The sequence below is a fragment of the Aphelocoma coerulescens genome (assembly GCF_041296385.1).
Source record: "Aphelocoma coerulescens isolate FSJ_1873_10779 chromosome Z unlocalized genomic scaffold, UR_Acoe_1.0 ChrZ_unloc_scaf_1, whole genome shotgun sequence".
In the NCBI taxonomy this organism is placed as follows: Eukaryota; Metazoa; Chordata; class Aves; order Passeriformes; family Corvidae; genus Aphelocoma; species Aphelocoma coerulescens.
Genome location: NW_027184086.1, coordinates 220298 through 508655, shown reverse-complemented (window position 1 = coordinate 508655; position 288358 = coordinate 220298). Strand labels below are relative to the sequence as shown.

The window sequence follows — 288358 nt, the reverse complement described above, 5'->3', positions numbered from 1 at the left end:
TCCTATTGCCACATGGACAGTAATATGTCTTGCAGTGGATTGTGAGTTGTTCCAAATAAAAAGTGACATTTTATACCACAATAACTTTTTGGAATAAAGCAGGATGAAAATGAACTGCATTAAGCACTCTCTTCTGTACTGTTGTTATGTACTTCTAAATACAAAATACCTGAACCACAGACTACATGTCAGACCATAGTTCAGTTTGTCCATGCACATAACAAAGAAAAGCAAATATTTAATTGAGAAAAAGATTATGTCTTCAGAAGATGTGATCTATTGTAGTAGCCACAGAAAAGGGGAAAATATTCAGCAGTTTACAGGTAGGGTATTAAAAATACTACTCCATGATTTTTATGATAAAGAGAGAAACAGCTTTTTTTCTCAAATTATAATAAAACTGTACATACCTTTCTAGACTAAAATATCCTTAAACCCCTTAATAAGAAAAACAACCTCATGAAAACATGCAGGCATATTCTAGGAAGGAAACTGTCTTCTGTCCCTTGTAGTAGGCAGTAGAAAACTATGCAAGAGAAAATCTCCTACTCAGTCTATCGTTTCTAAAACAGGCTTTCAGTACAGATCACAAATTCAGGCACGTCAGCCCCACCAACAGCAGATGAAGTGTCTGTGCCACCTTCCCATCCTTGCTGAGGAGGCAGGCAAGGCATATTGAGGGAGACATGAAAGAATAGGGGCAGTGTTCTACCTGGAATGACCTTGCCATGGACATGCAGTCTCCTCAGGTTTTGGGAGTGGTTCTTCACCACAAACCATCTGTAAGCAGCTGTTCTGTGCCTAGAGCAGTGGTTGTGCTTCCATCTCCTGTTGTAACTTGTGTGAACTTCCCTGAAGAACTCATTAAGGCACCTGGCTGAGGTGGTAAAATGAAAGAAATTTCCATCATTTAATAGAAGACATAATTGTAAAACTGGTATTAAGGACTTGGAGGGATTATAGAAAATCCTCCAGGTGACTGAAAAAAAGAAAAACCTCCATTAGGAAGGGCTGGAAAGATTGCTATTTCAGCTAGTTTTCCTGTATAACTCATAAATATTGCCTGTCAAATCCCAAACTGTATACCCAGACAAACTCCTGCTGAGCAAATGGAATTTTGCCCGGGGAAGGATTTCTGCAGTTAACTCTCTGAGCCTGGCACTGAAGGACTCATTGTCATGATAATGCTACCTATTATCACAGAATCTGACAGGGTGTTACACATTTTTATACACTGTCCATGTGTGTTTGTTTAGTTTGGGAATTGGTTTGTCACCAAATATACACAAATCACTGGTCAAATTTGTGTTTGCCCCACACACACCTATAATTCATGCATTGTTATTTTCCATCATTTTTGTGCCAGGTAAGGATACAAATACAAGTCCCTTTTTTTGTAACTGTCAAGCTTTCTTCAATGTGTGGTTCTCCTAAAGACATAACACTACTGACAATAACTTTGCTGTCCTTAACTGGCTTTTATGAAACCCTTAGATGCGTCGCTTAAGAGTTGCTGTATCAGAAAGATAAAAAATATTGCTACCTAAAACTATTTCCTTTTAAGTAATAAACTTGCAGACATATGTAGTCCACGGGCTAAGTAATTTTTAAAAATCAACAACAAAAGGCAAGACTCTGATGTTTTTACTTGCCCTTTGACAGAAAGATTTTCTGTGGGTCTACCCCTGCAATGAAGTACCATAAGATGGTACCATAAGAGCATTATGATGCAACTTTAAATGAGTGGTCTTTATCAATACTATGTGCACAAGTATCTGCTGTAGTCTTGGAGCACTGCAGGACCTTGAAATTGTCCTGACCTCGATTTCGCTGGTACTGGGTAACTTCCCATTATTATTCCTCATAAATGAATTACACAGATTGTGTTTACCCTCTGTTGGAGGCACAGCACTGTGTGTTATTGTTATGTCTAATGTCACCATTTGCTCAGGGCAGAACCAGACAAAAATAAATTCACTGAGATTAACCTAACACACTTGAACTTCACAGGCCCACATGGATGCCAGAAGTAGTAAATTACAAAAGAAAGTAAACCTGTGTTTTGTACGCAAAAAGTTCCACTTAAGTGCTCTGAGAGAACTCAGTTCCCATTTCACCCATGAAAGAGGTGTCTTGGTCAGATGTCAATTCAGTTAAACACATAAGAGTCCAATTCTTCTGTAAGACATGAATGAGCAGATACTACTTGGATGATCTAATATCATTTCGGTGGGCCTGATATAAAATCCTGAACAGACTGAAGTCTGACACCTGAAACCAAACATCTGAATCATGAGCATGAGGTCTACTCCCCTTTTCTGTGTATTTTGAAGGCACTGGGCTGTTTTCTGCACTGATCTAGTGCACTGACGACAGCAGTAGAGCAGCTATGTCAGTTAGAACATTGTCACACTATTCTCTTTCAGTGGCATTTAAAAGGAAGTGTGAATATTTAAAAATAGAAGGCCTTAAATTATGCTTAGCAGCACAAATGAGTGACTTGATTTCCAAATGAATTGGACACTTGGAAGTTCTCATTCAGCTGTTGTTATTAAGCACCCTAGAAAATAAAGCCACTAATTTGTACAAACTAACTACACATATGATACACAGAGCACTGTGTGCATGCAAATAGTCATCCTCCTATGTTCTTTCTGTCTTCACCCAGCAAAACTGATGTGCCAGAGAAGATGCAAGAGAAATCTTGAACTCAATAAATGCCAGATGGATGAGCTCCATTTAACACAGATGACAGTCTGGATCCCTGGATGCCACACACTTTATTCATAGAATCATAGAATCAGCTGAGTTCAAAGGGACTCATCAGGATCATCAAGTTCTGGCCCTGCACAGAACACCCCAAGATTCACACCATGTGCCTGAGAATATTGTCCAAATGCTTCTTGAACTCTGTCAGGCTGGTGCTGTGACCACTGCCCTGGGGAGCCTGTTCCAGTGCCCGACCACCCTCTGTGAGAAAAACCTTTTCCTGATATCCAGCCTAAACCTCTCCTTGCAGAACTTTAGGCCATTCCCTTGGGTCCTGTCAGTGGTCACCACAAAGAAGAGACTAGTATCTGCCCCTCCTCTTCCCATCACAAGGAATTTGCAGACCCCAGTGAGGTCTCCCCTTGGTCTCCTCTTCTGCAGACTGAATGGACCAAGTGCCCTTGGCCACTCCTCATACAGCTTCCCCTCGAGGCCCTTCACCATCCTTTGGACACTCTCTGACAGCTTAATGCCTTTTTTATATTGTGGTGCCCCAAACCTCCCCCAGGACTCGAGGTGAGGCCTCCCCAGTACAGAGCAGATGGACAGAAAAGAACTAAATGTATTCTAGTGTGAGCAAATTCCGACAGATCTGGCATATATTACCTGTTCTCCCTCTTTGCAGTGTGCATGACAATGAGTCTGCAAAATGCCTGTAGAAGCTGATTTTAGAACAGGATCTTCTTACATACACAAGAGGTGACTAGAGTGGGGTTCATGGGTCTTTAGTCATCATTGATGCATGCCTCTGCCTGTGAGCAAGGTATGCCCACACCCATGCTAGTCAGTGAAGTCCTGGTCTCTAGAAAGACTGTAGAAAGCAATCAATCTGACCAAAGATAGGTGTGTGCTTTAAGATTAGATTATTCAATTTCTCATCTCCACTGCCTAGGGCAGACCCTACACACAAGGCATGCATTGCTTTCAAGGTTTTCCTTGAAACCTTACACCCACCCTTATTTAGCGGTCAGAAATCTTTGTGAAAAGTCAGCCATCTTCTTGAAATCTTGTTTTGTCTCAGTGTTTCGTCTCCTGTTTCCATTTGTGAGACTCTGATATTCTTGTAGACCAATCACTTTGTCTGATCTTCCACATTTCTCAGTGTTGCAAACCCATTCTATTCTCCCTTGTTACGATATTTCTCAGTTGTCTTGCTTGCAAATGCAAGCCTAAGAATCATCATACAAATCACAGTGTTACCCCTTTAGTCTGCAGCTGTCTCATTCTAGCCAACGCAAAAGTTCAGCAAGGTTCTCCCAGGGAACATCACCTCCAGTCCAAGCTGTCTCTGGGCCCTCATGTTCAAGCCCTGATAGATGTCAAGGATATTCTTTTCAGGATTACATAGCATAACTGGACCCTGATCCATGGCATGTGTACCTATCAGCACTTTTCACTGCATATAGAAGCATACAGTGAGAGCTCAGCCCTGATCCCCACTTTTAAACTAAAAGATAGGCCTACAAAAATAACAGAAAGCTGAATCTTCTTATCATGTCTTTGCCAGGAATGAACTTCATAGGGAGAAATGTTACTTTTCTAAATGATTGTTGGCTACTCTAAAGAATAATCAGGCAGCCTGCAGAAGGAGGCAGAGCTTGTAAAAGACTGCTGCACATACCAGTGTGTTTTTTCTGAAACATTTTTTCATTCAACATTTTTTTGGATATAAATGGCAGAATTCACCCTCATTTTAATGTGGTATGCATGTGGTTTTCTTGTTTCAACAAGCACTTGGAAGATACCATTTTTTACATTATTTTTGGGGCTTTAAAAAAAATTAATACATACCCCACCATATCTGAATACATGCTTCTCACTCCTATCTCTGATTGAGTCCAGCATATTTTGAGACATGCTTTAACAACAAAACCAGGTTGTTTTACACCTACAGCTGAGGGGGAAAAAGGTGTTAAAATAATTATTTTGGAGTGTCCTATGGCCATAACTCTAAATTCTTCATTGTCTCTAATAGTCTCCTTCTAAAGCCTGTACTCATCAATAATGCTGTAGTGAAATGGCTATGAGCCAAAACTGGGAAACAGCACATATTTCTCCAAGTCTTTTCCATTTCCTGGGTTCCATCACAGTGATGTATGTATGCCCAGAACAGTGGTGGATGGGGAAGGGAAATGATTGGGTGTGTTGGTCTGCTAAAAATATTCCAGTTAATACAGTAGGCAGTAAGAGCAGCTGTATCAGGATATTACACCGAAGGACATACTGACAAATCCATGAGCTCTTTCTCCTCTGGTGTCAGTACTTTTAGAGTGTACTTTCCATAAGTCCTGATGAAATGGTAAAATTTCTGTATATTAATTTATAAAATGCCATTCCGAACAATATCACCCCTCATTTGAAATTTTACTGGAACCCTGTTAGCTTGCTGATTAGTGTGAGTTCTCACAAACAGTCCTAAAAAATGCACAAAATAAAAACATTTGACATGGCAGCTTCACTGTGAAACCCACAGGTTCTGCAAGGCTTCCCTCAACTACCCTTAGGACTTGGCATCCTTGTTACATGGCGCTTTTCAGCTGTTTCATTGTCCTTGATAAAAAATGGAAAGCAAAGAATCACTGAACAAGGAAGGTAGTTGAAAAAGGTTTTATTCTATTATCTCTCTGCTAGCAAAAATTCACATTTTCCATATACCTCCATTACACATTTGCTATATACACTGCCCTAATCATTGCTTCAGTAGTTTACTTCATCTCTGTATTACAAGTAAAATAAATTATTTCTGTAGAAATGTTGTAAACACATTTATTTTCACTCATGACTATTTTCACTTTCATTTATTTTCACTTCAGAAATGTTAAATGACAAGACTGAACAGTCAGGATGTCAATTTTAAGTATTAGAGAATCTTAATATGTATAATTCAATTTGTAGGTGCTGTGACAGGGTTTTCCTACAGAAATATTCATAAATTTAAAAGGAGGAGCAAAATTAATTCCTGATTTAGCTACTTCTGAGGACAGCAACTCAAAACAGTGAAATTCAATGGACACAGAAGTGGAGGACTCTCAGTGATGGGCAGTGATCAACCAGTGCTGTGGATCAGCACTTGTGTGTCCTTGCTCCAGTCTTGATGACTGGGAAAGGACAAATGCTGTCAATAGTGCCTTGCAGTGCAATCAGGCCATCTGCTTGCACACCTCAGGTGCAGGAGGACTGCTGCAAGGCATCTCATTTGCTGGGCAGTGAGGTAACATATGGAGCCCTCACATCAACACCTGTCCAATGTAAACTTGCAGCCACACCTCCCGTGCCACCCGGCGCCTTTCCTACCCTTTTTTAGGCAGGTGCAAGTGCAGGCGTGGGTTTGAAATGTGTTAAAACAGGTGCTTTTCAGAGTTCAGACCTCTCTGCATCACAGAGTACCTGCCAGGCCAAGCGGCACCTTGTAGCACACAGCAGGGCATTCTCTCACATTCCCTACTCAGGGGTATTAGGAAAATACTAGAGGTGTGGTGGGATCAGCTGCATGCTAGGCTGGGATTATTCACTAGTGTCTGCTCTTGATCACTTAGGGATATCATAAGGAAAGAAAATGGAGAGCAGAAATGGGTGCTGACAGGGCTTTCTCAGACTCTTCAGATCTCCTGCTTCTGTCACTGACCCCTTCATAGCAGGAAGAAACACCAGAGTATTGTAAGAATACAAGGAGAGACAGGTGGCACAGAGATTAACCTGCAGGAAAGTCTGTAAGTGAGTAGACTGTAAAATAACTGAAAGTAAATATTGGCTTAATGACTATATAAACATATGTCTCTCCCTTCTTTTCAGAGCCCTGAGGGAGACACAGGTGAGTATGAAACCAGTCTCCATGGCAGTGCGGCTGCAACGCTGCCCTGGTGTCATTCAAACCCCCTCACTGTTAATCAATAGCAGAGATGGAAACATTAACAGCAGAGAGACAGAGAAACAGAACTCAACCCATATGCAGCACCTGCTTCCAAGAACCATCTAGTGCCTGGATCTTAAAAATCAGAATAGGGCTGTCTAAATCCATTAAGGCACTTAGCATATAGATGTGTAGCAGACCTGTCATTTTGGGTTAGGGAGAAAAGAGAACAAGACACCCTGCACACTGAGAAAATACATGAATTACAGACAGTTTAAGTCAGACTGTGCAGTTCATGGCCTGTCAGCTTCTCCATTTAACATCCATTTTCAAGATTCAACAGATAAATTTGCCCTGAGCTAAGTCTTGCCACAGAAAGTTTTAGAGAAGGGCAGCCAATAAATATTCCATTATTTTTTTCTTTACAAGCATTTGAAAACAATTGTGAAGCCATTTTAAACTTCAGTAGTGCAAGGGGATATCTACTTTACAGTAACTGGGTAGGGATTAACAAAGCTAGGATGTGGACAACAACACGAATACCTACAGCAATGAGGCACTAGGAAATGCAAGTAAACATTTGGATTGGAGACTGCAGTTTAACAACCAAAATTGATTTCTATATAGTGGAAAGGGTAACAGTGAAAACAATAAAAAAAAAGTGAACATAGATTAAAAATGTCACCCATGAACAGAGAAGCTGGTTTGTTGGGGGGGGTGAGGGCATTATCTGCTTTTCACTCTTAAAATAATTTCCCTTTCAGTGTATCTCTTCAGAAAGTGTTGTACCTTGTTCAGGAATTAATTTAGTCATTTGTTATGCTGCTAAGCTCGCTCTGCTAAACTGTTGGTCCTGTGGGTATTTGGGAAGTAATGAAAATTCAAGTTCAAGAAGTTTAGCTGTGCAACTCTGAAACAATTTGTGGTATTTTCTTCAGATTGGGGTGCTAAGAATGGAGAAGGTCACTTCATGAATTGGATCAAAAATGGGTAGTACCCCTTTTGCACGTGATAGTGAAAATGTGCTACTTAACTCATGAAATTACTGTGGGACATTTACTGTACTCTACTGTCACTCTCACATAGGTGATCAAAGATTGGCAATACATGGTCACCAGTCAGCAGCCAATGTAATACAAACTACCAGGCTCAGAAAGCAGATGGAAATTAAATTGCTGTGGAAACAAGTTTTCCTTGAAGAACTACTGGTGCATATCTAAGATTTTGAGTGCTATGCCTGCAGGACTCCTGATTCCTCTGGGCTGAAACTACGAATACTTGATCCTTAAATGCGTTCTCTTGTGGATCCAGACTTTCCACCCAAGGCTCTCACCTGGTTTCACCACAGACACATTTTAAAGGATTGTTTAGGTTGATGGAGATTGTACTTAGGCATAAACACCCAGGGTCTGGCATGGCTCTTTCCCAGAGGCTGCAGGTCAATGCTGCTCCTGGTGCTGTTTCCAAGAGCAAAATAAACCCCCAAAAAATCAGACAAAGAAGTATCATCTGTCAAAGAATAGTGACAGATAAATAATGCTTCTATTTGTATTGAAAGTTATTGGAAACAGAGGTGAAAATCTTGCTGATGCTGCTCAAGTTGAAAAGAAAAGCCATTCAAGTTTTAACATTAGGACACAAAAAGATCATAGTTTAGGGAATGTATGGTTTAAAGCCAAGAGAACATTCTTTGTATGTAAAGATTGGTAGGAAAAACTGGAAAAGTTTAATGGGAAGTTGATGATGAGCTAGAATGTAACCTGTACCACTGTCAGTAGAAAATCACTACCAACTGTTCTCTATGGTGCACTTTCAGTTTCCTTTTTAGGGTTTGTCAGGGTTCCTCTGCCTTCAGAGTTGTAACTCACTTTTCAAAAGATACCTATTCTCTCCAGCATATTTTTTTCCAGTCTTCCTCTATGTTTCTTCAACAAAGTCCCTGGCCAGCCTAGGTTTGAATTCTTTCATTCTCTCATTTACTAAGTCTCTCTCTCCCCCTACAATTTCCCTTTCCTGCTCTCTTTTCCTTCAAGTTATCACAATAGCACTAGTCCACAAAGAGTCCATAGTTCCTCTTTCTTATCTCTGTTTCCTCTCCATTGGAACAGAGTCTCTTGTTCAGACAAATTGACTTTCTTAGTGTTCCGTCATATTTACTGGAATTTTGGCTCTTACATGGAAATATGACTGGGCCATCCATAATGAACCCTGACAGTAGCTGCCCTCTGGGTCTTTAAATAACATGTCAAGCATTTTGCCCTCTCAGATTATTTGCTTTGCATTGATTTGAAGGCACTGATGATCCACAAAAGAGGACCAGCAGGGTGAGGGTGACTGCAGTTCTTCAGTACAATCATTTGTACAGTAGATTAAGTGCTGTACGTTATCTGCTGCGTGATTAACAGGATCAAAGGTGCTGGCAGATAGCTCTGGAGGTTGAACTTCTATTTTGACAAAAGCTTTTTAGAGACCTGCTGTCAAATTCTTGCACAAATATTAAGTGGGCAGTACATGTATCTCCTTGTTTTTGTGCTTGGTGAGCTGTGTGAAGGCTGAGAGCTCTTTCCTGCAGAGAAAAATTATGGAGTCATAGAATGGTTTGAGTTGAAGGGACCTTAAAGATCATCTTTAAGGGCAGGGACACCTTCCACTGTAACAGGTTTCTCAGAGTTCTATCCAACCTGGGCTTGAGCATCTCCAGAGAAGGGGAGTTCATGGTCTCTCTGGAAAACCTGTTCCAGTGCCTGAACATCCTTATAATAAAGAAGTACTTCCTCATAACTAATGTAAACCTCCAGCCTTTATGTAGACTCACTTCATGTACTAGAAGGGACTCTAAGTTCTTGCCAGAGCCTTCTCCAGGCTAAACAGCCCCAACTCTCTCAGCCTGCCTTCACAGGAGACATTGTTATGTCATAAGAAACAAATTACCATTCTCCACCACAGTATAACAGTACCGAGAAGTGTCAACAACTGGAACAATAGTGAGATGGTCCCTAAACTACTCCACAAGTCTCTGTTGACTACATTGCTTTATGTTGCCAAAAGAAAAGCTGTTTCACAGCACTGCCTTCCTATCCACATCTGACAGCTCTCAAGTATCACTTCTCTGTGTCCCCATTGTCTGTGTGTGACATAAGAGTGGTAAATGGCAGTGTAACCCAAACCATCCCCCTTTTTTTCTTTTTTTCGTGTTGTATGCCATCCAGGAGCCATACTCGGAGGGAAGTGAATGGGAAAAAGTGCATTAAGTCAGAGGGCAGCTGTAGTATCAACTATCTCTTTTCCTCATAGCATTCTTGCCTGGCTTGAGCTTCCCAGCAGCAGCTCTTGAAATGCAGCAGCAATCCAAGTTTATTATAGCAGATGATACTAATGCAGTCTTTTTTTACATAGGATAAGAATAATTTTTATTTCTGCCTGAGGTCGGCCGTATTTCTAAACTCTTCAGAAGGTTTGCACTAAAATATTTACATAGGTAACAATTACACAACAAAAGCTAATTTTACTATGACATATAATAGATTGTGATTTTACATATACAGAATCAGATTCTTTACATGTATAAAATTACAAATGCACTCTTTTAACTGCTGTAGCTGGGTAAAATTACTGCACACAATTTCTTTTTTTTTTTCCCAGCTGTTTAGCTCTCAAAACTCCATGTCCAACAGTCTGTATGGGGGAGATCAGTACAAATTCAACAATACCATATTGTGGAGGGCTGTGAGCCCTTGGCACAAGAGCCCTCGGCACAAGAGCCCTCTGCACTCCCTTGGAGGAGAGAGGCCTGAGGCCAAAAAGACTCTCCCCAGAGATAAGCAATCTTCCTCGGGTCACGGTGACAGAGTGAACCACCCACAGCATGCCTTGTTTCTAGATGGTGATAGCCTGTGCCCAGTTGGCTCACTGGTTTCTACCCCACCCCCTGCCTTTCCCATAAAAGCCCCTGTTTCTGCCCCAACCAGGGAGCCCTTGTCCCTGGCCTTCCCTTCACAGGGGCTGCTGGACAATAAAAGCTGTCTCTGTGGAATTGCCTCACCAGGCTCCCGTCTCTCTGTCCCCGAGTTCGCCTTGGGTGATTTCACAAAGAGCTGAATCACAAGAGCTGGAATCACCTGTGGCTGAGAAATCAATTGCTACACTTGCTGGAATCCCCTGCTGCCCAGGGAGGCCGGCCACTGCCCCTGGAAGAGTTTTTCTTGGCAGGACCCTCTCTCTAGGAAGGTCGCGGCACACCGGTGCTGACCAGCATCGGACCCCCTGCGATACCATATATGCAGTAGAATAAAAAAAAAATTGAGGACTTGAGTGCACTGAAAAAAAATACATTATTTGTGACACGTTTACCCAGACTGAAGGATTTCACTGCCATAAGTTACAACAAAACATTCCCAGCACAGGAAGGACATGGAGCTGTTGGAGTGAGTCTAGAGGAGGCCACCAAGGTGATCACAGGGAGGAAGAGCCTCTCCTATGAGAAAAGGCTGAGAGAATTGGGATTGTTCAGCCTGGAGAAGAGAAGGCTTTGGGGTGACCTCACTGTGGCCTTCCAGTACATGAAGGGAGCCCACAAGAAAGATGGAGAGGGATTATTTATGAGAGCCTGGAGTGACAGCACAAGGGGGAATGGCTTCAAACTGAAAGAGCAGGTTCAGACCAGATATTAGGAGGAATGTCTTTACTGTGGGGGTGCTGAGGCACTGGCACAGGTTGCCCAGAGAAGCTGTGGCTGCCCCATCTTTAGAAGTGGTCAAGGTCAGATGAGGCTTGGAGCAACCTGAGATAGTGGAAGATGTCCCTGGCAACGGCAGGAAGGGTTGGAGCCAGATGATCTCTCAGGTCCCTTCAGCCCAGGCCATTCTGTGATTCTGTGATTCACTGGACACTTTTTGACATGGTAGACTCTACGAGGAACACATCATTTAAATTAGAGCAACATCAGAATCATAGTTCTTAGCCAGAATCATCACCTCAATACTGCACTGACCACATGTACACACCAAGCAGCCACCTGAAGCTCGACTCAAAGAGGCCAGAACTGGAGACCAAGGGTCAGGGAGCTATTCAGAAAACTGAACTTGTTTTTCTTCTCATTAATGGGCCAATAGGGAGCATGTGTGTGTCAGGCCAGCTACTGTGCACATCAACAGCAACAGTGGCAAGACATGCCTCCCTCCATCTTTAAGCCAAAAACTCTGCATCATTTCCTCTTGGACTAAAGCCTTGCTACCATGCTCTGCTTGGTTGCTACAGCCCAATGCATCTGGAGCTGCACAGATGCAGAATAAAAAGGTACAAAACCAGACACACTCATGAGAATCCTGACTGAGGTATAATTTTGTCTACAAGACTGGGGTGAGACATTCTGGTACATTGAAAATGTCGTTTCAAATAAAGTCAACAGTCCAGCCATCTTTTCTTGAGCTGATCATAATGGAATCATGCAGAAGTAAGGGGGAGGTCTTTTATGTCAGCAAACAAGTCGTTAACAGGATGGGTGAACATATTTAATATTACTCCCATGTTTACCTCCATTGTCTAGATACACTAATGAGAAAAGTTCAGACAGATGAAAGGCAGAAATCTATTTTTCTCGTGCAAGGGAGTTTGCATTGCTTACACAGCCTCTAAAGCTTAAGGTGTCTTTTTGCCCATAAGCAATAAATTCAGTTAAGAAATAGCATTTTGGACACAACTGTCTTTGACTCATGTAGTGGATCTGAGTCCAGCTGAATTTTTCTTCAGACTGGGGAAATCTGAATTTTGTCAGCTTCATGAATCACTACCAGCTTTCCTCACTTGACTCCAGAGTCACCCTATTTCCATTCTTTGGACATGAACCCCTTCAGAAACAATGTGAAATAATGGGTTGAGGGTCCTTGTGAAGCAGTGCCTGGCTGTGAAGAAGGGTTAGTCATCTAGAACCTGACAAAGGTCTTAAGAGAGCTGATGTCCAGTTATTCAGAGGAGAACACTGAGTACAGCCTGTTCCAAGCCAAACAGTGTCTTCCTGGCAAACTGATCCCACTTCCTGTCATTTTTATGTAGTAGCTACAATACCTTGCAAAAAATTATGGCTTGAAGCAGAACAAACCAGGTATAAATGAACAAATTACCATGGCAAATGGAGTAGTAGGTACAGATGATGATGTAAAGTGGATGTATTTGTATGTACATAAGAGGTTCAACTTAGTAGCTTTTAAATATATGTTTGCATTCTAACAGGGTTTTGCCTAATGTTCTTATGCTAATATCAGGCCAGGCAGAACCATGCTGTATGAATGTTGTTCATCAGTGTCAGTCAAACCAGTCATAATCAGAGTGTAGCATTTTCTTTAAAATATATTTTGCTGTTATTGACCGCATGCCTAATCAAATATAATGAAAGAGTAGTTCCCAAGCACTGCCACAGCAGATTTAGGTGAGGTTTAACAAAGGATAGCCATTAAAACGAAGCAATTGGGTTTAATTGTCTCTAGTCATTCAGCATGGAAAGCCTTATCAAAACATCTGACAGTGACTATTTTAATTTATTTCCTAGGTTTAAATATGATGCACAGTACAACCAAAGTTGATTTTGTCAACTTTACGACACCGTCCCTCTTTAATGGGGGGGGTGGGCAGAGAAGAGAGTGAGAGAAAAAATATATATAAATAATCAGTCATGCAATCTGTATTTAATCTAGCTAAATAGGTTCACAAATCATACTACTGGCAGACAGAGTATAAAATCTTCAGAATGTTGAGTCTAAATGTAAGTTCCCAAATGCCTAGACACTTTAAAAAACAGGATGTAGGCTCCCAGTTCATTGCACTGAGTATCTTACACCTAATTTGTGTGTACTTTCCCTCCCACTCAACCCCTGGCCACAGGGTAAACAACTGGAGAGAAATCTACAAAAGGATGAAACATCTAATCCCAAGCCTCTAATCACCACTTTCTAATTTAAAGCAAAAGAGTGTGCATCTTTCAAAGCTCTGCCTCACTATTACTTATGCAGAAAGATACCTAAATATTAAGATACCTGCACTGAGGTGTGTCTTTGGTGGGGCTTAAGCAAGAAGCAGTTTCATCAGTGCAGCTCAGGGACAAGATCTAACAAGGTTTTTCCTTCCTCTGACCCCACCCTACCCATTTTCTACCCCCATTCCTGTATCTGCAGCACTCTCACACAATATCCCATTTTCAAACACCTAATCCTGAAACTAACTTCAGGTCAGAAGCTCCAGCACTGCTCTCTGACAGCCAGAGTCTGGGCTTGTGCACCAAGGCCAACTGTACTGCTGTTGGAAGAACCTTTCTGAAGAAAATCAATCTCCTTTAAACAGAGAAGAGCCATGACTCCTATACCTTCAGATCCTGCACTTCTCATTCTTGTTTTTCAGTGGGCTAACCTGAATCCAGGGCTTTGTTTTATCTACTCACCTGCTCCTAGTGGCCAATGAGAAGGGGGAACATCAGCCACAAAAAACAGAAGACCCTGTGATTGTGGCAAAACCTGGTGGGACCTCTCTGTTGCTATGGTGAATTTCTCAATTTTTAAAGGTGAGTGTATGGTAGTGGCTATGAACAAGTCAAGCACAGTGAGTGTGAGACGACCACCTTGGCTATGTACAATAAGCACCTTCACTTGCATGCATTGAGCAATGGTTACTGTACAAGTTAACTAGCTGGTGGCTGCCCTGATGCTGAGAATTCCTTCAGACTGGCTAGTTCTCATTCTGGAAAAAAAAAAGAGCCCTTATTTGGCACTTTCTTGATTCTCCAAGGAATGTCCAGACAACAACATTAAAGCACGGTGTCAACCAGGGACAATTTTTGGGACAATTGCTACTCCATTGTTCACCTTGCTAAACAAGCCTTCCCAGAATACCCATTTATTAACTGTCTGAATCATATTTTACGTTCAGAGGTGTCTAACATTGTGAATGAAACATGATGGAGGCAACACCTGGACAAAGTCTAAACTTACCCTGCTGCTGACAGGTCAGAAAGCAGAGAGCTCTGTACGTCATTGATTTGGATTCATGCTACTGAGGGTGAAAACAGTCCTATCAATCTAAATACAAAATTAATATTTAGAGACATTCTTAGGATAGGTAAGGAGAGGTTACCAGCTCTTGGCAGGTTGTACAGATGTATGCATGGTAGGTTTTCCCAGAGAGCGATTTCTAAAAGAGACACCCTAGCAAAATTACTGTAGAATTAAAGCTTCTCTACCTTTATTTGTGTTCTCCAACTTTTACATAACTTCAGAGTTTTACATTTCATGGAGAGAAGGTATGTCTCCCACAGACAGACTTTAGTGTCCTACTGAAAGCAAGGTCTTAGGAAAATCTTTGTTCAAAATCTCTGGGGCCTGTGGCTTCTTTAGCTTTTTCTGTGCAGACTGAGAAAATAGGAGCTAAGGATTTACATAAAATGGACACTAAATAAAAGGTTTACAAAATACAGTACATAACACCTATATATCTGGAAGGAATATTGATATTACCTCCTTTTTTGATTCTTTTCCCCTCCAATTTGCTCAAAAAGCTCCTCAAAAGCAGGGCTAGTCAAAGCATCCATTAAATGATGGGAGCAGGGGGCCATGTCAAGGGAATAATATCTTGCATGAAGATTTTAATTTAGTCATAATTTCTTGAAGTTCTTTATTCCATTGAAACTATGGAGAATGAAAAATTTTGCTCAGGTTTTCTGTGTTGAAAACTGGCTTTGTTCCTTTGGCTTTTTGTACTTAAACTATAAACCAGAAATCTTTCAGCAGAAAATATCTTCCCAACAGTAAAATCCTTTTGTGGAAAGTCAGTTTCCAAGAAAGAATGTTGATTTTTTGACTGGCCATTCTTAGCATTGATCTTTCCCTACCAGTGTGGAACATAATGTCAGTGAATTATCACACATAAGAAAATGATTTTCTTTTCTCACTGTAGTAATCACTAGGCCAGCTTGTCTCAAACAATATGAGTGACACCATTTAATTTAGACCTGAATTGATTTAGTTCCTACTCAGGCTGATGAATAAACTGCTGACATTGAAACACTGAAACTGAGCTAAAACAAAAGAACTTAACATGTACTGAAAAAATTCAAGTCTGGAAATGTTGGACATTCAAGCTTGAGCAGGTTGAATGAACTTAGTTATGATCATCCACTTAAAATATGATTTAAAAGCTCATAAAGAAGAGGAATTAATACTGCTCATTTAGTTCCCATCAGCAAAACTGTCATTTTACCACTTCATGGCTCTGTCAGGTTATGCCACAGCACTCTCACTTCAGGTCTTTCCAGTTAAATTAATATTTTATTGCTTATTAGCAGTGTCATTGTCCCACCAACAGCACACACCTAAGCACCAGTCAGACCGTGCACTTAATTAACACCTTAGACACAACAGGACTATTTGCCAATAGAAGAAAAGAATCACATTTAAACCCTTGAATGACTACAGCCTGGTTTAATGGATGTGAAAATAAATGCACAGTCTGAAAATAAAAGCCTGCTTATCACTTGTATTCCCCACAGAAGCAGTTGTGTAAGGTCAGAGTGAAACCTTGGCTCTGCCTTCCCGACACACTGAGCAGTCCAGCTGAACGGGCACAGTTGGTGTTTTTCTGCTGAGTTGTTGCAAAAATTTGATCCTGCCGGATAGCAGCATGAAGGAATCTGACTCATATTCATAATGCTCCTGAGGTGCTCTGGGATGATGGCAGTAATACGACTCTGTTTGCTTCAAACACTCAAGAGAGGTAGAAGAAAAACACCACAATATCATATGTGTGGTCTTATTCTTAAGGATTCTACAGCCATGGATAGACTGGAAACAAACAAAAAACGGAAAAAATGTGGCCATGCATTATTTAGGTAAGAGGCAGTAAAGACTTAACACTCACCAGTGATTGCCTGTGATGGGAGATGGGCTCAGAGCCGGACATGCATGCATCTGCCTTCCCTTCCAGTGAAAGATGCCTGGTTAGAAGTTAGCTGCTAATCTCTTCAGCAGGGTATTTACAGTCCTACTGTAGGCCTGGAAGAGTAGCTGTGGAAGAAGCTGTTTGCAATGAGGAGGTTAATGGATACATTTTATGATGAGCTGAAGTTTCTATTCTGCACTAAACTTCTAAGTTTTTTTTAGTATCCTAACACTTTTTTTTTTAATACTGGAGAAGGAAAACAGAAATCACCTCTACTGACAGGCAGTGTGAACCCTTGTTTCCAGCAAAATCCACACAGGAAGACAGGAGAAGTTAGCCAAGAGAGGAGCCACAAAACTTCAATTATCCATTTGAAGTGTTTCAAATATCAGGGGTGATACCAGCAGAGAGGCTACAGACCTACTGCAGACAAAAATACTGGCCACAAAGTAGTCACTGAGTGACCCTGTGTTTTAACACAGAGGGCTGGAAATGTCACTTCAGCAGGCATTCCACATTCTACTTATCCACAGCCCCAGCCCTCAGGCACGGTATGGGTGAAGCTGATTTCCCCTTTGCAAGGACACATATCTTCACCTCAGCCACAGACTGGATGGGATGATGATCATTCCCTCTCAGTGTTATCAAACAATCTTGGCCTCTGTGTGTTACTTGGACAAAAACATCCCACCTGGAGATAAGTCTAACATGAGTAAATGTATCCAAGCACGAAAAAAGGTAAAGTAGCTGCCATGTGATAATCAGTTAAATTTGTTGTTATTCTAAGCTGGCTCAGAGTGGCAGACAGAATATGAAAAAAGCATATTTGACTTCTCTTTCTCCTGTAGCAATCTGCAGCTTAATTATAACACTCTTGTTATCACCCTTTAATAAGGCTTAAATTCAAAAGAAAAGGATAATGAAGGAGATGAATGCAGAAGATACATCGAAAGTTCAGAGTGGAGGAAGCTTTGGAAAAGAAAATGGATGTGACTCTGATGGCAGAAGTAGACTGTGCTTGATGCAAGAAAACATAGTTATTAAAACTTAACTCCCAGCATTTATACTGAGACAGAAAAAGCATAAGAGCTTACATAAAAACTCTGTCAAGCAATGCTGCTTGACAAGAAATAGTTTGAAGTTTAAAGCATATTCCTGAGATAAGCAAAGCAGCAGGAGCTACTGGATAGAAAGGGGCTTCCTGACTGCCTGCTCCCATATCAGGAGACACCCAAGACTTGCTTTTTGGCTGGACACACTGCAGCAGTTTGATTTGCTGACCTACTTGGGTGGAACAATTTGCCAAGACTCTGTCCAACAAGCCATCATCTGTATCGTGTGATGTAGCCAAAGAAACCTTCAATTTTGCCAGAAGCACGACTGATCAGTAGCAGGGGACTTAACACAAGCTGTCTGGGGTAGTGCTCTGATTCATCTTCAACACTGGCTAGGACAGGGGGACTCTATTCTTCTCCACTGTCTGTCTGAAAGAAGGCAAGGACCGAGTCTCATTAGTCCTGGCCACCATCCTAGGAGGCAAAGTGCTGCAGAACTATAAAAATCATACAAATGCAGAAAAACCGGACTAGGAGGCACCTCAAGAAGCTGTCTAATTCACATCCTACCACTAGCATGGCACTTCTTTCTGCCACCATAAATGTGGCTGTGAGGAAGTATTCACAGAAGAGAAAAATGTGAACCAAAGTGCATACATAGCCACCCACAGCAATTGAAGGAATGGGAAACTGAAACTCATTTACTACATATTCATTTTTGCCTTAGACTGTAGCTTTCTTTTCTAAGTCCAGTCTAAAAATAAAGTCAGAATGTTGGCTGATATTACAAAGAACTTGATGAAAGTACTACAGAGCTCTTGAAGAAAGAGTGATAAAATTATCGTTTTTTCCCCCACTGAGATTTTCACTCTATTTTTAACTCTGTTTGTTTCCCCCCTCTGAAATGTTATAATTACTGGAGAAGCTGAGCAAACTTTTGAAGGAGAAGCTGAAAATTTCCTGGTGTTACCAAAAAATTCAGATTGTACTTCTAGCTTCTTGGCAGTTTCATTTATCTCTGGGTATAGAAACAACACAGCTTCAGGGCAAAGATCCCTCAGAAAATTAATACCTATTTTTGGTATTGTTTCTTTCTTTTTTTTCCAGCCTTCTCAAAAGTACATGTTCCAAATACACTGTTGCAAACTCTCAACAGTGTTCTTCTTCAATATTGCAGTATTTTCATAAACAACTTCAGTCTGAAAAAAAGAAAGAATTGTTAGGAAGCAACAACAGACTGTAGCAGAAGCCAGAAACAAATCTGTTGTCTTGAGGAGTCTTCAGTGACTGAAGGAGGCTCTGTTCATTTGCATCGTTATTCTGGTGTTAGGGTCAAAGCTATGACTGCATTTTTGTGTTTGAAGAAGTTTCTTAGTGGCTGCATATAGAGCAATGTGCCAGAGTAGCTGGAGGGTTTTTCTAACATATTTGTTTTATTTATGAAATAGACACCTGCTGTTTACTTTAGGTTTCCCTGGAAGCCTTTGTAAGATTGAAGAAGGCAGTGGTTCACATCATATATCTTCTAGATAATTTTCCTTGGCTGTGCAGAACTGGGCTACTTGAAATAAAAACTTTTCCATTTGTGAAGAATTTGCTGCTAAATCTCTCTCAGTTTTTTCTCTAAAAATAGATTTTCCAGAGCTGAGTCACAGGTCATGCTCTGATGTAAACAGGGGGCAGAAAACATAGGCCAGCACACAGCACTGCAACAGAAGAAAATGTTGCAGCAACACAGCTTCAGAAAGATGCTCACAGTACAGTTCCTGTGAGTCACAAAACTTTCAGAATTACTCCTTTATGTGCCATCCAGCCACAGAGAGCAGTCACAGTTCTGGCACATGTAGTCTGTCCTTGCAGGAGGTGTAGGCTGATACCTCTATCATCTCAGAGCTATTTCACAAGGCTCATGGGTGTTCCAGCAGCCTGAGCAGCTGGATGTTTTTTAGAAACAAGTGGAAAAGTATTAACCTTTTCATCAATGATCTCAAGATTCCTTAAGCAATGAAAACTTTGTGGGAAGGTGGGTTTTTTTCAACTTAAGACAAAAGAAACATAGATGGCTTACTTCATAGCTGCTGCCCAACCCAACTCGCTTTGGAATCCAAACTGTGTTGCGTTAGTCATTGGTTACATCAGTCAACTTTTTATTATAAAGGGCTTATATAAGCTATGAGCTGGTATAACCCCATCAGCTTTCTCTGAGGGTATGACTGTGGAGCAGAGAGGATTTGGGCTCCCACACATGACCTGACCATCCACTGCCCACTCAGACACAACGGCTGGACATAGGACAAGGCAGCCACATGCTGTGGTTCCCAGGTACACAGCACAGCCACATCCTCATTTCAGAAGGACATACATTATTGTAGTCAATATAACTAGTTCCCTGGAGGCAGAGGGAGGAGGAGATCATGCTCCCTCAGATCTGAATCTATGAACAATAGCTGAAAAACTTACATATTAAAAACTCCTCCTGCTCCTTAAGTGCTAAGATGAGCAAAGAAGGGAAGTAACTCCTTCAGTCACACTTTGTTACTGCTTTCCAAAGGTGGGCAGTCCAAATAAGTACATGCCCTTTGCTTTGGAATGTCAACTGCAAGTGCTAGCAGTGTTTTACTCAACAGTGGTGAGCATTAATAGTCACTAATTAGTAACCATTACTGGTTGAGATGGAAAATGGCTCAAGAGAATGGCCCTTTCTGGCTGCTGTGGACCACCAGGAGCATCAATGGTTATACCTGTATTCTCCTTATCACAAGAAATGCAGGAACCACGGGGGAAACAAGTCCAAAGTCCTTGATTACAGTGCCAGACTCACAAATGTGGAGGTACCAAGGTGTCAAGGTGGGGCACACATTTTCCATTTACCTCTTTAGAGAGGCAGAGCTCTTATTTACTTCACCTAAGACATTTCTCCCTTTAATACCTGCCCTCTCCTACATTTTAGAAAACTTCATTTGCCCTCTAATAACACCTGGTATTTTACCAATAAAAAAGGACTACCTGGCAGAAGTGTAATAGCATAGGTAGGAGTGGTAGGCTGGCAGCTGAACTTGCACTTGCAGGCTGAAGGACAGTGCTCTTCTTCTATAAGATCAATGTCTTTGCCTACTAAATGCTAGTGTGACCAAAAGCAGGGTGGCCCAACTGTGTGACTTCTGCAGGGGATGATGGAGAAATCTGGAAGGAAGCTCAAGAAATGTTTGCATTACAGAGCTGATAAGGGAAAAATAAATAAGGGTTTCCTTTCCCACTGTGCCTGCATATTGTCCTATAAAGGCTATTCCAGAAAGTTTGCTACTTTCTGACCCTTTTTTCATTCTAAATAAGGCCTGTACTGACACACAGGCTGACTGAAGTACTGCAGCTATTATAAAAAATCAGGGGAATTTTGTAAAACAATGTTCTTGTACAGCTGCCTCTGCACAAATAATCCTTGCAAACATAAAAAGAGCAAATGCATGTCAAATTTTGCCATGGGCCAAGGGACAAATTGAAAAAGCACCTATGGCTGTGCAGTTGTGCACAACAGCAGGAAGGTTTGACAATCCTGTGTTCTTTCAGAAGACCTCTTGTCCCAGCTCTACATCACATGAATTATTACAATTATCATGAGACACTTGACAGTCCATCAAGGTACTTCATGACATTAGGCCCTTTTTTAGTCAACTCTGTCACCAAGGAAACAGAAGTGCTGTCTAAGTGACATATGCCATGTTCAGGTGTTAGCCATCCCACATGTGATCTTGTCAGGAGTGGATGAACTAAAATGATTAAACTTTTGGATGAGTGATTAACTGATTAATCTACACTCTAAACAGTTGTTTTCCAAATTACACTCTACATCTTTGAGGGGACAGAGAAAATATGGCTTGAATTATAAGGTACACTTTTCTTCTCACCATGAATTTTTTTTGAGGAATTTATATCAAAGCTATGTTAGTATGGTGTCCAGTGAAACTTGGAAGCCAGCAATTGCAGATATATTATCAGAATATAGGAAAAGGATTCACAGAGTGATTTTTATAAGGTTGTCTTGAAGTTATAAGAAGAAAAAACATCATACCAAGCTTCTTCTGATTTGCGGTTATGAGTGCTTAGTCATGTATGTATGTATAGCTTTAGCACCATGTGGCTATGAGTGCATAAAATGGCATTTGCACTGATATCACCAGTTAAGAAAATCAAGTCCACAATTAAGACAGGAATAGATTTTAATTACAAATGAAGGTTATGTAAGTGTAAGAGCAGATGGAATAATTAGAGCCTTTATAGTGAAATCCTGAATGCTTGCTCATGAAGCCATAAGAAGTTACAGCAACATCTGGTTCAATAAGAGAATAGAATACTCTTTTCATTTTTTAAGTACCTGCTAATGTGAAAAGAAAATGTCTCTGAACTGTAACACATGCAAAGTGCACATGCTGAACTTTGAAAGTCATAGTAGCATGTTGTTTATTGAAGCATGTTGAATGTTTTAAAGTAAGGCACAACAAGCAGTGCATAAAGAAGTAAATCAACTAATTTAATCTTTTCCACTGTGACTCATGTTATCCACGCTGTACAGTGGAAAACAAAGTGGCATCTTGCTGAAAACCAGCAGACAGCACAAACATAGAGACCACCTCTTTACAAACACTTCACTGAAGGATGTCCTTTAAAAGCTAGGGTTTTTTGCAGTGTTTGATATCATTGTAGTGAGATAAACTGTAATTCCTTTTTAGCCTCTGCTTACGACTACACCAATTTGCCCAAATTTTGTTTTAAATAAAAAAGGGCACATCACTTCAGATCACAGTTACTGCGATGTTTTGATTACAAGGCAAAATCCTAGTGTTTCACAGTCAAAACAAATAAATTTATGTCTCTTTTGCTGTTAGAGGAAGAAATGCCCTGAAACAGAAAAATAGTAGCACTTATGGTGTCATTACATTGACATCAATTGGCAATGCCCCAGGATGACTGTGCCCCAGAAGTACTCAATAAATATCTCATGGAAGGAATAAGGAAATACAAACTGAAATAAAATTGCTCTTTATACATCTTCCAGTGGTAAAAGTAATTTGACATGTGATTGCACTTCCTGTGTGAATAAAATTTGCACAGGAAGTCTAGGAAGATAAGAGGTCTTTGGAGCCTACTTTAGTTAAAATAACCCAAAGGAAAAGTGTTTTCCATTATTCCCTCTAGTTGGCAGTTTCTAAGTGGTTCCCAAAACACAGATAGCAATGCTTCATTTTGAAACAATAAATGCTCTATCTCAGTTTTGACTTGTCATCTGAAGACTTGGATTCCCTGAGAAAACAAAATCTTCTTCCACAGAATGATTTTTTTCAGGCGGTAAAGGTATTAGCTGACAATTCCTAAACCCCATGTATACACTTCATTCATGCACCTTCTACATCTACTTCCTTAAAGAATGCCTTATGAAAAAATGTTGCATTGACCTCAGCAACTTGCTCCATAAGAAAAATATGATGCAAGACTAATATTTAAAATCACAAGAGATAGCAAGAAGAAACTCCTTCTGTCTGGAATACTACCATTCCAAATAAAGGGCTTTTTAATAATGATTTTATCTTCTCTTGTTTCCTTTTTCATTCTCACTTTTTTTCTAATTCCAAAGTAACTTGAGAGCTATTACTTAATAACTAAATAAACTTCTTGCTGCTTTTTTTTCTGTAGCTCAGAGACTCCGAGATTTTCTGCAGGTGGAAGCGATGACACTTCAAGACAGAGTTAGTACTTCATTCTACCTCAGCTTAGTTAAGAGAGAGCAGATAGATCCTCCTAACTCTCTTGTGCTCTTGTACACAAATTCTGAGTTGCATTAAAACAAAGCCATCATAAGACCCCTCAGCAGGGAAGATAAAACTGAATTTTGCCAACTCACTCTGGAGGAGAGCAGGGCTGTGTCCAGGACACAGAGTGGGAGAACTGTCTGGCTGCTTTGTCTTACAGAGGAGGGGCTGGGGGTTATCACAGAGGTTTCAGAATCACTGCTGCACTTCAGATAATGTAGCAAGGGTCTGAGGTTTCAGCTTTCCCACACAAATTACTCCTTCTTCTGCGTGTGCCTGTAGCAGGCTCTGAAACAGCAATTCCCATGTAACCACAGCATATCCATAGGCATGGCATCCTGTGGATTGATCTGGTAGATATAAACCCAGAACTAGCTCTAAGTCACAAGCAAAATGCATTTCAGACAAAATGGTCCCAGTGCCACTGTAAAAAGATGATAAGGAAGTTGTGAATGGTAGAGGTTTAGGATACAGTCTTCAGACAGAAGAATTTTGTTTATTTTGCTGTTCTGAGATATGGGGTATCATTTTCTTCTGAGCAGCATGTTATCTGGATTTGGGGATCCATTTGAAAACATCAAAATTAAAAAAAAAAAAAAAATCCACTTTTCCTTCACACTGGAACCTCATTGTCTAAAAACTTTTCATGAGTTGCATGTTCAAGTATAATAGAAAGAAAGAGTGAACTGAGGTATGATTAAATTAGTCTGATGCTTGGAAAGTTTGTTTCAGTGAAGAAAAGCAGCCCCAGCTTTGAATATAGGATTCCTTGTTCCCTTTATGGGCAACAATTATTACATTTTATACGGACGTAGGTTGACTTCATGCACATGCACATAAAAAATCCAACAGCAACAACAAAAAAAGGAAAACAACAAAAAGAAATTTTAGAAGTTTTTGCAGAAGAGACTAGGAAGTTCTAAAAAATTTTTATCTAACCAAGTTTAACTGAAGTAGTTGCATTTTGTGGCATACCTGATCTGAATGGGTTTCATTCATTTTAATGACTAACAACATATTTATTATTTTGCACTACCTAGTAACAGATTGATATCTCTAAAGTACTAAAAATGTAAATGACCATAAGAGTTTCCATCTCAGTCTCTGTCCTATTTTTCCTGGGGTGATTAAGGACTAGCTTCACTATTTAACTCCATGCTTAGCATATTGCCTGTGCTTTTCTGTGTCCTGGTTAGGAACCTGAAAGTTATTTTTAGGAAAATGTAAATAAATACTTTTACATTGATTTGTATGAGAAAACCAATTTTTGCTTCAGAAATGGGTAATCTAGTACCTATTCAGCTGCTATAGAAGTTCTGCCTCTTTCTCTTTTAAGCCTACCCCTGTTTTATTGATTAAGCATATTACAGTTTTAAAACATCACTATCAGGGTCTATTTATGATTACTAATCCCATGAAACAGCTGGAAACACTACTATACACAACTGTTACTTTCAAAAGGAAGTGAATAGAACATAACCAACAGAAGACAAAATAACCAGTCAGTGTAAAATTATCATAGTGATTTTTGCTGCAAAGAAAATTGGCTGATTTCATCCATTTCATACTTGATGTATCTTTATCAAAGTCTATAACACTTTTGTACTGGAAATTATGGCAAATTGCCTTGTCTCTTCCACCAGTTTTTCATTTGTTGCATTATGTTTATTGGAATATGCTTGCAATTTGCTGTGGTCTGGGATCACAGCCATGGTCAGCGAGAAGCCATAGCCAGTGCCCTAGAGATGACAAATACATCCTGTGATAACAAGTCTGCCACTGAGTGAATAGAAGGTGGGTCTTGTTTTCATCCTGCATCCATTTTGTTAAGTAACCAGAGGGTACATATGACTGATAATGTGAGAAACTATTGGTACCACAAGTTCAAAAGCTCCTTTTGACACCAGTGCCTTTGTCTGGACTGAGTTGAAAGGTCAGAGTGTTTTACCCTTGCTAGAGCTACATATTTCTTTATAACTCTCTCAGTAATACAGAAGATCTCCTGGCACATCTCTAGTGACCATGTGCTCTGGGACAGAGAAGACTGAGTGGCCAAGGACTCAGCTTTCACAGCTGAAAGGAAGTAGCACAGTTTTGCACAGCTGTTTGTGGTTTCTCCCACCTTGAGTGCAAAGACCTAAGCTATTCTAGCACTTCCACTGTGTCCTGCAGTTTCTTGGAACTAGAAAAGGACTGATGAACAGGTCTGCCATTGTAAGGGAGACCCAACAGACAAACAATGAACACAGTTTCTTTTTTTTTTTTTTTAATAGGTGTCATACATGAAATCCCTATTTGTGCTTGGTCTTTGCATATTAAGTGCTTTAATTAATTTGAGCTTAATATTTTTAAATTGAATGTTAAAATCAATCCATCAGTCCAGGTACACTAATCAAGTTTTTATGGTCTTCCTGTGTTTACTGTATACTTTTACAAGTGTTTTAAGATGTGTTGGATGTATTTTTATGTTTTACTTGTATCTTGGTTTCAAGGCAGATTTTAAAAAAAAAAACCCCAGTTGCAACAAACAGCCCAGCCCCCCATAAGCACATGACCCTTATCTCAACTGATATCACCCCTCTGACCAGGAGGAGCCATTGGTGGACAGAGGTGGTCTGTCAAGGGGAAAACACCAACCGCCTTGAACCAGGGGGGTGGACTGTGGGCGGACTGTGGGCGGACTGTGGGCGGAGCAAAAGCTATAAAAGGAAGAAAAAGACACGTGGTCACTCATTCTCCCTTCCTCTCCAGCTTGCTAAGGCAGTGCTGGAGAAGCCTACCCCTTTCTAGGGGCTTTTTAGAAATAGATTTCTTTTTGACCAGCCTAAACTGCAAGTTTATTTTTTTCTCTACCTGAGGTTCAGAGCTGTCTTAAGCCTAAAGTTCCTGAATCCCTGCGCTCCTGGGGCATATCTCTCGAGCCATCTGGATCCCAAATTTTTATATTTTGTTAGGTTTTTTTTGCAATTTTTCAATTTTTTTTTGTTTTAATAAATTGTTTTAATTTCTACAAAGAGTTGTCTCATTCCTCACAACTCTTTTGGGGTCTCGTCCGGGATCCTATTTTTGCCCTAAAATCCAGGTATTTTGGTTAATTTTACTATTTTTGAATTTTTGCGATTTTTTTGGTTTTTCCCCTTGGATTTTCTGGGCTCCAACAAGGATTACTGCAGCAGAGAAAGGACACCTCCGGTGGAGAAAGACTTGTGGTAAGGCTTGAACCCTTCTTAAAGGGAACTTAGTTAGGGACTTACCCTTTTTAAGGGCTATTAGTTTTTGGGGAACCTCCGAGTGGAATTCCTTTTGTGAGAGAGTGTGTGGGGGGGTTGGCCGCCCCCAGTGTGTGTGTGAGTGTGCTTGAAAGGGTTCATTTTTAAGGGCACCACGAGGGATCACCCTTTAGAGACACAGAGGGGAAGATCGAGTGTGGTGATCAGCCTTTCTGGGGGGAGGTTTCCACGTTTTAGGGGTGTGCGCAGCCCCAAATTCATTTTTATTAGTGTCTCAGTCTCCTCGGGTCTAGAACTGAGGAGAAACCTCATTTTAAACCCCTCTCTTTTTCTTTTCGCCGCGTGGTCGGCGGCCATTTTGAAATTTCGGGATGCCGCGTGGTCGGCGGCCATTTTGAAATTTCGCGCCGCCGCGTGGTCGGCCGCCATTTTGAAATTTCGGGCCGCCACATGGTCGGCCGCCATTTTGTGTCCTTTTAATTTGAACTGCACCCCTTTTGCTGTCCTAAGTGCATGTGTGAACTTGTTTTAGCTGCACTCTTGTGGTCAGTGCTATCTAGCACCTTTATACTTCCTGTTAGTTTGGAGTGTTTGGGTTATTGGATTGTAGTTGTAATTTGCTTTATCTGCTTTAATCATAAGACACTACTTTGATATTTTAAATTACTGTTTGTGTTATTCATTATAATCTTTTTCCTTTAATTCGGTTATAAATATTTTAAATTTATCTCTCCTTTGCTAATAAAGACAACTCTTGTTTCTTAAATTTTAAGTATATATGTATAAAACTATCTAAATTTCAGTTATACTTTAACCAATTTAAATATTCACTAATTATTCTTTTTATAATTAAAATTAATTTTTCTTGCAACATATTTGTTTCTCACCAGCCTGCCATATCTAATTTTTTCCCACAGATTCGCCATCATTCATTCCCTTATATATCTACTAACCCTGCTTGCTCTTCTCTACATTAGTTGTATTGCATTTTATGCTTATAACTTTATTATCATTTTTTTTATTATTGTGATAGTGTATTGAATTTAGGTTATTCTGTAATATTATTTCCTTATGCAATATTTTAATTGTTTTATATAATACAATACTTTGGTTTATTTAATTAGAAAAAAAAAAAAAAAAAAAAAATTTTTTTTCTTCTGCACTAGCTACTTGTTTGCTTCCCAGTAACAAAATGGGACAAGCGAATAGCAAAAAGAAAGACCTAATGAAGAAATACAAAATCTTCCCAGACAGTCCGTTAGGACAAATGCTCCTAAAGTGGGAAGAAAATCTTTTAACTAAAGAAAAAGACCAGTGTCAAATGATTAGGTACTGTGTTTTTAAGTGGCCAAAACATAAAATTAACAAAGATGGACTCAGATGGCCCAAGTATGGGTCTTCTGAAAAATGGCTTTGTGAGGCTTTGCATTCTTATGTACATTACAAAGCTCCAAAACATTCTGATGAATTAGACTATGCTAAAATTTGGTTAAATTATTGGCAAAAACAAAATGAAGACCAAAGCAAAAAATTAGAATTGGAAGAGGAAACTAAATCTAATTCAATTGGACTTAATAAAAATTCAAACCAAATTTTTTCCATTGCAGAAGAACACAAACAGAAAGAAAAACAAAAACCTAAATTAAATAAACCAAAGTGGGACCCCCTAGACTACCTTCCTCCAGTAACTCCTCCAGAAAGGAGGGTCCAAATTGAACAAGAAAGGGTCCTTCCTTCATCAAGCCACCCAATCGAAAGGGACTCAGAAAATGAGAATGAAAGTGAAAAAGAAAATTCTGTTCCTTCCTGCTCTCACAAAAAGACAACCGGACAAAGGATTTCTTCTAGCCAGGATGGCCCAGCATCTTGCACTAGAAAGAAATCATTTAAAACACCTGACTGTCCCACCTGCCTTAGCACTCCCCATGAGTCTAAAATTTTACCTCTTAGGGAGGTACCCATGGGAAATGCTCAAGGAGGAATTGGTTATGTAGTTGTACCTCTAGCTTCATCTGAGGTACGGGAATTTAAAAAGGAAATGAAAAGCCTGATGGCTGACCCCATTGGTCTAGCTGACCAATTTGATCAATTCCTCGGCCCTAATATTTATAATTGGGGAGAGATACAATCCATCCTTCACTCCTTATTCACCATTGAGGAAAGAAAATTGATTAGAGCTGCAGGAGTGACAGTCTGGGACAGAGAAAATAATTCTAATCAAGGCCCAATTGGAGAACAAAAATTACCACTGACAGACCCTGAATGGAACCCAAATTCAGAAGAGGGCAGGAGGAACATGAAAGACTACAGAAATTTAATTATAAAAGGGATTAGAGAAGCTGTTCCTCGAGTTAATAATATGAAAAAAGCATTTTGTGGGGAACAGGAAAAGGATGAGTCCCCAACAGCTTGGATGGCTCAGTTAAGGAATAACATTCAACTTTATTCTGTCATTGACTTAGACAGTGAGGGAGGCAAAACTATGCTAAAGGTACATTTTGTGCTTCACTCCTGGCCTGACATCAGAAAAAAATTGGAAAAATTGGAAAAATGGCCAGAGAGGGAACTAGATGAATTACTGGAGGAAGCCCAAAAAGTCTTTGTTAGGAGGGATGAAGAGAGGATGAAGGCTAAAAGCCGAATAATGAATAACAGTACTAATGCTCCAATCCACAACCCTCCTACACAAAGAACTTCCCAAAGGGGCATCCCACAACAGCAAACCCAAATCTGCTCTCAGCAACAGCCACAGGTTTGTGTTTGCAATAAACAATCTACCCCAATTGTTCAAAGACCTGAGAGGTTAATTTGCACATACTGTAATAAACCAGGCCACGGGCAGTGGTACTGTTTTAAAAAGCAGAGAGATCAAGGAGTCCTTCAAATGGAGGGACAAATTTTGAACAACTGAAGGGGTCAGGGGCTTTATTCTCTGGGGCAAAAACATCTTAGAGAGCCCTTGATAAAATTAGAAGCTGGACCCCAGAGACAACAAGTGGAGTTTTTAGTGGACACAGGTGCTGAAAGAACCTGTGTCACTGAAACACCTCCAGGATGTTTTATTTCTCAAGATACATTAGATATATATGGTGCTAATGGTGAAAGCTTTGCTGTTCCTGTAATTAAAAATGTAACCCTTTCCATACAAGGACGTACCCATACAGGGGATGTGCTATACCTACCTCAAGCTGGGATCAATCTTTTAGGACGTGACTTCCAAATACCTCTGAGGGTTGGGGTGGTACCGCAGGGTGGAAAAATGACCACTAAATTGTTTGTTTTATCTTTAGTAGATGAGCAACACATTGACCCGGTAGTGTGGGCCAAACCTGGCAACCGGGGAAAAATGGACATCACACCTCTAACAATTGAGTTGCTCCCAAATAGCCAGCCAGTACGTGTACCACAATATCCCCTCTCCAAGGACAAAAGAAAGGGCCTGAAGCCTGTTATCATGGACTTATTACAAGATGGAATTCTTGAGACCTGCAAATCCAGTTACAACACTCCAATTTTGGCTGTCCAGAAACCAGATAAGTCATTCCGGCTTGTACAAGATCTGCGTGAGGTCAATAAGAGAGTCCAAACCAGGTACCCACTGGTGCAGGACCCCTATACACTCCTGAGTCGGGTACCCCCAGCACATGCCTGGTTCTCTGTTATTGACCTTAAAGATGCTTTCTGGTCATGTCCTCTAGATTCTCATTGCAGAGACATCTTTGCATTTACCTGGGAGGATCCAGACACTGGACGGAGGCAGCAGCTGCGCTGGACTCGCCTGCCTCAAGGGTACACCGAGGCACCCACACTCTTTGGCCAAGCGCTAGAAGATTTGCTAAGTTCCTTTTCTCCACCCGAAGGGATTCAGGTAACTCAGTACGTAGACGACCTGCTCCTCTCTGGGGAACAGGAGTCTACGGTAAGAACTGCTACAATTCAGTTACTGAATTTTCTAGGGAGGAACGGGCTGAGGGTGTCAAAACCTAAATTACAATTTGTGCTACAGGAGGTGAAGTATTTGGGACATCTAATTGGCCATGGCACAAAAAAACTCAGTGCTGAAAGAGTAGAAGGAATCCTAAATCTACCACCTCCAACTTCAAAACGAGAAATCCGGCAATTATTAGGCCTATTTGGATACTGCAGACTGTGGATTGATCAGTATTCACAATCTGCCAAATTTTTATATGAAAAACTAATAGAAGAAGAACCTTTTAATTGGACTAATTCAGACACACAAAAATTACAAAATCTGAAAGAGAAATTAACAAAAGCACCTGTTTTAAGCCTTCCTTCACTAGAAAAACCCTTCGATCTATTTGTTAATGTGGAGAAGGGAGTTGCCTATGGCGTCTTGACCCAGGAGTGGGGTGGAGTCAGGAAGCCAGTTGCTTTTCTTTCCAAATTACTGGATCCAGTGTCCAGAGGATGGCCCGTCTGCATCCAGTCCATCGCCGCAGCAGCTGTTCTGGTCTCGGAGAGTCAAAAACTCATTTTTGGTGGAGACTTGACAGTGCATACACCACACTCAATCAAAACCATTTTAGCTCACAGGGCTGCAGAGTGGTTAACTGACCCAAGAATAGTCAAATATGAAGCCATTCTCATGCACTCAGACCACCTGAGGTTAGTTGTGTGTACACACCAAAATCCAGCTCAATTTCTTTATGGGACCCCATCAGAAAAAGAAATTGAACACAATTGCATTGAAATAATTGACATCCAAACAAAAGTCAGAGAGGACCTGGTGGACTGTCCTCTCAATGAAGGGGAAATCCTCTTCATTGACGGGTCATCTCGAGTGGTGGATGGAAAACAATGCTCTGGCTATTCAGTGGTCGATGGACACCAAATGTGTGTGCTAGAAAAGGGCAGATTGCCACCGACCTGGTCAGCTCAGGTCTGTGAGCTCTATGCCCTAGAAAAAGCACTCCACCGACTAGCTGGAAGCATTGGGACCATTTACACTGACTCCAGATACGCTTATGGCGTAGTCCACACCTTTGGAAAAATCTGGTCCGAAAGGGGGTTCCTAAACACCAAAGGGAAAGATATCCTACATAAGGAATTGATCCTAAAAATTCTAAAAGCACTGCAACTGCCTCAGGTGATCTCAGTGGTGCATATTCCAGGTCATCAATCAGGAACCACAAAAGAAGCTCGGGGGAACAACCTAGCAGACTTGGCAGCAAAAGAAGCAGCAGTGGAAGAAGAGGTAAAAGTGATGGAAGTAAACCAACTTCCAACTAACACCACCACATCTGACACTATTCCACAAACTAACATTTTACCCACGCCCATTTTTACTGATCAGGAAAAACAGAAATTAGTTTTAATTGGAGCTAATGAGGATTCTCAAGGCCGCTGGTATTTACCAGATAAACGCCAAATTTTAAACAAAAATTTAACCCGAGAAATTCTACAAAATATCCACCAAAGCAATCATTGGGGTTCAAAAGCTCTGGCGGATCACTATCTCAGAACCTTTGGATGCACTGGTGTTTATGAAATAGCCAACCAAATAACCCGGGACTGTGTAATCTGTCAAAAAGTTAACAAAAAGGTAATGAAAAAGAACACGGGCGGAGGAATTGAATTAGCAATCAGGCCTTTCCAAAACATTCAAATTGACTTTACAGAAATGCCTCCTGTCCAGAGGTGGAAATACCTATTGGTAATCGTTGATCACCTTACCCACTGGGTGGAAGCTATTCCAACTGTCAATGCAACAGCCCAGACAGTGAGTAAGGTGATCCTCGAGCAAATTATCCCCCGTTATGGGATAGTCCACCGCATAGATTCAGATCGAGGTACTCATTTTACCTCCCAAATTGTACAACAATTGGCTCAGCAATTAGGAACAAATTGGAGATTACACACCCCGTGGCATCCACAGAGCTCTGGGAGAGTGGAACGGATGAACCAGACAATCAAGAACACCCTCACAAAATTAATGCTGGAAACAAAATGGACCTGGGTAAAATGCCTTCCACTTGCTCTTCTTAGAATTAGGACACAGCCAAGATCTGATTTGGGTTGTTCACCATATGAGATGTTGTATGGATTACCCTACCTTGCTACGCCACAAGAGTTGAATGTGAAAGAGTGTGGAAACACCAATGTACAACAATATGTACAGATAATTGCCAAAAATCTAGAGTTGCTAAGGGAAAGAGGTTTTCTACCACAAACTCCCCCACTTGATTTTAATTTACATCACATCAATCCAGGTGACTGGGTGTTAATAAAATCCTGGAAAGAAAAGTCATTAACCCCATCCTGGGAAGGTCCATTTCAGGTCCAGCTAACCACTGAAACAGCTGTCCGGACATTTGAAAAGGGCTGGACGCATGTCAAGAGGGTGAAGGGTCCGGTGGCACCACCAATTGAAGAGAAGAAACCTCCAGACAAACCATCAAACTAAACACCCTGTTTGAAAGCTCCACTCAGCATCCCTCACTCCAAGTTAATAAAATCCAGTACTCCCAGTTCTTCCCCAGTTATACCTCAGTAATAAGTGCTAGCTACAAGTTGTTAAACTAAGTTGAAAATATTTTGCTGTTAATTCTGTTCTTTGTTATTCCCTTTTACAGATTCTGCCTTCACACAACCATATTGTCACATCAACTGTATAGTAAGGCTCCATTTGAAGCCAGCATTCTCTTCCAATAACAGTCCAATCAGACTCCAAAATTATGGGCACGATAACTCTAATCTTTGACAAGGCCAACCCTAAAATAACCATGAGTTTCCAGAAGCCTGAGGTCACTGAAGAACCATCTGAAGGTGAGATGCCTAAAGAAAGGACGAAAGAAGCAAAGATGACAACCCCCACCAGCAGAGGCAACCCAAATGCTGACAGCTCCTCTCGGGTATGCCTAAAGGGGAAAGTGAGCAACATCCTGCTACTGAGTGTCATCTGTCTCTGGGTCCTCTGGCCTCCCTTTACACAAGCAGCCGACAGCCGCTGTAACAGATGTTACAAGACTGTGTACCAGGCAGAAAGAGGCTCATTTCAAATTCGACACTTTTTCCGAGCACATACTTATGTTAATCCATCTTGTTACAACATAACAAGGTTGAGTATCTGCTCAGAAAAAGGTCACAAGTACTGGATTGGCAAAAACATTGGCACCCAAATACATAAGCAGAAGGGAGAGTGCCCCTCCCAAGATGATTGGCTCTGTTTCAATTTTAGATACATAACCAAGACAGAAGATTTGTTAAAAAGAAAGACCTATGACACTGACCTGATCCAAGAGGTGGTCATAGAAGAAAAGGAAAAACAAAAAGAAAACAATCCTTTGATGTCAAGGAAAAACTTGTTTATTGACCTGGCAGAAAGGATTGGACAGCAGCTAAATTTAACAAATTGCTGGGTGTGCGGAGGAACTTTAGAATCGGAGAGTTGGCCTTGGCGGGGAGTCAGTCTTGGACCCCCCGATTTACTCCGACTGAGTAATCTCTCCCCCACAACCCGACATGACAATGAAACCTGGCTGCTAAGCAATACTGTTATTGGAGAAGAATGCATCTGGAGGAAAGGAAGAAAATTTTTAGAAGAAGTTGGTGAGACAATATGCAAAAGGTACCTGGTAACTGATGGGCAAAAACATTGGTGGATACCTCAAGAACCAGATGTATTCTGGTCTGCAGAAAAGGTTAAAAACAAAAACTGCATTTTAAATCCTGTTAAAAAACTCTGGCAGTGCTGGGATCAAGGAAATCCATATTCTGTCCTGCCACAAATTTCCAAGTACTGGATTACAGCAGCAAGTATACAACCCCACTTCTGGGAAGCACCACAAGACCTCTACTGGATCTGTGGTAACCGAGCTTATTCCAACTTACCACCTCGCTGGAAAGGGAGCTGCACTCTTGGAGCCATTCAACCAAACTTCTTCCTACTTGCTGAAAACGCTGGAGCCCACCTTGGAATCTCCCTTTATGATGAACTTTTCCGTACTAAGAGACATGTAATAGGAGGGACCCAGAGATGGGGAGAAGAAGAGTGGCCACCTGAGAGGATCCTAGAGACTTATGGACCTGCAACATGGGCACAGGATGGGAGCTGGGGGTACCGAACTCCCATCTACATGCTAAACCGGATCATCAGACTGCAAGCACTAATTGAGGTAATCACTAATGAGACCTCTCTTGCTCTTGAACTACTTAACACACAGCAAGGGCAAACTCGAGCAGCCGTGTACCAAAATAGGCTGGCATTGGACTATTTACTAGCTGAAGAAGGTGGAGTATGTGGCAAGTTTAACACCTCAGACTGCTGCATCCATATTGATGATCACGGTGAAGCCATCACCAAGATTACCCAAAACATCAGGAAACTAGCCCATGTTCCAGTGCAGAAATGGCAGCCCTTGATCACTTCTGAATGGTGGGAAAATATTTTCCAAGGACAATGGTGGAAGAAAGCTTTAATTATTGTTGGACTTTCCCTTACAGGACTTATTTTTCTCCCTTGTTTAATCCCTTGTTTCATCCGTCTAATCACCACTGTCGTCCAAGGCATGCCACTGATCCAGGATCTTCAAGGACAACAGCAGCGTCCACCATTCGCTCAAAAGATTATGCATATCAATAATAGTAACAATAAGAAAACTAGAAAGGAGAGAAAAATTGCCCAGCAAGTGTGGGACAGTTTTAAAGAGCTTGAATCTATCCCTGAAGAGTTATCCACCTCCACTTAAATGCAAAGACCAAAGATGTGAGCATAAGAAAAAAAGGGGGGACTTGTCATACATGAAATCCCTATTTGTGCTTGGTCTTTGCATATTAAGTGCTTTAATTAATTTGAGCTTAATATTTTTAAATTGAATGTTAAAATCAATCCATCAGTCCAGGTACACTAATCAAGTTTTTATGGTCTTCCTGTGTTTACTGTATACTTTTACAAGTGTTTTAAGATGTGTTGGATGTATTTTTATGTTTTACTTGTATCTTGGTTTCAAGGCAGATTTTAAAAAAAAAAACCCCAGTTGCAACAAACAGCCCAGCCCCCCATAAGCACATGACCCTTATCTCAACTGATATCACCCCTCTGACCAGGAGGAGCCATTGGTGGACAGAGGTGGTCTGTCAAGGGGAAAACACCAACCGCCTTGAACCAGGGGGGTGGACTGTGGGCGGACTGTGGGCGGACTGTGGGCGGAGCAAAAGCTATAAAAGGAAGAAAAAGACACGTGGTCACTCATTCTCCCTTCCTCTCCAGCTTGCTAAGGCAGTGCTGGAGAAGCCTACCCCTTTCTAGGGGCTTTTTAGAAATAGATTTCTTTTTGACCAGCCTAAACTGCAAGTTTATTTTTTTCTCTACCTGAGGTTCAGAGCTGTCTTAAGCCTAAAGTTCCTGAATCCCTGCGCTCCTGGGGCATATCTCTCGAGCCATCTGGATCCCAAATTTTTATATTTTGTTAGGTTTTTTTTGCAATTTTTCAATTTTTTTTTGTTTTAATAAATTGTTTTAATTTCTACAAAGAGTTGTCTCATTCCTCACAATAGGAATGGCAAAATTATTTAAATGAGCTGTTTCTGTGTCTTTGTCTTGTTTGTACTGTGGATGATGGGAACCCAAAATGTAAGCAGCTCCGCAGTAGTGGAAGACTGATTTTCTTACCCTCTTCTTAGCTTGCTTACAAAACTCAAAATTGGAGCACTTTTACCCAGTGTTGTTTTAACAGGAAAGGTAGATCCTCTTCATAACAATGGATTTCCAGTTTCCACATGAATGCTAGATGGCAACTGCCTTTCCTAATAATCTGTAAAACAAAGTATTTGGGAGTGAAAATAATTCCCCTGTTGCCATCAGGATGTTTGTTCTGTCTAGGCCTGCTTCTTGGAGATTATTATTTTACCTCTGGATTGCAGTTATCCGATTGTATCAGAGGTACACAGTGCTATTTTCCAGCTGAAAATAGTCCATCACAGATTCTCAAATTGATTTAGGTTTATGGAAAAAATTCTTATTTGGAAAAGTTAGAAAGGAAGGTGAACAATGTTACTGAAGTTGTAACCCCCACTCACTTCAAACAATCCATCCCAGTGCTATGCTAAAATAAGACCAGATTTGTTTGCAGATAAGTCTGTTGTATGTTGATCAAAGATTTACAGAACAAACTAAATGGTATTATTTTAATTTGTTGAGATTACTTCTACTGTCTCCAATCTTGATAACACTGAATGTGAACACACTACATAAGTTAAAGTTTAATACCATTTTGACAGCATTGTGCCATCTTTCTCTGGAAAGATTATTGCATTTTTGCTCAAAACACAAGGCTGAAAATATGGGTTTAATTTTCTAAAAATAACTCACTTTACTGATACTAAGAACTTACTCTGGAGCTGCAGCAAGAAAATTTTCTGTTCATCCACTCCATTGATAGTGAATACTTACGGAAAAGAGAAGTGCCAGTTGTAACTGTGGTTTCAAAATTCTTCTGAAGTCCCCAAACTGGATTGAATCTTCCACAATTCACATGTCAGGGATGGCACAGAGATCTATGGGTTTTCATCCAAAAGGAAAAAGCATGGTAGCTTTGAACATTTAATTTCAAAACAACATTTTAATATTCTTTCTTTCAGAACCATGGCAAGTTTTCATAACCACAGATAGGAGAAGAAAGAAAATGAAATAGCAAAACAAAAGTCAAATAGCAATGTGTTAGAGAGAATTAATTGCTCTGGCAAATCAGGTACAAAAGGGAGGTTCTTTTGATCAGGAAGAATGCAAATGAAAACATTGCATTCTGAAGTGAAAACTCAGAAATTAAATATGAATTTTAAAGTGATAAGTTGATGGTCATTAGTACAGTTTTCAGACTACACCTCCTCCCTCAAAGAAATTGGTTGGCAAAATCAAAAGAAGACTGGATACATTTGTAAGACAACTAATCCTTGGAGAAATGAGGCTTGATAAACAGAAATTGAAATAGAAGATTTAATGAAAATGCCATTATAGCAAAATAACTCTTCCGGCTGCTATGAGATAGATACTCATGAAAGCTGTAATGAGTTGGATGAGTAACTTGCTTTTAATCAGCCAGCTTTTGCATGATGACTTTTTAAAATATGCAATTTGGTAATAACACAAGCAAAATTTTTTAAGTAACAGCTGGAGAATATGGCAGGAAACCTGAGGTAACAAAGACTAAAAAAATACTACTTCTTTGCTTATTAGTCAGTGACTAGGTGGTTTGGTTTATCCATATCTTGATTACAAATAAACCAATCTGTTAAATGCCACATTTTTTGAGATCACCAAAAGTTGACTAGCATTGTACCAATAATACAGCACTTTTAACAAAACAGCGTAAGAGTCTGCTAGGATGCACTTCCTCCTGGGTCCAGAGGCACAGTACTCATGACACTGAATGTCTTCCCAACCCATTCTTCCTTTGCTGTTGGAGATATTAGGATCAAATTTAGTGTTCTTATGCAGTCTTTCCAGGCATAGACATGTCCAAACATCAGTGATCAATTTCTCATCAGTGACTGCAGTAAATTAGTCAAGAAGTGTCTGTGTCTGCCTCTGTTAGGACTGAATTTCTGGACTGATTTGGTTAGAAACAGGGCAGGTCTCATGGGTGTTGCCATCTGTGGTAAAGATCTTTGGGCAGTGATCTGTGCAGAAAAGTGTTCTCAAGCACCTCTGGGACCAGGATCTCAGGAGGTTTAGGCACACTGGTTCATTCAAAAATCTAAACCAATGGTATTTATGAGTAGGTATGAGCTGGGCACCGAGTTCCTCTGCCATGGCAATCTGAGACTCCTGTGTACCTGTAAAGAGCCAAAGTCTGATGGGTGGAGAACAACAAGAAAGAGACCAACAAGGAGGGCTTATAGGAGTGCAGTTTTGAATTGACTGCCTACATTTTTCTCTAGCTGCACTACAGTCACCTTAACCTTTGCAAGATTTTCAGACTGAAGAACCAACATTAAAGATTCATTACAAGTTCTGGATGAACAAAGGAACTGAATAGTCACCTTACTGTTCCGCCTGTTCTTCCTACCAAGAACTCAAGTATATCCATCAAGTAGCTTTTGTGGTCCCAAACCTTAGGATCAGTAGCAGCTCTCAAGCTTCCTCAGTCTGACCAGTTCCTTACCTGACCACTCTTGCCTCTTCTGTGAATGTCTTTTAATGACCTTTGGAGCCTTCTACATTCTTTTCTCCAGTCTTGGCTTCTACACTGACCTGCTTATCCCCTCTGACAGGTGATATACAACCAGGTCATCCTCTCTTAAACTGCACTCTGGAAATCCAGATTCGGAGACTTAGTCATGTGCACTGCAGTCAGCCCAAGGCTCTGCTGCCTTTCTATGGGAATGAGAGACCACCACATCCCAAAAAGGCATGATGTAATTCCTGCTTAACCCTTCAATTACACAAGTGCTTTTCCTGCTGGTTTCTCCTTTCTGTTCATGAAGAAAGATGTAGTGATAGAACAAGTTCATTCTGGACAGACCTAATGTTTTAGAGGCAAGAAAATACAATCTACAAAGGCATATACAAATCAGCAGAGATGTTTGCAGGTGTCTATTAATCCCTGACCAGTTCCTTAGCCAAATCATACTTTCCAATGCTGCTGCTAATTACTTTACCAGGGCCTATCCCAGATCATACATTCTGAAGTCTAATGCAGTCATGTTGGCAGTGGCATATTCTTTTGAGAGATTTCTTACATGCAAAGTCCTCCTCTGTAATTAATGTTCTCTTTTTAGTTTACCAGTAGCATCCCAGTGCTCACCAGCCTCCCAAATGAAGACTGACCCGTACTGCATTAGTTAATGAAATAATCAGAGCAGACAGTCTTTGTCCAGAGGTACTTGTTATATACTTCAAACAAGTCACAAGCAGGGGAAACAGGGAGGGAAAACAAGTGGGTAGGATTGTGCAGTTGCAGTGACTCAGCCTATGTAATTAGCATTAGATGGTGGCTTTTATGTCATTACTTTACCTAAGGTGAAGTGCACAGGAGTAACATCAAGGGCAGTTTACTTCAAGACGCTGCAGTCTTTCAAGGGAATCTTTGTGCACTTGGTAATGAGTGTAATGCTGAAAGCTGTGTCCACTTCATTCCTCAGGACACAGCTTTCAGCACCCTTCCCACAGTAAGGACTCAAAACAAGGAGAGCTGGCATTCCCATGCTACAGAGATTGCTGGGCTGCATGAGGAAGAAAGAATTGCCACTCGAAATTCTGGCTACAAGTAGAAGTCTCATTTTTCTTTATACATACAATTGAATTGCTTCAGTACATGAATGGGTACAATGTGTGTTGGTGTGTATGTGACAGAGATAATTAACTGCAATACTTCCTTGAAGGGTAAATAGAGGTGAAGGAAGTTTATGTGCTTGTAATTTCAGCAAGAACTAGTTTATTTAGTTCTCATAAATATCAAACAACTAATTAATCCCATTTTTAAATTTATTAAAATCTTCAACGCTAATGTAATGGTAGCTACATAGGTCTACCACAATAGCAAAAGAAATTCACAAAGATATCTGGCAGTATAACCAATCTTTTGGCAAATGTGGTTTTGAAAGTTCAATATAAAAATACATTATTTCCAAATAAACTATGAAAAGAAACCTATCCCTTTGTCAATAACAATTTTCTTAATATAATTTTACTATGAGTAGATCTTGAACAGAATGCTCTCTAATATTTTAAAGGATTCAAGTTACTCCTTAACACCAGATAACTATGTAGAGCTTCTTTTTGAAATGTACACCTTGTATTTGACACAATCATAAATAGCTTAGTGATAGGTCAAATTAAATCCTGGCCCACTAAATCCTGAAACATATCTGGTTAAATGCACTATTTTCTGCAAAGGGGAGGTCTTCTATTCATTCATTAACAAGAAAACGGATCCAGTTTGTATTCAGAAAACAAAGTAAGTCATACCCAAGAAGATACAATAGCCTGGGTTTGGGAACTGGGTAACCAGCAGCGACTGGTTTATCTTTACTTTCAGTGGTGATGTTAGCAATATTTGTTCTTTGAAATGACTGCATGCAAAGGAATCAAAGAATACAAGTATTGGAAAGAAATCAAACAGAAGAATAATTTCATACATTAGGAATTGGATGATAAACCATTAAAAATTCCAGAGCACCAAGTACATTTCCCTATATGCCATCCGTACTGCAGTAGCATAAACATCCCTAGTTCAGTAATAAAAGATTTCTTTATGACACAGTAGATGAATTTCCAGTGATCTCAGTTCTTAAGCTGTGATCTTAAAAAGCAGCTTTGATACTGACAGCAAGGAGACTTATAAATGCAAATTTGTATTGCTGTATGAGTAGCCTAGTAATGTTCAATGCAGCAAAAGTTACTCCAATATTGTAATTCACAACATTGCCCTTAATAGATGGCAGCCTTTTAGCCTCTTACTGAAGGAAAATCCCTGGAGGTAAAACTAGCTTACCCTCTCAAAGCATAAAGCAATGTTTATTTTTTCCTTCATCTCACCTAGGTCAAGAGAATATTTGTTTGCATAGTTTGATAAAAACTTTATTCTTATCAAAACCCAGAACAACTATTAAATATAATACTGAAATGGCCATTGAAATGAGAAGGGTTAGATGGTATTTCTGTTGAGAGATTCTTCATGCTATGTTCATAGTTACTGAAACAACAGTAGAGATGATTCCTATCATTATATACAAATCAGTCATCCTGGATATTTCACTGCACTTCATAGTACCTAATAAAAGAATACAGCCCTAAATTTGTTAACATATACCATTGGTTGCTGTGGAAAGGAAGGGGAGTGCAAGATGGGGAGATGGGGATCTGGGAGATGGGGATCTAGGAGATGGAGAAAACAGGAAGCTGCCTTTGGGTAGAAAGGTGTTCAGGAGAACATGGGACAGGAGGTGACAGATGGGAATTAAGTTACTTAAGGGTCTGGTCAGGCAAAAAAAAAAAGAGCCTGGAACTAAAAACTAAGTCTGTAAAACTAGGACTGAAAATACAGGTGCTTATCTCCATAGGATACAGAAATACTTGCCTTCCTACCCATTATCATATGCCCAGTTCTGCAGGGAACCATATGACAGGGACTCTTGTACTCCTTCCTATGCTTAGTCTGTACTGTTTTCCTTGACTGCTCTCACCTCCCCAGCTTGGACATATCTTTCTCCCTTTCTTTCCCTTTGGGTCTATTATTATTCTTCCTTTCTTCTCCTGCTTCCCTGGTGTCAGCTTTGTGCCAGCACCAGGCAGGTTGCCCATGTCCTCAGGCAAGGTGGGGTTCTCAGCCCTGAGCTGGCACAGTCACAGTCCCCTCATCCCGCAGCACCACGGCTGGACAGAGGGTCTTCCACACTCAAAAGCCAACAGCCAGGCTCTGACAAGTTCCCACTGCACTCCTGAGAGATGATTTCTTTTTTTGGACTCGTCATTTGTCTAAAATACATTTTTTCAGTGATGTCAAGAGACACATTTTGGTTGTAAGCAGCCACCCTTCCTGCCAAATCTCCCAGCCCTGCTTCAAAACATGGGCGTGCAGAACTTCAACTGAATGACTATATTGCTTATATTAACATGGAAGGGAGTATAGGTATTTTTGCCTCATACAGTCTTCAGATATGGCTGAACTTTCCAAAATAAACGTTTAAGACTGAAGGTTAAATGATACATTAATGAATAGAGGGTTTTATGAGGCAACGTGCCAAGCAAAAATAAAGATAGGCTTCAACAACTTGCCCTGCTTAAAATACCATGATCTGATCAGAGCAAAGATACAGATGAAGAACTCAAATATGAAAAGCAAGTGGAAGTGTTTAGAAGAGATAAGCAAGTGTAACAAAATAAAATTAACAAACTGAAAACCTATAACAGAAAAAAAAAATCTTCCCAGCATTGAAATTTGATTAGATGTAGAATACTGGTCCTGGGGATAGTGTAAGCCCCATGATTCATCACCCAGCCTATAAAAATAGGTTGGACAAAATATTAGAAACATATGTCCTGCTGAATAACCCTGTGCCCTGAGATGGATGAACCAGATGACCAAATATGACTTTTCCATCTGTACCATCCATGAATCTAAGAGAATTTCTGTATCTCTCTGTGGATGAACAAACCAGAAACCTCACTAAAAGACCTAACCCTGTCATCAATGCCCACACCAATTAGCACCTTGCTCCACAGCAGCCCTCTCTCCTCTAAATTCCTCTCCAAATTGTATTCCAAGGGAAAAATCTCACAGAAGAGAAGAAAATAAATGTGAAAGTCCTTGTGTGGCAATCCAGCAAATGTCTGAATTTCTTCCCTGGACAATGGGGATGGAAATGCTAGAAAAGGGAAGGAAGGAGCAAGCATATGATTTGCTAGAAATGTGATCTTAAAATTATGGCTAGTCACCAAGGTCAACACCTCATCCTGCAACACTGCTTCTCCTTCCCATGAGTAGCACTAGTGGCTCAGTGACTTTATCATTCTGCTTACTCACTAGCAAATGTACACCCCCTCTCTCATCAGTGCAGGAATCTTTGTGACCTGCTTCAGTGATGATTTACGAAGCAAAATTAATTAACAGCTTGAACAGTCAGAAAAAGTGCCATCCACAGAATTCCTAGTTGGCATGAGTAACCTTTGCTGTAAGGTCAAACACAAGGTTGCTACAAGAGAAATCCCTGCAGCAGCAGGAGCAGACTGCTCAGCAAGACAAGAAGAAAAAAGGCAAAACGGAGAGTGATAACAATTTCCACATTCAGTCATAAAACTGAAAATTCTTCACTTCCTACAAGGAGAGCCACATGTCTCACTGCAATAGAACTGAAACGAGAGAAGTTTCAAGCCATAAACTGCATGATTTTCAATAAAAGGAGTGCAAAAAATTCTGTTGCTTGGTCAGAATGCAGTTTAACAATTTGTAGAATAATGGAATCATAGAAAAAGCTGAGTTCAAAGGGACCCATCAGGATCATCGGGTCCAACTCCTAGCCCTGTGCAGGACACACCCAAGAATCACACCATGTGCCTGAAAGTGCTGTCCAAAGGATTATTGAGCTCAGACAGGCTGCTGCTGTGGCCACTGCCCTGAGGAGCTTGTTCCAGTGCAGCTATTATTAAGCAACTGTAGAACTGATCAATTGAAAGAAATCGTGCAGCTGAGTTCTAACTCTTAACAGGAAAAAATAGCTACTTTACCTGCCTTCTGAGGGTGGTCATTTTGGATTATGTGCTTTAAAATTCAGAAACAGCATTGTGAGAACTGAAACCTGAAATTATCATTTTGAAGTTGCTTTCAATTCACAGCGACTGTGTGAAAATCTGAGCCTTTGGCTTTCATCAAACCAGATATAAATATATAAATTTGTGGTGAAAACAGTATTTCTGGATCACCAGTTTCTGTCTGGCCTAGTACACAATCTCTTTCATCCAGATTCAGAGAGGACAAAGCAGTGTCCTGTCACTGGGAGCTATGACTGGCTGTCAGATACTGAGTATGGATGTGCCTCCCCAAAAATATGAAATTTTTGTTAGCTAAAGGGCAGAAACTGGAACTTCCTGAAAACTATCAACTGTCCTGTTCATTCTCTTCGAAGTTTTGATGCTTTAATGGTTACAGGTGTTTACATTTGACAACATTCAGACATTACTGATGACAAAACCTGCTGTTTTTCAAGAATTCTTTCTAATTCTAATGGCAATGTCCTGAGCAGAGGAACAGTTCCCTAGCAGTGGAGTCATATTAATCAGTACTACCTAGCTGTGGATCTTTCTGAATCCATCCTTCTCCTTCTGTTCCCCTACAATACAGCATTGAAGCAGATGTTAGTAATTGACTTTTGCATATAATCCTGTACACTTCTTTTTCATTTTGCAGAGGTTGCCAACAAATTGTACAGCTTGATTTTCCACAGTGAACATCAACAAATTTCACATTTAAAGCAGGAATTCAGCCACTTTCGGTATGCAGGAGGAAAGAAGCATAACTTTCATAATTATGACATTCATCCTCCACTTCATAAAAAGGGACTAGTTGTATTGGGTTTGTGTGGCCAGGTTTTGGTAGTGGTGGGTTATGGGGTGGTTCCTGCGAGAAGCCACCAGAGGCTCCTGCTATGGCCAACACAGCCAGTGCCAGCTGGCTCCAGGATGGATCTGTCACTGGCCAAGGCCGAACCCATCAGAAAAGGCGGTGATGCCTCTGTGATAACAGATTTGAGAATGAAAAAAGTTATTGCACAGATGTAATTGTGCTCAGAGAACAGGGTGAGAACAAGTGAGAGGAGCAGCTCTGCAGACACCCAGGTCAATGCTGAAGGAGGGGCAGGAGGTGCTCCAGGTGCCAGAGCTGAGATTCCCTTGCAGCCCGTGGTGCAGCCCACAGTGAAGCCCCTGTGTCCCCACAGCCCATGGAGATCCATGGGGATGCAGAGATCCACCTGCAGCACATGCAGGATCCCAGCTGGAGCAGGAGGATGCCCAAAAAAGGCTGTGATGTCATGGGAAGCCCATGCTGGAACAGGCTCCTGGCAGGACCTGAGGCCTTGTGGAGAGAGAAACCCACACTGGAGCAGATTTCCTGGAAGGACTTGTGACTCTGTGGGGAACCCAAGCTGGGGCAGGCTGTTCCTGAAGCACTGCCTGTGGAAAGGCACCCTTGTTGGAGCAGTTCATGAAGAACCGTAGCTCATGGGAAGGACTTACATTGGAGCAGTCAATGGGGAACTGTCTCCTATGAGAGGGAATCCACACTGGAACAGGGGATGAACTCCTCTCCATGAGCAGCAGCAGGAACAAAGTGTGATGAACTGACCATAACTCCCATTCCCTCTGGGAGAGGAGGTAGAGTCTGGAAGGGAAGGAGGGGTGGGGGGAAGCTGTTTTTAATGGATTTTTTACTTCTTATCCTGCTCTGATTTTTGTTGGTAATAAATTCAACTAATTTCCCCAAGTTTAGTCTGTTTTGCCTCTGATGGTAATCATTGAGTGATCTCTCTGCTGTTATCTCAACTCATAAGCCTTTCATATTTTCTCTCCCCTGTCCAGCTGTGGAGGGGAGTGACAGAGTGGCTTTGATGGGTGCCTGGCATCCAGACTCAGGGTCAACCCATCACACTAATAAAGCAAAGACCATAACAGACATGTTGAGAGATATTGCTCTTTCTCTTTTAAGGCCAGTGAAATGGAAAATGTTGTCAGTGATAAAACACAGAGAGAGGCAGATGGAAATGACCAAAGGCTTGGCATGACATAAATGAGAAGGTGCAGAGGCAGAGGAATGTCTCCCTGCAGAGGCCTACCTGGCACAAACCATTGTGTGCAAGGTTTGGCCTAATGAAGGCAACTAATGATGAGACCTCCAGACTTAAATGCAGCTGTAGAGAATGACAGAGTTTGATAGAGATTTGTCATCTGCTCCATTGTGATGGAGCAGAAAGTGGGTAGGTAGCCCAAGAGGTACCTCACACAGAAGAGTAGCAGAAGAATACCCTGTTTCAGATGGGTTGCTTGTGGAAGAAAATGAAGACACAAGAAAGGGAGAAAGAAAACTACCAGAGCAAAGATATTCCCAAGGAAGGGATTGGCTGCACTAAGGGAAAACAGAAAGAACTATGAAGCAGCTCTTCCCAAAAAAAAAGAGTGGAGAAGAAGAAATAACAAAAATAGAAGGTGGCATAAGGATTATAGACAGAAATGTATGCTAAACTGGGCCAAATCATAGAATGATATGCAGAGAGGAGAAAAAATGCAGGGTAGGAATTCCATATGAACAGCAAAAGAAGTGGGTTTACATGACCCCTTAGAAGAATTTTATGGGCCATTCAAAAAGCCAACTGACAGAATGGGAGAGCAGGCTGTCTGCCAGGGTGAAAAATGTGGGCATGTCTCTGAAGGGATCATCACATGAGTGGAGGAGAGGGAAACAGGATGCACAATACAGCCAGATTCCTGCTGGGATGACTCAAAGATACTTATGTGCAGCTGGAGAGGACAGGGAAAGAGGTGGGGGGACTCAGTTTCTAGTGCTTCTAGTATTAGAAGAGATAAAAGGTGGACAACATGTCAAAAAAGTACAAACAGGTATTCAGAGAAACAAAACCCTAAGAATGAATGCTACTTCATGGAAGAAATTTTATTACTTCCTCCTGTTTTTTCTGTATCCAGACACATAAAACTTGAACATCTTGTTCTAATTTTAAAAAGTGTGTAACTCACCCTCTTGTTCCCTCAGGATTCCATGCACCAGCTAAACACCTGGGCTGAAAACAGCAAATCATCTATGCAAACTAGCTATGGAGACTCCTCAAAACTACTTTACCCCTCTTAGGCAGTTTTCAGAGATGAATCCTGCCGTGAGTGCAAATGAAATAAAGGTTTGTGATTCTACATAAGCTTTTCAGGTCACTGTCTGAAGTTAACTCTCCTAAGCCTCAATATTGAGACAGTCATTCTTCTCAAATATGCCACATTTTGGTGTTGTTCAAAGTAAATGATAAAACTGCTGTATTTAAAATATTTATGTGGAGAAAAAAAAAAAAAAACAAACAACCAAAAACAGAAGAAAGAATCCATGTATGCTTCTGTGTCACATTTTCCAGGTTCTTTCTTCATCTTTAGAAAATGTAAGATCTGTCCTAAATTTCCAGAATAGAGAAAATTAACATCATGGGCCTGATTAACACTTCTGATTAATTTCTAATTGGCAAATGAGAAGTTTCATCTTGTGATGAGTTTAATCACTTACCATTTTAATCACTATTAAATGCCACTACCAGGCACTATACTCAACTTACCTGAGGGGAGTACAAGTTTTTTTGGAAATTCAAAATATTTTTATGTGATACTACACACAAAATAGATCAGATTTGGCAGGGGGATAAAGGGATCATTTTCAATGTTAAGGATAAATTAAGAAAGACAGCTCATTTATAAAAGCAGTATATGGTGTGTTGTTGAAACAGAAGTAATATTCTCCAATAATCTATCAATACCTTTTGAATGTTTGAAAGTTCTCCTGTCTTCAATACACATCAAGAGTAAAACCTATTTATTTTAATGCATACATCTTCCAGCACTCACTTCCCCTGATCCTGTTATCATGGCCCACATTTGTGAAACCTAGGTTTTCATGCAAAAATGAGAAGCTTTTGTCCAAAGGATAAGTCATGTTCCTCTCTTAAAATGAATATGGATAACAAAACTAAAAAGATAAGGAATGATTCTTTTGACTATCATACATATTCATAGGCCCTTAGTATTTACTCCAGTCAGGCACAAGAAGATTATTAACGCTCTTAAGATTATTAACTTTTGTCTAACTAAGCCAACTATTCAATGTAGGTGAAAACTTTTCTTAGAATGACAAGATATGTTTGCATGTTATTAATATTATGTATGCAGAGCAGGAGACACACAGAGAGATTTCCATCCTGAGATGTTTACCTTCAGAGACTGACATCTGTTACCACGATGTTTTAGATCTTACTAATTTGAAACAGAAGAGTGTCTTACAGCAGTGTGTAAAAATCACTTCAGATGTTCCCTCTTTGACTGTTTCAGTCCATCTGTAATTGCTGGTTCCCAGGATCCAAGAAAATATCTTGCCAAAGAACAGAACCACTGGGAAAGAATTCTAATATCCTACTAATTCAAGTATGTACTTTCCTTGGAGACTGTATTTTGAAACCATATTATTTATTGTTTGTAAATGTCAGTCATGCTCTTGTCAGACGTTTTTAGTTTCTTGGGGTAAAAAATTAAGGATTTGCAGAAGAATTCAGAGTGTAAACCAAGTCAAAAATGTTCATTTCAGAATCATAAAACTAATTTAATTGGGAGATTAATTATTTCAGTGGTTTTCCCTTCAATCCTTTGTGGCTTCCATGTACAGTATTACATTATCAAAGAATGAAAATGTCATCTTTTCTGAGATGTATCTTGTGATTTTACAAATTAAAAAAAATTTATAAAATAGAATCTATTTACATGGAAGTTTTCATTTTGACATTCAGACACTACAGCAATTCCTTTCTCATGAAAAATTACTCCTAGAATATTAGAAAATACTACAATGCTGAGATATAGTCTTGTAACCCAAACAAAAGCAGCAGGTACTAGAGATCGCTGAAATCTGACAGGAATACCATTAGGAACTACCACAAGCAAAAGAGCAAAGTGAGTCATGCACATCAAAATTTCTTCTCAGTATCACTATTTACCTCTCATTGCTGGAGGTTTCCATGGGATGGTTACACTGCTAACAAAACTCTTGCCATTAAACAGGATGAAACTGTGTCATCCTTCGATTTGCTCTCTTTGCTTCTTTCTACTAAAATCTAGCAGTAGATTTCCCTTGGTATGACCACTCACTACCTTCCTCCCTTGCCTGTTTTTTCCCTCTTCTTCCATTTTTCTGCCAGACTAAAATAACCTTTAGAATAGCATAAGGCTGTCACAACCTCCCACAGTAAATAGCGAATAAAGGAGATAATAACCCCAGGATATGACAAAGAGCCTTTCCTTTCTATGGCTTTTCTTTTGAAGAGTGAGTACAGAGCTATATAAGAAAACCAGATTCCCAAATTCTTCACATTCTGGTGGTTCAACACAAGACATTCCTTCCAGCCATATATTTTCCATAGGGAAACCACACAACATAATATGTAATAAGAAGCCTTGCAGACAGAGTGCCTTGGCTTCCTGTAGGTTTTGTAAAGAGAATGCTGAACAAAACAGACAGTTCCCAGGCCTGCCCCATTCCTTCCCTCCCTGAGATATGGAGGTCTTACTGAGCTCCACCAGCATGGAGAATGGAGCTGGAAATTGCAAAAGGGCACACAATCATTTCCTACAGTGTAGTATTAGCCTAAAATAATTCTTCAAATTAGACTTCAAATAGGTCACCTCACTACTGGAGCAATGAAACTGTATTTGCCTTATAGAAACATTAAACATGTGACATCAGAGTCACAGCCTGAATTAAGATCAGCCTGCATGAGCTGGGGACAGCACAAACTAAGTTGAATTCTATTGAGCTCTGATTTTGTCATCCATTCAATTGCAAAAGCTGTAGAAAAACCACAGCCACAGTAGGCAATTGTGCTGTTGGAGATGCCTAACTCCTAACCTGCATCCTGGGAACAACTAGACTAAACTAGAGTAGCTGTGTACAGAGAATATTCATCACTGAAATAGAAAGGATTATACGAAATACGAAGACAGGCTCTTCTTTGATGCACAGTGAGGAGAAAAGAGCCAGCACTCCCAGTAGCTTGCAGCAAAAACAATTCTGACTAGATTTCAGGAGGAAATGTTCTCTGTGGGAGAGGTTAGGACCAGCACAGGTGCCCTAAGAAGATACTCCATCCTTGGAGATGTCTTTTCCTCAGCCAGACTAGGCCTTGAGTAACTTGATCCAGCTTGGGTATGAGATTGGACTAGATCATCTCCAGAGAACTTGTCAAAACTGTTTTTTTTTTTTTTTTTATGTAGTTAGCATTTTCTACACAAATATTCTCCAACCTTGTTTAAACTTACTTTTCCACATCATTTTATATTTTAATACCTGTCTTTACCAAAATGTTACCAACCAAGAAGCACAGCAAGTGAAACTGTAGATAAACTTCCTCAGGTCCACACTACCCTCCAGTTCCAGCCTCTCTCCTGATCAAAGCCTGTTCACATGTTTTTTAGCAGATTAAGCAAAACAAAATCTTTTGCCTTGCAGACCAGCTCAACATTGGGGAGCTTGTAGTTCAGGCCAGGAGAACCAGAATCAGAGAGCTGATTTTGCCACCTCCACCCAAAACAGGCTTCACACGTCTACTCAGCAAGTCGACTGGCATGTGCTACCAGCACGTACATCCAGGATGTCACTCACTGAACAAAAAGCGGGAGGTCAAAGTGCCATTTTCACCAGGGCCTACTCTACCAGCACAGCCATGCTGGGCCTGTGCTGAGTCTGCAAATGAGTGAACACAAATACCTTCCTCAGGAGAGATGAAACACTGCTAGCAATCAGAACCAAGGCAATGAAAGTTCTGTGCTCCTGTCTTCCTTAGACAAACCCAGTACTCAGTACATCTATATTGCTGAACAAACTGGCGCAGAGCTCTTCATCTATCCTTGTCTTCCTCCTCACCTTTAAAAGGCCACACTGTGCACTTGGAACAATTCCTAGACTAACAAACTGCTTCCAGAACTTGTCAAGGAAAGCCGATGTTTACCAAAGATTTCTTGGGGAGTCTCCTAAAAGGCTGCATGGGCAACTTCAGCTTGAGACAACAACTTGGACTGGTTCCCTACCTGAAATAGAGCCTTATGTATAATGTACTCGGCAGAAACTTCTCACTCCTACCATTCTTCAGAGGTTTACCAAAGGATTTTATTTCATCTCCCACCCTGGATTTCCATGCTATGGTGCCAACCTCAGCACACAGGCAAATTTCAAGTAAGTGCCATGGCTAGTAATGATGAAACAGACTATTAGAAATAGCCAAGAATTCATTCTAGCAGGCAATTGTATAGCAACCAGTGCAATATCAAGCAAATTATGAGTCATATTATATTAATAAAATATTTTAGGCAGTTTCTCTTCACAATATAATACTATCTGTGGCAGGAGTCTTCCAGAAAATTTGTAACTTACCAGATGAAGAGGCTAAAGAGTTTGAATGAAACATTTCAGCAGGCAATTTGAGCCAAAAGGTCATACTCAGGGATGGGTATTTGCTAGGAAACTAGAAGAAAGAATGTCTCAGATGTTGAGGAATATATTTAGTGCAGGTATCTCACTGTGCAGATTGAGGTCTGGGTGGCAGAGCCCAAGGCAAGCGTCCATGAACTGCCAACCTTTTGCATAACAAATGCACAGGGACCTCTGGCACAGCCAGGTGAGGGACACTGCAGGAGCCAAGGACTCGGCAGGGAGACCCCAGATGTCCCCGTGCAGAGTGTCAGAGTATAAAAGCCATGGGGTCCATTCGTTGGGGGTCCCTCCTCCTCCTCTTTGGCACCAGCTCGAACTCATTCCATTGTTGCCCAATGATTACACTATTATAAGGACTCAGGGATCTGAGACTCTGCTGTGGGAAACCTGAAGTCAAGTCAGTAAGGAAACTGGTCTGACTGTGTGAGGGTGGGGTGTGCAGGGAGCCAAGCAGGGAATCCATCACCTCCCTGGGGCCCTCACTGCAGTCCCAAGCAGGTGGTTCCAGTGTGGCTGACAGAGCAGCCCCCGCATGCTCAGACAGCAAAGTTTCCTTAATACTGTCAAGTCTGACACAAGGAAATGACACACCTCCAAGTGCAGGTATTACAAATAAAACTACAATACTCATCTAGGTTTACACTACAAGGAATTTGTTTGGGAAGACTGTGAAGGTAGGAAGATGAAGCCCTACCCAACATAGCTGTACTGGCAAAAGACCTTACTGGAAAAACAACATTTTTTCTGAATAATAGCTTGTTTCCCCTCGGGGCAGGTGAGTGGGAGGCCACAGTGGCTATGCTATATGAGTAACCTGCAAATCTTTGCCTTTATAGCTCTAGTGCTAACATACAACATCTAGATGTCTACATTTCAGGAAAGCACTCCTTATGTAAACAAACACAGGTTAAAGTTCAATCTTTTCTTGCTAAATTCCTTAGACTTCTATGTTTTAAAAATCACCTTTCAGATAAAATTGTATAGGCTGTGTGCATTTCTGAAGTTGTCATCCAGGCAAAATTCTTTTGGCATGACCAGAACATTACCTTTTGAAGGCAGTACTTTAGAATGAGCATATTCAAATGTGAGTAGGATATGTATTAATTACTGCATGGAAGATACATACACAACATGAATATGCTGCTTGTTCAGATTTTTAAGCTTCAGGGTAGAAGTTAATAAATCAAAACTGTAAGAAAGCAATTGACCATGTTCTCTGATAGTTGGCAAGACTGATTCACATCTCTTGGAAAAGTTTGATAGATGCCATATATCTGCCTCCAAAAATAGTGCCAGTGCTGGCATACCCCACTGCTGGCAATGCTTGTAACTATTGCCTCAGCATTTTCCTTCTCTGGTAAGCATGCTAGCCTACCTGCACAAGCCTGCCATTTGGCCTTAAACAAATTGCTCCCTGGATTCTTGGCCAGGGTACTTTGAGCGTGTTATTTAAAATGCAAAAAACTTTTTTTTCCTACTGACTTATCAAAAATGTTCCACATAAAAGATTAGGCTTAACGGGAACACGATTTATTCTAGTCAAGTCCTTGTCTTGGAATCATGCAGAAGGGTGGATAGCTATTGGTCTTATAGGCCCCTAGAGTGGTGACCAAGTTTATCTAGCAATTGTCTTCAATCTTCTGTCAAACATGAAAGCAGGCAAAAATGTCTTCACAGACTTGAAACAAAACCAGAGGGGGGAGTGTTGAAGGAGGACTCCAATGAGGAAGCAATTACTCAGAACTGCAAGGATTGTGCATTTCAGCCAGGCATGTGTTCTTTTATTTATCTAGGTTTATAAGTGAAGACTACAAGGGGAGCCAAATTTTAAAGAACAAATTGTACATCTTTAGTACTTAAGTTCCATAAGTATATAATTCTGCATGTCCTAAAAACACTGATCCTGGGCCAAGATAAAGTCAGTAAAGAACACTATAACAAAAAAGGAAAAAAACAAAAGGAAGGTAAAAATAGTCCTTTCATACCACAAAATATCTGTAGATCATCTAAAGCACAAAAAAATCATGTGGACTTTTCATATTACATTCTGATTTCTTCCACTGTATTACTAATGGGACAGAAAAAAATGGTGCAGGATTTTAAGTATCCTTCATGAAAAACATGCTAGTCTCAAATGAAAATATTTACACATGTTATTATTTATTTATACATTTTTATCTGCTGCTCCGTGGCAATAGCCCTTACGTTCCACCAGCAGGCACAAACGTTATATGTACCCTGCATATGTAAGGGATGTCCCGAGGCAAGGTTCAAGACCAAATGCAGAATTCATACAGACAGAAAGTACAGCCAGAGGCCACTTTATGAAACACACCACATGCCCAGGTATGTCCAAAACCTTGATATGTCCAAAACCTGGTCACTGGATATCTTAATATGCACCTTAGAGCTGACAGGCTCCCCACAGCCTATGTGTGGGCAGTCAGTGCAGCAGTGGTGTGGATTAGGAAGAGAAGTCAGTCTTGATGCTGTTCACAGTTTTTTCTGGCACCACTCGCAAAGCACGACAGAGATAAAGCCATAGGATCCGAGTTCCCTGTGACTTCAATTCTACCAAGCAAGGAAGACCAAGGTGTGGAAAGTTTCACCTTTTCTTTCACTTTGGCTCTTTTCACCCAAAGCCCACTAGCTCAGGGTCATGAACTACACAGAGAGGGGGTTTTGCAGACCACCATAAAGATGACGGGAAGCTGCTGGGTGGTGCTCACAAGCATGACCACAGGCAGAATACTCCAGACATGCCATATGCCACTGACGTAAGAGATAGTGAATAATGAAGCCTTGCCTTTCTGACCACTCTAAGGGTCTTGCAAACATCCTGTCTTATACAGACTGTACAAGATTTGTGTACAAGAGCTCTCTCTCTTTCTCCCATTTCATTCTATCACGTTTTTCACAAAATGAGATACATGTTGTAGTCTGATCTTCAGCCCTCTGGCCAGGTGTTTGGTGTTACATAGCAATTACAAAATAGCAGATGTCTATGATGTGTGTTTATTCTTGTACATCTTTTCTCATATTTGCTTAATTAAGTTCTGCATTATCATTTTTCCTGTTATTACTTGCTCAAAGACAACTGAAGCCATCTAGCTCGGCTAGTGCCTTTTCTTACTTGAAGACTGGTGTTGATAAGAATTATGCTTTTATTCCCAATACCACACTAAGATCAATGACTCATGAATACCATGTATTCATTTGGTATAAACTTGTGAGTAAATGTCACTGCTTAAACTAACAAAAAAAAAAAGAACAGCAGAAGAGAGTGTGGATGACAAGTCCCTCACTAATTTCTCTGTATTTGTTGTCTTAAAGGTATAAAATGTTTGCCTTCCTTTACATGATTATTAACTTTGTTTATACCCACGCCATTTAATTCATTCTCTGATTCACTGGAAATAGCCTTCTTTCCTTGTGTAACACAGGAGAGATGTTGGTCTTAGCTCACATCTGAAAATGAGTAATGCCATTGCTGTTTCTCTGTGAGCTCCCAATCCCTGTGGGTGAAATTCATCTTCATGGGTGGGGAGGAGGGGAGAGGAGGATCTGCTGCAGACCTGTGCAACATTTTAGTCCACAGAACAGGGAGTTAGCACAAAGCTGATATGTAACCCTTCCCATCAGAGACTGACAAGCCATGAATCTGACAATGAGTGTCAGTCCAGACCCTTGTTCCCCTAAAGATGCAGCAGTCTGCTCTCAGCTTTCATGTTACAGATCCAAGCCTATGACTCAGACCCATGAAAGGATTTAGATCTCTGAAATAAATCATCAGCAGAACTTCAGTCAAAACATTCAAGCTTTGTGACCTCTGTCTAACCACACTGCTGAGTAAATCTTGGAGACACCTCAGGTCTGAGGCAGGCAGTTTAATGGGAGCTTCTTGTCCAGCTCAGCATCTGTGCACAAGTGACTCAGAAAAGCCTCTGCTGAATTCACTACCAGTGAGGTCCATCAAGGCCCACGGGTGCTCCCCATCTCAGTCCCGAGGTGCTGAGTTTAGCAGGCATCAACAAATCACACCCAACACACAACAACAGCTTGTTCAAAACTGTGGCCAGCCAAGAGGAAGCTGATAACAGCGTGTGTATCTAACAGCAGCACATTCAGTAGGTGTCTACTGGCATATTTTAATGTCACTTGCCAAGATTAAGATACACAGCTCCTAAAATAAGTAGTTTACAACACCCTTTTATGATACACTAAATATTTTTGTTGGCTCCAGAAAGGATAAAAAGTGCACTAATACCATGAGGCCTGGCCAGAAGTTTGGTCTTTCAGAATTAAGTTCTGGAAAACAACACAGATCTGGATCTCCAAAAATGAGAACTTAGTTTTCTAATGTGTACACTGGCTATTACAACTATCCACCAACTGGATTCTTACTCCCTGTCTCTCAAATTTCCATCAGTCATTACAGCTTTTTATGGAAAAATGTTGTCTTCCCTCAGGTCCACGAATTACACATATAAATTAGTGAACTAAAATAAAAGAGTTGAGGAATATTCACTGATAATAAATGACAGTAGTAACTCACAAAGAAATATTTCAAAGACACTGTCAAAAAGAGGATCAGAAAATATCAGCCTGTGACATGTTTACCTCACACAGCATTCAATACCATCATACAGGCTGTACATGAAATTATCCACATTTCATGGCAATGATGAACAGTGAGATCAGCATTTCAAATATCACACGAATCACCCCTGTAATTAGTCACTAAGGAATGACTACTACACATAATGGAGTGTACTGAATAACTAATGTTCTGTAGTGCTAATGAAAAGCAAATCTATAGCTTATCTTATTACTAATAAAATAATTAATTCAGACACAGATCTTCCACTCATCCTAAAACCAGGACTTAAAATCAGAAACTAAAGGTCAGTTCTGTTCTCCATCACATCAGCTACTCTGAGGAGCTGTACAATTATAATCAGGAAATGCATAATTATAACTCATGGGATAATTTAATGCAATGAATCAAAATATTTTTTGTATTCAATTAATTTGGATGCTACAGAGAAAAACAGAAAACATGAGGTCATTTACCTGTTATTAGTCCTTTCCAAGAAGTCCAGTAGCTTTATGTACCAGCCTAGGACCCCTACTTTGTCACTCATTTCATATACTGTGAGACCTGTCTCTTTGCAAAACAATTTACTTTCTTGGTTTCAGATATCACAATAAGATTGCTACATTAAAATCACATTTTAATGGCTATATCATCTGGATTGTAAATTTATTTGAAATTAGTGGTACAATTTAGAATTGCTTTCCTCTTTAAGGAAATTGGCCCAGATTGTTTCAATATTTTGCCATTCCATGAGCATCGTGTATATTCCTTGCCTAATTAATGAGTAGAGATTTTCAAATTTGAATACATATTTCGTGTATCAAGTTTAGATGCATTAAGAAGACTTCAATGTCTAAAAAACGTTCTTTAAAATTATCAAGTGTGAGGCACACAAGGTTTGAATCCACAATTCAGATTCACCAGTTACTTTTGGAAATCAAATTATCTTCTTTTTATAACCATGTTCAATAACATCAAATAAATCAAATTATGTTGTTTAAAATCAAATTGTCTCTCACCAGTTTTCCATGTGAGGACATGAGCAGGCTGTGCAGCACTGACGAGAATAAGGGAGACATTGGTGGGATCTTCTCACAGATCCTGCAGGCTCAGGAGTCTCATCCCACCGTGGTAGCAGAGGTGCAGGTGGACTCTGTGCCATTTCCAGCAGTAAGTCAAGAGTCTGTTGAATATGAAGCCTGGAAGCTGGTCACTGCCCACACAAGAGGGAGGGCTCTGCTCCTCCTGAGGACTGGCAGTTAGCAGATAGGTTTGGTACCTCACACAACAGGTATGAGGGTCTGGAACTGGGTGGAGTGGTCATAGATTCATAGAATGGTTTGGGTTTAAAGGGACCTTAAAGATCTTCCAGTTACAGCCTCCCTGCCATTGACCGCAACACCTTCCACAAAGACGAGTTTGCTCAGGGCCCCTTCCAACCTGGACTTGAGCACCTCCGGAGATGGGGCAGCCATAACTTCCCTGGGCAACCTGTGCTAGGGCCTCACCACTCTGAGAGCAGAGCTTCCTCCTAATATCTGATCTAAACCTACTCTCTTTCAGTTTGAAGCCATTCCCCCCTGTCCTGTCATTACATGTCCTCATGAATAGTCCTTCTCCATCCTTCTTGTAGGCTCTCCTCAGGTACTGGAAGGCCGAAGCCTTCTCTTCTCCAGGCTGAACAATCCCAATTCTCTCAGCCTTTTCTCACGGGAGAGTTGCTCTCTGATCACCTTGGTGGCCTCCTCAGGACTCACCTATATTGTTAAGGAAATCTGTGACTCTTTTATTATTCCATGTTCAATTTTGAGTTTAACAACTAAGAAAACAGACAGACTTTCAAAACTTCTTAGCTCCCATAACTGGGGACAGATTTTCAGAATAGACAGGTATATCAAGCACATAGTTCTCGGGTGTCCAGTCAGTAGTGTCACAATGGGAGCTGCTAAACAATGAGCATCAAAAAAGAAAAAAAGGCCCTAAACTGGTAATTGCAATGGGAATTTAATGCATTTACTATTGCATACTTTTCACTTCTTCAAAAGATTAAGCACACAATACTCAGAAGCCAATAGTTTCTCTTGCTTTAGCAAGGCTCACAATCCCATGATTCACTATCCTTCATGTTATAAATCAGGGATTGGGTGGAAATGAATTTGTATTAAATTTCAAGGAGCAGGATGATGTCTGAATCACTTCCCCCTAAATCTTTAGTGTTTAGAAGATGGATAGTGTGGAGAAGAGTGTATTTCTCATCAATCCCATTATATATTTGCTTGATATCAATATTCCATTTATTCCACATTTATTCTACTTTAACAAGACCGCAGATGAAGTTACACTGTAAATTATTAGTTTGATTAAAAATTGTACTTTAAAATGTTATTTTAAAACTGTTTTTCCTCTACAACTTCCCAGTGGTCTCTGGGAACTGCTATATACAGTTCTGGCAAGCACTGACTTCACAGCTGCTATGAGTTAGTTATTTATTTATGCACCATCCTACTTGGCACAATGGGTTTGATTTTGTTAAAGGCACAGTGAATGGACACAAATCAGAATTTTCAAATTAATTCATGGCTATCAACTGTTAATGTTAGAGGCTGGGAGCCATTGCTCAAACATTGGTCACCCTCTAGAAGTGTGAAAGCCATAGAGGTTGCTCAGCCTTCCTCTCTCAAATGTAACTCGGCCCTCAAGAAAGGACAATCTCTGTCATCTCAGGCTCTGGGCCAACACATACCTGACTAGAAAAAACCTCACAGAAATTACCTGAGTGGGAATTTTGGATCATGAAACATTTTCAGGGCCAGTGCCTTAACTGATCTCTCATCTACCATTTCCAAGTAGGCAGCTGAAAAAGCACTAAGGGTGAATCTTACAGCATGAAAACACTTTTACTGGGAAGGTGTTGAAATTCAATTTTCTTTAGATCGCCTAGTAGGTGCCAGATTCTGTGAGGCTTTCTGTCACTGGTGACCTTCACTTGTGTTTGAAGCTGCAATTCCAACACAGTGAGGTCCTGGGTTGTGCTGAGGAGGATGTGGTGTCCTTCAGTGGTCAGTGACAGAGGAGCTGTGTGAAGCCCTGGCATACCATGGCAGTGGAGCATCCCAAAGCTGCCTGACAGGGCACATTGTGACACCAGCCTGTGCTTTGCACTCATCAGCAGCTTAGGACTCAGGGTCAGTATCAGAAAAATTTACCCAGTGGATCCCCTTGCAGCCCATCCTGATGGCAAATCTAGACTGCTTCTGAGGGCTCTTGGGATGAGTGCCTGGAAGGGGAGCAAGACATTTCCTGCTGGAACTGGCTTTTGCTGTGAAAAGCAGTATGAAATATCCATGTATGCATGCTGTAATCAAGCTGGCATGTTGTCCAACACTGATCATCACTATAGTTACAGGGCCTGATCTATTTTGGGCCCAAAATGACAAAGAAATGTAGAATATCATCCGTTTGCAGGCTGGCCAGATACTACAGTCATGCAAGCATTAAAAATGTGTGTGGTAAATCAAGTAACTAAGCAGAGGTAGGCAGACAGAAATGTGGATTTTGAGATGCAAAACATTATGACTATATCTGTTTTGGTCAAATGACACATCCTTCAGCATAGGAGCTGGCATGCTCATGTGTTTTGGTGGTACTGTGTAAGTAACACACTTCAGGAAATAACCACTCACTAACTGGGAAAAATAATCACACAAAAATGATGGCACAAGTACTGTCTTACTCCTTTTCTATAAAAAATTAAAGTCCAGGAGCTAGAATATCTTGGATAAATTGTGGAATAACACCTCTGTTTTGTTTTTGCTTGTTACCAATTCACATTGTACTACAGTGAACTATTTGGAGCTCTTAACAAATGCATTCTGTCTAATCACATTAAATGGGAAGGTTCCTGTAAAAACTGTCTTGCTTGTGAAGTGGAAAACTATGCTTTTAATAATTTAAATATAATCTACAAATACTGCATTTTCTCACGGAATAACTCAGAAGTATATTAGGTTCATGTTATGACATTTCAAACCTATTTTTTGCATTTTTCAGCCACGCTTTTTAATCAAGTCTCCATAAATAATCTGATTAAGATAAATTAATCCCTGATTTGATGCCTTGTGCTGATAAGTAAGTGCAAATACTTTGCAGGCTAGTTTAAATTTGGGGCTATGTCTAAATAACCACTGCCTCAGCCAAATCTTTTGAACCAGTTCCTCACATCGCACTGCTACTAAAAGCTAAACCACTTTGGATACCAGAAAATGTGGTATCCACTTTGGGCTCTTCAGTTTCACCTTGAGAGAAACTTGGCAAAGGAGTAAAAGAGAGCAGAACTGGATACAGATACCTTCTAGAGATTATGAATAGCAGAACAGTGCTCTACTACCAACCTGCCTACCCCACACACCAGGAACTCCTGACACTAGGGACTTGGAAACAGCTGGAGAGATGGTTCTGCATTCTCCTTCCTTGATTTTCCCCATGGCATCAATCAGGCCAGACTCCTGGCCCACACATCACCCATTCCTAACAACAAAATCAGATCAGTTTAGCCCTCATCCTTAAAAGTATTTACACACAGCCACATTCTGTCTTTGTTCATACAAGCATTGATGAGAGGCTTGCCAATAGCCCACTTTTTGCCTGGCAGCTATCAAACTCACAGGGTCAGCCACAGGCACAGCAGCCAGCTGTTCCTCTGCTCTAAATTGTTGATGAACCTGATGCTCAGCACCTCACTAGCTCACACATGAGCTGCATGCCCAGCCTTCCTTCTGGCAGACACTTCACCTCCTGTTTTCAGCAGTTATTCTCTGTGCTATTGATTCTTCCCCAAGTGATTCAGTGCTGGTTTGGCATCACTTCTCCATTGTTCCACCATACTTGCACAACTTCGCCTCTTCCTTCTTCCTCCTAGTGGCTTGCACTATCACTTCCCTTCTTTATTGCATCTTCTTCTTCCTCACCTCATGCCTGTTGTAGTTCCTTGTTCTCTTTCTCACAGCACTATTCCCACCATCCTTCCTGTTCTTCCTCTCTATTCCAAGCAAGCTTTTCTTGCCTCCTCCTGGCCATTTGTCTTACTCAACCTTTGGCATATTTTCCTACCTTATTGCCGTTTCTGCTCTTCCATGGTTTGCTGCTTGATCCTCACTTCTATTTTTGTGCTTCTCTTCCTCCTTCTCCACATCTTCACACATTTCTAGAAGTCATTTACAGTGGCTGCCCCCTGTGGTGTAGACCCCTGCAACTAACACAACCCTATTTCTGTGCTGGCCTTTCCTCTTCTCCTCCACACTGCCTACTAACATGCCTAAGAAAAAGTAGCTGGAGAATCAGGTTTCTCTTTTCCTGTTCAGTTCACTTCAGACTATCCCTTCATGCTCCTATACATCACATATGAGTAATTTTCTCCTCAAATCTCTCTCTTCTAAGTCAAAAACCTTCTGCTGTGCTTCTCAAATAGTTATTAAAACATTTCTACTATGAAGACTCTCCCTGTTCCCTCCAATGTTTTTTTTATTCCAGTTGGATGTGTCTGATGTGAGTAGATTGAATTTACTTATAAAGTCCTGAGGGATGTTCCTGACATGCTCTAGGTTTATTTACTGTCTTGTATACTTAGGTTGCAATACTGCTTGGGACTTCCGTGAACTTCTAAATAACAAAAAAATACAAATAATAAGATTCAGTTCCACTGCAATCTGAAAATATATTGCTGGTTTTTCTAATGCTGATTAGCAATTAAAAGTGAAGTTTAATTGTAGATAGTCCTCTTCTACTCTTTCTGTCATTATAAATTCCTCTTCCAGTAGAGAGCCTGAGAAATGCCAAAACCAGGATGACAGGAAGAATAAAAGAGAGAGCTGGGGAATCCTAAAGGAATAAATTAACAAATTAAAACAAAACAAAAACAAACAAAACCCCAACAAACAAACAAACCAAAAAAAAACCCCCAAACACAGGAAGGAAAGCATGCACTTGGCAGTTGGTGGCCACATCTAAGATCAAAGACTCAGGCTTATTGCATTCACTGAAAATGAATCTTGCATTTTCCTGAAGCTCAAGGCAAATCCCTGGGCCTATTACAGTGACTTAGGCTGAGGTTCTGACATGTCACCTGATTTCTGAAAATTTTTCCTCTCAGTCAAAGTGAAAATATGTGACTCAGTGAGGCTGGTAGAAACCTTTTTTCTAGTCAAAGGACAAAAAAACTCACAAAAGTCACAGTTATGGCAATATTCCTCTATCCATCTCCTGAGGCCTTGAGACAAATTTTAAAAAAACCCAAGGACTGTTTCTGTTAAGTTTTTAATCTATTATAAAACAGTATCTTTTTTTTCCCTCATTATGTGTTAGCTGAATTTGGGGAAAGAGTATCATGTCTCTGGAAACACTTCATTTGGCGTGAAGGGAGCAACACATTTGAAAAAACTGTTCTAGAAAATTAATGCAGTACTTGGAAATTTTGTCAAACAAGGTTTCCTAAAAGCTGTGGGTCGTAGCAAATGACAGTACATCTCCTCCTCATCTACTTTTTTCTGATTTGCAACCCACAGTTGCACTGGGACTAGAGCAGGAGATGCTGTTATGATGTATACTGCCTGTCCTTGAACCTTATTGCACATAGTAAATCTATAGCTGTGTCAGGTGACCTTGCTGGAGGATAATAATTTAAATAGTCAGAATAGCAGGGAACAAAATTTAATCTAGGTTGAAAATTAATGTGGGGGAAGGACAGGAAGATTTCCTTCCATTACTTACCACTGCAGTCAATATAAAATCATTGGTTTCTACCTTGCCATTTGTGGCTTTTCTGATGCCACCTAGATTGTCAGAGGTTATTGCTTCAACAAAGTCTCTAATCTGTACCTGCATTATTCATTTGTTCTTGTTGACTTACAGAATTTTATTTCATATACACTTATAAATGTGTGCCTGCATTACAATTGTAATATCGATTGAAAGGCATTTTAAGAACCACTCAGCATGTACTCCACTAAGTTGGCAGCAGTAATCTCTACACAAAATGCCTCTTGCAGCCTAATTTCGACAATCCCACTCTTAACAACAGCTTTCCTAGTGGGTAGCAAACATCTGTAGATATATTTGAGTACCTATACAACTGTAACCACAGGCTTGAATAAATCTGTCTTTCTTCTTCTTACAAAGGTAGCCAGCCGTGATTACTACTTATCACAAATTGCTACACTAAAATTTTACTCTTTTTTTATGATGTGCTGCTACAATCCTTGCTGCAGTCTGAGTGTGAAAACATGAGTGTGACCGTTTGTGTCTGCCACATAGGTATCAGGACAGCCTACACCCTGCCCCAGGACAGTCACACCTGCAGCTTTCTATAGTGTGCAGAGAACTTTACTAGGCCACAACAAGATAATTAATTTTGCATTTCTCTCTCTCTTCATCGCATCTCAGCTGTTCTTTCGTCTGCATTTTGCATGCAGTATATACAACACCACTTACAAAGAGAAAAGTTATTTACCGTCAGGGAAGGAAATGTTTTCATTTTCTGGGCACACTGAAGTATGTGGTTAGGTGCAATGGGGGGTATGTATGCCTCAGTGCTGCTTGAGATGGAAGCAGGTAGAATTACAGAAAGTACAGGGCAAAAAGGCTGGCGTGACCTTTTGAGAACCATGTGTAATGTTACACTATCAGACAGGAAAATAATGTGCACAGACAAATGGAAGAAGAATTTTAACGTGGCCTGTTCCTGAGACAGTTGCCAAACAGGCTGAGTAAAATCTGCCCACAAAAAAGCATGAGATAATGTAGCCATAGGTTAGCCTGAATGACTGTATCACAATTAAATCATAATTATTTGAGAAACATTACAGCAAAAGCAATATACCAAGAACTGCCTCAGTATAGCACAAGCTTGTTGGTAATACAGATCACATTCCAAATCCACTTCAGTCTGTGGCACACGGCCAAGTGGAAGAGTATCTGCTATGAGCTCATCGTCCTGGGGGAAAGGGGATGGGCTGCAGGAACCCAACTACTGAACAGCCAGCGCTGACCAGATGAGCCTCCTTCTCACTCAACCAATGGCTCCCAGTGGCTTAAGGTCAGCTACCATCTCTACACAGAAATGACTTTACAAAGGGGTGTTAATCAAACTGTTTGCAATCACTTTCTGCTTCTTGCTTTCCTTCACTTGTCTCTTTTTTTTTCTGGAATTAACTCTTCTGAGGCTACTCAGTACTTAAATCACCTATCACCCTACAGTCCTGCAAAGGCCATGATCATGGATTGTTTATTAATCTCAGAATTTCTAGAAATGCTTCTAGAAATTAGGGGCACCTAATTCTTAACTTCCCAAGGTTTTCCTCTTCCCACTCTTCTCAGTGCCTTCTGAATCCAAGAAATATACACCCTTCTACATCTCAGCAGATAAACTGCACTGGAAAAAATTAGATATCTATTTATTTATCCTAGTCAGCTGCAAAGGAGTTTGTGTACAGGTTCAGTTTTCAGCAAGTTGCAACTGAGGAAGCCTTGCCATTTATACAGTTGTCTCCTCTTTTCTTCCACCTTCAACTCATCTGTCACTGATTATGTAGGTAAACATAACTAATTTCTTCCAGTTTACAGTGAAATCCACTTCATTTCAAAGTCTAGGAGTTATTTTATTTGTGATGTGCTGCAGAATATTGCACCATTGCTTACTGTAGTATTAATAATTCTTGTCCCCAGGCAGCATATCCTGAAAGATCTCTCCCACACCACATGGTTACTGAGGAAATTGCAGTTATTTCAATGCACAAATCTTGGCATCTGGGTCCAGGAGCCTAGTAACCAGAGGGTTAGCTCCTGCTGAATCCCCTGGGAGTCTTGAATAAACCTTTTAAGAGCTGAGACTATGCAGTCAGTTCAAACCTGATATCTTGTGCTTAACCTGAAAAATACTTGTACAACATGAAATTTAGACTAATTCTCACACTATACCTGTGAGCTTACATTTCATGGATTTCATTAAAATTTTGGGTTTAGACAAGTTCTTACTTTGGTTGTATGAAACTAATTGTGTTTTCAGCCACTGTCTGAACCTATGTGAATGACACCCTGTTTTATCAACTGGAAAAATTCCTCCTTTGCTCTCTCTGTCATTTTTGCTGTTAGGACCTTATGTGAGGCACCTGCATGTGTCATCCTGCTTCTCCCACTCATGCACAAATCTGTGAGAAGAGGAGCAGCTAATAACACCACGGCCTCACATTTCTTGGCTAGGGTATAAAAGTTGGTTTCATCACTAGATACCAAATAGATTTACCTATAATCCTCAAACAGCTACTGTTGTCTCTGGATCCTTGGGATTACTCATACTCTGTGTCTCACAGGACTTGAGCTAGAGAGGGGCAGCCAGCCCTGGAGCCATTCTAGTTCTTTGCCCAAGGTGGATCAGCATTCCTACTGACCTTAAATTATACCAAGTTTCAACAGCTGCTGTGCAACTTTCCAAGCAGCAGGGAGCTGCTGTAATGCTGCAGTCTTTTCCCATGATGTGCCTTCCATCCAGAAGCAGTCAAGAGACAAGACCCAGGTAAAACTACCTGTTACCAGCCACGCAGAAAACTGAGTACTCAGGGACAGAACTGGTGCCTGAAATTTAGTTTGTACTGGACCACATACAAAAAAATTCTGGCCTATTAAGCTGTATCATTCCCTGTGCTTTGCCACCATTACTCACAAGTGACCTCACTGACCATCTAGAAAGAGTTCTGGGTCAGATGTAGTTCTGCCCTGTTATTATATTTTATGCAACATTACTTTTTCTTGGTTTGTAATGTTGGTTGGGGGTTTTTTTACCAACACGAATCCCATGAGGAGCAGCAAAAAAGAAAGACAATACCAAACTGTGTGTTAGGGCAGATCCCATCAACATCATAATCCATCCCTGAGAAGTGCAACACCCGCCTGCAGTACAGCACAGAAATACTTTTCTTTCATTATAGCTGATTGTGTTTGCTCAATTAAATTAATGCACACAATAGTTCTGTCTAAATCAGAGCTTTCAGCTTTGTTTGCACAGGCAAAAGGAAACCTCAACCCTTTCAACACATCGAAGAACTAACCATTCAAGCAGAATGTCCCAAAAGCAAACATTCTCGAAAGGGAAACCAGAATTTAAAACCTGTTAAAACCTTCAAGTTTCAATGCAATCTGTTTTGTGGTCCCATTGTTTCAGCAGAAATTGCTCCAGTATGTAGTCTAGACAGTAGCCTTGATAGACTTATCTTTTATTCATGGAAGACACGGAGAGAGCAGGAAAGAGATCTGGCTGTTGCAGATTTCATTGTACACCTACTCACTCCTTGCTGCTGTTTTGCTGACATCAGTGTGTTTTGTCCTTTTGCATCTATTATCCATCACCATATGTCCTCTGTTCACAAACATGATCCTCAGGGAATCAAATAGCAAAGCACTCTAAATATCAGATATTCAGATTTGCAAATGATCTGTCCCTTACACCATACACAAACTCACTATGTGTATGGCCCCACCACTACACAGAAACAGGTTTTCACTCAAGCTTTAGACCTCTTTTCCACAGACTGTGGGGACATGGGGCTTTATGTCAGTCTAACTTTTTTTAATTTGAGCATTATGATGTCAGTCCTGCACAGTGCTGATACAGACAGCACCCGGACAGCACAACTCAGAGGCTGAAAGTCTTCCACAGCCCTCTCCTTGTTGCTAGGGTGAGAAGGGGAGCATCTTTTACACCCTACAGGCCACGGGAGGAAACTGAGACCAAGTCATGCCACGAAATCCTTCTGTTATCTCCTTCAGTCCCTCACTGGCCAAGGACTAACTCCTCTGCAGAGGAAAGCTGAGGAGTAGCAAGAACAGGGCTCTGAGCTGAGCAGGGGAAACACACCGTGGTGATGCACCAGCGGCCTGCAGTTGTCCAAGTGTCACATCCCCCTGTCTACTTCAAGCCACACTTGCACACGGCAGGAGGAAATGGAGGAAAAGCACAGAGATGCATTCTTCTGTGACTGTGGGCACACTTTCTACCTTAACAGGGTAGGAAGTTTGGAGCTGTTTCAAGTTTCCCCTGCTTTAACTGGATGCATCATGCACCCAGAATCTTCTCATTGGTCTGGTTCCTAGGCTTAAAAAATCCCAGCTCTGCTGGGTAGCCATGACTTCTAACAGTGAAGTGATATTTTTGAAACAGAAGGCAAGGAGATTCCAAGGGAAAAACAGGATGCCTGATTGTGCACCTCAGGGAGAGACTGAGTAATGCCCGGTGGCAGTAAACCTCCGCTCACTGCTGAGAGAGACAACTGTGGACAAGGGTGGAAGGTAGGGAAACGACTGGAAACACCAAAGACAGAATATAAATAATTTTGTATTCTTCCACTGTATGCCATACTAGAAATTATTTTCCAGTTGCTACATTCGCAGGCATTAGACAATCAGGAAATTCAACCTTCTCTCCCTTTTAACATCTTACACTTTTGGCAGCTCACAGCAGTTCATTTGGCAGGCGCGTGCACCAAATGTGCCTTTCAGTCTTGTAACAGATGGAGTACATTACACACAGGACTGCATGCCTCACGTACAATATCTAACACTTAAACTAGGAAAGGACATCCAACAGATCCCACTGACCACAAAATTACTTCCATCTCGCTGGAGGGAAGAATTTTATAAATGAGTTAGAAGCAAATATTCTCTCTCTCCATGGTAAAAAAATGTGTTATGCCTGACTCCAAAGCCTTTATGTTCATAGGTGCAAAGAATTTATTCTTGTCTTCACATTATACTTTGGATATGTCCCACCTGAAATCTAAACCTAAATAATTAAATATCCTCTGATCTGTTTACATTTGTGGTATAATTCTTTCAGAAAGAATGAGTACCAGATCATTTTGCTAGATGTTCGGTTTTAGTGGCTTCTTTGTTATAAGGTTATAAAACCCAGAATAAAATATTAGCCACACAGAATTGTCAGAGACCATAGGCTTTTGATTAATTTACAGATTAAAATGTTTTACTCAATTCATAGATCAAGTCTAAAGGTACTTTAATTTCAAGTACAACTTACATAAGATTTTCAGAAATTCTCCTAGCAGATTTTTGTTTCCTTAGTGCCCACAGCAGATAGGTTGATGGAGCTAAAGAAGGAACCTTTTAAAACATGGCAGCTACCAGGTGCATGGAAAGAACAGCCAGAGGGCAGAATACAAAAAAAAATAACAGAAGAACAAAATATTAAAATACAACCAGAAGGGTTTATTATTTATATATTCAGAAACCAAAGGAGGGATTCACACAGTTGTGAATCACACAGCAAGTTAGAAACTATCAGTGAATGTTTAATACATATTAAATACATGTGTTAAATTATACAGAATATTATATAACATATATTAAACACTCATGGGTGCTTTCTAAATTGCAGTGTGATTTGAGGTGATACAGTCACTCCCGTCTTCGATTTCAGAATCTGTCGGATGGGGATAAAAATATTTCTTGATATCAGTGGTCTAGCCTGAGGACGTCCTGGTATTTGAACAGCAGCCATTCATGTGTATAGTGTTACAGTTTTTATCACTGAATTATAGATAGTGCTGTCAGTACTTCAGCAACTCAAACACCAACATAAACCATGCACAGAAAATCCTATCCTTCTCACTGCAGAGCTGTACTTAAGAAATAGACTGTGGGCCCATTTTCTCCTCTGTGATCAACTTTCTCTTATCTAGGGCAGGGTCAACTGTAGAGACAAAGAAATTAAGTGTACCGTTGATGCTGCAGTGTTAGCTGCTGCTCAACATGACGTACCAGAAATCATGTGAGACTTCATCCCCTCCCCTTGTAAATGTGTGAAAGAGTTTAATTTCTGCAATTTTTTATATATGTATATATGAGTAGCTGTTTATTGATATACATCCTGACATGAAGTAAGTCTGGTATAAAGCAAAACATAACACTTCATTTGTGGACTATTTGGTCTGTCTGAAACCAACTATCTGCAGGACAAGTGCATATCCAATTAGACAGTAACTATATATATATGAACAGAATTGCAGTACAGAAAGGTTCAACAAAATAATTGACTGTATTTGTTGTCATTTTATGGAAGATAACAACATTAGGTCTTCTAGAAAACCTCCAGAGACCAATACTTTTCTTCAAAAAATTAATTTCCTGCTGTCACAGAAACAGTTTTAAACTGAGCAAAGCAGAGGAACAAAGTTAATGTTGACTGAATTCTTACATTCCAAAAACTTATCCAGACCATGAAGACAAGATAACAGACAGGGGTAAAGAGTAATGCTTAATTCATGGAAAGAGAGTAAGAATTTACAAAGAGGAATACTCCTGTATTCAGGCCAAGCATTATCTCTTTGCTCCAAGTACAGATGGATTTTATTGTGGCAGCGACAAGAGCCAATAAAGCAAGTTCACAAATTTCTGTACAACACAAAACAATGCTTTTTACAACAGCAGTATGTAGATGTATTACTTCAGTATAAATGTATAACAAACAATTTCAGGCATAAAAATTCAATCTTGCTTGAGAATTCAGTTGCACCTATAAAACAAGTTAAAACAGAGAAGGCAAATAAGAGGAATAAAAAGCACACCAGACTGGCTGTGACCAGTCCAAGCCTTCTCCTCTCACAGAGGGACATGTGAATCTTCTTGGTTCTGCTGTGCTATAGAATCTAGACAAAGGAAGTATTGTACTCCACAGACCTAGACTGCTCTCCAGGACAGGGCTCTTGACTGTAGAGAGGCATTGGTAAAGTGCTGAGGACTGGGGCCTCATGGGGCTTTTATAATGTTAATAATGATTGTACAGACAAAGGCACTGATGACAACACACTGCAGAGACAGAGCTGTGCTACCAGCAAAAATGCTGCACTAGATAAATTATCAAGCCTGGGTTGCCTGAGTTCTTTGCTTCCACAGGGGCATTTGCATTCATACATTAAGTTTATCTGACCTTTGTTCACTATTTATGTGCAAGACATCAGTCAGTTTAAGCAATGCCCCACTGTGCTCTGAGGTGAGCTAAGCATACTGATTTCCTTAGATCTAACTCCAGAAATAAAAGGATACATATGTGCAATATATAGAGAGAGAGGTGTAGGGCTTGTTTGCACAGTTCAGGACTTGCTCTGCCTAAAACCATGAGTTGGCAAGCCGTAAGGGGGTCATCTCAAGAACCCATGGGACACTGTAGTGTGCATGTGCTGTGCTAAACACCCTGACTCATGGATATTGTCAATGTTAGATGACAAATGACACAGTTTAAAAAGTGATGACTCTCTGCTGCTACCAAGCAATAGTGGCAAAAAAGCAGCGTGTCCCCCTTCAGCAGCAGCAGCTCACATCCAGAACTTTGATTTGATCTGGTAAGAATTTGGGATGCTAACAGCTGTAGTACAGGACAACTTCTTACAAGATTTCTGATGGAAACTGTTGCATCTAGATCAGCTAAAACCAAAAGGGAGCCTGGGTAAGAGCTCAGATAGACATATTCCTCCTCTTGGACCTATCTTAGAATACTGGAGGGGCTGGTTTGCAGGCAAGTATCTAAATATCCCCTAAATTATCTCAAAGGAATATACACATAATAAAGGATGCCTTTCCAACATCTACGCTCCTGACTTTTGTTTCTAGTACACTCATCACAAACCTACAGTGTGGATTTGCTGTGTGTTTATTACTGGGATATAGACTGAAATGACTCTTGAAACAGCAAGCATCTTAAAAAACCCACCACACCAAAACCAAATCAAAACAACAACAGCAAAATCAAACACAACATCAACAAAACAGCATTGGTTTTAGTCAACTTTTACTCGTAGTCACCAAAGCTGTGTAAAAATAGTAATTAGATAGCTATAGAGCAGACATAGATACAATATAAATATTTTGGTTTATGTATTCTGAGGGTCTCAACCATCACTCAGAAAGAAGATTATTAAGACAATAAAAATATCTCAGCATTTTGGTTTGTATTAATCCTGAAGGCTTCTGTTAAAACTTTGTATGAGGGTGAGACAACTACAAGTTTGAACTAGATCACATCAAATGACACCTGCTTTCTTTACAATCTGTATTTCATTCTTTTTTGCTCTCCCTTCCATTTGATTTAAAGCACATTTTTAATACAGGTCCCATCAGTGCTGCATTCTCAAAGAACATTTCCCATGATATAGAAGATTTCCACATGGGTGAAGGCAATGAAAAAATCATTTATTTCCAGTTTTAGTGAAATTCACAAAAACCTGTGTAGTGGCTGTGCAGGTTTTTAAAAACAAATCATTTGAATTCTCCAAGCCCTAGACAGGTTATGTCTTGTCAGGCTTCCACTTCGTCCTTCCAGATATTTGATAGAATTTGTATGACTTTCTGACAGCTCAACTCAGTGCTGTTGCAAACTATTATTCCGCTGCAACCCTGCTTCATCATCCTCTATCTGCTCAGCCACCTCATCTGGTGTGGGTAGGGATTTTAAGACCAAGTACAGCTGCTTCAACGGGTGATCACTGCAGCTCACAAACTGGAATATGAGTCGAATGTGGATCAAATTTTATATTGCTGCTGTGATGGGCAGTTGCTTCACTGGTCATCACCCAGATGTTTGCCATAAAGGTGGTGATCCCCAGGAGGGGAAACCTGGGAAAAAGAGGATGACAATATGACTTCAACAGTGGGAATCACACTTGCTGCTCCAGCCCCCCTGTAAAAAATTCACCTATTCAATTGAATTCTACTCTCACTTAACAATAATACCTTCTCAAATTTTTATGCTTCTTTACCTTGTAAAAAATACATTAGCTAGTTTCCCGGGTGGTTAAGAGAATCATATTGCTGCAATAGCCAAGGCAGCTCCTTCCCATCTAAGTCTGCTCATGGTCCTAGTACACAGATTTTGAGTTTAGATGTCTCTGTTGTTATCCACATCTTACTCACCTTATTGTACTGCAGTGTGATCTTAATGAGGTTTCCTCTTCCAAACTTGAAAAGGTAGCAGTGGATTTGATTTTCAATCATACCACTTCCTCAGAGTGTGTGGTTACTGACATTCTTTGACCTTAATAAGTTACCTGTTGGATACTAGGCGACTTTTAACAGCATAAGCTCGAATCTGAATAGTGTGAGAGCTGCCGATTTGGGAAAATGACTCTTTCCACATGGGATAGTGTTAATGCATCTGCCAAAGGTGCTGGTCCACCTGGAACTCTGAAAAGTAAAAGAAAGGAACTGATGGCAGGCATTTTCTTCTATGGCCTAAGCTCCAGGACATCTTCATCTTTCAATAAAACCTGCCTGGGATTTTTTAGACGAATGCAGCGGGTATTGTTAGACACTGAATTAAATCTCATTGAACCTGGTTCAGACATCTCCTCTCACCAAAGAGGCAAAGGAATTCTTTTGCTATAGGTAAAAGGGATTTTATATGGTTTTATTTGAAGTTTGAACGGATGCTGGGCACTTAAGTTAGAAAAAGAGTGAGATGCTAATAGATAAAGACAAAAAAATCAGATTTGCTTGGGCATAGAAAGAGGTACAAAACCAGGGATGGTCCTAAACAAAAAGACTATGAGGAGGATATTATTTGTATGAGGAGGATATTATTTGATTACTCCTCTGCTCAAAAAGAATCCAAATTTTCTGTGTTATTGCAAAAAAACAAACCAGAACAAACTAACTCAGCTCACTGCTTGGTCTTTTTTCCTCACTGGAATATCCTTAAAAGCCCCAAATGTTTTCTAGTCACTTGGACCAAAAGGAAGGCAATTATCTGTGCTAGGTCTTTCGGGAAGAAAGAGAATTTGTGTGGGTAGATCTATTCCCTGCTGTTCTACATTTGTTCGTGTTTCTGATGGGTGTATTATGGTTAATTAAGCTTTACATAATTTGTTATTTAAATAATTGCTAAATTATTTAATTCTCAAGTAATTGTAGGGTCTAGATCTGGAAATGGATAGAAAAAGGAGACACTATAGTTGCCCATGGAACAATTTTAGTCAGGTGTTTTACTTTTCTCCCATTCTCTTTCTCTTTTTTTCCTCACCTCTCAGGAGATGGGTGGCATTCTATAACTTAACCCTACTCATACCTTTTCTTGAATCATCTGACTTTTACATCTCTCTCACTATAACCAACACCTAATCATTACTTGGAAACAGCTGGAAGCTTTTTACAAAAGAAACACAGGGAGGAAATGAACAAGACAGTATGTTTTATAGTCCATCCAAAAGACCAAAAGCTTTCTCTCTTCAACACACCTCCATATGAGACTGTGTTGTAAATAAATTCAGGGTCCAAATTCAAAGAAAAAATAAATCAAACATAATTAAAAGAACTTTACAGAAAAAGCTAGGAAGTTATTTTAGCTTTCTGCACTGCCCATTATTGACTCCTACCCGACCTGTTTGAAACTAAACATCTTTGTTTAAAAATAAATACAATTGTCATTATCAAAATGATCCTTTGATTCCTCTCCATCAATCTTATCTCCACACATGGTGGGTTGGCCACCTGTTTAGTGTCAGCAAAAGATCTTTTTCCTTTCTTACAGGAGGGGAGAGCCAAGGATATAATTACTGTAGATGGTGCATGGAACACAATTGTCTTACACATTCCAGCTTTTATTTTTTATGATAAACTTTCTTCTCTGTATCTTACTTTTCTGGGTACTTTCATGGCTTCTTCACTTGAAGGGGGAAATGAAACTAGAATTCCATCACAGGTGTTGATGACCGATAGAGAATGAAGTCTATTTTTAGAGATAGCTAACTAATAAGTTTAATTGTTTATCACTAATGTTCCCAGACTCAGATGTTGTGATAATTGCAATGGATGATCCGAAATGCAATAAACAGATGACAAAACATAAAATGTTACACTGATGCACTTAAAATTTTACTTCAATATATTCTATCTACTTACAGAAAAAAGAAAAAAAATTAGCTTTTCTTCAAAGACATCCATTATTGATGGAATTAAGTTTTATCCAAAGTACTGCTTAAATCACTTGATCTTTACCACTAAAAAATACAAGAAAAAGACTTTAAAAACACAAAATCCATAGAAAGTGAATAGCACTTGGGAATTTTTTTATATGTCTGTCTCCTTATCTTGTTCAAATGTATCCTTTATTTAAATGGAATCACTTAAGTTGTCCCTGCATGTTGTCTGGTCCAACCTCTTACCCAAAGCAGATCTCCAAGGAGCCTCCAAGTTGGATTAGGTTGCTCAGTGTCTGGCCTTCAATGAAAAATCTCCAGGGATCAACATTCAACATCTTCATGGGGCACCTGTGCCAGTACTTAATCACTCCCACAATTAACAGTTTTTTGCCCTATATCTACTTAGAATCTCTTCTGCTGCAAGTTGGGACTGTTACCTTTTGTCCTTCAAGCTCACATCCCTGGGAGCAGTGGGGTTTCATCTTGTAAAGAGCCCTCATTTTGCAGCTGAAGAATTAAGTCTTCTAAAAATTGAGCGAAACAAACCCCCCATCCACAGTCAGAATATGTTATGTGCTCAAAGCACCTACTGCTGACCTCACTTGCTCACTCACCTGAGTGAAAGGCAAGAACTTTCCTGTACTGGGGTCCCAAAACGGGATACAGTACTCCAGGTGTGGCCTCACAAGTGCATAAAGTGAATAATCACTGAAAGATGAATCCTGGCTAATGAAGCCCATCTTTCACACACAATGTCCATCTTACTCACCGTGCTGCTAGTACTTAATATTTGTCTCTATAGGGACACAGGTTCCAAACAGGCCAAAACCTTGGTTTTGTGTACAGCCCAGCTGAAATAAAATCTATGCTATCACTCCTTTAAAAAGATTATTCAACAAATGTTAAATATAATACCTCTACAGAGGTTGTCTGATGAGCAGAATAAATGTAGATGTCCAAATCTAATAACACAAACCCTTAAGCCATGAAACATGGAAGTCTTATTTCAAAAGGGCCTTCTAACCTCAAGCCTCCAACTCCTCACAGCATGCATAAAACAATGGTTAGTTCCAAAATAGCCTCAAGTTAGAAACTAGATCAAGCATTGGACTTCACAGTAGCTTAAAGATGATGTTTTGCTACTGTTACTCTGAAATGCTATTTTTCTCTGAATAAACACTAGTAAATTGGACACTGATTTTTGCTAGCAGTTTGAAAGGTGTAGTACACCATGGAACATTTATTTTGGTCTGCTCAGGTAACTGTACGTATGGCTCACTATGGTAATTTCTTTCTTTTATAAGAAGAACTGGTGTCCTATTGAGTACTCCTATCTACAGAAAACAAAGTATTTATTTCAAGATATTTCATAAAGTTGTTCTCGCACAAATAAATTCTACAAGTAACTAAGAAACAGTGGAGAACTAATTCTTCCTTTCTTCCTTACAAGTGCACCAGATTCTTCTTACTAAACAGAGTTTTTATGTAGCCTATTTAAACATGTTGCTAATCTTCTAAACAAGTAAAGCAAAGCCTCTGAAGAAGGTAATTTTCTTTAACTCACTTTACACTACCTTTTTCTTAAGCATAAACTACTTGTTTTCTAAGCAAGGTCTCTTAAACATCAGGTTCTGAAAAAGGAAAATTATTTATTTTGTTTGCGCTATGAGAGTTTTCAGGATCTGAAATGCTGTCTGGATAAGATCTTTTTCAGACAATGTTTTTTCAAAGTCTGTCTAAGCACAAAGAGTGATTTTGACAAAGCTTACAATAAGGTAGGGATTGAACTAGTAGTTTCACAGATCACTTGCCAGAAGATTAGAGAGAATCAATAAGCAATTACTTGTACGATTCTGAAGTCAAGCCAGATCTTGCTGTGGTAAGAAAGCACAGCCACAAAATGAAGGATAGACAAGATTTTTACATAAGAAGGCAAGTTCTATTCATGTCTATATCAACTGAAACTACACAACTATTTGTCTCAATCTTAGAGCAGGAAAAAAGTCAACATACAGTGGTTCATCTATGTAGATAAAGCCTGTATCACTGAAAGGCATATCAAGGAGAGAAAAGATAGTCCTTGTCATTAACTTTTGCTTATCAATCAGCATCTCCATTTCCATCACTTGAAGTTCAATTCTTAAGCACGATGCTGTTAGCCCTGCAACCACATGTCCAAAAAGTCTGGTCAGTGTCATACTGTTAAAAAATGTTAGAGATATACTTCATTGAGAAAAAATAAACAAACCAAAACAACAACAAAATCACAAGGCTTTTACTAGTATACATTAGTAAATTTGTATATAAAGTTGCAGCTCTGTTGGGAAAATCTTTTTACTCAGCTAAACTCATGAACACTATATTGGCAAAATCTTTCTATTGGACCTGAGTCCTACTTCCAGAATACCTTATACAGGAGCGGGAGCTACTAAAACCAACCCATCTCCCAGGAGTTTGAAACTGCTGAAAAGGCAGTCAGGCTACTGGGCCACCCAGCTACTTGTCAGCCACACTTCTTCAGAGCAGCATTAATTTACACCAGACTTAACACCAGTACACTCAATGTCATCAATGACTTGGTACACTCAATGTCAACGTCAAGGAACAGCCCTAGTGGAAAAACATTTCAAAAATTCATGTAAATTAGCAGGTACAGAGGAAGAAAAACCAGTATGAATCGGGGGGTAAATGAGCACAAGTCAGAACACAGAGGTGACTGCAGAGACCCGTGGAGAAGAAACAGGAATTTTTCCACTCTTAAATGTAACTTGCCCATGTAACTTGCCCATGAGAGCAGTTCAGTTTGAAGAAATTCATTTGGAGAAGCTCTGCAGCCTAGATTAAAACTGTGAATTCACAGACAAATGTAGTTTCCATGAGTGTCAGTCCAGTATATTTAACACTTACTAACTGTTAGGGAAAAAAAGTTAAAAATTTTAAATATAACATTAAGCAAATTACTATGGTCATCATGAAAACACACTACAAAACCAAGCAGCCTGAATTATTCACATTGCATCAATTTACAAAAAATACCTGGCTGTATTTCAGCTTCAGTCTTTATAAAAACAGCCACCTGTACACCTACTTGTTCATAGAACAATTTTTACACCTACCTGAAAAAAAAGTATCAACAAAATATACTGTAAAAATTGGTTACAATTTTTAAATAGACTAGGGAAAAATAAATCCTAACTTAATGACTACTCCTAAATGTACAGTATTCTACATGACAAATTTCTCATGACAGAAATGTGTTTCACTGCATAGATCCTGTTTAAAGCACTAAGGTCATATATTGTCAGATAAATTGCTTCCTAATTAATCAATCAGCCTGGGAAAAGGTTCTCCAAGAAAGCTTACTTAAATATGCCCAACTGACAAATTCAATCCCTTTTGTCTTTTTATATTCAACAACTATTATAATAAATGGGTGCACAGACAGGAATGTCTCCCTGAAGATGGTCTGTTAAGTGAATATCCAAAAATTAGAAGTATTCAGATCAAAAATATTAACTGAAGGAAAAAAAAGGATATTTTGAAAGGGAAACATATCTGATGCATAGGGAAAAGTAATACACCTTATCATGTGACTTTTTTCAACCAAAACTAATAAACCTTTTCAATGTCATATATTAAATACATGCAAAGAAGCACTTAGAAATTACATTAATAGAAATTGCTTAGCAACTTATTTCAAATAACAGAAAAATACAAGAAAACTGTAAGTAATTCACACTTAATTACCAGCAAGAGAACATATTCATTGAATAAAGGATTTGAATAAAATTATTGTCTTGCATCTCACAGTTCAAGTTTCCATGACAACTTTTCTTTACTCATGAATAGCAGGTTTGAAGTAGTACCAAAGTATGATTCAGATGTACTCTGCTCTTTATTTGAGCTTATCAAGCAAGATTCCTAGTAAAGAGAAGAGAAAATACATGCCTATTACATTCATTTTACAAAATACCTGAGTGTGCACTACAACAGACTCCACAATGGTGGTATGACGGTAATTATTTCAATTTAAACTCCTGACTGCTAGCAATAGGGGCACATACTGAAAGCCTATGCTTACAAAACATTACATTACTGTAAGTGAGGCTAGTCAAATTTATTTCAAATATGAACAAGTTTTGCTTGCAACTGAAGTGTCTCCACATTTAGTAGGTTTAATCATGAAAATTGCAGAGGAACTCAAACTCCTGTTAACTTCAAAGTATCACTATCTGAATGACCAGCAGCAGAAAGAGCAAGTTTCTCAGATGAGTGGAGTGTTAAATGGAAAGAAAAAAATCATGGTGACGTACCTCCCAGTGACTGTGATGTCATCACATGGAAACTAGTTTAAATAAAATTATGGTTTGGGGATACCTTTGTATTCAAAAAAACCCCAACTTTTGAGGATGACAAGATCAAAAGAAATGAAGCAAGGAGCATTACCACATAAATAAATGAGCTGGATTTCTTTTTCAGGATAAATTCCTCTTACACAAGCTCCATTTTCTAGGTTCACCAATTTGAAAACCTCCTTAGAATTAATAGGGCAGGTTTAAAAGGCAGCATTTGCAATTATCACAAAAGGAGTATTCAGCTTTTCCCAAAGGACACATATCTTTTTCTACTGCTTCAAGGAGTTCTGGAGACAGGTGCAGAGACACAAGCTTGCTCAGCACAGCTTATTAACTCAGGCTCAGAGTCATGGTAATGAAGCTATATGATCTGCAGGCCAAAGCTGCCCCAGGTTCCAGGCAGCATTAAGTGTAGTCAGAGGAAATGTATTCACCTTTTTTGTGTCTGTGCATAAAAATGGCACTCACAACCAGCATTTCAGCTTCAGGTGTTTATTCTGCTTGTCGCCAATTTTTGAAGCTCAGCATGAGCTTTAGAGCTGCCCACATTTAAGCATCAGATACATCAAATCCCAGGAACAGAGCTTTTCATCTGAGTTTACTGAGTTCACATTTGAAAAGACTGGCCATGGTCACTGGTTTTCAATCTCAGGTTTTATGCATTATTTCTAACTATGAAAACCAGGCCTGGTCTCGACAGCCTATGGCTAAGAATAAAAGGCACATCTACCAAAGTGCTTTTTAGAGGATCTGCAAGGTGAAGAACATTAGCAGCTCTTCCCAGAAAAGTACTCTGTTCACTGCTCTGGAGCATTACTTCATATATCCCACCGATTGTAATAAAACTTCTCATCCCACTAAGTTACTGAAAACACAGCTCATGTGTGAATATTTCTGCCCTGTATTTGTCTGTAACATTTTCCTCTCTGACAAAGGTCTTGTGCATAGCCCTGCTCCTTTGCTTTCTTTACCTGCATAGGCAATCTGTTTTCTGTCACCTTGTGCTAATAATATTTACTCACAAAAGACTGTCACCAGGAACTACTTCAATCTGTTGCAGAGAAATGCTGATTTCAAGTGTTTCAGAGTGTTTGCCTGAGAAATTCATTTGACTATTGCCTATCACTTACTTGTGAAAGAACGCATCTTTAAGTACATTTAACCAGCTTCTGTTGTTATCTTTTTTCCTTCTCCCAGAGATGTTAAGATGTTAGAATCTAAGATAAAAAAGTATGTTTGTCACATCACATTTGTACCACAGAAGGACTTTGCTTGGTAGTCTATACACAGGAGTCCTCAAGTGATGTTTAGAATGGCTGATTCACTCACATGAGTCAAAGTCACAAGAGTTAGATGAAACCCCAGTTCAGAACTGTGTTGATGGATCTCAACAAAAGAAAACAGTATGAAGAAAACACAGAGGGCAGTTGAGTCCTGAACAGCCAATTCTAGTATTTTAAAGGCAAGCCCAATTGTCAGTTGTTCTTCTATCACATACACAGCTGTATCAATGGTCATTCCTGGGGAAAGAAAGAAAAAGGTATTAGGAATACTACTAAATATTACTAAAAAACCACCAGCTGAGGTCTTATGTAATTCCTCATGTCATCTTACTTCTATATACTACACGCACCATATGTATAAAAATAGGAATTGTGAACACTAAAATACGACAATGCTGTATAGCATCTGCAATTCTTTTCTCTTACAGCATTTTTTCTTGTGTATCATGTACTCAAATCACTGTACTAGAGAAATTGTAAAGCCATCAATAAACTATATAAGCTACCTTTTCTAAAAAGTTATGGATTTGATATTTTTAGTCTTTTAAAATATTACAGTTGTCAAATATACTAAACATCGCAGTTTTAAGGCAAATCTTTGCTTAAAGTCCAAGGCTAGAACGAATACTGGATTAAATGACATTAATAATGGTTCATGAACATAGGCTATTTTTGAGAAAAAAGGCTCCTACATGACTAGTTTTTAAAAAAGTGAAGGAAACATTTTCTTGTCATGCTCTCTTTTTCCTGTAATCATTTGTTGTGTTTAGAGGCTTCAAAATCTGGAATAAATCTCATAGGGATAAATTAATACATGAACTGCACATTATCATGATCACAGTCACCAGATGAATTGTAGGGGGTCAAACAGATTACTAATCCTGCATTCACATAAATATGTATGTAGGAGACATAGAATGGAGCATGGGCCAGTCTCTATGTAGGCTTTCCCTGAAAAGCCCCTTAGTACTGCAGCACCATACAAGTATGACAGGTCCAAACAAGAATGATATTCTCTTTTCCACAATGTAATGATCTATTTGTATTTTATGGAATTACACATTTTTATTAAAGAAAATTTCAAGGATGTGCTTACCAATATTACAAATCCAAGGAATTACAAGCATACTTGTAATATTGATTACCTGTATGTGCCACCTTTTACCACAGACCTAAACCTACTTCCTGCAAGTGACCTTTTCTATCAAGACCTTAATGAGATAAATACATGGTGACTATCCTCCTTTAAACAAAGGCTTGATTTTGGTGTCTTATCTACACAGCAAAGCACACAAACCACTAAACTTCAGTGAACAGTCCCACTAGCTCCATTTTGTGAAAATAATTCCATGAACCATAGTGACCTGCAGCAAAAAAGTCAGCAAGCCTTGGCACCATTACTGTTTGGAAATCCAGCCTAAATAAAGGCTGTCTTCAGCATGAAAGTGAAGAGGTCTGGCTCTGCACGTTTTTAATTTTATTTTCTTCCACTCTGAATACAGTAAATCCTACATTAAAACAAAACAAATAAAATCATTTCACAAGCTACTTTAAAAATATATTCAAACCTGTAGGTGTTTGCATAGAGATAAAAACAAAAAGGAGGAAGAATCTCAGTTTTAAGGATTCCACCACTTAAGGGAAAAACTCCATTACTCCTCCACACTATGAACCTGCCCAAATATATATATATATATTAATATTATGCCCTCCATATCATCTTCAGCATCTCTACCATCTGTTAACCTATATGACCAAGAAGGTACTTCTCCAGTAAAATTAATTTCATAGAGTTGTGTCTTTTTCCTCTTCTTAGATCACAGCTCCATTTGTGAAGTTGTGCAAGGATTCACTTAAATCAAAACACACCATGATGGAATGACATTGCATAAAAAGGCACATGCAAGGACACCATTTTGTGACACACAAATATAGTTTGGTTAATGATACAGCATAGCAAGTGTTTCTGAAATTCTCCCAGATCATTTCAGAGCAAGCAAAAATGTGTGTCCAAATTTTCAATAAACTTGAACCAATACACATCAGTCCTTCTCATATACTCATTCTCATCTTATTATGGTATATATGAGCTTCTCTTTAGTATTACAAATCAAGATGATTTTCCATTCTGATGTAGTATGATACTGCCAAGAATGAGTCACCTTAATCACATGGAATTTTAAGTGGCTAGTCCTTGTTTTTTGAGCTGAATAAATTAAGTTTTCTGCAATCCTAACCTGCTGTGGCCCCTATTTAACATAACTGTTTATCTTTCTAGGTTCAGATATTATAATAAACAAATACCTAGTTTCTGAGATGACTTAACATTTGTGCAAATCTGGAGCTTTGAATCTGAGTTCAGTGGAGTTATTCCATAGGCAGAGTGACATAAGTTTAAAAATATTCCTCGACTAGAAACAGTGCTTTCTCTGACTTCTTTTTAACCTAGGCCTAAAATACAGCTATCCCTCTAAAATTCCTTGAGTTATGGCTTCAATGTTAGCTCAGATGCATTGCTCTACAGAAACAAACCAAGCCAAACCAACCAAGCAAACAGACAAAAACAACAACACTCAGAGAGAGAGAGGAAAGATGCTCAAAAACTAATAAAATGATGACCTGGCCCTATATGTTTTCAAGTGCATTTTCCTGGAGATGGTTGGAAAACAACTTTTTTGCCTGCATTATGCAATCACTCTAGCAGTCACGTAGCTTATATTTCTTCTTTAGAAGCTATTTTATTCTTTACTTTAAAATCCATATCTGATTATTTAATTTTTCTTTCAGTTACCAACTTGTCTTGTATCTAAGTGCTTTTCACTCCCAAGCAAACTGGAATCTGCTTTTGCTTTCAATTTTTAAACAGCTATGTAACAGCAATATAAAGGATGTAAAAGTATGTGGACACGTTCTCAGTTTACCTTTAAAATCCAGAATTAATTGTATCTCTCTATTTACAAATCATTTACTTTCTTAGGCCCAGATCTTGTATTTATATGCATTTAACCTTAAGCATATCATTAATGGCACTGTTACCCTGCAGGAATTCAGGTAATCTGTTTTCGCTAGCTCTTCACTACAGATCAGGTTTTCAAAAGACAAGTTCTCAAAGTAGGAAATGAAATTTTAACGATTTTATTCAGGGCTCCATTCTTTTCTGAGTCTACTGAGTGGTCTTCTGAGCACTACTGGAAATGAAGAGTTATATACTGGGATATATGAAAAAAGTCTAGACTTAACAAGTGATTGCAATTTGGACCCTGCATGTTACTTAATTTATCTGTAAAGAATGAAAAAGGAGATTAGATTCAAAAATAGGAAAGGCTTTCCATGAGCAATTTAGAATTTGAAAACGCATCTCCAGCACGAGCATTAGGCTGTGCCAGAGAACATGTTTGGCTAGGCTTCAGCATCAATGCTTATCAGTTTGCAGGGCCCACACACACACACATTCTGATGCCTCCCTTTCAAGGGCAAGTGAATTATCTAATACTCACTTTTGGGGCTGCGTGCAGTGGGCAGTGGCATCTCTACCCTGCTATCTAAGTTTTCCTGGAGGTGACCACAGCATACTTTCCAGGGGTAACTGCAATTGCAGCAGTGTGGAGCTCTGTGCAGTCTGTCCCACAAATAAACCCTTGTGCAGCTGGGTTCCGCAATGCTGCACACTGCTCAAGCCCCATTACTGTTCATGTCTGAATGGCACCATTTAACAACACCTTGCAGGCGTCTGCTTGAGTGAAGGTCATACCTTCCTCTACATGCGCATGGAAGTAGAAAGCCAAGACTGACACCCAACCTCCTATTCCGCTATAACACTATAGAAAGTTCTAGTGTGTTATGATTGAATATTATTAATTGTTCTGTTTTAATGTTCTCTAATGTTCCCCATGTAGATCTGACCAGCCCCATAAACCATCAATCTCGAGGAAAGGTCCTATTTTACTTTTCTCATTGGATCGATTTCTGGTTTGAAAATATTGATTTTCTCCTTATCTGACAGTGTAAGTATTACAAGCTGTTCTGTGGGTAGCAGAACTAAGAAGCAGGGTTCTTAGGGTTGTGTCCTTTGTTCTCAACCTTCAGACAACACCCGCACAAAGGCAAGAAATAGAACATGCAGCTGCTAACATCCAGCTGCCAGCTGGTTAATGTGCTGCCAAAACAACAGCTAACACCTGAGTTGTCTGTGTTATTTCTTTCAGTGACAGCTTTTGCTTATAAAAAGTAAGTAGTTTTCACCAGATCTACAAGAGGAAAGTTTCTTTAAAAATTTTTATTTTAAGCATAAAATCTGTAATACTAACCAGGAATGAACAAAACATACTATAGGCACTGTAATATCCATTCTCTGTGTTAGCTATGCCTGTGTTCCAGCTGCTTGATTGCTCAAGCAGCAGTTACCTATTGTCTGCTTCTGGGTTGTAAACACTTCATGGAATACAGGACTACCAACTAGTGTTTACCACATACTAGAACACACAGATAGAGGTTTCAAGCCATGTTGTCTGTAGAATCTCTTCTTCACATAAACAGAGAAACCTGAAGATTTTTGTTATCTCCAGACATTCTACTTCCTATTCATTAGAGAGAGAAACACAGCACATTTCATTTGATAGTTTGGGGTTTTTTAAGTAATTGAGTAATAATAGACTATCTCCCTTATCGCCATATGCCAAGGAAGTTCCCTATGAAGAACTAGAGTGACAGCTTTCTGAGAATCAGACCATTACACATTTGAAAGGTATACAGATCTATTCTCCTGGCTACTTATGTACCCATCTGTTGCAATGGCAAGGTGCCTGCTTATGGACAGACAAGTCCATTTCAATAACGCAAAAATAACAATTGTTAAGAAAAAAAAGCTTCCAGGTGACGTAAAACTTCCAGCACTTACTTCCACAAGGAATCCCTCCTCAGCTGCAGCAATACCATATGCTCCTCTCAGACCGCTCCTAGTGACACGTGTGCCAAACTCTGGTGGTAGGAAGAAAGGAGATTATGGGTTCACAACTGCCAGGATGACAGACTGAATACTGCAGGAGGAACCTGAGAAGTATGCTAAGGCAACATGTGGTGTTCAAACATGTCACAAAGAAGCACAACTGGCATCTGTGGCTGGTAAAAACATTCATAGCTGAAGTGTGTCAGTTTGTCAGTTGTAACTAAGACACTCCAATTTGTATTCTCTACCTCCATATTAAAGCAAAAAAACTTTTCTTTTTCTTTTTCTTTTTCTTTTTTTTTTTCTTTTTTTTTTTTCTTTTTTTTTTTTTTTTGTTATAGTGATATCTCTTAGGCAGGTCTTTTGGGCATTCTGCATTTGTTATTCTTCTGGAACCTTCATATCAGTATGTTCAAATGAAATTAAGTAATTTCTGACAAGCTTGAATTTAGCATGGGATTTGAAAGTCAAGATAAGTTAATTCCTGTTTGCATATGATTGTGAGAACATTCAGCAGGAATAGGGAAATCCATTGTTTTCAAAGGACACACAAAAGTTGGCATTCAGTAAGCAACTTCATGAAGAATATACAAAAAGAAGACTCAGTGTACTCCTTTTAGATGAGTGAACTCTAAGGTTAACAGGAGGAAAAGCTGGTTAATGCTTGTTTATCCTATCCTCCTGAATCTAGTGAGCAGATCTGTTGAGAAACAAAAGCCTTTCCTGTAGTCACTTCCTGAAACAGATTTTAAGTTTTAAGTTTAAGAAGAGATTTTAAGTTCTAAGTAAATGAAATTTTGGACAAAATAGTACTGGTTGACTAAAGGCAAACTTCCAGAGCAGCTGCACGTATTCTGGATTTTAACTAGTTGAGATGGTTAACACTAGGGAATTATAAATTGAATTTGGAAATCTGCATTTATTCCGGGCATCTAAATGACAAATCTGAACCTGACTAGGTAGCAACAGAGTCTTCCATTTAGAAGTCTGAGTGAAACAGTAAGTAAATATTGGTACGCAAAGCCAGCACCACACAGCAATAAATGGACAACGAGCACAGTGAAATAGTGACATCTATGTTTGAAAACTGTCTCCAAATGGATATCAGAGTGCTCTGAGAGGCTTCCAACTTCATGCCCAAATCGAGTCATATGTACAGGTATATTGCAGTGCAGAACCAGGACTTGGCTGCTCTGGGATCAGATCTGTAGGGGAATATAGGCTTCAAAATCCTGAGTATACTACAGTGATGCCATGTTGCCTTGGCTTTGAAGTCTATCTTTCTCTGGCCTGCAAAGGGTGAGTTCAATACTTCAGAATAAGCATCAGAAAAAAACCCCAGCATTCTGAGCAAGTGCTATCTATAAGGGTCAACAGAAAGCCTACTACCAAAGTCTTACTCTATCTCTTCCATAGTTCAGCATTGCATCTACCCCAACGAGAAGGCAGTCTGCAAGGAGGAAGAGGTATGTGAGGGATCCAGTGCCTCAGCTGGCTCAGCCTGGTCTGCAATCAATGTGTATGCCTGCCATTGCAGCTGGGTATGCCCTCAGTGGACCCTGAACACAAACTTCTCCTATGAAATGGACACCTGTGACCAGCAGTTCTTCTAGACTAAGTGAAAGCCAACAGCTCTCGAAGAGAAGTGAAAACTTGTACCCCATTTTCATGGTGAATAAAGCTACGGGGGTTTTCTTATGCACAGGACAAGAACTGAAAACCTATTCATGTTGCAGTACAAATGAATACCACAGTGTATAATTTATCATTTATAATTCATCACTCATAATTGCTCATAGTGAATGGGACAAATATTGTAGATTAATACTGACATTTTTTATACTGCAGCCTGAAAGGATCTTCTACTCTGCAATTTCCTAATTAAAGAGGATGTGCACAATCACAGAATGAAAGAAAAGCTCTGATTATCTTAGCCTATGTCAAGTCAACACATTTTCCAGTGAAACTACAATGTTGAGGGTTAATGAACAGCATTAGTGTAAAATAACATTAATTCTGTATATTACCACCAGCAGACAGCATTATTTCCCAACTATGAGCACAGTCTCACAACTATTTCATTCTCTGAATCACACCATGCTGTCGTTTCAAAAGAAAAATCTCCTAAAATTTTCATCCTACTTAGAAAGGATATATTAAAATACACTGAACCATGCAAAAGATGAGGTGCATGGCAGAAGAAGGGGATGGAGAAAGAAGGCAGAAAAGTGCATGGACTGAACAAATTTCCAGTTCTGTGGTCAGCTTGCAGCAAGCCAAGGCAATTTTTCCAGCCTGCAGGATCCTTCCAGATGCCCTCTTTCCTAAGCGCTCCATGGAAGCAAGTCACAAGGTACACAAACTGTTACATCATCTTCACCTTGTACCTAGCTGCCTCCCTTCGAAGGATCCCTCAAGATCTGCCACTGATTACTCCATGTTTCTAGGAAGCCTCACGTCTACCATTTAAGCAGAAGAGAACTGTACTATATTCATAACTGCTTTTCTGGTTAGCGGATACGTATGGCCCACTGCCACCATTAGGTGAAACAACACTGCTCACTGACTAGAAAAAGTGGTCATCAGGCAAACATAGATATGTGTCATAATATTCTGGATTTAAAAGGGCACCACTTCTTTCTTTATTAGTACAAATTAGGTAATTCCTAAGTACATTAGGACTAGGAAATTCTAGCAAGGTCACAGAAGAGAAATGTCAGAACACTACAGAAAAGGCCACATGAAAGATGTCAGTTGTTAACTTTTTTAAACACATCTTTAAACACTCCTCTCACCAGAAACTTTGTGTGTTTGTCAGCACATCTCTCTCCTTCCAGTTCCCCTGCTTCCCAGTGACTCAGAGACACGGTGATTTTCAAGATACATCATTTGTACACAGACAGCAGCTCTTACCGTAATGATATGCTAGCACCCTTTTCAGAGTGAGAAATACTGGCAACATAGTCAGCACACAGGGAATTGTTACAACTTCCTAAACCTATACAGAACAAAAAGCCAGAACAGTGATGCATCATCTGCAACACAGCCACGGGCTCCATTCTTACAAAGCCAGAGGAGTTGCAGATGGAACGTATTTACCAAGAAAATGTATTGGTAATTTGAGTACCCAGGTGACATCTCCTGATTATGTGGACAAGAATAAACAAGCCCTTTTCTGTACAGCAAATGTTGCTGGATCTGTTCCACTCCTTTCCATTAGAAATTAAAGAATAGGGAACAAGGAGGGAGTCCACAACCTATCCAAGAGACTCTGCAAAGAGGACACACCATGAAGAAAAGCAAGGATACCGTAATCTTTCTCACTATTGTTCTGCCCATTTCCACAGGAAAAGAACCCTGCTCCAAGAACCTGAAAAAATTATTCAAACAAAACCTAGAAGTCATATTCAAAAGTGCCTAGTGTCAAATTACCTGAACACACCTCCTCCTGGATAATGTGAAAAGTGCCATAGTAAGACTGAACTTCTAGGGGAAAGAAGAAAATTTCTTTTACAAACCACCCTAAAAAACTACCAGCACTACCACTGCTTTTTAGAGAAACAAGCAGTTACCGTTTTTACTCTGTGCCCACCTTGACTGAGCTTCCTAACAACAAATAAACAGTTCAAAGACTTAACAATGATGGTAAAAATGAGGCAGCATATGTTTACATTAACTAATGTTTTGAAAATAAAAGCTATTTCTAGAATATTTGAATGTATCAGGAATTAGAGTTAACTTTTCCAAAACAAGTGTAGTGTATATACCATATACAGTGCAAGATAGTGCCAACGCACAAACAAAAACATCTTGCTTTAAAAAGAATCAGTCCATCTACTCAAAGATTAAAATCCTTTGACTTAACAAATTCTCACAATCAGAATCTGGGGCAGGTTCACCTACCATCCCCACAAAGCAGCTGAGCAGCTCATATCAGACTGCTGAGCAGAACTGTGGACACACTGCCAAGGACTAATGTCTCATTTTCCTGCACATTTTCAAGTTTTTTTCTTCATTCTAGAGTAAATAGATATATGCTGCTGACCACCAAGCAATTCCCATACTGATTTTCTGTGGCTTTTTCAACAACTGCAAGAATTATTTACACAATAATGGAGACACGTTATCCTAAAAGTATATTTAAGGGAGCAGTCTGTTATTTGTCACTGATGCCCAGATTCACACATTAGTAAATGAGTCAACTTTTGGGGATGCTCAGAGTGCACAAAAATCTGCTTTACTAACTGATCTACCTGAGCCTGAGTACTTATTTCTACCAAATACTCAGTCCTAGAAATACCACAAAATAAAGAGGCAATCAGGGGATTCGTATCACCGGGGAAAAAACACTTGCTCAAAACATTTTTATGTCCAGGATAACCTAGCCTATTGTCTTGTTAGTAGTGATAAAAATCACAGAACAGGTAGGAAAAGCCCTTCACTCTGGCAAACCAGCTTCAAATGCAATGAACTAGATGAAGAGACCTGTGATACTGAGTGGCTACAAAAATTTCTGAACAAAAAAAATCCTTACACGTTTAACAAAATTCTTAGTGTGCCAGTATTGTAGTGGGTTTTATAATTAAACATACTTAGCAAGTAAGGCTACCAACAGAAGGTGAGAGGAACTTCCAAACAGCCTGCACAAATCAGCTGAACAGGGAAATACAGTGGCAAACAAATGCAGTAACAAAAAATAAAAAGTAAAGGAGAAAAAGATTTTACTAGGGACTCCCAAGATGTTTCCCATTAATATTATAACTTTTGAAGGAAACTGACATGCCATTGCAGTCCGGCGAGGACCTTTATTCAGTGAACAAGTGTGGTTAGAAAAGGAAGGGAAGGAGCCACTGAGACAAGAGCTTAATAAGATTAGGCCGTTCCTTGGCTCTCCAGAATATCTGAAAAGCTGCTGATTGACATTAACACTCTTTGAAAGATATAGCCAGCTTCATGCTTCTGGAGGCTTGTCTGCCTCTGACAAGCTCACCATCTACAGGTGACTTCACACAGACTTATTGCCGGCTTCATACCCTTTCCCCAGTTCAGCTGGTACTGACAAAAGACAAGGTACGCTGCTGACAGATCGCTGCTACACTCCTACAGTCCCAGCAACTAGCAGAAACTTAGCATTTCTGTCCTGGCCCTATTCCTCGCCATTCTTGGAATTACACTGACCTCTGGTGGGTTGCAGGAAAACAAGACGCCGAGAAATAAAGCGGATAAAAAGCCAAGGAAATCACACCCTGCAACTTCGGTCGGGGTTCAGCGAGGGCACGCAGAAAGCCTGACTTTAAAAGTGCCTTAAGACAGGCCGGCAGGAACAATGCCACACTAATGTCTCACTGCTCACAAATCACTTTAGAGATATTTCAGCTTTTACACACGATGCTCCCTCTAGATACTCTATTGTCTTGTGTTAGGATTTCCTGTAGCACCACGAAAACTTTGTATACACAGCAGCCCCTTAATCTTTATGAAGAAAAGGAAGAAAGAATAGCTGGATCTGCAAGCTTTCTCTGCAACGTATATCTCAAACTGAAGTGCATATGTTTAATCTTTCTTGACTCTTCTCAGGCTATGTTTAACTATTTTTGTTTATTTTATTATCTTCTATTGCACATTTTAGTGTGCCTGAAGGCAAATCACTTGTTTTCAGGAGTCTGACCGTTTCAGTGACCGGTTTTGTGGCATGCTGCCACTGACAAAACTCATGGAGAAGTTAATTGATGTTGGGAACAGAAATGAGGCCACAAGCCAGGAAGGGCAGGAACTGGTTTTCTTGCTAAAGAAAGCACAACAGGGAATTTTAGCCTTACAAGTTAATGTTGGAATTCACTCAGGAAAACTAAGGACACACCCAGACAGACTGGAACAAAACAAGATGTTTACAGCAGATTCAGATTTTGACTGCTTATTAGCATTCACAGCAAATCAATGACTACTGAAAAGGATGATGAGCCAGAACTATGCTCACTGCACTTGCAGAGTGAGACTGAATACTGAACTTTACTCTCCCTTGCACATAATGGTGAATTTATAAAAAACTAACTCAATTTGACATTTTATTTCCTGGAGAGTGGTGGTGCAGGGAGCCCTCTTCTGAGTATGTCAGTTGCCAGCTGTTGAATTATACTTTGAAAATAAGAAGTAAGACTCAATAAAGAGATCATTGCTGATATGCAGTACTTTTTAGAACTAAAGGCAATGACATTTAAAACCTAAATAGGCTTTTAACTTGTCAGAAATATTCTCAGGTCTGACAAAATATAAGAAAAGGCCTTTTGTGCATGCTCAGGAAGTGCTCAGGAATATTTTAACAGAAAGGGAAAATATCAGCTTAGATAGCTGGTAACAGCAGACTCACTTCAGTGCTGAGTTCTGAGCAGCTCAATGGAGCTTGAAAACACAAATGCTGTCCACAAGCACTCAGAGACACAGGTACCTTGCTGCTGGGAGTCTGCAGTGCCACTTGCAAGATGGTTTAATAGATGAAAAATTGCGGAGAAGAATGTATATACTAGTGAGTGTAGACATTATCACTGCTCCCTCCCATGCTTTCTCCATTTGGCAGGATGACAAGTAGTGCACACAGCACTTTTAGCTGCCCAAATGACTTTTCAGTCAATCTTCAAGAACTAAATATTCTTTAGCCCTTTGACAATTTGGCTTAAAAAATATTGCTAACTGACACTGAACTATTGAAATATTGAAATACTAAATCATCGACCGCGTGTTTAGGAAACAAAAGAGAAAGTAGTATCTCACCATTAACTTCAAAGACAAAAAGGCTGAGTATCTTATGTCTTTCACCAGGTAGATGCAGCTTTTCTTTCTTAATCACTGTAGGGTCAAAGTTCTCCTCTTGTGCCCTGTGGCTAAGTTGACAAACTGCACTACGTCAACCGCTGCATGCTACTGGACAGTGGTTTAGCTCAGATTCCCCGTAAGAGGCCACAAAGCTACAAGAGGGCTTTGTATCAGAGCAGCTAATTCACACCTGCTAACCATGCAAAATTTACAGTAAAGGATCTGAACAACAAGGCCAAGTGCTGGGACAGAAGTGTCCTGACCTGGCAAAGCAGGACTCAACACTTTAACCATCTGTTAAACCTCTCACTATATAAATGTGGCATCTGTTTCCACCTCAAGAGGTTGGTCTTATCGAGTAGATAACTAAGAATTCTTAGTTATGCCTTCAATTTAGCATGTCCTGGTTTTGTGCAGGTTTTTTTTATAACAAATAAAATGCTCACAGATTTAGAGATTAGGAATTCAGATTCACTGTGATAATCTAGAAAAGAGGTCACATGAAGTCACTCCAATTTGAATTATGTTGCCACTTTCACAAAAATTCTAACACTGATAGGACTAAAGGAATCAGTTTGAAAAAGAAAATAAATCCAGTGCTGCAGTGTCATCTGTCCTTTGTAAATTGTTCCACTGATTATTTTTACTGTCTTGAAAGTTGTTCAGTAGAGAGAGAAACACAGGATGTGTGACTAATGTCCCTAACCTATGCTTATCACTTGAAATGCTTTGATCACTCTTTTCTTATGGTATACGATTGCTTCAGCAAGTTTACAGATGACACCATATTGAAAGGCTTGAGGGAAGGGATTCTATTCAGAGAGACCTCGACAGGCTTGAGGGGTGGGTTCATAAGACTTGGTGTTGTTCAGCCTGGAGAAGAGAAGGCTACAGGGAGAATTTATAGCAGCCTTTCAATACTTAAAGGCGGCCTATAAGAAACATATAGACAGGTTTTTTACCAGGGCCTGTAGTGACAGAACAATGAATAATGGCTTGAAACTAAAAGAGGAGAGATTTAGATTGGACATAAGGAAGAAATTCTTTACTCTGCGGATGGTGAGACCCCGAGTCAGATTGCACAGAGAAGCTGTGGATGCTCCCATGTCTTGGGGTGACCTTATGATGTGTATCCCATATCGCTGCCTATGCCCAGAAATTAATTCCTGTGCCTTTCTATGCCTCTAAACTGAGCCTGAGAGGGGGAAGGAAAAAACTGAGCAAAACTTTCTCAAAGCATTTTGCAGCTTGTTCAAGGTCACATAAAGATAGGAGGTTGGTTTTTTTTTTCCCCAGCTGCGGCAGGGGAGCGAGGAAGCACCCGGCTTGCTGTGTTCCAGTCAGCTTCTGGCCAGTTGTTTTCAGTTTCTGGTTCTCCGGAGAGAGACGGAGAGTTGGACTTTGCTTTTTCTTCTCTAGAATTCCAGATTTTCTCCCTTTTCTACTGGACTGCTTTCAACCTCAGAGCACATCGGGAGGACTTTCCACCGGGCACAGAGGGCCTGGCCCTGGGCCAAGCCCCAGCTCCGAGGAGACCAAAGGGAGGACTCTAACGCTATCCCAGGTTTTTCCTCCACAGCGAAAGATTTTACCATTTAACCTCATTTTCCTTTCCCATGTGTTTGTTAAATAAATAGTTTTATCTTCTTCACTTTCCTTCGAGGAAAATTTATTTTTTTTTCCGGAACCTGGTGGGGGAGGGGTGGTTGTGCCTTCTCTCAGAGTATATATTTCTAAATTTCGCCAAACTGGTACATCCCATTACTGGAAGTCTCCATCCAGGTTGGATGGAGCAGCTTTGTGCACCTGGTCTAGTGAAAGATGCCTTCGCCCACAGCAGGGAGTTTGGACTAGCAGGTACCTTCCAACCCAGACCATTCTGTGACCCTGTGACTCAGTAACAACTTCTGGGGATACCTGAAGTGAGCAAGTTTTTCACATAGTCAATTAGTGTTCTGTAGATGGAACATTTTCTCACTTAGCTGTTCAAGTTCTCCTGTATCCCCAGGCATAAATAATAAATGTCACAGACATTTAAAGCTTTTTCTTCACTATACTGTTCACTTAATCAAAACCTAGTTACATTTGACTTAAACTTCTGTCCAGGCAGCTGTCACTGAGCTGCAAATCAACACTTGACTGTATTAGCAACAGGGAGTAACAGATTTCCACTGATTTAATAGCTTGACTGTCAGCTACGATCTCATCAGTGTCCCTCCAAGACCACTACTTGTGAATTATAAGTATCACTTTACCCGAAGTGCTGACCTTTATGCATGCATTAAGTTTGGCTTGAGGCAATGCCTAAGACAATCTTCCTCATGTGGAAAACAGAATTTTAAATGAGAAGCCAAAGCTATTGCAGGTAAATCTGCTTAGAATAATGTTGACATTATTTTAGGTTTTGCTATAAACACAGCACTAATATTCCGTCTGTTTTAGACATGCCTAAGCATAATGACGCAAAAACTAATTTCTGTAAAGCAAACTAATGCTGCACAGCTGGAAATATGTAGACTTCACCAGAAACTCTAAGTGGTGACATCTGCTTGCCCCTTAACTTTTTCTTTTATTAATCTTTATTCCTCCTAAATGTCTGGGCTGCAATGAAACATGCCTCTTCATCTGGGCATTAGGCAGCTTTTTCATGACCTCCTGTAATTCAGCTAAGACATCACACTCCAGGCTGTTCTGCACAAGTGACTTGGCAACTCTGCCTTCTGGACACTGTTTAAGTGCTCTCTCTCACATTCCTAGGTAAGGAGGAGACAAAAGAAGTGAGCAGACCACAGCAGCTCCAAGAAGCAGAGCAAGGCGGTAAGAGAGCTGTACAGGTTTCTCTACAGCTGGCACCAGCGTCATCCTGCTCTTCCCTAGACACGGTTTATCCTCCTGGTGTACCTGCCTGCTCTAGTTCCCCCTTCTCGTAGGATTTCAAATGTGTGAAAGCCGTCACTTGCAGGGTCAGGAAATGTGGAAACTGCACTCAAAGTTGAGCTCCTGCCAGCGTTCAAGCCTTAGTTATCGAGGACTATTGCAACTTGAAGTGTGAACTGAGGCTGGTTCCTCTCTCCATGTGCTTCCGGAGGGAGCAAGCAGCAGGACACTGCTGGGATGGATGTGGCCCATTTTGGCACTCTAAACACAGAGACAAAATCAGGTTTAGAAAAGAGACATTGCTTATTCTGCAAGGGAGCAAAGTGAAGGTTTCCACAAATCAAGCACACCAAAGGGTAAAAGGTCACAGCTTTTACACAGCGAAACGTACATGAAGCCCGCTAACACATATTCTCCGCCCACCTAATGCACATTCATTTCTGTGATGTAATCTTGTGCAATTCCTGAAACACAGCCTTTTTCTTTATTAAGCGACTTCTACTGTGTAAGTTATCTCACGGCACTGGTTATGTTTACAACACACGAGGGGCCTTCAGCCTGGCGACAGACAATTCAACCTGAAGACATCGCGATCACGAACGAGCGGTACACGACATGATGGTGTTTACGCGCAGTCACGTCACCATGATGTGCCCCCGTAAAGGCACAGGGAACTCCAGGAACTTCCCCGCACAGCCTCCTCGCGCGAGGGCACAAGGAACACCGGGAGCTTTCCCAAGGGCCCGGGAAACACCGGGAGCTTCCACAAGGAACAGGAAACACTAGCAGCCTCCCCTCCACAGCCCCCACACGCCACGCCGGGCGCGGCACTGCGCGTGCGCAAACAGCGGGTGGTGACACCCCGTCTCCCTCCTTAGGGCGCCTCCATCGCCGCGTTCGGACAGGGGGTAGAGCCGGTGCTGCTCTGCACCCCAGCGCCTTTCCCGGGCGGAGTCGCCCGCTCAGGACTCCTTCTGCTTAGAAGTCCGAGTCTGTAGCCTCAAGTATGCGGCAGACTCAGTTCGTGGCCCTGTGCTGCGGCAGGAGGAGGCGGCGACGCATGGCTTGTCCCCCTCCATTTCGGGAGGGATGGTTCACCCCGGGAGAGGCACGCCGGGAGCAGCGGGGCCGCGGCGGCAGGCGCTGAGCTTGTGAGGAAGGAGTGGTGTAAGGTTGTGGTGGCTGGGGCTGTCTGTCTTCGGAAATGGAGCACTTACCTCAAGTACGTCTTTTAGACTCCTTGTACGGTTCGTGTATTTCTGTTGCTCTTCCAAATGTGTTTTCTCCCTTTTTTTTTTTTTTTCAGATGAAAGCCATAGAAGTCGGTCGGTGGCCGGAGCATACACCAACATGACCAAAAGGTGCCCCAAGAACATGGTATTCTTGGCTTTTCTTATTAAGTGTTTGCTCTGTATAAAATATTATTTAGTTGTGAATTTTGAAATATTTTTCAGCTGATTAATTGTTCTTTTTCATAGGCTGTGAATTCAATTTTGCAGAGGTAAAGAGCTCCCATACTTAAGTTTTGGCCTTTGTGTTGCCCATTCATTCCGGTCCAGAATGAATGGGGTGTCAAAAAAGGCAAACAGGAATTCTTGCTCAAACTGGTTTAGGGAGCTGGTTGTGTACCTTCCTTCTCTCTGTTTCTGCAAGGACAAAAAACCCAAAACAACCTCTAGAAATTGTATGGTTGAGCAGCTATGTAGGAAATTTTATAACTTCAGTCTTTTAAAGTGAAGAATCTGATAGTTACTAGAAGAGGAAAAACTAGTGTTATAATGGCCACTTTTACTATTGTTTAGCTGTCCTGTCTGTCATGATTTTTGCATTACATCTGCAAGTAATTAGTACATAATTTTCAGGTTTCTCACAGTGGCCTCTAGTTTTTGTATGGTAAAAAGATATTTACAGCTTAATACTCAGGTAGAGGAAAGATTAAAATCTTCCTGAAGGGGAAAAAATGTATTTTCTTTTTGTAGATTTGTGGATTTGTTATTCAGTACTGAATAATATGTTGTCTACTCTTTTGCTGGGCTTTCCTTGATGCACTTTTGAAAGTATAAAGTGTACTTTGATATTGTCAGATTCCTGCCGGAATGCTTAATGTGCGGAATGCTTCTTACAGGTTTCTAGCGTGTTTTGCTGGAAGTTCAGGATCTCCCAGAGATAGTCCTGTGTGCTGAAAGCCTCCAAGCATGAGAAGGGCATGTGGGAAGAAGCCACGAAGTGCTGATTGCACAGCTGTGAGTAACAATAATTCCTTGTGCAACTTGGCCCTGTGGCCTGCTCTTAGAGTGAAGCCGGCTTTCTGCTGAGAAGGAAGTTTGGCACAATGACTTCAGAGCAGAAATCGGAACTGAAAGAGTGGGAGTGAGATCAGCCTGGTGAGATCAGACTGTATTCTTATCAACAAGGGCAAAGTGGAAGCTATAAAATAAAAAGTTTGGTGTGAGTGGCTCGTTAAATCAGTATGTGGCTGCCAGTGTGTCCAAGACAAGGACATGCTTTTTCATGTTTGCTTTTAGGAGTGTGATACTGTGGAGCTGTTTAGAATACAAGGACTGAAGATGCTAAAAGACTAGCAAAATATGAAAGGTTAGAATCTCACATGCTAGGTACTGCTTCACTGTAAAGTCTTGGAAAAGCCAACACATGGGAAAGTTGAGAAGTGCGAGTCAGCCCAAAATTCATTAGTATGGACCAGTCATTAATAAAAATTGCATGCATTATCAAATCTTTCTTTGTCACTGAGACTGTGATTTGTGTAACCTACATACCCAGCGGTGTAACAGGGAGTCCAAGTCTTTGCAGCCAGGAACTTTTAGGTCAGTACTGGAAATCTGGTGTAAGAATGATCCAGTACTACATCACTGTAGTTTTTGTTTGGGTTGGGTTTTTTTTCAGGAAAAAATACAACTGATCCTCAGTGAAGTGATGAAACTCCTTCAAGTTGGCCGTGATGCTCTTGCTCTAACATCAGAAAGTTTCATCAATGAAATGTGAAAATCTGCATGAGCAACACAGATGCACTGAATCCTTTACCACTGCTGCTGGTAGGAAATGAGTATGTGAAATCCATCCTCATCTTCAGCACCACAGACACTGGGGACTTCTGCAGGGCTGGAGACTAAGGTGGACACTCTTTGTAAGAACCTATTGAGACACTGGGAAGAGAAATGTATGTGTAATCAATTATTAGTAATGTGTCTAGCAACAGGGCTGCTGCTTGTTTTCCAACATAAAATTATTAAATCTTGTGTATTACTGGCTTACTGTTTTCACAGTGTTTTCTAGTGCACAGTCATATTGTATGCATGAGTTAGTACTGCAAAACTTTCTGTTGATTCCCACCAGCCAGAAAGTGTTACTGCTGCCACCAGCTTGTAGTTACTATCTGAATTCTTGCTTAGGTGGGCAAAGAGCCTCTCTTGCAAAAAAAAAAAAAAAATATCTTGTGTCAGGAGCAGCTTGGGTCTGGGGCAAACCCACTGGGAGTAGGAGTGGGGAAGGTAGGGATGAACCATTGGGGTACAGAGAACATACAAGAATACAATAAAAAACCTCACATCACCACAATCTTGCAACAAAAATCTCTCTTAAAAATTAGATTTGCAAATTTTACCTTTTTACTTTTTTCCCAAGGGATGAGGGGAAGCTCATTTTTGTAATTTTGTATTAGTCTTGGGGATTTAGAGAATGTTACTGAAAAGAGCTGTGTGCTACATGTGTCCAGTTTCACCTTCTGTGTTTATTTTTTTCCTTAGGAAGGAGAGCAATGGCTGTCTAAGCAAACACTCCTCCCTAAGAAACAAAAAACTGTTTAAAAGATGGACTATTAAGTCTCCATGTAGTAAGGCAAAGTGCACTTAACTGCATTGTGGCAGTGTTTGGTAATGTTTATGTAGACACAAAATAAAAGATTTATGTTTCTGTTCTCAGAATTTCTGTCTTTCCAAGCTTTAGTAGCAGTTGCTTCTGTTTAACAGTTTTGACTTCCTCTGTTATTGTTGCAACCCTTTGGATGAAACAAAGCCTAGGAACTGCTGAGTGGTTGGGATGTGATGACTTAAACCATGGTCTTCTGTAGTATTTGAAGATAGGGTTGGCTAAGATTTGGATTGTGGGGAGCAAAAGTAGAAATTTTAGAAGTAGGAATACAGCAAACCTGGATGGAAAAATAGCAGGAAGGATGTTTATCCAACATGGAGACTGGCAAGTTTGGTTTATTATCCCCTTGACCAGCTACATCATGTGGTACTTCAGCTTAATTTGGAGTGAAAAACTGTAGAGATAATTGGAATTACTGCTTATTTTATCAGGAATACTTAAATCAATGTTATCAGAAGAACAAATGCTTAAATTGTGTATGTTGCAATGTCTGATTTTTCAGTACTGAATGTAGGCATGTTACTCATACTAATTCTAAGTGTAAAGTTGTTTTTGGTTTGTCAAGAGAGAAGGAGATTTTGACAAGAGTAATTAATTTTTAGTAATCCAACATGTAATTGTAGAATGTACTTGAAAGTTTAAGGTTTTTATTAGGGATTACATTCCCTGAAGATACCATCTGTTCAGGAGTTTTGCTCATGGGCTTTGTTCTTGAAGTGTAAGACTGACAGGAGTAGCTTTTTAAAATTTAAAAAAATCAAAAGCGACAGCTAGTGCCAGGATTTGGTGATTGGTATCTAAAATGTTAATTACCTTTCAACTAAAACAACATGTAGAACCCCAAGCTTTAATGTGTAATACAGGTGTTATAGAGGGGTAGAACAAGGGAAAAGTGAGGTAGAGGGAGCAATAGGTGGGTGCAAGGGTCACAGCTTACTTACATGATAGTGCTGGTAAATGGGAAGTATGGTGTTAAACCCCAGGACTGCCTTTTATTTTGTGTGACTGGCTAACTGAATTGCACCCTGGAAAAAAACATCAGACTAAATCTGCTCAGCAATAAAAACTGAAGAGAAAGGGTAAGGAATTCATACTCTGGAACAACCTGCTATGTGTACTGAAGCCCTGCTTCACAGGAACAGGGTGGACATCCTGTGCTCATGGGAAGTAGAGAAGTAAATCTTCTGGAGTTTGTTTTTTTTTTTTCTTTTGCTTCTGCTTTATTAAACTCTTTTATTTTGACTCACAAGGATTTTTTCCATCTACTTCCCTCCCCCATCCTGTTAAGAAGGGGAATGATAGAGCAGCTTGGTGGGCACCTGGTGTCCAGCCAAGGCAGGAGAACAAATACAGGAATAAAACCAGACACATTAAGGAGAGAGTGTCTGCCACACTGGCTCTATCTGTGTTTGGTATGACAGCCTACACAGTCTGTTGTTGCTCTCTGGTGATTTTTAGGTGAGAAAGGAAACTGGTATAGATGTGCACTGGAAATACAAAGCTTACACTGACAACTTCCTGGTACAAGATAAAATACTTAATCTGGAGAAGCTGTATCCTCAAGTGGGTTTTAATTGGTACTACACCTGTTTTTACCAGATGGTGGTGTCGAATGAATCTCTGTTTCTGAAGGCTTTGCTCCTTAGTGTAATGTAAATAAGACACACAGGCAACCATGGAATGCCCTAAAAATTCAAGTTTTACTTGACTTTTAAATAACCTGGACACAAGTATTGACACAGCCATCTATCAAACTCAATTTAAAATAAAGCACACAGTTGCTTCATGAATACTTAATGTACATAGAACAAATGTATCACGTGTCTGTGTATGTTTTCAAACACCTTTCTAGGAAGTTTTGAATTAAACAAATCTTCCCAAAAGAAAACATGCTATCTCTTCAGTTCAGTATTCATCTGTATAAAGGGAATGGATTTGGCAACTTAAATGACTTTTCAACCAACATCATCAATATCATGAGCTTGATTAGAATACAAATTGCAGAGTTAGTGATATACTGGTAATAGGTGCAGTATAGAAAACAGCAAGTCAAAGGCTGGTTCCTAATGAAAGAAACCAGCCAACTAAGCAAGGGAACCAGTACAGGATATACAAAAATGCTTTTGTGCTGTGGTTAGCAAGCCCTCTATTGTATAAAATACATGTTTTGCAAAAGGTTGTACAATTATGTTATAATTGTGGCTAATTAGTGAGAATTCTATAACATATCAATGCTTAGCACTTACGGAAGTCTCAGAAGAGGTAAAGGCAAAGGTACAGAGTTAAAATTGTTGGCCTGAGATCAGTTCAGGAGAATTAGGATGAGAATGCCTCAAATACCAGTCCTTTGTCCAAATGAGCTCGGGTCTGTATGGCATTCAACCCCAGGGTAAACTTTTCTTGACATAGTTATGCATCTCATGCCTTTTGCCTGACTCATCAGGATATACAAGTATTTTAGACTGACATCCAGACTCCAGATCTGAAAATGCAACTGCCTCTAGGCAGTGAATGCCCCAGGAGAGCTGGGGAAGGGTAGCAACAGTGGAGAGGGCAAGGTGTAGCTCAGAGCTGTAAGGGGCCGGTCACTTAGACATGTAGGGCTGATTTAGGTCTAGAAAGCATGGGTGTGACACAGTAAGTGCTTTCAGTGATTGATCACTTGTGTGTCTCTCACAAAAATAGATCATAAAAAAGGTGCTTCTCCTCAAATGATTGAGGAAAAGAAGCTTGAAGGGAAAGGATGATCACATATATAAAAGAAATTTGCTTTTCTGTATTATTAGCTGTTAGTGATATCCTTGTCACAAGTTTTGCCTTGTTTTGGCACAAAAAAACATTTGGAAAATGTGTAATAGAGGCATTAGATCTTTAGTATTCTGTGGATACAAAACTGTATTGTAGTGGCCCAGGCTAACATCAAACTTGTTAAAAACCTGCTTCCTACATAGGCTCATTGGAGAGAAGACCACTAACTCAAATCCAGGGCTCTCTCTGTAAATTTCTCATTTAAATGCAAAAAAGTTGGCTTGATTATGAAACAACTCTCCAGTGACTTGAGAATTGAAACCTTTCACTATTAGACTAGACAGAAGCCTATTTTCTGATGTAGTGAAGTAAGTAAAATACCACACATATGGCTGATGGTATCCAGCAATAACACACAAAAGCCCACAGGAAGATGACAGCATACAGGAAAACATGAGGTTGAATATAAACCTTCTTGATCAGTATTTAAATACTGGCAAGATAGGTACACCATGTACAGATAATTCTCAAATAATAACACAAATCCTCCTGCAGTAGTAGATATGTGCTACTTGCCTGTGGCTGAGTAAGGATAGCAGACTAATGGTAACAATTTAGAAAGCAGCAAACTACAAGCAAGTGTGTAATGCTCCAAGGTGGAACACCTCAAAGAAACAAGGAGCAGCTTTCATTGCAGACTAGTTCTTGTGTAGTTTGTCGTATTTCAGTTGTCTTTCAAAAGATTGTGATGTTCTCGGTTAAGCCATTTTGCCATAGTGACTTTTTTCCTAGGGGTTTGTTGGAGGTTTTGTTACGGTTTTGGATTTTTTTTTCCTTTTTTTTTCTTTTTTGTTTTGTTTGGGCTTTTTTTTAACTGTTGTTTGTGACAGTACTACACAAGGTCATAAACAGATCCTAAAGCATCACTTTAAATTGGAGCAATGACAATGAAACCATTTAACAAACTTAGAAAACTGAACAAATACTTTAAGCCAAGCCCAACAATGTCCTAGAATTAAATCTGTAGTAAATTCAAAAAATTCAGAAGAACCTCTATGAAAACGGAATTTTTACTACAGCGGGGTTCTAACTCCTTCCTTTCCTTAGATTTGTTCACTGAGACTGTAGAAACAGAGCTGTCCCAAGTAAATGACCAAAGAAAAGTATTTATTAAGTGACTCTGCCATCCGTGGATGCAGTATTTCCCATCCTACAGACCTCTCTACACTGTGATAGGAATACACAAACTATATGGCTGCCACCCTGGCTAGTAACATCCACCTGACCATCTCAAATAATGAAACAATGAAAAATCAAAAAATGAAGTGGAAAATAAAACACATTGTACAAAGTTTCGCTTACCAGTTTCGTCAGTTAAAATGTGTATTAGTAATCCCATGCCTCATGTCAAATGTAACTTACACAACACATGCTAACTCCAGTTCTCAAGCAGTGTTGCCCTTCTGACAGGGCTGCAATTCCATGGTGTTGCTTGTACTGGAAGACACAGGATCACTGCAACTCTGTGGGTTGTGGGAGTTGAGTGTAGAGAGGACAGATGTAGAAAGGCACGTGAGCTGCTACAGCTGTTTACAATGCTGTTTGACAAATTCAATATTTAGTCCAACAATTACACTTAGCAAAAATTACTTCCACAACACAGACTTTGCTAAGCTCCTGAGCAAGTCAGCAACACCTGAAGGCTCATCCATGTGCTGACTGTGGACAAATGGGAGGCAGAGAAGTGACTTTCAGGTATTTGTAAGTGATAGGACAAGAGAAGAGCCAGGCATCACTTCAGACATATATTAGAAGATAACCCACTCAATGTGCAGCATCGTTAAAACTTAGTATTCCTACCATGACAATAGAAAAAAAAAATTATAGTTATCAAACCCGAAATACTGCCTTTGTCATTTTAATATAGTAGAAATGGCTCAGAGAAAAGTGTCAGATTATTTTACATGAAAAGAGATTAAGGCAGATTTTGCTATCTAGTTAAAAAGGAAAAAAAAAAAAAGCTATTTGCTAGCTGTCTTAAATACTACTCCACAAGTTTCATTTAACCAGCACTGAAGTGCCTTGCTAAGCAGTCTTAATACAGTGGGTTAGTTGATATTGCCCAGTTTCCAGTGTGCTTTACTGTAAGTTGGTAAATGTGTTTCTGTGGTACAGAATGTTCATTTAAATAGTCCCTCTACACAAAAGGACATTCAAAATTTAGAACACTTAAACCTGCCCAAAGCAAAGTAAGTCTGTATCACCTCTGGAACTCACTGCTACAGCATGTTACAGCGTCTATTGTTTTTGAACTAAAATGGGTTGAGTCAGAATTTGTATCAACAACACGAGCATCCTTATTGTGCTAGGCTAAAATAAACCTTGTAAGAGCTATCTGTCCTTATATCTCAGGACATAAGTTGATCCCCATATAAATTGTGAAGATAATTTCCCCATATCACACTGTATTGCACAATTGACCAAAAAATATGACTGTTTTACTTATCTTGAAGCATCTGGTCCTGATCATGTCAGTTAACAGTCACTTCTTGGAACACGGCTATTCAGTTACAGAGCAGACCATGAAGCCTGTTTTGTTGCAGCAATTTGTTGTTGTTGTTGTTGTTCATTTTTTTGGAAATGTAACTGCTGATCTTTCAGTTTTGCAAAGACTTTTGGTTTTGGTTGTCTATCAGGCAGCTTGTCCTCAATCAGTCACACCACTAGAATGGTGCTGGTGATAAAACCATTGCTTGGTCTTCCCGCAAGCAGGCTGGACTTCCAGGCATCCTGAAGGAATGACCACCATGTTAAGTTCCTTCTCTTGCACACACAAACAAATTCTCACTTTCCAAAGACCAAAATCCATTCGCCATCTTCAATTCATCAGTCAAGTCTCCACCTTGAAGCGTGACACCTGTACAGTTTTTACAATCTTAGTGGTGGGTTTTCCATCAAAATTATTGGTGGATAGTGGAGATCGTTCTTCTATTAGGCTGTCTTTAGATCCATTCTGCCTCTGAAAAGAACAAATTAAACATGTTGTTGGAAAGATAGAGCAGAATTTAAATGCTGTATTTTGCTAACTGTTGCTGTGAAAGACTTAGGCTAGGGGTATAGCAATTTATGTATACATACATATACACACACCAGGAATATTAAAGTCTCTACATTCATTTGATCGAACAGACCTTTTTTCCCCCTCTCACCTCCTGCCAGCTGCTGCCCCTTTGTGCTATTGCCTATTCAGGAAATGCCATGATTAATTATTTGATATTTAGCAAAACACTGCAAACAATCACTCACAAGGAATTAATGGCCACTGTTGTGAGGGAGCCTGGGGCTGAGGGAAAAGAGAGGTGTTTGTAGACACTGAACATTTTAACATTAATGGTATGGTAAGTGAAGTATCTGGAATTCTCCCTTCCATGTTTTGGTTCTCCTTTTGGGTGCTTGTACAAAAGACCTCAATTGCTTTTGAATAGACTTTGCTTCTTACATTTTGAGCTCAAAAAAACTATCAAAACTGAGAGATATGGTAGTGTAATATATGATGAAAGACAGTAATTAAGTTAGATTAAGAAAGGACAAGTTCTGTCCTTTTTAGATGTCAATATCCTAAAATAATATTCAGTATTTGTGGGGGAAAAAAAGAAAAAGCAAAAGAAAAGCAGTGTTTCAAGCCCAAGCAACAAAACTCATAATGCAACCTCTAAACGAGGTGAATAAATTATGTGATTACAACAAGCACACCTGCATATTTTAAGAAGTTGTGAAAGTCACTTTTCCTTCTGTGAGGAGCAGAGATGCATCTTAAGGATGCATCAGACTGGGAAAAAGTTCTCCAGCAGCAGAAGCAGGTGTTCACAGGGGCATATGCTACAGAACTACATATATTTTGGAATACAGAGTGTAAGTAAAATACAAAAATTCAACTCACACTGCTGCTGAAAAAATCTCATCTTTCTTTTTCACTGAAAAACAAAAACCATCTTAAATAAACCACTAGAGCCCCACTTCTCCCTCCAAAAAAAAGGAAAATTGCAAAGGATGTACAATCACTAACCTGTTGAGTTAGCTGGATGCTGGGACCTTTCCCATCTGAAGATCGTGTAACAGGCAGTGGAGGGACCAGATCAGTTTTAACACTGGAATTATGATATCACAAAATGGATATTGCTTTAATGAAGTAAACTATAACTGTGCAGAGGAAGAACAATGAAAAACTGACACAGACAGTTCTATAGATATGAAAGGCTTTTATCACCTGACTTCAGACATCTGAAAGCTGTCATGCTGATCCTCTGTGGGCAGCTCCAGGGCATAGCCCATCCCATCCCTGTCTTCTCATGGTCTTCAGAAGCAGCCCAAATGGATGCAACATCATTGAATCACAGAATGGTTCGGTTTGGAAGAGACCTTAAAGATCATCCAGTTCCACCCCTGCCATGGGCAGGGACACCTTCCACTATCCCAGGTTGCTCCAAGCCCTGTCCAATCTGGCCTTGGACACTTCCAGGGATGGGGCAGCCACAGCTTCTCTGGGCAACATCACCACCCTCGTGCAAAGACAAGTCTCACCTGAAATCATGGGTGTGCCACACCTCCTTCAGGGTGCTACCCAGCTAAAACTAGCCTTCCAGGTGGGGACTGGAAGACAGTTTCATATTTTTAAGGCCTTGATGCAACTGAATGGGGCTGCTGCTTTTCCATTCATAAGTACTCTTCAGTCTTCTAGGAAAGACTGATCCACCCATTGATGAAGGGGGCTGTACTAGAGTTCCCATGAAACAAATTACAGAGCTAACACAGATAACATCTTAACTCTATCAAGGATGAAGGTATCTGGACAGCAACCCCTAGGCAACTTTATGACCTACCACTAAAGACTAATACAGGTTTATTTCAGCCTTTTCAGTTTTTCCTGCTTCCAAATGGATCAAGAAAGCCACTACGGCTGGTAACAGACCATAAAAGGCTTTGGAGTTGTTTAATTCATGTTTAGCTCTGAAGACATACTATTTAGGGGGCTGCCTGAACCCTGTGCCACCAACAAGCCACATTTATGCTGCTTCTTACCACCTCTTCTTCACCTCTCTTAACAACTTTTGGGCTGCATTAGACTAGTGCTAATTAGTCCATTAGTCCAGTGCTAATAACCAGGTTCACATACTTCACTTCAGACAGGACAGATCTCTCCCCATCAGAGCACTGGGACCGCCGGTACTGCCGGTAGCTGCGAGGGGAGTGCGAGTGCCGGATGCGGATGGGGTCGCCTTGAGTCCTAAGAGAGACACAGAATTCACAACAGGGAGTTGGGTTGGTAAACCAGATCTTCGGCACAAAACATAAATTCAGCTGCAGACTGAGAGGTCCTTTCCATTCTTTACCGAAGTGTAACAGATGGCTTCTTGCACTGGCTGAATTTAAAGGGCTGGTACTTCTTTTTAAAAGTCTGTATTTGGAATTCAATGCTTTAGGAGAGCAGAGGTCACAAACTGGCATGCCCATATTTGAGAATGAAACTTTAATAAAGAATGCATTAATTTATACGTCCTTAAACTCAGCCTTTTCTGCCTAGTGTGTTGTGTTGTGGAAGTACATTATAATGCAACCCAGGATCCCATTTGTGCCGCATTCAGCTGCTTGCACTGACACATGGAATCCCACGTGGGCTATTATCACAGTGAAATGGATGTTGGTTCTCAAGGAAATAGCTATGCCCTGGCAGCTGCCCATGACAAGCCAGGGAAGGGATTGCAGAGGTCAACGAGTGCCTTGGGTGATCAGAATATTTAAAACAAAAAATATTTAGGAAAAAATGGATTTTCTTGTTTGCATTCACTTCCCTCTGGTTCTGCAGTTTATAATATAAAAAGGATTCATGGCTAGCATAGGGAGACATACAGAACATACAGACAGGTTCATGAGTGTGTGAAAGAGATCAGGAGAGATGAAGATGATTTTTTTTTCGTATTTTTGAAAAGGAAAAATACTAGATTTTAAGATTATTAAGTATCCCCACCTAACACCATCCTAGGTGAGATTACTAAGTATCCACACCAACACCTTTTTTTTTTTCGTATTTTTGAAAAGGAAAAATATTAGAAGATTATTAAGTATCCCCACCTAACACCATCCTAGGTGAGTATTTGGAATAGATATGAGCTTAGAGATTATGTGTAAACCCGTTCCTATTTCAGTAAGACAGAGGTCAAAGTAAGAAAAGTGGACTTTTATATTCACAAAAAAAAAATTTCTGACATAAACTCACTCTACTTTAGTGTATGGAATTTCTTTCAATTGCTCCTCAGATAGGCCAGATGGATCCACAAGCTCCTTCCTATAAAGGATGAGGAAAAGTAAAAAGTGCAACAGTAACTGTGAAGTGCAAAAATGTTTTTATTTTTATTATATTGGGCTGAAAAGATTTACTAAAACAAGCAGTTGTCAGCCCTGAAGCTATCTTGACATCAAAATAGGAAACCTATTTTGAAATAAGTGTAACTTCACCTTGATTGCTTCAACTGCATGTCGCATCCTGTTCCACCTTCCTCTCACCTCTCTGCAAATCTGGTCTTGTTGCTTCACAATATAATGAACAATATGTGTGCTAAACACTGAATATGCTTTGGAATTGCTAAATATCTTCCTAAGGGGCAATGGGGTGTCATCCTAAAAGTGATATTGACATTTTGGAAGCCACACAGAAAAAAATCTCTAAAATTATGTATTGTTCTTTATTAATTCATTTATATACAGTGGTCATCTTTATTCAGTGCACTCAGTGACCTGCAGTATCTTCTACACACAGCAGGTCATTAACATAGACATAATTTACTGTAACTTAATCAGTGAACTGCCACAGTGGAGGGGATTTGAATAACTACATTAAGGGCAAACCAAGCATCTCAGACCCTACAAGGACCATACTTACTGAATATGTTTCCACAGTTCTTCTTTGGCTTGTACATCTGGGCTTCTCCTATAAATATCAACAAACACAACAAAGGCTGAGCTGTGAAAACCATGATCTGACATGTTGCTGTTCAAATAACTTTTAACAGCACAGACCCTGCACAGAAATCATGATAAATGTAATCCACTGGTGACTTCAATTTTAAGGTTTGTTATCTCAGAAAATGCATTAAACTTCATCGCTTTATTTCAACTGAAAAGTCATTTCTTGAACGACAGACTCTCAATCACAATTCCAGTTCCACCAGCCTTCAGCAAGAGTGTACGTAAAATACAAACAACGGCAGAATTCCGCAAGCCAAATCACTGCCCAGTCACTGCCAACACTTACCCCTCCAAGGACAACACATTTTGGAATAACACTTCTGAAAAAGGCCCTCAGAAATGTCCTGTGGCCCACAGAGCCCTTTGTGGGCAGGAGGAGAGCCAGGCCACACCAGGCTGACACGTCAGTAACCTGAGCCGTTCCCAGGGGACACCAGTGAAGACTTGTGGCTCCACTGCAGTCACAGTGCAGTCTCTCTCTGATCATCTCCAAGAAGAGTTTCTGCTCTATTTATTTATTTTTGGTGTCCAGTACAAAAAAAACCAACACCAACAAACTAATCAAACCAGCAATGATGCCTACCTACGCACCTAAATATTTTACCAACTATTTAATTCACACACAAAGAGCTTACCAAAAATGGTAATTTCACTGTTGCAGTCACAGTGATGTAGCAAAGGAAGCCTGAGGGGCATGTCTTGCATTTTCTACTAAATCACCAAATATATGTTTCTAACTCGAACTCCATTCTTTTTACTTTTCCTTTTCTTTTGCAAGGTTAGTGCAAAACCACTGCTGTTGTTAAAGCTGCACCTAGAATTCACCCAAACCCATACAGAGTAAAAGATTAAGTAAAGATTTTAGACAGTGGCAGGGACTACATTTGCAGGGATAGATCAGATAACTCTTTTCATTGTCATTATATAAGCTCAGTGTCAACAGCTAGACCGTTCCGCACCATCTAAGATGTGAGGGATGCAACTTTCAGACACATCCAGCGCACATAAATACTGCCACAGTTTCTCAAATATTAAGTCTTACATCATCGGGTCATACAGTCTGATCTTTTTTTCCCTTAAACAAAAAGGCTTATCATATTCAAAGATGCTTTTGGAGGGATATAAACCAAATTTAGATGGAGATCAAGGAGGACAGCAGACATCTGCAGTTTGGCACCTCTAAATCGGCACTCCCCTGCCCAGAGACAGAGATGTATCAGAAATAATTCCAAACTGCTCTCTAGCATGAACAGTTTGACTGTTTTCTTATTTCACCATTATCATATTTGGCTTATTTCCAGAGTTCAGCCTAGGAATAATGTTCAGAGACATCTATATTGCAGTAAACACTGTACAGCTGATGTAAAAGCAGAATATTCTGGGATGAGCAGAAGTACTAGGAGATACTACTTGACTGGTTTAGAAACACCAGAGGAAGACTAAAGGGTGAAAATCAACCTAGCATTTGTGTTTCCCTAGTAGGGCTAAAATGAACTAATCCATAACCTCGTCAGGCTCCAAGGCTTTCCAGGCAAGATGATTCCTATACTTGACAAACTGCTGTCCCTTCCAGCTCCTCAGGTTCTCATGATGGCAACAGCTACAGCACGAGTGGTTTACAGTCCATTTGTTCTCCATGTCCAGAGTCTTTTAAAGCTTTTTTTTTTTCTATTTATTATAATGCATTTAATTTTCTCTGATTTTCACTTCTATCTCTCCTTCTTCCTTCTTGCATTTACTTCTCTTTATTATATCTGTTCACGCTGCTTTTAACTCCCTGATGCAGTAAATGCAGTGGCATTTAACAGCATTTTTCACCCCTCAGTTTTGAACTGATTTCTGCTTCCATGAAGCTTCTAGCAGCTGCAAACCCTGCATTCACCCTGGGGCTGGAAAGATAGGCATCCTCTTCTGAGGCTGAATAATCAGGCAGTGGGGGATGTGAAAGCTGCTTGGAAAATGCCAGTTTCTCCAGGAAGGCTTTGTAATGCTTACAAGCACTAGTTTGCCCGAGGAAGCAAAGCCCCAAGGTCGCTCCCTAACCCAGGACCCGCACAAAGTAGGGTATGTGCACACCACTGACCCATTTGATCAGCTCATGGCTTGTACTTATTCATGGAAATACAGCAGTTCAGCACCTGGCCTTAAGTCTCAAGTATCATGAAGCATCATGTGAAGCCTCACTGACAGTAAGAAATATTAATTTGTGGGGCAGCATGGAAAGAGAGTGGTTAAGTAAGAAGACATCTTCATTTCTCCACTTTCAAGGAAGTGTGCCTTCTGCTTACTGTGACCAGCTCCAGGTATTTCGCTCTGTGATCTCTGCCATTTCTCCTCTTTCCATCCCTGCAATTACACTAATAATAAAGACCTCCCTGTACAATACCAGTTAAGCAGTATGGCATCCCATGGAAAAAAAAAAAAGAAAAAAAAGATGAAATACAATGATTCCTCAGAGCAAACTTCTTTTAGACTTCACATCCTGCAATTAGTTATTTTCCATCTGTTTAAGAAGCATTACCATACTGGGATAACCTTACAGCATTTATTCAGGTTAGCTCCCCACCAAAGAATATAAAGAAATATGATACAGATAAAATAACTTAATTGAAGCGTTTTCTTTCCAAAGGCCTGTTCCTACTTCCTTTGAAAGCAAAACGACAGAAAGCTTACAAAAAGAAAGGTGAAATGTAAGATGAAATGTAGGTATTGCATATACCACATAGGAAATTCATGTTTGTATGGTTCTTAAGAGCCCACAACAAAGCAATTCTTCTGTTAAATCTTTAAAGTCAGATCACAATCCCCCTTTCACTTTGTTTTCATCTTTTTACTGTGAATTGTTTTAGAACTCACAGTTTTGATATATAGGACTCGGATTGTCCTATCTCAGTATCTGAATCAATACCTTCTGGACAATTTGCATGCTAATCATTTTCTCTAATGCACAAGAAACCTAATGGGAATTCCCAGTAAGTGATGAATCTCATGGGGTTTTTTTATTTATTTTTTATTTCGTTTGCACAAGCTGGAACAGCTCTACACATTAATAAGGTCTACATTATTTTTTGTGCCTGCATCTGCACCCTTATTAATATTTCAGTTTGAGTCACAAATGGTAAATTTAAATAGCCATGGAATTTTATGACCATTCTTCTTAATTAGAAAAAGCCCTTTGGCTACACAGATGTTTTACATGAACTCTTGAAAATAAATCCTGTGGAACTAGAATTGGGAGCTCTCTGCATTCTCCTTGAGGAGAAGGAAAGGTCAAATTCCTGTCAAATACTTTTATTCCCAAGACCAAGGAGACACCACCTTGCCACCACGAATGATTATTATTACTCATTATTAAACAAATGAAATGCACTGTGCCAGGCACAGTAACAAATATTTCAGCCACCACTTCACATATCCAAAGGGAAGCTCTAGTTCCAATGAGTGCAATAATGGACTTACTGTGAAAGAATTACCTGTTCTACTAAATTTAAAGTTTTGTATCAGTTTTTAAATGGCCATATGACAACATTTATAACCAAAACAACCATAACCTATGGAATTATGTGTCCTTTTCCTCTGATACATCCAGTCAAGTAAACAAACAGCTGAGCCAAACTAAATTAAATAAATTCTCTTATAATGTATGACAAGTTAACAGTTAAATGCCTTTTACTAATTTTTTTTCAAAATGCTTTGAAAGAAGTTCTCATTTTATTTTTTTAGTTCCTATCTGCACATGTGAAGGGTCTCTGCCATACTTAGGAGGTCTGGATTTATTTCATTGTGGGTTTGTTTGTTTCTGTGTTGTTTTTTTTTTAACTGGAGAGTGTGATAAAAAGGGGAAACACATGAATAACTGAAACAATAGCAAAATGAAATGAGAAGCCTTCCAAAGTCTTCAGGATTTCTTCATTTCTTTGCTTCTTCCAGGACCTTTCCCTGTTAAGTAAGGTGCTTCACATTGATGGTTTTTTGCTAATAGTAGTTTAAATGAAACACAACTCAGAATGTCACTGTGCTGGAAAATCAAAGCCATTTCATAAGTTAAGTTAACCACAAGAGGGAACCCGTGCTGTCCAAACAATGAGATTTACTTGGCCTATGGGTAAAAAAGAAAACCTGGCTACAAATTTAATCTAACCATTATAAACTGAGTACATTTCCTATTTTACAGCACTTTCTGTATGTAATAAAACAAACAGAAATCAAATTTAATCAACTGTATTTTCTGCATTCGATGCAAGTGAGCTTTAATAGTCCTGATTTTTAGTAACATATCATCATGTACAATTACATCTAATAACACATGACTTTTGTGCAGCTGAAAGTGAACAAGTCTGTACAAAGCCTGTTAAACTACAAATTCCAATATTTGGACCTTTAAAGGCAAATTCTATCCCTCATAAGGAATTAAAACTCTGCACTATGAAATTGGAGACAGCAATGAGTCCTAGCAACACAGGCAACCGAGAACAGAACTCAAGCGGATTTTAATGCTGGAAACTTCAATGCTGACTGTGGTTTCAGTGATACCAAACAGTGTGTCTATGGCCCAAAAACATGCCATTAGAAGAAAAATGTAAATTAAAGGAAACCAACATTTTCATTAGCTTGAGAAAATTAATTTCAAAAGCTGATCACTATGTCGGAACAAGCTATCAGCAGGAACAGCAGTGCCTGGCAGTAGGGCTCCATCATGGAAATCCTGGCATTGGGATGCAATATATCACTGACTGCTGCTTGTCAGGGATAATTTGACATGGAAACACGAGCACACGAGCAGCTGCTCTCATCTGAAACACCACTGCAGATATTATATGATTAAACTAGGATGCATGTATTTCATAAAAGTGTTTGCAGCTATCACATAAAATCTGAATGCTTCCACAGACTTGCAGCCCAGAAAAGAGGAGTAACTGTACTCATTACAGAACTAATGTTCAATGAGCCACTGAACCACCCAGGACTTCTTCCCAGGTGATGGACAGAGTTCCTCAGCAGCTTTGTTATAAAGTTCTCTCTCCGTTATTTGTGCCCTGAAATTCAAATCACTAAACAAAGGCAGTTTGACCACAAAGACCAATCTGCTAATGTGGGAGCATGCCATGTGAAAATCTCTGCTCCTCAGCAGCTGAGGGCTACCACCACACTGGAGACACTCCTCCTGCTTTTTAACATGATTCAACAGCCTTAGTTTACACATCAAAGGATATGAAGGTCACATACGATCGAGATCTGTGCCTGGATCGCCGGTAGTTTGGATCTGCCTGGGTTTTCCCCTTCTGCCGCCGCAGCACAGCTTCCCACTGAGGAGCCGAGTCAACCATATCATTCTCTTGCCGTAATCTGCAAAGGAAGTGCCAGGAGTTTAGTCTGAGGGCTCTGATGCAGGATGCTCTGAGAAGCAGTGGGATATTTCTTTTTCCCCCCACAAAAATCCAGGTCCTGCAATGCTGTACTTAACCTTTCATCTTTGCCAAATTTTAACAAATGCTCCTAAACTACATTAAAGTAAGAACTCTATAAAAGAAAACTCGCTGATTTTTTATTTAGAAACAGCATGAACTAAAAATGTAACAATCCATGTCCACAACGTGAAATCTTCTTCCCAGCCCAAGCCAAACATCTGGATATTTTTCCTGTTTACATATTCCAGTCTACCTCATCTGCAGCAAATAGGAGACCCACATCATAATACAAGGTTCTACTACTACAACTTTCACAAGTACTTTATTCCAGCATGCACCTTCCTAGGATCCAGGGGAAAATCCCCTTGGTGAGTCCCCACTCAGAAGAAGTGGTCCCTTCGTCCTAACCTGCAACAAAGCTCAGGATGCATGCAGATCTCCATGGCACTCATTCTGCACCATCCCCAGAGGTACTCTGTCATGGCTTATGTGCATCTAAATGACATGCTATGCCTTTTATTTCTTCTTTTTTTAATTTGGTTTCTTTAAAATCCATGAATTCATTATTGGAATGCATTACAGAAAATCCTATCAACTCAGCATATTTGTTAGCAGGCTGCAATAATTCCACAATGCCACAACCATCCAGGCAGCCAGGCAGTGTTTGACCAAAGTTCCACAGATGCTTCCCACAGTTTTGAGGTTGCACAAATGACTGCTGGGATGAAGTGCTAAGGTGGTGGAGCAAAAGGATATGCTTGGTCACAGCAGTGAATTTAAAATTTAGCAGGGATTTCAAAACATCCCTGGAAAATACCACCTGAGTGTGGACTGTCTGATCAGATGGTATGACTGGCATACTGGAGAAACCAGAGGGGAAGACTCACAGGTAAAACAAACAAAGAAGCCAACAGAGATAAAGGGATTACACTGGAGATGTAGAAAATGCAAAGTATGTTGTTGTTGCTCCTCAATTCAGATGTACTTTTCTCTTTGAGTTTTGACTTGTATCAGGCTAAACCAGCTACACAGGCTTCTGCTTTTCCTTTGATCAGATCTTCTCTCACATGCATAATGAATTTTGAGCTGGATCCCCAACTACTGTAAACAGCCACAGCTCTACGAAATGGTAGGAAGCATCTGGAGAAGACTGCAACCTCAGGTTTTGATTTCTACACAAATGTTTTTAAATCTGTAATCTGCTGACAGGTATTAACAAACTTCTACCTAAGGATTTAGTAGAAGAACTCACACAGCAACAAGTAATGAGTTGTGATTTTCATCCCAAATAATCCAATTTGTGCAAACAGCAATCATCCCATATGGTATAGACACCACCAACTGCCTCCCACACACGGCAGTCACTTGTACAAAAATACCAAAAATCTAAATATATAAAGTAGCATTGCAGCTATTAAAGCAAGCAGTGTCAGCCCACTCAAAGTCCTGTTGCAGCACAGCAGAACTCTACTAGATGGAGACATGAAGAAACAAAACATCCATTTTGCAGCTGCAAAGAAAGATGCTATGCTCACATTTAACAAGGTAAAAGATGACCAAGGTACGCAATCTCTACATGAAATACATTATTTGAATGCAATGTTCAATTCTAGTAATTTTGGGGCAAATTTTTTAGCTTTTTGGTGACAGAAATGACCAAAAAAAAAAAAAAAAATGGAAAAGCTGAACGTTTAACTCAAATCCTAAATTTCTATTTAAAGGTACTTTTGAATAAAAACTGCTGCCCATGTACTGAAAGCCCATTACAATTTTCCTTTCATTCTTTTCACCGAGCACTGGCACAGGTTTTCCAGAGAGGTGGTGGCGTCTCCATCCTTGGAGATACTGAAAAGCTGTATGGGAATGACAGCTCTTGGTGGCCCTGCTGGAGCAGTGGTTGGACCAGATGACACCCAGAGGTCCCTGCCAGCCTCAACCATTCAGTCACTCTGATTCTAATCAGATGGATTTGCTCAGCGAAACCAGGAAGGAAACTATGCTTCAGTACACACTGTCTGCTCCTTTAATACATTTTTGTCTACACAATAAATTTTGACCACAAGATTGAAAAAGCAAATGCATTTCTTCTGTGATTGAAAAGTGCTCATCACAGGTTTTTCAACTTTCATATGAACATCTGCTTAGGAGAAAACATTTATATGATGGAGTGAAACCCCAAAGACTGAGATCAAGTAAAAAGATTTTCCCTGAGATTTTTCTAGTGTTGTACCTTCAGAAGCTCTAATCTACATTTCTGGGGTTTTTTCTCATCTACATCTGGTTTTCTCTGATAATTTGTTTTCTCCTGGCAAATAGTTCACAGTGATCTCTTGTCACGTGAACAGTATATTCTACTCTACTATGGTCAGAAGAAGATTTCTTTGGTTAATGTGAGTATTCACTCATTTTATTCCAATAAAATAAAACAATTTTGTTTCTGCTTGTGTCAGGGACCTGGTTATTGTACTGGAAAATAAATTGTATTACTCTATGCAACAGCATAAACTTGAGCAACAGCAGTTGCAAGCCTCATTATAATGTCTTATTTAACTCTCCTAGGGCTGGCTCAGCTCTGATAACAGGAAAGCTACTCAGTGCCTCTGACCTTTCAGCTTGTTATGTTCCTGCTGTGGCTGCTAACAAAACACAGAAATTCATTATGACTGGTGTTTACCTGCACTTGCTCACAAGGAACAAGTCTTAGACTTGCAGCTCATTTAGTACCTGTTTACTCTAACACTGATAATGACTTTTTATCTGGCCTGATTTCAAGTAATCACCTCAGAAAAAGAGATGCTGAAACATTAACATTTTTGCTGTATCTTAGATTTCTGAAAATGTGAAAAACTTAGAAACAACTCAAAAAATTGATTTTTTTTTCTTCTTTTTTTGAAATTTCTTTCCATGAAGTGAGGAAGGGTTGGTAAAGGCCCTTTTATCCTTCAAAAATATGATAAGCAGTACTTATTCCTTTTCACAATTCAGTCTTTATATTGCCAGGAGTTCTTAAAAACATTCTTGTGGTCAGTCTCTTAATTTCTTTCATTTGCTTGTGGAGCTCCCTGCACAAGGATTTTCACAGGCGGGAAAAAACCTGGCAAGAGTATTCTAGGAGAAAGGGATACAAAATACCACTTACTGCTGATCACTGAAACTACACTCGGCATGTCCTTTCAACTTCAGCTGGAAAACAAACCTTCCATGCACAGTAGGTTATTGTTAACCAAGTATCTTACTAGACTGCACTCTAACTTAGGTAAGCTTCAAAGAAATCTTATGTCTCACATACGCTTTATGCCATCCTACGTGAGTGTCACAATGATTTTTTAGCATTTCTTTAACTACTGCAAGTCATGGTTAAAATGTAATTACACTGTATACTCCTACAGCACTACCTAGAATATGATTATTTCTAAGAGCTTCCAGAGATCTGGAAATAATTTATCACTCTGAGTACTGCAAAGAAGATATGAAGAAATGATGGCAGCTCATGGAAACAGCAATTTAGAAAATTTGCCTTAAAACAGTTCCTCTTTTGACCAGTTGCATTTCTCTTGCACTGTGTTTATGCAATATGAAGAAATTCTATGTGCTTTTAAAAACGTATTTTCTAAAATATATTTTTGAATATATTTGAATATTATTAAATTATATAGGGATGCTGTTATCTCCAGTGCAACATGAAAGATACAGCTTTAAAGGGAATTTATAGGAATTCAGTAGTTATGCCATCTTTTTCATATCAGCAACAAGAAAAATAGGATATATAATACAGGACTTGTTAGCATCACTTGATATGAACTACTGCTGTCCTATTAAAACTTGATGCTGTACACATTTTGGGTTTGGGACCACACCTGACATTTTGGAAAACAAAACAGTAATATCATTACATGCATGGATTTATAAACAGCATTGAAATTCATAGCCATTAAAAATGTTTTTACTTCTCGAAAGCTTATTTTCTGCTTGAAAAACTCTGCACTTGAATTTGTGAGGTATTGAAGTATATGCTGAGAATATTGTTATCAAGGTATTATCCCCTTTATTTGCATTTATATTGCAAGTCTTTTGTAAGTGTGCCCTGTATTTGACCATGTGGTTCATTACTGAGCTCTTCCCAAGCAAGAGGGGGGCAGGCATTCATTGCATACAACTATAATGATGTATTCTGGCAATTATCACTCTTCTTATTTAGAAAAGTGTCTTAAGCTGCCTCAGGAGGACTCTATACACATAAAACATGTTAGATCCCTTCTTACTAGGTTTATCTGAGAAAAGTCCATCTCTATTTGTCTGTGTTTCATGTCTCCCTGTCTAAAATATTTAATAGATTGTCACCTGTTTCTCTTCTTCCGATGCTCTCTGTTGGAATTTTCGGATTCACTGCCACTGCTGGTGTTACAGCGGGACCGTGACCTGGAGAAGAGAAAAGCAACATCTCAAAATGAATTTATCTACTATCACCAAAATTATTGTAGTGCTAAACGAGGAAGGAACAACACTGCAAAAACATCACTCAGATGTTTTTCATTCTCAGAAATCAGAATTAAAAGACTCTGGAGGGCTTGTCTACACCTGCAAGTCATATTATCTTTTTCTCATTAATTGATTGGGAAGAACTGCTTCAAAAGTAGTTCACCCACAGTGTAGTATAAGGTGAGTGCTATTTTCATTTTGAATAATTTCATTGTTTCATTTGTTTTATTTTTAAAAATTTATTTCATTTTATAATTCAGCATTCTTTTTGTGTATGCCACATCAGTGTGTTTCTTGGAGGTGTGAAATGTATCATCTCTAATCTGCATGTATTCTGGCTCTTTTCTTCTTGTATACTGTAGTATGCCCAACAGAAATTATACAGAATTTTGGGATTGCAAGCAAAACAAAATGCTCACAGATCTGTATTTTCTATTCACCTCAACTTCCATCCTTTAAGTTCATAAGTCCTCAGTCTATGGAGTCTGTTCTCCTCTCTCTCCTAAATTAGGAAATCATTAGCTCAAATATCTCATCTCCCATTCAAACAAAAATGTCTTAGAGTAACAGGACAGCTAAAATCTAGGAAAATCAGCTGAACTCAGCTTGTCTGAAGGGAATGTTAGCCAGCATGGAAGAAATACCAGTAACACTGGGATTCTGCTGCTCTTTATGGAAGAAGAAGGCTCAACTACCTACAGGCAAACTCTTCTCTACTACCTGAGACCCTTAAATCCATGATTGGATTTAGGAGCAGACAGACCAACTGTCAGGGCTTTGGTCCTAGAAACCAGGACTCTGTCACTGTACCACTGGCTATGTTGGAAATAATGTAACTTTTGAAACTTTTTAATTTTATTTCTCTAGTCAAGCTTGGTTTACCTTTGCCTTGGGGAAGGGAAGTCTAAGAGCTTTTTAGGGGGACTTTGCACCACTCAACAGAGATAAGCTTAACGTCTCAACAGACTGGGAGTAGCCCTAAAGATACCCAGAAAGATAACGACCATCAGCAAACATCAATGAACATCTACCCCAGACATTGCCCCCTGGCATGGTTGGAGACACTGGTCCGGAAAAGACTGACAACGAAATCAAGGAGTGAGGACCTTATTAACATCAGAGGTGAAGAAATCCAGATCCCATAGGAAGCCAGATACTAAGAACTACACAACTTGGGACCAATGAACAATAAACCAGTGGATTTCTATGGGTTTTGGGCTGTATACATGTTAGGAAAAATTTAGTAAAACTTATGTGTGTATGGACTATTTTCCCTGGCACATCCTGGCCAGAAATAAAGTAATGCCTGATTCTCTGTCACTTCAACTATAGTGTTAGAGGGTTTTTGTTTTTCCCATAGCTTTGGTGACAGCTAGGTCCTAAAGACTGCCACTCATCAAAACCTGATTTGGACCACTCATTCTTTAGTGTGAGGATGGTCTTGGAATGGTTAGATTTGATGATCTGGAAAAGGTCCTTCCCAACCTGAACACTTCTGTGGTTCCATGAATGCCCCCAAAGACAGATGTGTTTCTCTGCTATACTGACAGCCCAGCTGATTAATGAGGAAGGCTGACTGATATTAACAGGAGCTGGTCTACGAGAATTTAGGCTGCCTGGAGTCAGAATCAGTGACGGTTTTGCTGCAATGGAGAACAGAACTTTTTTTTCTGAGGTCTCTGGCCATGACATAAGAGCTATAAGAGGACAACTCCTGATGATGCTGGTAGAGATACATATTTTTGTATGCCTCTTGGCTTTTCTTTTGCTTTTTTAGATAGCTGACATTTGCAAGGGGACAGATGTGTTAAACTGCACCTCAAACAAGCCAAGGAGAGAAAGCAGTTCCTTAGGTGTAAGGAGAAGCATTTCACGACAAGGTAGGAAGTTGCTGACCAGCACCTGCTCACTGCATGTTCTAATGGCTTAGGAGGAAGAGCCCAAACAGGATGAGAGAAGATTGCTCCTAAGGAACAGAACAGATGAAGCATGGAACTGTGCTGTCTGGTGAGGGACACATCACTCTGCTTTCTACAGGACTACGACTGCATAACCAGGACACTGTTACACATGTCACTGACACACCTGAGAGCCTCATTAAATTCTCCATAATACCAGTGAATTATGGTTGCCTTCATCAAATTCCTGAGCTTTTAAATGCCTCAGTCTATGGAATCCATTCTCCCCTCCTAAATTAGGAAATCATTAGCTCAAATAGCTCCCATTCAAACAAATATGTCTTAGAATAACAGGACAGCTAAAGTCTAAGAAAATCAATTCAACCCAGATTGCCTGAAGGGAATAAATTTGGCAAAGTGAAATTTCCCCCAGAGAAGAAGCCTCTCCCCATCCGCAAACTTCATGTTCATAATTTAAAGCCAGATTGCCAGCTAAAAATACACCTTTCTGGGTGAAGCTCAAAGTGAGTATAAAAGTATGTGTGTTACTATCAAAAACTGTAACCCCAAAGGAAGAAGGAAGATTAAAAGATGGTGTCAAAAAGATTCTCTAGAGCACAATGGAAGCGTTAAGAGCAATAAATGCTCTAGAACCGCAGCAGACCTTACACAGCCAAAAGTATACCTTTCCCCACCCCAGTCTTATCAGATGTTTAATAAACATTCCACTAACATCAACATTAGTAAGTCATTTGAGCAACACTGTTCTTTCACAGTTCCAGGTCATTAGCATGACACTTTTCTTCTACATTTTTCACTATGACAAGAGTTTTCTTACTGTGATTTAAGTAATTTATCTCATAAGGTACCAAAACAGCCAAAAATCACAGAGTGGCAGGCAAAGTACAAGATAAAACATCCAGTGTGATCAAACTCAAGACAAGCCTTTCTCTAACTTTTCAGGAACGGAAATCTGATCCACCTTTTGGATACTGCACATCAAATTACCTTGTGTTCCCTGTCAGGAAAGCACTTGTGGGGACACAGAAGGGCTCCTGAGCTGTCAGCTGAGTGGCAGCAGCTCATGCTTTTTGTCAGAATATTATCTTTCACTGAATATTAAATATCAGCTTTTACTGAACTGAATAAAATACCAAAAATGGTGCGGAAAAAAAGATAGTTTCCTAAATCAGGTGCAAGAACACATGAGATCATCCTGATCTCTGACAATTTTAGGGTACCTTTGTCCTTTATTCCCCTGTTTTCTTTGTCATGCAATATATTTGATATTTTGCAGGTAGAATACCTATCTGGTCTGGCATAAGGAGCAGGAAAGAAGTCATAGTCAGTTTTTACAAGAGATACAACAAATACTGTTTAGGAGAGGGCTGGGAGAGCTGAGGAAAGCTCACAGCCTGGCACAGTCTTTTTCTGATTAAAATGAGAGGAGAATAGCCAAATTGTGAGGAAGTGGAGAAGGTCTTTTGCAATGTACAATAACAAACCTGTGCACAGCCTTTGGGGAGAGGTCCCTTCTGAGCACTGAGGCTTTCCAACTAAGATGCCTAACTAAATCTTCTCAGTTTTATGTGCTGGACATCTATCACAGGACTACCGCTGGCAACTTGTAATGCTAACATCCTTCCAAAAAATATTCTGTTCTCTTATAATATAAGTACAAAGTATGTGAGCACTTTCTCTGGCTTCCTGTGATTGTCCCTGAGATGTTTGTATCTCTGCCAGAGCTACTTTCCCGTGCTGCAGCAGTGATTCAGATCCTGGGAGTGCCTCCTCTCCTTCCCAAGCTCCAGGAGCCTCTGGCATTGAAATGCACTACACTGTCTCATTCCAGCAGTGCAAGCAGGAGCACAGGAGCCAGGAGAAGCACTGAACAGAGTCATGACAGGCAGATGTGGCAAAAATCTGTCAAAAACTGAAGCTGTTGAAGGGCACACCCAAATTCACACCTGCATTTTATTTGAAATGTGACAACCAGTCACGTGTGAAATGGCAGATGGAGGTGGGGGGCGGGGAAGAAGCTTAAGAAAAAATCAAAAAATGTGCAAGACAGCAAGAGGACCACCAGGAGTTACAGATGGCTTTACACTTACCTCTAGCAGGACAATTCATCTCAGATGATAGAACACTTGCTTGCAAAACAGATTAATTAAAAGTGGGTAGGGAGGCTGGAGAAGTAAAAACAATTCTGCAGATTCAGACTCCAAAAGCTAAAACCTCTGCAATTGACTTTCAAGTTGCAGATAAGCCCTCAGGAAACTTTCACAAGCTGCTTCTAACACGGGGTAGTAACAATGTGCTGCAAACTCTGTGCTGTTATAAGGCTGTGCCACAGAGCACTTTAGCAAAAGATAAGAAATAAAAAATTAAATGGTCATAACATAACAAACATTTCATACATTTAAGAAAATTAGGGAGAAGGAAGGAAAGGAGGGGATGCAGTGAACCAAAATATGACCAGTATCGTCACTATCATTTCATACCTGCTATAGATCATATATTTACCTTCTCCTTTGCTTTAAATCTGAATCTTCACCACTGTTTTGATTTTTCCTGTGACATTAAGGAAGTTTTAATGAAATATCATAGAGTCACTCAATACAAATACACAAAACTACCCTTAAAAAACCCTTAAAACTTTATGAAGTGTTTTAGTTTTTTGATGAATTTTTTTTCCAATATGATCTCAGGTAGAGAAAATAGGGCATATGCTTGTTTTAAACCTTTCAGGACACCTTTACAGTAAGTTGTGAAGGCGTGATTCCATTCAAGCTCTCATTGCAAACCCCTGACTTGCAAAATTAAGCATAGCATGCTGGCCTTTAGAGTTTCCTACTGTTTGCAACACACCAGAGCCTGGTGGTTTCCTCTTAACTCCAGTAAAGAGTGCATAAACAACACAGCTATTGTTGTTAACAGTTGAAAAGGAAAGTGCATGAATAAAACCAAGACTCAGGAAGGCATAATTAAGTTAGAACCTACCTACTGTTAGTCTTCACAGTCTCACATTCAAGATAAGACTTCTAAAAACATTTTGTTCATGTGGTAGCCCAAGAGAAAACTTGGTATTGGCATGACTGTCTGTCCACTGACTATATCAGCCCAATGCAAATCCCAGATTTCCTCCTGCACAGTGCACAAAACACTTTTCTTGATATAAGAGAGCTTTGCATTGCACATCTCTAGTTCTTGTTTTTACAAAGCCAAACAAGTCCTTCTGACAACTAAGCTAGCAATGCATCAGAAAACCTGTGCTGGGTTTGTCTGCAGTAGAGTTAGTTTTCTTCCCAGTGGCAGGTTTGGGGCTGTGTTTTGGATTTGTGCTGAACACAGGGTTGATGATATAGACATGCTTTTGTTACTGCTGAGCAGGGATTGCACTGAGCCCAGGCCTTTCCTGCTTTTCTTACTGCCACACTGTGGAAAGGGCTGGGGGTACCTGGGAACCTGGGAAAAGACACAGCCAGGACAGGTGACCCCAAACTGACCAAAGGGATATTCCAGACCTTGTGACATCAGGCTCAGTGTATAAAGTGGGGAGAAGAAGGAGGGAGGAGGGGATGTTGGACTGATGGGGTTTGACCTCCCAAGTCACCATGAGCGTGATGGGGCCCTGCCTTGCTGGGGATGGCTGAACACCTGCCCAACCATGGGAAGCAGTGAATTCATTCCTTGTGTTGCTTTGCTTGTGTGCATGGCTTTTGCTTTCCCTATTGAACTGCCTGTATCTCAACCCATGAGTTTTTTACCTCTTACCCTTCTGATTCTCCCCCTGATCCTGCTGGTGGGGGAGTGAGTGAGGGGCTGCCTGGGGCTGGGATGAGGTTAAAATATGACAAAACCCATTCAGGAAACACATCGCTGTTAACATCTATGAGGGCTCTATCCAACACAGCAAATAAACACAACTCCACTGCCCGAGAGTTACACTCATTTATTTGAGGTCACTAAGTAGGCACCATGGGAGAGTTTCTTAGTTTCTTCTCTCCTGTCCCAGACAGCTAATGGCAGATAAAAGGTCTGAAACAGTTCAGAAACCTGAGAAGGATAAAAGCTCCACATCAAACTAGATTTCCTCATCAATATAGCTGCATTGTCAGAGATCCCTTTGCAACCTCTGGCTTTGAAGGCCAAACAGGTAATTATTTCAGAGCTGTCAGAAAGAGATGTAACTCTGATGTGCTGGCTCCTAAGGCAGTTTTAGAAGACTGCAATGAATATGGCACGGTATCTGTGTCTGTTTATACTTCATAACAAATCACAGCACCAGGCAGGGTGCTCCAGCGATGAAAGCAGCTTCTCAGCAGGACAAATCGTCCCAGGTAACACACAATCTCTCAATACTCCATCACGTCAGAGCTGCCCCTGTAATTTTCTTTTTGGACACGCTCAAGGACACGCAGTACAGAACCTCCATCCATTCTATTTTACTTCTCTAAGTCGCTCAATTCAGCTTGTACCAACTGAATGTGTCACACAGTTGAATTTTTGCTGGTTTCCTCTCTAATGCAAAATGGCTCACATACAGGACTGTCGAAGACAGCTATATGGCTCATTTGTTTAATCCTTGGGGCAGTTAAAGCAAAGAAATGTACTTATAACACTGCATTGGAAGCTCATTGTCAAGCAAACAAATCCATCAATGCTTTCATTCACCAGGCAAAAAGAGCTCCAGTAACCAAAGGAATCTTGCACATGCCAATAATGCAACTTCTCACATTTTTAACATCATTTTCCCACAACAGCACACAAGCAAACAACCTGATCAAAGCTTCCTTTCCAAAAATAGCTGTGGTATTCTTGCTCAGGTGTATTTTTTTACTAACAACTGGCCCCTGGAATACCCCCTTTCCCAGGACCTAGCTGTGCCTGCACAAGCTGGACACCAAGCATGCAGGAGCCCAAGTTTCTACACTGAGAAGCTGACAGTAATTAACCCTGAGGGTCTTACCTCCTCCGAACTGGCTGCCCAGACTCATTCTCACTGCCACCAGATGGGTTCCTTCGGCGAGAGTAAGGAAACTTTGGTGATTTATTGCGGTCACTGGCAGAATTATACAGTCCACTAAGGTTAAAAAGGAAGAGCAAAGAGTCAGCTCTAAAATTTTCCAGGATTTTAGGCCAGCTGAGATTCAGCGTACAAAAATGAAAATATTCATGCACACACACACACGCGCACAGGTGAGTATTTGGCTATACATCCTTTTGTGGGTGTTAATGTGTGTGTTATGTAAATGCAGATGGTACTGCTTTTTAGCAATACATTTTTCACGCTAAACCTTAAAAATGTAGGGGAGAGGCCTCTTAGCATTTTTAAGCCAACAACTGTAAGCTTACAAAATAGAGATTTTAGTTTATTCATATTCTTTTACCATAATAAAATTTCTGTGCTTTAGTATGACATATCCAAACCAAAGCTAGGCATTTTTCATGTTCTCCATGGATGCAAGTGTTGAAAACTTGCCATGTTCCTTGTCATGTCATGACATATGTCTTCATCACAGAGCTGATGCTTGGGAACATGAAGCAATTCTACCTCCATTTCTCTTCTGTTCATCCATGCAAACCTCTGCCAATGGTGTGGAGGTGTTCCAAGTTTCAGCTTTCCCTCTGCTTTCCTACAAGCCTCTGGCCTTCAAATTGAATCCATTCTTCATCTACTTCTGCAGACAGCTGATTACAGCACTGCTCTGCACAGGTGAAAAGCTCCCACAGCTCATCGCAATGAGAATTATTATTAAGAGCTGTGAAAACTTCTCTGCAACATCCAGCCTGCTTATGTGTCTAAAACTGCATAGTGCTTTAGAATGAATAGATTTGCAAAAACTCAATCCTACGGTTCTTTAGCTCCTGCAAGGTTAAACTTTCCGCTGTTCTGAGAGCAATTTAAACACTGGAGCCATAAAGTGACAAGATGACACCACTTCTCCAAAAATAACCAATGAAACATCTGTCCTAGAAAGAGAATATTTGCTCACTGTTCTTTCTTTACTCTGAAAACTACTCTGTTTAGAGGAGGAGCACAAGGGGTAAATCATCACGGTGCCCCAAACGACACATCATGTATAGATCTGAATTGTCACAGAAAAGCAGGACCATTCTGGATTACACTTTACATGCTGTCGGTTCAGTAGCCCGTTTCCAATGTCAGCTGTAAACAAGCACCTACAGGAAGCAAAACCCTGAAGACAGCTTCCCAGTGCTCTGTAAGTCCCACACCATTCCCAGTCCAGGGGGCTTGCTGAGCCTGCTGCCTTCAGAAGCCCTTCAGAATTTTTGTTCCATGACTCACCCAGCTTTCCCAAGGAATTTACCAGCTTGCAGCACTCCTTGCAAAGGAGGACCACAAGTCTCCCACTCATGGTGAGTCACTACTCACTGCCTTTCTCAACATTTTTAAACCACCTTCAATAGCTTCACCTGGAGATCCTCAGTTCTTTTCTGGAAAAATACAGTCCTGATCGCTTTCTCTTTTCTCAGTACAACTTGTGTTTTCTAGATGTTAACCCCCGAAATTGCCTCTTTTACTGACTGAAGGGAGGATCCTGTCTGGCCTATGCCCTTGTTTCCTGTCAGATTTACTGCAGAGCCTTTCACAACTTTGATTACTTTTGCTGCCCCTCTCAAAGCCTATTCCTTTTCCTGAGATAAGGACATCAGAACTGCTCCCAAAATTCATGGAGCACATATGTGATCCACCAAGTTACATAATGGTATAATGCTGTTCTCTTGCTTTACTAATAATTGCTAATTGTTTTTCTGACTGCTACACAGCTGATGTTTTCTTTGTTATCCATCAGAATTCCACACCACTACATATTAATCAGAAATTTAGGGTTATTTTTTTTGTCCTCATGTACCTCTCTTCACATTTTTGACTCAATAGGATCTACCCATCAGTCACACTTTAGGGGTCTTTCTGCCACCCTTCACAGACAAATTTCTCACTATCCTGAACAATTCTGTATCATCACCAAACTTTATTACCCCTTTTCAAGTTTTTTGACAAATATACTAAATATCAGAGGTCTATGAGCAGATCTCTATAGAAAGCCACTGCTGACATTCATTCACTGGCTACCTCCTCCTACACATACTTTCCTAATTTTTAACTGTTTATTTATCCATGAAAGAACCTATCTGCATACATGCAATACACCTATCTTATGAATCAAATAACACAATAATATATGAATATCCTTCAACCTTCAATGGTATTTACCATTGCACAGCACCTGAGACATCAAGTGTTGCCTTACCTCTGGGGGCCATTTTCCTCCCACGGAGCACTTGTTTTACTTCTTTGTGTTTCTGGACTGTTTTCATTTTTCATCTTTTTAAAGCTAAATAAGAGTATAGATATATACATTTATTTATTTATTTATTTATTTATTTATTTATTTATTTATTCTTAAAAACCCATTGTACACAGATCACATTTTCTTTTATCCTGAACACTTAAAATTTAATTTTAAAGGCATACGCACATTACAGAGACCCACCCTGGCATATAGTTACTTAGTTACTTATTTGTTATACAAAAGAGGACGAAGACCTGCTATGTTGAAAAATTTCTCCTAAAAAGAACAATCATAAGGGGAGGGGGAAAGAAGGAAAAAAAAAGAAAAAAAAAAAAGGAAAAAAAAATCATCTCTGCAAGCTCATAATTGTGGCAGCACTGAGTCAGAAAAACAGTCAATCCTGTCTCCAAATAAACAAGAACAGATACTTATGCAAGAAGTCTAACAATAGGGCAAACACACAATATGATCTCATAATCTTCCATAATATGCAGTTAACAGATTATTGAACCAGAGGCTTTACCTCCTTTTTTATTTTACATAGCTCTTAATGAAACTGTCTTCCATTGATTTACTTAAATACCTCTTGAATATTTTAAAATTTTTGTCATAAATACTGCCTGGTAGGAGTATGTTTCAATATCTGGCTATGACATAAACAATTACTTAATTTTATTTCAAGACTTCCACCTGGTTCAAAACTTCCATCCCTTGTTCCTGACTGTTTCTGTGATTATAGAAAGAAATAAAGAAAAACAAACACCTATGAACAATGGCTCCCTAAGAAAAAACTCCACCCCTTAATATTTTTTTACACATTTATAACTGTTTAATCTCTTTCCCAAGTGAAAGAACCACAGACTGCTTAATCTCTCCCAGTATGGGAGTCACCACATACCTCAGATTATCCCTATCATATTTTCCTACCATTTTTCCAGGTGTACAGTACCTACTTTAAAATGGGAGCAACAAAGGCAGGGGTGATGAAAACTATTCAAAGTATGACAGATCACAGGTTCATAGGTTCACAGCGCAGCATATCCTTCTCATACCATCCCCAGTAGAGCCTTGGGTTTTATTTTTGCCAGGAAGATGTTTTTGTGAAAGAGATGACTTCACTGACTGCTGCAAGGCAAAGTACCAGGAGAGTCACCTGGCTTGAGAGCTATATCAGTGTTTGTAACCAGTCTCTCACCATATGTACGGGGATGGGGAGAAAAAAGCAGGATGCTCCAATTCTTCCTTTATTCCTATCATTCCCACAGTGTCAGGTTTTACAGCTTCTGACCCATTAAAGCTCCCAGATAATTGCCACTTCAAATGCTGGGAAGTGGCTTTTAGCTGAAGCACACTCCTGTCCTTGTCAGTCGCTCAGCAGAGCTTTTCCGGCAGCACCATCCCTAGAGCTCTCTTCCTGCATGGACAAGCAGTTCACCTGAGATAGAATGAGGCAGCCACACTGATTTCCACTCAGGTCGTCAAGAAGTATTACTGACAGCAACCCCGTACAATCATTAATACATCATATAGTTATACAGTGCTACTCAGGAAATAAAAATAAAAGCTTTACAGTTGCTTACAGAGAGGGGAATATAAGCTGGGAGTTCTTTTCCCAGAGCAGGAGGTGACAGACCCAGCTTTATGAAGGAATCGTGGCTACTTAACTCACTAATCCACTTTTAACCTCAGCCTTTGGATATTACAGGTCACTGAGTTAATCATTTAATTCTCACAGAGTGAACAAAATGCAAAGCTACAGTAAGTCAGCAAGGAAAGAAATTAAATTACACCTTATCAGGTAAATCATTTTCTTAATACTGCGCCCATTAATTATTGACTCATAGGTGCATGCAATCTATTCCCAGGCTTAAAAATATGTGCTTACTACAGACTGAGCAAGTAACTCAGATAAATATATTTCTGTTCCATATTGCAAAAAGGAATTGATTTGCACAGCATGAACTACTGAACAATACCTTGGTTGAACTTAGAGAAATGTGAATACTGTTTTCAAATCTTAAAAAGATAAAGTACCTGGGAGGTGAATTTAATGCATTAAATTCCCAAGTGATTATTCATTTGGAGCAGACACACACTTTACAGACAGAAAGCTAGAGTGTGGCAGCTCTTCAAATACCAGCAGTATCTCCAGGAATGCAGTTGCAAAAGGTACCGAGTTCATTTTAAGTATCTGAAAGGGTTAGGATCTGAATTTCATGTGAGATTACTGTCATTGGGGGGGTTTTATGATTTGAATTTATACCACTTACGCATAAGTAATTAACTATAGATCTCAGCTGTGGATGAGATGTTAAATATGAAAACTCAGCTTGTGAACACTACTGAAAGATGCTCTGCCAGCATCACTGACAACTAATGCAAGAATTACACAGGACGGAGCAAACTTTTGAACTGTAAATGCTGCACAAATTTTGTCTGCTGCCTCTCACATATACAAAACCTGGCAGACCCAAAAGGTGTTTTACATGTGCAGACAGAGACACAGAGAAAACCAAATCAAATCCTAAATAGAAAAACAACTTCCAACACCTTTTTTTTTTTCCTGGAAATGACTAAGACTGTCTAAAACATGACTTAGTAAGAATCTGCCTGTGAACTGCTTTTAAGCTGTCAGGGTAAGAAACTAAACTCAGAAACCTTGAAGCTGTCATACTGAGAGCCACTTATTTTGGCTCTTCCTCTTAAACCTGCCTATCCATTTCCTTTTAACAGCTCGTTGCTAAAAATTCTGTCACAAATTCTGTCTGCCCCCCAAAATTATGATCTCTGAACGATGGAATAATGGTACCTTTTGCTTTGTATCTTTCTCTCTCCTAACAAATCACAGAACAACACAATGGTGGGGTTGTCGGGGTCCTCTGGATGTCATCTGGTCCAGCTGCCTGTTTCAGCAGGGTGACCCAGATTCAGCTGCCCAGGACTATTCCCAGACAGCTGTGGAATCATCTCTAAGGATGGATACTCCACCACATTTCTGCACAACCTGTGCCGGTGCTCAGTCATCTGCACAGGGATTATTTCCTGACATTCAGAGGGAACCTGCTGTGTTTTAGTGTGTGCCCACCAGGTGCTGTCACTGGGAACCACTGGAAAGAGCCTGAATCCATCCTCTTTGTGTCGTCCTTTCATGTATTTTTTTACCTCTGTATCGTTTTCTACTTAAAGGTTTAGCATCAGCATGACCAAGTGGCAAAATCATAAACTTTCTTTTAACACACGATTAGCATTATTTTCTAAGGACTAGAATAGTGCATTCAATTTCCCTCAAAATGAGAAAACAATTTAACTCAGCTTTTCTTTTGGAGGTCAACTGTTCCAGATATTAGGCAACGGAGAACACTATCCACCAAGCATTTGCAGTAAATCTTTTAGATCCTTTTTCAGAGCTCAGTCCAGATGTCTAGTAGGTGAAGCCCACAGCTTCAATGCATACATAAGTCCAGTTAAGAGTTACTCAGTTAAGAAAAAAAACCCCAGCTGTCAGGATTGCCAAGCATGCAGAGACAGATATCCAGACAACTAAACAAAAGTTAAGTGCTGCGTTTTTGATTCATTCTTTTGTCAGATCACTCTTTTTCTGATTCAGACACAAAAATTCCACCTAAAATTAGGGGTGGAGATATAAATCCCTTTCTGAATATGAGCCTTACCTCTTCCTTTCGGATATACTTAATAACCAGAGATGTGCACTTCAGCACTGATAAATTAGACACAGCAGACCACACAAGTCCAGAGGAGCCCTGGCAATTCACTACTCCTACAGATCAGGAACAAAAACTCTTGATTTTTATTACACATTGAACAGTATAACGGGAAATCACTGCAAGATTAACAAACCTGCTGGGAGAGAGCCCATGCCCAGCTTCTCTCTGCCCACACACCTCAAGCTTGCCCTGTTCAGAGACAGAAGGCCCATGCCCTGAGGGCTCTGACAGCCAGCCCACAGCTCCCAGGGGAGAGACTAACAGGACTTCACAGGACTAGCCTGCCCAGTGCCTTTTGGGTCATTGCCTGTTTGTTTTTTTTTTTCCTATTTAAACTTGAGACTGTCTGCCTTCCCATTAACTTTTGCTGATTTATGGGTTTTCAAACCATGTGTTGCCAGAAATCCCTGTTCCGCATTGATTGGAAGAGCAGGGTTTTATAAAACAAATTACTTGGAAACACTCTCTGACCTTTGTCAGCAGAAGATCAGATGGTCCTGAACTCAAGGGCAGGATAAACTGGTACTAATGATTACTAAATGTGTTCCTCTATCCACTGCATTGTACAACCTCTTAAAAGCTGTAAGGAAACTGTGGGTCCACATACCTTTTCACTGGAGAAGGTGCAATAATTTTGGTAGTTCCTTCATTTTCCCCATTTGTTGTAATCTGGCTTATGTTCTTAGAACCTGAAGAAAAAAAAAGCCCGAAACAGGTGAGTCCTGTAGCACAAATGTTTGCACACCTATTCAGCATAATCACCTCCTGAACACAGGGGAGCATGAGAGATAAAATGATACACAAGGTATCTGGTGCATGCTCCTCTTGTTAAGGCTGTGTGAGGACCACACTTTTGTGCTTTATCCTTATTTCTAGTTGTACCAGGGCACAATAAAGTTTAACATGAAGCACATTCATTACTCTTCCACATAAGACAGAAAAGTCTGAAGCTGTTGTTCTCAAAGGAATACTCTGCCACTGTCAACAGAAGGAAATTCCCTGCTCAGTCAAGAATGAGAATAAAGGTGTGGGGAGAATACAGTTTGGTTCCTGCTGGTGCTATGATTTTAGTTCCCATGCTATGCTGTTAATACTAACCTGTAATCTTCCTTCAGTTCACACATTGTCTTTCCACCTAATTGGCAGTTTCAGACATTTCTTACAAAACTGTTACCATCTACAGAAACAGATGTCAAGTAGAACAACAAAACAATATCATTATTGATGCAGACCTCTTCTGGACAGGATTCTGAGCATGTTCATTGAAGACAATGAAATAGATTGAAGATTACAATACTATGTCCTCTGGACACAAGCAACAGCATCACAGTGTTGTTTAATGTAGTGGTACAAACCCCAAGACATTTTGACTGGCCAAAACAAAAATAGGATGTCTTAATTTAAGCTGTGAAAAGATTTTACATGATAAGTTTTCTACCTAGCCTCAGAGAAAGGATTTCTTCACAATCTCCCTCAACTTCCCATACCACCCCTTTGGCACACAAAGTCTCTGGACCCTACCTCAACACAAACATTTGAGATATTTTTCTAAGGCATTTTGTCTGCTCATCAACTGCTTCTCTTACAGGTTAGATCTGCTAGTCTTCTGCAGAAATCAGCAAATATATCACATTTTCAAACAAAGGAATTAATCTCAGTATTTAACATATTCCTCTGTGAGGCAGCTTTTGATTAAGCCACATAAAGTGCTTGTAACTTAATGGAGCAATAAAAACTTGTGCTCCAAAACATATCATAGCAGTGAAACAACTGCCAGAAAAACAACCAAGGGACAAATGAGATAAAAGAAACAGATACCTCCAGAACTGATCCTTTGCTGTGTTTGGTAATATCCTTACCATTCTGCAGGCACCCAGTCACCTCTGGGTGTCAGGCCATGGTGGGTCAAACAGGAGTTTTCTGTCCACACTTACATAAACTGTAATTACTGTCTCCTACTATGTTCCACCTGGTGTTTCTTTTATTGACTACAGTACTGTTCTACCAACTTATACCTCTGTATGATATAATTAACTGATATAAAAGAGTAGACTCCAAAAAAACTGTCCAAACACTAACCCCATTGTAAAAACTCAGCTGTATCACTGTTTCTTGCATGCTGAGGCAATAGGCCTCTCAGAAGTACCTTAGACAGCCAGAAATTTTGAACATCTCATTCGTGGAAGGCTTCCCTGGTTGTTTACATTTGGCTGGATAAGTTACTCTCAGCATTCACTGCACTGCACTGAACTTTTCCAATGAGGTGAATGCACACACTTAATTCCCTTTTACAGACATCTTGACACTGATTTGTGCATTCAATTCAAGCCAACTATTACATTTTTAAAAACTCAAGTGTCCAAAACCGTATCAGCCTGGGAAGGTAGTTAGCTTATCGTGCCTGTTTGTTATCAGGTAAAGCCACTTAACTGACGTTATCTGGAAGTAGTGTTTGTATTTAAACCAAGTCATGAGAGTAGCAGATAGCATGATCAAATGGAAAACATACAGTAAAAGCTCATGCTTTGCATCCTGGGCTACTAAGAGCCTACAAAAATGAATGGACTTCCATATGTCTACACCAGCACAGCCTACTCTGTGATAATGGTTGTTTTTCTTACTAGTTTCTAAGTCTGTAGCCTCAAGAGTTTGTTCATCTCATGCCCCATGACTGAAATGCGGAAGCAGTCACACCCATCCTTTTATAAAACATTGGATTTTAAGTAAACTTTAAAGTATAAAGCTCAAAGTAAATGAGTTTGGAAATAGCTAAAATCACCTCAAGATCCATTTTCTCAAAATTCTAACTTTCAAAGCCAATCTCACAATTTTCTGGGAGAAGACTTTGACTGGGCCAGACCAAGAGTTCAACCATGGCTGAGGCTGGCAAAGTAGGGTAGTGACAGGCACCTGTGGCAAAATGTGATTGCTTAGGGATTAGCACAACACAGACAGTACTGTAATTGTAATACCCACACCCAGTTCTCCACCTGGCTTCTAAATCAGAATGGCAGCACTTATTTTGCACTGGTTTATTCAACTACCCAGCATGCAAGGCAGGGACAAACCAAGTCCTCAGCTACCAAACAACAACAAACCCTAGGCAATGTGTTTTCCCCCGCTGAACAAACTCAGACCCACAGCAACAGGTCTGGTCACATCAATGTTTGTCCTGAGAGGATGTTCTCAAGGAGCTTTTCACGTCCAGCATTCAGCCAAAAGAATAATGAACACTTTCACCCTATGTAGCAAAAGCTGAACATTATTGGTCTGGGCCTAAGAGAGTAAGACAGAATAGTAAGAGATCCTGTTCCATGTTTGAGTTTATTATTTGTATCCAGAGCAAAATGGAACTGTAATTCTCTATCAGCTGAAACAGGAAGAATAAGCAAATGAAACACGTAACACTTATCTCACTCACAAGGCTTGACAGAACAAAACAAAAAAAACCCTTTCTCTAAATGAGCCCCAACTTGAATACCAGCCTAAAACACACAGCAAAAAAACCCCCATGCACCAATATAAAAACACAGCCTAAATCTAATATCAAATCATAGCCATTCAAATTTCCTGACAGGATTTTTCCACTAGCCCTAGAACAAACAAGATATTAAATGTATCAAACAAGTGACAAAATGGAGGTTACTGCATTTTAAACCACTGCTATCGGTATTCTAGGAAAATAATCTGCCATGTTAAAGCCAAAAGGTCTGCACCGTGCATCCTATCAGGGGAAGCAATCAATGGCAGTGGGTTTTATACACGAAAAATAGTTTCTCTCTGTCCACAGTATCATCTCCTTCAATCTCTCTGTTAAACCACAAATATTTTTACTGAAAACAGATTGTCCGGGCACCTGCTCCAGCTCTTAACCCAGAGATCACCAAGGGTCTGCAGTCCTAAGGACTTTAGCATACTTTAATGGACCAATAAGACAAAGAAACATTATTGCTCAGCTCTGCTAGAGATAACCAACCTCTGCCTTCAGGTGACAGAAAAAGAATATAAAAAGCACATACTATGTTTATAACACCAGAACACATACAAAAAGAAGAAACAAGGGAAAGGATTTTTATTAGATGTCAGAGGTTAGAGGTTTTAGCACTTCACACACACTTATCTGATGGAGGCAATGCCAATTTTATATTCTGCAGTCATGCACTCGTTCTAACTGTCCCCAAAACCACTGCTGTGGCTGGTACCATCACTGCTACCAATAGATTAAAAAAAAACAAAGATAAAACAAAATCAGAATGGCTAACTGCAGTGGCTGCAAAAATGAAGCCTTGAATACGTTTTACTTCTCAGTCTTAAGAAAAGATAGAAAGGGAAAGAAGCAGGTGAGGAAAGATGCTGAACTCAGAGAAGGTGGAAGGAAGTTATTTCATATGAGCTATTCGTGAGCCGTTGTTGGATTCGGGTAAAGTAAATGGAAACCTGACTTTCATTCAAAAAAAATTATAAGACTCTGTTCAGCTGAATCCTAACTAAAGTGTATTTGACAGAAAATACCTTAAGATATAATACATGCAAACTAAAATCACCCTGTTTAAAATGTTGGACAAGTCATATTTAACCTTATTACATCATACTACAAACAGAAAATGAAGAACAAAGGACTAAATATCAATGATGACCATCTGCATAATGTCATGCAAAAGGAATGTTTATTTTAAGAAGAAATATCATTTAATTTTCTCAAACATTTTAGTCAGGGAAACTTTTACATAACTCATAAAACTTACTAGTCTATCAGATTAATTTCCAAGACAAAAATATTCTACAAAATAAAATCTACAGAATACATCAAAGCAAGTGACGCTTAAAATATGCCAAATAGTCTTGATTCATTGTGTGAAATGCACTTTGTTATATCTAAGAACAATTTTAGGTGAAAAGAGGTAGATTTATTTTATGCAATAGACTATCACATGTTGTCTGAGACAGGGAGAAGAAGCAGCATTAGTCCTCATTCAGCTTCTGAAAGCCTGTTTAAATGGAGAAAGAATATTCAAAGTTTATCACTCTGAATAGCCAAAGACAAAATAACAGGAAAAAGAAAAAAGGAGAAAATATGATTATTCATAGGGAAAGACAGCATTTGAAAGACATAGCTCTCTTCCCTTAGCCCATATTTTGAGCGGGAAAGGAAACAAATTCATTTAACATTAATATCATCTGAGTTAATACATTTGCCCCAGTGGAATATGACTGCACACTTGGAACACATGGGTAATCAATTAAGTTGAATTAAAAAAGAAAACGGATGATAGCGATTACACAACTACACGTAAGTAAAATGGTGAAAAAGCAGCCATTTTATTTTAAAGGGAGACAAAGTGTTTAAAGCCACCAAAACAGCAAACACATGTTGCCCAGAGAATTCTGCATCACATTACATCAGCAGGAGAGGATACAGGAAGGTTTCAGTTTTTCCTCACACTTCTAGCCAAGAGACTGAAAACAAAATGAGCAAACACAACACATGCACAGCCTTGCAGCAACACACATTGACTTTCACTGCCTGGGCTAAGGCAAACATTATTTTCAACTAAGAGCCGAGTTTTAGCTGACAAATAGCCACACAAATTTCCAAAAGAGAACCAAGGACTAATGAGGCAGGAAACACTGTTTGGCTTGAACTACTGCCCTAAGAACAGGACAGTCCAGCTGAACAAAAAGTTTAAATCATTAGGTTCAAGGGTGAACAGCTTCTTGTCCTCTCAGACAACCACTTAAAACTGCAGACACAGTGAAATATATCAGAATCAGAAAGCCAAGTAATTCTTCTCATTTTACACTAAAGAAAATAAAATAAATTTTAAAAAATTTTGTAAACTGCCTCTATTTTCCAAGGCTATACTTTTAATTATCTTACATTTCAAGAGCCACCACAGCTAAAAGGCAGAGCACACCAGCTTTGTTTCCGAGTCAAGAGACAAAATACAGCATTCAGGATAAACACTGGAGGTTTCCAGAGGTAGATATCTACTCTCTTTTTAAAAATAGGTTCTCAAATTTTATAGTGGCATATTAAACCATGATAAAAGAGAAATATTGTTTACATTTTAAAGCCCAGACAAAGAGCAAACACACACACACATGCTTAACTCCACATGCAAGTTTGACTGAGCTGTGTGTGCCTTCTGTCACAGATGAAGCTAAGCAATACCCACATAATCATACACGGACCTGGAGCTTGCCATCTCTATTACCAAATTTCGGGAAGCATCTACTATTCAGGCCATGACTTCTGTGATCCATGCTTAATCCTACTTCCTCTAACACCTGTAAAAACTTCCAGCTTGCCACAACAGCTTCTGCATGCAGAATATATTTCCAGCTCACACATCTGAAGCATGTTAAAATTGCATGGCACTAACTTCTGTTCCACCTAATATCAAAATAAAGGGATACTGCCCTTGAAATGGGAAGAGGACGTGCATAACTGACACCTTGGGTCAAATAGCCCAAACAATGAGATACTAACCAAGACATACAGGTATAAAATTTGTCTGCAAGAAATAGAACTCCTGAGAAAAAAACAAGTTCTCACGGCCTGTTTTCAAACTTCCCTTTCAACCTTTACCTTAGACCTACACACACGGGGTTTTATCCTCTTTAATCGACAGCAACTCTTTTTTTTTATCTGGAAAGCTGGAGGTTTTATATCCTGTAAAGCTTAGATATAAATACTGACCTCAGGCAAAACACAGAATCCATTCTGAGAGATCCTCGAGGACACTGCAGCAGTTCTGAGTCACCTTATGATGACAAGATGAACCAAAGAAAAGAAGACATCTCCCCCTAGGTCAGCACAGAAGGACCTACCTGTCTGTTGTGTTCTTTTGGGGTAAGTCTTGCTGCGACTTCTTTCAATGCTCTGGTCAGGCCGCGGAAGCTGCACAGAAGGGTCTCTGGTCATTCGCAAAGATGTTTTGCCACTTCAAAACACAATAAAATCATGAGAAAACACTGAAAAGTTATCGAAGAGGATTGTTAGACTGAAAAAAAAATGCTATTAATTTGTCATCCCACCTCTGGTTCTCCTGGTGAGTAGCACTACCCTGAATTCTCTTTTGAATCAGTCACTGGCAAAATCGTTGAAAGATTGTGCCAACCACTCCTATATTTGGCATTTTCAAGTGGAGATAAGCCACTGAAACAAAATGCTGGTTTCTTAGGAATAGCTTAAGATTCTGACATATGACTTTCTAAAGTAATATTATTTCTTCCTGAACTTTTTCTCTATGTTTTCCTCCCAGGAAAACTTATTTACTATTGTTCACACATATTTAATATTATTCAGTTCCAGTCAGTCAGGGGCTACTCCTCTGGCATGTGGAATGACAACCTAAAAGACTGCAAAACAAACTGTTATAAGGAAGTCTCACTAGCACAGCCCCAGATGGCAACAAATTGAGTAGAAGTCCTAATTCTCATTAGGCTTTTCTTCCCTGCACAATTGAAGTAAGTTATTAAGTTTAAATAAATTCTTTTATGCTCACTTTAATATTCCTCTTCCTATGACTAAGCAGAATATAGTGTTCATAACAGAGGCAGGGCAGTAATTTCCCTGTTATCCACAGCATGGAGAATCCAGATCATTCCAGAGAGTGTGATAACTCAAATAATATGGATTATGAAACAGGCAAAGTAACAAAGATCTCCCTAGCTAATGATTATCAACCTTACTCATTATGATCCATCTGTTTCTTGCATGGCAGTGGAAACAGTGCTCCTTAACCACCCTTAATTTCAAGTTTACAACATCTTTCAAGGCTTAGAGCCTTGAGCATTCATCCAGTGTTGTCACCTATTCAAGTCAGAAAAGATACACCCTCATTTTGGTACTCCCCAGTTGTCACAAAAACCCCTTTAGGACATGAACATAATTTCAGGACTTAAAGGAGATAGTGATTTAAAGAATTGCCAAAGTTGGTCCCACTTTGACTACAGGGTATAGCAGGCCTCAACCAATTCTGGTGATCTGGAGAAGGATAAAAAATTTATATTTGTCCCAAAACTGCCAGACTCCAAAGAAGAGTCTGTTAAAATGGCCTTTGTCTTCAGAACTATACTGGGTGGGGTTTTCTTTCATTGGAAGGAAAGAGGAAAAAAGAAGGAATGAAGAAGGAATGAAATGAAGTTAAAACAAAAAAAAAAATCACCTGTACCGATGTTTATAACCTATGGATCCAAACTTGCTGACTTTTCTTGACAGAGAGTTTGATTCATTCTCTGGCACCCTGTGCAATTTGAAAAATAAAACAACAAAGTAGCATAGATAAGTCTGAATGATAGTCCCCTTCCCAAGTCAAGAAAAAAGAATGCAAATTTGGGCTCAAAAAAGGATTTTTTTTTTTCTGCTCATTCCTCTTCATCCCTACCTCTGGACAGACTCTTATGGGGTTGAAAGTGTCCCAAAGTCACCTGTTTGTCCCCTCCTATTTTGACTACACACCTCTCTAATTCAGAGACAAGTGTAAACTGCTGGCACCAGCAGCCTTTCACTTAATTTTGGGAGAAGGCAAACCCACCAAGCCACAGCAGTGAGACTGCAGGAGGGATTCTCAGGTCACTCATTTACAGCACTGCTAAAGGCAGCCCTGAGAATTCCATCCACCAGTTCCCAACTAGACACCCTAGCACATTTCTCTTGGTGCTTTTTGCAACAGTAAATTCAAGGGCTTTGAGATGTGCAGTATTGGGAAGATTTTATACACCTCAGTAAGTAAGCCAAATGTTAAAGAAATTCAATGAATTTCTACTGGAAAAAAATAATAATTCTGTGTACTGTAGAAAATATCAATGTCTGAATTCCAAAGGCCTCACTCAAGCCAATGCTGCTACAGAAAAACTGATGGTTAAATACATCAAAACCTATATGGCAACTTAAATCCTGCCATATACTTTTGTGAATATTTCTGTTAAAACCTACTGTATGCAACCTGAAGTACTGTTTAGAAAAGAATGCTAAGACATTCAAAAGAAACCACCAAACTACCCAATTTTAAAAACACTGTTTCACATCACTGTAAAGTGTTGGCTTTTAAAAGCATTCTATAACCAAGAGCAAAAATGTGTTTCCAGGCAGCAAGCCTTTGTTACACCTCTCTGCAGGTACAACAAGGCTCCTGCTCAGTGTAGTGGCCCTATGGAAAACACAGCTTAACTTCTGCATCACTCACCTGAAAAATGTATGATGCTCTACACAGCATTTCCAGAGATGTTTGCATGTGACCTTGTTGCGTGCTTCAAAAAAGAAGGACGTTTCATTGCACTGAAGAGAAAACAAAATGAATATTCTTATGAGGGATCCTGACATGGAAGTGAATCGCATTTACTGAACACAAGAACCAACCATCCCATGTCAGTCCATGTGAGAAAAGAAATCAGCATGAAGAAAAGCAGGTTCTATAATCCTGCAGAATTCTTCATTTTGAAAAAACAGAGAAAAGAGATTCTTGAAACATTTCTGTTCCTTCATTCTTGCTCACAGACATCAGCTTTTTTCCTAAATAAAACACACAAGTTTTTTTTTTCAAAAATTATTTTTCTGATGTTTTCTGAAACTGCAGGTCAGATGTCAATCAAAAATATTCTGGTTAACAGTATTTTAAAAAGGCAAGAATAAGTGAAAGAAAAAAAGAAACTCAAGATCTGTTATAAACTAATATGAAGCAATGACACAGAAAAAGCACAAAACATACATGCAGAGAAGGACCAAGGTAAACCTGGGGAAGAAAAAAAGAGAAGAAGGGAAGGGCGTTTTTTTTAAATAAAAGCTAACCTCAGAATAATTCAAAACACTAGGAAAAAGGTGGAAGTCATAAAATCCACCTTAAAATCTCTTGAGAAAAACAACAACAACAGAATATTCAAAGCTTAAAAGCTCACTTCTGGAAACTGGCAGAGAAAAGAGAAGTGGGATACATACAAACTGTAACATACTTCCAACAGACAAGGAGAAGCAACAGACACATCGCACTGCTTGTTTTCAACAAGGTAAACACTCAAATATCTTCACAAAAAATACCCTTCCATCTATCTGTCACTTGGTGAACTCAAGTGCTTGGTGTTTCAGCTGTGATTCACACAAAGAATGAGTAGTTCCAGTGATGTCAGTGTGAGAGCTCAGCGTGGCTTGACACCCCCTGTAACAAAACTGAATCTAACCAAGATTTCACCAACAGGTGAGTTACAAAGGGGGTGTGGTTCACACCACCCTCAGCAGCTGATTTCAAGCAATCTATGTATGCCCTTGCATTAATTCCACTTCTCCAGTGCCATGCATACACAAGTAAAGAGCTCAGGCAAGTTTCTACCCCTCCTCATTCATTATTATTTATTATTATCTGCAAGCACCTTGTAAACTGATAATTAATTCTGCATGTTCTCTAGAACTCAAAATTTCACCTGTAACAAAAACCCAGTTATATCTCTATTAATAGCTGTCAGGCAGCCTCACAAAACCACAAATTATCTCCTCAAGCAGCTTTTTCTTCACCTTGAAACAAATAACAGTAAAAATGACAGAATTTTACACCTGTGGTTAGAGTAATAGAGATTTCATTCCCTGATCAAAAAAAAAAAAGTATTGAAAACATACACATGAGCTTATTTTCTCACATGCCTTATTTCAGTTAAATGTCTGGCTGGAATAGTCCCATGGAATAGGCAAGGAATTAAAATCATTGTCCAGTCTTCCATCAAAAGCACATTTTATTCTCCAGGGCAAGAGAGAACAATACATGTGGTACCGTAAGACATATGGCCACCAAGAATGTGGAAACCTAGGATTCATTTGATACTGCTGTGTATATCAAAAGAAGACTTTGTAGTACATTGATCCCATAAATATATTCCCAAAGTCCCTTAAAATACAATGTCAGGTTTGATAGGAATCATCATCTCACTGCAAGATTCACAAGTGGTTTAACTTACAGCAAAAGTAAGTTTAATTCATGAAAAGTAAAGGCTTCCTGAAAAACCTTGAAAATAATCAAGGAGAAAAATCAATTTTTTTGGAGTCTTCCAGAGTAAAAACATCGCTCTTTCTCCCCGATGACTAGAAACAAGAGTCTATCCACTGAAAGATCATAATGCATTTTTACATTTTAAAACTTTTAAAGAAGACATGTATAGTGGTACTTTGCATTTGCTTATTTTGCACATAGCAGAAAAGTAGCTTTGGATTTCATTATTTGATTTACATTGCAATTTCTATATGAGACTGTCATCTAATATGATTTCATATAAACCCACACAATTATAGTCATCTTTGAAACAATAATATCAAACTGGACTGTAGTATTGCAAACTTTATGCAATATGATGAGTCAGTTTAGCTTCTGTTAGGGAAAAACTCAATGACTCACTTTTAATATGCAGAGTCTTGCTCCTTTCTTTGTCCATTCCTACTTTTAGGCAAAGAATTCTCTGTCATACTTAAATTTATTTAACTGCATAATCTCAAAGGAAGGAGTTTCTTGGATGTGGGAAGGAAGGGGCAGAGAGAAGCCAGATATGATTTTTAGGGGTTTTTTTAAAGAGAATTTTTAAAATAAGGTGTTTCTGCCATATCTTACTGTTAGACCAGTTTGAATGCCACTGGCATTCAATGAAAGATTCCTGCTGGGGAAAAAATTCTGTTTGCCTGTTTTTTCTTCTTTAAGTTACAGTTTTAGAACTTTCCCATACACAGAACAGCATGAAAACACATGAAAATAAGTAAGTGACTATAAGAGAGACAAAATATTTACACTGCCATATGATAGCAAGATCTGACCAGCAGAAATTACTGATTCCATCATATGAAGGCATTATTTTCTGAGGTAGAAGGAAGTTCACCCTAGCTGGTCAGAAAGATGATGATGCTGAAACATCTAAACTTAGTATTCAGCAATCAAAGGCACTCAAGGAGGGGGAAGAAAAAAGGTGGGGTGGGGGCAAATAACCCTATAGATCCAATTTCCTAAAAAGTTATGGAACTCAGATCCAGAAAATGAAACAATTGCCGTAAAATCATGGGACAGACCAACAAGCCTTCTGATAACACACCCAAGTTTGTTTATTTGAATTTGAAGGAAAACCACATGTCTGAAAACTATGGCCTCAAAACTGATGCTTGCAACAACTCAATAGCACAATTAAGTCTTACTGAAGAGAGAGGAAAAAAAGCCTAAAACACTCATCCTCATCAAACAGGAAATAATTCATAGTTCTTCCACCATTTCTCACCTTATCTGGGAAGGATTCTGTAACTTACTGCAACTAAGTCCAGTATGACACTGCTTACAGAACAGACAGGTTTAGGACTTCCTCCTATTCTTTTTAGGACTATTTAAGGCTTGCAAGAGTACTGTGATTACCCTGAAAATTTATAAATGCATATATAAAAAGTAAGCAGTACTGGAAACAGCAATATCTTTCTGGTTTAACCTTCCTGGCCCAAGGGAATGAATTGATTTGTATAGCTAAAGCAAGGATGACCTTACATGTTAAACCTTTTGTTTCCAATAAAAGACAACATTTTTAGCATTTTGAACATTGCAATTTCCTACAGGTAGTTAGTATTAGCTGGGGATTTTGCTTATTATTCTCATATATCTGAACCAAAAGAAACAAAGACCTATTGTAATTTTACTGATAGTTTATAGGAAATGACAATTCCAAACTCATTCAGTGCTGTTTGGTGCTTCACGAGCTTCTCCTGGCTACTCATCCTGCTGCTTTCAGACTGCCCAGCACACTGAAGGTAAGGCTCTGTAAGTCATGAACTGTTTCCAGAGCAGTCCCAGCTCTCTGCACACTCTAGAGATCTCTCTCCTCTGAACCATCTTGGTGTTTGGCTGTTCTTTCAGGAAGCTCATTTTGCTCACCACCAGACAAGTACGGAAACCCACTTATTTTTGTATGGTTATTTTGAATCCCATCTGTGACTGGCAGGAGCACGGGAGGGGCAGGACGATGGGACCAGAGGCTGCAAAAGGACCCTTTGCAGCAATAACCAGCTGTCGAGCTGTGGGACTGCCTCCTCCTAACCCTGACAAAGGCACACACTGAAAAACGTCAGGACAAGCATTAAATATCCCTCTCCTTTTAGGTGCTTTAAAAACTTGTCCTGCAGTCTCCAAAATATGCTACAGCTCATACTGCTGGAACCTCACCACCACTTTTACCCACAGGAGGAGAGAGAGACTAGCACAGTGCATGCAGATAGCTTGTCTACACTACAGGCATAGACCCAGATGGACACTGAAGCCCTTCCCTGTTTTATGCTGCCTCCCAGACCACCCAGAAGACTGATCTGGCAGGGCCTTTAAGTTCTCCACTAGAGAACTGGGCATTGCTACAGTGCTACACCTTAACACCCACACCCACCTGAAAGATTGAAAGCGTGTTACAAAACCCTTCAACGGAGTCAGAGGGGTCATTGCTCTGCCTAAGCACAAAACACCTCTGGAGCTAGCACACTAGTCCACAAGTGCTTGGCAAACAGCTCCCTGCTTGCTTTGCCACACCAGCCTGATTACACAGCTTTCAGGCTCAGAGCTGCTTTGCACCTAGCTCGCTCTGTTCCCAGGCAGGGCAAGCTCAGCTTGACCTGGAAGAGAAAACGCACACTTAAAACAACAGCTCTTCCCTCTGGAGGCCAGAAGATCCCTTGTTCTTGGAGTTCGTGGATTACTCCCAAGATAAAAGGCCACTCTCAGTAGATTTACACCCATTCCAGGGAGGACCCACAGAGCAAAAATTATTCCGGAACCACTGATTCAGAGCAGGCTTTAGCTACCCTAATTTACAAGAGATATATGGGCTCCCAGCATTGCAGGCTCAGAAAATGAAGAAGAAAACCCCAAAACCACAGTAGGAACCCTGCCAGCACTCACCACTCCTCCTAGTCACAGTGAGTGTTAATGTAACATAAGGAGGGATCTTGCCCCATTACAGGGCACACTGCATGTACACATACTACACCTGCATATGGAACAGAATTATTAACACTGGCTCTGAAGCTACTACTTCAGAACATTTTTCTTTGCCAGGTTAGGCACATACCTGGGTACTATCAGCTGTTAATTCTGATAGGAAGTATTCTCTCTTTATATATTGACAGAATGCAGACAAATCACAGTTTATGTAACAAACGATGTACTATTACTGGTTACTCGAGGTCAGTCTTTAAAAGCATTATACCAAGTTGGGAACTAAAATTGATAAAGCTGTGCCAGTTTGCATGTCAAGATTGAAACAAACGTATCTCAGCTTTATATTACAGCTATTCAAAAATACTAAGGAAGAATTAGGGGAAAAAAAGCTGACAGTATCACCTTAGTGTCAGTGAATTTTATTTTATGCAGGCCTTGAACCAATCTTATAGTCCTTCTATTATGGCTCAGAAAGTGCTCAAGAAAAGACAAGGAAACCCCCAAGCAACCAAAACAAGCCAAAACTGTTTAATATGACCTATTAATATCACTGTGCTTGCTCACCTCCACCCTCTGCTATCACTCTGACTTAAGTGGGTGCAAATGCAAATAATACAAAAGTCATTTGCAATTCTTAAACCATAAGAAAGATCAAAATACTACTTTTGAATGGAAATTACATGTAAGATAAATTGGACTTAAGACTGAGAGTAGCATACCTTCAAACCCTGTTCAGTCCTTCCAAAAAACTGCAGGAACAATAAATCAAATTAGAGGTTCCTGGCTGGAACTTGTAACTCAAGATGGAATACAGCATTTGACAGGAGAAGAAGGCATACAGCTGAACAACCTTATTAACATAATTATTTTTTAGACTTCTGGCACTTATGAAAAGCAGATTAAAAAGACAAAGCATATTTACAGTATTTTCTGGACTATTTAAAAGAATAAAAAAATATTGTATTTAGAAAAGTTTCAGCCACACAAAATTGGGAGTATTATGTACTTTGGACCTGCACCAGTGGTTGGTATTGCTCCTGAAGAGTCATTACCAGTTTCACCTTGTGAATTTAGCTGAGGGAGGCCTCTTCATCTGAATATGGAAGACTGCAGAGGAAGGCATGAAAATGTGTAAATAATTTTTAACTGCAGAGTTTGGGAGTATGGTCTAACTTGAAAATTTCAAGATCTCTTGAAATAAAAATTTCAAAATTCTGAAAGACCCTTCTCTTACAGCAAAAATGATGAAAGCAAGTGTTTTGCACATTGAATTCTTTCTGTTTTGTGGAACAGGAAAAGTAGGAAGAACAGAAGGTTTGCATAAACCCTGCTAAGGAATGAAATTATTCACGTGCATGTTCAGACACAGAGCAACTGAAGTAAAAGGTGCAGTTACACAAAACAGCACTGGCTTGCAGGGAACAGCACAAAAGTACTTGGTACCTACAGGCAAAAAATCTCCACATCTCTCACTCCTGCCTATTATTACATTTACATTCCCAGCCTACACAGTCTATCAAAGAGTGTTTTTCTCTGTTTTCTTTCATGTCCTAGCTGAGAGAGAAATCTAGGAAGCAGGCCATGCTCCTCACATGGGGAAACACAGGACGTATGCTGGGCACCCCTTCCACTGCTCATTTCCACATAGTGCACCCATTGTGATCAAGCTCTGTTTTGCTGGTGGTGAGGGGAGGGCTTTGGCAGCCACCTGTGTTACTGGATTGTTTCCAGCAAGGTTGCTCAACAGACATGCTACCAGGAACTCTGCACAGGCATTAGATGGATTTCTCAGTTTTCTCAGAAATAAACTTCTTTAATCTTCAAAAATTCTTTGCAAGTTTTTGTCATGTTCAGGGAATGTGAACCCTCCTCCTACAGGGGAAGGGTTCCAAATTTCATGCTGATACTTAGAGGTGCCAGAGAAAACCTAACAAGTTTACAGCGCAGAATTCACAGCATGGATTCACACAGGGGACAATGAAATATTGATTTAATGATTAACACCATTGAAAAAGAGCTTCAGTCTCACTCGTCCATGGATGGCCAAATATTAAAGGCAGTATTTTGTTCCTGAAGAGGCAACAGCAATGGCCTTAACGAGAAAGCATATAATACAAGCAAAGTAGTGAAAGATAGAACCAAAATACTGATGGTCATGCTCATACACAATAGCAACAGGCATGCAGGAAAAAAAAATGAGGCAGCTAAATATACAGGAATTATTCTCATGGAAGGGATATGAAAAAGTACAAGAGGTTACACTATAAAACAAAAAGGCCAAAGCAACTTACTTTATTATGAGACACTAAGCAATAAATAATATCTTCTGCTCAGTAAGCATCGAGTTTATGAAAAGTGAAGCAATATAAACAACAAAATGAGCAGCCATAGGTTTGGCTGACATAGACACAAAACCATGTGGGGTGTAGGTAGCCTAAAGACATGGACTTGGACGTTTAGACTGTCATCTGTCAAGAAGATCAGTATGTCCATTTCCACCCCTCTAGTGGGAAATACACAGATTCTTCTGGCACGGTTGAAAAAATTTCACACCAATTCCAGCAAGAAACAATAAAGAAGTTACCACAAGTAACTCCATCCAGGGGAAGATCCTTTGGTACTAAAGGCACCAACAGCATCCTCTTTATGAGCAGTGAAAGGTGACAGTCAGTGTGAATAAGGGTAGCTGGTGTGTGTGGAAACGATGATCAAAACCCACCCTGCAGAGAGTTTTTACAACATGTGGAAAACATGATTCACACAAAGCACTCGGTTCACTCATAAGCAGTCTGCTCCATTACATGGTGCTAGCTCCTTCCCTTTATGCCATAAAGTTCAATTTAAAGACATGAGGCAGTCCCCATTATTTCTACTCCTCCTGAATTTCTTCTGGAGCTCCCTATGGCTAACTGGAAACAAGCAAAACATTTCAGACTTGGTATACCACATCGGATACAACAAAAGTTTTAATTCCCTGGGCTATAAAGTGATATTCCAGGATGGAGTGAAAATGGCATATTTACTCTCCTGTATTTATTCAGTGCCACATGTAATAATATAATTTATTTATATTCATGTGTCACATGGGAGGACAAAGCTATGGCATTTATTCCAAATAAACAAGAAGAATAAAATAAATTTGTGAATCAAATTTTTTGAGAGTTCTGGAACATACATTCATACAAATACACTGATGAGCTTTTCCTCCTCTGGGTGTAAAACAGCATAAATTGTTATGACAACTTTAATCCAGAGACTGAGTTTACTGTCTGCTTATTCCAATACATAATTTTATTCAAAGTAACCCCAGACTCTTAAAAAAGGGCAAAAGAAGATTTTTTTGTCCTTTCCTGATCTTGTTAGGATATGAAGTGCTGTAGAAATACCTCAGATTAGTATTAGTTGCAAAGGCGAATTTAATGAAGGTACACACCCCTGTGCTTACTGTTGTCTTCAACAATTTCCTAGAAATACCTGTTGAGGCTTGAAACTACCAAGTTCTGTCAAAATGTTTGTCTTAGGATCACAACAGTAAGAGTTCACCAGTCATCAACATTCACAGCCTCAACTTTTCCAAAACCTTCCAGGTTTTCTACTTAGCATGTTAAGCCTTTGCAATTCCACACGGTTAAAACAAAAACTGTAGACATGTGGCATCAAATGGAAGCTACAGCTCCACTTCCAAGCAATTCACTCCAAGTCAAACTCAGACTTGTTTATACATGAACTATCACTCACCCTTTACATGAAACATGGTGAAAAGTTTTCCCAACCTTCCCCCAGCCTTCAAACAACTCTCCTATTTCAACAAACGCACCTTCAGAAATGAAATTCTCATAGATTACCACACCAAATATAAACAAGCCACTTGGGAGTAACAAAAGAAAGATTTGCCAATACATCTGCAAAGACACAAGAAATGCTGTCCATGACAGGAGCAAGACAAATATCCTCATGGAAAAAATCATGGATGAGACTATCAACCATTACATTGAGGAACAAAGACAAAGGGGATTACTGCCAGCGGGTTAATACTATTTAAAACTATAAACTATCAGTCCTTATGAAACGATAAAATTTCATGTTCCAAAAAGACATACAAAGTATTTTCAAAAAATAATTCAGCAAACTAAACTTATAACTAAACCAGACAAAACCACAAATTGACTGCAACTACATTCTTTATTACATTTTATTATTTTTTCCTACGTTCTCAACAGTCTCTTCCTCTCCCTACTCCACATGCTTTGTAGGCGATAAATACCTTTTATTTCTTTCTTTACTTACTGTATCTTAAATCCTCTTCTTTTGCTATCAGCCTGCTGTCCTTGCCCCACTGGAACCAACATTGCTTTCTCTCAAATGGTGTAAGAGCACAGTGATGTTAAACTCTAATAAATGGGTTTCAAGCTGCTTGTGGCTGCCTGTTTTGTGCCTGACAGCTTTGTGAGGTTCCTTTCACCTACATTTTATTTCTTACAGTAAATTTCAATAAAACCAGTAAGACTTTGACAGACACACTAAATTTCCAACTTCATTAGACCTGAGATTATTTTTTCTATCTTTTCAGGCTTAAATAAAAACTTACATCTTTTCCCAGGACTCGAAGTTCAAACTGAGTTTCCTTGAAGTGAACTTTTGTAATTCTAGGCCTGTAATATTGAGAAAAAAAGAAAGACAGCCGTTCATTAGCCTTTCATTTCATCCATTATAAAATATAAAGTTGTATATGCTTACACACAAAGACCAAAAACAAAAAAATCACAGGTAGATTTATATTTCAGGTATGCCCCAGATGTCAGCAGAAAATTAGTGATATGTAAACATTTCAGCATGAGTATGGTAAAGGTGATCTACTGTTTTCAATACTTGGATTATCAAAGAATAAAAAAATCTGCATAATCCAGAGAAATATTAGGAATTATGTGTATACTTTTTAAATATTGCTATAATTAACCTTTCAAATAGATAACACAAATCATACTTTTCCATACAACATTGTTATTGTTTTAGCGCAGACTGCACATTTAAATAATACATACCAGAAATACTTTCCTACTTGTTTTTTGTTCTTGTAGACAACAACTCCTACAGGTGTTAATCCTAAAAAGTATTCAGATTTGTTTTCACCCTAGAAAATAAAAATCTGTGTCATTCACACAGTTGCAAGTAGAATCACAGTAGCAGTGAGGTTCAGTGAGGAATTCATCCTGGTGACTTGAATATACTGTTTCACAATCTGTACAAATGGGAAAGTAGTACTTGATCTACCTAATGAAAACTGCTATAGAAAAATTTGTAGTTCTGGGGGCAAAGAGGCAAGGAAGTATGGCAGTGAGGGAAAGAATAGGAATTTCATGCCATGGTGAAAAATAAAAATACCTTTTTTTTGTTTTCTTACTGAATTAATTTTTGCTATTTGGTAAATGGCCAAATTTAGAAACTGAACTCCTTATTCAGGCATGAATGCAACAGATATCCCAACTTTCAGCTGAAAGTAAATAGTGATTTTCTGAGCTATAATATAACCATGCAGCTGCCTTCCCCCGCTAAAATAGTGTCAGCAGCTGCTGCCTCCAAGTGAAGTAGCTCCTTTGGGACAGTCAAGCTTTTTTTGTTGTTCAGCAAGGGCAATCGCATGCAGGGAACATCCACATGCACCAGCTCCTCCAAAGGAAACCATTCCTGAAGTCAGGATACAAATCTCAAACTGCACTGGGAGAAAAAAGGGTGAAAACTCTGCTGCTGAGTGGCAGAAGGCCCCAACCTCCCCAGTTTACAGTCAGTAACCAAAACCAGAAGCAGCTTGCAGCTGAAAGAGTGCAAACCCTCCTGCATGAGGTTAAAAGAAAGTCAGCTGGAAAAGCTCATTGACCTACCTACTTGAGGCAATGAGGAAGAGCCCTACAAGCTCTAAACTAGCAGAGCATGAGCAGCAGAATTACCAACTGTGAGCGGGACTGACTTGAGATGCTGGGAAAGTGTCCTGTGTGATTACAGGGCTGACAAAGGTCAACCTGCCAAGCTCTGCCTGTGCTCCTCAGTGAATCAACTGCTAAAGGCAACTTTACTTTTAATATGACCAAAGGAGGAAAAGGACTACATCTCGTCATGTGTGCTGCTTCAGTGTCAACTGAGGGCTTCTGCTGCTGTGGTAATCTAAGTAGGAACAATGATGTTCACAGGTTACCCAGGCAGGGATTTTATTCCACAACAAAAGCAAGCTATGAGGCAAAAAAAAAATTCCAGGCTGTACTAATTTAACATGATTTTGTTGAATCATGTTGAATCTTGTTCCGGTAACTCCCCAGCTTTCTATGGGTGGGAGGGGAACAAAGCCTGGGATATGAATACAATTAAGCCACAGGGTGCACTAAGAGGTGCTTTATATTGCAGGCTACACATTTTTCAGCAGGAAATAGATACTTAATCTTCAGGTAGCATCTTGATTTCTTTATTTTCTTTCAAGTAATTTTACTAAGTACTGACATCTAACTCAGTGAACTATCTATACAACAACTCCCCATTTGAACTCCTGATTTTCTTTCATTCAAAGAAAAAAAAAAAACCTGCCACAAGCAGAATAATTCAAACAAGATAGAATGATGTTTCCACCAGGAGCATATAGCCTCCAGGTGATGACTTGGATCCAACCCCAACATACATGCTGACAGACAAAAAAATGGAGGGGTTTTCAGAGGCAATACAGACAATTTGCAATGCTGCATGATACAACATGGGAAAAAATGGAATCTTTAGTAAAACCTTCACAACGAATATTTTAAAAAGCCAGACATGCTACTGCTACTCCACCCTGATTTTTGCAATGGTGTTAAAAAGGTTTCAGGACACACTCGTTCTTATTTAAACAAAAATAATGTGCAAATTCTTCTGTCAAAGACAAAGGCAATAACCCTCACTCATGTCTCCTGACACTTGCACAAATTACTTCTTTTCTATCTGAATTGTTTTTATCCAGAGTATAACTGATCGGTTTTTATAGGCGTAACACAATCACAGCATTTAATCTGAAAATCATTAGGCTTTTGTGTGTATGAATGACCGAATCCTCTCCATCTGTAAATATGTGTTCCTTTGCATTTCTTGAGTAGTGTTCCCTTTCCAGTTATCCTGTGGCAACAAATCTGTATAAATACTGTTTCACACATTAGTGCAGTAATTGTTTTTCACAGTTACCACTTACATAAACAGGATGGAGATCCACTCCATACATTTCCAGAGATTTGGCCAAACCTAAGTAGTTCACTTCTGCCTCAGCAGGAACTTGGCCCCTGTAAACACAATTATTTGTAAGAACCTTGCAATTCCAATCAACATATAAAAATAGACCATATTAACAAATACAGTTTTCTGGATACATATGAAGCCCTTCTTACCAGTTTTTTAGACGGTCATTGTATTTTCAACACTGAACTTCTTATTCCAAGTAAGACTAGATCTCTAGTGGTCTCCTACCACAGACATATATGCTATTTTATATATATAATATTTGCCTAATACAGTGGCTAACCTTTTCCTTGCTGTCACAAACACACTTCAGACATTTCATTTTTAGGCTTCAATATGCAAAGTAACTTTTTTCCCCAATAACTACATGATTATTAACAAAGCAGGAACAGTAGGACTGACTGGGGTACTATTTCCCCATAGCAGTGCTGAAGCTACAAATTTGTGAAAGCAAGGTTCATAACTTCAGACAAACTATTACTTTCTTAATAAACTCTTGCTTATGGTAGGTCACACCAACTGGCAGTTCCCAAGTCTGCTACATTGAAAACAACGTTTGGATTCTGTCTCATGAGATTAGCCATTTCAAAGATTCTGCTTGCCTTCCTAGCTACAGATATCAATCCATCAGTTAAAAAGTACCACTGGCAGGAAACAACTGGGGAAAACTAGTGAAGGAACAATCCTGACTAGTAGGAACATATTTGACATTAGTGACAATGAATTTATTTTCAAGAAGAACAAAACAACAAAATAAATTCAAAGCCTTGTCCTCAGAATTTAGTTTGCTTTTCCTTTAATATCTGTCATTGATACAAGAGCAAGATTCTCTTTTGTAAGCTTGAAATAGTTGAAGCTGCGTTTTCATTTTCACTTCTTTTCAATAATTCTCTGAAAGCAACTGGACTGTTACTGGGACAGTACAGCACGTTTTGTAAAAATATCAGCTCAAAAAGATGCATATCCTGCTTCATCCTGTTGGTTTTCTTGGGGAAATACTTCACTGGATGTGCTGCCTTTCAAATTCAAGGTGTGAAGTAGAGCATTCTAAATTCAACATTTTGACCAAAGATCTGTAAAAGTCCTGCAATATGCAAATTCTGGATTCTTGTCTCTCTGTTCTCTCTAGCCTAAAAGCTACCATCCAGGTATTCCCAACTTTGAGTTATAACTGACAAAGTAAAAAGCACTTCCAAGGTCAAAAACGTGGAACAGCAGTGCTAGCATGAATGCAATAGGTATTTAAAGGTATTGAAAGGTATTTAAAATGCCTTCTTTGTATCTGGCAGATGGACTGCTTCAGCTCATCTTATCCACATAGCAGCACTGCCACTGTTTCAGGTGCTCTTCTCTCCAAGGACTCCTGGAAAAGCAGCAGACCTGAAGCTTGTAAGAAAAATCCCTCTCTTCAAATCCCAGTAGATGTGTCATTCATTATCTGTACTCAGAACACGTAGAACACTGGATGTTCGGCACATCAGTAATGTCACATCTGTCATGTCTTTTATACACTTTTGCTGTAAGAATTTACTCTGCAGCTTGATTTGTAATTTAAAGTCTTGCAAGTGGCTCTCGGAAATGTCAGCAAAATGTTCACAGGGGCTGTATTGTCTCACTGAGTTCCCAAGCAGGCTAAATACCAGTCTGAGCAAAGTGGATTACCCCATTACTGAATTAGTGCTAGAATACAACACCAATTTAAGTGCTGCTGTTAGTCTTTCCTTACTGACCATGCTTAGAAAAATGCTGATGCACTTAAATTCTTCTATTCTCACCTGCCTCTGGAAGGACCAATGTCAAATAAATGTTTCAGTGTGTTTTTAGAAATACTTTCACAGTAATACATCATGTATTAGAAACTGAATTTGCAAAAATATTGAAGGAAGCAAAGATGTGAGCTGGAGCTTCTGAAGGAAGCAGATGGAAGCCAGAGAAAGAAGTCCTCCCAAAAGCAGATGGAGAAGCCAGAATGTGAAGGGATGAAGGACTCTCGGGGACTGAAAGAACTCCCATTAATACAAAGAGTATTTCATTTTCATCATGTGTGAAAATACAAACTCTCCTCAGCATCACACATCCCAAAACTAAAGCAGTCTTTGCCGCTGGCAAAGTGACAGCCATGCAGCTGACACACACACACTCCTTTGGATGGACAAAGGGCACCTGAGTGCCACTTGAGGCCCTAAACAACATCGAAAGCTACACTTTGCTTGTGCCCCACTGACAGCATGAAATGTTGATTCAAAACACAGCAGCAGCTGACTTTCCAAGCGCCAGTCAGTGATAGATCTCCCACAGTCTGAAATGGGCAGTGTCAGCAGTGCAACACCAGCTCTCCTGTCTGCACTGAGGGATTCTGTCTCTCCTCCAGCACCAGGTGTTTGCTTTGTCATGTGTGAGCCCCAAAGTCACTGCTTGATCCTCCAGATGTGCATGACAACATCAGGTCACCTCACACTGCTCTCTGACCTTGGGGCTGTCATGCTGCTTATAGATGGGACAACAATTACAATAGGCCGGCTGCAGAGACTCCATGCAGTCAGAAATCCCCTCCACCTTCTTCCCTCACCTTCCTTGATTTATAAACTTTCTCAAAAAACCGCATCCTTGCTGAATCCCTAAATATCTATTGTGAGGTGTAAAAAAAACTGAAAGAAAATATGCAACAAAAAACAGTTTTTCTGGACATAACCAGGAGAAGGAAGGTATATGCAGTGCCACGGCTGTGCTGGAAAAAAAAAAAAAAAGCCCTGTGTTTCCATGCTGGGATCCAGAAAGAATAAAACAATTCTTCCAAACCATATCACAAACCTGTCCCTAAAATTTCTAGTTGTTGAGACAATCTGGGGTGCCCTCAGCCACTACAGCTTCACACTTCTTAACTAAAGAGACTGTGGTCACTTGTGCAGAAGTGAAAGCTGGCAGTGTTGATGGTAACAGCTGGGCTGAAGTAGCAATGAATACACCTTGGCTTTCCTCTGTTCTGATGCTGCTAAATCCCTGACACCCAACTGCAGCCAAGCAGCAAAACAGTACTAGAGCTCTGGATCAGTAAGTGTTAGGACAGTGATCACTCCCCTACACAACCACTGGCTCCTGAATTTCATTGTCAAGGCTGCAAACCTTTTGAGGCAAATGGGAACTAATCTGATTTACTACACTAATGACTACAGAAAGTTGAGAGAGAGAAACAAAGGCTGTTTAGTTCACAGCAATTCATCGCAACTCTCATTTCTCACAAACCAATTCTGTGATGTTGAACCAAACTGACTATCTGTGACTCAGTTTCCTCTCTCTGGAATGAAAAAAACAATACTTTTTTACTTCATAGAACTACCTGTAGCAAGTTCTCTGAAATGTATCAATTAGTATAAGGCTGTCATGCAACCACACAGAAATAATTATTGACAACAGGCTCTCTTCTCTGGAAGCGAAAGCTGAGGTCAATGTGGCAGCTGGCACAGACTCCAATTACTGGAGAACTTTTCAGAGAAAACAGCTGTGATCCTGAGTTAATACCTATTCTCATTAAACAAGACACATATAACATTAACACACAACGCTATAGGCAAAAATTACTTAACCTTTATCCAGAGTGTGGCTTCATTACAGCAAGAGAACCAAGAAATTTAGATCTGCTACAAGATGGGTAACTGATTGTCTTTGCATTACTTTGACAAAGGATATGATGAAGACACTCATGAAAGGTTCCTTACTGCTCTCATCTTCTCAAATGGTTATATCACAATTGTACTTAACTTGGATTTGTTAGAACAAGCTTCTTTACACTTACCAGGAATATGAACTTGGAGATAAGCAAGTAAATGTTTATTTTGGCTCTACGTATGGTTGAATTTCGGGCATATGTTTTATTAAAACTACTGGTTCTGAAACACCCATATCTAGGTCTGACAGACCTCACATTTCCAGTTATTGTCCTACTTAGTTCCTAAAAGAACAGCTTCAATTATGTAAAATCTTTTCTGCTTCTGAGAGGTGTAACTGGATTCCCTGAGTCCTTTCCTCAAGTCTAGAAATCTCCACTCTGCACCACAAGCTGTTCCTCCCCATCTACCAAGCATCCCTGAGTCTGGTATTACCTGCCAAGTTCCCAATAGTACTGAATTCTTACATCAGAGTCTTGTGTATCCGCTCTATGGCATCCTCCAGCTCTTCCTTCTGGTCGGGAACGAAGCGGTACTCGGAGACATAGCCTGCAGTGTGCTTGTACGGGTCATAGTCCCCCAGCTCAGCTAGAGGATGCAAGGAGAAGAAAAAGGTCACTTTTTCTCAACCAAAAAACATGTTATATAATCCACCTACTGGTGCCCAGCCACCCCTTTCCAGCTGACAGCCAATTTAATTGGCAGTCAGATAAGGAAAAAAAGGAAAAAAGGAAGAGAATACAGAACTATTCACATCAGCACACATAAAACCAAGAAAAAATTGTCTTCACATATTTTAAAAGATATATAGGAGGTTAGAGCTAGAAAGAGCTAGAAGCCTTGACAGGAAACCTAATCCTTCTACAGGCCAGATAAAATTTTGACCGAGCCAGCAAAGCTTTAATTCAATTACATCGATTATTTGGTGAGATAGGCAAACAAGTGTAGAAGAAAAGTCTAGTTTTGTAATATCTGTGCTCTCATGATAAACTGCAATACGACCAGTAGAACTGATCCATATTATTGCTGGGACTTTAACATAAACTCCTGCGAATACAAATGCAGGTAAGTATCTTGAGACTCCTAAAGAGAAGGTCTACTAATGGTGTTTCTCATGAAGAATCCCAAGCTTTCCTTTTTCAATAAAATATCAGTGTATTCCCTGAACATCAAATTCAGTTTTCAAGTAAAAATAACTTTCAAAAGACTTTTTCCTAAAGAAAAGAACATGATGAAGAGCCAATGTAATTTTCTTTGAAGCAACCCTGAATTTGTATACATTAGTCATGTCTGTTAATATGTTGTAACATAATTATAAAACAAATATGCATCTTGGCCAGAACTCAAATCTACTGATCTTAACTGTAATTGCATCTATCTGAGAAATGCTGCAAAAGTTAGTAGTTCAATTTTTTTTATAACCCTGGGTAATATCTGTAGGCTGGGTTTCTCTGAGAAAGACTTCACAGGAGGTTTCTATCCAATGCCCACTAAGCCAAAAACATAGCCAAAAGGAGGCTTCAAGAGCCAAGAAGGAAAAGACTCATCTAATTACTGATGTTTCTTTCCAAAATGTTGAAACGACATTGCTAGAAAAAGACAATGATCTGCTCAGTAGGGACGTTGAGAAGTTTCACTGAAAAACCTCCATAAAAATATGTGTTCAGTGTCTGACACAGGCATCTCTCAGGTGTCTTTACATACTCTGAACAACTGCAAGCCATAAACACAAGGATAAAGCTTTTTACAGAGCCAATGGGAATGTACGCTTGCTCGTGCCTGGACTAACTTTAACCCACTGTATGTAACCTTGGCTGTGCTTTAACTCTTCTCTATCCCATAAACTTCCTCATTGTTTTCCAAGAGAGTATTTGAGATTAGAATTACAGGAACAGGACACTACACCAAAACAACAGCTCTAACCACCTTACAAAATTACTAAAGGGCATGAATTTACTCTTTTTACTCATTTCTCATAATAAAATGAAAATGCTACCATCATTGCATATTTTCCTGCTTCACCCTTGCAGTATTTTTTTCAGGGAAGGCATGTGTGCCAGCAAAGTGAAATGTGCATTGCAAAAAATTTTTCAGAGGACAATGTCATATTTCTTAGATGGCAAAATTAAGTCAGAAATAATTGTACACAAATAAATACTGCCTGAAATTTTAGCTTTTCAGATACACATATGATCCCCCATGAAATCCTGTATTATGCCCATTCCCATTTCACACACAAGTTATTCTGCCTTGTCATTCTAAAATGGATATTAAAGGAGGACTATTTTTAATGTTATATTAAGTGTTGTTGAGTCACACTTGTAACACCAATAATACAAATAATCTTTCCTTGATACATATCACTTTAGACAACCTAAATTTAACACAGAAGAAATTACAGATAGAGGTCCCAGCATGGCTCTTCACACAATTTTTGGTTACCAGTTGTGTTTGAATATAGATCTTGATCTGTAATGGGAAAAGAATAACAGCTCCAGTAGACAGCAGCTCCTTTCTAATTGATTGCTAGTTCTATTAAGTATGCAGGATATAGCATCCACTTCTGAAAAGATCTGTACTGATGGGTGAATATAGATAAATCCTAAAAAAAATGAAAATTCTTCACTTCAGGTCAGATCACATCCTCCCTCCAAGCAAACATGCAGTCATGTTGACATAATGTTATTTTTGAAATAATCTTTTATTTGGCAGCCTCTGTGATTGGAGTCTGCCATACCTTTTGAAATCTGTAGATCTCCTGACGAAGGTTTTGTCATACTCTACCTGTAATCCAAAGCCATAAAGTCTTGAGTACATGATAAAACATTCTCCAGCAAGGTAAAGAATGTTTAGCAGAGTCTTCAGACTGAATTTGAAGTTTCTTCTTTACATTAACTTCATATTACTCCTGCACTATTTGTTCAAAATGGTCATTTATTTACAGCTCTTGAAGTGAAACAGTGACACTACTTTTGTTCTGTTTTGAAACGAATGCATAAAGTGTTAATGATGCCTTCAGTCACCACTTAATAATCAAAATGCAAGATGGAAAGAAATAAGCTCTCAGTGGTCCAGGAGAACTTACACTGAATTATGTATGCTCCCAGCTGTGCTGCAGTGTTGATTGGACAAGGCAAACGGCCCTGTAGAACATCTTGCTTTACCTGCAAGAAAAACTGATACCTAAAACACAGACAGAAAATAAAGTTGTTATTTCAAGTCCAATTAATATTTCAAAATCATGCAGTTTATTGTACTATAACTATGTGACAGTAAAAGCCTGTATTCCTCTCTAAATCACTTCCCCTATTGACCCTGAAATAACAACTAAGATTAATCCAGTGAAAGAACCTAGGTAAAGGAGCACTCCCTGGTTTTCCAATCTGCTTATATTGTGCAGATACAATCAATTATCTCCCTAAAATGTCATTTTGCTCTTTTGACTTTCATAGAGCAGTTAGGAAGTGGGGAAGGGAATCAGAAAATTGAAAAAGAAACCTATCAATGGGCAAAAGTTTAACCTCATCACTGGATCAGAGCAAAAGAGAACTGGGTATTGGATGCTTCTTTACTCAAATATTTCCTCTGCACATACCAGAGGATCAACTACAATGCAGGAGGTAGCTTTGATGGAGTCCATGAAGAATATGGATGGGTGTGCCATCAGCAATTAACTGTATCTGTCATACCACAGTGTGCTGTCCTGCTTGGAATAGCAATAGCAGGGGTGAAAACGTAATTTTCAAAGTCACAACCTGCTTCAACACTTGGTAAAGCTGAGACCACTTAGAATGAATCAATATGCCCAAAGCAGATGGAAAAGACAAGATAACAAGCCATTATATAAAGGACCTGCAGTTTTGCAACTCCCCATAACGATTTATAAGAAATCTTTTAAACACTGTTTGGATTTTGTCTGGTTTTATTACAACAGATTTATGCAGTGTTTCACATCATCCTAAGTGAATTTCTTGCACTGATTTCCTACAAAAGGAAAAAATAGAGAGAAGGTAACTTTTACAAAAAAAAAAAAAGTCTCCCATACAAGCACATAGCTTTTTCATTATTCACTAGTTCAATTTTATCTACATAGACCCATTCAGCTACACTGCAAATAATTTATTCTGTGTTAGTACAAGTTATTTATGAAAGCACCTTGGAAGGATCTGTAAGCTCAAAGTGCACCTATACTGATTTCAGGGAAGTTTACAAACTTCAGGTTACATGATAGCTGACTCAGAAAACTTAAGGTCCAACCAGATTTTCTAGACTTTATCAGATGAGCCTCTGAATAAAGATACCCATGTTTTTCTGATTAATGATTCCCCAGAATTTGTGCTGTGACAGATATTATAGTAGGAATGTCCATCCCCTAAAGAAGGGTTAATGTTCTCTACTTTAAAGCAACAGGGCATTTGCCCAAGAATTTTCTGGGAATATCACTGGGCAACACAAAGCACAGACACTCAGTGTTCCTTCACTCTAAGCAGTACCTTAGTCCTGCTTCCAGTTTATGCCTGCAGTCATACCTAGACAAATCTTCCCTGTATGAATTATGATAGGGACAAAGATGATTTTACGTCTTCTGTGGAATGCACAACATCATCCTTCTGACATGAAATGCATTTCTGATGCACACCCATACTTCTGTTAGCATTTCTCCACCTCTACAAAAGCAGAGCTTAGAAGGAGAGGATGCTATAGATATATTATCCATGGAGCAGGTAGCTGTATTTCTGTAGTCTCAAAATAAAGTAGCATAGGAAACTTCAAAATACACCTGCATCCTGCACTGTTTATTGCTAAAGTGACTCCTGTACGGTGAACAATCTCAATTCCACTGAAGCTGCTGAACTCCTTGCAAAACCAGGCCTTTTGTCCATACCTATAGCTAAAGCACTCTCATCTTGTGTGCTGTCATGTTTGTCATGCATATATTAGAGTGCCTAATTGCGAGTTTTCTCTAGCAAACACATCCAGCAAACACCGCAGTGTTAAGCTTTTGCCAGACAGATTCTGCTGCAAAGCAGTTACAAATTTGACAGGTTTTCATTATTTGCAAAGAGTAATCATGTAATGGCACAGATCGTCAGAATCTAATAACAACAGAGTTAGCTCTCATGTCCATTAAAGCAATAAATACATCCTCCGAAGAAACACATCGGTTAGCACTAGGCAGTTAACACATCACTGGAATTACACACTTAGGCAGAAAACTATTATTATGACTATTATTATTACTATTATTATTATTATTATTGTTAATAATAATAAAAAGAGGGCCTTTAATGCCTCCTAAGTAGAAGGACCTTTAAGGGTCCCTTCCAACCCAAATGATTCTAAGGAGAATCATTATTATTACTATTACTATTACTATTACTATTACTATTACTATTACTATTACTATTACTATTACTACTGTTATTTTCCTGAACAACAACAACAAAAAAAAAAAAACCACAACCTTCCCTCCAAGATTTAAGAGCTTTTGGGAATAAGTGTTCATAGATGTTGAAGGCATTTGACTATTCAATATGTTTCATAGCAGACTCACAATACCATCATATCCCTTTGGCCCTCCCTCTGTACCATCTAAGGTGACAGTTCTACATGACCAAGCACTGTGAAGTCACGAACAGAGGCTTCCTAATTACACTGCAACATTTCTTGACTGGATTCGCACACTTGATCAGCAGTGCAAATCACTGACTGGCCTTATCACAGGGCAAAGGGAGAACTTGTGAAAATTTAGCCCCCTGCCTCCCGGGAGGCAGTCACAACAGGTTCTGTGGCCAAAGTTCCCTTTCCCAGGGACACCTGTCTTTCCCTGTGAGCAGGATTTAAAGCTTTTCTGGGAAAGTACACGAAAACTGCACCAAATTTCCATAGTACAGGGGCATTCCATTGCTGCCAGCTTATGCTCTTTCACCTGCCAATTCACAGCATTTATTATTTTTACCAGGCTAGCCTGGGTCTTGTTGTGTTGGAGACTTTCATTCCTGTTCTGCCAGTATGGAAATAAAAGAATTTTCTCACTCTGGAACAAGAAAAATATTCTGGCTGTGCTGCAATCTTTGATTAAGGAAAATTAAAAGCTTGCATGCATTCTAATGAATCCTCATGTGTCACATTCTTAGGACATCAAAAGAAGTATTTTGGCATTTGTTAATGCAAGCCAGCACACTAATTTTGTCTGCCTACCTACCCAAATTCTCAAATTTCCTTTTGAACCTAAAACTAATTGTCCAAGACATTTAATAAATAAAACAAACAGAAAACCCCAAAACTGTGAGAGAGTTCAGATAACCATGTGTGTGTGTCTGTGTGCAAGCATGTGGTACTGTGTGCATCCTCATACCTTGCAGAGGACAAGCTTAAGTAAAAGAATCAGAGGCATGCAACTCTTCAATTTCCTTCACATATTTTTAGCAAGACCAAAAGAAATCCCCTAGAAAAGCAGTTCTGGAATTTAAACTATGGCCAGTAAACAAGAAAATTCCCTGTATTTGTATCTGATATCCAGGTAAACTATAAACTTGGTTATAGTACAATATAAATTCAGCTGTAACAATGCATTAGTGAAAATAAGAAAATAAAAACCCACCCCCAAAAATGCACATCAAGGCCCTTTGATTTTTGATTGCATCAGAGAACACCTTTTCTTCCTGGGCTTCCAAACAGTTGTCACTACCAACCACTGTGAAGTTAATCACGATTTTCTTCCTACACAACAATGTTCAAGCAAAAACAAACCCAATCCAGGCACACATAACAATATGCACCTGGATGAAATATATTGCTAGCCTGAGATCAACAAACTACGCTTTTATGAAATACTGTACCTTGTTATTTCTTCCTTAAGTTTACATGGATCCTCTGCATAAAATTTAATGCCAAAATACAGAGTGTATGGTGGTCCAGCTGTGGGAAAAAAAATTTGGTGTAGAAGTGAGTAATCATGAACTGCTAATTGGTTGACTACAGGACAGGTACTAAGAAGTCTATATTAACATTTTATGAAACTTGAAATTTTCAGAAAAAAATGTAACATCCACACCGCAAGTCCATACATCTATACTCATTACACATAAGCAGAAAAAAAAGGATTTTTATTATTTTTTTATCTTTTAATTATTCACATCTTGCCTACTTGGAATTTTTTCTTATTTTGAAAATTTCACTTTAGCTTTCATTGCTAAATTGTTACTTCCCCAAGATAGTTTTTTTTTGCTGCTTGATTTTGATGTTTAAATATTTTTTCCACTGAAGCTATCTGAAAAATGTAATTATGCATGAAATGTGATTGCCTGTCATAACTAATAATACTGAACAGTAATTCCTTCCACACTTCCAAGTATCTTACGGAGCATCTTTAATTATGTTAAATTTAGAAATATTTGGAAAAGGTCCTCTAATACAACTTTTAAACATATTACTCTTCTGTTATTCAGATAACTCAGTACCAAAATTCTTACAGCTATATTTATTTCAAGCATGCTCCACTTCTACATCTTTTTTTTAAACATGTCCAAATCCCCATTCTTTAATTGTAATAAATATAACAGATCTAGCATCTGCAATATCTGAAAACTGACAGTAATAGAAGAAAATCTATTATCAGTAGGAGGCACTACTTTTACTTTAAGAAGCAGAAGGGAATCCTAGTTGGTTGTGGTATGCTAAGCATGATACAGGCATCACAGCTCTTATAGAATTAATTATACGAATTAAGAATAGCACCACTTATTAGCCTAAAACAAAATTCAAGCACACAGAAATCTCTGGACAATAACCACACAGAATACTACCAAATGATACCATGTGCAATCTATGTGTAAAATTTTGATACCATTAGGAACTGCAATAACAAACTTGTTAAGAACTATCAATCTGCTGTGACTAGAATAGAAATACTGTGCAGACTGTATAGATGGAACATTGTTACTTCATCTTCAGATATGTCTTGGAAGTTCAAATTAAATACATACTGTTTATCAATTCTTTATGTTCAGCAAGGGTCTTGGCAGGATCCAGCCAGTACTGCAAGACAGATAATTATGGAGATCAGTTACTTAACTTGGAAAATGAACACAGAAAAGTTGGTTATTCATATCACTTAAGCTTTTCTTCTCCTTCCCTCATCCTGAGCTGACAGGAGGAACTGCACTCTCATCTCTGGAAGAGAGTGTGCTGCTACTTATGCTAGTAAAAATAAGTATCAGCTAGCATGAGAAAATATGCTTTTCTGTGGGTGCCACAGGTCTTGAGCTCAGCAAAGGTGAGATCAAACACTTCAGTGTGGTGGAGAAGAGACAAGAATCTCATCTGACTTTTCATTTCTCCAGTGAGTATTTAGCATTGTGGCCATGACACAAACCCACACTCAAAATCACCATGAAGCTATTTATTATTTCAAAGGCTGCCAAAATTTTCCTGAAGAATGCAAGAGGTGGGGGGAGGAGCAGGAGATTTCTAACATTTTATTTGCAAGCCAAAGATGAATGGAATTTCATGGATAATGAAAAGGAATTTTTCAAGCCAAAGTTAAACAATGAAAATGAGAACATTTACAGATCCAAGAACCCCAACACCAGAGCCCTGTGGGCACACCTACGCACACATACTTAGTAATGCGTAGTAGATACTTGTTAAAGGCTTGTATAGATGGATAAAGTGTCACGTATAGTTACACTTCCAGGCTGATAGGCTGTAGTGCTGGGAGAAGTGGAACAAAAAAACCAGTGTCTCATTAATCCAATGCACTTGCACAGCAGTTGCTGACAACAAACCCCACAGTCGGGAATGCCAAGGCAGCTCCGACACACTGCCTTCGCCCTTTTCATCTCCTGGCAGCCACTGTGACACTCCCCAGTGCTTCCCCACCTGTAGCTCCCCCTTACAAGCAGCTCACCCCTGCTGCCGAGAAGTGGAGGACCCAGCACCTACCCACCTACCTGCAAGGGATTAATGTTGTGAATCTAAAAGAAGTATTTGACATTTACAGAAGAAATGGGAAAAAAATAATCATTTTTTAATAGTCCTAACCAATGAAACTATCCAATTACTAAAGTGACTAGTTTACTATTTGTTATTTACAAATACATTTAGTGTGACTTTAATAATTTTTTATTTATTACTAAGACTGATTTAAAAGTTACAAAGTCATTAAAGAAAATAACTCCCTTTTAAATTTTAGGTAGAAATTACGTTAAAAAAAAAAAAAAGATGCTTTACATTATAAAGAATAAATGGGCTCTTTTGTCCTTTGTACTTCGACAAATCTGGCTCCCATACAAGCCAGATTTGTAAGCAGCATCCATCCAAGCTCTATGCAGTACTTCATATTTAGCCCTTTTAAGTGCTTGCAAGCACTTTACCACAAATCTGGAATCTTAATTTTTTGTATCTGCATAGGGTTAAACTTGGGTCAAATTCCATAAACCTGCTTGAAACAAAATATTAACTTGGTTGAAATGTTTGCTGTGGTATTAATCAATGAAGTCTCTGGTGCAGAAAGATCTATCAACTTGAAAATAAATGCTGGACTGTCTTAATTAGATTCTTACAAACCTGTAGCTATCGTGCCACATGTGTCAGTTTTTGTTCACATTTACAAAAGAAATACAACTTTGAAAAGAAAATGTATCATTTTTCAATTATAGTCTCCAATTATCGAGGTTTTCCCACAACCTAAGACAACACTAAGAATTGGAATTGTTGTGTCAGTTTTTTCCTGCAAATATTCAGAGCAAAGAACATCAATCTGCTGAGTTCAGGACATCACTATTATATAAGAAATGTAAAAATTTTCAGGTAATTCCTACATAAAAGTAGGCATTTAATGCTTCTGTCTTCATTATTAGAATCTGAAATTTCATAGATTATATTTAGCATCATATCATCAGTGTACTGATCCTGCTGCACTCTAAAAGTTTACTCTTACTACCTGTAACTCACCTGACCATCAGCTTTGTGTCTGTTTTTTTTATCCATTAATATTCTTTTAAAATTTCTTGTTTCTACTCAACTTTATCGTTCTCCATATTCTTTCCACTGGTTATGTCATCTAATTTAACACGCACAACAATTCTCTTTCTTCCTAGATAATTTAGTATACTGTGCTTGGGGATGAGTGTAAAAATCCATAAAAAGAACAAAAATCCATTCAACAAAACACAAGCTAAGTACAATTCGACTGTTTTTCTAAGATCTTGAGGACAAAATATGCTCTACATTGTATGAGATTAATTCCCTATTTTGCCATGGGTTACCTCCTACCTGCTGTGTTCTCGGGTTTCTGTGCTCAAACAGAGCTTCCTCGTAGCAGAGGAGAAAACACACCTACAGGGTGGGGGCATGGTGCAGTATGAATGATACGTCCTTCTGTATTTTTATTTCTCCTCTTAGAGCCCTAAGAGGGTATCAGTATGTGGTACACACTGATTATGATAGCTCAGATAGGCATTATCAGGTGAGAAAATAAGAATATTTACATCACAGCATGCTGTACAATTTTTGGTATATAGCATTCTTCTGGCATTTGATAAGGGAACACCTTTAGGTTTCAGAAGTACCCTTTCCCTCATCCAATTCTGCTCAGCTTTTCCTGACATATCATGTATTAAAATTGCTATCTCCATCCTGCCTTTTGTGTACCTCAAGAAAATACTGACCTCTTCCAGAACAGTAACTAGCTTGGCTATCCTACAGACCTCTGGCAAAGCCGTAAAGGCAGTAGCAAAGGGACCACATGGAAAACCCCTGGAAGCTGGAGCACAGCAGGAACCAGCAGTGAGAGTGGCAGGACAGCCCTCCCAGCACCAGTTTACCCAGCCCCTGGAGAAATATATCCCTGGGCCACTGTTTTGCCCAAATATTAAAGAAATGAGAGACTGTAGTGGGAAGAGTGTGGCCAGCAGGTCGAGGGAGGTGATCTTGCTCCTCTGCTCATCCCCAGTGAGGCCACATCTGGAAAACTTTGTCCAGTTCTGGGCTCCTTCATGCAAGAGAGACAAGGAGCTACTGGAGAGGGTCCAGCGAAAGGTCACAGAGATGATGAGGGGTCTGGAGCATCTCTTTAAGGAGGAGAAAAGAGAGCTGGGCCTGTTTAGTCTGGAGAAGTGAAAACTGAGAGGGGATCTCAGTAATTCCCACAAATATCTCCAAGGCAGGTGCCAAGAGGATGATGCCAGACTCTTTTTAGTGGTGCCAGTGACAGGACAAGGGGCTATGGCCAAAACGAAAACACAATTTCCACCTCAATGAGGAAGAATTTCTTTACATTGAGGGCGGCAGAACATGGGAACATTGAGGGCCCAGGGAGAGTGTAGACTCTCCATCTCTGGCAACAGTCCAAATCCACCTGGATGTGCTCCTGTCCTGTGTCACCTGCTCCAGGTGACTCAGCCTTGGCAGGGGGTTGGACTGGGTGATCTCCAGCAGTCCCTTCCAACCCTAACAACTCTGTGATTCTGTGAGGCTGGATGGTTTCCTAACCCACCCTCAGCTTCTGCTACACATATTCTGGTGATTGTCTCTCACCAGAAAATACCAGATGGGGCACAAAGTCCTGGCAGATGAGGCAGAAGACACAAATTTCCCCTCCAGCAAGAGCCAGCTGACTATTCACATTGAGAATCACGAGGACAGTATCTGGTGTCAGCTTACACTAATTTGGGTGCCAGCACTCTGCAGCAATGCAAAAGGCTCAGGTGAAGGTTACATGATGAAGCACAGTAAGAGATTCAGTGTCATTCCAAGAAAATTGGTCTTTCTTTTAAAGGTACTCAAATACTGCATGAAAAGAAGCACCATGCAGTTTGTCAACAAAGGCACTAAGAGATTAGGAAACACTACTGACAACCCACAGCATTAGTTGAACCCAGTTCACTGGGGTGTAGTTTTATATCAAGGAATTTTAAATTCATTATTAAATGTTGTATTTTAACTAATTATTAGAAGGTACATTTTATTGTTCCTTTGGAGACCTGTCTCGTTCGGAGCACTAAATAAATATAGGTAAAGCTATTCTGGCAGCAACTTGTAATCTTCCAGAGCATAATTTTTCCAATTGAATACTGTCCTTTTACTGCAGAGAGTTTGGGGATACCTGGAATGTCAGTAAAGTGAAATTTGTGTAATATGACCAAATCACTACCCTGGAGACAGGGTCATCCAATTTATGCTTCATCCTACTGTTCATGCCCCTGCCAGTGCCACCCAGTTCTGTCAATCTGTTTGCTGCATCCAGCTCTTCTCACAGGCTAATTAGTTTCTTGGCTGTTCAGGGAGAGACCATTTTAATGCTACACATTCATATACACTACATAGCACAGTGAAACCTTGTTCACTCATTAGAGCCCTACTGGTAGTACTAAAATAATTATGATACCACCCACAGAAAAGGTAGCTCACCAACACAGCACTTAAAAGACCACCGGGAAGTGCTCAGGCTTGCAAAAGTAATGGGGAAAATAACTAAACAAGGCTTTTCAAACCCTTAATAAGAAAAATGTCTCTTTTGTGACTTGTTTGTGTTCTTTAAAATACGTAAGTTTTGTCTATGCTGCTTTATTCATCATTCAGTTAAATATATAGTGTGACAAAAAAACCTGACCGTACAAATAAAACTTTCCCTACCACAAGCAATGTTTTAATAGGTAGCCCAACCCCCAAATACTTTTCTTCTCTGAGACTAACTCAGGACCATGGTTTTAAAACTAATTAACAAGGTAACCTTTTTCCTCTTCCCTTAGGAAATCTACTGTGGTCGATCCAAAAAATATCCAATCCAAAATTCAAATCCAGGCCTCTTGCCGGCCATTACAGGACTAATTCCCACAACAGCCCCAAGAGTTCTAGCCACAGTCAGCATGCAACTAAATATATGTTTACAGCTAAAGCACAAGGTATTGTTTGTTGCATGAAAACTTTCCATTATATTGTCCATTCTTAAGACCTTATAAGATTTCACTAAAAATAGCAAGCTAGCAGCATAAAACCACACATCACAAAACACATAAAACTACACACAGTAGCATTGTTTGGCTCATTTACGAGCTTTTTAGATGAAAGAGCATCAACTTTTCGTTATCGTGACACAGACTAACAACAGGAACAGGCTTTTTTACAACAGTTGGCTACAAAATGGCCCAGGTTCAAAGGCAGCAGCACAAACTTGGCCAGTCACTGTGGCAGCATCTGCATGGCAGGGCAGGTGCACTCCATAGGCTGGCATGCAGCTGAGGGCCCGTATCCACATGGCAAGTCCAGTGTTGGTGCAAGAGCAGGTGAATGACAGAAGTGGGATAAACACCTTCCTAATCCATGGGAAAAATCAAGAAGCTTCCTGACCTTGAGCTAGCCAGAGGATAAAACCTAAAGCTAACATTAAATTTACAACACTGGAGCACCACATGAGAGAAAAGTAGAACAAAAGGTTGTGCACTAGAATGTGCTTTTATGTGCCCCTTTCAAAATAGAGATGCAATCCTTTTTATATACATATTGTCATATATACCACTAAATACACCCTGTGTATGCTTCTGGAAATATTCTCAGGAACAGCCATTTTTACTTTATTTGCAACCACAGGGAAAAGGAAAACACTTTGGAGAGCAAAAAATACCTACCTGCTCTTCATTCACACCTCAAATTCCTCAGGAAACTAAAACCACAGTTTTTAGCAGTCTACCTTTGGTTCACAGCTGAATCTGGCTTTCATCTTCATGGAATGAAACTTGGTTAGAAGCTTATCAAGGAACTGAATTCATAAATGTTTGGACTACAGCACAGAAATTAAGATACAGCAAGTGGGCCAGTCTGTAGCTCTCAGTAGCAATCAGTAACCTTCTGCTTAATACTGTTCTGAATTCAGTCTTTACGTGATCAACTTCTGTTTAACAGAAGAAATTGGCAAATATTTAGTCAATTCAATAAGTTACTACTGTATTTAGATGAAACAGGATCTTGTGCAGTGCTATCATCACAAAACACTGGCTTCAAAACTGTAAAGGCTTGACTTAACTTAGCCATAGGCCAGGCAATATTACCTTCATAATTTTAAGGTAATATGAAGACCACCCTGTGAATACAGCACTGGTTCCTCTTGCTGAGCACTCCCTGCTCCTCACCTCTGCCAGCAGCAATCCGGCACAAGCCTTTGGAGGGGCTGTTCCAGCACTGCAAGAGACTGCCTGCTTTGGCTGAAACATCGCAGCCTGGCTTCCATCTCCTTGTCTGTTTAGGATGGTAATCTCCCAGTGGAAAAAGCCTCAGATATGTGGGTGAGTCCCTGTCTCAGAGGCTCTAGAGAGCATGGGCTCAGGGACACAGAAATGGTTCAGGCAGAGTGAAAATGGCATGGCCCAACACACCCCAAACCAGGTGGTCAGGAGTGTTGCAAGGGAAGCAGGCTGTGATGCACACAGGGACACTGCTTCCCAGGCACTGCAGGGCCAAGCGAGGCTGAAGGGCACAGAGCACCAGGCACTGGCTGCAGGGCACAGTATTAGAGAGGAAAAAATATCAATTCTACTTGCATAGAACACTTTTTTATTCTTTTTACTTTCTTGATTTAGTTTTCAACAACATTTAGTGTTTGATTCTGTTCCTATCTAAGACATTAACAGCAATTCCAATAGCTATTTATTGCAAACAAACAAAAGAAATTATTACTGGAAACCTGAGCCAGGAAACAGTGAAAGTTAGGGGAAATATGACAATCTAATGCTTTACAGGCAAACAGCACAACAAGGTAAATTTTATACATGGCAAATCCAATCTGCTGTGTCTTTTACTCACCGTTTGATGACTTCGGTCACAATAGCGCAGTCCAAAGTAATCTATTTCCACCAGGTTTAAGTGACGAAATACGTAGCCCAGGACAACCGACCCTTTCGTTGACTTCTGTGGGAAAGAATTTACAGAGCCTATTCACAAAGATGCTCTGCCTTTGTCAGCTATATGCAGTGGCATTCATGCATTCAATTAGCTTTGTCTAAAAAAAAATTGAGGAAGTTCCCAGTGCCTTTAACAATTCAGCAGTACAGATGAAAATATTTTACACATTTAAACAATAATTCTGTAAAATACTATTAGGAAGCTGGTAAGGTAGTAGTTACACAATACCAAAAGAAAAACAAACAAACAAACAAAAAATCCACAGTTCTGGTGAACGTAGCATTTTTCAAATCACACTCACCCTTCCAGTACAGACCTGTCACTCAAACTCTGACAATGGAGATCAGGAGGCAAAACTGCCCTTAAGACCTAAATTATACATCATTAGCTTCTCTGTTACTAATCTCTGTAAAGAAAGTTAGGTTTTACTTGTTGTAAAATATTTTTGATAGTAGAAGGGGGAGCAATTGAAATAATCCCGCTGTTTTCTTGAATAGCACTTCATTAAGTATCTACGACAGTATTTGCAAACAATGCTGGGGACAATATTGCAAACAACATTGTGCTGTTGAGAATGTTCTATAAAAAGCTCACTTCCACCTGAATGCCTCGTATTTGTCGGTTCGCCTGGCAGCAAACAACAAACAGATGAGGAAGATGGAGAATAATTACACAGAATGATCTCCCCTCAGAATCAGTCAGAGCCTTTGACTATTACAGTCCTAAATTCCGCAAGCAAATACACACATAACTCACAATTAGGTTTTGCTTAGTTGCTTCATATTTTGTAAACTACTAGACTATAGTAAAATCACCACAGAGAAAAGAAACAGAAAGTGGAAGCTGTGGGATATTGTTTGTGCTATTTCACTTTCTAGCCTATAAACAAATAATTTCAAAATCAAAATGGCAAATAATACTGATTTAAAAATCCTTTAATTTATCTTTTCTGGTGAAATATCAATCGCATCACAATGGTGAAGATCTGGGTTTTTTTCAGCAGGTGCATTTGGTCAGGATTCGTATGTAATCCCATGAGCAGGAACAATACAACAATTTCAGGTGGCCACTCACACACTAAGCAAAGCCATGACAAGGCAAACATCTCCGGTAGGCTAGAAATTGCATATCCATGCTATTCACCAGATTTACTATATATTTGCTTAAAGCAGGAGTTGTACTTGAAAGGTTCTCTTTGTCTAAATCCATCATAGTGGTTGTTTACATCAAGTGACTGCAATTACATATTCCCTCAGCGTGTACAGTGAGCCTTAATGATCAGCCACAAAACAGAGGGCAATCTGGGGGGAAACATGATTAAGGTAAGCAGAAAGTCACTAAATCTCAATTTATCAAGTTGGATAAAGCAGAGCAATACAGTGATTCTATCATCAGTTTCATCAACAAGAAACTGAACTCGGGTTGTGAGAACAAGGCAAGACAAGCTATAGAGTGACTATCAGGAGCACTGCAGCAAAAAGACGGAACAAAACAAAACACACCTTAAAAATACTTAAAATACAGGTTTGATTACTAGACAGTGGGGATTTAAGACTGAAGTGTAATTGTCCTTGCTCATTTTATTTTTAGATTAGTTGTTATTCAAAAGAAGCAGAGGAGACATCCCACTAAAATGGACATCATTATCTCATCATTCAGGTATTGGACTTGATGATCCTGATGGGCCCCTTCCAACTGGCATGTTCTATGTTTCTATGTCATGTAAGGCAAATGCCTTCACCACTGTAGCTGTTTCCATTATAATTTAAACAGTACAGCAATGTCTTGGGAACCTAGGGCTGAACAGGCATCTTCAGAAACAGACACAAGGCAAGTTCAAAATAAACAAGCAGCCCTGACTCCAAACAACTTTTGCAGATAAATGATGGCAACACTTCCAGCTGGGTACTAAACATTCAGAGAACGTTTTAGACTAAAGGATCTCCACCATCAGCCAGAGTCAATGGCTTTTGACACAGTTAACCACAGTGAGGTCAGTAAACCCTTGCAGAAGGTATAAAGAGTTGCCTGCCCCATGGCTCACAGGACACATCGTGTGGTGCCCACCCAAGCCTTGCTCACCTTCTGTGATTGTGTGAAGTTCAAATCTGTTTGCTTTCAATGAGCCATCCACTCCTTGTCTGACCAGTATCGTTATTCACAGTGTCAGCTGGTTTTATTAACAGCACTAAGAAATACTGATTGAGCCACCAAGACAAAGTTGTCAATTTCCCATTCAGGCATCTTACAATAATAGTACACAATCCTGGGAGTAATCAAAGAAGCTTAAGCTTACAGGAGTTCAACTTACATGACTCTGCACCAGTTTAGAATACAACTACCCCTCTTGGCTGGAAGTCTTCTGCTTCATTCAGCTGAGGACTGCACAAAGAGTTTTGGGGACAGCTTTCCTTCCATGGACACTAAAGCTGGTGTGTCATCCCAAAGAAATACGTACATTTCAGACCTGTTTTGGCTGAAATTAAAGCCTCCTTTCTTTCCTTTCAGAGATAAAAGGCTTTTAAACTTCTAACTTATACTGCTAGGCAGAGAGAAAACATAAATGCCTGTTAATCTATTCTCTTTTGACACAGCTCAGTTAACACTTCAATAATTGCAGGTCCTGCAGAAACAGGTGGTCTGGCTGTGAGGAAAGACTGAGCAAAATCATCCAGCTTACAATGGCTGGGGGCTCTCCACCTCTACATCAACAAGGTGCTCAGTGCTTTGGCTACCTTCAGCATGCTGTAGTCTCCACAGCCCTCTTTGCCAATCCCTCTCACATCTTTCAGCAAAGCCTGCATGAACACAAAGAAGTGCTTTGCAAGGGAACATCCAGGATGTGAGCCAGGACCTATCATCACACCCTTCTAACCTCACCTTCCTTAACCTCGTATTTTCCCAACACTGGAGAGCACTGTCCAGGTAAAACACTGACCCTTGGAGAAACCACCACAGCCTCATTTTCAATTGAAGCTCTCATTTTTAGCCACGATTTCAGGGTTTCATGCAAGTAATTTGCATCTTCAAGACGAGTCAAGAAAGCAGTTTTGCTGATGAATCCCTTAATAACTACCTCTCAGTCCTGAAACATATTTTTACTGCATTTATACAAAGTTTTGCAAACTAAGAGAAGCCATCTTATTTCCCCTGGTAAAATTACAGGAAAATTCAGCAAAGCTGGAAACCAAAACTGTCAAAGACATTAAAAGTATTACATTCACATCATATGGCATTGCAAAAGTTACATAATCTGCCTTGCATTAAGCTCAGACTTGCGAAAGGTTTGCATTCTTAGGGGTAAACCCAAGTACATTTGAAAACACCATCAGCAATGCTTTCAAGAGAGAACAAAGAATTGTTTCAATGAGTCATAACATCTTGCTTTACATGTTAGCACTGTGGCTTCATAAACCAGAAAGGCAGGTTTATACTGGCTAAAGAAAATGGCAGCCAGACCATTCAGGAGAAAGCTGATTTAATTGTAGTTTTCTTAATCAAATAGAAATTATTCTTTTAAAAGCAGTACACAGAGTACTGTGTTTTAACATATTCATATTACTCTATATTTAGACACCAGAAATTCTTATCTTTCACACAGCTCACTGCTTTTTCGCTCCAATGAGGTTTTTCTTGTTGGGTATTTTTTAATTTTCTCTCTTGTGTTGTACAGAGCAGTGGAGGCCAAATCAGAACTACTACTGACATTAACCGAGTTTAAGGACAAAATCTCTGCCCCAGTAGGATGCTAGTCCCTCTCTTGAAGGAAAAGTGCTATGGGGTAGTGAAGCCTCTTGTTATTAGAATAGAGTGTAATGCATTGTCTCTTTTAGTTCAAACAGACATCATGAAGCTTTTCTCCTGAAAGTAATCCAATCCACACACTCTACCTCCTACAACCCCAAAAAAGATAAGGAAGATGCAGTAGAATTCATGAGCCTTTGCCCAAAAAAACTGCTTAGAACTTTGGTTGAATACAACATTTGCCTTTTGAGATGCCTTCCCCCATCAGAGAGTCCCCCCGCAATGCAGCCTCCTCAGAGACCCAACTGCAGTACTTGCCCTAGGTAAAGGTTACTAAGAAGAGATTAAAATTATGCACAAAGGCAGCACACAATCACGCATGAGAGTGAACAAATACAGAGCAGAAACACGTGTGTCCAAACAGCATTTTCTCACTTTTCTTTTTGGCCTATTCTTGACCCTTACCTCAAGCTCAGAAAACACTAGACACTACTGCAGTTTTTCATCACCTTCCCCTGACAAAAGCAGCAAGGCATGAAGCTCTGAAATCAAAGTTCTTGGTTTTTAACAACACAGAATAAGGACCCCTTTACCCCAAGGCAGTCAGCCACCCAGACCTCAATTTGCATACCACATGTTCAAGCAGAGGAAAATCTTTAAATTAAAAATGCTAAACATTTACAAATATTCATCTAGACAAAACAGCTTAACCTTAATTTCCAGAATGCATGTCCAAACAGAGAAGAATTTACATTAGTGTTATTTTATACATGCAAGGCATTCCCCAGCACAATCATAGAACAGAAATAAATACTTTCAAGAACTAAGAATTTAACAAATACAAATGAAACATCACAGGCTGCCCTAAGTATACATCATTAAAATGAACCATCCAAAATGTACTAATCCATCCCTGCCTCTCTGCTTGTATTTCACTGGCAGCAGACATGCCAACCTCTTTTCAGAGGTTTTTGTCTGAGAATTCCCCAGATTTATGGACACAGGCACAGACCTCCCTATCACTATTCCCAAGAACTTGACACAGTGTCTGACCTGCCTGCACACAACAGATGACACTGAATTCTAAGTGCTGTATATTAAGATATCTGTAGACTAGTTTAGCTTTCACTAGTGGTCAATCCATTGCATTCCAGTCAGAAAACGCTATTCTAGAAAAAATATCTGAAGATGCACCGTATTTTCCTGGTTTTGCAATTATTGTATCTGTCGCAAATTTATATGCTTAGGAGCAAACTCCTTAAGAGAGGAATACATTCCTAGGAGCGTGGGGTCCAGCCAGTTAACCATCTCCCCTTGTAACTACTGGCTGGAGTGCACTTTGAGGTACTGTCACAGATAGATGTAAACTGATTTACTTGACTCTCAAATATAGAAGAAAAAAAGTTAAAGAAATGATGCTTTAAAAATGTTTGGCTTATGGGAAATTAATTCAGTTCAGTGGGGTCCTTTTTGGGGAGAAGATATAAGCAAGTATATTTATATTTACATGGTATAGCAATGTAATTTGTACCTGCACTCATATTAAAAGGAATGCTCTAAGCAGGAATCAAAGTCCACTGAAGACAACAAAGGTCAAGCAGAGCAAGCAAATAAGTAATGGGAAGACAACTAAATTTTGGGAATGTAATTAAATACTTACTAGTGCTTTAAATTTGATCTCTCCTCTGTAATGTACAAAATGGCAGCAACTAGTTCTGTGTGGACGAATTCTAGCCATATAGATTTTATTTTAAAATCTATTCACTAATCTATCCCCTGATATTAACATTATCCAGTTCATTAGCATCTACATTCACCGTATGACAGATGAGTTAAGGTACCAACAATAATGCATTTCAGGTTTTCCCAGAAAAGATCTTTTCTGAAGAATTGAATACCAATGAGCATTTCCATCATTTTCATGTACTTTGAATAATTCTACACCTAAGAAAGGAACTATGACAATACTAAAGAAATTTGAAAATACAGCATACAACCACCCATTGGGAATGGTGAAGATGTAGGTTACTATTGTTTTTCCACTTTTTGAAGATGCTCTTCACACTCAGATGTGTGACCTGGTGTACCTTCTTGTCAGGAGAGGGAAGTGAGCAACCCATGGTAGAGCACTTGGTGGAAGTATTGCCCTGGCAGAGAAAGGATGCTGTACTTATTTTTGGCACATTCATTCTAAATAAAGTAAGCATCCCCTGTTTTCTACGTAATTTTCATGACAGTTTCTGCAAATATTTTTCCAGTCATTGAAGTCTTTCTTGAAACCTTTCTCACATAATCTTGCTGCAATTTTTAAAGTCCATTTTTGCTGTTGGTCATTTTGGCATTCTTGATTTCTGTTCTCTCCCCTTTTCAGTTATTTTGCCTTATTTCTTTTGTCTCCCTGTATTTCTTATGCTTTTTATGGCAATATTCCTCATGCTAGTTTTGTCAACATACATACAAAATATCAGTTGAGGAACAAATACATAGGTATAATCTATTTTGTGTCAGACATCTAGTCCTGGTATGTTTGGTTCTATTCCTCCTATTTGTGATTTCTGCCTTTGTGCCGAAGGGAGGCACTTGAGGTACCAAAGCCTATCTTTCTAACATCCCTATCTTTTCCTATGGTCGTCATTTTAAACACCTCTTTTAAATTAGGTGTTGCATGCATTTTCATGGAGCATATTAAACTCATTATGCACAGCAGTTTTAGAGCACAGGGACTTAAAATTTAAATATGTCACTTGCTTTGCTTAACTGGTTTAAGTGCAAGGCTGACAAGGGAGTGTCAGTGAAGAGTTGAACTCTAAAAGGCTTTCAGAAAGAGAAAATGTTAACAGTTAAAGACTAGACACTCTGTCAAACTGCTCAGGGATTTTACTATTACTGCAGCTGTTAAACGAAGAAGTAATGAAGTTACAGTCTTGTTATAAGAAGTTGGCTCAAACTATTAGCTGGTAGAATGGTGAGCAGGTTTTTTGTGTTAAGATTGTTTGGAAAGTTTTAGGAGCAAGAAGAATGGGAAGGAGAAAAGGTCAGTGTACATCTTGCCAATCCTTTATTTTGACATTTTTTCATTCAGAATGAATAGCTGTACGGTCAGAGCTGAGCATACCTGCAGAAGCTTGTTTGTACAGAGCTCCACTAGACTGAGCAAAAAACAAACCACCTTCTCATGCTCTCTCTCTCCCTTAGCAAAGCCCAAATTTAGTGCCCTGCTTACCACCCACTCTCAGCCTTGTTAACCTCTTTGCCTTCAAGTTGCTTCTGCTTTTCTTAGGATAATTATTTCTGCTACTCGCTGGCTTTTACCTGTGTCATCCCCTCCATTTTTTCTTTCCCCTCCTTTAGTCCGCACTGCATTTCTTGAAGTCTTTTCAATATTCTGGTCATGAAGTCAGCAACTTTTGATGGATATTCCCAAGTAAACTCTCAATTTAAATTTTAACCCTTTATTTCCAAATCCCCATGTTCAAGAGTAAGGGCTACAACAAAGGCAACACAGAGGCTTAAATCTTCAAGTCAGTTCACCCTTAGAAACCTCTATCAAGCTCAATTTTAAAAAAAATTAATAATTTATGTTTTCCTTCTTCAAAATTAATGGTGTTAGCATGATTTTGTTTATCATTTGATTCTGCTAATTGAACTGTCTTATTATCAGTCAAGAGATGTTACAAGAGCAGAAGTTACAAGAGAAACAGTGGAATCTTCTCAGATGCAAAACTAATGGAAAAGACAAAGAGAGGATACATTTCTTGAAAGGACAGAGACACTTCTTCTCCCTAGCTCTGGCATAGAAAGAGCCACTAAGAGACTCAGAGAAGAAAGAGAGGGGGAAACACAAAACAAAAATAGTAGCTCTCTCCATTCAACAAGCCTTTCAAAGCACAAGGATCTTTGGAACTTTCCTCTTCCACCACAAACCTGTGGGAGTCCTGCCCCAACACAGAGCCACTCACATCCCAAAAAGCTTTTTCCAAACATTTGATCATTTTTAATATTTAAAAGTTTTATTTCCAGTTTGATGAAGTTCAGTTTCTCATTTGGGCTGACACCACCAAGTTACTTACTTCTGCACTGCTGACAGACAGAAGGCAAAGGAATACATGTATTACCCTGAAAAATGTACATACATTTTCTGTACATCTTTGCCATGGTGCTTCTCAGAAAACTGATTTCATTCTACCAGAAACTTAATTCTCATTGAAATTTCTCATAATAAACATCCGGAATTTCATATAAAAAAATAAAATTGAAGATTGACATTTTTAAAAATGCCTTCATTTTTTTGTTTAATAGACATTCCCCATTAGAGCAATGGAGGATAAGCTGCAAGTATTTTTGTTCTAAAAATAGTTTTCCAGATATCCTCATTGGCAAATGCCACCCACACAAAAAAAAAAAAAAAAAAAAAAAAAAAAAAAAAAAAAAAATGCAGTCAACATGTTTGCACCAGGACAAGAATAAGTTACCCATTAGCAGGGCATAATGGCTGCTAATGGGGAACTTTATACACCTGCATTCTCTCCTTCCCCTTCTAGAGTTTCTGGCCGTCCTGAAGAGATGCTATCCAGTGCCACACACTGCATGGGCTCATATTACCATTTCACTGGTGCTGGGCTGCATTCAACTTTAACAGGCTTGACTGAAGAAAAAAAAAACAACATAAAAGCCCCTGCATGGGAAAGGAAGGACGCTCAGGGAGCCGCGGCAGCAGAGGGGGATGAAAAGGAGGTATCCATCACAGCTCCCAGCTCCTTGTCACCCTCTGACTAGTGCTGCCTGGCCCCTCACACCCACACTCACAGCAAGAGTGCCCCATTCAGCTGTCAATCAATTCCCGAATCATTCAGCTGTCAATCAGTTCCCAAATCACTGCAGATTCCAGCCCTGCATATTCAGATAAAACAAAATCCAAGCCAGAGAGGGGTTTTTTTGGAGAATGATACCCCTGTGCATAAATAAAAACAAAGCACAAGTGTTAAAATAGTGACACACATTTAAATTGAAAGCATCGACGGAACGTGCAAACCATGAATTCATTCTTTTGTGTGTATGTGGCAGTGTCACCATGAATTGTTTCCCCTCCCCCCCGCAATTCACACAGGACTGTCACTGTCTTCTCCCGGGCATCATTGCTCATCCCTGGCTGCCAATCCTATGCTCCTTAATTAGATCTACCCATCGTGTAATCCAGGGGTTATTGTGTGCCTTCCCGAAGCACTTCCCAGTTCCTTGCCCTTTCCCGCGTACTGCCTCATTCCACAGAGCACTAACAGCATCCTCCCTGCTCATACCCCCTGTCACAGACACTGCTGCTTCCCCCAGCCAGACACCCCCACTGGCTCCTGTGTATTGCACTGAACCCTCCCTCCACTACTTTGACCCACCTCCAAACCATTTCTTCACTCTCTCCTGCCGACTTTGCCCTTGACCCCACGTGAATCAAGACAGGGAATTTCTCCACACTCTTGTATTGTGGGACAGGTAACGCAGAGATACATTCGACGGCTCCAAATGCAAGAAAATTGTTTTCGGGTTTGGTGCCCAAACTCAAGCACCAGAAACACCAGAACCTGATAGGGCCAGTGTGAGATAGCATCTTTATGGGACTTCACTGATAAAGTCTGAGGAAATCTCTCCGGAGAGAGAGATTCCAGCATCTTAAATGGGCTTATTGTAGGCATATCTTAAAAAAAACAGAGAACAACACACCTCTGGCATAGTGACCATGCTGACAGCAATTATAAATGAAACTCTTTGCTCCAAGAGCAAAGACCTCTTTTTGTTCTTCAGACAAAAGTTGCCTGGTTCTCTTTTTCTTTGACAGCCATTTTTCTCCTTGTTTCACTCTTGGAAATACCTAAACTGATTTGAACAAAACTTTGTGAAATAATTCTTTGCAAAGTTTGAAAGCTGATGAGTAGAAAACCTACAAACAGAACAACCAACTCCAGTAGAGCTAACAACCCTCTCCCTTGCACCTTCCTTTCAGGAAAGTCCCACAAGCTTCTCACACTGAATTTACAGCTATTTCCTCAGAGACACAATCAAAAAGTCAGTATTACTCTGAACAAGTTCTTGGGCAAGGACCTTTAGTGATAACACACCTATTTCCCTATGAAAAGGTAATGCACAATATATTCTGTGTGGTTTTAAGGGAAACTATAGCATATTTTAGTGAGATTTTCTTTCCCTGTGACCTCCATTCTTTTTCCCTTTTAGCAAGTAAACCTCTCAAGTAGTAACTCAGTGTTAATCACAGTGATTCAGGCAAGGATACTACTTTCTCACTACTTAAGTCTTCACTGGATCCCTACAATGGGTAGTATATTTTGAAGTGCCTGTATATGATATGGGAAAACTGCACAAACCAGAAAACACAATTTACACATTCACGTACTCATCAATAAAATTACCACAATCTCTTTATTTTTAAGAGATGTTTAATGTACCAAGGTTGTTGGAGAAAGATGTTTTTAACATAAGGCTACAAACCAAGTAACTGCTATACCTTGGTTTGAAACCTATTCCTGCAGAAGGTTTTTATTCTTTGATATGGAACATTCAAGAAACTGAACTTCTTAAACATGGTATAATATGATATGTATGATAGATATTTATATATATGAGACTTACATTTTTGTATCCGGTGGCTGTTTACCTATGTTAAAAAGAATATTCCATATAATGAAAAAAGAACCCCCACCCACCTTAATTAGCATCTCGACAATACATCTCCATGAAGGAGAATATAAAGCAATTATATTCGTGTGCAAACTTGGATTAATTTCTTTACTCCCAGCTGATAGGCGGATTAGTGATATGCATAGCATAAAGATCTATACGCAAATGCAGCACATATAATTTTGCAGAACCAGATCCTTGTTTTTTTACATTTAGTACAAAACTAACAAATATGTCTGTTCCGTAAGAAAAGTTGCAGAGATGTAAGCAGTTAACCCCTTAATGCTCATAGTCTAAGTATTGTGACTTCACTGAAAAAAAGGCATCCTTGCAGCATCTCCAGCATCAGACTCAAGGGGTTAGTTAATGAAATGCCCCAGGCATGCCATTCTTTCCTATGTGCTGTACTCTATGACCCCACTTACACATCTGAAGCAAGAAGGAAAACAGCTTTTAAAACAGCTTTCTGACTATAGACATGAAATCACAAACATATTTCACATTAGGGGAAAAAAAGGAATTGATTATTACCAGAAGACAACAAAATCTGTTTAGAATCCACTGGTGATGTGAAAATAATTCATTCAGATTTAAGTAAATGGGAAATTTATTACTAAATTCTAAGGCAGAGAATTTTAGATTAATGTTAGAGATAAGATATTAAGTCTTCAGCCTAAAATTTGCTCACAGTGGAGCTACTGGACTCATGAGCTTAATCACCTTTCTTTGGATCCAAACAGCACACAGGTCCCAGCTACCTCCAAATATCAGAGTAAAAAACTGATGATTGCAATAAAAGCAAAATAAACTATGAAACTCAAGGCTGACTGTAAAAACTTCTCTCTTTAAATCCTGAGCTTGCAGGCAAGCCACTGGTGTATTGTCAGGAGTCTCCAGCAGAGAATCTCCAGTTCTGTTACAGCTGTACCCTGCCACAGAGCACTGGATGAACCTCAAACGATCATGTTTTAAAGTGAATTATTTTAAAATACTGCATATGCCAAACACAATTCTTTCACTGCAGGCAAGTCACAACATGTTCTGCAGACTAGGTCATTAAATTTCAAATAGAAGATCACTACTTTCATTTTTAACTTGCTCAAAATGTATTTGGTTATGTTCAAAACCTGAAGCCAAAATTACTCATCTCTGATCTGTGTTGAATACAAGACTTTTGGCAGAATTACTATTGTTTACAGTAAATATAGCTTATTGGGTGATTTGGACAAAATCCTATTCACACTGAAATCCAAAAGTAAAAGAAAAAAAAACAAACCAAAACTTTTGTTTGAAGTCAGGAGGTTCACACCCTTCCGTTTTTATCTGATTGGTTGAGGATAACATAATGTGGTTTGCTTAGAGTAAAGCCAGCAGCATATTTAGCAGAAATTAATAAAGTAATAGCCCCTAGGCTTCCCTTTGCATTTTAGTTAAGAAGCACCATTTCTGTAAATTTTTAAGGTCTGACACTTCATGTGGACCTCAACCTTGCCCATACTCATCACTTTGGCCATGGGCTGCTAAATGAGAAATACCAAAGTAGTGCTTTTTGAAGTTCTGTGGCAAAGTCAGTGAACTCTCATTTTCCAGAATTAATTGTGACTAAGCACCCTTCCTTGTAAAATATAAGGTTTTAATTTTTGCATCCTTTTCTTTTCTGGTGATATGAACTCCTGCTCACAAAACTTCTCTGCTGACAACAACCACATCAGGACTGTTACATGAGACAACACCCAAAACCATATTAGAATATATATCTCCTTCTATACATGTTACAATATGCATGTAAAATTATTTTTAAATAACTGTATTTGTTTAGAAGTGGAGGAGGCTGTTTTATTATTTAAGGCATCCCCCAGAATACTGATGCTTCCCAACCAAGGTGAGAATTGAAACTTCATCCCAGGTAGCTAATAAAAAGAACACAGACAGTAAAACTGCAAGATTGTCCCTCTCCACTGAAAGGTGCAGTTCTCTCTAATTCAAGGTATGTTTCAGCAAATCTTTTCCACCATAAAAGTCTTAACCAACCATTTTATTTCCTAACAGGTGTCAGCCCAATATCTATCACATGAAAGATTCATCCCAGCACTATTTCTTCCAGGCTCTGCTCCTCAGCCCCCAGGTTGTACTACAATGTCTGAGGCATGACTGAGGGCATTCACTTATTTTCCCTATTAGCTCTATCTGAAATATCCATATAACAAATGTCCTCAAGGACAGTCTCACCCAACTTCCCAGTTGTAACAAATCCAGCAGCTCTCACCAAGATGCCAAAAGTGCTTGACATCCCCATCCCTTTGCTGAAGAGAAGGTGGATGCCAGCCTACACAGCTGCTCCTGGGAGCATAAGTCATCTGGTTTCAATGAAAAGGAACCAGGATAGCACAGATCTCTCAGTTAAACTTCACAAAGCAGATTTGCCATAGTCTGCTGATGTCTCAGTCAGAAACCTGCTGGAAATTTTAGGCAGGTATCCAATCAGTATGAAAATGAACAAGTCCCCCAGACTGCAGGAGTTGCACTGGAGTAGTGATCAGTTATCCCAGCCACAACACAGAGCTCAAGGGCATTTGGTATATCCAGTTATGCAAAACACATGAGATTTTAACAGGAAATCAGCCAACTCCCAGACAGTTACACTGTTAAAATACACGAGTCACATCTAGATTGGGCCTGGCTGGACTACAACGCTATGCCAGTGATGCACATGGCATTCATCCAGTTAATTAAGGAGGAGTAATGTCAGTGGCTTTGACACCTCTAAGGCAAAGCCTGGACCTGCTGCCATGCAACACTCCACCAAAGTCAGTGACTGGGGTCTTTCATGGATGAGTAGACAACACTACCCCAGTATCTTCCCTGTATTCCAATATAAATTTTAATAAAAGTAAAACCACAGAACAGGCAACAAACCCTCACTAATAGAAGGATGATCAAAGATTATCCAGGCTAACTAAGAAAATATGGAAAATACACAAGTTGGATGCTGAAGGTTTGCCTAGTCCTACGCACCCTCACTTCCTTCCAGAGTGAAGGAGTTCTCACTTCTTTACAGTCAAACTGCTCACTCCTTTACAGTAGTCTGACAGCTTCTATGAACTCAGCTGTTACCTAGCTGTCACTCCCTGCCACAAGAGCAAAAACTTCTCTTGGGAACACTGAGAAGAAAGGTGATGCTGACTCCATTAGAGAATCACAGAAAAGTCTAAGTTGGAAAAGACCTTTATGATCATTGAGACCAACCACTGACCCAGCAGTGCCAAATCCATGACACTAAACCATGTCCCTAGGTGCTACATGTTCACACCTTTTAAATATTTCCATGGTGGTGACTTAACCACTTCCCTGGGCAGCCTGTTTCAGTGTTTGACAACCCCCTCCATAAAGAAATTTTCCCTATTATCCAATATAAAACTCCCCAGCACTAACTGAGGCCACTTCCTCTTGTCCTATCACTTGTTAAAGGGACAAGCAACCAGTGCTCTCCTTTCAGATGGTTGTAGAGCAATAATGCCTTCCCTGACTTTCCTTTCTTCCAGACCAAACAACCCCTCTCATCAGACTTGTGCTCCAGACCCTTTCCAAGCTCCCAGAATAGTTTCCCTTCTCTGGACATGCTCCAGCACCTCAGTGACTTTCTTGTTGAGAGGGACTCAAAGCTAAACTCAGGATTTTAATATTATCATGTCTGAAATAAGCTGCTGGCATTTCCTCAAGAAAGGCAGTTGATGGATTTGAGGATGTCACATTTTGACACAGAAGCAGCACAGCATGAAAATCAAGCACAGGCAGTTGAAAGCAAGTGAAATAAGAGAAACCATCACCCCCACTTGCCCAGCTAGATTGAGAATGGTCCATGAAGTCTGCCAAGAAACACATTTTGCTCAATTCAGAGTTGTTGGTTGAAGCAGAAATAACATTACTATTTTTCTAGATGAGGAGAACTCATCTGTTATCCCATTCAGAGCTGCAATAACCCAAACAATCCTGGAGCTCCTGTTTTGGATAGGGGACAATTATCACGTAGGTCAAATTATTTGGCTAATAGTGTTTGGAGATGAGATGGCAGTTTCTCATTACTGTATCCCTGAGGTAATGCTTTATATATGCTGTCTGTATCATTCTACTTTAGTCTATTGTTACATGACTAAAACTTGGTTTAAAAAAATCTCTAGCAACTAGCAAGAACAAAATAATTGGATGTTTTTACAGAAACTAGACTACACCTAGCACTAAAGGTAAGAAGGCAAAAGTATGCTAATATTCAAAACTGAGACACTTGCACATTTGTACTGACCTCCTTTTGTCCACAAGTATTTTTAGTAGTATTAAAGCTCTTCCTGATCTCGTAGGAAAGTCTTCTCTGTACTTATTCCCACAGTAAGCATCACTTTTTTTCCATTTTCACCTCCATATTTGCAAGCATTATCATGCATCCTTTCTCTTACAAGAAACTAAATGCTAGTTACAAAAATGCTTACTTGTGTACTTATCTACCTTTTGGTTTTTTGCATAAATCCACTAAAATCAATACAGCTGAGATATGCCCAAGGAAACTTCAGCATTTTATTCCTAAACCTAGTATCATCACACAATATCAAGATCCAAGTAGCTAAAACAGGTTAATTACCAGAATCATACTGAAGAAGCCTACACTTCAAATATACACCAGTGAATTTTCTATTCATTGTGCAGCTCTTCATTCAAGTTAGAAGCAAAAAAATAAAAATTACAATCCTAGTCATGAAACCCAGTTTTAAGTTCTTTCTCTAGAGATCATAAGTGCATTGCACATTGAACAGTGGCAAAAAAAACCAATCTCCATCTGGTTAATTTTATGAGTGCAACAAGTCTTAGAGACTCAAGACTTTTCAGTATCTTCAGCTGATACAAGTAGAAGAGCCTCAGTTGGGTTCACAGGGCAATTCACAAGACCTGTAAACACCCAATGTTCAAACAGCTGTTACAAAGCAGTTGGCTGCACTGTTCCAGGTGACAAAACTGAAGAAAATGTTTGAATAAGTTAGATGCACAACTGTTGAAAGTCAAAGACATTGTTGGTTCACCAAACAGCAGAATATTGTAGGCCTTACGACATTCCCCTATGCAATGTTTGCTCTTAAATCTGTTACAAAGGAGAAAAGGTGTGCAACTCCACTGTCAAAACCAAGTGGCATAACTAGGCTCCAAATACTTCACTGTTTGACAAGTCAGCTGGTGAAATGGCTGTTTTGACAGCACTCAACTCATTGTGTCCTAATCCTGCATTCACTGCACAAGCAAGATACTATTCAGAATAACTGTATTTCACAAAAGGGCTTATATATTTTATTATATATACATTTATATAAATTATATAAATGTTATATACATATATATATATGTATATATATAAAATATTTACCAAAGTAAGCACAAATTTAAGACCCAACAAACAAACTGGGAAGTTTAAGATTTCTGTTTTATGGAAAAGGCAATATTTGGAGTCCAGTTATGTCAGTAGTTTACTTGAGAAACAGATGCTCATTTAAAATAGCAAGCAGAATACATTGCCTCTAGGAGTATGAAGAGGGCATATATTTCCTTCTAAGTCATTTTATAGCTGTTATAATACCTATTTTTGCCTGCTCTCAGAAGCCAGACCCAAAGAAGCTAAGATCAGTTGCAGTTAATCTGGCACATTCACCATCCCACCATCCTGGGAAAATTCTGGGCTAATTGGGATCAGAAGTTACGCACCAAAAGTCTTGTTAATTTATAGTCATCATATGTAGACAGGGATAAACTGCAACTTTCTTTATATTGTTTATGAACCGACATGAGAAAAGTCATGTCTACTCCTCACTCTCTCCTGGTTGCCTGAGTTGTATCACATTGATTACGCCTCCTTTCTGTAAAAATGTGAGTTCATCCAAGTTCCATACAGAGATAAACTGGGATAAAGTTCTGCAGAGGGCAACAAAGGCGGCTAGTGGGGTGCAGCACATGGACACGTAACTATCCAGGAGAACTTATTTACATTGCAGAGGAGTCACAGGACGATGTATTTACAGCAAGAAACAACAGAGCCAGAGTCTCATGAAAGAGGCACAGTAAGAAAATTAAATGATCTCAAGATGCAGGAAAGGAAATCCCTCACTGGAGAGGGAGTAAGTGTAGAAACAGGCTGCCCACAGGTTATGGAGCTTCTGCCATTAGAGAGACTCAAAACTCTTCTGGGAAAGTTCCTTCTCTAACTTGGAAGGAAGATAAACTACATGATCTCCAGAGGTTCCTTCCAGCTTTAATGATCCTATCACACAACTTAACGCAGCCCACAGAAGAGAGCCAATTAATGCTGCATCACTTTATCTGCACTTGTCTGAAATTAGACTTCAGCGTGAATACACAGAAATAGTAGTTTGGGGTAAGGATGCCCATATCCCTGGCTTCCAAGGATGTTGTAAGAAACCTTTCTCATGCAGAAAATATTAAAAGAAATGTATGTAATTGATATAACTATAAAAATGGGGGAGAAAATGGGAAGTAGTCAGTAAAACTCCCAAGTCCTAACAGAGCTTGCACAGACCTCTAGTCAACAAGGCATTATCAGTACTTTTTTATTGAATAGGTTATAAACAGTACACTTACTGTTCCAAGACAATAGAATATTGTTTAGCCAAATGCTACTCATTGTAACTTCAAAAATACTTTGAAAGTATAAATACACTAACTGGAAAATATTTTATGTAATTGTGACAGCATATGATTAATTCATAGTGGACACTCTCACAATGACTATTCCCACAAAAATACTTTATGTTCATTTTTATACCGCTTATGTTTTTATAAAAGGAAAGCAGGAGTTAAAAGAGGTTACAAAAATCTCTTAGATATTAACTACAACTCTTAACTACAGTGAGATATTCTAGTGTTAACCATCAAGTCAGCTTAACATTAAAAGTAAACACGCCAGAAGATAGGTTATACATAGAGTCAATGACACAATTCAGCTCTGTTTACCTACAGCAAAATTTCCAGAAATGCTGCCTCTGAGGACTTTCTAAAGAGAAGAGTTAGAAACTCTAGGCCAGCAGCACTTGCCATAAGTTCTTTTCAGTAATTATTAACAGAAGACTCTTAGTTCAAGCAGACTATTTTCAATAAATTACTGTGCTGCTAACAGAGCCACTTTGAAACAATGGCACAAGCATCTCAGTGGCCCACTTAAAGCCATTTCGGTCACAGCATGATCTGATAGCTCAGCATTAACTACAACATAAGATGACTGACTTTGCAATTCTTACATTTACTTTTGTCTTTCGTGGTTTTATTCAACCAACTTAGCTCTACGTACTACTATGAATTATTACTGTTGAAAAGAGGAAATTTTGGACAGCTTAAATAGGGCCAGCTATAATCACCTCTATTGTAACAGGATAATGCTTTGACTTTCCTCTGGGAAAGGCAACACCAAACTGAATTTGCTTACATTTACCAACTAGATGAGGAAAGAAACCCAGTCTCAACAGAAACTGGAAATCAATCTTTCAGTCTTCAGCAATTATTGTTTATGAACTGGCAAAAATTAAAACAGAGCCTTGCCATTACATACAGCTGATACCTCAGAACTTAGCACTGAACTTACTGATGTAATTTCTGCCATCTATGTCACAGAGTCAAATTTGCTATGTTTTTGAAACATTATGGTGATAGAGGAAAACATTCCTTACATGCAACTTTTAATTAAGACCTAGACAATTTTCTTACTAGAGCTTTGTAACTCAAGCATCTCACAGCCGAATCTGTAGATTCATTTCTCTTGAAGATTATTCTTCATCCTTCATTTATATATGGAAATGAGAAAGACAGTGTCTGAAAAAATGCAGCATTGAATACTAAATTCCAAGGATCTTAATCTGTATTTTTTTTTCCTTTTCCTTTTCTTCCAGCAAGGGAGAAACAAGTGCTATCTGCCTATAAAAGTCAGGCAGACTAATACAGTATCTCACAGTTCAAAAGCCATCTCCAAAACAGTTGCAAGTAATTTAATTATTATTGAAATTTTATTTTAAATCACAAATTCATTAAGAGCTGGTTGTTTCAAAAGCAAGAGATTTCTTAGTTATAACAAGCAAAGTCCTAGCTCAGCTAATCATGTGCTAGGCACCACCACAACTGTGTAAGTTTAGCATGTTAAAGGAAAGTTCCTTTCATGCCAGTGTACTCCTTAAAACTTTATACTTACATACCTTTCAGGGAACATTTCTAACATACTACTTCTTTTGCTGTTTTATACAGAAAAATGAAATAAAACATTCTGAGCTTATGTAATTTCATGACTCAAGACACCAAGATAGCTTCCCAAGGCAAAATACTATTTCATAACCTCCACTATCTAGGCAGCTAGATAACTGATGGCTTCTTCAGATTACACCTGTACACTGATTTAAATAGGTGCAATCAATTAGCATGCAAGACATTTGTGTTAATAATGCACAAGGAAAGATATTTATCCTACTGGTCCTTCATTTTCTTATCTTTATGAAGCTGTTTGAAAGAAAATAAATTAACTCAAAATCCCAGCCCAAAACTGTGGTACTGCAGCCCCAGGCTCTGTTTTGGAAAGGAATATTGTGATAATTGGACCCCACAGAGACATGCCAGCAAATCTTGATTTAAAGCTGTTGCATTAGGCATTGGTCCAATTCCTCTATAAAACAGGAGAACTGAATCATGTCTCAATCAAGAAATTATGCTGTGGATGAGAAGGTCACCTGTTAGTTACACCATTTTCCATGGGCAGGTTCCACAAGAGGAACACATTTTAAACACAAGAATTTATTTCAAGTGTTTCAGACCAACTCAGCTGAAGAATTCAGAAGACTGTCATTAACCAGGATTATTAACATTGTTGGTTTGTTCATCCATGTGGTGACACAACACTACTGTCTCACTCAGACTTCCCAAATTCTTTGGAATCCAGTCCACACAGTCTCATCTCAGTGGCATCTTGGGATGCACCAGTCCTCCATGTCCACCCATCCAGATCCTGCCAGCCCAGAGAGCTATCCTGAGGCTGAGGAATTTTCAGCAAACCTGCTGCCAGCTTGAGAAGGCCATAGCCATGCACCTGTGGCTGCCAGTAGCCTCTGGCATGGGAAGTTCTGAGGCGTCCTAGCAGACAAGTTTGTTGCAAGCAGAGAAAACGAATTCTCATTATTAGTATGCAAAATTTGGTTTAACTTCAGCCAGTGCTCACATTATCCACCCAGAAGGACAGGTAAATTAATCCTAAGACATTTCATTTCTTTGAAATTAAAAAAAAAAAAACACCACTGGCGGTTCCAGGACACAATAATGTGTTTTTCAATTAAAAACTTTCTGTTTCTCAGAGAAATAAATAAACATTATGTAAATGCCAGTTTCATTCCAAATTTGCTGGCCGTTAACCACCACAGTACTTTAAACAAAGTCTCCAGTGTATGAAACCAAAGCCACAATACCACGTCTCCTTCCGCTAACCCACACTCTAGAAAGGCACTTGAACAGAAAATCTCCAACCTGAGACACAACACACATGGTATCAAAGAAAATACAAAAATAAGACATACTGCTCTGGGGAGCAGGCAATAAGTTCACAACTGCATGTTCCTCAAACCCCTTGGAGAGACCTGGAGAGACCTGGTACTCTCTATCCACACAGTTATATTAAAAGTAGTCTTTTTCACTATAAATAATTAGTAACAATTTGGCAGCAGAACATATCTCAACATATGCACTTTAATTGTGGAACTTTCATGTTGGTCACATACCAAAATAAACTATCAGAAATTCATTACCAACATTACTTTCACCTATGCTGTTTCAAAATCCACTGACTGGAGCCTGCAGTAAGAAATAAATACAAAGATATTCCATGAATATTGGCACTTTTTCCTCCTTTCTTCATTTTTTTTTTCATTTTCATTAAGGGAAGAATAGTATTGATATGCACCAATAGTAAAAAACATAAAAGGTGTTTTACACCAAGGCTAAAATGCCTTATAAAACCCTCAAAAATTAAATTATCAGAAGAGTCAAAAATCTACTCCTTCTGCAGTCAAACTAAGGTGAATTGTATTTTGAAAATGCATTAAAAGCAACAAAATTTGAAAAAGGATTACTAAAACAAGCATAAATACCTCTTATAACTAGCACCTTTTTTAAATACAGCTGAATATTTTTGTAGTATATAAAATGTAAAAGAATAAAACAAAATGCAAAACTCAGTGCTACAACTGGTGAAGGAGAGCAATCATCCACCATGACTATTGCCAAGCTCAAGTATAACTTAGTATTTCCTTAATATTTCAATTTATCCAATACCATTCTTCATGGATGTGCACAACATTATCATAACCCCTTACAATAACATATTCATGTTCTAATTCAAGGAAACCAGACTGCTAATATTTTGTGTGGCTAATATTTTGTGTCACATATATTTATTGTTATAGTGAGTAGACTTGGCTGGCTTCCAAATGCCCACCCAGCTACTCCTGTCCCACCTCAGATGGACAAAGGCAGAAAACAAGACTAAAAGCTCATGGGTCAAGATATGGACAGAGAAATTGTTTTATCAGTTACTGTCATGGGCAAAACAGACTCAGCTTGGGAAAAGGCAATTTAATTTGCTGACAATTACAAGAAGGATGGCAAGAAAGAACAGCAAAACTTAAAACACTTTCCATTTCTTCTTTCCAGGCTCAATTTCACTTCATTTCTGAGTCCTGTATTCCCTCTCCTCCCTGAGCAGTGCAGAGGGATGGGGAACACAGGTTGTGCTCAATCCACAACTGCTCCTCATGGCCGCTCCATCCTTTCCACTTTTCCCCTGCTCCCCTCACAGAGGCGACCCCTGCAGACCCCACCACAAAAAACTTGCCATGTAAACACAATGAAATTGTGCAAATAGATTACAGAATAAGCCTTTGAGAGCCTGATTATAGTGTTCCATAATTATGTTTTTCCAGAGGGTGGCAGGGAAAAGCTCTCTTTGTAGGTTTCATGACATTTCAGCTCCAGCAGCAGAAATATCATATGTAAAATTTCCTTCCCCAAAATAATTAACCACAGTCTGGGAAAAAAAAATAATTAAAATCAACAACTTCCTTTGTGTAAAATAAATGTGTGTTATGACAGGGGTCTATTTTTCACACACAAACACTCAAAATTTGGAGCCTGTATAACTGCAACACTTTACTGGACATGTCTTCAATGTCTGGCAGTTATAAGTAAATCTACCCTAAATAATGTTTAAAAGTAATGCTTAAAAAAAATACCAACAAACTATTACTTAAATTAAATAAAAAATTTTTGAATTATAGATCCTAAAATACAATTTTTAGTAGAGAACTGTCTTCCAGGTTCAAAGGAAGGCTTTGCAACACTTTTTCTATGACCTTTGATATAAGACCCCCCCCCTAGAAAAATCTGTAGACATTCCAAAAATCACTAAAGTGACAAGTAATGAGAAAAGCCAGTTATTGGTAAAAATAACCTGAATCTCTTGGTAGGACAAGCTCTCTGAAAACATGCATTCCAACAGCTGCAAAGGGCAAGATCATCTATAGCAAGAAGATTGAATCAATTTTATGAAGTAAGGTTTGTGTCCTGAAAAGCCACAGCTCTGAATGGAATTTAGGCATCACCAGGAATAAGCAAGTGAACATGAGATCCCAGTGATGCAGTTATTAAGCAGGGGCAGGGAGAGAATACAACAACCCCATGAACTTCTGTTCCAGGTATCCCAGTAGGAAGGTGGCAATACTTTCACATAATTGAAGAAATTTAACTAGTTCTTTAGTTCTGTGCTTCAAGAAATTAAAACTTGTTCAGATGGGGATTTTTAAAAAACAAACAGATAAACTCTGGAAATCTTGTCATTTGGGAGGGGTCAAAGAATGTTGAAATATTCAGTCTATCAGAAAGAGACTAAAGATAAAGGTGATTTGGTCCGTGCCTCCCAGTATCAACACAATGGCCTCTGACAGAGGGCTTTTAAGAACAAAAGACAGAGTAAGCTGAAGTGGATGAAAGATATCTGTGTACACAAATTTGCAGTAAACATTAAAAAAAATTAACGGTGACAATAACAAAAATTACAAACACGTCAAACAACCTAACAGGTTACTGATACAGTAAGACTTAATTTTAAACCTTACATTCTCATCACTGCCTTTTTAAAAATTGAGCACAAATTTCTAGAGAGGCAATACTGCATATACTTAAATTATCACCAGCTAAGGAAGACAGAATGATTTCTGGGTCTGGACTGCTAACAGGGTATCACCCAAAATTAAGCATTCACTGTACTGACTAATCACAGCTGCAGTGAAGGATGTGTGGCTGTCTCCAAACACCTCAGAAGAATGTATATTTCAAAGCCTGGATACTTGACTCACATGTTCATCTTTCCAGTTCAGACCACTGCCAGCAGAAGGGCTCACTGCCAGTGAAACGCTCCACAATCCTCCTGAATAGCCATGCAAAGGATCCAAATTATCATGTTGGAGGGGGATGGCTCAGGGCAGTGCAATTCTGAAGCCAAAGACTCTTGTGGCGGAGGAGTTCATTTCTTTTTTCTTTTTCTGTCCAGAGGGGTGAAAAGACACTACTGGCTGGTAAAACTTTACTCCCTCTAAATTAAAGTATTGCCTCTGGTGGCGCTCACATTTTCTCACTGTATTAGGCAGCAGCAAAACCTACAGAAACTTCCATAGTTCTCTCATGAGAAAGCTTAAGCTAAATTTTACATTAAACACATACCACCTGTTGGGCTTTGTCTTATAGATATATTGCATACTACCAGAAAAAGTAGAGGTGATTACTCAGTTAATACACTAGGCCACTTTTTCCCCATCTCCCACTTCAATACCAGAGACCATTGTCTATTCCTGAGAAGATACATCGCTTCATTAGTCTTTTTGTTTATAGCAAGAAAGCAGTACTGGTTCAAACATATGGATAAAAAGTGCTCTCAAATAAGCAGGTACAGTGTGAAAAGGTTGGAAAAATTACTTCTATATTCAATTGCAATTGCTATGTCAATAGCAATCCTGAAGCTCTGGGATTCATTAAGTGAAGGGCAAAATAATAGAATAAACATGACAGCAGCTTAAGAAAGCAATAATTTCATTTCAGGTATAAAGGAATATTCTAATGTATTTTGTCTAAAAGAAGATTAATGCCAATTTTTAAGCACTCAGCTTTCTTGCTGTGCTTTTGCCAGACAGGCTTCTCTGTCATATCTGTCTCTGCAGGTTTATGAAACTATATAAGCCAGTAAAAATGAGCTGAAGTATGGGCAGTTTTGCATAATGATTGCTCCAAATTTGAAGCTGCATTGAAACTAGAACTTAAAGCAGAAATAAAATCCTTTTCCTTCACAAGATGATGGGTGGGTTTTGCTTCAATTGGCACAATCTGCCAAAAAATGCACTGCCTTTTCTTCTTATGGATGCTGGTTTTTTAAAGAATGTGAAGAATTACTGAATTACTTAGATGAAATAAACAGATGCAATTTCTGAGCTGATATTCTCAGACTTGACCCTCTCTGACAGGTTCTGGTGTCTGTATTCCACTCACATTTATTTGTCTGTGTACTACCTGAAACCAAAAACTCACTGCTAATGGTAATTTTTGTAAGTCGGGCACAAAGCACACAGAGATCTCCAGTGTCACACTTTAACTTGCACATGCAAGCCACAGATGCAACCTAACTTGTCCCAACTGATGTGATTTATACCAAAAATAGATAATGGGTACTTAAAAACTGCACTTCAGTTTTTCCTTTCAAGAAAAAGTGAAGAAAAGGAAGAACTCCCAGGAAGAGAATGGATTTTGTTTCCAACTGGATGGAAACCAACTGTACAAATACTATTTGGATTCATTGGGACAGGGGGCTTTGTCAACAGCCATTAGCTTTAAGTTGTTCCAAATTTGGAAAGGATTAAGATGAAGAATACCCTTCTTCTGGATCTCGCTGGCTGAGTGAGAGAGAAAATGAACTCTTGCTTCAAAGCCACGTGCCTGAGACCAAAACATCTCTAGCTGTAGTGAAAGCAGTGGTGCATTAGGCTTCATGTACTGATAAGCAACATAAGACACAGCAGTAAAGGTCTGCTTTCAACACAGCTGGGCAACAAAAAAAAAGAAATATTTCAACCCTATAGTCTGTTTTCTTAAAGTAAGCCTCTTTCATTCCTGCTACAAAACAGAGAAAAAGTAAGTAGTAACTGGAAGGATGGGTGTCCCTGGAGCTCCATTCAGGAAGGAGAAAGCCAAAAATGCATTAAATGGAGGCAGAGCAAAAGAGTAAAAAGAGGTAGAAGGACAGAGAGCACAGCTCCTTTCTTCTTCCCACCGCACTTCTTCCCCACTGTGCCCTGAGTGAAACAAACACCTTCTCCAGCTCTACCTTCTCCTGCCTAACAGGGAGGGCAGCACAAACATCTGCCTTCAGGAAGCAGCACACGAGCTTTCCATGCCCCCTGTGCCCCATCCACCTACTCTCACCTTCTTCTGAGACTCCAGCTGAGAGATGTTGGTTCTGCAGAACCATCACCTGATCATGCACAACGTGGTGAGAAAGAGCTTACCTAACAAGCCCGTACAAGCAACTAAAGAGAGAGAACAAAAAAACCCTACACTCACAACACCTCATAAAAACAGAAAAAAAGGGGAAAGGTAAGAAGAGAGCAAGGATGAAATAGGAACCAAAAGGCAATCAAACTGTGCTGTTAAGAAGCTCAGAAAATTGGCTGTCAGACATCAATTTATTGTGCGGGTTTATCCATATCTGGTTTTAAGAGTGTGATTTTTATCTCCCCTTGGGTACTGCATGTAAGTCTAATTACAGAACACTCCCAGGCAGGTGAAGTATACAGAACACAGCCTGGATTGGCTTTATATTCCTATCACCCTGTTTATCACCTACAAGGCAAAAATCCCATGCCTTCTGCAGTCCCTGCCTACTCCAAGGCTTGCTGCTGTTACACAGGTGAAAGGATAAGAAGTCTTAGTATTTCACAAGCAGAATAAAGGGCAGAGTAATTTGTGAGAAGTGATCTCGAAACAGAGGCTTTTCAGCAGTCCCAGCTGGCCCAAGTAGGGATAAAGGAAAAAAATTAATTGCTCTGCCAGAAAGTTACTAACATGCTGGTAACCACGCATAATCTCCAAAATTCTCTGAAACAGACTCAGACATGCTATTGAGATTTGTTGTTTATTCACTTTTAAGAACTGGCTAATTCTGTGTTCGTTTGTGGCACTGCAAGAAGCATACCTGGCTTTATGAAACCACAACTGGCACCCTGCAGTCTTGTCAAGACAGATTATTTCCACAGGGATGCTCCACAAAACCTGTCATGAACCAGAACTGCAATACTGCTATTTTCTTCACAAGCCCACAAACTGCTTAAAAGTCCAGACAACAGCTGTAAAGCCACTTCTAAACATTGTACTAGTGGAAACTTTGGGAATATTCAGATCATATCCAAAGGCTTCCTAGTCTGGCCCCAGTTCAGCTCAAAACACAGCACCACACACAAATAAAGCACAAAAATACATCTGGCCTACTCAGACAATGCACTGCAAACATCATTCAGAAAAACAAAATTAAACGAGCTCTTTGCTTCCAGGGAGATTCTCTACTCCCTGCTATTGTGTCACTGGGACAACCAACTCTGTCTTCACTGACCTGATTTCCCAGATACCTTGTTGTCCCATGTCACAAGCAGAAACCCCTGGAAATGCAGGTCAATATTAACAATGCACAGGTGGAATCACAGAATCACAGAAGGGTAAGGTTGGAAGGAACCACAATGGGGTCATCTGGTCCAGCTTCCCTGTTCAAGAAGGGTCATCCCAGGATTGTGTCCAGGTTCTGGAATATTCCCAGTGAGGGAGACTTCACAGCCTCTCTGGACAATCTGTTCAGTGCTCGGTCACTGCACAGTAAGGAAGTTCTTCCTCATGTTCAGGCGAAACTTCCTGGAACATTTTCAAACTCCACATTTTAAAAATTTAATGCAGGCCAATGGAAATCTACAGAGTTATATGAAATAGGAAATATGCGACCAGGAAACCACACCTGAAAATCCTGGCCTTACATTTTCATAAAATATACTTAGAAATCTGAAACAACACACTACTTGTAGGATTTAAGTGACTAAAAATGTGAGTTCATATGATCACATAATATATTAAATTGCGCTTTTTTATGTTAACACTGAGTTTACATGTTAAATAAGTCTCTTGACAAAAAATACTGAGACATGAAGTGAACTTTATGGTACATGTGTGTGCACAGTGTCCTCTAAAATGAAAAGATTCCACTGAACACCAATGTTTTGAAGCTTTTACCACCAATTCCAGTTCTGCTAGAACATTTACGTCGGTCTTTAAATTCTCTAAATATCTTGTGAAAATTACACACACACACACTTTTTTTCCAGGCCTCTGTCAAGGTTATCAAAGGTCTTTTTCAACAGAGGAGAAAGTGACAAAAGGTGACCCTTAGTCCTTTGAAATCAGTAGAAAATGTGACATTTAACTAAGCTGTGTGTATAGATACAATTCCAATTCTTCAAATTTACATCATTTTAGTCAGCAAAGGTCACTGATACTGTACATCACATGGACAACACATCTGTAACTTTCTTCCCATTGCCAACCAACTCACAACAAACCTGAGCATCTTCTGCTGTTTTATAAGGGGTTCAAAACCCTTTTGCAGACTTTTAGGAATGGCAGCTCAGCAGTTCTTCAGCACACTGCATTTTTCAGCCATCAATCTCCTGGGAAAAGGCTCTGTTTTTTCAACTACTTTTTTAGGTAGACAGAGAGACACCGGCATAAATTACATTTCTATTTTTATGTGTTGTATACTCTTTCTTATAAAGGATATAAAAAAATTTTTGAAAGGCATTTTTACACTGTGTATTTTTTTTATTCAACTTAAGGCTAATCATTCCAGTAACTACTCAGCAAAACAAAATAGTTACAAAACTATGCAGGTGATTTGCATAGAACCTATCCAGATGATCAAAAATACTGAAAATTCATTTTTACAATTAATATTTACTCAAGGTTTCAGATTTCCAGTTATGCAATTTAACATACTCCGGTTCACTATAACCTCAAACCAGCTCAGGTTCTGTAAACCGGAGAGATAATGAATTCTTTTTTTGCAACTAATTAGTCTGCTGAACTTTAAAGTGGAACTTGTTCTTGCTGACAACAGGCTACTGCAGCATGAAGGTGAAGTTAAAGGTTAATATGGGAAAAAGAAAAAAACATATTTTTTCTGCTGACAATATTATGTCAAAACAATATTACACATTTCAGGATGCGTCTTCTGTGATGGATGATAAGCCTGTTCAGAAGGCTGCAGAGTACAATTTCCCATGTAATAAAAAGCAGTGCTCTTAGAACAGGTACAATGCACTGGAGCAACACTTTTTATTTGTAAACTCTTACAATGACATCCCAATTTCTAATGTAAGCGTTGTTGCATTAAATCTCCCATCAACAAAGATGAAAGTCAATACTGAGACCAGCTATAAATCACAAAGTTAAATAAATGCATGAAGCAGGAAATAAACACTAGAAATGTATTGGAGATAGCACATAATCCATGGATGTGCCTTTTTGTTTTATTTAAAGAAACAACAGCTCTACTGTGGACAAGGAATCAATTCCTACACTTCAGCACAGACATTTTTAATAACAACTCCCAAAACATGGCATATATTAAGGGAGTGAGGGAAGAAGGATAGATTTTAAAGCAATTATTAAAGTATATCTCATGCAGAGGAGTGAGAAGAAAAACTTAAAAGGTTGGATGAATTATGACCTCACTTTATCATGTTACACTGTATTCTGTAATTATTTATTGCATTTACTATTCATATGCACCCTGTTAAGTGAAACAGGATGATAAAACTCTTTTCAGCAAGATGAATAATAAACTCATCTTTTGTAAATTAACTAAGGCAACTAAGTTTTCTTTGAACTATTCCTCTTTTGCTCATCCAAGTAACATTTTTGCAAAAGATGCAGAGACAAACATTAGTATCTTGAACTAACAAACTGCAGAGTTGTTCTAAGAGAGCTTCTAGAGAAGGTCCTTGATAAGACCCCCTGACTCCAGCCAGAGGTCCATGTGCCTGTCCTTCAAATTGCAGGGCCTTGCACTGCAGCATTCAAATTTCTCACTGTGGGGACAAAGGAGTTTTTGCAGGAAGTCAGCAGGTTCAGTTCTTCTCAGCACCCCATACGTCTTAAACAGGAAAGTCTCAGCAAGTTCCCCACTGGGGGCTCCTCGCTTGGAGGGAACCTGGTGGGCTTTGATCCAAGAGATCCAGCTCCCACACCCTCCTGCCCACAGCGCCTTTGTAGGGCGGGGAAAAGGAGTGGCTGGGACCAGCCCTGTTGTAGCCATAGCCAGGCGGCACACAACTCCTCAGGGGACCACTGCCAACTGGAGTAAATTAAAGGAGACCTCAGGCTATCTTACAGAGGGCTGGGACAAGTCAGGAGAGGAGAAACACATAGCTGTAATCAGGACAGAGTTCAAGAAGCACTCTCTTGATCAAAAATATTTTTCCTCTTAATTTCGTTGAGCAGTAACAGTTTTACAAAGGTCTGCTTAGCCTATCTCCTGCCCTACCTCTCTCCACAGCCACTCTTACAAATACCAGCAATTCCAGGCTGGAAGAAGCATGAATGGGAAGGGACATCTCCTCTGCTGTGTCATTCCTATTTCTACTGCACTCAGGATTTCTGGATCTTAAACAAAGGGGGCAGAGTTAAAAATTCAACTGCAATACCAGAGCTGCTATCCCACTCCTCCTGCCTAGAAGGTGCATCAGGTGTGTAACTCAAAACTTGGTGTTCTGACATCAAGCATCTCAGCAAGCCGAGTGCCAAACTGGAGACAAACACCAACTTCTACCCTAAAGTTCTACAGGCCTTCAGTAAAACTGAACCCAGCAACAGTGCAAAATACTGATTCAATGTCCTTGTCCTGTTTCTGTAATTTTGCTGCTTGCATAGAAGTTGACAAGAATGGTTAATACCATTTAGAGTTTCAGTCTAATGCTTCACTGTCAGAACAACAAAATGACCACAAAGACTCCAGAGCACTTTTCAAATATGAAAGATCAGAACTAATCTAATAAGAAGCCATTACAAATGGCTTCTTCAAAGCCTTAGACCAAATAGCAATGAGTTCACTTCAAGGAACTTCCTGGAACCACAGAATCTTTTAGACTGGAAAAGATCTCCAAGATTATCAAGTCTAAACTCTGACCAATATAGATCGTACCACTCAGTGCCCTGTCCAGTCATTACTTGAACACCTCCAGGGATGGTGACTCTACCACGTCCCTGGACAGCCCATTCCAATGCCTGACCACCCTTGCCATAAAGAAATTCTTCCTGATGTCCAACCTCGGTACAGCTTGAGGCTGTCCTCTTGTCCTGTTGCTAGATACCTCAAAGCAGAGGGCTCTTCTAGAAACCATGAGTTTTCTAAAATCATGGGGTTTACCTCTGGGAAGTAAATACATAAACATTTAAAAATGGGAAGGGACACAGTGCAGTGGAATGCAACAGTGTAGTGGAAATTATGAGATGTACAAGCCAGCAAACTTAAATTTAAAAATTAATTCTGCAGAGACAAATCTGTCCATAGCTGTAGGCATTTTTTAAAGTGAGAGGGGCCAGGAAGTTGGCAGAGCTGGTGGGTTAGGTTTGTTTGCATATTTTTTTGCTCTGCTTCTGTTTTGTGGGTTTAAGTCAACCCTTTTTCTTTTAGTTTAAATAAAATCCCAGATTTTGCCTCCACACATTTCTAGTCTTCAGGGTCCTCTCAGATCTTCTAACAAAGAACTGTGTGAGAAGTTGTATCTGGTAGAAGGACCTATATCTGAGAAGATCAATTTTAATTAAAATATAAAATATACATTTCACACTGCAGTGCTTATTTCCCCTCATGTTACTTGCCCCTCCTGCTTTATTGCTGTCACCATGATTTACAGAAATGAGACACAAAAAGGAATACTAAAATACTGTAGTTCCCTGTGGTATGGATTGTAAAAAATACAATTACTAATCCCTGACTCCCAAAACATAAAGTCAAAATAAAGAAACAAACCAAACAAACAAAAAAGGATTTCCTCATTCCCCCTTTTTAAAGTGCCGATATATGAAGCCCAAATTCTTTCAAGGGCTGGTAGACACAAGAACTGCACTCAGCTCATTTATAAGCCATCTCAAACCTTTTGCCAGCAGACCAATGCTACCAGTCTCCCTGTCATTTTCTTCAAAACACAGTTTCATATCACTTCTTCTGCATTTCTGCTGGATCCCATCCTGGCTAAGCTTAAACTCCCTTAGAACAGGCAACCTTCTGCCAAGCAAATTGATCCAGGGACACCAACACGAGGCACAGAGATATTGATACACGTTTGGAAAGGGTGTTGAGGTTTGGAGCAGGGGAGAGACAAGCTGCCAACACTTCTGCAGAATCACAGGGTTGAGTCCTCTCTGTATGGAGACTCAGAAAAGCACAACAGAACAATAACCCTTGGAGGCAGCAGCCTAAGGACCACTGCAGCTCCACCTCTCAGATAAGAGTATCCATATAGAAGCATGAAGTTATGAGATGTTCAAAATGTGCTAATGACATTAACTGACTTGCTGCACGTAGTGAGAAAGGGAATCCACGTGCAACCTTCTACCTATACATGAAGTTGCTGCTCAAATTTGCTTTTGAATAATTTAAAGAGTAATGTATGCGTTGTCATGTATTTGCTGAGAGTTCTCTTTATTTCTCTCTTTTACCAGTATAGGAAAAAAACACATTGAAATAAGTGAGGAGAGATTAAGAAGGATATTTAGATTAAGTTAGTCTTCTCTCCTTATCATCCAGGAAGGAAATAATAGAACAAGAGGAGCTATTCAAGAACAGCAAGAGGAAACTGCAAAGCAGTGAGGACATACTGCAGGAACAAAAATGAAGGTTCCTAGGGGTACCCAGGAACACTGAGTGTGAGAGAAACAGCTGAGGTAAAACAAACCCAAATGCTGATATTTTCCTTAGGTACATGAATATGAGATGGTGGTGGAAGATTCTGCACACAACTTAATGCACCACACTCAGGTAATCTCCCCCATCCTGGCTGTCAGACAATTGCCTGGGTGTCTGCCCCTGCTCAGTCAAAGCTTCCAGCATTTCCTACCATCAAGTCTCCTAACATACTATAAAATAGCACGTGAAAAAAGGTTAAGGATCAAATGTACTCCGTATACAGACCCACCGAAGTTAGGAAAACATAAAAGTAGCTTAACTGAAAACAAACGTGACCCAGTGAGATGTCAGGGAAAGCTTTCTACTACAAGAGTAACAAAGGACTGCAGCTGAGCTCCTGGGGGGCTCCTTTAGCTGGGGTTTTCAAAAACAGATCACACAAAAAAAACCCGTAAAGAATCAGCCACATATTTGTGACCATGCCCTTGTGTAATGTAATTCACTATAAACTGACTATATATCCTACTCATCTAATTCCCTTCTGTCCCTGCTGTTATACAGAAGCAATCCCAGCCATTGAGAAATGATGACTTTACCTTCTTGGGGGGAAAAAAAAAAGGCATATAGCACTTGCTTTAGTTCTGAGCTTCCTCACAGAAATATGCAGGCTTACTGGTTTTAGGAGTCAGCAGGGTTCATGCTTTTGAGTTCCTCTCTGCGACCATGACAACAGAAAGTTTATTTCAAATGAAAGCAAGAAAGAAATTCAAGACTTTGCATTGACAAAAACACCGAAGTGAAATCTGCCATAAGAATCAGACTGAAGCACTGCAGATTTGAACCTCCCAGAGAAATCAGTCCTTTCAAGATTTGTAAGCCTGAACCTCCACCACCACGAGTGAAGGCTCTTAGCCAACAGCAAATGAAAGGTAATGCAACTAAATCCTCTTAGCACAATCTAAAATAAAATGAATTACTAAATATTTGCTATTCATGCATATGGACAGCTACCAGACTCAACACCTACCAGCTTGATCACAAGTCCAAACCTTTCCACAGAAGCTTGTAAGAATCAGCAGGGCCCACAAATACTGCACACAAAGTAAAATATTTAGATACTGTAGTCCCTCTGGAGAACTGAATTTCAGATAGGGTAACACACCCACCTGAATCACAGAACTTTCAGCTCGATGTCACCACCTAAATGACTCTATGACAGCTAAACCTTCCTTTTGAAATACAGTTTTAATATCTTTAATATCTATCCGGGGCAAGCATTTCTTTGTCTCAGCAGCAGTTGTTCCTTAAAACTGTTAAGTCCACACATAATTATCTGGGGTTGTTTGTTTATTAAAAATACAGGCTCAACTGCATAAAATTCTCTATCTTCTGTTTCTAGCACTGAGTAAGAAAATGCCAGCTAATAAAGCTGAGATGCTGCTTCCCAGTCTCAGCTCCTGGGTCAAGCTCTCATACACCTGGTACCTCGATGTAAGTGATACTGCTGTCCTAATATTTACTCTGTAACCAGTAATTCAGTCCTGAGAGATTTTCAGAGTTGCCTGAGTACTCAGTGCAACCTTTAGAAAAGACTTTTGAAAGACTCTTATACAAGCACCTGAATAGTTTTGAAAATAACTTCCAGTGCCTGTGTCTTCTGTTGCAATCCTGCCTATGATTATGTGATACATGATAATCCCTGCTGAAACTGACAGGCTCTTCCTCACCAAGGTCAGATCCTTCCAATTTCTTCTTTTTAATATGCGTAATTTTCTTCTGTTTGATCTGCACTTTATTTGCTTTGATATACTATAGCTTAAATGAAATTTGATACAATTCAACACAGGAGAGTATTCTTTCTTCCCCCTGCAGCAGAACGTGTGTGAGATGACCAAACTCCAACAACCGACTTGACTTATTTTGGCTTAAACAAGTGTCATTAGAGGATATAATACCCCATTGAAACAAGAGCCCAAAACCAGAACAAATCCTTGTTTAAAATAATGTGTCCTTTTAAGCAGATTCAGCCGTCTATCTAAATGAAGTAGATCAAGGGGACAAAAATCACAAGTCATCTGTTGTGACATGATTCAATAAGTCTGTTATTTCACCAAAATCCTGTTTCTGCTAATTTTTAGCATAATTCTATATATAAATATGTTTCAAGGTGTTTTAACCTTCTCCAACATATTCCTTCACCCAGAAGTGGGTAATGTTACATGAGCACTATCATAATGCATACTCAAACAGACTACAGGTGGATTGTATTTTATTTTCCCCATGAAAGCAGATCCAGTTAGTCAGAAAGACCATTTTTGCATGCAGAGAAAGTCTTGAGGTCTGGGGGCTTGATGGGCTGGCAGGCCTAATGGGAAAATCAAAGGGGTTCAATAGATGATGGGTAGATTTTGATAAGGACAGTACTTACTGTGAAATTACCTGTTAGGCCTTTGTCAGATGAGCTACCTTTGCAGCTTTGAGTTAGAGATGCCTAAAATTTTCAGGGGCCTAGAAACCTTCTTCCATTCACACTGCTCCTGGAACCACAGTGTACCTCCCTCCCAGATGTTATGCAGGAGGAAACAGCTGTACACTTGAAAAATAACCTAAAACTATAAGTACTAAGAATGCTGGAGCATAAACTAATTGAGTCAAAGGCATTGTTTAATTAAATGTTCAGTTCCTCCTTCCAGACTGAAAATGGTGCAAAGCTTCATTTGTGTATACTTTAAAAAACCACTACTGCAATTGCCTTTAAATCGTGCTTCTGGTTCCCCCCTCATGCTTCACACTTTAAAGAGCAAACAAAACCCAGATTTTCCCTGCATTATTATATTTTTCCCCTTTTTTCAAACCTGTACTGAATAGAAAAAGCCTGTATTAGGCCAGCCAGGTTTCCTGTTCCCCTGTACCGGTTCCTAACCAACTTCAAAATGCGAGCACATTTGTATGCACAGTGAACTCCACAGCAAACACCTGCTTCTTAAAGGCACTGTACACTCTGCTACCTCCTGTAATTTGCTGCTCGAGTACATTCTTTCGCTTCATTTTCTGTACACTCAGAAATCAATGTTCAAAATTCAATTACACTGCAATTTCTTCAGTTCAAGTGATTTTTCTTATCCCATATTCCTTCTGTATGCAAGAAAAGGAATATGAATCACAGCAAGCTTAAAAACAAGATAATAAGCAGCATCCTGTTAGATGCTCTTCATCTTATAGATAATAATACCAAGTCCATCTGCTCTATGTGGCTAGAATATGTAGAAAAAAATGCGTATTAAGATGAAGAACCTTTAATCCACTGTAGGCAAAGGCAAAAGCACTGCCACTTTAAATAAAATTGCATGAATCCACTGGTGGATTAGATACAAACACACTCAGTATAATCACCTCCAACTGAGCATGGAGATGGGCAGAGCACAAATTTATGTAACTTTCAAAGAGAGGTGAATGCTGTGATGTACACTGATTTACTTTTGTAATTTTTCAAGTGAAGGCTTATACCTTAGTATGGCAGGCACAAAAAAATCTGTCTGGTTTGAACTCTCTTCAAGGTAAGACACACAGTAGCACTAAATAATACTGAAGAAACAATCACCCTTTTTATTTTGAAGTTTCTTTGGGGGCATTATTTGTTTATGAAAAGTTCTGGGTTAATATTCTTGGAGGGAGGGTTTTTATAAGTACTTTATGTGTGTATGTCCCACCCCGCAATAGAAATATTCCTGTATCCTACTGCAGAGCTTCAACCCTGTTCTAAAACTCATGAACAAAATAAAAAATTAGAATAAATAAATAAATATCAAGAAAATTGAATCTGTCATGATCTCAGATACAGACTAAGCAACAGGAAAAAGAAAACATATCTATAACAAAAATTGGGGTTGATTGATTGTCAGCCAAGTCAACGCAAGTGGTTTAACTCCCTCCCAATCAAGCCTTCCTCTCAACAAAGTATGTCAAACTGGAATTAAGCTTTCCTGCAGGACTTCTGCCTACTTCTGGAGCTTCTCCATGCTACAGGAGAAATTTTCAGCTTTCACAAAACCACAAAAACTGTAAAGAAAGATTTAAAACAACGACAGTACTGAGGACAATCTTGGCTTTGACATTTTATAGATTCCTCTCCCCAAACATCTTCATTTCACCAAGACCCCCACAATTTCTGTACAGACACACACGTAAACCTACTATTTTTTCTGATCATCTGTTCTGACTTTTGTTCACCTGTTCACAAAGCAGCAGACATCATAAACAAACATGGTTTGCATTGCAATTTTTCTTTAAACAAAGATTTCAGGAGACAGTTCATGAAACCTGTTTCTGTAGACTTATTTTTCAGGAAAGTAGGAAAAATAAAGAGTCATTCATGAAAGCAACAAACACGGCTTTCATGCTCTAAACAGTCAGACTCAAGATCTGAATACTGATGAAAGGCCAAGGATGACTAAGAAAAATATATGACTTCTGTTAAAAAGGTAGAAAATTTGTATGTTTATTTTATATGAATATCGTCTATCACCTTCATACAAAATATAACACTTGTTCTTTCCAGTAAATTTTCATTTATTAACTGAACCTGCTCACAGAAAAATTGGGTTTCAGTTTGGCTCCTGCTGAAGTTGGTGCCTATGCACACCAAAATACATGTAGTCGTCACTGGAATTGAAACCAGGTACACAGCTTCAAGTATTCTCAAACTAAGGAAAGACCTTGGTAACTCTCTATTGCTTTCACAGAAAAATAAAAATAAACATTATTACTAAATGGCTGCCTGAAAAAAAGAGAACTGGCTTTTGGAGGAACTGCCCTGAAACACTGAAGACACAGATGAAGGAACCTCAAGGCCAAGAACATTTTCTTAGTAAATGCCTGGAGCTCCAGAATACTCCCCCCCCACCACCCTTTTTGGAGAAAGACAGTTCAATCAGAGATGATTTTAAAGGCACTATAATTTATCAACAGAAATGTGTTTGGTCAAGAAGAACAAAAGACTACTCAAAATAATCCAGAATAGATGTAGTAGCTTTGAAGGACAGCAGAAGCTTTTGTTTGTGGGTATGGTTCCCACAGGTGTAGAGTTTGCTATGTTCCAGAAGAAGAACACACACACTGAAAAGAGAATTGAAATGTTTGGCCAACTTATGTGTTATACACCAAAAGAAAAGGTGGATGGGCACGTGTTTTGAAACAGGCAGGTCCCGCTGACCTTAAGAGAGTAAAAAATAATAGAGGGAAGAATATGGCTGAAGAATCTGACATCACTTCAAAACAGAGGAAAAAGTTTGGATCTTTTGAACTTAAAAGCTTTATTCCATCCTGAAAACATTATTTAAAAACACCTTTAAATCCAGTTGCTCCCCCCCTACCCAAAGTAGCCAACGCAAATTAAACCTAAAAAGCTGAAGGCAAGTCAGGATATTCACATGCCTCATCACAAGTCTCCTCTACAAGTTCTTGTGGCTTTCTTTCCTTCTTTCACAAAGCAAATCGTGGTACAAGGAAAGGTTTTTTACAAGCATAACCATTCTGTCCATTTGCATCTCTCCTTCATTTGCCCAGGAACTTTTTCTTCCAATCACCACTACTGAACTTAAGCTACCTCTCTCCCATGATCCCTCCTGAGGTGTCCCATTTTCCTCTGACGGGAGATCCAGGCACAGCAGGATTATTTGCTGCCTGGTCCCCTCCGAGGCACCCCGATACATATCACTCACCCCTTACAGCCATGCTATGACAATCAGAATTAGGAGACTCTGACATTCAGCTTTCTTTTGTTCTGGCATATTAAATAAACAAACCAACTACACAGACAAAAGAGTGCCTACCAGCCTGAAGCACACTTGAAAGGACCCCTGTGGGGGAGGTCTGGGCTCTGTGTGACACAGCGTGAGTGTGTCAGGCTGAAACAGGCTCCTTGCACTCCCCCACACTCCCCACAGCCACAGAAAACCACAGGGAATGAGGACCTCACGGTTCCTCAGTGGGAACAAATACTGAAGATGTACTGGCAGTCATGACCTTCCAGTCCCACTGGGTTCTGACATGTGATTTCCTTTCCCTCCAAGAGCTGTGATGAGATTACACCACTTTATAAACAACAAGCCACCTTCTCTACCAGGGCAAACACCACCAACACAGAATTAGAGCAGAGACAGGGCCTAGTGCAGCATTCTTCTGGATCTGGTGTTGGCCACACAAACAAAGCAAAACTCATTTCAAAACAGCAAGTTTTGCAGACAGTTTGAGGCACCACCGAGAGAGAGATGTGGAGAATCTGCTTCCATGTAATCTGTCACACCAGCATTATGATTACCTCTTTTCGCAAGGGGTATTGAACCATTTGCTTCAAGTCCTAAGTCAGTGCAGAAATCACTCCTCATTAGTCTCCTACATATTCCTCCTCACTTTTATAATTCTGAACTGCTAGTTCCACCAGTTTCCTATGGTACTCACAAACAGCATAAAAAGAAAATTAACTTTCCCTTATGGTTCTCAATGCAGTCTCTTATAAAGACAGCTCTTGCTCTGGTATTCTAAGGGGGGAAAAGAACAAAACCCCATTACATTCCTTCCAACTACCTACCATTCATCCTCCAAATAGGAAAGAAGTTGGTCACAACTCTTTTACACTGTGACACTGAGAATCTGAATAAAACCGATGAACCAAAACAAGAACTGTATTTTTTTTTCCATATCTAATGTATTTAAAAGACAAATAATAAAATAAACTAGATATTTAATATTTAATACACAAAAGAGTATTACTATAGACAGAAAATATTTTCCAAACCACTACAAATAACCTATTCTCAGACTTAAATGAGAACTTTCAGTGAAGTATATAGTATGTGGAAAACAAAAACCAGATCCAGTGGGTTTTGTTTGGATGATCCTTCTTCTGGCTGAATTCTACAAGATTATCAAGTGCCTTTTGTCCTGCAAAGTGTTAAATCATGTGCTTGCCTACATTAGTAGTTATGCCAAATTTTACCACTAATTATATAGAAAAAATGCCCTTTTCCGCCTTCCAAATTCTTTTTGTGGAATTGAGATATAGAAGATCCTTCCTTTCCATTACTAAAAGGCATTCTGTCTCTCACATAGACAGAGAATTTACTCTTCAGTGCATTCAGTTCTCACTTTCCCGAGAAAACAGTAAAGGTATTAAAGTGCTGAGCCATTTATTATCAAACTGGCTCACTCAACCACAAACAGATTTTACCCACAGACCCAAAACTTCAAGAACTACAGGAAGATATATTGTCTTCTTCTCTTCTTTATGAAGAGCCAGTTGTAACCCTGCAGAGTTTAACACGTAAATATTGACAAATAAATAAGTACATGGCCCATACAAATTAGATCCCCTTTTCCTTCACATTAGTAACTGTAACCCATTACTGTAACAACTTCATTATTTATTTTAAATGTAAGCAGGTGCAGTTGGATTTCACTGAATATAAAGGATTCCTCTTACTAAGCACAACTAATACAACCAACTGATAGGAGTGAGAGTTTGCCATTTGTATGCACTTCCCTCACACCAAGACAGAATTAAATAGAAATCATGAGGGGCAAGAAGAAAGAAAGGCTTCTTAAAATGGAAGCGTTACAGACCTCTGAGACTTTCAGCAAACAAACTTTATCATAACACCCCTAATACTATAGGTTAATGGTACGTTCAGCCCAATAGAAATTTCCATCCAGAATGATCAAAAATGCCTATGCCAGTATATTAAATTTTGATTGTTACTTGCAATAAAGATGATTTGTACTATCAATTCAAAGGAAGTTCTGAGGTGTCTTTTTTCTGACTCTGGAAAGGTACTGCTGGAATTACCATTCACAAAAGGTCTCTTCCCTTTAAAGAAATCAATGTTTGTGGTCACAAGCCAAGGAGAGCAGATAAAGCACATTTCCCTCTTGGCAAAACAGGCAGGTTCCCCTCTTCATGCTGCAGCAAAACCAAAGGAGCAGAGCTCTCATTTTGAAATGTTTCTATTGGTTTTCCACTTCTGAATAATAGCACGGGTTGACCTCAAGCATGTTCTTTTGACCTTAGTGCCTACAGTGTTCAACCATCCACAACTCAGGATGCAACGGAAGACATGGGAACAAAAGTTCAATCAATACGGAAATGACAACCTTCATTTTAAACTCTGCAATTAAATTGGTATGCAGCAAGCACAAGATCAAAAAAGCAGCATCTAAAATGTGTACTTAACAACGTAGTCTGCCAAATTTTACCCAGATACTGAAATGTGATTATTTACTTGCAAATATCTCAGTTATGAAAAAAGGAAGGTAACACAGCTGATCTATCATTACAAAGTTAATCCCCCTTAGGAAAATATTTTTTTTTAAAAAATAAGATCAAGAAGACTGGTAAGTAATCTCTCATCTTTCTACCAAAAATACAGATATTAGTAAGGATGCAACATAACCAATACATAATTTTTCTTTTTCTCATATGTGATCAATATCATCTTGAAAACAGATATTTTCACAGCATGAAGTGATACAAAATTTTAGCTTTTAAAGACATTCTCTTTCTGAAGCACCTTTTCAATTCAGTCTCTTCAAGAGTTGCCCTCATATCGTGTGATACTTTTTAGCAGTTTTCTTTTCTGAGAGAAAGGATTGCAATTCTGTAGTTGAATTTTATTTCAGAATTTTCATGAACTAAAAAGAATAACATATCAAGAGATCATATTTAACTATACTAAATACTCTAACAGAAGAAATGTTCAATCCAAGTTACATAAATCCAAAACTGTGTAATACAAAAGCAGCCTCACACAGCTTACATTTGCCCTGGTCATATTATGAAATTACTGCTCAATGAAAACAGAAGAACAGACACTTCTGACAATACCTCAAAACCTCAGGCTGACTAAGACGTAACTTCATTTAGAAGTTAATGGATTTCCTTCGTGTTGTCATGCTGGTTTCATTAATTTAGTTAAGTGCACCTAGGGAAAATAAAGTGTCTCAGTGTTAATTTATTTCATGGTTATTCTGTGGGGTATTCAAAATTGCTGGCCTCATCTGTAAAGATACTGGTGAAATTAGTAATCTATTTCAAATTTGTGACAGTAATTTTTGCACAGCAGTTCATAGCAATGTTCATAAGCCTTGTTGTTCCTTTCATTCTCTTTAAACTAGAATTGTGCACTATTTCAGTCCATTTTTAGAGGACTTAAATAGTGCAAAATTTCACATGAACCATCTGGTGTTCAGTGTGCAATCAGATGTGCAATCAGATGACCATTTTACACCCATAACAGAAATTTAAGAAGCACCAGCACCTTTCTGATATGGGAGGGCTATGGACTATCAATATTTTACTTTTTTGTTAACTTTTTTTTGTTGATTTTGCTACAGACAATCCGTAGATGTATGGTGTCTGCAACATTACAGAAGAAGATAACTACTTGTTTACACTTGGAACTTGATGATATTGTCTTTTTAGTTTTCCTGCTGCTATGCAGAATATGTACACATAACAGAAATTTCTGGTTTATTAAGAAAATAAATTACAAGGTTGAAATGAAACTTAGGGTGCATCCTCTTAATTCACTTTTTATTAGCTATTCTTTTCAAATCAATATGCCAAATATCTAGAAGAATCTGCCTTGAAAGTCTTCATTAATCAATACCAAAGAGGGCAGAGGAAAATATGATTAAATATGCTTGAAATTCGATATTACAGTTTAGTAATTAATGTAGGTGGTAAACTACCATAGGTGGAATGCAACTGCAATCTAGCTTTAAAAAGGTTTTTCAGATTTCTGAAATACTGTAACTAGGAAATTTTTAAAATTTCTCACAAAAAGATGCTTTCCTTTCCTCGTAAAATGCAGAAGAGTAAACCAGCAGGAATCACTTTCATAAAGAATACATTCCATATTCACAGCAAATGACTACCAATTTGACTTTTAATGCCAATTCTCAGTTAAAATAATTAACACAGTGTAAGTCCTTTCTATTCATAGGATTCTATTTCCTGCTAACAAATGCATTCATTAAGCATTTTCGCTGGGGAGAAAGAATAGAACCCCACCACTCCCAGACTGACTCCTCGGTGTCCCTAGAGCTCAAATAGCTTGATCTAAAACTGCACCCCACATTTTCTGTATACATTATAAAGACACAAAGTCTGGAACTGCTCAGCTTCACTGGGGAGTAAAAAAAAAAAGGCAAGAAAACAAAACCAAAACCAAAACAAACAAAAAACCCAAACAAAAAAACCAAACCAAACCAAACAAAAACAACAAAAAAAATACCAGACTAATCCCCAGAAAACTTCTATGAAATGGTGTGTTTACTTACCTATAGATCATACTGAATCCTTCTGTCAATTATTCCGTAAGTATCTTAACAATACATATCATATTCTGATGAACCCACTCATGTTTTTTACATATCCAGTCATTTAACACAGTTCCTAATATCTGTAACTCTCTATTTCAGGTTTGCATTTTTTTTTTTTCTTTGAGGCAGGTTTTGGGGTTTTTTAAACCATTATTTTTCTAAATTCTCAGTAAATCATCAAGTAGGTGGTATGGTGGCCAGAATATCACTATTAAATGGTACCACCTAATAAAATGAAATTACAGAACATATACTTCTCCCAGGAAGACCTTGTATATCTTTCCTGTTCATCACTTCTCTTCTAATAAAATACTGCTGTTGGCCCATCACACATGTGAATCTAAACAGAACATAAAATCTGTGATCAGAGAGGAATTTCAAGGAATACTTCAAAAGTGCAGTGACCAGATGGCTTAAGACTAATAATTAGAGAGCTTCTTCACTGCAGATGTAGCTAACTTTTTTTTTTTGAGATCTTTATTCCAACCAAAGAGATGCAAACATAATGTACAGATGCTTCGTAATATTTTCAGCTTCTTCAGGAAAAAAAACCCCACAAATATTTGCCTTAAATACTGTTTTGAAGAGGAAAAACAGGATTCTTAGGTTTCTGTCGCACACACATTACAAAATGAGCACTCTTTCTGAAACAGCTGATCACAAATAGGTTTCAAGTCTTTTATTTTTTAAAGGCCCACACGGGTTTTCTTTAACCTCCGAAAACAAATCTGTGCAATAAGGCACACCTTTGTTTACAAGGCCAGTTAGCCCAATTCTCAACAGAGCCAGAATATGTAATGCCCACAACCCCTCAGTCAGGTATCACATCAAAAGACCACTGACATGTCTTGTGACACCAACAAATAAGCTGCAACTTGTACTGTACCATAAGAATGCCTAAGTTATTGTTTAGCCTGTGTAAAGAGAAGACAAAGTAGCAGTCTTGGAAAAGTCATTATTTTTCGGTTGGTAGCTGATTCTTACCTATTTTTTAGCAAAATCTCATTTCCTAACTGGAAACTTGAACATCCTCATAAGAGGAAAAGCAGTCCCCATCTGATGCCATATACCTTGATTAGACAAACTGTACCAGAACCTGGTGAATAGCCTCTTCCATCCCAAAATTGCTGGGACTAACAACTGCCATTTTTATTACCTCAACGCATGTACACTCCAAAATATCTCTGTTAATGTACTATAAGGAAACATAAAAATTGAGATTATGAGACACCTGATGGCCTCTTCTGATTATCTAACCATTATCAGCCTGCTGTAAGCCTCAGTGCTAGAGAGCAAGCTTCCACATTTCATAGAGCTCAGAGTGCTCTGACCTTAAACCATGAAGACAGAAAGGGAAGAACAGCAACACAGCGCTGATAACAGCAAAAAAAAACCAGGAAAAAAACTGAGAAGCAAAAGTCAGTCTGAGGAACTACGAGGAGGAGATCCTCACAAACCTCTCCAGACAGCACGGCCCATGGCAGAATGGTTAGTTGCTACCAGCCTAATAGGGAAGGGGTTTCCTTGTTGTACAACCTTGAAAAAGCCACTTGACTTCTTTCCATCTCAGCTTCCCCACTTGGGAGCTAGAAGAAAACGAACCCTTTCCTTTCCCTAACAAGCTCTTTGAAGTCCACAGAGAAAAGCACCCCTAAATTGCACTCAAAGTCTCAGCTTTGTCACCTCTGCTCATTGTTTTAATGGGGTACAATTTGAAGACCACTGCAGTATGAAGAATGCCTTAATGAAACTGTAATTTTAAAATGTCATGTTTTGATGTGTAGAATTGCTGCCAAGCATAGCATCCCAGAAATAACCACTATACAAACTAAGCAATGCATCTTCGAAACTCTCTGGACACAAGTATCTACTTCAATTCAAATTCCCTGAAGAAACAGACTTGCCTCGGACTCCTACAGGGCACTGCCTTCCACCCTTCAAAGCAAATGGGACTATATCCACTAATATCGAGCAAGTACATAGATAGAAAAAAAGCTGTTGACCTGTGGCTTTTATTTCTAACAGACATGCGTCCACTCGGGGAAAATAAGGGAACAAAGTTGCTTGTATAACGATTTAAAAACCCTGCTCCCGTAACAATTCAAAATCTGTTTTTAAAGAGTACCAAAAGCTTGGTTCCCGTGTAGCTCTGAACCAAATTAAAAGTGAAGATGATGAAAGGAAGATCCCATCCAGAATCTGTAGTTCTAAAGAAATGTTTGTTTTAAAATAAAACACATACGAACTTTTACAAACTACACTTAGGTGCCAAAGCTGAGCCACTAATTAAAAAAAAAAAATTAAAAATATAAGTCTCTACATTTATATGCATACATTTTAAAAGATTTAAAACAAAACATTTGTATTTCAAGGTTAAAGTGCCAAATGACAGAACATGACAAATTTTATGTTCTGTTTCACTAAGAATTAATAATGTAACTTCCCTGGAAAGCTGTAGAATAATAACAACACAAATGTCCCCTGAGCAGTTTAAAATAACAGAAGCCAGGACTCAGTTGAAAAAGCCATTTCTGCCATCCTCCAGATGTGAAGTGGACCAGGACACAGATCCAGCTGAAGACTCACCCACAAAAGGCAAATCAGTGGCTACCGTTCAACTGGACATGAGCTGCACAAATACTTGTGCAGATACAAAGGCAAGGGACAGCACCATGGTGGAAACCACTGGCCAGGAGAGAGCTCTGCAGTTCTCTTTGGAATTTCAAAGGCTCATGGAGCTACAGCACTGGGGTGTGGCTTCACCGTGTACAAACTTAATCTTAAGGAAACACAGAAAACAGGCTGCTACAAAAAGGGAGATTCTCGCTTCCCTAAGGTTTCCTGCTGTGCAGTGTGAGTGCCTGTGCCAAAATGTTAACGAACTATTTTTCTTCTCAGATCCACACACTTTTCCAACTGATTCCACAACTGCTCTGTGGTTAGGTTCAAGACACAGAAGGAGCAGGTGGAAGGGGATGAAATATTCAGCATTATACGACATTCAGATCACACTAAGAATGGCAGGAAACCACACCCTCACGTTAAACAAGACAGCTCCCAACACTGCAAGTCATGCGTTCTTGGAAAGAAGTTACATCTTCAGACTCTTTCTTTACCATGGGACATTACTTTTTATTAGACACTGCACAAACCCTTCACTTTCAGGGTTTAGATTTATTAGACTAACCATAGGACTATCTCTGCAGATTACTCTTTTGACACACTACTTCTGTGACTGCACAGTTACTGCACAGAAGCACATATGTATGCATGATGTACATACATACATACATACATACATACATATGCACATAGAAAGGTAAGGTTTTTCAGAAGCGTCTAAACTTAGACTTCAAAGAACCTACAGATATTGAATTCCAGCGTCACTATGATTTGCTTACTCCTCTGTGCTAAGCATGGATTTATGAGTCGATCTGCAGGCAGTTGATTCAGCAAAGCTTGACAATTCTCAATACATGCAGACCTGGTAATACCACTGATTACAGTTAAAAAACACATTGTTAAATGTAAACTCACTCTCCTCGCTACCCTCCTTCAGGTTCTCATTTCGCAGTTGCTTCACCAAACTTTAATCATTCAAGCTAAAACATACAGCCCTTTCCAACAATAAATTTTAAAAGGATTAATTTCTTTCTTTCATTGTGATTTTTTTTCTTTTTTTTTTCCTGATTCAACACTGAAACCATGTTCTTATGTTGCTAATAAATTCAAGTTCTCGGCTCTTGGAACAAGGACTTCAAGTGTCTGCGACATGCCATTAGCTGTCATCAGGCTTAACAAAACAGGACCAAGTTAAGGGCCTTTAGAAAAATCTCAGTTTTCGCATGCTCTGTCAGGGCTCATTAGTGCTTGGCAGATGAATACTTTGAAGAGTTCATCCGCGCCGAGCGTGCTCCAGCGGCGCAGGAGCTGTTCCCACCGGCCGGGCGACGGGACACCGGGCTGGGGACACGGCTGGACCTTCACCCCTGCGCTCGGGAGCTGCTGCCCGCCCGCCCCGCACAGCTGCCGCCGGCCTTTTCCTGGGAGAGCGCGTCCCAGAGCGGGCACGGCCCAAGGCAGAGGGAGCGAGCAGTGACTCAACACGGGTGCGCAACACCCCGTGCACACAGCCGCCTTCTCCTTCCTTTTTTTTTTTTTTTTTTTTTTTTTTTTTTTTTTTTTTTTTTTTTTTTTTTTTTTTTTTTTTTTTTTTGTGGCAGGTACAGAACAATACCTCTGCGCCGAGCGTCCCGAGTGCCACGGGGTGGTCGGCACCTACTCGCTTTAAGTCACTATCTCGATGTAAAGCCTCCCGAAGCCACATCTGCCCCACCGGCGCGTGTCACCGCGATCCATCTGTCCTTTGCGCGACCGTAAGCAAAGTTACGACGTTATTCCTTCGCCTCCCGAAACCCCTTTTTCCTGCCGCCGCTCCCTTCCCAGCTACCGCAGCGCAGTCGGGAGGCAGCCGCCGCCGGGCAGCCCTGCGGGCACTCCCGCATCGCATTCCGCAGCCCCGCCGGCGTCCGTACCTTGATGCCCTGCTGCTGTGTGGTTAGGGTCAGCTTGGACTCATCCAGGAGCAAAACTTCGCAGTAAAATTCCTCCGGGACCGCGCAGAAACAGCCCATGCCTGCTGCGATGGCCGGGGACGGGGCGGGTAGGCGAGAAGAGCCCCGGGCGGCGGCGGAGAGGGGCTGAGGCGCAGCCGGGTCTGGGCCGCGCCCGGCTCCGCGCCCCGGCTCCGCGGATGGAGCCCGGCGGCTGCTAGGGCGCAGCGCCCAGCACCGCGGGGCGGCCCGCCGCCATCCGCGGAACAGCCTGGACGGGGCTGCCGGGCGCTCTCTGCGGGAAAGGGGGGGAAAAGACCAGCAGCTTCTTTTAGGAAGGATCCCAGCGCAGAGCCCTCGCCCGCGCCCGGCTGTCACGGCGGCTCCACCGCCGCCCCGGGGAGGTACCGAGCCGCCCACCCGCCCCGTCCTCCTCCCCGTCCGCGCACGATTCCGCGCCTCCCCTTTGTGTGCAGGAGAGGGTCCGCGGGAGCGCTCTATGCTGCCGCAGCCGGGCCGTGAGGGTGGTCCCCGCCCGGCCAGCGCATTACCTCCGGCTACGGACCCTGCGGGGGGAGCGGGGCGGCGACAGTGCCCGGCCGGCGCAGGGCTGCCGTCCCCCGGCTGCCCGCGGCCGTGCGGGGGGGGCGCCGGCAGCGCTCGCCTCCTCCCCGTCGGGGGCGGGGGGATGGAGAGAAGAGAGACCCAGCGGCCGGGCAGTGCCGGCTGCCTCCTGCCGGCCGCCGGGCAGGGCTCCTCCGGGACTGCTTTGGGGCGGAGAGTGGCGGACGGCACCTGCCCGGCACCGCGCCGCATCATCGCACGGGACCCCGCCGGCATTCCAGGTCCGGAGCCCGGCCGTCGCCGCCCTCTCCCGCAGCTCTGCCGTGGGGCGGGTGCTATGATCCCTGCCCCGGCCCGCGCCCCTCGATTGTCCCCGTCGCCTCCGGCCATAGCTGCCCGTCCCGGCGGCCGCGGCCCCGGTCTCCGCAGCAGCACTGACCCCTGCGGGTTGCGCCGGCTCGGCTCCGGCGGGCCTCAAGTCGGGGAGCGGGGTTTTGTCTCCGTACTTGATGGAGAAGCGCTTCAGGAGACACCATGAGTGAAGGGTCGAGCAGAGGTTGAATTTTTGAAAGTGTCCTTGGTCGGAACTGTATTCTCCATGATGCACCTGAGCTAGCTACAGGTGTATTCAACTTACAGGCAACAGCTCTGTAGTATTAAAAACAAATAATTTTTTTTTACATCAATTTAAAAAACCGAAACCAAAACCCAACCAACAAAGAAAAGGAGGGACATAGAAGAACCTCCAACTGCCTTTGCAGTTGCTGTTTATATTATTCTGGAGCACACACCAATCCACCTCTGTGCTTTCATTGCTGCATATACCTATATTCCAAGATTTTTCCTTCTTGGGTAGAAGGGGGATCCCACAAGTTAAGCCCTATTCCCACAAGTGCCTGTGCATTTACTTAAGTCTGTATGCGTGAGTAGTCCTATTGGAGAACATACAAAGTTTGCATGTGTAAATTTAAGAATTTGCAGAAGTGTTTTTTTTATAGTTGTTAACTTGTGCATGTAGCATAAGAGTGGGGCACAAGGAGATTATATTGACAAACTCTACTGGGTATGTAGGTAAGTCTGCATTTAAACACCTGTCCTAAATAAAACCCTGCTGCTCCCAAGAAATGCCACTCACATTTTCATGTTTGAACTTGGACTTTGGGGTGTTGGGATCTCCATATCCATCCTGTAGGTGCAAAAACAATATTCCATGAGCACTGTGAAGATCAGGGCAAAACCCACTGTATACGTTCATAAAAATAAAGCCTTTCGAAAAATGTATGAAAGACTTATGAAGACTAGCAAAAGTTTAAAAATTCAAGCTCCTAGCCTTTTTTCCTGGGCAATATATACCCAATGAGAATGCCATCCAGAAAGCACGGAAAATTTAGGAAATTTATTCATGGCTTTCTAAACACATTTTTCAAACAGTTCTTGAGCCCTCTGACAGCAGACGATTTTTTAGAGAACAGATGGTTCCTTTTTCCCCTCTCTTTAGTCTGTTTAGATCCATGTATCATGCACATTGTGACATAAATTGCCCCCCAAGTCAGTTAAAGTCATTATATATGCATAAATCACTGGTTAATCAAGTGAAAGGGAGAGCTCAGTGAACCCAAAACTGCTTCAAAATCTTTTAAGTGTTCATAGCTACAATCACAATCCCAAAGCTGAGCAGTTTAGTCAATACTAGTCTGGGTTATATGTTGCCTATAAGCTGTCCAAGTGAACTATTTCAGGTCTTCTCTTTTTGAAGATCCATTTTGTGCTGCTGCACATTAGCTGATTGGCCCAAGGGGAAAATACGAAATATGCACTCATGTTCAGCTGATGTTTAGATGTTTAGAACACAGAGAAGTTAACTTATGAACTCGTCTCCTAGCCAGCTACTGCCTACAGCTAAGCACTTGATAAAGCAACAGTACCAGAACTTGCTACTTGAGCTGAAAGCCTGGGAGGGGATTATGAACTTAAGAAGTGAGAAAATCAGCCAGGGGAGCAGAGGAAGAGGGGATGGAATAGATGGGATCTATACTATGAACCGTTATGAGCCCTCAGAAGCTCAGGAAATCAAAACAACTAGGGGCCAAAAATGTAGGGCCCAATCTTTCATTGGAGATCCATGTTACAGAAGACCAGCCGTGCCTCAGTATTTCAAGTATCAAGACCAGCTCACAACTCGTGAAGATCCTGAGATAGTCATCTGTTTTCCAAATCCATTAGGAAACTGAGCTCCTTTTAACTTCTCTCTACAAGAAAAAACACAGGTCAAGCACCACAGAGGGAAACTTGTTGACGTAAGCTCTCATCACACAAACACTTATGGACACGTTTAACTCAGGCATGTAAGTACAGGACTAGGGCATAAAGACATTTTTGTCTATTGCCTGTTTGATGAAGTACCCAGCAGAATTCACTGCAGCCTGTGTGATGCAGTACACCCTCATTAAAATGTTCGGTTTTAGCTTTAATGCAGTATTTTCAATGAGGTTGTGTAAACAAGACATGGCACCATCAGGACTCCTGTCGTTGATTGAATCTCACATCCAGACGGGCGAGAAATCTGAATCATTTATTCAAAGGAGTGAGTTGGTTTTATACACTTTTCCAAGGCACAGTATCTCCTTATATGGTGTGACCTATCCCATGTTGCTACACCAGCAACACACTTTCCAAATGTCCTTCTATGGGGTGATCACTCGCTGTTCACCCGTCCGTCAGCTCCCGGCAGGCTCCTCCTAGTAGGGCTCTGCCGTGTGACACCTCCTCCCCCCAGGGTCCGGTGGAGACGAGCGTCTGTGTGCCACCATGTGCTCCTTTGTGCTGCCATGGGCCTCTGCAGGCAGGTTTTACAGCTCACAACCCAATTCTCTCTTATAATTCTCCACAGGCTCCTATACATGAAGTCACCCATATCCATATTCTAACATACCAGCAATTAGACTCCTCAAAGGACTCAGGGTGGCATATCTGCTTTCTCCCTCATTTTTACACAGTTTTGTTCACAAACATTTGCTGTCCGGAAGTTGATCATGTAGCAAGAGTCATGATGAATTGTTTTAGCTGTTATCACTATAATTTACCTATCACTATTTTTCATGGATATGTAGGGATGCAATTCCTATATCTTATCCATGTGGGCTTCCAGGGAATGAGTGAGAAGTTTAAGGGAAGCACAAAGCAAGCTCTTCATCTTTCTTTGCATGTAAAGACAAGTTTCCTGGACTCAGTTCTCTGCTCAAACAATGAGCAGAGAAAAAGCACTGAGGTCTAATGCAAAAAGATTAAAATGAAAACAGAGAGAAACAGCACATACTCTCTGGCCTACATGTACAAAGCTGAATGCATCTTCCATTAAAGAAAAAATTCTTACTGAGACAACTGTTCAATAGTTATTGTCCAGTAGGGTCTGTGGTCTTTACAGGAAAAATAAGGTGCAACTCCTTCAGCAGCACTGCCCTGCTCTGGTTTGGCACTGCCCACCTGCCCATACACAGCTGTCCTCAGCAACGGGAGTTCTGCAGAGCTTCAACATGCTATTAGGAACTCTACTTTTCTTCCACCCAAACGAGGAGCAAAGCATGCAGTGGAAAAAGAATACTTTCCACGTAGCATTTTACAGCATTCAGAGGCAAGAGTTTGAGTATGTTACAGTGGTGCATGAATTGACATTTCTCATTTTACTAATGAAGGCTTTACTTAAAACACATTCAGGGATGCTGTCAACTACTGATTTGTCTGGATTCCATGTTACTACTACAGATTAGACATGTATGCACCCACTGCATCATTAGAATCTATGGTCAAAAACATTGTGAAAGGAAATTTATTTAGATATTCATCAGTTTAACATTTCCTGAAAAAATGCTGACATTATGCTCTACACAGTACATTTAGACTCCTTAAAGTAAGATGTGTCAGTTAAGACCACTTAATTACAAGAAATGTTACAGTAAGGCCAAAGTTCACATCTACAGCGCAAGGGTAACATAAAAAAACACATACAAGCAAACAAAAAAAATCCAAACCAAAACAAACAAAAGAAATCTTAAAAGGCCACAAAGTAAACTTGAACAGCTGATTGTATTTATTAGTAATTCTATAGCAATAAATACCTTGAGGTCCTCTGAACTGACATGGGACTGAGTGACAATCCATTCTTGATTTTCTTCACACATTTAACAAGACCCCAGAAGATTGCAACACTGCAAACACACACTTAACAATCAAGGAAATAATAAGCATCTCTCACTTGCTGATTTTTTAATAGGAAAATATGACATTAACTGTATCTCCTCCACCCCAAAAATGTAAAATAAAGCTTTCGGGATATTTATTGTAAACTACAGAGCTAAAATTAGAAACTGAAAAATCTGTATACTTTTATCAAAGCAAGAAAAAATGTCTTGTTTTAGCTACTGTTTATTGAAACTAATTTTGTGTGAGATGTGGTTTTACAAAGTGTCTGTCAAGACTTTGACAAGTTACTCCTATGCAAAGAAGAACCAGATGATCCTGTTTTATTTTGCTTACGCTTAGCTTCCTTGGCAGAACTAAATAAGTAATAGTAACTGCTCACTAAAATAGTAATAGAACTAAATTGTAATAGTAAAGGTAATTGGGTGGCAAGATGTAACAATCTAACTTACCAGGAGGGAACAAAACCAAGCATTCTCTTATGACTTCAAGTGATGCTCTCGCAGCTTAAGTGCCTTGTAGCCCAATTCTGCAGGAACAGAAAAAGAGGCTGTGAAGGACTGTAGATGTTTGGGAGGTGATCTTGCAGAGAAGACTTTTTCAGAGAATACTACCTGGTAGATAAACTGTCACTTTTCTTAATAAAATACAACTGAGTAGATAGATCTATGCTTAAGCACAAAAAGGAGATTCTTGTCTCCAAACTACTGCACTTTTTCCTATCCCATTAGAATAGCTCCAGGCATGCATCTTTGGGGTAAGACAATGAACAATGGTAAGCCAAAACATACATTTCAGGGAGCTGGTGCTATGCCTGTTCCAAGGCACCAGATATACTCTGGCATTCTTGTAAAAAGCAGTTGTTTTGAATACACTTAGTGAAGCATCTTTTATCCCAAAGATAGTCTGGCCATGCTGGCTGGCAAATGACAAGGGACTCAGATAACCAGTCTCCTGCCTTTTGTGACTCACACTGTTCAAACGCAACAGAAACCACATTTGTTTGTAACCATTCCCTCTTCTTTTCCTCTCTGCCACTTTCTGGATGCAAGTTTTGGAGATCTTTGATTCTATTCCACTGAGGTTGATTAGACAGAAGTCCACAAATGTCATGGAAATAAACCCAGGGACACTATAAACCTGAGCAATGACCTAGGCAAGGCAAACAGGCTGAGAGGGCTCCCCCCAGCCAGAACTCCAAGCCAGATCAGGGACGCGACCAGTCAAGACCTCATTAGAGTGATATAGATGTCAATTAAGACAAATATTTTATATAGGGAGTTTTTTCCACTCACAAAAGAAAATGTTTAGGTATGTAAGCCAACAGTAGGAAGTTTGGATGGAGAAAACAACTGACTACTTTTATGTTTAATAAACTCACCACTGGGAACCTTAATTTTTAAAAATTCAGGTCCAAATATTTTTTTTTGCAGGTATTAGATCTTTATTTTGTCTTCTGATGCTTGGATATTAGAGCCACATTCACAATTGAGATCTTCGGTGCTAATCTTAAATGCAGTTTCTAATTCAAACCTGTCATTCCCATGTAGCTAATCTCCATTTCTACTATTGGGAGATGTATACTAAAATAATATCAACTGTAGTATGCAACAACACTTCAAGTTTTGGATAATCTGAAAATCTAGAGATTTTCTAAGGCAATTTGTGTGAAGAACTGCCCTTTCTGGATAAGCAGTGCTCTTAAGCTGGACCTTAAATGCTGAAAATGCAGTTATTGTCTGGAGAACATCACCTATTGTGAGCTATGATGAGATGGGATGGTGATGGGATGTTGCAGGAAATTGGAAGAAATAAATCTTTTCTTCAGTGACTATACTTTCTGTGTTGATTTCAAAAGCAAAGAGATTTAAATAGCTCCCTGCAACTAATTAAGGAAATAACCAGGTTGTCCTATATCTTGTAGACTCAGATAATTATTATGAGGAGATACAGACTAAAGCATGTCACATGTAGCCTGCTGTGTCTTCCTTTCAAATTTCCTTTTGGTAGCAGATGGATGGGAAGGATTCCCTCAAGCTCCTACACCAGTCCCCGATTCTGAGTGATGCTGAGCCTGCAGAGAGATTTCTCCAGTTCAAAGTTAGTCAGGGCAACTAAACTGCCTAATTGGTTTCCTGTTTATCACGTTCCCTTCAATATGGGGGACGTTTCTTGCTGCAGAACCGAGGAACTCACTCTGATAAAGTGTATTTTCTGGAATTATTAAGGCAGGCTGAACAACAGGACAATCTGGAAAGTTTGCCCCTTTTCTGGGAGTTTCTAAGTGTGGTTACACCTGACTGACGTGTTTCTCTGTGTATCTTTTTTTACCTTTTGATTGTCTCCTTAAAACATATGAAAAAGTGTAAATGAGACCTGCATGGGACAGGAAGTCCCTTAATAAAGCAAGGAAATTATAGAACTCATCTTGCGTTCAGAATAAAAATTATCAGCAGCTAGTGTTTTTCAAAGAAACGGATGAGGTAAATAAGAGGTTCAGAGCATTTTTAAAGTCCTGGTACTGCTGCCTTTCATATTCTCATAGTGTATGTGTGACACAGGCTTTAACAGTACTACTATACCTACTGCTCCTCATCAGTCTGCATAACAGTCTAATTTACTGCCACCCCACTTCTGAGTTCAAATTACTTGGCCATGCTAACATTCAGCAGGCTGAAACAAAAAAGTAAAAGCTCAATTTCCAGCATAGGGAGTATACAAGAAAAGTGCAGGAGAAAGAGGAGGAGGAGGAGAAGGAACATCTGTTTGTTGCCAGGATGAAAAGAACTGAAAAGTACCATACAGAGGTCAAAGCTAGGAAAATAAAAGCAACTATGAGAGGCACATCAGACAGGAGAGAAATAAAAGGAAAAGTGGAGGAAAAGAGCATATAAACTGAAAAAGAGAAAGAGGATTAAAGTATTATAAAAATGCTCTAAGCAGGAGTTGCTTATTTAGGAGCTGGGCCTGCCAATCAGGGACAGAAAGAGTATCAGATGAGGTCATGAAAATGTAAACAGCTTTGATGGAATTGAAGTGCAAATGCTGCTTGCACAGGTCTTATCCTCCAAAGTAGTCTTTTGCCTTGAAGGCAACAGGAATGTGGTCTAAGCACCATGGGTGTTCCTCCCCTTCATCTGCTTCCACAGACCTCCTGTGCTCCTCAAAATCCCAAGCTGCCCTGCTGGCCTGGCTTCCTACCTTGCTGCATGGCAAAACACAATTTTTAAAGGTGTGCTTCTGGTGGTTCCAGCAGGAAACTGGTGACCTGTCTCACTGTAACTCCTCCTAAGCACCTGGGTTAAACAGCAGTGCATGCTCTAGGTTGCTCATATAATACTGGTTTTGGGTTTTTCAATGTTCAGAGGTTCTTTTCCCCCACGCCTGAACATACAAAATTAAGCAACTGCTCATGAAGCAAAGTACATTTCTATACCTTGAAAATAAAAATGGGATTTTGTCAGCCTTGGAGAACAATGTGTCCCACATTAGATGTTCATAGATGATCCTGAATAAATCAAAGTGTACACCCCTATGCACACCACACTAAATATTATGTACAAATTGACTACACCATGGACATTAATTTATTTTCTAGGACACAAAAAAGTAGGAACGTTACTCAGTTTACACAACATATAAAATGTAGTACTATTTTAATATATGCATATTCTCAAACCCACCACATTACAGAATAGCACAGATTGCCAGGGACTGATACAGCAGTGCTCCAAGGATATAAGGGCTCTGTACACAGCATCTGTGAAGAGAAGATTAATGCAATTAAGCCATTCCTTCTCTATTAATATATCTACAGAAATTCTCGTCCTTTACAAACTGATGGTGTTCCATATTCATAATACTAAGTTCACTCATTCTTTCCATTGCTGCTAGCATTGAATGATCATGATGAATTTTTAATTTGCTTGTACATGTATTTTATATCATGTTCATGCTATTTTGATAGGGTCTGGATTCCTAGCATCGTAATTCATTGCCAGAACAGCATACCTGAAATACCATTTTGAATGGCTGCTTATTTATACCTTGAAGTCTATTAACCCAACTGATGCTTGTAGCCAAGTTCTGCACTATTCTTGCATATTTATAGACGTGTGTTTGTACAGACTATAATGATACTAAGTTTATCAATGTTACTAAGTTTTAACATCAGTTAAAAATTGATGTTGTATTTCTGTTTGCTGCTGTCTGTACCATAAAAATTAACAAATATATCATTAAAAATAAGAAGAAGTCTTTTATTTATACTGCTCTCTCAATATGGGTGTAAAAAAACCAAGAAGGCAATATTGCCTGTATACCAATCATTACTGGTGATTCAGGTTTTTTTGTAAAAGATGTAAGGACTGGCAGAAGGGGCAGAGCTGACTGAAACAATTTTGACCTTTTCAGAAAAACACTGGGTCTTCTAAATTGAGTCTTTCATCTACTACTTTGACACTTTCAAAGAAAGCCTACTCAGCTTGGAATCAGCCTGAAGTTTCAGGACAAGGATCCCATTTTGGGAAAAAATGTAAAAAATTCACCCACTTCTTGTTCCTTCCTGTGTGATCCTTCTGCGCTTGGAGCAACCAAGTTTAGAATGCTGTTGAGCAGAACTTGTACCAGGTGTAAGTGTTCAGGTTTTGGCAGGACATGCTGCAGGAGTGGCCACTGGAGGGGGAGGATGGGTCAGCCCCACACATGGACCCACACTGGACTCACTGTGGGGCACAGCCAATCCCTCAGCCAAGATGGTGGTGATTCTGTAATAACACATTTAGCAACACAGAAAAATGCTGCACAATAGCTGTGAGGGAGGACTGAGAAAAATCTGAGGAACAGACCTGCAGACCCCAAGGTCAGTGCAGAAGGAGGGGCAGGAGGTGCTCCAGTGCCAGAACTGAGACTCCCCTGCTCACCTTGGAGGAAACCATGGTGAGGCAGCTGTGCCCCTGCAGCCCGTGGAGGGCACAGGGGAGCAGAGATCAGCACTGTACCCATGGAGGAACCCACACTGATGATGCAGAAGATCCCAGGAAGGAAACTGCAGTCCATGGAGAGCCCACTCCAGAGAGGCTGTTGCCCACGGAGGGTAGCCCATGCTGGAGCAGGTTTGCTGGCAGGATTGTGACTCCGTGGGGGACTCACACTGGAGCAGCCTGCTCCTGAAGGACTGACCCCCTGGAAAGGGAACAGCTGGAGCAGTAGTGAAGATCTGCATCTTGTGGCAAGGACCCACACTGGAGCAGTTCATGAAGGTCTGTATCCCACAGGAGGGACTGCATGCTGGAGCACCAGAAAAGTGAGGAGAAAGGAGAAGCATGAAGGAAACTGTTATGGACTGACCCCAGGCCCTATTCCTCATATCCCTGCACTGCTGGGGGCAGAAGGAGGTAGAAGCATTGATGCTGAATGAGAGAAGTTGAGCCTGGGAAGAAGTTGGGGAGGGCTTTCAGGTTTTGTCTTTGTTTCTTATCATGCTACTCTATTTTTAATTGGCAAATAATTAAATCAATATGCCCCAAGTCAAGATTGTTTTGCTCTTGACACTAATTTCTGAAAGATGTCCCTGTTACTACCTTGACCTATTAGATTTTCATCATATTTTCTGCCCCTGTCCAATTGAGGAGAGTGAGTGAAAAAGAATGGGTGGACACCTGGCAATCAGTCGAGGTTGACTCACCAGAGAATTGATGGTAATTCACCTGATATCAACAAATATCCTAGGATGATGGTAACAAAAGATAAGCTTGGAAGGGATCTCTAGATGTTTCTAGGTCAAACTCCAGCTTAATCAACTGTGAGGCCAGACAAGGTTTCCTCAGGACATTATTCAGCCCTGTTTTTAAAAGCTCAGAGCGTGGAGACTACACAGCTTTATACTCTCACACAGGTAAATGACAGCCATTGGGGCAGAATATTGTTTGCATCTAGATGAATATGCACAAGACAGCCACCAAATCAGACACCACATTAACCACATTAGTCTGAATGAGGTTTTGAACATACCGGGGTTCTCCAACCACAGACTATTCACTTCATGAGCTTCTTTAACACAGGGTGTTCCTCATGCCCTTTAGACAGGACTCATACAAAATTAATAATTTGACCATAATCACAGAGAAAACTCATTAACTCTTTGAGGTGTCATTTGGCCTTATACAAAAGCCTGAGCAACTGAACAGTTGCTGGGTTTTGAGATTATTCAAATAGCTACAGAACGAGCCAATATCTGCATTTGTGGGATCATTCAGTATGTTTCTTCATAGGCAGACACATACCTGGTTAAAGAATACTGAAAAACTATTCATTTATAATGAAATTACTAACCTTGGAAAGAATTTGATTTCTGGTTAGTTGCCATGTCCAGCTTATTATTGGGGACAACACTTAGAAAAGTTCCCCCATGTAAGCTATTTCCAGTATGTCCCTCTTGGTTTCAGTTTGCTCAGAACAGCTGGCTTTAATGAAGAATCATTTTGGTTGTCCTTTTCATCAAGACGGACTGCATTGGCACTACTCTCTAGAGGAGAGCTAGCCAGAAGACACAATAATTAAAGACAGCCTAGTGCCAGAATCCATCCTGTCAAGCCTGGCTGTAAATAAGCCAGCCAATAGATACCCGAACAGGCCCAGGTATACTGAGTTTAGGGCTTAAATTGGTGGCCAGAGAGAAGATGATGCTTTATCTGGGGAATAATCTCATTTCTTGACAATAATTGGAGTGAAAACAAGGGCTGCAGTGATTCATGTGTCATCCCTAAGAAATCTGGTAGCATTGAATGTAGAGAGAGATCACTGAAGTCATTGACAATTTAAGAAATATCTTGAGCTGCACAATGAACAAGGCCAGAGCTCCTCACTGATTCTGAAAGAACTGGATGTTAAAATATAACAATGTGTGATCTATAGTTCTACTGAGGAAATAAAATCCTATTTTTAGAAGTAGGGTTTAGGATATGAAGTAGTTGTATCATCTCATAATGAACTTTTATTTCAGTTCACTATCCATTAGGATTATTTATTGTTGCTGCCTGTTCTGAACTTCCCCTCCCCCTCCCAAAGACACGTGCTCCGGCCACGTGCTCCGAGCTCCTTTGTTCGAAGCGCGGGAAAAACCAAATGTAACTCAAACTCTTCAGCAGTGTCTGATTGGCCACTCACCCCAGGTCCTCCCCTTCCCTCTTCTCCGAATAAAGGATAGTCGAGGGGAGGCTCCGCCCTCTCTCAGCTCAGCTATCTTCCTGTGAACATCTGTGGTTGTCTCTCTCTTTCTTAAGGCTTCTAACTGCAGGAAATTGAGCGGGCAGGGAGCTATATTTCTCCCTCTTTGCTTCTGCTGATGGTATTTGCTCTGCAGCTGATACAGGTACCGATTTTAGAGCTATTAAGGTGCTAGATCGCCTGTGCTGCCTCTCTGGGCTGCTCGAGGCTTTCTAAGGCATTGAAATACAAGCGCTAGCCGGTATAAAGCTGAAAAGATACCATCCACAATTTATGGCTGAAATTGGCAAAAGTGACTATATGTAAACTGAAAATGGTGATCATTCTCTTAATTTCATTTTTTAGAAATGCCTAGGTTTATTCACCAACTATTTCCAATTTGAATAAAATACTATATTAAACAATCCAGAATTAAAATCCTTATTATTTTCTAAGTAACATCTGCAGTTTGAAATTCTTCTAAACTGACCACACCTTCAGGTGTCAAGGTTTTGTGAATCAAATTCTTAAACACTGCACATTTCAGTAGCTGAAGGCATTCTAAAGGCTCCTGGAATTACTCCACTATTTCTACTGATTTTGCATTGCCCATTAGAAAGTTTAATTACACCAAGAGTATCTGGCTTTCAGTAATCAGAAAGGTAATGTTGCATTGATTGAAGAGTTAAGATAAGATATGATCCGGGGTTTTTTCCAGTTTTAATTTCTTTCTTAGGTTTACTTTCTACATATTACAGATGATTTACCAGTATTTACACTGGATGATGTCAATGTATTTCTTTTTAGTATGCTAGATAAATTCTGAAATTATTTATCTTGTTGCTTTTTCTGATTTGCACAATATTCTTCTATTTTTTCAGCTTCCCTTACATTATTAATTTTCTTGGTTTGCTTAGGACATTCCACTACTAATATAAATTTTACTGCTTTTAAAGCCAGCTCTTTTGATCTTCTTCAGAGGCTATTCCTTCTGTACCTTGTGACATGTTGAGAGAAAGATTTTTCCATGTATATTCTTAGTGCAATCAATCCACATTCTAAAAAATACCTACTGTATGATCATCACTGCCATTTATTTGTAAGTATGTAATGTTTTTTAATCTACTGCTAATGCAGTATGCTAAGAGTAGATCATGTCCTAAACGTAATTTTGTCTTTTAAACATCTGTTTCCTTAATATGTCCCGTTGAATAATTTCCTAATAGCTTAATCAGCTGTTTGACTGAAAAGTGTGAAGTCCCTTTCACACTATAAATTGGATGCCCAGTTGTTTTTTGTCTGGAATTAAAAGTAGTTTTTTCTCAGAGTATGCACCACAGAATGTTGCTACTTCATACTTTTGTGAATTTCAAAATAAAATAGGTGAGGTCTTATACATTTCTATGTTGTTTTTAGATAAGAAAATGACCGTGACATAATACAGTTCTAAAGATAGAACTACAACACTTAAACGCCTCTTGTATCAGTCATATTTTTCATGTGAATTTGAAGATTTCATCACAAGGCAAAAAAAAAAGTACAATAGACTCTCAAATCTTAGTTCTACTCTTCCTAAGTAAATAATTGGCTATACATTCTCTGTTCTATCCTTACAGCATCTTCTTTTCCATAGTTACTGAATGTCATATTAATTTTGTTCTTTGATATTTGCTGAAAAATATATTAAAAAGATTGTATTTTAATAGGATTTATTTGGACCCAAATGTGTGTAAGTGTGTTGGGAAACAAATAAGAATACATGACAGTATTTAAAGTAAAGTAAATGAACACCTCTTATTAGAAAAGTATGTAGAAGCACATAGTTTTTAAATTATGCAGGGTACAAAAATAAAATTCATCATTCAGATAACCTCGAGTTCTTTTAACTGCTTTAATACCTATTTTTCAAACCTGTATAAACCACAGTCTTTTTTAATTTACGTATCTGTTCCGCTCTGTCTGTACTGGAAGTATATAAATACATAACTACATGTACTAATTTCTGTTTCTCTTGTTGTGTTTCACAGAGTTTTGGTGGGGTTTTTTAGTATTTATATTTATACCTACTCCAAACCCATTTCTTAAGTTGTACTGTTGCTTCTCCTGCCAAAATATAGGAAACATGAGTTTGCTCACTGACATTGGCGTTAAATCCATACTCTCACAATTCATATTACCCACAGGCTATATTTATCCAAAAAGACTGAAACCTGTTGTTTGAACTGTGTTGTCTCTAATTGTTTATGCCAACAGTTCACATGGTGCTCTTTTTCTCAGTGTTAAACAAAACAGTGCAAAAAGGAACAGGGCTCTCTTTGCTTCTTAAACTCCCATGGTTTACAGCATATCAGCTCGAGCCCTGATAAGTCAAAAATTGAAGAGACAACGAAGCAATTCAAGAAGATTTGAAATACCAGTGTGTTCTAATAGCTTGTGCAAGCTATGGACTTTTCTGCTGCCTCTATGCTTCATTATTCTTTTCCAAACACTGTCAGTTTATTTATCCTGATACTTTTTATAAGCTCTTCTTTCCCTTCCTCTCTCAAATGTAACCACAGGTATACCAAGAGGGGTTCTTCTCTCTGCCTTTCATCGCTTATGGTGTGAAGCTTAAACTGAACAAGTATTATCTACCTCTCCAAGTGGACTAAGTATGGTTCCACGGACTGTGATGTCAAGAATTAATCACAGTCTTTATATATTCAATGCTTCACGAGTTATATATATAGAGAAACCATTTGAACCTTCACTGCAGATAACTTTTCAGATCAGAACCATAAATTATTATATAATTTTAATAATTTGAGACCCTAAGGAATCCTGAATTGAGTATATCACATTATTTTTGAGGAACAATCATAGAGTCTGGAATGCACACTCTTACCATTTCTTTAGCCTAATGCTTAAACAAATTATCAATGTTTCAGTGACTCAGCAATCAAACTGATGTCCATAGATTTGATTCCAGAGCATGCAGGCAGCTAATGTAGTCAGTCTTAACCAACCATCTTCAATTTATGCTATACTGTCTTAGCTGTGTTCTTTCTGAATCTTTCCAAAGAGCTTTCACCCTTGTAGTTATGTCCTAAGATTTTCTGTTTTGCCAAGGGACAGTATCTTCACACTTATTGTAGGGATTTCTGCATTGTGTACGGGTGCCACAGTTTTAGCATATCACCTTAACAGCTCAGAGTCAAATGAGGCACATTATGTTGTTTACTTCTCAAGAAAACCATGTACAAAAAAAACCTTGTCTGTATTAAATAAGTAATCGAACATTTTGAGCAATTTGTCTTTATTATATGAATGTCAAGACCAAAAATAAACTATATCCCAAATCATCCTTCTCTCAAAATGTTCCATATAATTATTCTTGTTCCCGATATCTGCTGTCACAGCAGCCCTTGGCATGCAAAAGACAGGATCACTGGGAGTGCAGAAACACAAGAAGAGAAAGGGCTGTTCATAGCACCAGAGGCAGTGCCCTGATGTGAACACCATGCCCTAGCACAATGCACACTTTTTGATTTGGAAACCAGTCCCCAGGCAAGTGGAAAGTGTATATGCAACTGGCACATGGGAAACATTTAGAGGGACAAGAGCTAAGTCCATCAGTTGGCACCAAGAGTGGCACAAGTTTCCTGAGGCACTAGAATTCTTTTTGAAAAGGAAGCGTGGAAGGAGACAGCAAATGAGGAAAAGTTTTGGCCTGGTACACACAAGACATGAAAAGTAATCTGTGATGCAAATATGGTGTTGGCTTTGAGAACTAGCTCAAGGCAGCGCAATACTCCTGCTAGTGCAGCTGCTTGAGATGCAGGAATAGCTTCTGGTCTGCCAAATTATCTGTCTTAATGCTGTGGATAAATGAAGTTGTCATCCCATATTCCCCTTTCGGTTTCAGCATAACTAGCCTTTCTCTTGGTTATGTAAGGATATCTCTGTGTCATAAATTAAGACTTCGCCAATTAGCAACAATTTATGGTTTATTAATTGTAGCAAGTAGAAAGTGAGCAAATTTACAGTGCTGGGTGACAGGGGGAGTCTGCGCTCCGCCGCTGCCACGTCAGTATTTTAGCTGGCCCCCCTATTTATATGATTTTACTTCCGTCTTCGTGGATTGCTTTTAACCACTCTGCGCATGTGCCACTTGTTGCTAGGGGGTCTTCTTTTGCCTTCCGGTGGTCGTTGAGGATGAAGGAAGTAGTCTTCCTCTTCTGTCCTCTGTTCGACCTTTTGTTCCTTGTCCATTTTTAGAAGAAGAAGACACAATATTTGGCATATCGTCTCTTTTTTGTTCTTATATGGAAAAAGAGCTGAACACACAGTGTTTGGCATGCCGCACTCTCCTGTTATGCAAGCATCTGTACAGCAATACAGTAGTTGCAGAAGCGATACTTAGCAATACATATCTTGAGTATATTTGATTATATATATATATATATATTGTTTTAAAGGAAGCAATACTTGGCAATACATATCATGAGTATATTTGATTGGCAATACATATAAGTATATTTGATTACATATATTGTTTTAAAGGCATCCTTTTTAATAAACAATACAATCTTTCACAATCCCCCCTTTTTCTCTTTATACTCTATTGTTTATTAAACAATCTCATCTTCAAAAGTCTTGATTTTCTTCCAGCAATTTCTGCACCTATTATAACAATCACAGTGCATTATACCCTTTTTGCAAAAACACTCATAATTTTCGCGTTCTATATCGCATTCACAGTAATCATTTTCGCTTTTATTTCTTTCATTACACGCAGCTTCATACTCAGCAGTAGTAGTTAAAATAAGCAATTTTGCTACATCAAATCGCTTTTTAATAAAGTGTAAAACATATTTTATGATACAAGGTCTAAATATAAGGCCTAAAATTAACAAAATTAAAGGCTTGGCCAGAGCAGACAACAAGGTGGTCAGCTATGGTGAAACATCGAACCATCCTTTATACCAAGATTTTCTTGTTTCGCGATCCTTTTTTCTTTGATCTAGTCTTTTCTTAAGTTCGGCCATAGAATCTTGTACTACTCCTGTGTGATCAGCGAAAGAGCAACATTCTTCATTTAAAGCGACGCATAGTCCTCCTTCTTTTAAGAATACCAAATCTAATCCCCTTCTGTTCTGTAATACGACCTCAGATAGGGATTTTACAGAAGCAGCTAAGTTTTGGATGGATTGCTCTATTCTCCCTAGATCTTCATCCACAGCTGTCTGCAAGGTTTGTATTTCTTTACTTTTTATTATTGAGGCTATTCTTGTGCCTGCTCCTACTCCACCTGTTATTAATAATGTAGCTAAAGTGATGGCTGTAAATGGTTCCCTCTTTTGTCTGCTTAGACCTTTTTCAAAATGATATAGTATCTCTTCAGAAGTATGATACATTAGTCGTGGAACAATGATCACTTGTACACAAAATTGGGATTGATTGAAAACATTTAAGGATAAACACGGGGTTATCCCAATGTCCGAACAGACCCACTTAGCCCCTTGCATTGGTATGATCTATTTATTTGTTCTACTGAGAAATTCTATCGCCCAGGGTTGTGTCGTGTTTGTACTACAATACTTTCTTGCAAATTGATTAATTTCTATTGCATTGGCTCGTGTGGATTTCTTGCCCATATTGGTAAACTAAGCAAGCATAGGGTGTACAGGAAAAAGAGCGTTCCTTTTGAATTACTCTCATGGCGACTCAGTTCCAGTAGTAGCTCCAGTAGTGGGTCTCTCAGGCCTTTTGTGGGTCCTCCTCTGCCTCGCCCGTCGACTGGGTTGCAGCCAGCCACGGGGGTGATTATCTTCTCGGCAGCAGGGGTCACTGTAAGCCTATTACACCCTTCTGGGAGCTATAACTTGGCTGCTTAGTTTATTTTTCACTCTTTTTCCTGATATCCCAGGCATCCGAAAAGATTTTTTTTTTTTTTTTTTTTTTTTTTTTTTTTTTTTTTTACAATGTATTCTTATAATATGGGACTTTAATTGAGCTTTTAAAGCTGTGACTTAGCAATGAAATTCCCCATGCAATATTGCTAACAGATTGTTCAGATGACTTGAACAACCCCTCTTTTTTTTTTTTTCTAACTTTCTAAAACTAGTATATCTATATCTTTGAGCTGTTTATTCACATTTACTACACCACCAATTATGAAGGATTGGTCTCCGGGTATGGACCACTTGAGAGCATTCTCTGCAATCTTTTTTTTTTTTTCACATGTCCCTTTTTCCCACAATAGAAACAACTTCCTTGTTCCCTTCTTTCCACTATTGTTTTCGGCGACTTTCTGGGGGTTTTAGGACCTCTAAGTTGCCTCTTTCTATCTTCTCTAAGCGCAGCTACCATCATTCTTACTTGTTTCTTACTATCTTCTTCTTCTTGTCTTACATACACTTTCTGTGCTTCCCTCAACAGCTCATCTAATCCTCTATCTTGCCAGTCCTCTAGTTTCTCAAGTTTACGTCTGATGTCATCCCAAGATTTTGCCACAAAATGTGTTTTTAAGACTGCTTGCCCCAGAGGACTATCGGGGTTAGCCCCTGAGTATAGCTGGAGGGCTTTCCTCAGTCGCTCCAACCATTCTGTGGGGCTCTCATCTTTCTTTTGCCTTTTGTTAAAGGCTTTACTAATATTCTGGCCACGAGGTACTGATTCTCTAATTCCTTGAATCACTATATTCCTTAAGTCCTCCATATGAGCTTTATGTAATGGATTTTGGTTGTTCCAGTTTGGTTTCTGAAGTGGCCATTTTGTATCTGCTTGGGGACCTTGTGCATGTTGGGCATCTTAGACTCTCATGCCTGCCCGCCTAATCTTATCTTTTTCTTCTGTTGTAAATAACTGCCCCAAAATTGACTGCATTTCGTCTCGAGTATAAAGACTTGGTCTTAAGAATTGGTCTACTCTTTCTGCTACCCCTAACGGGTCGTCTAGTAATCTTCCCATTTCTGTCCTCTTAAACTCCCACAAATCTCCGGAGTTCAGGGGGACAGAAACATACCCGACTCCAGGCTGGGGTCCTCCCATGGGTACTTCTTTTAGGGGATATATTTGGGGTTGTTCCTTTTTACTTTTAGTTCGTCTCCTAACAGATGCAGGTGACCCTTGTTCGGAACTAGTGTCTCCCGGTGTTATGGGAGCAACTGGTGGAATCACCGGTGCTGGAGGTGGAGGGACATATGGAGGGGGAATTAACAAGTTATCATCCTGTTCCCTTTCTTTATCTCTTTTCATTTAATTTGTTCAATGGGAATAGAGTTGTCTGGGGTTTCTCTAGCCACATCTGAGCATATAAGCTCTCCTCTGGGTTAAAAGGTCTTTTATCATTAACCTAGAAGTTTAACTGTTGCCTCACCCATTTTTCATCTGACCAAAAAATAAGCCAAATAACATTTTTCTGTATTTTCTTCCCTCCCCATATTTCAGTACAGTAATGAATCATTTTCTTTTTACTTTTCCCTATTGATCCGGGAAACTGTTTCTAATTATTTAACATGAATGAGAGAGGGGTATTCTGAGGCACTATGGGTACCTCCCTCATGGAGGTCGAAGGCTTGCTGCCCTTCGCCCCCATCTTCTGGAATACCTTCACACACACACTCACTCGCTTCCCCTTGTTCCTAGCCCAGTCCCTCGCGGGAGATGGGAAACGTAGTACTTAAGGGTCCACACTCGCTTGGCTCAGTATGTCGAGCCTCTCAATTGCTATATTCCAGGAAACCCAATCCCGCCCGAACGGTATCCCTGTGAATTATCTTCACAATATACTTACGCGTCCTGCGTCTTCGTCCGGACTTCAGTGCACTAAATTTTTATGGGATTATACCGGTTTTCATTTGCTCCACTTTCTAGAATTTAGGTTCGTCGGTAAAGGTGAAGGTGGGCAGCTGTTCTCAAGGCCGAGGAAAACCTCGGGGCGCCTCCCTGGGAGACCGCAGCCCACTGCTCCTTATCCGAGTCACGGCACCAAAATTGTCATAAATTAAGACTTCGCCAATTAGCAACAATTTATGGTTTATTAATTGTAGCAAGTAGAAAGTGAGCAAATTTACAGCGCTGGGTGACAGGGGGAGTCTGCGCTCCGCCGCTGCCACGTCAGTATTTTAGCTGGCCCCCCTATTTATATGATTTTACTTCCGTCTTCGTGGATTGCTTTTAACCACTCTGCGCATGTGCCACTTGTTGCTAGGGGGTCTTCTTTTGCCTTCCGGTGGTCGTTGAGGATGAAGGAAGTAGTCTTCCTCTTCTGTCCTCTGTTCGACCTTTTGTTCCTTGTCCATTTTTAGAAGAAGAAGACACAATATTTGGCATATCGTCTCTTTTTTGTTCTTATATGGAAAAAGAGCTGAACACACAGTGTTTGGCATGCCACACTCTCCTGTTATGCAAGCATCTGTACAGCAATACAGTAGTTGCAGAAGCGATACTTAGCAATACATATCTTGAGTATATTTGATTATATATATATATATATATTGTTTTAAAGGAAGCAATACTTGGCAATACATATCATGAGTATATTTGATTGGCAATACATATAAGTATATTTGATTACATATATTGTTTTAAAGGCATCCTTTTTAATAAACAATACAATCTTTCACATCTGCATGTGATGACAGGACAGGTTTAGCACTGTTAGAAATCAAGCAGACAGATCATTTTCAAAGAAAACATAAGCTGTACACATGTATACTTACAGATTTATTTCTAACTCCTGCAGACACAAATGGCTGGAAAATAGTGACTATCTAAGTGGCAGAGAAAAAAGGCACTTCTTCTAATCTTATATTTTGACTAGTAAGAGTGGCTGCCCACCACTGAGAATACTGTTTGCCAGGCTTATCTGCTTGTATTTTAAAGAGAGTTATATTTCTGTGGTTAAGATTTAAGACTCTAGTCATTCCTTTTCTTGCAATTATTCAAATGGTGACATACATCCTGAATGTAGATGCAAGTCATGTTCTTCCTAGTGATAGGACATGCATTGCTCTGATTTTGTGGTCTCCTCAGCTACTCCCCAACACTGCTATATGCAATACATGACACCCCCTATACATATAACAAGCTTCAATGGTCAGTGGTATAAAGAACCCTTTGACACAATCTAAAATTCATCTCCAGTTTAAGGACAGATTGAATCTCTTTTTCTCTTTTGGAAAGTAGGACTAACTGAAGTTATCTGGAGTTATCTCTCAAAAGCTTGTTACTGTACTAATATTTGTACGTGTGGTGATGCGATACCTTCATTGTATTTTTATATAAGTTTTCTGTACCCCAATGGTTCATCCCTACCTTCCCCACTCCTTTTCCCAATTGGTTTACCCCAGACCCAAGCCGCTCCCCCAGTGCTCCCTACGTGGTTGTTCTCCTCCCCTTGTTCTAGCTCTTTCCCTATCAATCACCCAAACCCCTCCTGTTCTTCCCGAAGGTCCAGTGTCCATCATCTGAAACCTCCCAATTTACCCTTTATGGTCCCCATCAATCCCTGAGACCCTACCCCTCTAAGATACCTCCCCCATTGGAAATCCCCGAAACCTCGATGCCCCATTGGGGCATGTGATCCCTTTCCCTCGCCTTGAGGCTATTGGCCCAAGGAAATGTCTATCCTCGTCCATATCCCTCCCTTAGAGATTTCTATTGGTCCCCAGTTAAGCCATCCCCATTGTAACACCTCCCTTTATAAGCCGTTCCCTGGAGCTGCTTGAGGCTTGTCCCCTGTGAGTTGCTTCCAATAAACTTGGATTATCCTGTGTGGCAAGCCTCCTTGCTACTTTTTATCTTCTCCCTCATCCGGACTGCTGACAGCCACTGTGCCTGGAGCTTCAGCTCCCCGAGGCAGAGCTGAACTCCTGAGGAGCAGCTTTAAAGCCACGAGCATCCAGCTGCTCCCCACTCCTGTCGCACACCGCAGGAGCTAGCCTGGGCAGTGGTCAGTGGCCGTCATTGTGACATGTAAGCATTACACTTATGTGGAGCATTATTTTTAACCATAATTTCTTGTGTCCTACTGATAAATTTATAATCCTCCTTACAAAAAGCAAGTGAAATTTTAGATGTCACATTTTTACTATGTGAACAGGTCATTCAAGTGCACTCTATGACCTTGGGTTGCAGAAGGCTCAGGTCTTGTTTCGTATGGCTTTATTTTCTGTGGGCAGCTTAAGCAGCATGACAACATTGCAGAGAGGTGTGTAATATTAATGTTATCCGTACTGAGGAGAAGGAAGTTTTTGCTTAAGTATGTGACCTGCCTGTATTCAGGTGCTAGTTTTTACTCCTTTAGGACTTTGCCAAAAAATCAGAAAGGCTTTGCTTGTAGTCAGAGAGAAAGTTAAACAGGTGATGCCTGTCTAGGGTCACTCCTGTGTTACTGACCTGCAACTAAGTGTGAGAATTTTTCTCTGGACTACTGAGGCAATGCAAGACTCTCCAGCTGACTAAGGTGACTGCTCTGGAATTAGCATCCTGCAACGGTCTAAGATAAATAATTTTAGTAGCATGTTAGGCAAGAGCAGTGTCAGACCTGGACACCTCTGTGGTGTGGGCAGAATGGGAGCATCAGTCAGAGTTTGCAAGAGAAGCCTTTTCACTGAGACACGAAGTGCAGAAGGGACCCCCTTGCTACCTAAACTCCTCCTCAGAGAGGGGTCAAGGTGCCTCTCAGTCCAAACTTAGCCCCAGATTTAGTCAATGCTTTATGCCTAAATGATCATACAGCTATAATACAACCCTTGTACGGATTTGTCCCACAGCATTAAGGATGGCAAACCATAATTTATTGAGAACTATTACAATAATGCTAGTTATTAGACAACAAATACTTTCATCAGCATTCCTTATCACACAGTATAGGTACCTAGAACTTCTGCTGTAGTGCAGTACTTTTGAAGCACTGTTGAAGCTCTGTTAAAGCACTAAGGCTAGCAAAGCCAATTCTTGAGTAGAGATTGATGTTACTCATACAGACCAACTACCATGGGCAAATCTCTTTCACTCAGCCTCTAGGAGTAGCCTTGAGGTGCACCCACACTCAAGGGAAGGATTTTCACACACCTTAGGGAGGTATGCTAGAAGTCCTCACTGTGAAAAAGGGGGACTCGGGTTTTACAGCAGAACATAATTGACTGCCAGCCATATATATTTTTAGCCTACCTGTTGCCAGGCCTATTCAGTAAAATACCCTTTTTTGCTGAAAAGGGTGTACTCTGCTCTTTGGTTTTGTCCGCTCAACACTTCTGACTCTCCGAATCAGGGCCTTGCACAGCCTTGCACTGGGTCTGGTAGTTGGTCAAGGAGACCTCAGAATTCTTCAGCACTAAAACCAGCAGATCCTCTTTGCTCCATCTTGTTGCTGATAAGCGGACCCTCCCTGCTCAATGGATCCCTGAACAGCAGGCCCTCCCTGCTTGGTTCATCACTGATAGCACGTCAGTACGACTAAGTTCAAGCTGCTGTATGCAGGCTTTGGAGGAGCATCCTGCTACAGGCTGACATTTAGAAAGCTTTAGCAGGAAAAGTGTCAATTTTTAAGATTTTCTTATCTGTTATATATGAAATTGAGTGTTGGCCTTTGCATGTTAAGTGGTTTTAACTTCTGATTGTTAATTGTTTAATTACTACATATTCAAATTTCCCATAAATCCGGTTGAGCTATCAAGTTTCAAAGTTATTCCCATAATTAATTAGTTAAAGAGTGTTTTATATAGTTTGTTGTTAAAATCCCTTGTTGATAAAAGACCCACAAGTTATTTCCCCTTTTTAGTACCTAGAAAGTGTTAAACCTACAATGTTTTAGTCCCAGGCTATGTCCAAGTGTATTACCCTGTTTTTAAAAGTTCTCTGAAATATCTGTAATCAAGTTCAATGTTCATTTCACCAAGTGTTTTTGATCTCTAAAGTTTTAATAAGTTTTAAGCCTTGCTGAAGAGCAAGCTCTCTAGAAGCTATTTTTAGTACCTGTCTGTTACCCTGCAACTAGCTCCGTGGCAACCTGGAATTTTAATGAAGACTTTTCCTGCCTTTGGAGCCAATGACATCACCTAGATGATGCTCCCCTAGACAACAGCAAGCCCTTGGCAGATTGAGATTACCTCACCTCAAGAGACCACCAATCATCCAGGACTATGGAGGCTGGACAGTGGGCAGTCATGGGCGAGACCCAAACCTTATAAAACTCCTAACACACAAGGCTAGTGTGCCATTTTCACCTCAGGTTAGCTGCTGGGGAAGCCCAATGCTGGGAGCACAGGCCTCTACCTCTTTCAAGAGACAATTTAACCATTCTGACTTTGGGCTAGGTAAAGTCACCCCAGTGTTGTAAGGTCTCTGCTTTGGGGACTTTTGAGCCAGTTCGACCAACAAAGTCTCTAATCACTGCAGACTCGGTTTATGGTGCTAATCTTATTGGATCCCGCATTGCTTTTGTAAATTTTTTGGTTTGTTTTGTTTTTGTTCCTCTCGCTCTTTGTTCCTTTAATAAATGTTTTCTTAATTTCTAAATTAGGAACCAATAGTTGCCTTATTCTTGATATTATCCCACTTTTAAGGGACTGTCTAAGCTAAATTTCCAACAGTGTGCCTGCCATACTTCATTAGGACTTTTCTTCTCTTCCTCCTTTGTGTGGTGCATTGGCTATCTCTGAATGCCAGGCTGTGTGCAGCAGAACAACCTTGCACTAGCCAGCTCACTGTAATCACGATGATGAACTTTTCGGGTATCATCTGGTACCTCTGAATTTCCTGTGCAGATCTCATGTGCAGATGTACAGAATGCTGAGTCTGAAACAGTATCCATCACGCAGAATCCAGCAGGATTCAGCCTGCAGTTGCTCCAGTGCGGCAAATGACACGCATGAGTGCAATGCAACGGGCACCTCCTAAATGTGCTTGATTCCAAGCCCTGTCTTAGGTGTGAGAGGCTTATGTCTGCACCAGGAGAATATTGGGGAAAATATTTAGGGGTTTGCTCCTTAAGGAGCCAGTGAAAGACCTACCCCTGCCTTTCCTCTTCATTTGAGTATCACCAGATGTATTAGCCTGTGAACAACACTCATCATCTAAGCTGGCACCTTTTGCTTTTGTTGTTCTTCTTTGGGGGATTTAATTTTCTATTGTCCTCCCTCCCCTCTTTGGCCCGCTGTCTTGGTCCACTCCCACTTCTGACACCAAAGATGTCCCATCTCAGAGTGAGAGCGAGGGGGGGAAACTTATCAGATTCCTAAAATGAAATTAGATGCAAACCAGATGGATATTACAGCTGTGAGCCATTTCTTGATAAGAAGAAAACAAAAACCCTTAAGAGAAAGGATAGAAAAGGCAGAAGAAAAGGAAGCAAAAGGAGGAAAGAGTTGGAGAGAGAAAGACACAGGGTGTTACTACCATGGCTCTCACGATGCTCCGTCGATGTTCGGTCGGCAGGTGGTGTGCAGGCGCTGCGAGCGTGGACAAGGCTTCCTCATGAAGGAAACTTACTGTACAAACACGCTTGTCTGTCTCATCTAAGCAAATACCCAGATTCTTGTACACGGGGGTGAAAAAAGTTCCTGCAGACTTCAGAACATTCGGAAAACATGCATTTATTGAACAAATGCCTGTATTTTTTCAACTCTGTTTCTGCTGTGCAGGACATTTCTGAAGTTGAGTGGGGGTGAGGAAGTCAGCTTTAGCTACATGAGAATGCTGCTTTGAATCGAGAAATTTGCAGAGAGTGTAGGCAAACCTGACTTAGCACTGCCGTATTCACAAATGATCCTTAAATAATCTGGGTGCTGAGAGTAACTAACTCCTAGGGGTGCTATGTATGTGTGTATCTCTATATAGGTATATATGCGTGTGTGTATATGTATCTATGTATCTGTAGATATGTGGGTATAAATGAATATAGCTATAAATATATAGGTGTCTAGATAGGTATATGTATAGGTAAATATATATATCAGCCACTAACCGTTACAGCCCTACAAGAGAAGGAGACACAGAAGGGAGGGGCACCCCACTCCTGAGGTACTCTGCTGTGTCCAGCACAGGTGTGTCACGGACTGTGGGGCTGTGCAGGGCATGTGCCAGGCTCTCTGTCTCTGCTGCTTTGCCTCTGGCTGCCCTTGCCCCGTCCATGCTTCCCTTCCTGCTCCTAACTGTTCTTCTGCCTCTTCCAAGGGTCTCTGGACCACAAGTACAGCCTTCTTAACTACCTCAGTGTGGAGGTAGTCATTTGCATCCAGGAATACCAGAGCATCATCTGGCTGACTGTGCTCGGTATGTCCTGGGCCCTCTGTCCCTTCTGCTGGGGCTGGGATGTCCTGGTCTGTACCCAGGAGAAGCGGGCCATCAGCTCTGGGGCTGTGCAGGACATGTGCCGGGCTCTCTGTGTGTTCTCCTCTGGCTTTTGGTCTCGGCTCTTTGTGTACACTTTGTTCCGGCTCCCACAGTTCCTCTAGCTCTTCCAAGGGTCTCTGGACCACAAGAATGGCCTTTTTAACGGCTTCTGTCCGGATGTAGTCAGCTGCATTCAGGAAAGCAGGAACATGAGCTGTGGGACTGTGGGTCTCACGTGCTTGCCTCTCTGCCCCTGCTGCAGTGGGTGCTACTGCTGATGACACAGCCCTACTGTTTTCCATGTCCTGCTCTTCCACCATCTGCTGGCTGGATGCTTGCAGCTCAAGTGTAGCCTTGTCCTGGCCATCTCTCCTGATACACTCGGCTGTGTTCGGCACATCCGTGGCATCAGCTCTTGGGTGCTTCTTCGGCTTCTTCTTCTTCCTCTCTCCTGTGCCGGAGGTGGTGGTGGAGCCTAAGTGCAGAGCCCTCAGTGCTTTCCAGACAAGGCTCCGCCATCTCTGTCGAGCCGGGGTCTTGATGACGGTAGGTACAGGAGGGCTTTGGGCACGTCCTGCAGGTCTTTCTGCTCCTGTTGATTCCTCTGGGCTTAGTTCTGGTTTGTCTGGGTATTCAAAGGGTTTCTGGACCATAAGCACGGCCTTTTTAACAACCTCTGTCCGGATACAGTCGTTTGCATCCAGGAATACCGGAGCATCATCTGTGCGACTCTGCTCGGTATGTCCTGGCCTCTCTGTCCCTTCTACTGGGGCTGTTACCCTCATCCCCTCAGCAGTGCCTTGTTCCAGGCCCCTCTGTTGCTCCGTGAGCCCCTCAGATCCCTGCATCACAATTACAGCTTTGCTCAGGAGCTCGTCTCTGATGTACTGGGCTGTGTCCTGGACAGCCAGGCCATCAGCTGTGGGGCTGTGCGGCGCATGTGCCGGGCTCACTGCCCCTGCTGCTCTGGCTGTTACTGCCTGTGTTGCATCCGTGCTGTGTTCCAGGTGCCTTTGCTCTTCTATCTGCTTGTTGGGTCTCTCGATCACAATTGCAGCCTTGCTCAGGACCTCACTGCTGAAATACTGGCCTGTGTCCAGCTGATCCAGTGCACGGCCTGTGGGCTGCTGCTGTTCCTGCTTCCCTGTCTTGTGTATTGCAGTGAAGACCGTGTGCAGAGCCCTTGGGGCACTCTTGAAGACGGACGTCCGTCTCTCTTGAGCCAGGGCATCGATGACTGTGGGGGAAGGAGATCTGAAGGCAGGTCCTGCAGGTGTTCCTGCTTCTGTTGCTTCCTTCATGCTCAGTTCCAGGTCTGGCTCTGCTTCTTCCAGCTGCTGGCCAGGACCCTGTTTCACAGGGTGGTCCTTGTCCAGGCCCTCAGCCCTGATGGACTGGGCCGGCTCTGGCAGAGCCTCTTTGCAGCCTGCTGGGTGCTGCCTCTTTTGCTCTCCTTTGCCTTGGGCAGCAGCTAAGGCCCTCCACAGAACGCTCAGCGCCTTCCTGCGCCACGTCTGGTTCCCTTCAACCAGGGCGTCCAGGAAAGCAGAGAAAGGGATGGTGTAGGGCCTGGCCTTCATCTGGGTGAGCTGCTGCCTGCTCCCCCACCTGAGAGGGCTCTTCCTGAGCTGCTGGGGTGACAGTGGCTGTGCTACCTTCTCCTTCATGGTCTTCACCTGAGAGACATTCCTTGTCCTCAGATCCTCGTGCTGTGGTACTTGCTACTGTTCCCTCATCCATGTGGCAGCTGGGGCCTGCCTTGGGACCAGGGTGGGAGCTCCTGTTGTCCTGCAGGCCCACGGAATTGAGCCGGTGGTGGACAGGAGATGACCCAATGTCATCTGTCCCTTGGCACAGCTCTGTGTCTATTGCATCTTCCCATTCCTCTGCCTCGGACAGCTCAACATCAAGGGCGTCTTCCCACTCCTCTTCCTCAGACAGCTCTGGACCCATGGCGTCTTCACACTCCTGCTCCTCGGTCCAGGCCACCGGCTCACTGCTTGGAGCTTGGGCTCCTAGCCTCTCCAGTATCACCTGATTGTTTAGGGTGCCCTCAGTGAATCTCCGATGTGTCACCTGTGGCTGCTGTGGTGCGGTGTAGCCAATCGTCCATGGGAGGCTGGTGGCCCTGTCCCGTCCAGTCTCAGGCTGTCCCATGGTGTCATTGGCACTCACCTGCCCAGGTGTGTCATCGAGCCTCCCAGAGCGCCTCAGCAAGGAGCCCTGTCCTTGCCTCTGTGGCTCTCTGTGCTCCAGGCCATCCTGCTGCTGCAGCAGGGTGGCTTCCCACAAGCTGTGGGCCCAGACGCTCCTGCGCGGCTCCTCCAAAGGCCTCCTCTTGAAGGACACGATGACCTCCTTCAAAACAGGCCCGTGCCATGAAGTGCTTTGGTGGCACTCAATTTGCACTGACAGCCCTGCTTGGTCCTGCCGTGCCGGATGCTGCTGGTGGCCTGTGCCTGCATCTGCCCCCTGTGTATGATAATACAGTTTTTATATTCCCATGCTGGGATGAAAGAAAGCTGTCCCATGGGTCAGGAGAGGCCAGGAGCCACTTGGCCTGCCTGCAGGCTTACATGGTCCGGCAGACAGAGCTCCTGTGATCAGCTCTGCTCACGGCTTGCAAAGCATGGCCAGCCACAGACCCAGAGAGAAGGTTATCTCCTGCACATCCTGCGGAACTGGTAGCAGCTGCAATGGGCCGGGCAGTTGATGTCTTTGTGCAGTTCTTATGCTGTGCAGTGCTTGAACTGCCAGGGCTGAGACGGAGGGGCTTGATGTCATTTGTCATGCCTAGAAGGGCTGAAACATGGAAGAATGGAGACAAGGTCAGACTGCAGATCTGCAGAGCCCCCAGGAGCCCTTCTGCCAGGGGCATCCCATCCAGCTCTTCCCATGGCCAGGAGGGAGCAGGGGCCAGCAGTGAGATCAGCTGGAAGCTGCTGGCTACAAATATCCCACATGCCCCTTAAATCTTTCTCTGCTCTGCCTGCACTGCCCCTCGTCTGTGCAGGGAGTAAGATGGGGCAGGAATTGAAGCTTCCTGGCTCTCTACCCCTCCCTGCTCAGCCCCAGTTGACACCCCACTGCCCTCACTCACCATCACAGATGATCTGGAACTCTTCCTGCTGTCGTCCCCTTATGTGCTGCCCGATGAGCCCTGGGAACACAGAGCCTGTCATAGCCCCAGTGACTCAGCTCCCCCACAGCAGTGCTGCCAGCCCTGTGGCCACATGCCCTCCTCCTCTGGCAGGGCTGAGCCTGGGACCTTCTAAGATTGTGAAACCCCGGGGTGACCCGGGAGGGTGGCAGCAGCCCCAAGGGACTATGGCCCTGAACCGGGCAGTCACTGGGCTGAATCCTGTTGCCAGTGCAGCAGCCAGGGCTGGGGCAAAGCTGCGGTGGGACAGGTCTGGCTCTGCTTCTTCGGCCCCAGGGGTTGTGGCTCACTGATGAACTTGATGGCTGTCTCTCGCATGGGCTCCTGTGAGCTCTGCAGGTATGTCAGGGACTGGCGCCGGTACTCGTCTGTTGTGCTTCTGTCCTCTGCCAGCTGGAGACAGCGCAAGGGCAGGAAGGGAAGGGTTGGTGCAGACTCTCTGCCTTGGCCAGCTGACCCCTGTGCCCAGGACTGGGCTCACTTGCTCGGACATTCCAGCAGCTGGCTGGTGCCGGAGTTTGAAGGGAGCAGAGGGCTGGATACTCCATAGTGAGCCTTGGTGCCATTCTGCTGCCAAAGCACAGCTTGGCCAGGGCTCATTGGCACCCTGGATTGTGGGGGAAGGAGTCTGGGAAAGAGTTTGTGGGCCCACAGGCCAACAGGAAGGAGTAGCACGTGAGGCACAGGCTGGTGGCAATGGGTGCAGGAGTGGTCAGGGGCACAGCTGCCAGCCCTACACACTTTGTGTATTGGGGGCAGAGGGCTTGTTCAGGCTGTGTTTTGGGTTTTGGAACCATCCTTACCAGGCACTCGCTACATCTCCATAGTTGCTTCCTCTCCAGCAGTTGCTTGAACTTCCTCTTCTTCAGAACCTTGGTCGCTTGAAGCAGGGTTTCCAGAGAGGCCTAGAGAGCAGCAGAGACCAGGACATGGTACTGAAGCCCAGGGCACAGGATCTGTGTCCCTGTAGGCAAAGGCAGGAGGAGGCAGGAGAGCTGCAGTCTGTGAGTTGCCAGGGCAGGAGGCAGCTGAGCCACCGCCCTGAGTGTTGGTGTGACCCAGCCCACTGCGGGGCTGAGGCAGCGAGATGCCAATCAATCCCAGCCCATCCCCTGGATCGAGTTTCCCAAGCAGGCAGACTCAGAGAGTGGGTCGATGGGCGGCTCAGAAGCCTAAGCTGCACCCCCTGGGCAGTGTCCGGGTACAAGCCGCCTCCCCCGGTTCGGGAAAATTCTCGGTTACTTGGTTGTTCACTGGTTGTCTGTTATAACTCCTGCCTCTCGGTTTTCCCCAGTGGTTCTTGTTAAATTGTATCCTCCCCCTGGCATGTAACTCAGTGGTTGTTTTCCCCTTTCACCGCGGTTTTCAAATTGCCTGTAAAACTGAGGACAAGCCTCGGGGTGATGCCATCACTTTCCCATCACATTCCATCCCTTCCGAGCTTGTTCAGGTTGTGAAACTTCTAACAATAAACCTGTTAGGAGCCAGACCAGAACAGCCTCTCTCTTCCTTTGTCTCCAAGCTAATGTGAGCCGATACCATCGGCTCCTGCCATGTTTCCTCTGCCGAGAAGCCAGCTAGCTAACTCAGCCAGCAGCTCTTCTCCTGATGCCAAAGTCGCTTCTGCGATGCACAGAAGTAACGCAGCTGGACTGTCTCTGACCTGGGGCACGCCAGAGCTCGTGCCTTGAGCAGCAAGAACTGCGTTACCTGGGGACACCAGCAGCTTGGAATCCTCACCTCTGCCACATGCTGGTTCTCATCATACAGGTGGTAGAAGAGTGGGAGCAGACTCTGGCGCACACACATCTTCAGGGACTTTTTTCGCTCTTTCTCTACATAGACCATCATCTCTCAAAAGAGGCAAATGGAGAGAAGTTGCACATGGCTGGTGTCCGTGTAGAAAGGAAGTGGGCAAGACCTCAGCACTGGCTTTTCCAGGCCCACCTGGGCAGGGGCCTGAAAATCCACAGGGCACAAAGTTTCCTGGCAGCCCACAGCACCACGATAGAGGGTACAGTCTTACACTGTCAAAGAACGGCTGGAGCACCTCAGCCAGCTGCAGAGCAACGGGGATGGCAATTGCCACGTTGTTGTGCAGGAGCACCTTGCTGAGCACAGACAGGGTCAGCTCAACCAGCTCCCTGTCCGCATCCTTCAGTACTTCCATGAGGCTTTCAGGAAAGCTCTGCAACCTTCTGGCCTGTGTGGAACACAAGGCTGTATTGCAAAGCCATGGAAGGCTGCTTCAACAAAACCGCTCTGGTGGTGCAACCCTACGCTGCTGCCGTGGGGCCCAGAAGCCAGAGGTCTGCCCCAAAGGACGCGGGCAGCTGAACCGGGAGGCAGAAGTGTTGGGAGCAGCTGGCACAGCCCTCAGAGCCCAGCCACATTCCAACTCCTGCATTACCCAGTGTTCCCTACCCAGCTCTATGCTGCCCGCACAAGTTCAGCCAGCTCTTCTCACCTTCCAGGGACTCCTGCAGAGCACAAGGAGGCCTCTGAGCACCAAGCGACACATTTCTTTGCAGTCACTCTGCAGATGACTTGACATGAGCTGCAGGATGGTGTCAGCCATTTCCTCTGTTTCAAGGCAGTGCAGGAACTGAAAGACACAGGTTGCATCGTACAGTGACGGGGTGCCCAGCTGGCAGGACCCTGGCACCACGCAGGGCAGGAGCAGGGTCCCAGGCAGCCCAGCCCAAAGGCAGCAGAGGCTGTGCAGAGCCCCTGGGCTCCCTGCCCTGCACAGATCTCTCGCCCACTCTTCTGTGCCCTCCAGCCCTCAGCAGCCTCAGACTCTTTGACCTTGAGGAGCCACGACGGAAGAGTGAGGGCTGGCACCAGGATGGCAGGAAATAGAGGTGGAGGTGTCACCCCAGCAGCAAGGGGCCAAGGGCACACAGCAGAGCCTCTGCTCTGCCCCAGCTCCACTGACAGGGCTCCCCCCACAGCTGCAGCTGCAGGAGATAGAGTGTCAGGAGGCAGCTCAGCCAGGCAGAGCTCACCATCAGGATCACCTCGACAAGGAATGCCATGGCAGGGACCCGCCAGCGTGACTCCTCCCTGCTGAGCAGCATGACCAGGTAGCAAGCGATCATTTCACGGAAGGACCCAGAGACGTGGTGCATCTCTCTGGTACGAGGAAGAAGGCAACATCAACCCTGAGCAAAGTGAGCAAGCCTCTCCCAACATTGACTCACACAGGCCTGGTCTTTCTATGCCACCATTCACCAAGAGAAAGGCAGTACCCAACATCAGCAGGCTGCTTTTGGGAAAGATATTGTAAAAACTCTCTGGGGAGTCATGTCCCCCGGGCTCTGTCACTGGCCCTCAGTGCAACCTGCCCTGCCCCAGCAGGCTGCCCTCAGTGGGGCTGCCTGCACAGGCTCCCCTGCTCTGTGCCATCACCCCAGGGGCCCTAGGAGGGAATGCCGGCTCTTTGGGAGGTGGGTGCTCCTGTACATCTGCTTCTCCCAGCCTTTTTGTCTGCTGGGCCACCCCTTTGTGATGGTGTGGGCTGCCCCATCTGCAGGGAAGAAGTGACAGGGGCAGCGAGGAGAAGGAGGCTCTCACCTGGCCAACAGACCCACTGCATAGTGGTGGGTGTCACTGTTGAGGAGTGTGTCCCAGCCTCTCTTACGTTCAACTGCCAACGCCACATCCTCCAGCCGCAGACGGCAGAGCAGTGCTTTCACTGTCAGCACTACAAACCTGTGTGCAGAGCAAAGCTCAGGTCATGCAGAGAGCCCTGGCTTAAAGTTCAGGGGCATGGGACAGACACAAAGACTGGGATGGAACACCTTTTGGGGTTGGTGGGAAAGCACTCTCTCTTCTGCCATCTCCTCCAGAGAATATTGATGTCTTCTGGCATCTCTTCTCTGCTGCAGAAAACCTGAAACAGCAGAGCCACAAAGAGGGAGGGAGCCATTATCAATGCCTCTGGGGACAAGGGCAGATGGATGATCTCCCACAGTGCCTTTGTTGCCTGAGAAAAACAAAACCCCCAGAGACCATGCTTGGGCATTGCTCTGGGCCGTGGAGGCACCAGGGGGGCAGCCAGCCTGGCTGGCCCTGAACCTGCCCCTAGCCCAGGCTTCCAGTGCACTGGAGGCAGGGAGATGCAGAAGTGAGGGAGGATGGAGAGCTGACTGAACAGTGACCCTGGGGACAAGAAAAGACCTGGGGAGAAACTCACAGCCAGGGCAAAGACTTGCTTTCTGTCCCCATTGGAGGTGCATGTGCTGTGCTCCGGTCAGTCCTCCAGAATGCAGGGCAACTCTGACAGCACCATCTTTGCAGTCCTGCTCGAGGAGACTAGCACTTTCCACATGGTCAGAGCAGCTCTGCAGGCCCAGAGCTCCCTGTCAGTGGGTCTCAGCCACAATGCTGTGGCCTAGGCAGCCACAGGCTGCCCCCAGCCCTGCCTCTGCCCACAGCCTCTCACTGGCAGCACTCAGTGATCCTGTCCCTGCTGGTGGGCAGGTGGCCAAGTGACAGAGTCCTGAGGGTCAGGGGGGGAGCATGGCAGCAGGCCCTGGGGCTGACATTCCACTGCTGGGAAATGAAGCAGTCGGAGGGTCCTGGAACTCTCCATCAGCCTGACAGCTTACATAGGATGGGCTCTGCAGAGGGATGGGCTCTAAAGGCAGACGGGCCCCATACCTTCCACATGATGGGGCAGACTACAGGAGGGTCACAACCACATCACTGGGGTGTGCATGGGTCAGCTCTAGAAGGGACTTGTCCAGTCTGTGCTCAGCAGACACATCCTTGTTGGACACAAGCCACTGGTGGATGAACTTCACAATGGTTGGCACCTGGAGGAGATGTGGTGTTGAAGAATGGTTGGAGGATCAGGGACACGGGTCCCTGGAAGAGCTGTACAAGCAAACACCTCTTTAGCTTGACATAAGTAGGCCTCTTGCTAACTGCAGAAATCAGCAGGCCTTTGTAAGCCTCTTGCTAGCTGTAGAAAAGGGAAACCGTGAGAACAGAAATCATGAGAATAAAGAAAGAAAGAAGGCAAGGACACAAACACAGTGTTCTGGACAATCCTGTTATAGATAAAACAACAGGACGTGCTGACAAGATGTACTGACCATGAGAAATGAGGAGGAACCCTGAATCGCAACATTAAGCAATACGTGTAAAATGTAGCTTTTTACTCAGCATCAATAGACTATAGAGAAGTGACAGGTATCCATATTTGAGTGTATAAAAGCAAAGTCTGAATTTCAATAAACTGAAGCTTGCATTATCAATCACATTGATTGTCTGCATGTCTTCCCTCGCCGGAGTCAACAAGAATGTGGGGGAAGAGCTGGATTGCTGCCAGAGTGAGCCATATCTACAGCTTCTGCAGAGAGTTGCTTTGCTCCCCCACCACACTGAGCTGGACTAAGGAGCTTTTGGGTGCTCATCGGACCCAGCTTGTGGGAGCACACAATCCCCAGAGGCTCGAGCCCTGGCTACAGCTGCTTACATGCTTCAGACTGGAGGTTTCCGTCTGTGCAAGCAAATCCAGCTTGGCAGCAGAAGCCTCAGCATTGTAGGAGTCACAGCAAACCATGCTGTCGATGGCCGCAGTGGTGATCTTTTCCCATTCATCGGTCTTGACGAATTTCCAAAACATCTGCAGAAGGAAGGGCCAGGAAGAGAAGGTTGTCCATCAAGCACCACAGTGGTGGTGCCCAGCTGTGCAGCAAGAGCATGTCCAGCCCAGGCAGGGATGGCTGTGGGTACCCGAGCTCTATGGCTGAAACGCTCTGGGGTGCGCTCGTGGTCTTCTGTCGGGTCCTCAGCGGGGTCTGGCAAAGACCAGGCACACTCAGAGCTGAGGGGCTGTGGGAAAGGCTGGAGAACACAGCTGAGCCTCCCTGAACTGCGCTCCCCAGGCAGGCCCAGCACAGGCAGCCTCAGTGAATGGAGCACGACTGCCACAGGGGATCAGCCCCATCCTCTCTTACCCCCTTTCCCTGGGGATGTTCACAGGGGCTGGGATGGGGCCAAGCCGGCTGCAATCACTGGCCCTGTGACCCAGCTCTGCTACTCACCTGCCTGCACTGGCTGGAACTTCTCCATCTTTTCAGAAGGCCATTTTGGGGCAGCCCCAAGGCCTCCCTCCTCCTTCTTCACCCAGGGCTGCCTGGCAGTACTGGAAGGTTCGAGTCCCTGAGGGTGGGTTGAAAATCCCAAGGAAGACTGGGTCTCCCAAAATTAGTCCTGGGCAAGAGGAAAAGTACTTTTAAGGAGTTGGACCCTGACTTTTAAAGGGGTTGGACCCCCCTGTGAAAGGTACCTTTAAGGGGTTGGACCCCACTGTCATGTGCTATCGTACTGCTATTTTTGTTTTGTCTGTTGCTATTGTGCTGCTGTGTGAGTGAGAGTGGATGAGACGCGCTGTCAAAGTACGAAGCGAGTGAGGAGCTCTATCTGCGGTTCCGTACCCCGGCACCGGGCTCGGCCAGAGAAAAGCGAAGCGTTTGGCAAAGAGTGAATCAGGATAAATCATATAAACCGTTGGTTTGGAATTCAACCTTACTGTCCGAAGGGGGGCAGGTTTTAGAGGAGAAAGATTTTAGCTATTGAATTGAAAACATCCAGACCCCCAATGCCTTTCTGATATAGCTCCATCTGATTTCCCTTTTTAAATCCCGTGTTTAGTGTATGAAAACAGTTGTGAAGCTTGTCTTTCTGTGCATGTATTAATTGTGAGAGAAAGTGGTATTGTACTTCTACTAGATGGAGTGGGTGGTGTCCAAGCTGCCAGAGGAGAGAGCTTGGTATCAGACTAGAAAGAGCAGGAATAAAGAACTTGGCAGAAAATGAAAGTGCAGATAATGTTAGAGTGAGGGGAAAGTGGCAGAGAATAGTGAGAAATTTGAGAGGAACTGGTTAGAAAAGACAGCAAGTGTATGTAAGAAGAGATGAGGAAAAGGCAAAAGCAATGGCAAAAGTGATGGCAGAGGTTGTAAGAATTGTGGACATTGTGGTTAATAGATTTGGGTGTTTAGTTCCCTTTTCTGCTTGGTGTTTTGTGTGGAGCTGTAAGGCTCCTGTTATGTGGTGCTTGTGCAGAGCTGAAAGGCTCCTGTTTGGAGGGGACCCGTGCCCCTGTGCCTTTTGTGTTCTGTTGTGAAAAGCCAAAATTGGCAGGTTTCAGACCTGAGGCGAATCCGGAGCTCCTGTCTTGTGGGGAACTCCCCCACCACCAGTCTGTGGTTTATTGTGGAGAACTAGAATTGGCAGATTCTAATCCTGCAGCCAATTCTGCAGCTGCTGCCTTGTGGGGATGGTGGTGTCCCTGTGCAGGCCCAGGTATTTGTCATGCAGCCTTGTCTGCGGGGGCTATAGAGAAACCTATGGGGAAATGTTTTGTTGTCCTTCCTTGGTGTCATAGGTTAGCAAGCATAGTCCCGGAAGGGATATCCTTGCTAAGGGGTGCTTACAGCTTCCTCTGGGACCTGATAGAACCTATCAGCTGGCCAGTTTGAATATGGACAATTCTTTAAGCCACTTAAAGTTGTGACCGCCTCTGTGATACACACTTAAGAATAGACAAACTCCCCCCCAAGCTCTCTCTCGTTTCCGGCGCTGGGACAGGTGGCTGCAGGCCCCGTGCGGGGGCCAGCGGGCCCGGCCAGGCCCTGCTTGGGCCAGGCCGGGCCGGGCCACAGCCAGCCTGGAGCCATGGGCCTGTTCCAGCCATGGACCCCCCCCCCCCCCCCACTGCCTTGCCGTGGGCGGCCAGAGAGGCTCGGAACCCCCCCTCCCCCTCCACTGCGGCCGAGATTCAGCAAAGCGGCACCTCTGTCCGGCAGAGGTCAGGGGACCAACTGCGATAAGCCACATTCCAGCTGCAAGGCCGAGGTGAGATTAACCCTTTTATTGCTGTGAAGAGCTGAAAACCTGAGGGAAGAGAGTGAGGAGATGCTTAAAGCTGAAAGTCTGTTGTGAAGCTATGATATATCAGAGTATCCTGTTGTAATTTCATGAAGATATGGGGGGTGGAGTGTTCAAGTCATAAGCAATAGGCAGATGCTGCCGCAGCTGTAATTTCATGAGAAGTTTGGACAGAGAGAGATGAACCAGATGAACCAGATGAGGACTTTTGCTCCAAAGAGGAAAGGAGAAAAACCTCAATTCCTAGAGATGCTTCCAGAGATAGTCTTGGTAGGAATGAAATGGCCAATCAAAATTTATAAAGAAATGACATTTATTATGCGACCGAAATATCGGTTTCAAAAGCCACGATCGAGAAAAGCAGCTCCGAGCCCGGGGTCAGAGCTGGGTGAACACGCATAGATCTGATCTCTATCGCACCAGACCTCCCAAGTTCACACCTGCTGCTTTGGCTGGTCCCTTCTTATACAGTTTTTGGGTGAAGTCCGAATTAATTCTATTCTTCTCGTATTCATGAAGTTTTCCTGTCCTGGAGTTGGGCTGCACAAAGCCTTTCCTGGGTCTGATGAATCGTCCATCCTGGGTGATGAGTGGGTCATTTCTGCTGATGGATGGGCCATCTTGGGTTCCTGGAACAGTTATTTTTAGTTCCCAGAATGTCCGATTCCTTATCAGATGAGATGTAGATACCCGAAGGTGTTGATAAAATCGTCATAGTGCAAATGTCCCGGTGATAAGATCCACCCCCACCTAGGTCAAATCCTCACTTATTGTGAGAGAACTTCTTTTGGTGTTGTGAAATTTTTCTCTCAGCCAAGCCGGTGGGGGGGGGGGGTTTGAAACTTTGTCTCTACATGGCCTGATTACATTCTACTTTTATATATAATAGCACGAATTACATACTTTATTTATAACAATTCCCCCCCTTTTTATATGGAAACATTAATTCGTGCTACCTTTTGTTACAAAAAAAAATAGAAACACTATCATCAAATACTTACTACAAATATAAAGGTATGAATATTCAAACAAAAGAATTCCTTTTAGTCGTCATAGCTATTTAGTTTCTCTTGTAACTCTAGGTTTTCCTCTTTTATCTGCTTTTCAAACTTTATCAGAACCTCGTCAGCTTTACTAGTTGCTTCTTCTTTTAATTCCATGATTTTAGAGATTTTATTGGTTTTGCCTAATCCTCTAGTAGCTAGTCCCTGGTCCATAGGCATTGCAGCTATTTGCATACCTTGTACTACTGAGTGTATTAATCTAATAAAACATGGTCTCATGCAGGGTATGAATATCACCCCGGCTGCTGAACAAAGTATGAAAATTGCTGCTTTCTTCCACCATGTACCATCAAATAATTGTTCTCACCAAGATGCTTGTAAGATGGAATTTCATTTTTGGACTGGAACATGTGCCACCTTTTTGATTACAGCTGCGAGGTCCCTGATGGTCTCTCCAATATTCTTTTAAGTCTTCTAAGGATTGGTAAGGGTTAGCTCCAGATTGCTTGTACCAGCAAAAGGTTGACTTGACTATTCTAATCACAATTTGTTTTTCTTTCTTGACTCCAATATTCCGCAGGGGTTCTGGTTGCCAGATTTTACTTTTATTATTTGAATATATATATATATTGCTAGGGTGGATATACACGGGGTGTATCCTACAACCTCAGTATATTCACTTCCTTCCTTGCTGATGCAAATTATTCCTATAACTAGTTGGTTTAGAATCCAACCTTCAGATCTCTGTGTAGTCCTTGAGAACTGATTTTTATCTCTTTTTAGAAGTTGTTCTGGAGCTAAGCCTTCACCCTTCCAAGGCTATTTTTCTGCTGATTTCAGCCCCCCCACATATCCAATAGTTGGATAAACCTAACTCAGTAGTGACTTCTTGCATTAAGTGTTAGGGGCTGGCCATTCCCAATCATTATACTGCTTTTCTAGTAGGTTGTATTGTTTGCTTAATGCCAATAGTCTCTCTTGTTTTATTCTTTTTTTTTTTTTTTTTTTTTTTTCTGATTCTTGTCTCTTGAGCTCTAATGCTACCTGTTTCATAGTGCTTTCTGGGTCTATGCCATCTTTGTTCTTAGAAAAGCAAAAGGTGTTAGCATATTGCAAGCATGCCCTGTCATCATTTTCTTCAAGGTGGTCTAATATAACAGGTTCATTGCTCAGGGTCAGTTTACCTTGATATTTTAAATTTTGCCCCACCTAGTAGGTTTTTTCCATTTATAATACACATGCTTAACGTAGAGGTATCATAGCACAGATTGTTAACCTGAAAGTAGGCCACAAAAATGGGTTTCATTTTTCCTCTTATCCCAACAGTTTGATTACATTGGTTGCAAGCTGGAATAGGTTTTTGTGTGGTTTCCCTTTTAGATTTATTAAGGCGGTGTCTACTTTTAATCGGAGGTGCCCTTGACTGCCCGTGCTTAGAGCTTGCAACTTGGGGGTAGAACAAAATTACCCCATTTGTTTTACATATTTGGAATCGAGTGCCGTTTATATGACAGGTCTTGCCTTTCTTTCTGATTTCCCAGACCTCTGGGACTTGATATGTACCCTGTTCCTTTAAGAGGCTTTGGCAGACACAGCTTACACCTCTCGGTGAGGTTTTCCGCCTCAGTGTAGGACCAGCTATCCGGCTGCAGGTTAGCTGTCTGGCATATGGCTAGGCTCAGAAGCATCAGGAATCCCCACAGATGCATTCCTCTGCCTGTGCCTACGCCCACTGGGTTGCTACCAGCGGCGAGGTGAGTGATCTTCTTGGCAGCAGGAATATTGTCCTGGGATCCTGTGGCCAGATCGAGCTGCATACTGCCTTTTGTACACGCCCCACCTGGAGAGTTTAGCTGTGTTAGTCCCGCAGGGTACTTTATTTAAAACCTGTGACACTCAACAGTCAGAATTTGTGCTAAAGAGTCCAATTTTCTCCTTACTTTGTTTTTGTATAGGTGATACTACTTTAAAGAATCATATTATACTCAAATTTGTAGCAAGCTGTAAAACACGGCTAGTCAAGTTTAGTTCTTCTTCTAAACACTTTGTACACAAGTCTCTGGGTCTATAGCCCCTTTGGCAATGAGTAACCCGAACCTCATGACAACATTCACACTCAAAAGAGACAAACGGGCAACATGGACAAGCAATTACGATACAACTTATCTGGTCCCTCCCAGTCATTTGCTGGGCCGGCGCAGTTTTATCTTTAAGTCCCCTGGGGCAGAAGTGATCCCCCACTCAGGTATCTCTTCTTGAATTCCTGTTTTCTTCACTCGAGAAGCGTGCGTCCAGCCTCTCTCTGCTGTCTGAATTGCTGCGTCAGTCCATGCCTTCTCAATCTCTGTAGATTCCTGTTAATTTCTAATAGGTGTGGTTGTATTTGTCCATCCTCTGTCCCAGGGTGTCCTACTGGCATCCTGTATAACATTTCAAAAGGTGACAGCCCTGTCTCTGTAAGCGGCATAGTTTGGATATTTAACAAGGCTAAGGGGAGACATTTTACCCATGACATTTTTGTTTCCAATTTAAATTTAAATTCTTAAAAGGCCGGTGGGCTGCAGGGCAACTTCCCAACACTGCTCGTTGAGATTTAGCCCGGTTTACATTTTTGGCATGTCATGCATCCTTGTACCTCCTGCTTGGTTAACTCATAAATTTTTACATCTAAAAAAAATTTCTTTTACTGTATTCCTTTAACAGTAGCTCCCTCCCATCTGGTAACCTCCACTTACCTTATTGTTTTGCTCTTATTTTTAGGAAGTTTTCAATCTCCTTTTTGGGGGGTTGTGGGGGGGTATTCTTTGGGTTCTCCTTGCTCGACCTCCAGGGTACTTACCTTTAATAATGCTGCGGGTTTTTTTTTCTTCTTTATCAGTTCCTCGGGTCTGGAAATACATTCCTGTATGCACTATTGAAATTGCCTCTGGCTCCCTGACAGCTTCCAGGATGTTTCATTATTTCCCTATGGATTAATCCTCTCCTTCTGGTGTTAAGTAACCCTCTTTCTTCCCAAATTTTCCCAAAAGTGTGTACCACACCAAATGCATACTTGGGAGTCTGTAAAAATAGTCGTCCCCCCCCTTTTTTTTTTTTTTTTTTTTTTTTTTTTTTTTTTTTTCCTCGTTAGTCAATGTCCCAGGCATTCTACCTCGGGTTCAGTGAACTGGGGTTTTAATTTGGAGACTTTCAACCCCTTGTCTCCTAAGAAATTTAACAACCTTATAGTTGCTTTTCTCACGTCTCTTTCTGCTGGTCCAGCTACCAGCAAGCTATTCACGCACTGAGGCAGCCTGGCTCTCTGAACAAAACCGGCTGAGCAATGCTCAAGAGCTCGACCAAACGAGCTCGGTGAGTCCACAAACCCCTGAGGCAAGGAGGCTCACCCGAGCTGCCGCCCCCAGCGGGTTCCCGGATCCCCCCACCGAAAAGTGAAACAAGCCCAGCTTTCCTCTGCCAGAGTGCAAGTCCAAAAGGCACCTCTCAAATCTACCACGCTACACCAGGTATCTGAGGGGGAGATGCCACCCAGCAAAGTGCATGGATTAGGGAACCGTGGGGAACAACGCCCCAGCTATTACTTGCTTCAGTCCCTTTCTCCCTTCTATGGGGAGAGGATATTGTTTAACCCTTAATCAGATCTTCTGGTCTTTTAATCTCTATACGAATAGGTGTCATTTCTATTCTGCCTGCCTCTCCTTTGGTATACTAGACTTTTGGATTGACCTTGTCTTTATCTTCTATGGTTAGTTTGTATAAACTACAAGCTGTGACGCCTGAAAGATCAAGCTTACCTCCAAAGCCACAATCTCTTCTTAACAAATTGTAGTCTGCCTCTTCAATTAACAAAACATTCCCTAGGCATGTCCTGGTTTGACATTTGAACTCTACATTTTTAATACCTGTGACCTTAAAGGATTCCCCTTTTGCTCCGACCACTGTCGGGGTATCTTTGCTTGTTGTACATCCACTCGGCAGTCACTGAACGGTGGTTTGTTCAGCACCCGAGTCTACAAAAAATTAAGTTCTTGCTTTAAGGGTCCGACTTTTTAGTTTTATCAAGGGCTTTCTGGACCTTAGTTTGAGAAGCCTCTGACAGTACTAGACGTCCTGAAAGATTTTCTCATCTTTCATCCTTCTCCCATGAATCAACTCCTTTTTCTTCTTGTGTGCTAAATATTTGAGATCTGCTCAAACTTTGGTGTTTGCTTCTCCTTCAAGAGAAACGGCAGAAGCGGTCGTTGTCAAGGAACGGTGCAGGTGAGGGAGCGGGGGGGTAGGAGGTGGGAATCCTCTCTGAGGCTGATTCCTCCAGAAGAGGGGGGGATAAGCGGAAAGTGCCGCTGGAACTGGCAAGGGGACAAGCTCCTCTGACGGACACCAGAGCCTGGGGTGGACCCACTGCATGGGTCCACAGCAGCCACGGCGGCAGAACTCTGCTGCTGGCTGGCCCGGCGCAGCCCGTGGGGCCGCAGCCGGGTTCAATGGAGCTGTGTCAGACAACGCAGCGGGGGCAGGGGCCGGCGGAACGGCCGCGGACATCGGGACCGGGGCCGGCGCCGGGACTGGGGCCACCACCGGGGCAGGGGCACGGGCGGGAGGCCGTGAGGGGATGCTGGTCTGCCGCCGGACCCGCAGGGGCTGGAGGGGGCGGCGGGAACACCGGGGCTACCGGCGGAGCCGCCCCCCTGGGACAAGCGGTGGAGCCTGGGCGGTGCCGTGAGAGCCGGGACAGGCGGGTCCTCGGGCTCCAGGAGCGGCGGCGCAACAGGAGCCTGGGCTTGGGGGGGCAATGCTTCCAAGGGGGCTCAACCCCTCTTTCTTGTTTGCCTTTTTCTCCTTTCCTTGGGTTTATTTCTCCTTCCGGGACAGTCTCCCCCAGTGTTCTAGTATCCAGCTTAGGGACTATCTCTCGGGATTTCAGGTATCCCTTGTTCCTTCCCACCCCCTGATTTTTCCTGGGGTTTTCTCGGGATTTTACTCTTTTTCTGTTCCATCTTAAAGAGAAAAAAAAAAAATTACTTCTTACCTGGACTTTGCGCGGAGTCCTCTAAATTTCCGAATTCGGTACCGTTTCGAATTTGTATTTAATTTCTTACCGGTATAGTAGCCCTCGCAGGGGACCGCCCTGGGGGTTTTCCTCCAGTAACAGCTCTCAAACTTCTGACTTTTACCTGGACTATAATATGTCCGAGACAAGGGGGCTTACCAGTCCTTTGACCTCGATAAAGGACGTTCCCTTCCCCCTAGTCGTCTGCGACCGATCCCCCGAATTTCTATTTATTCGGGCTTGACGTGTGGAAAAGAATTTAGGTTTTTCTTTCGCTTCCCCCGCGACCGACCTCTTCCCTCGCGGGAGAGAGGAACTGCGATCTTGGGGTCCACACTCGCTTCGTGATAATATCACGTCTCATACACACGCTCGGTCGCCCTCACTCAACCACGCAATACTTACGGTCCGTTTTCCTGCGTGGATTCTTCGTGCACGTAGATTTTTATGAGTGAATTACCCTGCCACGGCTCCGGGGATCCCACCCTGGGTCCCCCCCGAGATCCTGAGAGCTCGTTTTATTCCCTTTTCTCGATCGAGGTATCACTTTAAATTAGGTTCGTTGATACGATTGGTCCGCAGGATCCCCTGTTCGGCCAGGCCGCTAGAAAGATTAGCGGGGCGCCTCCTGACCGAAAGAGGGGTCCGCGATGCCCCAAATCGTATCACGTCGGGGTCACCAAAAAATTGGTAGGAATGAAATGGCCAATCAAAATTTATAAAGAAATGACATTTATTATGCGACCGAAATATCGGTTTCAAAAGCCACGATCGAGAAAAGCAGCTCCGAGCCCGGGGTCGGAGCTGGGTGAACACGCATAGATCTGATCTCTATCGCACCAGACCTCCCAAGTTCACACCTGCTGCTTTGGCTGGTCCCTTCTTATACAGTTTTTGGGTGAAGTCCGAATTAATTCTATTCTTCTCGTATTCATGAAGTTTTCCTGTCCTGGAGTTGGGCTGCACAAAGCCTTTCCTGGGTCTGATGAATCGTCCATCCTGGGTGATGAGTGGGTCATTTCTGCTGATGGATGGGCCATCTTGGGTTCCTGGAACAGTTATTTTTAGTTCCCAGAATGTCCGATTCCTTATCAGATGAGATGTAGATACCCGAAGGTGTTGATAAAATCGTCATAGTGCAAATGTCCCGGTGATAAGATCCACCCCCACCTAGGTCAAATCCTCACTTATTGTGAGAGAACTTCTTTTGGTGTTGTGAAATTTTTCTCTCAGCCAAGCCGGTGGGGGGGGGGGTTTGAAACTTTGTCTCTACATGGCCTGATTACATTCTACTTTTATATATAATAGCACGAATTACATACTTTATTTATAACAGTCTTAAAGATGAAGATGACCCTTTGCTCCCAGGGAAGGAGGAGGGCCTCTGTTTTTTTTGTTTCTGAACAGCTCAACCTTAAAATTGTACCCCAGAAAACTTTCAAGAGTGGACCCTCGAAAGCAGTTGCGGGAAAAGCTGCAAGTCGGGGGAAGGGACTCACATCGTAAGCAGAGAGACTCCTCTTCCTAAATGGACTGAACAATATTGGAAGTGAGTGGCTGTCTCGGTGTGATACTGTTTTCATAGCATGAGCAAAAAGAGACTTCTCTTTCTAAATGGACTGAACAAGGTTATTATGGAAGTGGTAACAGACTGAACATCTTAAGGGTTGTCTTTACATTGTCAGTGGGAGAAGGGAGGAAGGTGGGGGGAGGAGGAGAGTTCTAATGGTGGTATAATTTTTTTTCTTTTCTTCTTTTAGGTCTGTTAATAAACTTCTTTATATTCATTCAAGTTGGTGCCTGCTTTGCATTTCTCCTAATTCTTATCTCACAGAAGATAAACAGTAATGAGTATTTTAGACCAAACCACTGCACTTGGTTAATTTGTTAGTCACCTCTCTACTCCTGGGGTGGACTTGGTAAAAAAAAAAATTGAGATAAGGAACAGTTGGTTACTAAAAGATGAATGATTACTAAGAATGTAATTGGTTCTTAAAAAAAAAAAAGAAAAAAAAGAAAAAAAAGGGGGGGGGGGGGTTTAGGCAGTAGCATTGCTTGCCGCCAAACTCAATCTTGTACAAAAGGAAAATCGATAGAACATAAAGAGCCAACTGATAAGGTGAACAGCTCCAGGGCGAAAAGCAGAAGCCTACTAAAACCCTGAAGAAAAAAAAAGAAAAGCGATCCAAATGCCTGATTCACAGACTGCAACTCTTGCAAAACTTTTAAAAGCAGTCTCACTCCCTCCACTGAACAATCAACTGGAGTAAACCCCACTGAAAACCTGTGGGAAACAACAAAAGTGGTGCAACAAGCACTTCATAGAATAAAAACTAAAACTCCACTTGAATAAGTTAATGCAATTAAACTCTTGTTTCACTCAGACATATTTTTCATATTTTTTGGGGGGGAAGTTCGTTTCTTTTCTCTTTTCTAGGAATGTCAAACATCCTGACATCAAAGATAAAGAAAGCAGTTTGAGAGCAAGGAAACTGCAAGCAGCAAAATCACACCTAAATGTGACAACCATTGCTTCACTGTCACTTTGTGTTAGCCCCAAAAAAGTTTTACTTCTTTTTTAATAATCAGTCTAGTGGGCCAAATTTTCACTTTTCTTTTATGGGAATCTACCAAAACATGAAATGGAGCTGTGTGAAAACCAATGAAATGTAAAGTGTCACCATAATTGCTCGCATTGTCAGTTGGTTAATGTTTGTAATTTGTTTGTGTTTTCATTGCAAGGGACTTGGTGAAAGATCAAATAGAAGTTAAAGCATTCTATGTATTCTTGAGTTTAATATTTGTCTAACTTGTTTTGTCTTTTTACTGAAAAATGGTGTGGCTAAGGTCTTATAGATGTATAATTTGTCTCAACCAATATTATCCTGAGAGTTGGTATAAGAATTTATACACATGTGAAATCCTACAAATATGTTCTAACCTTCCCAGTTCTGCCTCAGAAGGCTTCAAAATTATTATAATCTGGCTAATTTTTTTTGGATTTTCTAATTAGTGAATTAAAGAATCTTGACAAAACACAAGCAAATGCTACATGAGAAATGATTGAATCCCCTTTCCTAAATCAAGAGGGACACAGAAAAGCCTTCTACCACCTCTCAAACTAATGTGCTGTTCAATCTCATGCCATATGTCTTAAGAGGGTATTTTAACTTTTCCTCATCCCTCCTATTTATAGCACATTCTGCAATCTCAGTTGTAGGTGCAGAATGTGATGAAGGCAATTTATACACTAAAAAAAAAAAAAGGCTACTTGAGATAAAAAAAAAAAAAACTAAATTTGAAGAGAATTAATTTCATTTTTAATCCTACCAAAAATAAAGCCACAGTTTGTAGTTTGTGTTAAGATTAAATGACAAGAGTGCTATAATCTGTCTCCTGGAAAACAAACACAGCATAGCCCTGATGTAAAGATATGTTTGCATGAGAACATTTTGTATGAAAATGTTTTGTGTGTTAGTTTTGTATCATAAAAACTAATCTTTCATAATGTATAGCATTATACATAATATACATAGTATACATAATATACAGCAGAGTAAGAATTTAATTATAACAAAAGAATTTATTATAACAAAAACTGTATAAAGAAGCTACAACCAAAGAAGCCTCCTGAAGATACCTGGCTAGGACTTTAAGCTGTAAGTTAAACCACTAAGATTAGATAAAGGGAAAACTGATTCTTTGACCAACTCAGGCCTAGGAAAAAAAAAACCAAAGCAAACAAAAAAACCCCAACCAACCGACCAAACAAACAAGACTGAAAGAAGATAAATACCCGTAGATAGTAAAATAACAAATCAAATGATCCCATTAGTATGAGATGTTGAAATTCCAGGGAGATCAAAACGGGTTCCCCCAGTAATTATTGAACTACTGGAAGGGGCACAACCAGTGTCAGTTAAACAATATACACTAAGGCATGAAGCATGAGTAGGAATAGAACCAATAATTACTAAATTTATTGATCAGAGGTTGTTGACAAAAGCCAGATGGAAGTTATTGGTTAGTTCAGGACCTAAGGGCAATAAATACAATAACAAAAACACTACATCCCATAGAAGCCAATCCTTACACTTTACTCACAAAATTACAAAGTGATTGGGTATGGTTTTTAGTTTTAGGTTTAAAAGATGCCTTCTTTTGTCTGCCATTAGCTGAAAGCAGTCAGGAAATTTTTACCTTTGAATGGGAAAACCCCAAAAGAAGGAGAAAGAGTCAGCTCACATGGACTGTATTGCCACAAGGATTCAAAAATAGCCCCACGATATCTGGAGGTCAATTGTCCCAAGAACTGGAAGCCTGGACACCACCACTTGGGGAAGGTACATTTCTGCAGTACATTGATGATCTACTGATAGCAACAAGGACCCATGAAGACTGCAAGAACTGGACTGTAAGTCTTTTAAATTTTCTGGGACTAAGTGGATATAGAGTCTCTCCTGTAAAGGCTCAGCTAGTCCTCCAGAAAGTTACATATCTGGGGGATGAACTGGCAGGAGGGGAAAGAGCCTTGGGAGACAACAGCAAGGAGGCAATTTGTCAAATGCCCCAGCCAACTCCAACCAAAGAACTGAGAACTTTTCTGGGAATAACAGGATGGTGTAGATTATGGATCTACAACTGTGGACTAATTGTGAAACCTTTATATCAACTCCTAAAAGAGCCTGGGGGAACTCACCTATGCTGGACACCAGAGACTAATAATGCATTTGTAACTCTGAAACGTGAGTTGATGCAAGCTCCAGCACTGGGCATACCAGATGTCACTAAACCTTTTCTGTTGTTCTCACATGAGAGACAAGGACTGGCGCTGGGACTTTTGGCACAGAAGCTGGGACCATACAAAAGGCTAGTGGCTTATTTCTCCAAGCAGCTGGATGTGGTCAGCCAAGGATGGCCCCCCTGCCTGTGTGCAGTGGCAGCTGGGACCCTGAACATAGAAGAAGCTCGCAAGTTCACACTGGGCCAGCAGAGAACTGTTTTTGTCTCTCACACAGTGTCAGCAGTGCTCACACAGAAAGGAAATCACTGGTTAACCCCATCTCGCTTTCTCAAACGCCAGGCTGTCCTAGCAGAATCGAGGATGTGAGTACCCAGGTAACTAACATTTTAAACCCAGCAGCTTACCTCCAGGACAAGGCTACTGAGGAGCCTGTACAGCATGACTGCATTGAAACCATGGAGGCAGTTTACTCCAGCCGCCCAGACCTAAAGGACTCTCCTCTAGAAAATGCAGACAGCTGCTTCACTGATGGGAGCAGTTATATCAAGAATGGTGAGCAGCTCGCTGGGTATACAATTACAACCACAGACACTGTCATTGAGGCAAAACCGCTACCTGTGGGGACATCAGCTCAAAAGGCTGAAATAACAGCCCTAACTGGAGCCTTGGCATTGGCCAAAGGAAAACCTATCAACATTTGGACTGATTCAAGGTATGCTTTTGGGGTGGTACACGCTCACGGGGCTATCTGGAAAGAAAGAGGTTCATTAACCTCACAGAAGAAAGAAATCAAGCATGCTACTGAAATTGTACAGTTACTGGAAGCAGTGGTAAAACCTTCAAAAGTGGCTATAATGCATTGTAAGGGACACTCCCAAGGTAACACCATCCCTGAACTGGGAAATGCTATGGCAGACAAAACAGCAAAGGCAGTAGCCAGTGGGGTTCAGATCCAAGCCCTAACTCTAATTCCTTCTAGCATCCTTATGGATGGAAAAAAACCCCCACCCTCCGACACTGATGATTTAAATTGGATACGAGAAGACGAGAAACAAATAAGCACAGATGGGTGGGCTAGGATAAAGGGTCTCATAGTCATACCCAGAAAACTATTAAAATTATTTATCCAAAGCGAACATTGCATCAGATCACCTTAGATGACACTTCTTGAAGGTTTAAAGAGGTGTGGGACAAACTTACAGCATGGTTACCCAACTTATCCTGGCTTAAACAATTGTTTGTAATAGCTATTTGTGTTATTGCATTGATACTTATTGTTTGTATTAGTAGTTACTGTTGTATGATATTATGTACTTGGAATTGCGATGCTTATGCCCAATGGCACAAGCACAAACTTAGAAATAAGATAGAGAAGGGTACTTACTTTAAAGACATGCAAGATTTTTAAAGAATTATAAATAACCAAAGAAAAGGGGGGATTGAGGAAAGGGCAGTCAATAACTCATGTAAGCACAAGTTAACTGTTGGGAGACAGCAAATGTTAGTTCAGACAGAAGATGTTAATTACAAAACCTAAGAAGCCAAATTCACCCTAATCTTGTCAAGATAGAGGGGACAAGGACCATCTCAGAGAATGCTGAATCATTCCTTAAAGGACTACGCATGCCCAGGGAGAAAGGTGAAAAGTTCACTGCGAGGATGAGTACTGGCCTTCATCAGAAAGACCCCCGAGGAAGAAGAAGGAGCCTTCCTCAGTGTGACCACCAGGACACACAGTGCATGCGTGGCCCGTATGCTAATGATATTAATGACTTCAGAGAAATAATTTGTATAACCACACCTGTCCCAAGGAATGTGATGAATATTCATAATTTAACCCTTAATACTGTGTTGTAGAGAGCACCAGGTGTGTTTGGAGGAGCGATCCCCACACACCTGGCGTGCCGAATAAAGCAAATACCCGCTTCTCTGACTCTGTCTCTGAAGTGTCTCCTGGCCTGGTTGTGGCATGATTCAACATCAAACGAGTCATAGTACTTCTAAAGCAGTTAGTGGTGATTTCAGTCCTAAGGAAAATGTTGTTTCCTTGTAAACAGATTTATAAGACTGTGCATGCAAAATGCTTCTATGTTTAGATTATGGGTAAGATAATATCAGAACCATGCTGTCTGTGTGAACCACACAGTTTCCAGACAGAGTGGAAGAAGGCGTGTTTGGAAATCAAACACTCCACAAGGCAGGTTGGAACACCCTGAGTTTGCTGCAGTTGTGATAAGACCTCCCCAGATGGACACATGCCTGTGCTGGGCTCGCACAACAAAGAGCACTAATCCAAACCTTTCCAAAGAGACAGAGAGCTCTAACTGTAACAGAGAAAATTGTCGAAATTGATCGTGATGAGGGTGTGGGTTCGGTCGGGCCCGGCTGGAGATGGACGGATGGAGACGAGAGATCTCTATAAGCAGGTCTTTGGAGCATGCAGTTTATTGCAGAGGGCGTGGGTACAGAGGCACTGGTTAGAGCTGCCAGCTGCAGCTCCAAGCAGGCCCAAGGTGTAAGAGAGGGAGAGAGAGTGAGCGAGAGAGCTAGAGCAAGAGAGTTACTAAGAGCGTTACTAAGAGGAGAAGAGCATTACTAAGAGAGTTACTAAGAGGAGAAGAGCATTACTAAGAGCGTTGCTAAGAGAGCGAGGTCCTTGTTACAATACAATAAATCATCTTCTGTAGTGAATATTCTAATTCTCACTAGCCAATCTAATACAAGGTACAAATCCTATAGCATTTACATACAGCCTATAAGAGTTCTTACATTACCATGGAGTGTTACATTTTAACTTCTAAAAACTACTCCTTGGACCCCTTCTGCTGAGGTAGTAGGGTCTGCTCTGACCCTTGGACCTGTCTGCAAGCAGAGGGTATTGTTCAATCAAGAGGGGATTACCTTCAGCCGGCTATACCATTGTTTTCCAGTTGTTCAGTAACTAAGACTCTATATCTCAAAGATGGCCTTCATTTCGATGTCGCTTATAGTTTTCATATTCCCAAAATCTTTTGTTAGGCAATCATATTTATAAGGCTTTCCTGTTTCATCTTCCCCAACAGAAAATAACTGAATAAACACCATAGATGGACTCTCTGGCATACACGCTATCAGTCAGAAAACAAAAAGCAGCACACTCCAGTCTAAACAGGGGTTTGGAATAACTCTTAGTTCAAGGTTTTGATGCTAATAAATAAAACTGATTTAAAGGAATTAAACTATCCAGAATGACAGTGATTTCAGGTTAGAACTTTGAAAACCGTTGTGTTGATTTCAGACCAGAGGAAGAGAAAACTCCACCATTCATCCTTTTTCCCCCAGCTCTTTCAAATGATAATGTTTTTGTCTTTTTCCTTATTCTTTCACGGTCAGACAAAGATTTACTACAAAAAACATCCATTTATCCAAGCAAGCATGTTCCCTTTTCCAGTACTTAGGTGAGGATGGTTATTGCTCTCCACGGGGTTCATAACTAGAATCAGACTGGCCATGTGGCAGAAAGCTGGGCCTGTGTGAGAGCCCAGCAAGCACAGACTCCTGCTTTTCATGCTAAGATGGCTCATGCTCCTCCTTTCTCAGAGCATTTTCACCTCTTTCTCCTTGTAATGGTATATCCTATTGTTTGTCCAGCACAAATACAGTTAAGATCTAAATCTCAGAATGAAACAATCAGCCTTGCATTCTAGTTTGCCTAAACAGACACATTTGATTGCAATTTCCATCATTTGCTGTGCTGCCTGAACAAAAAAAATTGCATTCTGTCATCAAAATAATTTTGTCCAATAACTTTGTCTACTTCTTAAACAATGCCATTGCTTTGACCTTAACAGGGGTAATTTTGTGTGTTGGCTTCACAGAAGCACACAGTCCTCAGCTGGTGCCAGGGAGTGCTGAGTGTGCCTCAGCACTCAGCACTCTGAATGTCTGGAGTTTGATTGCTGGAGTGCAGCAAACATCCCCAAGGCCCGTATCTGTTCCCATAAACAGCAGGAGCTCAGAGGAGATGGCTTGTGCTCCTTTTCACCTGCTGCTTATCTCCACACACTGAAATACCTGAGAATCATGGCTGTAATTGTCGGCAGACAAGGAGCTGTTATTTGGCCGAGTCAGGAGTGACTGTAATACCATGTCTTGGGGTGACCTTACGATGTGTATCCCATATCGCTGCCTATGCCCAGAAATTAATTCCTGTGCCTTTCTATGCCTCTAAACTGAGCCTGAGAGGGGGAAGGAAAAAACTGAGCAAAACTTTCTCAAAGCATTTTGCAGCTTGTTCAAGGTCACACACAGATAGCAATTGGTTTTCCCCACTGCGGCAGGGGAGGGAAGAAGCACCCGGCTTGCTGCGCCCAGAACAGTTTTTTTTGGCCAGTGGTTCAGCTGCTTTATTCTCCAGAGAGAGACTGAGAGTTGAATTTTTCCTTCCCTGGAATTTCGGATTTCCTCCCTTTTCTACTGGACTGCTTGATTGCTGTAACATCAGAGCACATCAGGACGACTTTCCATTGGGCATGGAGGGCCTGGCCCTGGGCCAAGCCCCAGCTCCGAGGAGACCAAAGGGAGGACTAGAACACTTTCCCAGGTTTTTCCTCCACAGCGAAAGATTTTATCATTTAGCATTATTTTCCTTTCCCACGTGTTTGTTAAATAGTTTCATCTTCTTCACACTCCTTTGAGGAAAATTTATTTTTTCCCGAACCTGGTGGGGGAGGGGTGGTTGTACCTTCTCTCAGAGGATGTATTTCTAAATTTGGCCAAACCAGTACATATCATAAACAGAAGTGATGTTTCCAGGAAAGTAAGGTACCAGTTTTTTTGCTTAAGAGTAAGGGATAGATTCTCCCCACACTAAAATGTCCTTCTTTCTTATTTATTCAGGTGAGAATTGAATCTTGTTACCTAGAATGTATGTTTTCCTTTACATTTCAAAAGAAATCTAAACTGTCTTGTGTCAAAGGAGAGACATTATGGAAACAGGATTCTCCACCTACTTTGGATTTGGTTTGGTGGGGGGGAGGTTGATGTTTGGGGTTTTTTTGTTGTTGTTAGTTTAGTTTAGTTTAGTTTAGTTTAGTTTAGTTTAGTTTAGCTTAGTTTAGTTTTGGGTTGGCTTGGGGATTTTTGTGGAGATTTTTTGTTTGGTTGGTTAGTTTGTTTTGGTTTGGTTTGCCTGTTTATGGTTTTAGCCTGAGACCTACAGTATACAGAAAGGTAAAATCCCTGGCAGGTGCATACCTGGAAAGCAGTTGGATGCATAAGCAGGCAGACTTTTATTCCTAGCTTTAAGAGAATAAACCCTGCTTTGTTTCTTCATTTCTTCACTTGGTCCTTTTGCAAATATTTGCATTTTCTTTATCCTAAATACTGACAATGGATGCTTTAATTTCTTTCTTTTCTTTTCTTTTGGCTTAGGTCTAGAATGTCTTCAAGTTCCTCTGGTAAGAAGACATTCTTTACTGAAGGACACAGCAAACATATGAGGTGAGTTTTGAGTCTGGGATGTCCAGGTCCCCAGTACTTCCCTTGACATGAGCTGCAAGATGCAGGTGGCCAAGTTGATACTCCTGGACAAGAAGAGGGAGATATTTCTTCCATTGCTTGGCAAGAAGCTTTTCCAGCAAGCAGAAGGATGCCGGAGGGCACCTGAACCCCAGGAGCCCTGCAGAATTTGTCTGCCTCTCTCAGCTTGTGTGTCACTGATAAACACACAGGCTCACAGCCACACATCTGGATGAGGAGGAGTCCATACCATGTAAAGTCCAACAGCAGTATTCCAAAATCACTTCTGAGCTACCTTAGCCAGTGACTAAACTACCTGTGACAGCAGCCAGAACGAGATGCAATTATTACTGAAAACTCCCCTTAATCCCAGTTTTGTTCCTTTGCCACAGCCCTCACCAGAGCATTTCACCATGACCTTTAGTCCTCCTGGAGCTACTCAGGTAACAAATGCCATTTCCCCTCGGCACAGTCACAGCCAGCCTGAACGGGCACAGACGATGAGAATTTCTTCCACCTGAGGTAGCTGCGCTCTTAAACGTCCCTGGGGCGCTTCCACTAGCTCAGCTCACTTGAGGGAGGAGAACCATCCTGGCAGACGTGAGCAGCATGTCCAGGAGACAGGCTGACCCAAACCAGGGCATCACAGCTTCAGGTTTAACAAGACTTGTGCAGACATCACACAAAACAGTTCATGCAGATATTCAGTGGAGGCTGCAGAATGTGCAGAGAGATTTTAGTCGGGGGGAGCAGCACTAGAACAACCTGAGATGGTGTTTGCAGACAAACAAACCCAAGGGAGCAAACAGAAAGAGGCAGAAGCTGCTTGTGAAGTTCAGTGAAGAAGCATTTCAGACCAAGTTCATCCTAAAACTGAGGTGCAGTTTCAGGGCAGTTACCATGAATTTTTTGCTTTGTGGTTCTGGTTTTTGTATAAAAGACTTTATGTTCTCTCTTCTTACCCTCTAAAGTCCAGGGACTAAGGTGGCCCCCTAAGTGTTGGTTTCAAAACCTGTGTTTTGAATTCACTGGACTCAAAAGCGTGGATGCTCTGTACCTGCTGTTGCAGTAAGATTCCCTTTGCCTGATGGGATTCTACCTCCTAGGCAAATATTTTTAGTTATGTCAAACTTGGGGTCTAGGTGTTCCCATATTGGGTTAAAACCACATCTGTAAGGAGGAAGAAGAAAGTGATGAAGATTCTCTTCCCCATTCTGTAGCCAAGGAACCCAAGAAACACATGCTAAATTCAATGACTTATTACTTGTTTCCCAGGAATCGTTTGCCAGGAATTTCTCACTTCTATCAGCAATCTAAGTCCAAATCCAGACTCCAGGTAAATTGGTCAGAAAAACAGACATTTATTTCTTCACCTTCTACTCTTCATGGTGCTGTGGTTAGACCAAGTAACCTACAACACTGGCAGGAACAGCCTTTGCCACAAGTACGGTATAGAAGTAAACAGCAAAGGATGGGTTCAGGACCAGCAGTTAGTTCCCAGAAGATCAGGAACAGCTTGGGTGCTGCATGCCCACCATGTCCGCATCACCTTAAGGGACATTGCTATCGCAGGTGTTGGAGGAAAAACTGTCTGAGCACCTGAGATGGAAAGGTGAAGGCAGTGACACAGCTTTGGGCCAATCAGAAAGTGAAAATTGTGTCTTCCTACGCTGCAAGGAGATCCTACATGCTAGCAGAAGAGCACAAGGGACAGTTTCACCTGAAACAGACACTAATGTATTGCAGATATACTGAAAATATTAATAATTTCTAACAGCTTCTCAAAAATAAGTCAGTATAGAGTGTTTTGATGTTGCCCTGTTGCACATAATACCAGGAGACTAGTGAAAAAATGTATTTACATAAGGCATATTTCGCTTTCAGAACTGACTACTCTTTAACTTGGAACTGGTAAGTATTCACCAGTAGGAAAACCACGAAAACTGCATTTTCAAAGTGGTAAAAATTGTGATTCAAAAGCTACAGTGCCATGTAGGGAAAAAGGAAAGACACGGAACAGCAATAATACTTAAAGTGATCAGGCCTGCACCCTGAGTTATGTTCTCTACAAATTATTTTTACAGGGGCAAGGAGTAATTTTTAGAAAAAAATCTTAATCTAAAATCATATACCACAGTTTTAAGGATTTTTCTTTCCTAAAACTTAATAACCTTTTCTGTTGTAAATTTTTAAGCCAATTTTTGGCCCAAACACTGAAATGTAATACCCATGATTTGCCTTGTGGTGTCTGTAACCGACATTAAATTCTACCAGTAGGGTAGAAAATTGGGGAAGAGTCATGCTGCCAGACACAAGATAAGCACACTTCTTCTCAAGTTTCAGCATCCTCAAAACACAGCTAAGGGTAACTTCTCATTCTTAGCCACAGAGTACTGTGGAAAAGTCAATGCAACCATAACCATACTACAGGGGTGACTAAACTTTCCAATGGACAATCCGCTCTTCAGCCACCTGCTTCCTCATCTCCAGTAGGGCACAGGTCCAGTGATCGTGTGTTTCTCATAACTCACAGAGATTACAGAGGAGATCTTCAAAGAGGCTTTTCTGGATGAAGCAGCACATAGACAAATGTGTGGGAAATAAGGGCCACGAAACATGGGGAAAGATGTCCCTTCTCTTCTGAGCTCCTGTCTTCTCCTTTTTGCCTATTCCTTAGAAATGTTGTTGCAATTCAGTCGCTGGGATAATTTTTACAAGAGTTGTTACACTGCGTTTAAAGAAAGACAAACCCCATCCCACCGAGGTGGATCATTCATAATTCAGGTACCGTTTAAAGATATTTAAGAGGAATTGGGAAGAGATTTTCTAGCTAGTGGGTTTCAATTTTTCTGAGAAAGCCAGCACACAGAGGAAGAGATGACAGCACACAGAGGAAGAGATGACAGGGCATCTTTAAACCACTCAGTGCAAAAGACTATTCCAGAATGTGATGAGACCAACTCTCCTTGGGTCAGCATGTCACCCACAGAGCAGGGACTGAAGTGACAGGGCAGGGCTCCTCACAAAGGGACCTGGAAGGAGGGCAAGAGAAGGCAGTGTTAGCTGGAACTCAAGACAAAGCTGGATGTAAGGAGAGCATCTGCTCTGTGTGTGGGATGAGCTTATGCCATAGCACCAAACATACTCACATGAGCCCTCAGGGTTAAACGATGCAAAGACATTAAAAAAAAAAAAGGCAGAAATTTAAAAAGAGGGGGAAAATAAGTCTGTTTTTCCCCAGCTATGACTGAAAAGTGTTTCCAGTTCAAGAGTCAAGAGAGAATTTAAAATAGAAAGAACAAGTGACACTAAGCACAGATCTTTGCAAGATCTCCCTTTTCAGTCTCCATTGAAAAGACTTGGCTACAGGAGGGATTTTGCATTGGAACTCGCCCCAAAATGGGGAAAATAAAGAAGAGAAGAGGTGATTCCTGAGGAAAGAAAAAGGCAAAACATCTTGCTGAAGACACCAGCGTGAGTTCACTACAACTGTAGGCCATTAAGCCCTTGGGGAAAGCAACATCCTTCCACGGGGCAGGATTTTAACTTTGATGGCAACGCTGACAAAATTGCTGCCCCTTCCTGTTGCCGCTTCTGATTCCAAAGAATGAGAAATGTGCCAAATCTGCTGAAGACAGGCAGAGACAGTGAGAAAGAACCAGCCAGCTGGCTGGAAAAGAGGCAAAAAGAATGTCCTCAAGTCTCTCCTGGTCATCATTTCCCCTTGTCCCATTTGACCCGTGTGCTTTGAAGTGGAGAACTCTGTTTGCAACCCCAACCTAAACAGTGAAGCTACTCAGTCGAAGACCTTTTTCCTCCCTTCAGCTATGCTGAACACAGAGCGGTTTTGCTTTCCCTGGACAAAGAGGAACCCGAGTTTCCCACGGGACTCCTCCGTTTGGACCCCTCTCCGAAAGTTCCTCTCTGCGCATGCCTCGGTGGTTTGGGGTTGTGCTGCACGCCAAGGCCAGAAGGCCGATGCCACGCAGAGAAAGAAAGGGTTTGCCCCGCTCCGGTCCGTGCCGCGCCCGGGCAGCGCCCCGGGAGCCGCCCCGCCCGCGCTGTGCCCGCAGCCCCGGCTTTGTGCCGCTCGTTCCCGCGCGGGGCCGAGCGCAGCGCCCCCCTCAGGCCGCGCGCCGCCGGTGCAGCCGCGGCCGTTGCGCTGCGGCCGTTGCGGCGCCAGTGGGCGACAGGCGCGATGGCCGAGCTGCCGCTGCCCGCCGGGCTCGACGCCCGCACCTTCCCCGCCAAGCTGTGGCGCCTGGCGAACAGCCCCCGCGTCCGCTCCGTGCGCTGGGACAGCCAGGGCCAGGGGCTGCTCATCGACCGCGCCCTCTTTGAGCAGGAGCTGCTCAGCCCGGCCGGCCCCCACGGGGCGGGCCGAGAGGGGGCGGCCATGTCCCCGGACGCCTTCAAAGCCACGCGGTTCCGCAGCTTCCTTTGCCAGCTGAGCCGCTACGGCTTCCATGAGGCGGCGGGCCGCGTTGGCGCGGCTGTGCCGGGCGATGCCGGGGCCATGGTCCACTTCAGGAACCCCAGCTTTCGCCGCGACCGCCCCCACCTCCTCCTCTGCATCAGGCGCTGCACCAGAGCCAAGAGGCAGCGACCTGCGGCCGGGCGGGAGGAGCGCAGGCGCCCGCGCAGCCGCTTCCAGGAGCCCCGCAGGGCCGGTGAGACGGGGTGGGAGCTGCGGGCACGGAGGCTGGCGTGGGCTTTGGCCGCGGGCCCTGCCCGTGCTGGGGCCGCTCAGCGCGGCTGCCCCGGGCGGCACAGGGGCTGTCCTTGGGCAAGGCAGCTGTGCCGGCAGGGCCCGGGAGCGGTGCCGGCTGTGCCGCGCTGCCGGGGCTGCGGGACGGTCCCGCCGGGGCTGCGCTCACAGCAAACACCCTGGCCCGCTGGGCCTGCAGCTGGCGCAGCCCTGCGCCGTGGCTGGCGCTGCTCCTTGCCCGGCCCTGGGATGCCTGGGGAGCTCTCCGTAAGTGCGTGTGAGTGCCGAGGGCTCGGTCGCGGTCAGGCCCAGCTGGAGGGAGCCTCCTGTCCCTTTGGAGCAGAGGGGAAAGACCTGGCAGTTGGCTTTGTGGCAGTTGCCTCCTGCCAGGGAATTGCAGCGGGACAGTTTTCCCAGACGGTTGAACGAGCAGGGGAGCGCTAAATTGACAAGGAATTGGTGTTCGCAAAGGCCCAGAACATGTGGGGATTTTTTTCATTGTCACCCTGCTTGGGACGATAGGAGCTTTTGTCTTCCCTGATAGAAGTACAGTTGCTGCCAAGGAAAACATACCTGAGGACCAATAGTGACGCAGGCTTCCCTTTGCTTCCTTTCTTCTTCCCTCACTGCTTCACAGCTCCCTCGCGCCAGAACCTCGCTGCTGCCTCACCTGAGGGTTCAGAGCTGCCTCCAGGCCCTTCCAGGCGAAGTGCAGGTGCTCAGGAGTCTGGGGCTTCCCCAGCACCTCCCAAGAAAGTGTCTGCAACCTCCAGACTTCCAGGGGCTTCATCAGAGGAACCATCAATCGCCCTCATTCGCAAATTTCATCTGCGTAAGCTCACCATTCCGCTGGTTCGCGTGGACCTGAAACGCCGCCCTGAGCTCATGGTTCGCCTGGTTTGCATCGACCATCAAGCCACTTCCAGGGCCCTTCGCGAGAGCAGCAGCTGCACGTCCTCAGAGCAGCACACTCCAGCCCGCAGCCCATCAGGTAGGGAAAGAGTTTCTACCCTTGCTTTTCAGACAGGTCCTGGAAAGCGACCGTTTGAAGTATTTTCCCGCAGTGCTCTGCCATGGGTAGATCTCAGGTGAGAAGCAGGTAGAAAGTGTCAAGTCGCCTAGCAAGAGGGACCTTGAATGCAAAAGAATGCTCTGTCTGCTTTTCCTGTCCTTCCTCCGCATATGGAGCCTCTCCTGGGCATTTTCCAGACAGCCTCTGTGCTGAGGTGCAAGGGCGAGGCGAAAAGCATTGCCTGGCAAGTGGTCAGTGTTGGGTGAACTCCCCTCTTTCATTGATTGAAGCCAAACTAGGATGGTGATAGGATATTGCAGAGCTTACAGATTGTCTCTCTCCTGCAAAGAATGCTGTTAAATTTCAGTGAGCTCTGTGTGCCCCAGAACAGTTGCAGCTGCAGAATACGGCCTCACGCACAAGGTTGTTTTTAGAATAAAGTCACAGTTTAATTTCGGTGTGTGTTTCTGAAGATTTCAGCTCCCTGAGTGCATCCACTTGCTGTGGTCCAGCATGATGAGAAACTTAAGCAGCCCAATCCAAAAGCTCCTGGGGAGATAGGATTTGTGGTTATACCTTGTGATTATAAAGTTTTGTGTCCCTTTGGAGCAGAGGGGAAAGGACCTGGCAGTTGGGTTTGTGGCAGTTGCCTCCTGCCAGGGGATTGCAGCGACACAGTTTTTTCAGTGGTTGAATGAATAGGGGAGAGCTAAATAGAATTGGTTGTTCCAAAGGCCCAGAACACGTGGGGATGTTTTCCTTTGTCACCCTGCTTGGGAGGATGGGAGCTTTTGCCTTTCCTGATAGAAGTACAGTTGCTGCCAAGGGAAACGCACCCAAAGACCAGTTATGACCCAGCCTTCCCTTTGCTTCCTTTCTTCTTCCCTCACTGCTCCACAGCTCCCTCGTGCCAGAACCTCGCTGCTGCCTCACCTGTGGTTTCAGAGCTGCCTCCAGGCCCTTCCAGTACAAGTGCCGGTGCTCAGGAGCGTGAGGCTTCCCCAGCACCTCCCAAGAAAGTGTTTGTCACCTCTGAACTTCTTGGGGTGTCATCAGAGGAGCCAGGCAAGCGCCAAGTTCAACGCCAGCCTGAGCTCATCATTCCACCGGTTCCTGGAGACCATCAGGGCACTTCTGTGGCTCTTCTGGAGAGCAGCAGCTGCACTTCAGAGCAGCACACCCCAGCCTACAGCCCATCAGGTAGGGAAAGAGTTTCTACCCTTGCTTTTCAGAAAGCTCATGGAAAGCGACCGTTTGAAGTGTTTTTGCACAGGGCTCTGTCATGTGTACATCTCAAGTGTGAATGCGGTAGAAAGTGTCAGGTGTGCTAGGAAGCGGGACTGTGAAAACAAAACCAATCTCTGTCTGCTTTTCCTGACCTTGCTGCAGATTTGGAGGGTGTTCTGGGCATTTTCCAGACAGCCTCTCTGTAGGGGTGAAAAATTTGTCCACAACTGCTCAGTGTCAGGTGAACTTCCATCTTTCTTGGAATGAAGCCCAACTAGGATGGTGATAGGATATTGCAGAGCTTACAGATTGTCTCTCCTGCAAAGAAGGCTATTAAATTTCAGTGGGCTCTGTGTGTCCCCAGAACTGCTGCAGCTGCAGAATACGGCCTCACCCCCAAGGCTGCTTTTTACGATACAATCAAAGCTGAATTTTAGCACGTGTGTCTGCAGATCTGGGCTCTTCCTGGGTGAATCCACTTTCTGTGGTCGGTTGTGATGAGAAACTCAGAAGCAGCCAAATGCAAAAGCTGCTGGGGAGATAGAAAAGACTGGGATTATAAAGTGTTAGTGTGTGTGTGTGTGTAGATCAATTTTACAGTCCATCCTTTAATATACACACTCAACAATTAGATGAAATACTTTTTAAGAGGAAGAAATCAGTGTTCCAGTCCCCTGGGAAGTTGGAATACATTTCTGGAATTGAGTTTGCTGTGTGCTTCCTGTGATGTTTGCTGCAAGGCAGCAGTAGAGCTCTGCATCCCAAAGCCACATTCTGGAGCCTGACCAATGTGTTTGGATTCCTGCAGCCACACCAGGCCATCCAGCCCCCAGTGCTCCAGCTGGCTGTGCTGGCTGGGCAGCATGGACAGCCTCCAGCTGGGCATGGAATAGTCCTGGGGAAGAGGAATTGCCACCGCTGGATCTGGACCTTGTGCTTGAGACGCTGGAGGAGATGCTTTCGTCCTCCCTGCCTGAGAGGTCTCCCTTGGCTCAGGTAACTCCATTGGACAGGGATGAAAGGGGCTGGACTGAGAGCTGTGAATGTTGTTGCATGGCTGAGAAGGAAAGGCTTCTTGAGCTCAGCTGTGAATGGACAGGGGAGGATTTGCTTGGCAAAGCAAGATCTCCAAAAGAAGAGGGAATGAGAAGGGGGATAGCCCTTAGTGAGGATGAGAGGTGTTGGCCAAGTTTGAGTGCTCCTTTTGCTGGGAAGAATTCCTGGTGCAGGGGCATTTGTGGTGAGGAAGTGGAAGCTTTGAAGGTTCTAAGAGGCTTTGTGTGATGGGACAGAAGAGAAGAGTGTGGGGAGAATTGCCACTGAAGGCAAAGGGTCCCGTGCAGGGAGGGGCATGCAAGAGGTGCCTCCCTGACAGCAGCAGCAGCAGTGGGCTCTGCCTGTTTTGGGTGGGAAGGCCAAGGCAAAGCAAGGGCTGGGCTGCAGCTGCTGCTGCTGCTGTGTGAGCCGTGCCGAGCGTGCAGGCGCTGCCAGAGCCGTGCTTGGGGATGGGCTGGAGCTGCAGCTTTCTGCTCCTCTCAGTAACCTGGTGCCTCCTGTCCTGCTTCTGTCTGGGAAATCCTCAGCTGGGCAAGCTTGCCAGTCTTGCTCTCCGTGTTCCAGAGCTCAAGCACCTTCCTCTTGGGCATCTCTGTGGGAAGAGATGTGTGCTCCCATGCAGTCCCTGTAAAGCTGCTGCCTGGATGAGCCTGTTCTGCTCAGGGCTTTGGAGGGAGGAGCACATCCCTGTGCCAGGAGCTGGCAGGACTCCTTTCTCAGTGCCCACTCCATGTGTTCATTGTCACTCCTCACGTTCAACGTTGTCAGCTGGGACAGCTTTTGGGCTGTGTTTGAGAAGTCAATCTTCTGGACTGTTGAAGGCCTTTTGTCTTCTGTAATCTCACCCACAGCAGTTTTCAAAAGCATTTTCTTCCTTAAGAGAAGGAAATGTTGCAGGCTCTGAGCTATGGTGTCCCTGCAGAAAATAGTGAGTGATCTTTGGGTTTCTTTCTTTCTGGTTTTCTTTTCAGGACAATTCAGGAGGGGAGGCTGTGAGGAAGGCTGCAGCAGAGGGAGCTTTGACTGGCACCGAGAGCTGCAGGAACAGTTCCCTGGAACCCGAGGAGCCTGGTAAGGAGAGAGCCCACACTGCTTTAGAGAGCTCTGAGGTGGCTGCTCTGAGCCTGCCTCTGGCAGGAAGGGAGATGAGAAGAGTTGAGTTCTTGTCTGCAGGGTTGGTGCTTCCTGGTGCCTTTAGGTCAAATCCTGCCCTGGCACAGCTTCCCCGAGCCCTGCCCTCCACGCTTCTCCAGAGGCACTGACACCGAGTGCTGTGCTGTGGCCAGAGAGCAGTGAATAAACCCAGCCTGTGGGAGTTGTGTCACCAACCTGGCTGTCCCAATTCTGTCCTGAAGTCCATGGATGAGTTTGCTGCAGGGTGACAGTGCTCTGGAGGCAACACTGAGGGACTCTTGAATCAAGAGAGCAAAGCCCCAGCAAGAAGTCAGTGTAGAAGTCTGAGCTTTTTGTCTCAGAGCATTAAATCAATGTAGTACCAGTCTGCTGATAGCTCTAGTGAGACACATTAAAAATACAAGCAGCAGAGGCCAAACAAATAATAAATCACAAGGATTTATGATTTGGAAAGGAAAAACTTGAATTACCCCAGATTAGCGAGAAGTAATAGGAGAGAGGGAGCACCTTGGATCTGCATGCTTGAGCAAAGCTGGTGCTGCCTGCAGGCCTCGTGGGGAGCTCTTTCCCTCCCAGCTCTTCCTGCCAGAGCTGATGGTTGTGTTGGAGGAGCTGTTGCTCACTGCAGAGGGCACTTTGTAGATGGCAGGGAACGGTGCTGGTTCGTAACTCAGCTCACAGCACCCGTCAGCTTCAGCCATTTCAGTGAGGACTGAGGTGTCTCTGTCAGCACAGAGAAAGAGCAAGGCTGGGCTTCTGTGTGGGAGCTGGGACTGTCTGTGCTTCAAGCTCTCGTGGGTGCCATTTGCACTGCGAGTGCTGAGGCTTTACTGGGATACTTCAAACCTTTGGAGGTTTTGAAAACTTGGAATGCTCCCTGCTCTTTAAAGAGCAGGCCTGAAATTCCCAAGTGAGAGTCTGCCTTTCGGGCCATCTTTTGCAGTCTTTGATAGAAGGACAATTACTTCCAAAGGGAAAGATGCATGGAGACCAATATTGACTCAGTGTTCCCTTTGCTTCCCAGATATCCATCTGATCTACCTCTCCAGGAGGGCTGCCTTGCGTGGGGAGAAGAGACCGAGGGAGAGCCTGTGACCATCTGACAGGTGCAATCCCTCTGTTTATAGATAGCTTTATAGATTTCCATAGTTAGATTAATATATAATGTAGTTACATTTTTAGATTTACAGAGCTGTGCATATATGTGCTTATATTTATAGATCTGTATAGTTAAATTTGTATCTGTAGTTATTTAGATGATAAAATTATATTTATGTCGATGTATTTACATTTTTAGATGTGCATATCTACATTTATATACGTGTAGAGTAATCTACATACATATATAGAGTTTTATTTATAAATGTGCATAGTTATTTAGCTAGAGGTAAATGGATGTTTAGATCCATAGATTGATGTTTATATAGGCCTAGACCTGCATTTTAAGCTTTTTCCTGCCTCGGCTGCCTTTTTCATCTCGTCTTTCCCCCTCTGTCCCCTCTTCCGGTGCTGGGTCCGAGCTGGCGGCCGGGCCGGGCGGAGCAGCAGCTGCAGCCCCGGTGTCCCTGGAGCGGTGGGAGCTGCCGGCGGCCGCAGGCACTGTGCCCTGAGGAGCTGCTGGAGGGCGGTGAGCCAGAGGGGCTGGGGAGAGGTGACACTGAAGGGACGGTGACGTTGAGGTGCTGGTGGGGCTGAGGGGTGTGGGGGAGCAGAGGGCAGTGGTGGCACTGAGGTGAAAGGGAAGTGGCACAGGCTGAGGGGGGTGCCAGGTCTAAGGGGATGGGATGGGTCAGAAGGGACTGAGAGGCTGGAGAGGACTGTGAGGGGCTGAAGGAACTGGGAGGGGACTGGGGGTTGGCTGAGGGCATGGCAGGGCTGAGGGGATGGAGGGGGCCAGCAGGGAGCACAGAGGGGTCTGGGCCTGTGGCTCTGCCAGGCTGTGGAACCAATTCCAGAGCCTCCACTTTTGCCACAGCTGCCCTGAAGTCGTTGAGAAGAGCCGGAGAGTGACGGGAGCCAGCAGGGAGAAGCTGAAGGCCGCCAGCAAGAGCAGCGAACGGGGACCTGCTGCTGCCGCCCGAGAGCCTGGGTGAGGCCCCAGGGCCGCTGAGGCAGGGTGGGCGTGAGGCTGGCGTGGGCTTTGGCCGCGGGCCCTGCCCGTGCTGGGGCCGCTCAGCGCGGCTGCCCCGGGCGGCACAGGGGCTGTCCTTGGGCAAGGCAGCTGTGCCGGCAGGGCCCGGGAGCGGTGCCGGCTGTGCCGCGCTGCCGGGGCTGCGGGACGGTCCCGCCGGGGCTGCGCTCGCCACAGCCTGGCCCGCTGGGCCTGGTTTTTCTTTCTAAGCCTCCTGGGGAGGCTCTGAGATTTCCTCTTCCCCGATGGCTGCTGCCAAGGGAAACGTCCCAATCCTGACTTAGTGTTCCCTTTGCTTCCCAGATATCCCATCTGCTGTCCCCGTCCAGGAGAGCTGCTCTGCACGGGAGGAAGCGACAGAGGGAGAGGCTTTGAAGATGGGGCAGCTGGAATCCCTCTGCTTGTAGTTCTGCTTATAGATGAATGGACTTGCACGTAGAGCATGATAATTATATTGATATTTATGTATGTGCTATTTGCATAGGTATATTTCTATGTGTATGTTGTTACATGAATGGATGTAGTATATACATATGGATGTGTAGCTATATACATACATGTTTCTCGTTACATACATGTGTATATATGTATCTAAGTATATACGGATGTTGTTATGTCTCTGTCAAGTTCTATTTCCTGTCTATACATTTGTCTAGGTATCTATTTCTAGTGATGTTCTTGTAGGTATTTGGCTCTTTAAATAGGTACCTTGGTATTCGTATTGGTATATATGTCTGGTTTTATAGTTTTGTATGCATATTGATCTATTTCTGTAATTATATTTACATGTGTTGAGATGTTTAGCTGTATATTTGTATAGATGCAGTTGTTTTATCTATCTATTTATATATGTATTGTAGGTAATATGAGTATTTATATTTACATCTGTGTATTGTGGTGGTTCTAGATATGTATTTAGTTCTATTTAAATATAGATGGAGTTGTACAGTTGCGTAATTCTATTTATTCAGTTCTTGCTATAGGGCTATTTAGGGAGAGATCTTGATATTTTTCTGTTTCTATATGGGCTGTACAGTTATAGTAACATGGAATAAATTAAGTTGTTAAACTTCAGTTGATCTTTGTGTATAGTGAGTTGTTGTAGAGGTTGGCAATAAATTAGTTTTTGTTTCTGGAAGTTGATGTTTGTATATTTTGACGTAGCATTGTTGTAATAATCAAATAAATGACTGTTTTGTACCTTAACTGAGATCTGTACAGTTATCTATTGTCAGCAGGGATATAGCAATTTGTAATAAATTACATTTTTCAACTGAAATTGATTCTCATGTGTTTGTAGATCAGCGGTGTGGCTGCAGCAACCGGCAATAAATGACATTTGTCAGCTGAGAGGAGTGTTCTGTGATTTGTGCTCTCCAAAGCAATGGGCAGATGTAGACGTGAAGACGCTGGAGGATTTTGGCCATGAAAATCCCCAGCCGTGCCCAGCAGATCCCCCAGCTGCAGCCAGGCTGGGCAAGGGAACGGCACATTTGGGCTGCCAGCAGAGCCACACATTGGCTACAGACTCGCTGCAGAGGCCTGCTGAGCAAACGGGACTCCCCTGAGCGTAGAACTGCAGCCAGGAGCCAGCCGGGGAGGAGAAATCCACCCCCGTCCCACCGGGAGCTCTTTAGGGAGCGCTCCAAGTGTCCCTCTGAAGGTCATCCTGGAGAGCAGCAGCAACCTGGGATCCAGAGCCAGCTGTGCTGCCTTTGGCAGCACTTTGGCAAAGGGTCTGGAGCCAGGGCGAGGGAACAGTGACTGTAACTGCTGCAGGGCAGGGATGAGGGAAGGGCCATTGACCCAAGTGCTGAAATGCTCCAAAATCCAGAAGGATGCTGGAGAACTGGGAAGCAACAAGTTCTCACAAGCGCTGAAATGATGGAAGCCCTTTGAGTGAAGTTCCCTGAAGGAATTCGCGGGGGAGTTGCTGCTGGGATCAGCAGGACCAGGAGACAGCAGGATCTGCTCATTTTGCTGGATCTGTTTCCAGGACACAGGCTGTGATTGCCCTGCTCACACAAACCCCGTGCCCATGGAGCCTGCAGGGTAACAGCAATGCCCTTCCAATGAGAGGCTTTGCAGCTGAAGTCACTGCCCTCGTGTTTAGGGAATGAATGCCTCCCGTGCCAAAGCACTGGCAGGTCACCAGGGCTCCGTGAGGCAGAGCCTTTAGAGGGAAAGAGGGATGAGGTACTCCCACGCCAGAAACTCCTTCAGCTCTCTTATTTTGTGGAATGAGAAATAAGAACGCTGAGGAGAGGGAAATGCAGTCCTCTCAGAAACCATTGGGACAAACAAGTCTTGTGGGAAAAGTAGGTAAGAACTTTGCCTTGTTTTCCTGGGCTGTGTCTTCTGCAGAGGAGACAATGGCATGTACAGCTACCAGGAACAGGAGGCACTGCAGGGAACTGTGCACGTGCTCAGCAACTCAACCCTACTGGTGCACTCTGATGCCCAAAAACTAGGCCAGAAAACACTACTCCATAGTATAAGGCCTACAGAGCAGGTATTTGTTTATTCAATGGCGGGAGTGAGTGGGATAACTCCACCACAAACTCACTTGTCCATTCTTCACCCAGTATAGCTTTTCTACTTTTTTCCTTAATGTGCACATTGTACTTTCCTATCCTTCATATTGCAACACATTTTCTAATCCCATGGTTTTTCAAGCCCTTGCAGCACATGTGTGGTTTCTGCATGAGGTGGTCATCAGCCTCCTGGTGGTCGTTTCTGATGAAGGCTCGTAAGTCTTCCTCGGGCTTGAACTTCTCAGCCCTGTTCCCTGTGCATGCTCTCTAAGATTGTCTGCTCAAATAGCCAGTGGTTAGCTTTTGCAGTTAGCCTGTTCTGCTAAATGTGCTGATTTCTACAAGTGCTTCATGCACATCCCCTGTTACAGACTACCTACTTCTTTCTGCATAGCTACAGCTTTTTGCAGAGCTCAAGCAACATCTCGTTGCCTTGGCATCAACTTTGTAAGGACACGGGCAGCAATTGGATCTATGTCTCCAGACATTAATCAAGTATTATTAGCAATAGGATCTACGTATCCGCTCCTTGGGGATACAGGTATTTGCCTTTGGCATTTAGAATCCGGACAAGGCCACACCTGGGCCTGTCTAGGGGTGCAGGATCCAAGACAACTCCTTCGATTCCTCCTGTTGCCAGACTCAAGGGGAGAAAACCAAGAGGAGAATGCAATCAGGTTCCCTGCACTAGAAGTTCTGTCAGATGCTCCTGCAGCACTGTCCAAGCCGGGCTACTCTCACAGCGCCCTCGGAAGCCTCGTGGCCGGCAAAGGTGGAGGCACCGCAGGATGTCCCCGTTCCCGGCCGTGGCTCTGCAGGGCTTTGCTGGGACAGCTTCCCCCAGCTGATGTGCGGATCTGGATGAAGGGGAAAGGAGTAGGGTATCTGGAGATGTATCTCTCTTAATCACTAGAGGCAACCTTTTTTGGTAATGCTTAGCTGTAGTGCTTAACTTATCCTTCTGTGATTATTTTTCGGCAGTGCTGCATTACAGTAAATTCCACTACTCCGTGCTGGGGTCCGTGCTGGCAGCGGGGCCGGGCCGAGCAGCGCTTTCAGCCCCAGGTCCCGGCTGGCCGCAGCTGACGGGAGCGGCGGGAAGCGCCGGTGGCACCGGGCACCGTCCCCCTCAGGGGCCGCGGGGCTCAAGGCACCGGGGAGCCGCTGAAGGGCCGGGAAGGCTGAGGGCACCGGGGCTGCCGCAGGGACAGCGCCGCCCAAGGCCCCGCGCTGCTGAGCTGCTGCTGGTGCCTACGGCACTGAGAGGCCGCTGAGGCGGTGGGGGCTGAGGGGAAGCAGCGGAGCTCTGCGGGAGCTGAGGGCGATGGCGGCGGAGGCCGAGTGGGCAGGGAAGAGGCGCGGGCTGAGAGGGCTGGCGGGGCTCAGGGCACCCCGGACACTGCGGGCGATGGCAGCACTGGGGGCCGATGGGCTTGGAGGGTCTGAAGGGACTGGGAGGGCTGCGGGTGTGCTGAGGCTGTGGCGGGGCTGAGGGCACGCTGGAAGTGACTCAGCATTCCCTTTGCTTCCCAGATCTGCGTCTGCTCTGCGTTTCCAGAAGGGCCGCTCTGCGCGGGACCGAGCGGGCGGAAATGGGCCGGCCGCGTTCCCTCTCTCTCTTATCCCACCCATCCGTGTACCCAGTTACCTTTGTGCCTGTCCACAGCTATGTTTCTGTATGTCTCGAGGTCTGTTTCTGTACATACAGAGCTCGATAGCTACACGGTCCTATTTCTTGAGTTACAGTTGTATGGAAGTTTAGATGGGGACACTGGTGTTTGGATAGTTATGTAAAAGTTCACTCTGTGTAGAGTTGTTTTTATACAGGTATCAATATATTTATATACCACAGATTGTTATATTTATACATGTATAAAGTCCAGTGTACACATGTGTAGTATTGTACAGTTTAGTTCCTGCTCTGCGGACATTGAGATCATTTGGTTCCTTATATATATACATACATATACATATGCATATACATATACATATATGTCTATAAATACAGAGGCACTGCTTTGTAACCTGTAACATACTTGATTGTGGGAACTGAAATGGACATTTGTATCTTTATCTATAGTCAGCAGAGTTGTACCATTCTGCAGCCAGCTTTTAACTGAAATTGGTCATTCTATATAAGCAGTGCAGTCATAGCAATCTGTAATAAATTTCCCTTTTAAGCTGACATTGGCTTTGGGGCCCTTCTCATCTCCAGGATTAGTGACCTCATTGATGTTTGTCCCTATTTCTTCACTGATCACAGGATCACAGAATCGCCAGATTGGAAGAGACCTTCAAGATCACCGAGTCCAACCCATGCCCTAAGACCACCTCAACTAAACCATGGCACTGAGTGCCACATCCAATCTATTTTGAAACACATCCAGGGATGGTGACTTGACCACCTCCCCAGGCAGACAATTCCAGAACTTTATCACTCTTTCAGTAAAAAACTTTTTCCTAACATCCAACCTAAATTTCCTTTGGTGCATTTTAAGACCGTGTCCTCTTGTCCTGTCAGTTGTTGCCGGGGAGGAGAGACCAACCCCCGCCTGACACCTTTCAGGTAGTTGTAGAGCGTGATAAGGTCACCTCTGAGTCTTCCTTTCTCCAGGCTAAACAACCTCAGTCGTTCCTCACAGGGCTTGTGTTCCAAGCCCTTCACCAGCCCTGTTGCCCTCCTTTGGACGCCGTCAAGTGTCTCAATGTCTCTCCTGAACTGACGGGCCCAGAACTGGACATGGTACTCGAGGTGCGGCCTCACCAGTGCCAAGTACAGAGAAGAATGACTTCCCTGGTCTGCTGGCCACACTATTCCAGATACAGGCCAGGATGTCGTTGGCCTTCTTGGCCACCAGGGCACACTGCTGGCTCATGTTCAGCCAGCTGTCGACCAGTACCCCCAGGTCCCTTTCTACCTGGGCACTGTCCAGCCACACTGTCCCCAGCCTATAGCATTGCTGGGGGTTATTGTGGCCAAAATGCAGGACTCGGCACTTGGACTTGTTAGACTTCATCTTACTGGACTCTGCCCATCTATCCAACCGTTCCAGGTCTCTTTGCAGAGCCCTCCTACCTTCCAACAGATCGACACACACTCCCAGCTTAGCGTCATCTGCAAATTTACTCAGAGTAGACTCAAATACCCTCATCCATGTCATCAAAAAAAATATTACACAAAACTGGCCCCAGCACAGATCCCTGAGGGACACCACCAGTGACTGGCCACCAACTGGATGCAGCACCGTTCACCAGCACTCTCTGGGCACGGCCATCCAGCCAGTTCTTAGCCCAGCAAAGAGTGCACCTGTCCAAGCCACGGGCTGCCAGCTTTTCCAGGAGTTTACTGTGGGGAACAGTGTTAAAGGCCTCGCTGAAGTCCAAACAGACAACATCCACAGTCTTTCCCGCATCCACCAGGTGGGTCACCTGGTCATAAAAGGAGATCAGGTTGGTCAAACACGACCTACTCCTCCTAAACCCATGCTGGCTGGGTGTGATCCCCTGGCCATCCTGTAGGTGCTGTGTGATGGCACTCAAAAGAAACTGTTTCATAACCTTACCAGGTTCCGAGGTTAGACTGACTGGCCTGTAATTTCCAGGATCTTCCTTCCTACCCTTCTTGTGAATGGGATTCACACTGGCCAGCTTCCAGTGTAGCGGGTTTGGGTTTGTAACCGGGCAGAAACACCAATTTAGTGTAGTGGTTTGGTCCAAGATACTCATTACTGTTTATCTTCTGTGAGGTAAGAATTAGGAGAAATGCAAAGCAGGCACCAAACTTGAAAGAATATTAAAAAGTTTATTAACAGACCTAAAAGAAGGAAAAAAATTATACCACACCTTCAGAACTCTTCTCCTCCCCCACCTTCCTCCCTTCTCCCACTGACAATGTAAAAAGACAAACCCTAAAGATGTTCAGTCTGTTTACCACTTCCATAAAAACCTTGTTCAGTCCATTTAGGAAGAGGAGTCTCTCTTGCTCATGCTATGAAAACAGTATCACAACGAGACAGCTGCCCAGGTTGGTTCCCTGCTCGCATGTGAGTCCCTTCCCCCCCCCTCCCTTGCAGCTTTTCCCACAACTGCT

At 41.3% G+C, this 288358-nt stretch overlaps 1 protein-coding gene, 3 long non-coding RNA genes and 1 other non-coding gene across 8 annotated transcripts; 3 read left to right on the top strand and 2 right to left on the bottom strand.

Annotated features, from left to right (window-relative positions):
- Positions 1–70819: 70819 nt before the first annotated feature.
- LOC138103956 (uncharacterized) lies at positions 70820–74829 on the bottom strand. The gene is made up of 3 exons (XR_011147899.1): positions 73868–74829; positions 71885–72154; positions 70820–71587 (listed from the first exon to the last, which is right to left on the bottom strand). It is a non-coding gene; the product is annotated as an uncharacterized lncRNA (long non-coding RNA).
- A 20312-nt stretch (positions 74830–95141) lies between these two features.
- LOC138103935 (uncharacterized) lies at positions 95142–99646 on the top strand. Its single transcript, XR_011147895.1, has 4 exons — positions 95142–95379; positions 95464–95534; positions 96283–96400; positions 97062–99646. It is a non-coding gene; the product is annotated as an uncharacterized lncRNA (long non-coding RNA).
- LOC138103968 (small nucleolar RNA SNORA13) lies at positions 95685–95817 on the top strand. The gene has a single exon (XR_011147906.1). It is a non-coding gene; the product is annotated as a small nucleolar RNA SNORA13 (small nucleolar RNA).
- Positions 99647–99726: 80 nt separating the features above from the next.
- On the bottom strand, positions 99727–217471 carry EPB41L4A (erythrocyte membrane protein band 4.1 like 4A). 4 transcript variants are annotated; one of them, XM_069002584.1, is made up of 24 exons: positions 217367–217471; positions 216798–217110; positions 170295–170399; positions 163481–163532; positions 162335–162413; positions 158578–158675; positions 155960–156080; positions 151784–151871; positions 149622–149710; positions 149168–149231; positions 139837–139928; positions 138817–138894; positions 137477–137589; positions 131253–131334; positions 126879–126962; positions 124571–124684; positions 122125–122172; positions 117566–117643; positions 113043–113162; positions 107731–107778; positions 107068–107136; positions 105967–106077; positions 104860–104941; positions 99727–103812 (listed from the first exon to the last, which is right to left on the bottom strand). In XM_069002584.1, the coding sequence occupies exons 2-24, from the start codon at positions 216894–216896 to the stop codon at positions 103684–103686; spliced, it is 2043 nt and encodes a 680-aa protein (XP_068858685.1). In that variant the 5' UTR covers positions 216897–217110; positions 217367–217471; the 3' UTR covers positions 99727–103683. The 4 variants fall into 4 exon arrangements, with proteins under 4 accessions (XP_068858685.1, XP_068858686.1, XP_068858687.1 ...); XM_069002585.1 differs by lacking the exon at positions 217367–217471 and having other exon boundaries at positions 138823–138894; positions 216798–217237; XM_069002586.1 differs by lacking the exons at positions 122125–122172; positions 217367–217471 and having other exon boundaries at positions 216798–217237.
- Positions 217472–280937: 63466 nt separating this feature from the next.
- LOC138103957 (uncharacterized) lies at positions 280938–282939 on the top strand. Its single transcript, XR_011147900.1, has 3 exons — positions 280938–281230; positions 281579–281692; positions 282038–282939. It is a non-coding gene; the product is annotated as an uncharacterized lncRNA (long non-coding RNA).
- The last annotated feature ends 5419 nt before the right edge of the window (positions 282940–288358 follow it).

Excerpts from the sequence above, each read along its gene's own strand:
- EPB41L4A (XM_069002584.1), bottom strand. The coding sequence starts at position 216,896 with ATGGGCTGTTTCTGCGCGGTCCCGGAGGAATTTTACTGCGAAGTTTTG. Across the intron at positions 131,335-137,476 it reads CAAAAGAACACAACAGACAG|GTTCTAAGAACATAAGCCAG; the intron begins GTAGGTCCTTCT and ends TTTTTTCTTCAG. Across the intron at positions 107,137-107,730 it reads GAACTGTGGAAACATATTCA|GAAGGAGCTTGTGGATCCAT; the intron begins GTAAGTATGGTC and ends CATCCTTTATAG.